At 46.7% G+C, this 288358-nt stretch overlaps 2 protein-coding genes across 15 annotated transcripts; both read right to left on the bottom strand.

The window, feature by feature from the left end:
- Nucleotides 1-19822: 19822 nt before the first annotated feature.
- On the bottom strand, nucleotides 19823-180925 carry GPM6B (glycoprotein M6B). 13 transcript variants are annotated; one of them, XM_025986704.2, is made up of 8 exons: nucleotides 65582-65851; nucleotides 57232-57351; nucleotides 36656-36842; nucleotides 35035-35191; nucleotides 28124-28295; nucleotides 25974-26047; nucleotides 25004-25069; nucleotides 19823-23523 (listed from the first exon to the last, which is right to left on the bottom strand). In XM_025986704.2, exons 1-8 carry the CDS (start codon nucleotides 65640-65642, stop codon nucleotides 23443-23445), a joined length of 918 nt encoding a protein of 305 aa, XP_025842489.1. In that variant the 5' UTR covers nucleotides 65643-65851; the 3' UTR covers nucleotides 19823-23442. The 13 variants fall into 13 exon arrangements, with proteins under 13 accessions (XP_025842489.1, XP_025842488.1, XP_072600144.1 ...); XM_025986703.2 differs by having other exon boundaries at nucleotides 19823-21969; nucleotides 65582-65819; XM_072744043.1 differs by lacking the exon at nucleotides 65582-65851 and adding an exon at nucleotides 59379-59588.
- Nucleotides 180926-234982: 54057 nt separating this feature from the next.
- On the bottom strand, nucleotides 234983-254370 carry GEMIN8 (gem nuclear organelle associated protein 8). Of its 2 annotated transcripts, XM_025986687.2 has the most exons (5): nucleotides 254156-254370; nucleotides 249954-250036; nucleotides 245831-245875; nucleotides 244826-245252; nucleotides 234983-235533 (listed from the first exon to the last, which is right to left on the bottom strand). In XM_025986687.2, exons 3-5 carry the CDS (start codon nucleotides 245840-245842, stop codon nucleotides 235277-235279), a joined length of 696 nt encoding a protein of 231 aa, XP_025842472.2. In that variant the 5' UTR covers nucleotides 245843-245875; nucleotides 249954-250036; nucleotides 254156-254370; the 3' UTR covers nucleotides 234983-235276. The 2 variants fall into 2 exon arrangements, with proteins under 2 accessions (XP_025842472.2, XP_025842473.2); XM_025986688.2 differs by lacking the exon at nucleotides 245831-245875 and having other exon boundaries at nucleotides 254156-254288.
- Between the last annotated feature and the right edge of the window lie 33988 nt (nucleotides 254371-288358).

Raw genomic sequence — 288358 nt, forward strand, 5'->3', positions numbered from 1 at the left:
AGACACAGGTTTTTCCATTGCAGGTGTTAGAAATAATACAGCATCCCCTCTGGTCTTCACTTTTCACATCTTTTTTCTTGAGAGTGAACACGACCCCTTCTTAGATGATGGTGGTAAAAAGAAGAGATAACATTTACTGAGCACTTTATGTGTACCAGATACGATTTTAAATCTTCATGTTTTAATTCATTTAATTCCTATCGATACGAAGCACGTGTACCGTGACTCTCCACATTTTATAGATGAGGAAATGCGAGGCACAGAGAGGTGAGTGACTTGATCAGGGTCTCCTAGCCATCAAGTTGCAGAGCCAGGATGGGCGACCAATGCTGCCTCTAAGCTGAGCTGTTCTGGAGCTGCTCCTGTGGAGGACATCCCACAACTTTCAGTGAGTTGCCCATTGGATGTCCATTTCCAGAATGACCTTTAGATACTACATATTGAAAAAAATAAGATAACTGCACTCTCACACAGCACCCGCAGAACTGTCTTCATCTTTGCACACCTGTACCTCACAAGGCAGCATCTTGTGTGCGGGAGCATCTTGGAAAAGCTTTTATGACACTGCCAGTATAGTCACCAAAAAGTGCCACACAGAACGGCCCTGAGGGTGACCACCAACCCAGATTGCCTGGACTGGAGGGGTTCCTTGGGAATGAGACAGGTGCTAACCGATGGTCCCCCAGCTCCTACCATGGGATGGGGTTGTCTGGTTCGTCTTTTCAGTGAGGTCCCAGAGATCATTGCCCTATACAAATACAGATAGGGTTGTATTGGTTTTGCCAGTGATGCTTAGTAAAGGTCACTGAGTTCTCACAAAGTGGGAAGGTGATTTTTTGGTGTCTATTATTGCTTAGGCTTCTAAGGAATTTTTCATAGCAGTATACCTTTGGAAGTAATTGAAGAAATAAGTTGTCTAAGCCTCATCATTATCACACTTAGCATATCAGACATTGAGTCCTGTTGCCACTAGGAACTTGGCATCATCTGTTCCAGCACCACCTCATAATGTTTTTTTTTTTCTTCTAGCTTTCAGATAAAATTGACCTGTAACACTGCATGAACTTAAGGTATAGAATGTGTTGATGAGGGGCACCTGTGTGGCTCAGCGGTTGAGCATCTGCCTTTGGTTCAGGTCGTGATCCCGGGATAGAGTCCTGCATCAGGCTCCCTACAGGGAGCCTGCTTCTCCCTCCGCCTGTGTCTCTGCCCCTCTCTGTGTCTCTCATGAATAAATAAATAAAATCTTTAAAAAATAAAAAAAAGAACGTGTTGATATGGTGCACTTACATGTTGCAAAATGATGACCACTATAGCAGACACCTTTATCATGTCACATAATCACCACTTACAGTTAAAACATAGCAACTTTTAAGTATATGATACAATATTATTAACTGTAATCACTGCTGTACATCAGATTTTCTGAATTTACTCATCTTGTAACTGGAAGTGTGTGCTCTTTGACCAACATCTCTTCCCCACTCCCCAGCTCCTTGTAACCACCAGTTTAGTCTGTTTCTATGAGTTCACCTTTTTTAAATTTTAAAATTCCCTATTTACATACAGTATTTGTATTTCTGTGCCTTATATCATTTAGCAGAATGCCCTCAAAGTCCATTTGTGTTGTTGCAAGGAGCAGGATATCCTTTCTCATGGCTGAATAACATTTCATTGTGTATATATACACACGTATGTATATACATACACATTATATTACCACATCATCATTGCTCATCCATCCCTTGATGGTCACTTAAGTTTCCATATCTTGACTATTGTTCACACTAGTGCAGTGAACATGGCAGTCCACATAACTCTTAAAGAACCTGTTCTCATTTCCTTTGGATAAGTACCCAGAAGTGAGGTTGATGGATCATAGGGTACTTCTAGTTTCTACTTTTGAGAAACCTCTATACCATTAACCACAGTGGCTGCACCAATTTATATCCCCACCAACAGTGCATAAGGGTTCCCTTTTCTCCACGTCCTCACCAACACTTGTCATCTCTTGTCTTTCTGTTTTTTTTTTTTCTTTATTTATTTATTCATGGCAGAGAAAGAGAGGCAGAGACACAGAGGGAGAAGCAGGCTCCATGCAGGGAGCCTGATGTGGGACTTGATCCTGCAACTCCGGGATCATGCCCTGAGCCGAAGGCAGACGATCAACTGCTGAGCCACCCAGGCATCCCTATCTCTTGTCTTTTTGATGGTTACCATCCTAACTGGTGTGACATGATGTCTCACTGTGGTTTTGATTTGCATTCCACTGATGATGAGTAATGAGCACTTTTTCGTGTACATGCTATGTTGTCTTTGGAAAAATGTCTGTTCAGGGGTGCCTGGCACATGACTTTGATCTCAGGGTTGTAAATTCAAGCCCCAGACTAGGTGTAGAGATTATTTAAATAAATAAAATCTTTTAAAAGTGTTCAATTCTGCCCATTTTTAATTTTTTTTTAGAGATTTTATTTATTCATGAAAGACCTAGAGAGGCAGAGACACAGGCAGAGGGAGAAGCAGGCTCCATGTGGGGAGCCCGATGTGGGTATCAGGCCCTGAGCTGAAGGCAGACGCTCAACCGCTGAGCCACCGAGGCATCCCTGCCCATTTTTAAATGTGATTGTTTTTTTGCTATTCTGTCATAGGAATTCTTTATGTATTTTGAATATTAACCCATTATCCAATACATGGTTTGCAAATACTTTCTTCCACTTGGACAGGTTGTTTTTCACTTTGTTGATAGTGCCCTTTGCTGTGCAGAAGCTTTTTAATTTGATGTAGTGTCACTTGTTTATCTTTGCTTTTGTTTTTGTGTCAAATCCAAAAAATCATTGCCAAGACTGATGTCAAAGAGCTTACCTCTTATATTTTCTTCCAGGAATTTTACAGTTTGAGGTCTTACATTCAAGTCTGATCCATTTCGAGTTGCTTTTTGTGTATGGTGTAAGATAGGCGTCCAGTTTCATTGTTTTGCATGTGCCTATCCAATTTTCCCAATACCATTTATTGTAGTTTCTTCCCCTTTCCTTCTATATATCCTTGTATATTCTTGCTCATTTGTTGTAAATTAATTGATCATATATGCATGAGTTTATTTCTGGGCTCTCCATGTGTTCCATTGATCTAGATGTCTGTTTTTAATGCCACTACCATACTATTTTGATTATAATAGCTTTGTACTATAGTTTGAAATATGAATGTGTGATGCTTCCAGCTGTTCTTAAGTTTGCGTTAGCTATTTGAGGTTTTATTTTATTTTGTGATTTCATACAAATTTTATGATTGTTCTATTTCTGTGGAAGAATGCCTTGGGAATTTTGATAAGGATTGCATTGAATATATTTATCACTGTGGGGAGTATAACATTTTAACAATATCCTTCCAGTCCATGAACATGGAATATCTTTCTATTGTATCTTCAGTTTCTTTAATGTCTTATGGTTTTCAGATCTTTCATTTCTTTGGTTAAATTTAGTCCTAAATATATATTTTTAAAGATTTTATTTATTTATTCATGAGAGACACACACACACAGAGAGAGAGAGGCAGAGACACAGGCAGAGGGAGAAGCAGGCTCAATGCAGGGAGCCCGACGTGGGACTCGATCCCAGGTCTCCAGGATCAGGCCCTGGGCCGAAGGCAGCACTAAACCGCTGAGCCACCCGGGCTGCCCAAGTCCTAAATATTTTTTGATGCTATTGTACAAAGTCTTGTTTTCTTAATTTCTCTTCTGATGCTTCATTGTTAGTATATAGAAATGTAACTGATTTCTGTGTATTAATTTTCCATCTTGCAGCTTTACCAAATTCATGGTTTTAGCATTTCTTTTAGTAGAATCTTTAGGATTTTCTATATATAACATCATGTCATCTGCAGATAGAGACCATTTTACTACTACTTTTTGATTTGGATGGCTTTTTTCTTCCTTGCTTAATTGCTCTGGCTTTGGTATTCAAGGACTGTGTTGAATAAAAGTGGCAAGAGTGGGCATCTTTGTCTTGTTCCTGGTCCTAAGTGAAAAACTTAAGCTTTCCACAGTTGAGTATACCAGCTGTGGGCTTGTTGTATATGACCTTTATGGTGTTGAAGCATGTTTCTTGTATATTCAATTTTTTGAGAGTTATCATGAAAGGATGTTGAATTTGTGAAATGCTTTTTCTGCATCTAAGGGAATGCTTATATGATTTTTATCCTTTATTTTGTTGTAGTTCATGTATTGTTCCTGTTTCAGAACATTGATGTGCAGATGTTGAATCATCCTTGAACCGTTAGAATAAATTCCACTCAATCATGGTGTTGTGTAATCCTTCTAATGTACTCTTGAATTTAATTTGCTAATATTTGGTTGAGGATTTTTTCATCTATGTTTGTCAGGGATGTTGACCTGTAATTTTATTTTTTTATAAAGTTCTTATCTAATTTCGATATCAGGCTAATGCTGGCCTTGTAAAATGAGTTCGGAAGTGTTTGTTTTTTGGCATTTTGGGGTTTTTTGGGTTTTTTGTTTTGGTTTTTTTTTTTTTTTTTTTTTTTTTAAGAATTAGAGAAGAATTGGATTTAACTCTTTAGAAAATGTTTATTAGAATTCACCAGTGAAGCCATCTGGTCCTGGACTTTTTTTGTGGGAAGAGTTTTGATGACTGCTTTGATCTCCTTACTAGTAATTGGTCTCTTTGGATTTTTTTGAAAGATTTTATTTATTCATCTGAAAGAGACTTGAGCAGGGGGAAGGGCAGAAGGAGAAGCCGACTTCCTGCTGAGCAGTGAGCCAGATGTGATTCCAGGACCCAGAATCATGAGCTGAACCGGAGGCAGATGCTTAACTGACTGAGCCACCCAGGCACCCTAATCTCTTCAGATTTTTCTATTCATGGTTCAGTTTTGGTAGGTTGTAGATTTGGAGGAATTTATCCGTTTCTGCTAAGTTGTCAGTTTGTTGGGGTATAATTCCTCCTAATAGTCTCTTAGGACTCTGCATATTTGTGTGGTATCAGTTGTAAAGTCTCTTCTTTCATTTATACTTTTATTTGAGTCTTTTTTTTTTCTTTTGCTTAGGTTTTAAGGTTTGCTAAATCTAGCTAAGGTTTTATCTTTTCAAAAAATCCAGCTATTAGTTCCACTGGTCTTTTCTGTTGTCTTTTTAGTCTCTAGTTTATTTATTTCTGCTCTGATCTTTGTATTTCCTTCCTTCTGCTAGTTTTGGGCCTAGTTTTTCTTTTTGTAGTTCCTTGAGATATAAAGTTAGGTTTTGTGTTTGAGCTTTTTGTTTTTTAACGTAGACATTTACTGCTCTAAATTTCTCTCTTAGAACAGCACTTGCCACATGCCGTAAGTGTTGGTATGTTATGTTTTGCTTTTCATTTGTCTCAAGATGTTTTTTATTTCTCTTTCTTATTTGACCCATTTGTTGGTTAAGAGCATGTTGTTTAATTTCCATGTATTTGGTTATTTTCCAACTTTATTCTTAAAACTGATTTCTAGTTTTATACCATTGTAGTTGTTATGATTTCAATCTTAAACTTTTTTACTTGTTTTGTAGCCTAACATATGATCTATCATGAAGAATGTTCTGTGTGAGCTTAAGAATGTCTTATGTTCCTGTTGGATTCGTGAAAATTAATAAAGAGAAATCTTACTTAGAATGGAGTTGGGAAGCCCTGTAGCAGGGAGCTCTCCCACACGTGAACTTTTCATCACAGCTTACTTCATTTCTATGCCAGAAAAAGTTTACTTTATTGCTCTAGCAGGAGGAAGGAAGATCCCGATGTCCTGGGATCGAGTCCCATGTTGGGCTCCCTGCATGGAGCCTGCTTCTCCTTCTGCCTGCGTCTCTGTCTCTCTCTCTCTCTCTCTCTCTGTGTGTCTCTTATGAATAAATAAATAAAATCTTAAAAAAAAATAAAGTCAACATTACTTAGTGATCAGAAGTGGGATCTGAAGGAGATGAATACCTGAGGAACTAACAACCCTCAGAACAAATGGCAGTACCCACCTAAGCCCTTTGTGTTCTCCACTTCCCTGAGATGGCTTTTTTCTTTTGGTTGGGTAAATCTCCTCTCCAATGGAGTTCCCTCCCTTGGTTAAGCCCTCTGACTTGATTCAGTATTCGTTTTTTGTTTCTGTGGAGGCACTGCCTTGCCTGTTGAGTACTCTTTGGTTTATATTTGTCCTCTTTCTGTTTGCTGCAGCTTCTTGGTAAGTGACCCATCCTGTCCGAGAGCAGGGGTAAAACACATTATTCCCTTGTTTCAGAACAGCTGTTCAAAACAGGGTCCCTTGTAGGTAAGACACTTTAGGGAATCTAAAGGCAGGATAGGTTCACCCTAGTCCTTGGACCAGGCTCGTGGCCTTTGTGGAAAAATAGGCAAACTTTTGGATAATTTGGAATTGTGATGGTCCATTCTGGGGAAACTTTGACTTAGATAAATCCACCTGAAGGGCCACCGTAAAGAGAGGATCCCAACCCTCTCCGAGACCATGGAGTGCATTCTGTGGTATGCAGGAGCTTCTAAAAGACAAAATGATTTCAAAAACAGCTCTAAAAAGGATCCTTGGGGTGCGTGGGTGGCTCAGTCTGTTGAGCAATTAAGCAGTTAAGCGGCTGCCTTCAGCCCAGATCATGGTCCTGGGGTCCTGGGATGGAGCCCTGCACTGGTGTCCCTGCTTAGCGGGGAGCCTGCTTCTCCCTCTCCCTCTACCCCTCCCCGCCACTTGGGCGCGCTCTCCTGCATTCTCTCTCAAATAAATAAAATCTTAAAAAATTAAAAAGCATCTTTAACAGCATGCAGATAAAAATCTTTCATGAAAAAACACAAACTTTGGCCATCTGAGCAGGTAAACTTTTTTTTTTTTTTGAGCAGGTAAACTTAATCCATCTTCTAGAAACACAATTTGGATCCAGCTATTCTTAGGAGTTTTGTGCTTGAGACATGGCTAAGGTTTTTTTTTTGTTTGTTTTAAACTAAAGCTTATCCAAAAAAATAAATAAATAAAAAATAAACTAAAGCTTATCTCTGTGGTTGTTTACATATGTCTATGTATGTCTGTATTTTTCTACTTACAATATTGCCAAAATTAATTTGTAAAGAGCTCTACTTGGCTTAAAGAAAAATAAGTACATATATAAATTAACCCAGATGTTTCTTGGGTTCACATGATCCAGGATAATCAGTAAATAAAAGCTAGTTTGTTGGTTTAAGACAGACAGACATGTCTTAGAATTATCAACATCGACTATAATGCAGACACGTAACTTTTATTCTACCTGGGTTTATTAGTCAATAAAGTTTATGTTATCTCTATCACAAAATCTGTCAGCAAGAAAATTTGCTTGAGATGATGGCTGTCATTGTCTAATGTCTCATGAAGTTTTTGTGAGTGATCTAAACATAATTAGTGGGAACAACAGGACTATATAAACAAAAGTAGGATAAGAGTTTTTAGGTGCAGGGGGATCCCTGGGTGGCTCAGCGGTTTGGCACCTGCCTTCGGTCCAGGCATGATCCTGGAGTCCCGGGATCAAGTCCCACATCAGGCTCCCTGCATGGAGCCTGCTTCTGTCTCTGCCTCTCTCTCTGTGTCTATCGTGAATGAATGAATAAATAAATAAAATCTTAAAAAAAAAGTTTTTAGGTGCAATGATTATGTTTTTATGGCATGTATGGCTAAAAATAGCTTCCTCAGATATTTTTTGGTCCAAAAATCTCCAAACTTGAGAGTTTTGCTGACTTAAATGATGGAATTTCATTGAATATCTGGATACTTTTTTAAAGGAGATAAAATATTAAAACATTACTGAAAATAAACTTACCCACTTTTGACTTATTACGGAGAAACTAATGATATTTGGGTCTGTTAGTGAACACACTTCATGCCATGCTGAGAAAATGTCCTATGAGAAAAGCACATGTTTCTAGTCATAAAATATATTTATAAATTTGCAATCCATAGTTGCTTACACTTCAGTTTTTGCTGGGAATTAGGGATCCTAAGGGTTAAGGGTTCTAAACACATGTAAAAATACACCTGCTGCAAATAATGATGAAAGAAAACTATATATGAAAAGTGTGCAAAGAAAGTAGGATGTGTGCTTTTAGTAAAAGAAGGTATGAGGAATGGATGTGTATTTTGTTGAGAATCAAAGTGATTTTATCCTAAGAGAAAGCAGGCTGTTTTGGAAAGGGAAAGAGCAAAGAACAGACAAGTGGACAAAATTGTAGAAGGTTTGTGGAAAAGGAATCTTGGGAAAGGTATTTTATATGTAATTAAGCTGGCTAAGATTAAAATGAATTCATTTAAAAATAAGCTTTAATAAATCAAAAATATCCTAGGGTTCCTGGGCAGCTCAGTTATTTAAGTGTCTGTTTCTTGGTTTCAGCTCAAGCTCTGATCTCATGGCTCGTGAGGTTGAGCTCCACGTTGGGCCCCACACTCAGTGAGAGTTTGCTTAGATAATCTCTCCCTCTGCCCCTTCCCTCACTTGCTCTCTCTTTCAAATAAATAAATCTTTAAAAAAATAAAAATGTATCCTGGTACAAAATTAAAATTTATGGGGTTTTTTGGTCCTTGTTAAAAGGAAAAGTTTTCTATTATTATTGGCCTCTTTTTTTTTTTTAAACTCAAGTAACATAGTAGAACATTGGTTTCAGGAGTAGAATTTGGTGATTCATCACTTACATATAACACCCAGATCATCCCAACAAGTGCCCTCTTTAATGCCCATCACCCATTTAGCCCATTGTCCACCCATCTCACCTCCAGCAACCCTCATTTGTTCTCTACAGTTAAGAGTCTTTTATGGTTTGTCTCCTTTTCTCTTTTTATCTTATTTTTGTTTCTTCTCCTTTGTTCATCTATTTTGTTTATTAAATTCCATGCATGACTGAAAGCATATGATATTTGCCTTTCTCTGACCGACTTTTTCACTTAGCATAATACCCTCTAGTTCCATCCGTGTTGTTGCAAATGGCAAGATTTCATTCTTTTTGATGACTGAGTAGTATTTCTTTGTATGTTTACCACATTTTTTAAATTTTTTAATTTTTTTAAAGGTTTTATTTATTCATGAGAGACACACACAGAGAGAGAGAGAGAGAGAGAGAGGCAGAGACACAGGCAGAGAGAGAAGCAGGCTCCATGCAGGGAGCCCGACATGGGACTCGATCCCGGGTCTCCAGGATCACGCCCTGGGCTGAATGCGGCCCTAAACCACTGAGCCACCCGGCCTACCCTACCACATTTTTTTTTTAAGATGGGGAGCGGTTTGAGGCAAAGGGCAAGAGAGCGAGAGAGACTCTTATGCAGGCTCCACACCCAACATGAAGCCTGCCTGAAATGGGGCTCCATCTCACAACCCAGAGATCATGACCTGAGCTGAAATCACGAGTCAGATTCTTAACCAACTGAGTGACTCTCTGGCACCACTATATACCACTTCTTTTTTGTCTATTCATCAGTCAGTAGACTTTGGGCCCTTGCCATAATTTGGCTATTGTTGATAATGCTGCTATAAACTTTGGGGTGCATGTGCCTTTTGAATCAGCATTTTTGTATCCTTTGGATATATACCTTGTGGTGCAATTGCTGGGTTGTAGGGTAGTTCTATATTTAACTTTTTGAGGAAACTCCATACTGTTTTCTAGAGTGCCTGTAGCAGTTTGCATTCCAACTAACAGTGCAAAAGTGTCTGCATCCTCGCCAACATTTGTTGTTTCCCTGAGTTGTTAATTTTAATTTTAGCCATTCTGACAGGTGTAAGGTGGCATCTCATTGCGGTTTTGATTTGTATTTCCCTGATGATGAATGATGTTGAAGCATCTTTTCATGTGTCTTAGCCATTTGTACATTGTCTTTGGAGAAATATCTATTCATATCTTCTGCCCATTTGTTAACTGGTTTGTTTATCTTTTGGGTGTTGAAACTGAGGGGTTCTTTATAGATTCTAGATACTAGCCCCTTATCCAATACTCCATTTGCAAATATCTTCTCCCATTCTGTTGTTTGCCTTTTAGTTTTGTTGTTTCCTTCTCTGTGCAGAGGCTTTTTATTCTGATGAGGTCCCAATAGTTCCTTTTTGCTTTTGTTTCCCTTGCCTCTGGGGATGTGTCTAACAAGAATTTGTTGTGGCCAAGGTCAAAGAAGTTGTTGCCTCTTTTCTCCTCTAGGATTTTGATAGTTTCCTGTCTTACATTTAGGTCTTTCTTTTTTTTTTAATTTTTATTTATTTATTTATGATAGTCACACAGGAAGAGAGAGAGAGAGGCAGAGACACAGGCAGAGGGAGAAGCAGGCTCCATGCACCGGGAGCCCGACGTGGGATTCGATCCCGGGTCTCCAGGATCGCGCCCTGGGCCAAAGGCAGGCGCCAAACCGCTGCGCCACCCAGGGATCCCCATTTAGGTCTTTCTGAATTTATTTTTGGGTAGGGTGTAAGAAAGTGGTCCAGTTTCATTCTGCACGTGGCTGTCCAGTTTTCCCAACACCATTTGTTGAAGACACTGTCCTTTTCCCACTGGATATTCTTTCCTGCTTTGTCGAAGATTAGTTGACCATAGAGTTGAGGGTCCATTTCTGGGTTCTCTATCCTGTCCCATTGATCTGTGTGTCTGCTTTTGTGCCAGTACCGTACTGTCTTGATGATTACAGCTTTGTAATACAGCTTGAAGTCTGAGATTGTGATGCCACCCACTTTGCTTTTGTTTTTCAACATTAGTTGGCTATTCCAGGTCTTTTCTGGTTCCATACGAATTTTAGGATTGTGTGTTTCAGGTGTGTGAAAAATGCTGCTGTTATTTTGATCAAGATTGCATTGAATGTGTAGATTGCTGTGGGTAGTATAGACATTTTAACAAAATTTGTTCTTCCAATCCATGAGCGTGGAATGCTTTTTATCTCTTTGTATCTTCTTCAGTTACTTTCATAAGTGTTCTATAGCTTTCAGAGTACAGATCTTTTACCTCTTTGGTTTGGTTTATTCCTAGGTTTATTCCTAAAAATCTTAGGGTTTTTGGTGCAAATGTAAATAGGCTCAATTCCTTGATTTCTCTTTCTGCTGCTTCATTATTGGTATATAGAAATGCAACAGATTTTTGTTCGTTGATTTTCTGTCCTGTGCCTTGCTGAATTCATGTATGAGTTCTAGCAATTTTTTGGTGGAATCTTTGGGATTTTCTACACAGATTATCATGTCATCTGCAAAGAGCGAAAGTTTGATTTCTTCCTTGCCAATATGGAAGCCTTCTATTTATTTTTGTTGTCTGATTGCTGAGGTAGGACTTCCCAGTACTATGTTGAATAACAGTGGTACATTATTGGTCTGTTCTTAATAAGAAATTGTAAACAAAGTTTCTTTACTTTTAATGTAATTTGCCTAGGAAACAAAGATGCTGTGTTATTTTTTAAAAAGAGTTTATTTATTCATGAAAGACACATAGAGAAGCAGAGACATAGAGGGAGAAGCAGGCTTCCGGGGGAAGCCCGATGCGGGACTTGATTCCACGACCCTGGGATCATGACCTGAGCCAAAGGCAGAAGCTCAACCACTGAGCCACCCAGGTGCCCAAGATTCTATATTCTATCTGTGTGTGTGTGTGTGTGTGTGTGTGTGTGTGTGTGTGTGTGACGTGACTTTTATTATTTTTTGACATTCTTTTTCTTCCAAAATTTTAAAAAAAATTCTAGTTAACATATATAGTGTGATATTGGTTTCAGGAGTAGAATTCAGTGATTCATCACTTAATATATTCATACACAGTACTCACCATAATAAGTGCTCTCCTTAGTACTCATCACCCTCTGTGTTTCGGATCTTTGATTACTTAGAAAAGCTGAGTGTTCTCCATTCAAAAAGAGTTACAGCTTTTGCAGCTGTGCAATCTATATTTGTACTTGGAATCTTTTTGTCAATTTGGGTAAGTAGATAATTAAGTATTATTTTATAATTTTCTGTGACCCTGTTTCCCAACTGTCCAAATCTTTTGATATTCTTGACAGACTTCTCAAAATTAAAAATTTTAATGAGATTTTTTGGACCTCAAACTCATGGTAAGAATTTCTAGTGTGTCCCTGGAACATCTCAAAACTTTGTCTCTTTATAAAAACAGAGATGTTACACTAATTAGGCTTATTTGGTATATTAAATTACATGGGATGCATTGTACAATAAGGAATACTAAGCCTTCTTTATTTTGTGTATATTATTTTGTGTATAGGTGTGTGCTAATATGCATGTTCTAAAATGTTTAAAATTTTGATATGTCCTGGTACAGTCTTATCAGTCATAATTTTAAAATGTATGTCACAGATAAAGAAAATGTGGTTATACACACACACACACGCACACACACACACACACACAGCATTACTCAGCCATCAAAAATGAAATCTTGCCATTTGCAACAACGTGGATGGAACTAGAGGGTATTATGCTAAGTGAAATGAATCAATCAGAGAAAGAAAATTATCATACAATCTCACTCATCTGTAGAATATAAGAAAACAGGATCATAGGGGAAGGGAGGGAAAAATAAAACAAGATTTAATCAGAGAGGGAGACAAACCATGAGGCTCTTAACCATAGGAAACAAACTAAGGGTTGCTGGAGGGGAGGAGAGGTGGGGATGGGGTAACTGGGTGATGGGCATTAAGGAGGGCACATATGTAATGAGCACTAGGTATTATATGCAACTGATGAAGCACTGACCTCTACCTCCAAAACTAAAAATACACTCTATGTTAATTGAATTTAAAAATAGTAACTAATTTGTCAAATGCATTAATAATTAGTATGCAAAATAAAAATAAATGTATGTCATAAAATGAACCAAATTTACTTGTCAATTGCTTCACTGTTTTTTTTTTTTTTTGATATGTGTATGTGGAATTCTTGCCAGATCTTTAACTGTGCCATCTTTAAGTCTTTTGTCATTTAAAGTTATTGTTTTACTCTGATGCTTTTACAACAAATGTTTCTAAAGAAATGTTTCATCTTCAGAGAGATTCTTGAAAAAGGAATTTGACAGGTGCTCTAGAATACAGGTTTTCGATTACTTTAAGATCGTAACCCTGAACTGGGTAAGGATTTCTAAAACTAATGGAAAACTGATTGCTGTAATGCTTTGTTTTCCGGATTTAGAGGACCCTCCCACCTTTTCCCCTTTCTCCCCCTTCTCCTTTTAAGCTATCTATAATTTAAAACAATTTGGTACCAATGATTGAAGCATTTATCTATTTTTCTTTACTTGATCCCTCCAGAATTCTGAAACTCTTACTAAATAGTCGTCTTTTTCATGACAATATATTTGGATAAGTTCAGTGAGAATCTGTTCTTTTTGTATCAGGATGTCCAATACACCTAGCCCCTGCTTCCTTTGATCCATAGCTGGTAAAAAGGGATCTACTTCAGCCCAATCAAATCCATAGGGAATAATCACACTTTGGTGTGCATCCGCAGACCAGAGATTTTGTCATTGGTAAAGGTATCTCCAGAAAGACTCTTCAACCCCATGGAGAGGCCCTATCAGGGACTGTTAACCAGTTTTTGTGCTGCCAAACTTCAAGGAATATACTCTTGGATCCATGTATCACATCTAAGAACGTGCCAAATCATCACTGGACAAACACCATCTGGTGACCTGAAAGTAAAGATTCGTAGAAATCGAAACAGATGAAATTAAAGGGGAAGGCTTTCCCACAGGGACCAGACCAGGCCTGTGCCTTTTTCTTGCTGTTGCATCTTTTTTTTTTTTTTTATTCTTGTCTGGGAGGACAGGGTTCTGATCCATATTTCCCGGTCTGTTGCCAAAAGGGGAAAGCTTACTGTCAAATCTGTCCAGAAACCGTTAGGTTCGTGATGTTGGAGATCCCTTGGTCTTATGTGTCACCGGTTGTTTTAGTCCCAAATGCCACTGTTGATTATACCTGCAGGTCTATGGGTGTTACTATCGGATTCGGCTATTTATAGCTAGGTGTTCTCATACCTCGCTTCAAAGTCTCCAACTATAACTGTACTAGTTCATCTCAACATTTGCACCTTTGCCAATTATATGACATTTGCACACTCTTTTCCCTATCTAAATATTCATTCCCCTGCAAGGGAGATACAAATGGGCTTAATTCCTTTTCGCAAGGCTTTCGGAAAAGACCCTTTCAGGATGGGATGGTACATCACAGAATGTCATGCCAATTCCTCTGATTCCTGGCTAGAAAATGTCAATCAGGGAATTCCTGTTAATGGATCTATCAATAAGCAGACCCTAGCTGGAGACTTCTGTACTCCACTTGGTTTCATTTTTATCTACAGTAGAGAGCATTTCCCAGGGGCATATGAATGTTTAGATAGCTGGCAAGTTGGAGGTCAGTCCTTATTGGGATGTTTAACTGTCCCTGTCAGTAGCCATAATAAATCAGAAGTCTCCCCTACACCCCATTTAAACTCCCTAACCACCCAAAATGGGAACCTCCAGGAGGCGTACGTGACTACAGATTGGCTTCCATTGGGAGAGCTACTCTGCTCTGCCAGCCAAAGCAGCAGCCGACTAATAGTCATCACTTGACTCATTGGCTGAAGTAGTTTGGGACAGTCACCTAGCCCTTTATTACCTACTTGATAAGTAAGGAGGTGTTTGTGCAATAGCAAATACTCCCTGTTGCTCATGGGTAAATACCTCTGGATAGGTAGAAACCCAATTATAGAAAGTCAGGGAGCAGGCACACTGGTTGCAACAAATTTTACATGATTCTCCATGGTCCTTTGATCTGTTCAGTTGGCTACCTTCAAGCCTAGGGTCATAGCTCCGAACCATAATACAAATTGGAATTGTTGTGTGCTTTTTTTTTTTTTTAAGATTTTTATTTATTTAGAGAGCCAGTGAGGATGGGGAGGGACAAAGGGGGAGAGGGAGAGAATCTCAAGCAGACTCTGTGCTGAGCATGGAGCCCAATGCGGAGCTTGATCTCACGACTCCAAGATCTTGACCTGAGCCAAAATCAAGAGTCGGACACTTAACCGACTAAGCCACCCAGGCACCTGTCATGGCTACTTTTTACTCTATAATTTTAAGTTTTGTACCTATGGCCTGTCCAACCTTTGTAGAAATGATGTACCCCAATAAGATGACGCTGGCTCAGTCCTTCAAACTGATCTCATGTGTACAACCTTGACAAGATACAGACTTCGGATAGGAAATGCCTGAGAGTTCTCCCTCCTAACTTTCTTGTTACCCAAATGGGGTCTTAAGTGGTTTGGAACTGCTATGTACTTTCCCTTTGACATGGGATGTGATAACTGGGAAAGGTCTTTCACGGCACCAAGGGACAAAAACAGTAAATACAGAGAACTCAACTCTTGATCAGTTATGCTTTGGAGAAAGATCTTGATCAAAAGAGGGAAATGTGAAAGTAAAGGGAAACTGGATTTAGAATGGAGTCAGAAAGCCCTGGAGGGGAAGCTCTCACACATATGGACTTTCTATGACAGCTTGCTTCATCTTCCCAGGCAGGAAGAAGTTCACTTTACTGCCTTAACAGGAGGAAGGTTTTCTCCTTGCCCAGCAATTGCCTAGCCAGTGAGAAACCCATCACCACCCTGAACACTGGCTTGCCTCCAGGAGACTTTTGCTCAAAGCAGTCCCTCCTTTCTTCCTCCTTTTTCCTCTGTAGTGTTCCTCTCTTTTGTTCTCCAGACTCTGCCTGTGGTTTGCTAGAAATTGCAGGGCTCAAATTGTGATTCCTCTGCTATTCCTGAATAAACTCATTTTGCTGGTAAAATCACTGGCTGTTTTATTTTTAAGGTTAACAGATGGAATGTTCTGTAAATGTTGGTTCAGTCCATCTGGTCCAATGTGTTGTTGAAGTCCAGTGTGTCTTTATTGATTGATTTTCTGTCTGGATGATCTCCATTGTTGAAAATGGGGTATAAAATCCCCCGTTGTGATTGTATTGCTGTTGAATTCTCTCTTGAGGTCTGTTAATATTTGCTTTATATGTTTATAGGCTCTGATGTTGGGTGCCTCAATATTTACAATGCTCTGTTTTTTGATGAATTTATTTTTATTGTCCTATGATGAACTTGTCTCTTGTTACAGTTTTTGACTTAAAGACTATTTTGTCTGATGTATATATAGCTACCCCTACTTTGTTTTTGGCTATATGCATTTAATATCTTTTTCTATCCCTCCACTTTCAGCCTGGTGTGTCCTTAAAGCTAAAGTGAGTGTTTTGTAGGCAGCATATTTATGGATCTTGGTTTTTTTTAACCATTTAGCCACTGTGTCTTTTGATTTGGGGAATTGAGTCCATTTAAAGTAATTATTGATAGGTACAAAATTACTATCACCATGTGGTTGTTTCTGATTGTCTTACAATTCCTTTGTTTCTTTATCTTGTTCTCTTCCTTTGTGTTTAGATGATTTTCAGTAGTGGTATGCTTGGGTTTCATCTTTTTTTTTTTTATTCTAAGATTTTATTTGACAGAGCGAGTATAAGCAGGGGGAGCGGCAGGCAGAGGGAGCAGAAGCAGGCTCCCTGCTCAGCAGGGAGCCTGACATGGGGGCTTGATCCCCAGGATCATGACCTGAGCTGAAGGCAGATGCTTCACTGACTGAGCCACCCAGGTGCCTTGATCTCTTTGGTAGGTTGTAGGTTTGTGGGAATTAATCCATTTCTGCTAGGCTGTCCAGTGTGTTGGAGTATAATTGCTCATAATAGTCTCTAGAGTGGTTTGTATAGGTGAACCTCCTTCTGGCCCAAGCTCTTGGTTGCTTCTTAAATTTTTGTGATTGTCTAAGATGACTTTTTTGTTCTCGGTGCTTCCCACTAGTTGAATGTTTGTCAAGATTGCTTAGTGTTCCACTGGGTAAGATCACAGCACATAGATGCAGTTTGATTAGAAGGCAGACTCTCAGAGAGGCTGGGAAAGTATGTAAGTTAGGTCTCTTTTTCAGATAAACGGTGAGATGGATGTTTTTCTCAGTTCCTCTGCACTTGGCCTAGGTATTTAGCCATGGGGGCGGGTGAGGGGGTGGTGTTGCTCTTGCACCCATTAAAAACTGCTTTTTTTTTTTTCCCCCTGCAGTCCCGTGGAACTCCTGAATGCAAGCACCATTGGCGGTCAGAGCCAGGTACTACTGCAGGGATACGTCCCTTGCATAGCAGCTACTCAAACTGAGACACAATGTGTATGAGCTCCCTCCAGGGAAATACTGGTGCTTTGGAGTGGGCTAGAGGGAAATAGACGAAAGAGGCACCCACTGCCTTCCCTGGTCTTTGGTGGCAATAGCAGGCAGCCCCTAGAGGGGTGCTAAATGTGGAGGCAACAACTTTTAGTATATAACAGATCCTATCCAGGGAAAGATCAGGAGCTAGTCATCTAAGGCTGGTAAATACCATTTCTTTGTTCGTCTTATGGGTCTGGTCTCATGGATAGAAGCTCTAATTGGCTTTAAGAGTTGGGTGTTTTAGGGGTCTATCTCTCAGAGTCTTAAAAGTTGAGGTGCTAAATGTGGGGTCCAAGCTCTATTCTTCAGGGAGAACCTTGGCGTTAGCAGCTTCCACCTGATTGTGTGGCATTGTGTTGAGGGTGTGGGGCTTACGGTGAGGGCTTGGCTCAGCTTTTCCTGCCCATTTCAGTGTGTATATTTTTTTGATTGCCAAATGTATAAGAGTAGCTCAGCTAGTTTTTGCATTTGTTTCAGAAAAAACTAATCTAGGTGTAGTGGCACATCTGCTGTGTTCTCGGGAGTTCAGGGGCCTCCTATGTCACCATCCTGGACCAGAACCCTCAGGTAACTTAACACTTTCTGATGTGACTCAGTTTCTCCCACCTTGTATTTTCAAAGACCTTGTCTAAATAACTCATTGCATACTTATTTTGTAGCTTTGGGTTTGATAGCTTCATTTTCCAGTCAACTTAAATTCTAAGCAGTAAAAAAAAAAAAAAAAATTCTAAGCAGTAGTCTTAACATTCTACATCAGGACATATCTCATTTAAAGACAAGACATTCTTCTATACCTTTTCAGATGGCTGCATCCTCTAGAAGGGGTCTGCATGTATGAGGTGAGAACGCCCCTGCCTACTCCCACCTGGACAAGACCACCTGAACACATCTGTGTTCACATCTTCCCCAGGTGGGTAAAGGTCAAATATCCAAACCGTGAGGAAGGCTGGGGGACAGGTTAGAAAAACGATGATCGGGCAGCTCTGGTGGTGCAGCGATTTGGTGCCGCCTGCAGCCCGGGGTGTGATCCTGGTGACCCGGGATCGAGTCCTGCATCGGGCTCCTTGCATGGAACCTGCTTCTCCCTCTGCCTGTGTCTCTGCCTCTCTCTCTGTGTCTCTCATGAATGGATAAATAAAATCTTAAAAAAAAAAAAACCAAAAACGATGATCTTTGCCAAACTGACTTAATTCTACTCGTTTTTCTATTTTTTTCAAAACGTTCTGTAGTCTCATTCATCCTAACACTCATTTTGAAATTTTGCACAAACATCTAAAAATAAATGAGCCCTACTGGCTAGAGAAAGAGGTCGTGGCTTAGTAGAAGATACTAACAAAGGGATTGTCTCTCTTAAATCTTACAGTAGTATGACTATCATAGCATTAAAAAGCCCTGAAAGGATTTTTTTTTAATTTATTTATTCATGAGAGACACCGAGAGAGAGAGAGAGGCAGAGACACAGGCAGAGGGAGAAGCAGGCTCCATGTAGGGAGCCCGACGTGGGACTCGATCCCGGGTCTCCAGGACCACACCCCGGGCCGCAGGCGGCGCTAAACCGCTGCGCCACCAGGGCTGCCCTCCCGAAAGGATTTTTTTCAAGTTTTTTATTGTGGACTTTTTAGTTGTCATCTCTTTACCAATTTGAAAGTCGCTTCACGAGGCATAGCTAAGACAAGTGAAAAATCACTACTCTGCCTTCTAGAGGTTCCCATAGTTTGTGGCAGGATTACTGTCAATAATTAAGAGACTGCATGTGATCGCTTCTGGCCATGATTTACATCGTGTATTATTCAGGTGACTCATGTAACTTAAGAAACAACTGTAAAAAATGATACAAAAACGGAAGGTATTAAATAGTGTGACAAAAAGCATACTAATTGGGCTCCTGATTGTTCTCCTGCTGAGCATGAAGAAGGGTGACAATCTCCAGGTGGCAACTCCTTTAGAAACAGCAAGTTCTCAGTAAGTGACAAGAGCTGGTCCTTACTCAGAAAGGTCAGATGAAGAAAATCCAAATGCATAATCGTGCTAACAGCTAAGTAGTTTATTTTTTTTAAAGATTTTATTTATTCATTTGACAGAGAGAGTGCACAAGCAGGGGGAGTAGCAGGCAGAGGGAGAAGGAGAAGCAGACTCCACATTGAGCAGGAAGCCCAATGTGGGGCTCAATCCCAGGACCCTGGGATCATGATCCGAGCTGAAGGCAGATGGTTAACCCACTGAGCCACCCAGGCACCCCAAGATAAGTAGTTTAAACAGATGGTAAAATGAAATCCTAAGTAACAAACTTAGCTCTGCTGCTTTAGAGAGTAATGGTTAGATCTAGAGCCTTTTTAAAAAAAAACTAGATCTTTTATACCTTGGGTTTGTAAAAGAGCCAGTGGTACACAGATCCCCAGGAAGAATCAACCTTGTTTTTACTTTCCCCAAACTTAAGGGTTGTGTTCATCCCATATGTATACTTGTTTTCACATTTGTTGATACTAGTCAGAAAATTTCTATACTTCACAGAACTATAGAGAGGTCGGTAGCATTCTCTCATAAACACGATTTCCATCCACACGTGAGGTCTTGATAATGCATACTATTTAAAAATGACACCATACTGCAGACAGAGAAAGATAGTATTTATGTATGGTAAAAAGGCAAGTGAGTGAAGCTATACTTTTATTGCATTACTCTTAGTACATCCACAACTATTTCCACCTAAATAGATCTTTAAAATAAGCATACACAAGTAATGACTATTATCTACAAATATTTATTGTAACACTTGAATAGAACTACAGGAAGCCCTTGGCACTGATAGAAAATATTGATTCACTGTTAGGTTACAAAAATTTATACATAGCAAAATTTAATGCTCTTTACATAAAAAATATTAGACTACTTAAACAAAACTTTCAGAAATTCCTGGTAATAGCTACCAGAATTAGAAAAGTAAAATTAGGCTTGAGACACTGCCTCTTCTAGAACACTGGACTCTAACAGCACCTCCACTGCTGGAAAAAAATATTTAAGTCTGTCATGCAACAGGAAAACAAAACAAGCTATTCTGGAACAACTGTTCTACACAGAAGAGAGCTTCTCCCAATTAAAAAAAAAAAAAAAAGGTGAAGATCCAAATAGGCATTTTTAGGCATTAACAACAACAAAAAGAATCCAAATGAAATATTATACTTGATGTTCAATTTTAATAGCATCTTGATAAAGGTATGCTTCCTTTCATTTTAATACATTTCTGCACATGTATATGTTTTAAAATCCAGGAAACAGCCAAACCACAAGTTAATTCTTAACATGAATATACATAGTTAACCCTATATTATGCAGCCCCTTTTAAAAAGCACTGATGCACCCAACAGTTATATGTATCATTTCATAAAGAACAACACAAAGTTTACCATCACTAATACCCAATACCTAAAATCACTTAATGTTCTGGAACACAATGATTTAGAAGGCAAGTTTCTTTTGAAAATGGCTTAAACTCAAGCAGGTGTTTTTTGCTGAACATTGAACTTGTATTATTCCAGGAAAGATTTAGATTTAAAAAATGAAATAAATACCAACCAACTCTAATTTAAATTACTTAAGTATTCAAGTCTATAAAAGTAGGAGGAGGTCTGTGGTCTATTTGTAAATTAGGTTTTTAGATAGTTGGTACGAAACTGTAAACTTGCTATTCAGACCACATAAAAATGGTTTAGAATGGTGGTCATTTTAATAAGGTAACACTTCTTAATTAAGAAAAACATTTGTGGAACAAAAGTCTATGAAGGATTTTGGGTCTCCTGTTGTAAAATAAGTTCTTAGAAATTTAAAACAAATACTTATTAAGGCAGAGCTGACATTTATTTCCCAGGAAGAAGAATGACAACTGGGCCATTTTATTCAAGGAAATCTATTGTAAAATTGATTTTGGAAAGCTTGTCAATGAGTCAGAATCCAGCTTCTTCAATGGTAGGTGTAGTAGATTTATAGTAGCTCCTTTTAGCATTATTGAAAAATAGATTTCTGATTGGATCAGGAGACTAATGTGTCCTGGACTTAAAGAACAGAGAAGTCAGTTAATTTTTTAAAAAGCCAATTGTTAAGAATCACATGATCTTTGAGCCAAAGTTTAATAAATGTCAGCTGTCAGAAATGGAACCCCCACCCCCCCCATTCCATTTTATTCCCTGTATAGGTAAATTTACTTGAGGACGGATGGCATATGTGAATTGATGGTCACATTCCTTGAAGCTGGCACATCCTCAGTCCCTCTCAAGGAGTATGCCATATTCCCATCGCCCCTCTTGGTAGGATCGCTCTACCAATAAACGTGAACATGCCACAAATTTCAGAAAGATCAACAATCATTTTGTCAAAGTGTTGCCTTTTAAAATGGCTAACATGAAACCTCCAATATCTGCTCTAAAGAAAAAGATTGACCTACTGGAATGTTTTCCTAGAAATACATCCCAGCAGCTTGAGACAGACAGTGAAGTGTTTGTACTTCTACATTTGTTTGTTTGGTGGGGTACACATCTGTACTGCAGAGCAGCTGTCTGATGAGTTGTCAGAGCTGTAAATTCGTCGGCCGTAACACTCTGGCAAACATTTATGTGTAAGAATTGAGTTGTTCTTTTGACCGAGACTGGATATCTTGCAGTTCCTGTTCTTCCTTTGCTTTGATATCCTGGTAAGCCTGCATTTTGCTTGCATCCTTTAAGTAAGCCCAGTTAGAAGACAGTATCATGAGGAAGTGGATCTGGAAAAGAAGGGTGAGCATGATGGCTAGTGAGCATGTCAGAAGGCAAAGCAAGCTGCTAGGCAGATTAGACGGTCTTTACTGTCAAAAGGGAGAGAGGGTTATTCTGTATTAATACTCGTTCTGCTGTCAGAGCCATCAGATACTGGAAGCATGCTCTACTAGTATGCTTAAGAGTAAAAAGGCTGAAGAAAAGTTAGTATACAAACATAATGAACTGAAAAAAATGGCCAAAGTTATTGTTAAGAAAAAGCAAAAATGAAATAGGAGAGGATGTTTTTTTGTTTTTGTTTTTTACCATTTTGGGAGTAATTTTAACTAACGCAGACGTTCAGAAACACACTGTGTGCTTCTTTTAAAATCAGTGTGGTGCAAAGATCTTTCCTCTCTGTGGATAAAAATCAGTTCCCCAAAGGTATAGAAGTGAGTAATACTTATTTTGAGTAACGAACATAAACCATGTATTTAACATGGCAAAATTACGTGAATGTCAAGACCACAACTTTAAGAACTCTAAGCAAAGCACACAGTCTGTGTTAACACATTTCTAGTAGTGAAACTCCAGTTTTTGTTCTCTAACTGCCATTAGTGCATTTCAGAAAATGTACAAATCCTTCTTCTTTACAGTTGATGTTCCAACACTTCTTTCCTGCTTATTTTCCTCATCTTTCCTGCAAAATCTACATCTCCAGTTCCTCATATTTCCTTTTCAACATATTTGAGACTTTCAGATCCGGGCACAATTTCCGTTTCCCTTAAAACCTGACGTGTGCGGTCGGAGACCTGGCTCTGAGGAATCAGGGACTCCGCACCAAAAAGCGACAACGCAAGGTTACGGATGGTGTGGCTCTGAAAGGAGGACTGTGTTGTGCCGAGAGAACACATGTCCCACATTCAGATCCTGGTCTCATAGAGAACAACTGGGTGCCCTTTATTTTTCTTCACATTGTCCTCTAGCTAGCGGCCTACTTGGAGGGGCATTTATTTGGTAGTGAGCCACGTAATCCGAAAACAATTTTTAGTCAAATTTAAAATATGTTTGCCTTTTTTTCCCCAGAGTCTAAGAAAACAAAATCCAGATGAAAACATCTCTCTGCCATCTGCTCTCCAGCACTGGTATTGGTTATCAAGCAAGCAAAAGTAACGGACAAGGCAGGTGTTACAAAGTTTTAACACTTCATTTAGAGATACCGCTCAAAGTTCAAGAAAGTTATTTTTTAACGGATGCTCACCAATGTCAGTACATAACTGAATCGTTTTCACAACATGGAAATAGCCAGAACTCATCATTTTGTAATTCACTCAGGGTAAGTCATCTTATTAATCTACAAAGCAAAATGAGTGGACTAAAGCTATTTACAAATTACTGTCACAAAACTGCAGCGACCTAGACTCAGCTTTAGTCTGGGGTGTCAGTGAGATTTCGGGCTACCGAGTAGAGCTCTCTAAAGCTCCTGGTTGGCCTTAAGCAATTTAGAATTTAGTGCAGCAATCTTCCCGACTCTTAAACTTCAAAACGGCATAGTTATAGGTAGTAGCCATCATGTAGATCAGCTGGTGGAAGAGAACAAAACAGGACAGTAAGATACAGGCAGTGAGGGCTGGAGCCTGCTCAGGGCCCAGGGCGGTGCTTCTCTCCCATTTATAATCACACAGAAGGGCTTCGTCCATGGCACACAAGCTCCGCACTTCACACACACACACACACACACACACACACACACACACACACACACTGCCACTCCTAGCCTCTGCCCTCAGTCTGCTTCTTAAGAAGACTTGGAGGTGTTGAAAGAAGGAGAGAGCTGGGTCAGTAGCCTGCACCACGAACCTCGAGGCCCTGTGTCCCCTGGTCTTCCCCAAACCGCCGCCTCGGCAGCAGTGAGTCCCCTTCCTGCCCGTCCCTCAGCAAGAGAATAGGTGGCCACTGTGGTGAGACAGGCCATTCCTTGCAGGGGCTAGAAAGGAACGACTCTCTTTCCAAGGGCATCTGCCCTTTCCCTCATGGTCTACGGATTGTGGATGTCTTGAAATCACAAACGGAGCCCACCTGCTTCCAGCTGTACATGCATAGACACACATACCAAAACCTGGGGCTGCGTACAGCTGAGCCTCAGTATCTGCAGCCTCCCTGTGTGCCCACTTCCCTACATGCTGCCATGCCTGCTTGTGGCACGGTTACGGTCACTGGTGGGCACTCAGAGGACTGGAAAGGTTTAGGCTCCCGGCTGTGGTCGGCCAAGGCAACACACTCTGCTTTCCCGTTTCAGCCTGTAAACGGGCAACCTTGCTGCAGTCTAGTTGGTGCTCTGGGGTTTTTGCATTTTTGTGATTTTGCTCTTTACATGCTCCCCAACCGTAGTGCTGAATGAAGTGCTCTCGAAAGTCTGTAGAGAGCAGGAAGGCTTAGGGGTGCTGCGCAAGCTTCATTCAGGTAGGGCCCCTGGGGCCGCTGGCCAGGAGTTTGTTAATAATAAAGCAGCGGTATATACTAAATAGGATGTCTTTCAACAGAAACACATAAAACAAAGTTATGTGTTGACAAGTTTGACAAAAATGTTGTGCCCAGGGCCTGGCAGAAAATGAACCCCGTGTTTTCCCCTGGGAACAGTAGCTCAGTATTTGAGGAGACTTTACAGAACAAGATCAACCGTCTAGGTATGTATGTAGTTTTCCAGTTGGAAAATAAGATTTCTTGGCAAAGAGATGGGTAATGCCTCACGTGAACATCTCTCCGGGACTGAAGTCCTAAAAGGCAGGGGTAAATATGCACCCATGCACTGGGCCCAGCCTGATTAACTGGTAGCTCAGCTACTGCGACCCTCTCCTCTTTCAACACGATCCAAATTCCACTACCTCTAATCTGTGCCAGGACAGGCACCTAGTACTGCCTGCACTCTAGATGTGGGGTAAGTCTACCCAGGTGAGATGTAAGCAAGGCTGCGTCCCCGAGTTGTACTGCTGGAAGGGAAATCTGGCATTAGAGCCTCGAGGGAGGGAGCTTGACGAGGCCAGTCCTGGGGCCGTTACTCACCAGGGCAATGACGGTGGCACCAGCTCCGGCACAGGCCACAATGAACAGGTGATAGGACATGTAGAACTAGGAAAGAACAGGGCACGATGTGAGCATTGTATATGCAAGGAAAGGGCCTCCACCTGTTTTCTTTTTTTTTTAAAGAGCTGCCACCAGGCAGGATGCCTGGGTGCACTCCCCAGCTGTACAATGCCACCACTGGGTGGAAGAGCTTCTAAAACTTTCTGATGCCCAGGCTGTACCCTAGACCACCTAAATCCGAGTATCTGGAGGCTGGGTCTCAGCTGTGAGTATAATTCTCCTGGCTGACTGCACTGGGCAGCCACCTTTGGGAGCCCCTGCTTGGAGCCAGGCCCTAGTATGGATATACAAGCTGGCTAACGAGAGGAAGGGGATCATCATTTCAGTAACTCACTGCTTCCCAAAAGCATGCTAGGATTCTCTTAAATATGTAAGCTCCCACTAAGAATGTTCTTTTATAAACAGTTATAAACCGATGCCTAAAGGATATTCTAAGGTCTGATTTTAAACCAAAGTGGGTTAGAGTGAATGAGAAATAGTGAAGCAATGATCAATTGTGACTAGATTTATGGAAATTGGGCTTATATACAAATTCAAGGGGATCTTTTCGATGCAAATTAGTTTGCATTTGTTCTGTGATAAATGTCCCACTATGTGAAGGTGAAAGAGAAGAATCTACACATATTTTCAGATGTACAGGATTAGGATCACTCCAAATTACTGCCCAAAGAGAAAGCTCTCTGAGTGCTCAGGATCCTTCCTGAACGAGGTAGACCATGTGAAAAGGACATTTTCTAAGTAAAAAATGGGTACTACAGACCGTTTGATCTTAAAGAGCTTTCCTTACTAGCATTTGCACCATCTCCTGCTCTTTCTACCCGGGAGAGCCCTTTCCTCAGCCTGCTTTGCCAAGTGACCATGTCCAGGCCCTGACAGAAGAAGGGTTTACCTCATTGGTGTTGCAGATGTTCTCGAGGGCAGAGCCACATATTTTCCCTGGGAAAGCATTCCAAGGAATGATACCTGTGGAGTAAATCCCAATAGAATGTTAGTTATTAGTTCATATACACTGCAGGGCCCCATGTTCCCAGTAGGCCTCACCACTTCGGGTTTCAGTTACACTGTAATCACACATGTTGTTGTTGTTCTTCATCAACACTTGACAGGTCTGCCCTCTGTGGACCAGGGTTTTTAGAATCAATAAGAAGTCCTCCTTGGACAGTAGGACAAGAACAAAGTCTACTAGTCCATAGTTGGATTAGTAGACTTAGAATTTGTAGGGAAAACAAATCAGGTTGTTTTGTTTAGTTGACCTCATATTTGCAAACGTTGATTTTCAAAGTGGTTTTCCCTACTATGAATTTATGAACTATAGTTAAACAGTTGTAGGACAACCGACCCCATAAAGCACTTCCCGGTCCATGGACTTCCTATGAAAGTCCTGAAATTGAGAGTCTATACCCAAAGTTTCAAGGTCATTAATTATGTAATCTGGATTTTATATGACTTCTATTCATTTTCATTGTATTTTACAGTTGTATTGGAAACACTTTGGGATTGAAAATCCAATTGGAAATTCAAAAAAAGGGAAACCCTGTGGATTCCATTCTTCTACCCTGTGTCTCCCACCAGAACCCGGATTCCTCTCTGTCATGCCATGGCCCACTAGGTTGCTGTTCTTTGTGCTGCCACTTGGGAGGTGTGTGCTTTTAAGTATTAAACACAGCTCAAGCTACTCTTCTCCTAGAGGTATGGAAGGGTTTCTTTAAGAAGTTCCTTATCCTTTCCATCCTTGCCAGGGGCGAAGAGAAAGTCTTCATGCTTTAGGAGAATGGGAAATGACAAGTCCCCACACTGTCAGTGAAACCAGTGATTTCGAATATAGAAGACTTAAAAATAGGACCACTGATGACCAGAAGTTTTTAGTGAAAATACTTTAAGGAAACGGTATACATCTAGAGATTTATTTACAAATACTTTAAAAGTCATCTTTATACTCTGTTTTCATTTTTTTTTTTTTTTTTTTTTTTTTTTTAAATTTTTATTTATTTATGATAGTCACACAGAGAGAGAGAGAGAGAGAGGCAAAGACACAGGCAGAGGGAGAAGCAGGCTCCATGCACCGGGAGCCCAACGTGGGATTCGATCCTGGGTCTCCAGGATCGCGCCCTGGGCCAAAGGCAGGCGCTAAACCACTGCGCCACCCAGGGATCCCTATACTCTGTTTTCAAACCATCAGAAAGACCAATGTGGCTGAACCTTGGTCTTTATGAGAAAACAGTACTCCACAGGGCAGTTCTGGGCAAGTTTCTCATTATGTTGTAAGAGAAGATGCTGAAGCCAAGCCCCATGGGAAAAACAAGAAGCACAAATGAAATAGTCCTCTCTCTCCAGAAATCTTGTCTTCCATTTTAATGAAAAGTTCTTTTTCCCCGCCTCGCTGTTTTTGCCAGGAACAGGACTCCCTAGCATCTTGGCTAGAAGCACTAATTAAACTTCTTACTTAGGAGGCTGCCTTCGATTTAATTGACAGCAGGAGCAATGGCCCCCTCTGTGACTTGTCCAAATGAAGCAACCTTAGCTGCCTGCTGTGAGTATCTCATTCATTAGAAAATAGGTTTAAAGGGGTTTCCAACAGTTGGCTTTTATAGAATTCAGTCTGATGACTTTAAAAGATGTCTGGATTTTGTTGTGTTTTCCAGTACAGATGAAGTTTAAGCAGTTGGTCATTTTTAAAGACCGAATTTGAAGAGTGGGACATGGAAATTAATTGGACTACTGTGCATATACCATATTTTGGATAAAAAGTTGAATGGTATCAAACTGAAAAGAAATTGAAAAAAAGTCTGTAATCCTTTGATGTCCAGAAGTCTGATTAGAAGGCACAGCTTCTTTATAACAGAGTTCAAAAAGTCTCATTTACTGCATACTTAACTTGAACCTACAACAAAAATTTCTATGACGACTAAGAGCCTGAGTGATGTTTCCCTCCAGAAAACAGCCAACATTGTAAGTATGTACTATTCCAAAAGAGTGTGTGAAACCTATCCACGATGCTAGGGGACAGGAGTCCGTTGGGCGAGTACAGGGAGACCATACCGTACTGCCGGATATCCACGCAGATCTGCTCCACACCAGCTGTGCCATTGGTCTGGGGGGACTTGATGACTTCACAAGTTGACCATATGTTGTAGAACATGAACACGGGTACCGCAGAGAAACCGAACACGCCCAGCCAGGCCACTCCCAGCACATAGGTGAGGAACACGAACTGAGTGGAAAATGAGAAGGAGAAAGGAAGAAAGGAACATCACTGAGGGGGGGGCAGCGTGCATCCCCTGGGGAGGAGTGCTCATGGCAGCCCTAGCCGGATACTGGGCCCGTGGGATGCATTCGGCACCGCCTGGGCCACTGGAGTGACAGGCAAAGGGACAAAGGAGAGGGAAGTGTGGGCTGGGGCAGGGGGCTCATGCTCTCCACAGCTAGACGACGGAGAACGTTTCCGAGACTTTTCAGGTCCCTCTTTTAAACTAACAAGGACACAAGACCCCGAGAGGTGATCTCCCTTGTCCAAGGCTGCAGAGCCAACTAGCGATGGCTGCTTACCATGCTAGAGTGCCAGGACGCTTTCCCAGGCCACTGAATTTTAACCTCATCTCAGTTTCTCAAAACTTGCCTTTATTTTACACAATGTACGGGGAGCATGGCAACAAGGGCTACGAGAAGCCCATTCTCAAAAGGACTTCATGATCCAGTGAAATCACTAAAAGCATCAGATATTGGAACCTTTATCAACAGTTTAAAATAGCCCTGGATGCAAGCATCACACACAGCGTAAGATAAAATTCCCATCTCCCTCTAATTTTTTCCTCTAGAGCAGCTCCGCACGCATAGCGGCTCTTCCTCGTGCTCCTCGACATGTGGCCTCGGCCACTTTCAGCGAGAACATACGCCTAGTGCTCAGCTTTACTTCCTAACCTGCCTTGACTACCAGTTTTCAGAGAACTTTGCAAGGCTGTTCCAAAAACGTCATGTCATGGTATTCGTATTTTCAGAACGTGCACCCACAGAGCTTGTGGGCGATGCCTTGGAATTCTAATTTGGCTTTTTTTTTTTTTCCCAGGCAGTGCTGAGGACCTGAAAACTCGGTCTAACTTTCCATACTGCAGGAACTAGCTGGAGGATTAGCAGGTCTGCCATGGGGCAGGGGGTGGGAGGGTGGGAGGGTGGGGACAGGCTCACACAGGCTACCACCGCCTGCTGGTCCCCCCCCTCCACCCCAAACAGCAGAAGTCACTCACTTCTTCTTTTAGTTCAAGGGCATTTATACTTTCAGAAGCATTTGCATTTCTAAAGATATTCAAAGCAGCAGATTTCAGCAGTTTCAGGCTGGCTCCTGTTGCCCCCGTGCTTATGGACAGGCAACTCCAGAGTAAGCTTCTTTTTCTCACCCACCCTTCAAAAGAATACTTTCTCTTTAATAATGCCACAAAGAAATTGCCTTCCAACGGTTGTCAGGGCTCCAAAGGGCAGGCGCGGGGTGGGGGACTGGGCAGTGGAGAGCACCCCCTGTGCCTGTCTGGGGGGGCCTTAGGCATTCAGAGTAGCTTCCTTAGTGACCCCCCCCCCCAAGTCCCGCAGCAGCGTCCCATAAAGGGGCCCTGAGCACCAGGCCTGCTCGTGAACCCAGGGCAGTTTTGCTGTCCTTGGGGGCAGAACTCATGGAGCTTCTACACCTCCCATATCTTTCTGTCCTCAGCATGTTTCCCCCAGCTGTCATCAGACCTCCCTGTCACCCCCCCAATTCCTACCATGTCCCAAGGCAGGTCTGTTCAATGATCCCCTTGCACGTACAGTGATTCCTCTAAGATACTGCAGTTTGGTTCCAGACCATCACAGTAAGGTGAGTCACGTTCATTTTCTGGTTTCCCAGTGCACGGAAAAGTTATATTTATAACATAGTCTATAAAGTGTGCAACAGCAGCAGGCCTGAAAAGGACATGGTGCAGACAGACCTTCCAGAAAATATACTTTGTTGCTAACAAATGCTAACCCTCTTCTGAGCTTTCAGTGAGTCAGTCGTCTTGATGGTCTTTGCTTGATGCTGGCTGCGGTCTGATCAGGGCCCTGGGGGCTGTGGCAATTTCTTAAGACAACAGTGAAGTTTGCTGTATCAAATGACTCTTCCTTTCGCTCAGGATTTCTCTGTAGCATGCACTGCTGGTTCGACAGCATTTTACCCACAGAACTTCTTTCAGAATTTGGACTCCATCCTCTCCAGTGCAGCTGCTGCTTTAGCAATAGCCCTTTTAGTCACCAGCTACTCATAAGAGAGTCAGCCTGTCCCCTGGAACTTTGAAGCCAGGCATCGACTTCTCCTCTCCAGCTATGAAAGTCCTAGATGCCCTCTCCTTCCAACATACAAGTGTTTCATCTACATGGAAAATCTGTCCAGCGTAGCCACCTTCTGTAGTCACCTGAGCTAGATCTTCTTCTGGGTCACTTGCTGCTTCCCCTTGCACTTTGAGGTTACAGAATCTGGTTCATTCCTCAAACCTCACAAACCAATCTTGTGAGCTTCCATCTCTTGCTTGGCAGCTTCCTCACCTCTCTCGGCCTTCATACCATTAAAGAGAGGTAGGGCCTTGCTCTGGAGTAGGCTTGGACTTAAAGGAATGTTCTGGCTGCTTTGATCTGCCCAGAGCACAACTGTCTCCATGTCAGCAATAAGGCCGTTACACTTTTTTACCAGTTGTGCGTTCACTACCTGGCTGTTTGGCACAAGAGGCCTAGCTTTCGGCCTGTCTGGGCTCTCGACATACGTTCCTCACTAAGCTTGGTCATCTCTGGCCTTTGGCTGAAAGCGAGAGATCTGCGACTCTTCCTTTCCCCTGAACACTTAAGAGGCCATGTAGGGTTATTAACGGGCCTCACTTCAATACCTTTGTGTCTCAGGGAATAGGAAGGCTGGAAGAGGAGGATGGGGACGCTGGCCAGTGGGTGGAGCATGCATCCTATATGCATGCAGTTTGTGGCACCCCAAAGCACTGACAATAACAACTCAAAGCTCACCACAAGTAGAATAATGAAAAAGTCTGAAATACTCTAAGAATTACCAAGATGTGACAGACATAAAACGGACAAATACTTTTGGAAAAATGGCGCCACTAGACCTGCTTAACACAGGATTGCCACAAGCCTTCGATCTGTAAAAAACACAATAGCTGTGAAGCGAGGTCTACCTGTATCAAGAAAACCCATGTTCAAGGTACCAATAGTGGCCTTTTAGCTTTTTGGAACAGAGCTTAAATAAAACTGAACGTGTAAGACAGGTAAAAGTGAGCTGTGCTGGTTGGCAGGGCGGCCTGCGAGCGTGACACAATGGTCCAGAAGCGCCTGTGCACACTCGTGCCTTGTCTACGAGAACTGCTCTGTGCACAGGCCCATGTGCTCTCCCACCCAGCCACCACGCACCACGTGCTCTCCCACCCTCCTGGCACGCTCTACCATCCCTCCATTTAACACCTGCTAAAAGGTAAACTGAGGCATGTTAAAATTGTTTATGAAATTTGAAGATTTGGGCATACATCCATTTCAATGGGACAGCAGCACCTGTTTAAGTAGTTGGAGGCGCCCCAGTGACTCGAGCCTGGGGAGAGGTTTTGATAGAGCAGACGTGGCAGAGCTAGGACGCTATGTAACCAGCTGTAACTTAAGCTTAACTGCCTTATTTGGGAAAGCCCACTTGGCTGTTTATGATTGGTGGCTCTTAAGTTTCATTTTCTGGGATTCTAGTGCATCGACTTTGGCTTAGGTTGCAGTTTGCTTACATGGGCTGCCAAGGCATTAGGGCCACCTCAGCCCCCTGGCCGCCCTATGTAATGACTTCACGAATACTCCATCCCTAAAATGTTAAACACCAGGCAGATGTGCCCTGCGTGCCGGGAGAAATTGGACCCCTTGATTTCTGAAACTTGGTATAAGTGAGGGGGGAAGCTGCCCGAAGCTCCCCCTCCATACACACTTTGTTACTCTTTCCCCTAGGCTCCTTTTTTCCTCCTACAGTCACTTCCTTCTCCCAAAAGTAAGCACTCCCCTGAGTTGTATGGTCATCACATTTTTTTCTTAGATATAGTTTGCACGGTGAGTTTTAAACTCATTTACTCCCTTGTTCTGTGAACTTCACCTTAAAAATTAAGGCCGAATTGAAATGACAATCCAATAAGGGGTATGGAATTGGAGGGGTTCTGATCACTGAAGAACAAGGGAGTGGCAGCCTTCACTTCTGGAGGTAGTTTCTTTTAGTTTTCTTAACCTCGACTCTGGAGAGGATGTGTGCGTGGAGCACTGTGTGCACACGTACACATATGGATGGGTGTGCACGCACGTTTTCCTTCCAGCACGTGGGCACAGATTAGGCAAATAGATCCAAAAGGGGCCCAGTGCAGGCCGAAAGCCCCACTGCACGATTCTGACCCCCCTCCCACTGTGTGCACACACACAGTCATTCCAGTGAGCTGAAATGATGCCACCTGGGCCCACACAGCTTCTGTGCCAATGGCTAGGGCAGACTGGAACTGTGATTCAGAATAGGGCCTTGCTGATAGGGAAGAGTACCAGGGCGCAGCAAAGCCCCAGGGTAGTGGGGGGGGGGCGCGGGCCAGTCGAGCCCCTGGCCTCCAGCATCGCCTCTGGCAGCCCTGCCCTCAGCCTGTCATGGTTACAGGTTGGTCTGTGTTGTGCTGCAGGAATGAAGGACGGGCCCAGCCCCTGATGGAACATAGGACAGGCAGTGCGACAGCCTGCCAGGGGGCGGGCAGAGCCAGAGGGGCTGCCTGAGAAATTTCCAGAGCTCACCAGGTAAGAGCTGCCAGGCCCAGGTGCCACTTGCCATACCCCACGGGCTCAGATGACTGGGAGGTGGGCATCCATAGCAAGAGTGACATGGAGATAGGACCCGAGGCTCTGTCAAATGATTTGCACCCACTTCCTTGAGCCCCACGACAGTCCTCGCATCTCTGGCTGTCTCTCCTTAGGTCCCCACAAAGCCGCCTCTTTGGTCTTGCCGGTAGACCGCACCGTGCCCCAGGGCTCTGTCCTCCACACGCCTCGGTGTCACCTCGTTCATGCCCACCGCGAGTCTCTGTCATTTCCGGCCCAGTGGGTGTCTCCCCACACGGCCCCCCGTGGCGGTCGAACACGGGCAGCACACGTTCTGTCCTCTCGTGCTCAGTCCCCTGTCCTGGTCCTAGCGGCCAGCTCGGCCCACCCTGACCGTGTCCCCGTTCTCTGCTACCGGAGCCTCGCTGAGCTCTCCACCGCCCACCCCCGCGGGCCCCCCGCACCCCCCTCCATGCCTCCTTCGTGTGTGGGATGCTAGCACTCCCTGTTCATCGCTGGCGCTTTTATTCCTAGCCTGGCACTCGAGGCCTTTCCTGGTCTGGTCCCCATCCCTCCCGAGCAGCGCCGCTTCCGTCCTTCGTCACTAGACCCTTCTGTTCCAGCTGGGCCTCTGCCCTGCTCATGCTGGTTCCTCTTCCCCCCAGCCCGCCCCACCGCCCTCCTTACTGTGCGCGGCTTTGGAGCCTCTCGGCCCGGGCCCCGCTGCCACTGGCAGCCGCCTGTGGTCCTGTTCCCAGGCCATTAGCGAAAGGACTCCACAACGTCACAGGAACCAAGGGCCACACAGGGAAGCAGCTTCTTTAGGACCGAGCATCCTTCCCGGGGTGAGCAGCTGCCACGGACACGTGCCCCGGGCTAAGGGGGCGCCTACCTTGGGCAACCTACTGCGCGCTGTCCCAGAAGCGCACGGCAAGCTGCGGGCCTCCCGTAAGGACGGTTGTGATGCCGCTGGGCTCGCCCGGCCCTTAGGCCAGACTGTTGGTGCTCTCCTGGGGGACAGCAGAAAGCCCCGCCTGTGCCGAGGGCCAGGAGCCTCCATCAGCCAGCCGGGGGTCTCCCCCTCCGTGCCAGTGCTGCTCCCTCGACTCGCAAACTGTTCTCTGTACATCTGACTGCCCTGTCCGGTGCCAGACCAACGCAGCCAGCCGCTCGGGAGACTTTTTTTGACGTGAACATACCATTGTACACTCAAATTCAACGTGCCCCAAATCAGACTCCACACATGCCTCTTCTCCCCCGGCCTCTCAACCGCCAGTTTCCTTTTGTGATGCAGGACTTGAGAAGCCAGGTCTTTTAATGAGCTCTTAAGCCGTGTCCTCCCCTAGACCAGAGGTCGGCAAATGTCTGCAGAGGGCCAGACGGGGAACAGCGGAGGCCCTGCAGGCCGCACACCGACTCTGTCCCAACCATTCAGCTCTGCTGGTAGAGGCCGAAGCAGCCACACATGGTGCGCACCAACTAATGGATGTGGCCGGGGGCCAGTACAACTATGGTCACCCAGACGTGAATTTCATTTCATTTCCGTGTATAATTGTCCCCAAAAATTTAAGGATAAAAAGCCATTCTTAGCTCATGGGCTGTACAGAAACAGATGGCAGACCAGATTTGGCCCAAGGGCTGGATTTGGCTATGAGCTTCTTGAGGACAAGAGCCTGTGTTTTCATCTTTGCACACCCACAGTGACTAGCAAAATCCACCCCCCGCCCATGCTTAGTAGAAAAAAACGCTTGGTACTTCCAGAAGGACTGTGACAATTTACCATGGTATATAGTCTCTAGGGCCACAATCCATATTCAAAGACAAATGCAAGGGGGCACAGAGACAATATGGAAGTTACCTCCTTTCACAGTGAGAACTTTCTATCTGAAAACTCTCGGCGCTCTTACTGCCTGTATATTCGTAAGGGAAATGCTTAGTACTCCAGCCAGAGGCTCTCATTTATTAATAATAACAAGTTGGCTTTTTCACACTCCCAACTCCAAGTTAGAATGACATTTGTGTCGTGGACTCTCCATCCATGCCTGATGATCTCCTAGCTTTCACCAGATACAAAGAAAGAGCCAGAGGTGTGGCTCTGGTTGAGCGTCAGACATCAGGTTCGGACTCACCATCCCGCTGATGCATCGGCCACAGGCAGTTGTTTTAAACTCGCCATGCAGCTCCTTCACCGCACTCGTGGTGTAGAAGCCTTCCGCCAACAGAATGATCCCATACAGGAAGAAGAAGGACGCGATCCCGTAGATGACATACTGCATCAGCTGTATTCTGGGGAAAGGAAGACAAGGTCCAGAGAAATGACATTTACCACAACGCAAAGAGAAGACGTTTTCAGCTTCTGGAGGGAAGACGTGAGGGTGAGTGATGTCCTGTGACATCTCTACCCCACTAATGGCTGTGCTGGGCTTATGGGGCACTCCGGGCAGGCATCCCTGCCCACCCTACAGCAAGCAACTTGGGCCTTTCTTCTGACGTGGGCCCAGGGCTGAGATGAACAACGTTCCCAGGCAAGGGAGAAGTCTGCTTGGTCAGGGGGCAGCAGCCTGATTGTCATCTTTCAATAGTCCCCCGTGTCCCTAATTTTGCATGTGAGTAAACACAGGCACGAGAAGGTAGGCTCCTCCTCCACGGTGCACAGTTAGTGGCTGAGCCAGCGGGAGAACCCGAAGGATGACACGTCCTGTCCGCCACAGCAACATGCCTCCCACCCCAGGCCCAGTGGCGAATGTTCCTCTGATGGAACCCCTACGTGAGCACTCGGCTTCTGCCACGAGTCAGCTCTGCACGGATGCTCTCCTTATTCGAGGCAAGCCTGGGCACGGGGATTCCGGTAAGCTTCCTGGAAGTTTAAGAGCCACTGATCAAAATCCCTAGCTAGTTACATCAGTACACCTTGCCCAGGTTCCGTCTTCATAGCTATTTCCTTACTCATCGTTGGCCCTCAGCGAGTCCCTCGTCCTGGCTGATCCTCTTCCTAACCTCCCCACCCCGGCGCATCCTTTGGACGTCATTTGTGAACAGATGAATAAAATTCCCTAAGGACTCTTCGAACATCATCCCAGTACTGTTCAATAAAAATTCATCCGTGCCTTTTTCAGTCCGGTAGTCAGGGAAAGGGGAGTATGTGGAGGAAAGGAAGGCGTTGCTGCTGAGCTTGCACAGTGACAAGAATCTCTGCGTAGAGCTGCTGTGCCTCCCCTGAAAATTCCAGGAATTCTGGAAGGAACAGCTGGGGCTAAAGCCCTGAAATGTCCCCTTTTCTACGCTGGAGGCCGCACGAGGTAGGTTTTGTTCATCTCCAGAAGTAACAACCTGCTTGAGGGACGCCTGGGTGGCTCAGTGGTTGAACACCTGCCTTTGGTTCAGGCTGTGATCCTGGGATTGAGTCCTGCATCAGGGTCCCCATAGGGAGCCTGCTCCTCCACCTCTGTGTGTCTCATGAATAAGTAAACAAAAGCTTAAAAAAGAACCCTGCTCGGGCAGACCTAGAGGTGGGGCATCCTACGTGGGCACCTCTAGTGCCCAGGTGAGACCTGCCCTGGATGCCCCTGGGGCCAAACACAGCCTTCTCAGCCCTTTCCGTCCTCCTCTTGTGAGCTGTTTTCTATCTGCATCCAAGTAAGCTTTAACAGAAGGCCCCCCTTTCCTGCAAGGAGAGCTCACTCCTCGTTCTGAAAACATTACAGGGTGGTCGCATCTTAAATATCTTTTTACAGGGAAGCAGGTACTTACACCTCACTCAGCAAAGCATGGTCACTGGCGTTGGTGGAGAAGTGCTGCTCAAGAATCGCCACGGTGCCCGCGAGGGCCACGTGCCCACAGCCACAGAACAAGGCGACCCCGGAGAAGCAGAGGATGGTGGCCACCAGAGAGGCATAGGGGACTCCTCCCAGACACTTGATGCAGCATTCAAAGCAGCCTGGACCCAAAGGAGAGAAAACGCAGTGGTTACGGGCAAGAGGTCTCCGTCTTCATCCACACCACACCTTCGCAGGGAGGACTCTCCCTTGCCATCGCCCCTCTCATGCTCTGTGTTAGCTGGACATGCCGAGGGCCGGGGAGGGGGGGTGGGTAGCTGGCTCGGCTCACATTCTGTGGGGAGGACCCTGGGACTCCCAAGAGGGATCGCAGCTGCATTTCCTCCGGGGGAGTAGCAGAGCAACCAACTGACAAATAGGGAATGAGTCACAACTCGAGGGCTTCCTCGCTGACCTGGGGCCGGCAGGGTGGAGGGCTGCTCGAGTGACAGCGAGGACCCATCGTGCCACTGACAAAGGACAAGACAGCAGTGAAGCTGCAGTAGCGTGGAAAATCATGACCCCCCAACCTCAACCTTCGGGGGTTTCAAGTACCTCTATTTCTGTAGCAGCCAGTGGCTTTCTCCCAGCCTCTGACCTCCTGGGCAACCAGAAGAAGCAGATACAGTAATTACACTGTTGCTGCGTTCAGAAAAATATCAACATGGTCATTTTGGACAGGTGATGGCTACTTTGGTCCCTACAAGTACAAAGTCACTAACATGCACTCAAGTGGGTCCATTCAAGTTTCATTCAGGTCAGCATCAAATGCCCAACTTTCTAACAGCAGGATCTCCCCAGCGCAGTATATCATTATTCCTCCTCCACCGCCTCCCACCGCTTCCACCTGCCTCCTTCCCCAATGTGTGTTCACAGTAAGAATCCAGAACTGGTGGGTGACATTTAAGTACTTGAAGGAAAAGGAAAAGAAAAAAACAAAAAAACAAACAAAAAAGACAAAATGAGCGTCCATGAAGTGAAATGAAGAAAGAGCCACAGTTCACTATTCATCTTAGGAAGATGATTTTTCTTCATTTTTAAAATAAACCTTTACTGGAAATGACCAGAAAGTTCTCCCCTTGGTGTGTCAGTGAAAGCAGGGGTGGCCTCGGGGTAATGTGGGCACCTGTCCTGACCTCCCGCGCCTGTTTGTATCATCCAGGCCTGCCAGGGAATCGAACCCGCAGTCCACTCTGCTGCGTAACGGCGATGGAGAGCAGCTCATTACCTCAAAGCAAACACATTCCGCCAGCTGATTCCTCCCCCTAAATGCTCTTTACAGGAGACGGAATGACGACCCGGCCTAAAGCGCTGGAGGTGGGCTTCCCCATTTTGAGGAGCAACCCCCTCGAAAGTAGCATTTGGCTGCCCCCGCCCCCATGGCTGTAAACTCGCACCACCAGGTTTCTCTTCAGTTCACTGGAAAATAAAACAGGTCGAGGCTTCCTAAGAAAGTGTGCTTTGCTTTGATTTCAAAAGAAGGCTGTTGTCAGGAAGAGCAACCTCCGTGGAATGGATTTCTGAAACTACGGGACCGTGGGGCCCAGTGCGCCATACGGTTCAAGTTCACGGCTGACCCTTCGGGGCTTTGGGTTCTTGAGCTTTGGGAGCAAGGACGACGGGCTTGGCTCCATCTCGCTCTGTCATACGGCGTCCTGGGAACTGAGGGGAGAAGAAGGCGACTCAGAGTCCGACTTCTCTCCAGGCTCCCAGAGCCAGAGAAACCACAGCCGTCGGCCTCGTGTCCCGCTACACAGGGAGCGGGGGGCAGCCCTGGTGCGTGCTGTCGTCCGCCCTCTGCCCCTTCTCAGCCTGCACGGTGTGTGAGGGGCAAGACGAGCCCCTGCTTCCCTGGCTGATGCAGTGACAGCTGGTCCTCACCGGACAGAGGTGTGTGGCACCTCTGCAGAGCAGAGCAGAGCAGCCAACAAAAAAGCAATCTGCGCTCCTCGGGTGTGCCAGCCAGATTGCCCACGCTCCAAGCCGCGGGAGCTAGTGGCGACCGGACGGTCAGCAGAGAACCTTCTATCATCACAGAACACTGCTTTCGAAGACCCATTTCTGACTTGCCGCTTACTCTATTTTCTATACAGTGAGCTGGGTTCTTTGGAGCCTGACTTTGGATTTCGTGAATCCAGTGCTTTTTGAAGACCTACAGGGCGCTAAGTACCGTGCCTGGCATGGGGGAGACGAATACGAAAGGAGACGTCGTCTTCGCCTTCTGGGACATCAGCTGAAGCTGCAGGCAGGCGAGTAACAGAATTATTAAAGTACAGGGTGACGAGGGCCAAGTTAGAGACCGCTGGGGGGCCGGGGGGATGTGGGGGAGGACGGGAGGGAAGAAATTCGTATTCCGGAGGGGTCGGGAAGGGCTTTCTACAGAAAGACCTAGGATGCAGGATATGTACACAGCTGACACGCTGGCCCGGATGCACCGTCTGATCGGATGCTCACTGCTTCCTGCGTGTTTCTGTTGCACACGCATTCTAGCAAACCCACATCCTTCCTCGTCGAGGCGGGCGAGGGTGAGGTGGGGTGGCGCGGCGCGCCTGCCCTTTAACGACAGAACTCAGCCTTCCAAATCCCCAGCTGCCACTTCAAAACAGTCTTTCATCCAAAGGGTTAGAGCATTCTGCTGCTTTCAAAGGAACGATCACAGCTGCTCCCTGGCTCAGAAAGACAAGTGGGGTTAGAAGAACGATGCCATTCAGTCCTAGATTTACCACCAGAGGAAGGCCCCAGTTCCCCTCCGATTTCTCTCTCTCAAGGACTCCAGATACCCCCTGCCGTGGGTCTAGTTTTATAACAGCAGGGGAAAGCAGGGACTGCAGGATTTGGGGGAGCCCTGCCAGAAGCACACTCTCAGCACATGCCAGAGCTCCTAGGTCTTCAGCCAATGATTTTATTTGGGGCTGTAGGAACTGGTTCCCACAGAACAGAAGCCACCACATAGGACATCGCTGCTCCACACGCGCAGACAAAACTCTCACGGACCCTGCTGGCCAGTGTGAGTAGAAGCTTCTGGAACACAACCCAGGAAGAATGTACAGAAAACAATACCGCTGGATGCAGAGCATATTCTGCTCTGGCCGGCCAGTTATCTGCAGGGTGAAAACTGCATGTGTGGGGACTATCCGATCACCCCCCCGCTGGACCTTCCATGTCCGTCTAGAAGCTCTCTCTCTCCAAGTGTGTAAGGTATCGCTAAACACTGGGCACTTTGGTCTTATGCCACACATTTGTCCCAGAGAAACCCAAACGGACTATAAGTAGGCTTTCTAACCACGGATATCAATACTGTTAGCGTCCTCGCGTTCACAGCATTTCTCACTGGAGAGACAGGCAGGCATGTATGTGGCAGAGGAGGCCGTGATGGTGACATGTGCTCAAGCCAGCCTCACAGGCATGTGACCTGTGGTCTCACGGGGCCCTGTGCTTGGTTTAGTGCTCTGTTCTTGCCACCTTGACATTCTTCAGCATTTTTGACCAGGGGTTTTCCAATTTTCATTTCGCAAGGGGCCTGCAACTCTGGGAGCCAGTTTTGAGTATATGCATGTGGGAGGACGGGATCTTTTGACTTGATATGCCCACAGTAGCATTCTGTTTCATTTCGTAGGGTTAGACAGAAATACGGCCGAGAAAGGCAGACATTGCCTGCCCTATCATCCTGGGCACGGTGTCCCAACTCTGTAAAGACACTAGCCATGTGCCGGAAAGAATGACTTCTCCCTTCACTCTGGAAGGGAGGAATAACCTCCCATTCTCTCAACCGTGGGCCAAGGCTCAAAGTTCTCCTAAACCAGGGGTCTGCAAAATTACGGCCCGTGGTTTTGTAAATAAAGTTTTATTGGAACACGGTTGTGCCCCTTCGTTTACAAATTGTGGCTACATGTGCCCTACCGTGGCATGGTTGGGTAGCCAGGACGGGGAGCGCAGGGCTTGCAAAGCTTGAAACATTCACCGCTTTTACAAGACCTGCAGACTCAGGCTGGGAAGCCCTGGCGCTCAGCGTGTGCTCCCAGGACCAGCAGCACCTCTCAACATACTAAAAATGCAAATTCTCACATCCCACCCCAGAGCGACTGCATCAGAAACTCTGGGGGTGGACCCAGTAATCTGCGTTTAACAAGCCTTCGGGGGGCTTCTCACATATGCTCAAATTGAAGCACCACTCCCCTAAAGAATCACACAAGCTCTTTACGGCGTCTGTTGCACCTGTTTTCTTTTATTACCAGCCAAACTCCAGCACAATAAAAATCTAGCTCCGCGAGAGGATTCCTGGCCTGGGGCCAAGATGGAGTAACGGGGACCTGATTTATTCTCCGGCCTACAACAGCTGAAAAACTGGACCAAACCTATGAAACGATGGTCTGCAAGATAGGAGACGTCAGGCCATGAAGAACGGCCCGCGGCTTCCAAGTCAATTATTAAAATGAACGCTCAGCAGAACCAAAGAATCAAGATCAGATGACCCAAGACGCATTTCGCAGCAGCAGTGAGCACAGGTTCATGTGAAGGCCCGGCTCAGCCCCGCTCCGACGAGAGGAACTCCTCCCCGTAAGTCCCTGGGGTCCCTAAAGGCCTTGTCTAATTGAAGGCATCGGTTAAACGGAGTAACAAATAAGGGTGCAGGTGACAGCACTGGGCGGGAGGGGGCAGCTGTCCATTTACTGATTCCATTTCACTCCATTAACCCATAGTCAGGGCTCCCCAAGTGTCTCCGAGGTCCCACGCACCAGGCTGGGTGCTGGGGACTCGGTGCTGGGCGAAGGTGGGCACGATGCACGCTCTCACAGAGTTTACGGTCTACGGGGGAAAGGCACATGAGCCAAATGGTTTTACTTCAGAAGTGCCAGAAGGGCAACAGTGGGGATTCACTGAGGCTTGGGGTGGGGCGCGGGACGGCGTCCAGAGCTTAAACACGAAGGATGGATGTGAATTCACCTGGTAAAGGGAGAGAAGGATGGGTGAGGGAGGGTGTTCCAGGAAGCAGGAGAGCACGAATGCAAGTTCTGTGGTGGAAAAGAACAAGGTGCGTTGCCAGGCATGGAAGAAGCCAGAGCACGGAGTGGAGGGAGGGCAGGGGAAGGCAGGCAGGAGGGGTCTATCGGAGCTTGACTGCTGAGGGCTTTCTAGGCCTCGTTGAAGATTCTGGACTTTATCCTCAGAACCAGGTGAGGCTGCGGAGCATGGATATCTACAGGGAGCAGACCGGGTTGCATAGGATCAGCCCAGCTGCTGTGACAGGAACAGAGTGGACGTGGACGGGAGAAGGGACCCAGCATCATAATTCAGGAGAAAGAGGACAGGAGCCTGGACCAGGACACAGGCAGTAGAAGCAGAAGGAATGGATGGGTCCGAGGGACATTTAAGATGTCAGACAGGCACAACTTGGTACGGATCTGCTGGTGAGGCTGGGATGGACTGGTGAGTGCCAAGGAGGGCTGCTGAACGTCTGGCACGTATAACTGGATGGGTGTTGTGCTCTTCCTTGAGCTAGGGTTGACCAGAAGAAGGCTGGGCCTTGAGAACAAAGATGAGTTCAGTTGTAGACATGCTGAGTTTGAAGAGATTGGATGTCATCTCAAGGGAAGCTTTCTGGTGGGCAAGTGGATTCCCGGGTCTGTAGCTCTGAAGAGCTACGGTTGGATGCTGTCGGCTTCTGTTGGACGGCAACGAGAACTTGCAGAGGCCAAGACAAGACATGAGGGGATGAGGGGGATGAGGGGACCATTTATCAGCTGAAAGGGATTCAGACCCTTTCCTTCACCAAGCATGGCCCTTGGATGACCAACAGCAACTCCACCAGGGAGCCTGGGAGCAATGCACGCTCCTGGGCCCCAGCCCGTGTCAGCTGCATCAAGGTCTGCATGTTCACAAGCCCCTATGTGATTTGTGCCCAGGAGAGTCTGAGAAGCCCACTGCAAGCCAATGGTCCCCATCGCCCATCTTCCCAGTCCTGAGGGGTGCAACCTGACTCTCTTTCAAGGCCCTGCTTTTGTGCTCAACCCGTGTCTGGGGTTTTCTCCCTAAGAGGCAGCCCACTGGGCTTGGCCATGACACTCTAGCCTCTTGCCAATCAAATGCATGGCAGGTGCCAGGGTCTGCAATGAAGAAAAACAAAATGTTCCAAGTTGTTCAGCTGTCTTGAAAAGAGCACGAGTGGAGTGCTTTCTGCGAGCCAACAAGTACCGCTCACCTCAGAAGTGTTGGCAGAGACGCCGCGGTGCCCCACCGGGGTAGGCCTGAGAAAGCCAGGCCCGCAGTCCCCCCACCTCCCGCGGGCGGCTCAGAGTGCCTCTGTGAAGGACCTGGGTCTGGGACTCTGGCTGTCACCCCCCGCCCCCTGAAGAGTCACAGGCAGGGCTAAGGTCTTCAAATCCAGAGGCGGTGCCAGGTGTCAGCAGTGTCGGTGTAAGTCGGTGGAGCCAGGGAGGTGGGTGCTCTCCTTGGAGCGGCCCAGAAATGCACAGGCTCGGTGCTCCCGAGCGTCAAACGAGCAGTGACGCTGGTTAACATGAACCCGAAAAGGCAAGAAAGCATTCTTTGACGACTGTGATCTACTCGTGTAGACAGCAAAAGGAAATCACGCTGGGGTTTCTAAGCACATTTTACCAGGCCTTGTCAGGCCCTCTCACCAAAACCCCCAACCTCGGTTAGGTCAATAATGTCTTAAGCCTTCATTCAGCCCGCCTCTGGCTAGAGGGGTTCTCAAATTTGGATTCACACAAAAAGTCCAGTGTGCCTTGGCCTAAGACGGTTTAAATATAAACCACATAGTAGGGAGAAAAAATACGCATCAGTGCCTGTAACTCTCAATGGCCATGTTGTCTCCAGCATCTCTAGAACCTTTTGTGCAGAACAACAGAATAAAACGCGTTTTGTCCTCGGGCTCGCGGATGGCCGTTGCCATGGCTGAGTTCATAACAGCCCAGTGATCTGCCCCGAGCTGTCTGTGGGCCTGGCTGCAGATTTAGTGCTGGCTCAGAAGGACGGACGGCAGGAACAAGGGCTCGGATTCTTCCCCAGGGAAAGAGGGAGAGAGAGGGAGAGGGAGAGGGAGAGAGAGAGAAACAGGCACACGCGCGCCCTCTGCCTCACACACACCCTCCGTGCCCTCTAAACTCGGCCTCCCTTGCTACTTTACTGGTTTCCAATGAGGCGAAAAATTAAAAAGAAGGGACGCAACCAAGGTTTGCAACTTTGAAGCAAGAGGCAACAGGAAAATACAGGCAGACAGGACCCTACTTAAGAGAAACAAAAGGCACCAGCAGCAGCCGCAGGCCTCCCAGGCTCTGAAGGGCCCTAAGCAGGGTCTCTCTCACCGGGGGGGCCTGGCAACCAAGGTGCCAGCGACAGCAAACGAGACGTGGTTTAGATCAGCGGCGTTCAAACGGGGATGCCTTTGCCCCCCTGGGGATGCCGGCAGCGCGTGGAGACGCTCGGGGTCCCACACGCGGGAGCACAGTGTCGCCGTGCTGCAGGTAGACGCCAGGGATGGCGCTGAAGCCACGCTGCCGCCGCGCACGCGCACACGCAGGGATGCAGGACACAGAGCATCAGTAGCGCCAACGGCGACACCCTCCACCCTCGGGGCACACGGGCAGTCCTTGTAAGATCTAAAGTTAAATTAAAAAGAAAACCAAAACCTTAAACTCTGTTTTAAAAACACGGTAGTGGGGATCCCTGGGGGGCTCAGCAGTTTAGCGCCTGCCTTCGGCCCAGGGTGTGATCCTGGAGTCCCCGGATCGAGTCCTGCGTCGGGCTCCCTGCGTGGAGCCTGCTTCTCCCTCTGCCTGTGTCTCTGCCTCTCTCTCTCATGAATAAATAAAATCTTTAAAGAAAAAGATCTTATAAAAAAAAAAGCACAATAGCACAGAAGTCTTCAAATTCTGCTGCATATTAGAGCATTTTAAAGCCCGGGTGCCCAGACTTCACCACAGACCCATTAAATCAGAATTTCTGGGGCTGAGACTTGGGAATCAGAGGTTTTACCTTCTTAAGGACAAAAAAAAAAAAAAAAAAACTTCCCAGCTGATTTCGATGAGCATCCAAGTCAGAGAACAAGTGTTCCCGAGAAGGGGGCCGCCGACTGGGGTCCACGGGCCACACGCCACTCTTCACGTGGCCTGGGAGTTAATAATGCTTTTTTATGTTTCGAAAGGATTTTTTAATGGCAAAGAGTCGTATTATTTCATTATTTCAGGAGAGAAGTAAAAGAAGTTCAAATCCGTGTGTCCATAAATAAAGTTTGGTTGGAACACAGCCACGCTCGTTAGTTTATGGCCTGCGTGTGGCTATTTTCAAGCTGCAAAGGCAGAGTTGAGTGGTTGCCACCGATATTTACCATCTGGCCCCTTACAGAAAAAGTTTGCAGAGCCCTGTTAAACAGCAGTGCTTCACAAACTTCACCGTGCCTAGAGGTTCCCTGGGGATCTCGTTAAAATGCTGATCCTGTTGAGGCAGGTGTGGGGAGAGAACCGAGCGTCTGCATCCCTCACGCACCCCTGGGATGGTCTGTTCGGCCAGCCCCGCGGGGCCACGGTCTGTGCAGTCCTGGGAGACCCCGAGATGCTCTTAGCAGCTCTGCGAGGTTAAAACTCTTTTTAAAATAGCACTAAGGAAAAAAAAAAAAGATAGCACTAAGATGTTACTGGGTTTGGGTTTTTTTTTTTTTTTCTTTTTGAAAGATTTATTTTATTTTTTAGAGAGAGCAAGTGAGTGAGCAAGCGGGCAGGGGAGGGGGAGAGGGACAATTCCAAGCAGGCTCCACGATCAGCAAGGAGCCCCACACAGTGCTCGATCTGACGACCCTCAGCTCATCACCTGAGCTGAAATCAAAAGAAGTCAGGTGCTTAACGGACTGAGCCACCCAGGAGCCCCTAAGATGTTACTGTTTCTACCGTGCTGACGTTTGCACAGCAAACCTGGTGACAGAGGAGCACAAATGAGGCATTGGCACCCAACGGCACCCCGCAGCAGGGCTCTCCCTGCCACACACGCACGGGGGAAAACAAACAAAGGGAGGAGGGACACCAAGGTGACTCAGTCGGTTGGGCTTCCGGCTTGATTTCACCTTGGGCCATGATCTCAGAATTGGGAGATGGAGCCCCACGTCGGGTGCCACGCTCAGCGGGGAGTCTGCTGGAGAGTCTCTCTCCCTTTACTCTCCCCCCCCCCACTCCACACACACTCTCTAAATAAATCTTTAAAAAAATAATAAAAAATTCGTTTCACTTAAAAAGGTCCTTGACACAGTAAAAAATGACTGATGCTATTAAATCTCAACCCTGGAGTATAAACCTTTGCAATAGTCTGTGTGGTGAACCTGGAGGGAGGCATAAAGCACACTGCTGCCTACCAGAGTGTGATGATGGTGGTCCTTTTTTATTTTTTTTTAAGATTTTTTAAAATTTATTTATTCATGAGACAGAGAGGGAGAGGCAGAGACACAGGCAGAGGGAGAAGCAGGCTCCATGCAGGGAGCCCGACGTGGGACTTGATCCCGGGACTCCAGGATCAGGCCCTGGGCTGAAGGCAGCGCTAAACTGCTGAGCCACCCGGGCTGCCCTCATGATGGCTGTCTTAAGGGAAGGTTGTCGTGTGATTGAGCTGCGAGCCAAAGCAGCATCTTTTTGTTCTGTTTGGAACATAATTTTTTCTCGAATTAGTGACAAGCTATAGCTAGTAAGACTTGGATGTCCGGCAGAAGTTTTCTCAAAATGATCCAAGTGAGCTAGAATACAAGGGACGCCACTGGCTGCCCATCGATTGTGGAAAACATGTACGTGCCACAGTGGAAGTGCCAGCTTCCCAATGCTTAATAGACTTCTGGATGAAACTGGGACAACATTAACAAATGAGAGTCTTGGTGAGGTAGTAGAATGAACTGTGTCCATATTTGGAAGATCCGTGGGACTCAGAGAACCACTATTCTCCCCATGACCGATGTGCAAGGACATAAAATCATTCTTGCATACAGAGCCGATCAAAGCGCAGTGGAGAGCATCAGACGTGAACAGAGTACAAGAGGTCACGGATATGGCTTCAGACTCCACATTACAAATAATCTTGGGGAAACCACCACGTGTTGCATTTTGCTGTATTACCAAGGAGGAGTTCCACGACCACACGGAAAGGCCATTAAACCATTCCTCTGTTCTCCAACTACGTATCTGCGGAAGACCAAGTTTTCATCATGTACTTCAACCCAAACTAGTTATCCAAGATGCCTGAGGATGAAGGTAGAGGCAGACAGGAGAGCCCGGCTGTCTCACAGTAGGTCAGATATCAAGGACGTTTACAAAATCCTAAGACAGTATTCTTCTTCTCACCGAAGTTTTATTTCGTTTTAAAAAGTAGTTATCTTTCCTAAATGCTACGCTAACGTGTAATGGATGTGTTATTACTTTAAATAAGTTCATTATTTAGTAATATATTTGTTATAACTCTGAATACAGGCAATACTTCTAGATACAACCCACATCAGCAAAAGCTTTTTGGAGTCTTCTGTTATTTTTAAGTGTAAGGAGACCTAACGCCCAGAAGCCTGTGAGCCTCTGGTACAAGGCATTAAGGTCGCATGAAGTCAATGGATGGGGGCTTCCTGACCAAGCGCTCAATGAGAAATTTGCTTCTCCATTGTCTCTCGACCTTCTTCGGGTCACTGAGCTTTTAGCTCAACGGTATGACGCTAAGAACGCTGAAACTATTTTTAATGACTCAAAGGGAATGGCTTTTCAACAGATCCTTTTAAAATCTTGTCCTAAAACTCATTAAATAAGAACTTTTCAGGGTGCCTGGGTGGCTCAACGGTTGAGCATCTGCCTTTGGCCCAGGGTGTGATCCTGGGGTCTGGGGACTGAGTCCCACGTCGGGCTCCCTGCATGGAGCCTGCTTCTCCCTCTGCCTCTCTCTCTGCAAATCTTAAAAAAAAAAAAAAAAAATCCTTCGTTTTTGTAGCACATTATGAAAATCTTGAAATAGATTCGCCTCTAACATTTGCAATATGGCACGAGCAGTACAGGATCCTTATTATAAAAATGATATATTCACAAGTTAAAAACAAATTCAAGAAACACTTGTTGGTGCCTTCCTTTGCCTTTTGTGGGAACTGGCTCTGGTCTTCCTAAAGATCACGGGTGCGCTCTCCGCCTAGTGAGGTGACGGGGTGCCGCATCGGGGAAGCTGACAGGCCGCAGGGGAAGCTAGCTCTAAGTTCACACGACAGGCTGTAAAAGCATGGAGATCTGCAGGGTGTTCCAGAAACTTGAGAACTCTGTGCGATATTCAGCTTCAGCAGCACTCAGCCTCCTGGACCACCCGGGTGACCGCATCTCTGCGTCCCTGGGGAACCGCTGCTGTGTGAATGGCACTGGGCTGGGGGGCGCAGGGACCCCACTTGGGAGTGGGCTGCGGGGCCTAGATACAGAAGACATCATATAAGCACAACAGACAAGGGACTTGACTCGGGCATGGGGAGTGAGGCGGGGCAGGTCCCCTGTCCTAGCAGTCAGGACAGATGGACACGTGCGTAGGGGAGAGCAGGCCCATGGGCTGAGGGGTGCACGACAGAGTTTGGGGTGCGGCCTCCAACCCAGCCCGAAACGCTGTGGGCTTCACCTTGCGGGCAGTGGAGACAGGAAGTGGGTTTGTGAGTAGGCGAGTGGCGGGCCCGAAGGGTACGTGTAAGAAACTCGTCCGGGCCTGGGGAGCGAAGGGTGTGTGGTGGGCGGGAGTGGGTGCGGGCAGAGCGGGCCTTCAGAGTGTTAGTCAAAGGGCATGGGGCGTGTTCACGGAGGCAGGAAGGAAGAAAATCAGAAAGGGCTGGAGCCATGAAGCAGCTGTTCCCAAGAACACCACAGGCCCAAAATGGCGTCGCTTAGGCCAAGTTCCCAAGCCATGGGCTTAACACCTAAGCTAACTGCTATTTCAACCTCTCCCAGAAATGTCGTCACAACCCGTCAGTCAGGAATTTCTTCAGTCAGCCAGCGCCAAAGAGTCTGCCACCAGGGGCTTCTCCATCCCCGGGAGAAAGATGAGGTCATGTGCGTGATAAGACCCCTTGCTCCCCCCCTCCCCCAGGAAAGAGGGGCCCGGCCCGGAACAATCCTTTCCTTCTATGAAAACCTTCCATTTTGAACAATTAAGTAGGCCCCCCTCCACCTGCTAGATGGGATGCCGATGGAGTCATCAATCATTTAACAAAACCAACTGGATCTTTTAAGATTTACTCTGGAATTTTGATTATTTAACACAGTCAATGTCACCACATTTTATAGGACTGGCTTGGTGAGAAACGGTGAAGGAATTTATGGGAACAACTTGTCAGAAGGGCCATTCCAGAAAATGTAAACTAATCCAGAAAGTGACGGAAAACACACCAGTGGTTGCGTAGAGAGGTCAGGTGAGAGGGAGGGCTGCCGAAAGGGACCCCGGGAGCCCTGCAGATCAATGGACAGGTCCCCATCTGGCTCTTGCGGCCAGTTTCACGGGCAGAGTCACACGTCAAACTTACCAAGTAGGTCACTTTAAATATATGCACTTAATGCACGTCAATTATACCTTCAAGAAAGTTAAAAAAAAAAAAAAAAGACTCGTTTCTTAAAAGATTGTGAATCCATCTGGGGAACTAAGGATTGGCAGCCAAAGGCCAGAGCCACACCCCCCTGGGTGGGGTGGGCTGGGGGGACAACATCCTGTGGCTGCAGAACTCACAGGCTCCTTCCGCTCGGTGACAGCTTGCGGCAGGCAGCCTTCTAAGATATTCCCAAGGGTCTCTGCCTCCTGCTGTTCGCACCGTGTGACTCCCTCTCCCTGCGTGTGGCCTGGACCTAGTGACGTGCTTCCCCAATGAGATCTCCAAAGACCATGGCTTCTGTCCTGCTAGCACTTTCTCTCCCGTCTGCTCACTTGCTCTGATGAAGCCAGCTGCCAAGCCATGAGGGCGCTACGGGAAGGCGTACATGGCAAAGGACCAAGGGAAGTCTTGGGCCAACAGTCTGAGGGACCGAGTCCTGCCAACAAACACGGCAGTGAGCTGGGAAGCGGATTCCACGGTTGGGCCTCCAGATGAGACTGCAGCCTCAGCCGCCACTTTCAGGGCGCCCGCATCGGAGACCGCTGAGCCAAGCCCAGACTCCCGAGCTACAGAAAGTGAGATAATAAATGTCATTTCTCGTTGCTAAGTCCAAAATTAATTCGTCATGCAACAGTAGATAATGAGCACGCAGCCACAGCTCTGGTGTCTGCCAGCAGCTCTTCCGACAGGATCCTTTCGCATTTTTCTAATACAGAGAGATACAATGACAGAATAAAAACATCGAGAGGAGCTGGTGTCAAATTCAGTAGTGCTGTCTGCTAAGGATGTGGCCATTTGGTTTGAGGCATCTTGAGAGCATGTTTACGAGGAGTTACCTCTGAATCTCAAGCCGATGCTCTCGAGAAAAGTATTTGGAACTGAAATATACTTTGCCAAAGACGGTATAACAAGGAGCTATTCTCCTAACCGGGGTTATGATCCTCGGTGTACACGGTAGTGGCGCTCAAACTTCAGAGCGCATCTGCATTGCTGGGGAACTCGTTAAAACCTACTAAATCCCTGGGACCGACCCCAAGGTGGATGGGGCCCGGGAATATGAATGTTTAACCAGCATCCTTGGGGATTCTGATTCAGGGCATCAGAGGCCCACACCATACTGTGCAACCTCACTTAAAGAAATGACCCCCAGGGGATCCCTGGGTGGCTCAGCGGTTTAGCACCTGCCTTTGGCCCAGGGCATGATCCTGAAGTCCCAGGATCGAGTCCCACATCGGGCTCCCTGCATGAAGCCTGCTTCTCCCTCTGCCTGTGTCTCTGCCTCTCTCTCTCTCTCTCTTTATGTCTATCGTGAATAAATAAATAATATCTTAAAAAAAAAAAGGAAATGACCCCCAAGCTTAAGGAATGCTCTTGTCACGATGAGCACTGGGTGATTAAAATAAAAACTTAAAAAAAAAAATGACCCAGTATGCCTGAGGGGCCCAGTCAGTCGTGCAGACGACTCTTGATTTTGGCTCAGGCCATGATCTCAGGGTCATGAGTTCGAGCCCCATTCAGGCTCTGTGCTCAGCACCAAGTCTGCTTAAGACTCTCGATCTCTCCCCCTCTCCCTCACGCATGCTCTCGTGCTCTCTCTCTCTCTCTCTCAAATAAAGGAATCTTTTTTAAAAATGACCCCCAATATTACACTTAATAAAATAGAAATGGTCTTTCGAGGTCACAGAACAGAAAACTTGCTAGAGTATACCAGATGGCACAGCAGATGACAACAGCTCCCTGACATCATTTCGCAGGACTTGATTTATTATGGGGACACTCAGAGAGGGACCTGAAAGAGACCAGAGGGGGCAGAGCTTCCAGAAAGAGCCAAGGTACTCTGTGAAGAAGGGCTGAGCTTCAGCATAAAGCCTGTGAATGGTGGGTCCCCTCGGGGAGCAAGGATTCTGGGGCCTGGAGAGAAGGGGACAGATCCTGGGTGATGACCTCAGGGCAGTGAGCGACTAGCAGTCTTGGGTGCTGCCTTCCATAAGTAGCTTAAATTTGTGACGTGGGCTGAGAATGCAAGTACTTCAAGTCAAGGGTTGGCAGGATTTTTTTTCCCTGTAAAGGGCCAGATAGCAAATATTTCTGGCTTTGCAGGGCTTATGGTTGCAACCACTCGATTCTGTTGTTGTGGCAGGAAAACAGCCACAGACGATCTGTACATGAATGGGCAGGGCTGGTTTTGATGAAATTTTATTTACGAACAACGCGTGGTGGATGGCATCACCAGCTTGTGTCTAAGTCAAGTCCTCCCGGGAATGTCCATAACCTCCGTTTATGACCACTGGGAAAGAGCACACGAACGTAAACAGCGTTGTTTTAAGAGCACAGAAAGGCTCATTTTGATCCCATTACTTCTCCCAGCCTGACATTTGACCACTGGAGTTATTCCTTGGGGGGGAAAGCACTGTCCACAGAACTTTCCAGATACAATGCAAGCATGATGATCTTCAGCAAAAGCCTCATCCCACCTAAATGGCTCTCTGACACGCAGAGCTTTCTATTTAGCACAAAAGCCATTTTATATAAGCTTTTGACAGACATGGAAACACGTGGGGGTGTGTGTGGGGCTTATTTGTGAGTGAACGGGAGGGATGCCCGAAAGGACACAGCCTGGGGAGGTGGGCAGGCTCGAGCTCCCTACTTCCCAGTATCTCCAGTTAGCTCTCAAGGGTGGCAAAAGGTCTCAAAACACAATTCATTTCCATTAACTCTAACAGCTCAGCGCACAGGGCGTATCGTAAAGGAAGCGGGGACCAGATGTCTCTATTTCTGAAAGACGGCAAATCGCCGCTTTGAACAATCCAAGTCGGTGTCCCTTAAAACCAGATACTATGTCTGATAGAAAGCTCCAGATCTTCCATACTGATCGATGTGCTTTCCATCCCTGCTTTCCTTGTTTGCCGACTCTGAGCTGAGGATCAGACACGAGACCAAAAGGCAAAGGGGCCTCTGAATTTGGCACCGCTGGCGGCCACTGCTGCATGATCAAGCGCTAAGCACACGCTAACAATATAGCTGATCAAAAACGAGCGTTCATAAACAAGAAATCACATCTATTTGGCTGCTGCAATAACAGCCTTCGGTAAATGTGCCATAGAATCGCGAACTGCGGTCTAGGGCACGTGTTTTGGGAAGACTGCAGGTGACTTGGAAATGAAACGATGGGTCCGTGGCAGAAAATCAACTGTGAAGAACTCCAGAAACTGAACCAGAAACGCTCAGCGACCTTCCGGTGTTAAGCGGGCTGTGATACGCTTGTGCCGCGCCCACCGTGGCGCCTGGTGTAAGCTGCAACTCGTGGAGCCACAAGCCCCCCGACGGCTCCGCCGGCTGCAGCTGTGTAAGGACTAGGGCTGCTCCGGCCGGACCCTCGCCATCAGGAGGGCCCGCGCGCCAGAGTCCACGCGGCAGGCCCACGCCACCGGGTACAGGTGACACCGAGCTGCAGACCGGCCGCAGGGCCGCAGGCAAAAAGATGAAGGGTCCCCTCCACCTGGAAACGCAGTCGCAGCGCGTTCAGAGAGGCCTCAACCCTAGCGCCCCCCGCCCCGCAGTGAGCGAGTAACAGAAACGCAGGAGCCCCCCCGGGACTCCATGGGCACCTGTCGCGGCAGAGTCCCAGCTCAGCCTCGCGGGGGCCAGAGGGGCACAGGCTGGAGAGGTGAGGGGTTCACCCCTGCACAGCTGCCCGGCACCCCACCGGCTGTGTCACCCGCTCGGGGCAGCAGATGAGTGAGACCGGCCAGCTTGTCCCCCCACCCCCACCCCGGGCCCGCTCCGGGGCCGCTCAGAGACCCAGTCTGGCCCATCGGAATCCCACGCCTGGGCTTCCCGCGCCACCCTCTGCCCGACCCCCACCTGCGTGCCCCGCGCCATCCCGTGCAATCTGTATGCGACGGTTCTCCGAACTTCTGCAATGATCCATGGCCATCTCAAACCAAGTTTCAGAAGAGTTTGGATTTGGGAAATGGGCGGGGAGGGGGAAGGATTGGCAAAGTGGGGGGCTGGCTGCCTCTCAGCACTCAGACTGCACGCTGAACCCCAGGGGGACCGTGCAAGGGTCCTCCGGGTCCCTCCGTGGATGGCCTAGGTTAAGGCACGGGGGCCCGCAGGTCCTCCCAGGCCTTTCCTCTCCCCTGTCTTTGCCACAGGAGAGGGACTGATCCTGCTTGCGCTGCCCCCCACCCTTGACCAAGAGCTTTTTCCTTATTTTAGATTTTATTTATTTATTCATGAGAGACACACAGGGAGAGGCGGAGACCCAGGCAGAGGGAGAAGCGGGCTCCATGTGGGGAGCCCGATGCGGGACTCGATCCTGAGACCCCGGGGTCACGCCCTGGGCCAAAGGCAGCTGCTCAGCCGCTGAGCCCCCCAGGTGGCCCCCGCCTCCCCTCGAAGGTCGCTCACTGCCCGTCTGGCTAACAGGCCTCGGTGCCCAGGGGAGGAGCGGGCCCCTGATCCGCAGCCCCTTCCAGGCGGAAAGTGAGCTCTCCATCCGGGGGGCTAGCGGTCACTCCTTCCGGGCCGCGGGGGGGGGGGGGGGGGGGGGGGGGGACTCAGGGGGGAGTGTCTGCCTCTGGCCAGGGCGTGGGCCCGGGGGCCCAGGATCGAGTCCCATGTCGTTGGGCTCCCTGCATGGGGCCTGCTTCTCCCTCTGCCTGGGTCCCTGCCTCTCTCTCTGGGTCTCATGAGTAAATACATAAAATCCTAAAAATAAATAATCATTTCTTCAGTCCGTCCCCAGTTCTCCCTCCTCCTCTGGGGCCATCATCTAGGTTAGCGCTTCCCACCTTCCGTGTGTGCCTTGGAACCATCTGGAAATCTTGCAGAAACGCAAACCGTGAGGCAGCAGGTGTGGGCTGGGGCCCGTGACCCGCGCCACAGGCTCTGGGGGCTGCGCTCCTGCTGCTCACCCCACCCCCCCCCCCCCCGCGCCCGCACCGTCCTTGTCCTGCCGCCCACGGGGTCACCAGCCTCTGGGGAGGGTGGCAGCGACCCGGCGGCCCGGTGCTTACAAGACCATAAAGGGAGAAAAACAAGAAACCGCTGGCAAAGGTTTAACCGTCCAGGTCCTAAAACTGCCTGCGAAGTCACACTGAAGACGAGGGACACAAAAGGACAGACGGACGTCGGCAGAGCCGCACACCCCTGGACTTTGCCCCCGGGGCAGGAGCGGGGGGTGGGGGGGTCACGGCTGTGGCGGCCGGAGGTGCGGGAGGCCCTTCCTCTGCATGGATCGGCTCAGCCTCTCTTGAACCCCCCCCCTCCCCAAGAAACGGAGAACTCCAGGGGGCGGCGGGGGAACCACACCAGACCATATGGAAGTCTCTATTTTTTCCCTCACACCATCTGGTTTGGGATCTAAGTACAGGATGGCAACTGCGTCGACGGACGAGCCAACAAAATCTCCAGGCAACTGGGAAGGCGCTGGCGGGGCTGTGCTGCGGCGTCGGCCCAGGCCACGGCCACCGGCGGTCCCCGATGCTGCCACCGTGCTCGGTGCACAAAGGTCCAACTACGTGTGCGTAAGGGCCACTCACTGTGGGATCTGGGAAGATGATTCTAGAAATCCGCTTTAGTGCCCGCCCCCCGCACTCAGAGAAGAACCTGCTCCTTCACAGAACCCTCACATGACATGTCAGCGGCAACGGGACCCTATCAGAGTCCTGCGTTTCTCGCCGCACCATTCCAGAAGTCCCCAACCTCTGAGATCCTACGTTACGCGCAGTGCGAGCGTGTGTAGACAGCAAAACTGGTTCCGATCCGAACCCACTTGGTGCCCAACCCGACCCGAGTGGCCAAGAGGCCGGTGCCAGGGTCATGGCCCAGACCTGGGCCCTCGGGAGGAAGGCCTCGGGGGCGGGGGGCGCCCAGGCCTGGGGTGGCATCGGGCAGCACCTGCTGTGCGCCCCACGTGACTTCTCAAAAGCCCACACTCCTCTGGACTCTGAAACGAGTTTGGCCCCAAAAGTTTGGGGGTGGGGGGGAGAAAAGCCCCGAAGCCCGTATGCTGCCGTGGGCTGCCGGGGCTGCTCGGGTGGCCCGCGTGGCGGGCACAGCTGCGGGTGGGCGCGCGGGCATCACCGCACCCACCGGGTGCCCGGCCCCGCTCAGCGCGGCACCCCGCGGCCGGGCCCCTTCTCGATCCCCAACTGGCCCCGCGTCTCGCAGCACATTCTTCAAGCCCCGCCATCCTCTTCCAAGCAGTTTCTGGTAACTCGGAGGCCTTCCTGTCCGGGTACCAAAGGCCTCCCCGGCCCCGCGAGCTGTGCGCACCTAATGGTGCTGGCGGGGTGGGGGTGGGGGGGCTTTCTAGAAACAGCACAACACAGTCCACCTATGCAACCCGCCTGTGTCAGCGTACGGTTCGATGGCTCGGAGTGAATTCACAGAGCAGTGTCACCATCAGCACAACGGAACGTCTAAAGCCTCCCGTCACTCCACAAAGGACCGCCTGGCCCCGTTGGCGGCCACTGCCCACCCGCCCTCCCCCCAGCCTCCGCCGGACACGGATCCACGCTGTCCCAGGACATCTGCTAACTCTGGAAATTCAATGCGAAGGGAATCCGACGGCAGTTGGTCCCTCGTGTCCGGCTTCTCGGACTCAGCGTGGTGGCCCGCGGTTCCCCCGAGCTGTGCTGTACACGGACCCGCCGTGCGCCTGGGTTGCTGGTCGTGCTCACAGTCTGGGTAGATCACGTCTACCAGCAACTTGCACATCGGCATTCTAGAACCCTCCCCATTCCTCAAAGGATCTATGAGAACAAATGTCTCTGGTCACTTCTTGCTCACTTTTTCTAACGGGCACTGTGCGCGTGGGGACACACACACACGCACACGCACAGCTGGCGCCTGACAGCCACACGTCAAGAGAAGAGATGCATAATTCAAGGTGTAGAACTAAATCCGAAATCGATTGCACGTTAATTAACCTGAAGCCACAATTTGGGTTTGGAAAGAAAGTTTTATTAGCTCAATGAGAGGTGCGAGGCTCCGTGACTCCGCGCGTGCCCTACATCGTACCTCAGGGTTGCTCGTTCTCGGGGTGTGCATCCTACACCATCACCTCTGACTCGCTCTCCAAAAAGCGTGCAATGCAACTACTTGGGCCGAGTAACGCTGGGGAACCCCTGAAAAGCACAGCAACGCCGGGAGCCTGCTGGGTTTACCTGCCCCGCCCCTGCCCCCTTCCAAAGAGCTCGGGGTCACTGGAGTTTGTGGCTAACTGGGCTGGGAAATGGCAGGTGCAGCCGCTGGGAACGTGGAGGTTGGGCCTCCTGCCCGCTTCCGGGGCCCCCGGAGTGACCCACATCTGGCTCCAACCTAGCCCCTGGCGGTTCTGAGACACCAGCGTCCCTCATGGGCAAGGAAACTGGAAGCCAGACCGCACGGACCTACCTGATGGGACCAAGCACCCAGTTACCGGCTCCTTATGTCATGGCCTTGGGTTTTTCCTTCTCAAAGACACTGACGTTCGCACAGAGTGTGGGGACACCCGTGTTCTTGGAGACAAGGCTCCTCGCGCGTCCCAGCCCCGTTCTTGGTGCCGTGGGGGAGGACACACGGGACACCCACCCACCACCCACCGCCCACCCCGCTACTGGTTCAGACACCGGCAATTTCGGAGTCAACCCAAAGCTTTGGGTCATTGCACACTGCTCCCTCTTGAGAAGAGGAGGTGAGGGCAAGGAAGGGGGGGGAGGAGGGAGAAGAGAAAGGCCGAAGATGGGGTGGAATGGAGAGGAGGAGAGAAAAACAAAAGATGATTAAAAAAATCGTCAAGGGCCAATTCCACCCGCGCCCCTGCGAACAAATTAATGCGTCAAACAAAACATGAAATATCACCACACTGAAAGAGCCATTACAAATAATAGTAAAGAGAACAGTTGACTTGCTATGAGAATTCAGCCCGAGGCTGTATTTACCTGGACTGCTCAAGGGGCCTGCCCTGTCCCCCAGGGTTGGCACGGGATGGTACTGGTGGTTCTTTGAGCCTGGGTACATCCAGTGGTACCTGCCAATTTCCATTTCAGCTCTGCTGTTCACTGCCAATTTCAGGTGGCAAAGAGTCAGTGTCTCTATCTCCAGCAAAGATTCTACATCAGCATTTATTCTTTTACCATATAGTTAAAGGCAACGAGGAGCTTAAACCAAACCACGCGGCCGGGATGCAACCTGTCCCTACCGGCTCAGCACCGAGGCAGGAGCAATCGCGAACGCTGGAGCCTCTCCCCCCATCCGGAGGTGGACCAAACTCACCCAAATCGCCTTCTCCTTCCTTGTTGTCACCACGTCCCCCTCCCTCCCCACCCCGCCCCTGAGAAACGCTGGCGTTGGGCAGACGCTATTTATAGTGGGAGCCTGGCTTCTCCCCAGAAGGCTGCTCTTTCTGGTTGCTTCCCCTCTCGGACCAACAGAGCGTCCTTATCACCGCAGCTGCACGAGCCTAAGGGGCTGCAGGGTCACCGTCCGCGACGGTCCCCGGCTCCGGCCCTCAAAGTCTGGCCAGTGAGCCCCGAGGCCCACCGAGTCTCGGGCAGCAGTCCTGTCCCCCACGGACCTCTCCGCGTCTCCGTCGGCTCGCCTTAAGCTCAGGACTTCGGAGTCTAGAATGTTCTGGATTAAATCCCGTTCCAATTACTTCCAGGGTTTGGAGGGAGGGGCTGCTGGTCTTGGACTCACACGGATGGTGCCCAGCGGCTTCCCGGGGACGCGGGTCCCTATCTGATAAAAGGACTCGGTTTCCCACTTCTTAAGGGCCCGGCCAGCGGGATGCGGGTCTGCCCGTGTCCCCGAGCCAGAGGCGGCGGCCGCCAACTCCTCGTGGGCTCACCGTCCCGAAGGCCCTCATCAGGGCTCCGGGGGACAGCCGCACAAGCCACCCCAGGGGCGAGGCCCGTGGGCGCCACGGATGCTGAAGGGGGCAGCGGTCCCTGAGGTGGGTGCGGGGGCCCGAGGCCACAGCTGCACCGCGGGGCGACAGCAAATGCCCGCCCCGGCAGCACCCTGGCGGCGCCCCGGCCGTGCCTGCGAGGCCCCAGGTCACCCCCAGCGGCAGGCGGGGCCTTTCCCAGGTGCTGTTTCAGAGAAAGCCTTTGTGGCTTCAAGGGAAAGCAAAAACATCTTTTAAGAGACATTTGGAGGCTTTTAAAGATGTTTAAAGGGGGAGGAAAAAATAAAGGATGCCAGGGCCAGCCCGGAGCTGCACAGCGACACGCTTTGTGGCTGTTTTGGTTGTGTCAACGGTGCGAGGGCAGCTCGCGTTGGCGGAGCCCGTCACCACGCCAAGGGGCACCTGCAGCCTCCATGAGCCAAGGTCGGGCATCGGCCGAGCCGTCCTAGGAAGTCGCTCCCGGCAGCGTCCTACCGTTAGGGACGCGGAGAGGGCCAGGGCCAGGGCCAGGGGAGGGGAAGCGGCCTGGGTGGGAGGCGGGCCCACCGGCCTCCCCATGAGCCTCCCCATGGGCCTCCCCACCTGTCTCCTCACGGGCCTCCCCATGGGCCTCCCCACCTGCCTCCCCACAGGCCTCCCCACAGGCCTCCCCACGGGCCTCGGGAACCATGACTCCGCCCCCACGGGCCCGGCCTCTGCCCCTAAGGGAGGTTTCCCGAGGTCAGTGTGGAGGGGAGCTGGGCTTCTGTGCCTCCCAAAGGAATGTCTCGGGTCCCTCGCTCCTGGTGTTATTTCGGGGTCCCCGAAAGGACTTAACTCTCAGCCTTCCCTGGATTTAGTTTTTTGCTCCAGCGCTCAGGAGAGTCTCTCTCGGGCGTGGGTTGTGCTGCATTGTCTGAGAGCAAAGACACCCAGTGGGGCTGGTGGAAAGAACCAGAAGCGGTGGCTTAAGTGGCTGGGAGCCCTCCACATGGACCCCGAGCAAAGCCCTGCGAGGAACTCGAGCACTCCTGATCTGGAAATTTCAAATCGTCCTCTAAAAAAAAAAAGTCCCCTCTCCACGCCCAATGCACAGGTGCCCAATAAATGTCAGCTGAAAGCTCATTTGGCTGAAGGCGAGGAAGCACCCTGGGACCCCGGGGACCAAGATCCGGACCTCCAGGTCCCCCCCACGCTGACCTCACCCAAGCCAGGCCATGCAATCCCCTGCGTCTCTGCACAGGATGCATCCACTCTCTGTTCTCATCTCCTCACATGCAAGGGGCAGTGTCCAGACCTTCGGGCCACCAGGCACAGGCTGCTAGGCAAGGACAATCAAAGCCATGGACTGCCCCAAGCCTCCGTGTTTTCTGCCAAGAACATGGCAGCCAGGCCAGACATGCTTAACTCAGCAGAAAAATGCTACTCCTCCAGCAGATGTGGAGACGGGGTCAGCAAGCGGATGGCTGTTTTCCAGTACTTCTGGGAAGGCCATTCTACCACAGTGAATCTTTAGACGTGAAAGGAAAGAAAATCCTGTCCATTCTCTATTTTTGAGCCAAGCTTGGAGACGTAACGTACAAAACTGATCCTAAAATTCCAAAGAGCACAGTATATACAGTTTTGTTTAAAAGGACAGGGTCCCAGCGTCTAGGAGGAAGCCACGGGACTGCAAGGACAGGCCTCAGCCTGAGGGGTCCGTTAAGACCCAGTTGATGCTGGGCAACGGGCAAGAAGAAATGGGTAAAATGTCCACACCCGGCCGGGAAGATCCTGGCTCATGCCCTACCGAGGGAAGGCCGCAGAAGTTCCCCTTAGGGAGCGGTGGTGGCTGACAGGGACGGTCACAACCGTGGGTGGTCGTCAGCAGAGGTGGGCATGGACAAACAATGGGGAATCGAGGAAAGGAAAACAAAACAATGCCTTGTACCTCTTTTTTTCTTGTCTTTTTCCCCCCATTTACTTAGGGTGATAGTCTTCTGTGACAGGGCTGAACAACTGCCCTGCAGGCTGGTCTACTTTCCGGCACCTACACAATGACCACCGGAGGCGACTAGGTGACAAAGGCTGAGCTTCCTTAGAAAGGCCATCCTCCTGAGGCAAGGTCTCTGAGAGCTGGATCTGCCGTCTTTCCTTTCCAGGTAGGATTTAAAATATTAAGGGAAAGCTCGGACACCATCACGAAATGCAAGCAGGGGCCAGCCAACGATGGCCACCTGTTGTTGTCAATAAAGCTTTATTGGCACTTGGCCACCTTTATTGGTCTCAGGCTACAACCGCAGGTCTGAGGAGTTACAACAGAGACGGGGAGGCCTACAGAGCCTAAAATGGTTACTCTCTGGCCCTTCCTGGATGAAGTGTGCGCACCCTGGGTATGGAACGTGGCTACTTAAGACCTGGATGCAGAAGGAAGTCAATGCACTCAATCAAATCAGCCTACAGAAGAGGAAGTCCGTTTCTTTTCTCTTTTTACACGTGTCTGGAAGAGAGAGGTCCCTGGGCTGCCTGGGGAGGAAAATCCTCCACCCGGGTACTGTCGTCCTGCTACGTTATCTGCCACTGGGTGGCAAAATCACAGGTAAAACCAAGATCCTGTCACACACAGTGGTCCCTAAGATGAGTTAGGCACCCCTGTACTCTACATGTGCTGGGGGAACTGAGGAGGAGGAGCTCTCAAAGGAGAGTATTATTAAATGAATGAATGAATGAATGACGAGGTACATGCATGCAGCTGGGACTGGAGCCTCCCTTTCTTCCAAGCCAGCGTGTGTCACCTTGTTCCTCCATCCCACAGCCATCCTGATTCCTGGCCGGCCACCTCACAGGGTTGTGAGTTTGGTCCCAAGGAGAAAAACGCAAGGGCGTGTCTCTGGAACAATCCAATTGATCACCAAGTCCCAGGGAGGGGCAATTTGCTTCGTGGGGACACTCGCTGCCTACCTTCACAGGTTCTCAGACCCATCAAGGCTCCCAAGTCATGTTATTAAGGTTTTTCACCCTAAATCGAATTGTAGTTTCACAGGTAATGGGAAAACGTGATCTGTGACATTACAATCTGAACACGAGACTTCCGCCCAATTTCCAGGAAGGCAAATCTAAACTTCCAGAAATGGGTCAGAATTCTTTGTCTACTGAAACAGCAGGGCCAAGTCTCGACAAATATGCTAATAGAAACAATAATATAAAAGCAGGAGATGCGCCAAATGGCTTCACGGAGATCTTCTCCACCCTTACATTTTCTAAAAAAATAAAATAAGGTAAAAGCAAGCTGTATCATACCTACCACATCCGTCCAGCACCATCTGGCCGGTCATGCTTTTCTCTACAACCTATTCCCCAGACACCTTCTCTTCAAATGTCCTCCTTGGCAGACTCTCAGAGGGAAAACCTGCATCTAAAACTTTCTCTGTACTGTATTCCTAATCAAGTTAGGAAATGTCAATAAAAACCTCAATATCAAGTCATTTCTAGATCACCAGGAGGAGCGTAACGTTAAATGTGTCCCTCAGGGTTCTCAGCACACAGGCCATATATTCTAGAAGAGTGCTTTTCTTACTAAAAAAAAAAAAAAGAAAAAAAAAGAAAAAGAAAATAGAGAGGGCCCAAAGTGCACACAATTAAAATAAAGCGAACAAACACAACCCCGAACACCTAAGACATTAAGATCTATTTGCCCCCCAAATTTAAATGAATGTTTTAATTTTTTACACAAGTCAACAGTTTGAATTCATTTCTTACGTTGCTTACGTCCTAGAATTTATTTTCAGTTACACATTATTTCCAATTTACTACATTTTTCTTCCCGTGTGGTTTGATGCCTGGAACTCTCAAAATTATTTCAGCAGTAATTCCAGGCACTTAACTAGCTCGGCTATAATTGTTTCAGTAGATTTCAATTTCCTACATGTAATAAAAACAATTTGCATCGCAGATTTTTTTTCCACACAATACAGCAATTGATTCAATTGTTTTTCTACCCCTTGACTGAGCATTCCCAGCACTTCCAGATGCACTGGTTTTCACAAATGAATTGACATCAAGTAATACTCCACAGAAATAAATAGAAGCCTAGCTCTCCATCGCTTTGCTACTGAGGCCCATGATCTAGTTCCTTTGATTTCTGTCTTCTTCATTTCTTCCAGTTATTCCATTTCAGTGAATCTGTTTAGTCAATCCTCACACTTTGATTTCATTTAATGCTTCCAAAGTAAAAACTGTTATTTGTAACAACCTGGCATTTCTTACATCCATCTGAGAAGAGCTGCTTGCTTGCCTTAAATATTTCTGGGTATCTCCTGAATACTTCTTGGGAATTTTGACCATCCAGTGGTGTTCTGTGGCAAAAGCGATGAAGCTGTTTCACACACACACACACACACACACACACACACCAATATGCATGTGTGTGTGTGTGTGTGTGTGTGTGTGTGTGTGTTTTAGGATTTGATTATTTGTGTTTAAAATAGGAACAAAAGTCCTTCTGATTTAAAGATAAGCTCTCTGTCCTGCTGAAAAGTGAGGCCAACTAAAAAAGTTGAGGACAATTTATAAAGCTAAATTTAATTCTAGTCTTAATAATAATCCAATTAATTCTCTAATGGAATAATTATCCAAAGCTAGAATTCCCATTGTGCAATAATACCCCCCAATTAAGAGGCAGGTACAGCCCCTAGCATGAACTACTAAAAACAAATAGGAAAGGAGGAACACAGGGGGAAAAAATAGATGTGTGTGAAAAACTCTGTGGGAAGTGACAAAATGTATAGGATTAAATTTTGGAAATTAAATCCCTTGCTGAAAGGCCTAAAAAAAAAAAAAAACCTCCACAAAAAAACAGACCCACCAGCTCAAGGATTATATAATGCAGTGTCCAATTATGTCAAGATTTTAAATGTACATTTCAATGAAGTCAACATTTATCTTCTAAATTTGAAGTTAAATCTGAAGGGACACTGGAGTGACAAGCAGGCGGAAACATCTGTGACTGTCACCTCGTGCCTCTTGTGTGTGTGCGTGTGTGTGCTCGCCTAGAATGACAATGGGCGAGCCAACTGGGAAATGACAAAGATGATACTTGTGTGGGTTCTGACTTGGGTGCAGCTGGCACATGAACTTGTTTGTCTAAATGAAGATTAGCAGGTAAGCCATCCTCCAAATCAGCATTGGTGGCAGGCCACACAGTGACCACAACCCCTGTGGCTGTAGTGGTGACACACACGCCCTGGCCCGTATGCTTACTCACACCTGAACTCTACATGTGACAACAGCTTGTGTTCACCTGGCATTTTTTAATTACCCTAACAGCCAGTGTCTATCAATTTTGGCAGTTTTTAAAGTCCCTCCAGAAATTCCTTCTTGCTTCTAATTTTGTCTCTAAAATCACAGCTAGCTAGCTAGCTAACGAGGTTTCACCTAATGACAGTCAGTAGATGTAGTGCAGCCTGCAGATTTGCTAGTAAGTAGTATTTAATTGACGTAAAATAATAGCAGTCCGTACGTAAGCCTGAATGAGGACGAGATGCACAGTTGTGTAATACGGATTTTTTACTGGCTTTATGCTCCTTGCTTGCATTTGGAGAGAAAAAAAAAAGAAAGGCATGGTTTTTTTTTGCAGAGATCAAAATGGTTTTATTAATGGCCTATCAATGGTTAATTTCGTTTATTAATATGGCAAATACCATATTAATAAAAACCGTGCGCACTAAATGAAATCATGTGCTTTAGGAAAACGTTGCTGTAAACTGCGAGAGGCTTCCTCCCCACAGCACTATTACGTGATCACGCCCCGCAAACTTCATCTCTAATCGTCACGGAGATCAATCCTTACTTCTATCTCCATTCCTCAGCTTCATAAACACTCCCCAGCGCTCCTCTTATTGCTATTCGGTCATTCATATAAATCAAAAATATAGACCTACAAGAAAAAGCAAGGTTTTTTGTTTGGTTCTGTTGGTGAGGGGCGGTAGCTTGCATGCAGGCAGTGAATCAAGCTGCCAATTGTAACATTAAAATGCTATGTACGTAAAACCCCAGCGAAACACATACTTAAAAAAATGGTTAAGATGGCAAGTTTCATGTTATGCAGATGTTTTCGTCATGCAGATTTTAATCATACTTCGAAGTTTAATTGATTCTAAAAAATGAAATTGCTCTGCTTAGGATATAATTGCTCTGCTTAGGATATGATGTCATTAGGGTATTGGGTACAGAAGAAATTCCCAATAAAAACAAGCAGCCTCTATCCAAGTCTGCTGTGAGGCTCAAATGCCTGAAATTGCCATGTTTGTAGGTGTAAAATGGTTGACTATTTTGGCAGTTTTAGACAGTTCAACCAACACGTTCACAAGTAAAACGGAGTTGTGCTCCCACCCCGGAAAGTCACTATTGTTTAGGGGCTGTCACTCGATCCCAGGCCGTGGGAAATAACCTTGGCGTGCAGGCTGGCGATATTAGAGCCACTGCAGGTGCAGAAAACGTCCTCGCGCCTTCAGGATAGTCTGTAACTTTGGGAGCAAAGAGAGGTGGGCGGCATCTCACTGCATTGTCATTTAACGGTGGCTGAGCTGATTCTATGGGGTGTCACCCTTGGGATCAGTTTTTATCTAGGAAAAGACGGGTTAATTTTAGCTTCTATTTTGTCACTTTCTTGCTGCAAAACACGTAAGTCTGTAAAAAGGCCACTGCCTGTGTCAACAGTGTGGCAAGAGTCCCCTGCAGGGACAGGACCTTTACTGAATTCCCTGCTCTGAATCTCCCAGTTCCCAAGAGCAGGGGCCCCTCCCGCCCCTTTGCATCAGCACTAGGTGACAGAGGTGACGTCCCCGCTCTGAAGCTCCCACTGTCAGCGGTGGGTCCCGGTCACAGTCAGGGCCTGATCCGTGGGGAGGACTACCATATTCAACAAGAAGAGGAGCAAATGTCCCCAAAATCACTACGGCCTTAGCCGCACCAAAGCCTGTTTCTGGGTTGGGTCCCCCTCCGGGGGGTCCTCAGCATTAGCAGAAAACAACGCATTCCCCGGGAACAGAACATGCAGAACGTGGGACCTAAGTTATGACTTGTTATATTAAATGGGAAAAAAAAGAAAAAAACAGAGAAAGAAAAAGCAGGAGAGACCGTTTCCCCGGTTCGGGTACCCAAGGTGACCAACTGCGGGCGTCCCGGGGCGTCCCCCGTGCGGCAGGAAGATCTGGACCGGGAACGGCAGAATGGGGGCTGCTCTATTAATTTAACATCAGCCAGGAGGGGGTCCCCCCTCCAAAACCCCAAACCACCCAGAAAGCAAGACCACGCCAGAGGGCTCGATGCGGAGCTGCTTGCGAAGCGACACAAAAGCGGGCAAGCCCCGGGAGAGCCCCCCCGGGGGACAGCCTGACCCGGGCTATTGTCAGGGCGCTGGGTACCTTTTCTGTCCCGGCTTTGTTCGGCGCTTTCCTCGGCGGCACTTTCCATGGCGGGCTTCATGCCGTCCCCCCAAAAACGCTTCTGCCCCCGCGCCCCGGCTCGGCTCCTGGACGCGCGCGCGGCTCACGGTGGGCTCTGCCCCGCGGCGGAGGCGGGCGGCCGCGGTGTCCCCGGGCCGGTGTCCCCGGGCCGGCTGCTCCACGGCGCCGGCGGCCGTCAGCGAGCACCCCGAGACGGCGAGCCCCGCGCCTCCTCCGACGGCCGCGCCCGCCCAATGCTAATCGGCCCTCCCGGGGAAGAGCGGCTCGGTGACGTCACGGCCCGGAGGCGGCGGGGGGAGGGGACGGGAGGGGAGGGGAGAGCCCCCCCCACCCCCCCTCACAGCGCAGCGGGGCGCCCTCCCGAGCAAGCCCCTTCCTTCCGTCCTGCCCCGGGGTGCAGCCTGCGGGGACCCCTCGCGGGTCATCCCGCTCCGGCTGAAGTCCACCCCCCCACCCTGCCCAGGAGGAGCCCGGGGCGCCCCCGCACCCGCTCGCTTTAGCATCCCTCTTGCCCGCGATCTGCAGCCAGCCGCGGCTCCTAAACATATATGTACGGACAATGATGCGCACACAGCGTTCTGCACTAGGTATACATGAAAGGGAGGAGGAAAAATACCCAACAGGGAGGGAAACCCCACACGTGGACTTAGCAATGGCTGCATGTGGGGCGCCTGGGGGCTCAGCGCCTGAGGCTCTGCCTTGGGCCCAGGGCGTGACCCCAGGGTCCCAGGATCGACTCCTGCATCGGACTCCCAGAGGGGAGCCTGCTTCTCCCATGGCCTGTGTGTCTGCCTCTCTCTCTCTGTCTCTCATGAATAAATAAATAAAATCTTTTTAAACCCCACCCCCGCCCCAAAACAAAAAACCAACAGCCGATGCAATTTGGCATTACAGTTACAATCTGCTCCCTGTCCCGAACCAACACCTGTGACAGCAAGGGAAACGGAGCTCAAGCCCGATTCACAGAGAGGTATGGCTCCATGTGTTAAAAGTAAGTGCAACACGCTACAAGGGTATCTGGCTCACATCTTGGGGACTTCTGGGAAAGAAAACAGAAAGAGGATGCTTCTTCTTGCTGGACATGGTTCTATATAGAGCTTTATTCATCAGAACCTCTCCCCCCAAGTCAAAAGGCTGTTTTCAAGAGCGGTCTAAATGTCCAGCATAAAGGCTATTATTGTACCAATAATGACTGACCGCTGCTTTCACGGCTCCTCTTGCATAGCCACATCCTAGGGGACCACAGTCCTCGGCCCAGCCAAGGACAGAAAAGCCTTTATCATGGTCATGAGCCATATGTGTCCAAGCATTGCTGGTTTCTGTACCACGACTGAAGCACTTGCTTGACCCCTTTACCTTCACTGCCTCTATCCAAGATATTTATAGGAACTCCAGTCAACTACCGGGATGAACCCTGAAAACCACAGGGTGAAGGGTTCTCCACCCGAGGACACCCTGCCACTTGGCTGGGTTGAGCACCCACCTTAGAAGCGGACACAAAGACAAGGTAGAGACCACCCTCTCCTAGCTCATCCAAGGTTCGGCGCTTTGTTGCTCAACACTTCCAAAAAAAAAAAAAAAAAAACTGTGGGAGATCCCAAATCCAAATCCTGTAACCACCTGGTTTTTTAATGCCTTAGTTTGAGATAATCCCCCAAACCTTCTACATTCAATACCTCTGGCCCCTGGTTAAGCCAGAAAGGATTGTGAAAACCAGTTTAGCCTGTTCCAACATTTTCTTCTAATTTTACTTCTTGCTTCTCACTTTAACCATCCTTCTAGAAACCCACACCCACAATCAACTATTCCTTTAAATTATGGCCCCAGCCTTTTGTTGTCTCATGGCAAGAGGAGTGGGAATAGCAAGGCAGCCTGACACTTCACACGCTCGGAAAGAAATCGCTTGTGATCTCCCCACCTCCACCAGAAAATTCGATGATGCGCCCGAACAGGAGGGTCTTGCACATTTTTGCAAAGGCTACTTAAGAGCATTCATGCCAAAAGGTGGCAACCGTTGCTTGCTATCTTCTTGGCAGTTTAAGGGACAATGAAAACCAAAAGAAAATTCAAGTCAGCACCAAAGGGGACCATCGTGACCGGCTAGGCTATTGGTTTTGTTTTCAAAGTGTCTACCAAGACCATGCAATCGTGGAACGGGCAGGACAGAAGACTTTCTTGGTTCTTACTTAAGAATATTATTGTTAGGGCCCCCTGAGTGGCTGTGGTGGAGCATCTGCCTTGGGCCCAGGGCCTGATCCTGGAGACCCGGGATCGAGTCCCACATCGGGCTCCGTGCGTGGAGCCTGCTTCTCCCTCTGCCTGTGTCTCTGCCTCTCTCTCTAGAGTGCCTCTCATGAATGAATGAATAAACTCTTTTAAAAATTATGATAATATTGACTATGAGCAGTAGTTTCACATGGTTCAACATTTGCACGTTGAAGGCAGAACATGGAAGACGCTCTAGATTCAATATGGAAGACATTTTCAACTTAAGGCCAACTCTGGTTTCTGGATCAGTCTTAGAAATCAAAACCATTGAGACAAAATATTCACAGGCTCTCAGGTTGATACCTTGATCCACTTTCACCTTAAAGAACAATATGCAAATGAGCATTTCCCCATTTCCGCCCTGTTCACAGCTTCACCATCTCTTCACTGGGCTCACAGCTTCACCATTTTCTCTTCACTGGGCTGACAATGTCAGATGACACTAAAAGTTACCTTTGTCACTGTGCAAACAGCCTCAAAATCTCATTGATGTCTACAAAAAACCCTCTGAGTTGGAAAAGGCATGATAGAAAAATCGTTAATAGCAAGAAAGGAGAGTACACATTTATGACATTTCTGAGGTCTGCATCCATTTTTGGCCAGAACAATCAGACACATAGAATGAGTAAGATGGGAAATGTCTCAGAAAGCTGAAAAGCATCCTTTGGGCCCCATGAGTTAAGTCAGTCCGCCTGAAGGGAACACTTCTGAAAGCCACGACAGGAATAAGAAGCATTGACACCAAATGGCTACGTTGGATCAAACCATACAAAACTGTGAATATTGAGGGCACCTGGGTGGCTCAGCCGTTGAGCGGCTGCCTTCGGTTCAGGTCCTGACCCCGGGATCCTGGGATCAAGTCCCACACCGGGCTCCCTGTGGGGAGCCTGCTTCTCTTCTCCCTCTGCCTATATCTGCCTCTATGTGTCTCTCACGAATACATAAAATCTTAAAAAAAAAATATTGACTATGAACAGTAGTTTCACGTGGTTCAACATTTGCAAGTCTTCTGTAGAATTCCAGCCAGTTCCACAAACATGCCTAACAAGTGCTAACATCTACAAGAAGCACAAGACTTCACAAGAGATGGTGCCCGTCTCCAGGTGACCCACAGACTAAGGGGCCACAGAGGACCCTCCTGAAGCAGGGCGATGCTGGGGCTGCAAGGACTCTTGCATCGCAACAAAGAAGTTGAGAGGAGGGAAAGAGAATTTGGGGAAAGCTTGGCAGGGCTGAGCTGGCTGCTGCTGGATGGTGGGGAACTGCCAGGTAGGAGAGGGTAGGGAAGGGTGGAGAAGGGGAGGAGAGGGAAGGGTGGAGAAGGGGAGGGGAGGGAAGGGCTGATAAAATAGCAGGAAGGAGGAGAGAAGGGAAGGGGGAGTGCACCCCAGGAAAATCTGGAAAGCACAGAAAAAGGGAAGCGGTACCCTGGGTGGGTGGGGGAGGCGATTTTTCGGACAGAGGGTGCAGAGCACAGGGGGAGTGTGTGCTGGGGGTGGTGCGGGGGAGGGGGGGCGAACACACGGAGGGAGGAGGCTGAGCCCTAGGGTGGGAATCAGGTAGGTGAGGCCGGGGTTGGGGGTGGGGTGGGGGAGTGAGAACAGATCTGCTCTGCTCAAGGTCATGCTGGGACCAGGAGGGGCAGAGCGCAGAGGAAGGCGCCACCCCAGGGCCACCTCACTGCATCCGAGCGCCTGGGGGGAAACAAAGGCTGAGAAAGGGAGTCTGGAAGCTTGGGTGAGCAAGGACCCGGCCCCAAGGAGGGAGGGGGAAGACGTGTGGCAGGGGGGGTGCGGGGGGGGGGGGGCCCAGGGACGGCAGCCAGAAGAGGGCTGGAGGAGAAGGCAGAGCACGCACAGGGAGCAGCCGGGGGAGGACAAGACCAGCTCTGCTCAGGTGCCACCCTCTGCCCCCCCCCCCCACCGCCCCCCGACTCTCAGGTCGAGGACAGTGGCCCTGCTTGGGTTTTCATCGTGGCTTTCAGCAGACCGACGCTGCCCCTCTGGCGGGTCCCCGATGTCCCCTGTCCCCCTAGAGTAGGGGCCCCAGCTCCGGGAGGTCCCTGCTCCCCACTCCCCGCTCCGCGGCAGGTGCGGCAGGTGCGTTTTAAATGACCGGTGCACTCCAGGGAGGGACGCGGCCCAACCCCACTGAGATGCGCCTTGAGGGACCGCGGGATCCTACATAGAAAAGGAAAGCGAAAACTTGAAAGGGGGGTGAGGGGCCAAGGAGGGAAGGGGAGAAAAGCCAGGAAGGGGAGAAAAGCCAGGAAGGGGAGAAAAGCCAGGAGGAAGTCGAGGAGGGTCCACGAAGCGCTACACGGAGGGTCTGATGTTGTCAAATACGGTGGAAGGAGCCAAGGGGGCGCCTGGGGGGCTCAGTCGGTGAAGCGGCTGCCTTCGGGTCAGGTCATGATGGGTCCTGGGGACCCAGGTCCTGGGATGGAGCCCTGCCTCCGGCTCCTGCTCAGCACGGAGCCTGCTTCTCCCTCTCCCTCTGCTGCTCCCCCCCCCCAAAAAAAAAGAAAGGAAGGAGCCAAGAGGAAGAGGATGCTCCCAGGGGCCAGGTGACGCGCTCATGCCTAGGGCTCCTGCCTGTGCCTGCCTTCGTGATCCAGCTCCCAACGTGTCCAGATAATTTTGACTTTTTTCTCTGTGATCGATTCCATTTTAATATCTGCCCGGGTTTGTGATGAACAGCTCGGCCAGCAGGTGCACCGTGTGCGTGTACGTGTCGAGGGTTCCCCACTCCAGCAGGATGTCCTAGGATTCAGCTCAAGTCTGACACCATCTCCCCGGGGACAGCGTCACATGGCACGGGTTAAGGGCTCAGTCCCACGAGACACCCCCCCAACACACACACACACACACACACACACACACACACATACACACCATCCCCCAACAATTCGGATGCCAATTCCGAGTCCGGGTTGACTGGCCAGCTATAGATCGGAGGTTCCAAGGACTCCCTTCCTTCTTGGATTCTATTAATTTGCTAGACCAGCTTCTAGAACATAGAGGAACATTTTACCTACTAGATTATGGGTTTATTATAAACGATGTTAAATGATATGAATCCAAAGCTAAACAAAGAGCTGCCCAGGACAAGGTATGGGGAAATGTGGGAAGCTTCCAAGCCCTCTCCCAGCGCAGGACTGTCCCCAAATCCCCATGTGTTCAATGAACCCAGTCATTTGGGGGTTTTATGGAGGCCTCATTACAGAGGCACAGTTGATTCAATCATTGCCAGAGGTGGGGGGTGAAGCTTCCAACCCTCTAATCACACAGTTGGCTCCACTGGTAGCCAGCCCCCAACCTGAGCTTCCAGAAGTCACCTCATTAACATAAAAAAAGGCACCTGTGTGGCTCGCCATTACAGGAAAGTCCAAGGCTTTCAGGAACTCAGCATCAGAAGTGGATGAAGACCAAATATTTATTTCTTATAATAAATCACAATTTTACAGGCTCCTAGTAAATTTGCCTTACATATCTCATATGCCTGTGACCCAAATAATTGACGGAAGTGTTGACCATAACAAGATCACAGGGAGAGATTCTTGTGTAGGCCACTATAGACATCCCCCTACTTAGTGGACTGGTTTGTTCGTTCATTCATTCATTCATTCATTCATTCATTCATTCAGCCAAGGTTCATTAAGCACCAAGTGCATGCCAGAAATTGAGTCACCATTCTATGTTATATGGCCGCGATTGTTCAGGCAACTGAGAATTCATCAAGAGTGGGATGAACACATGAGAAGGCACAATAATCTACCTACATATCCTTATCAAGGTCACAGGGCTATCAATAAAGCTTGTCGAATGCCTACTCCTTCTGAGGTGGGGAACAGGCAAATGAAAAAATTAAATGTCCTTACTGCCTACAGGCCACTGACAAGTCCCCGAAACAGGCAGAGTGACCTTCCTCTAGGGACTCAGCTGCCTCGATGTGAATACTTTGCTAAGGGCAAAAGGCAATCTTAGCGCGACCCCCAGATTCTGTGAGTCTACTTTTTTTTTTTTTTTAAAGATTTTATTTATTTATTCATGAGAGACACAGAGAGAGGGAGGCAGAGACACAGGCAGAGGGAGAAGCAGGCTCCATGCAGGGAGCCTGATGTGGGACTCGATGCTTGGACCCCAGAATCATGCCCTGGACCGAAGGCAGGCACCAAACCTCTGAGCCACCCAGGGATCCCAAGTCTACTTTAACATATAGAAATTCCTTTGGAAACTTCTTTTATCTCTACCACCCCGCCCCCCAATATGTGTTGGCAATCATCCCCCCAGCATATGACCCACTGATACATATCTGAAGTGTCTCATGACAGAGTTTTTATAAGAAACAGTAATAAATGACCTTTTCCCAACAATAGCTAGCCCGTCAAGGTTCTGGAAACCTTGTTTCCAAAATACCTTGGAGACTTACACTGTCCCGAACCCCCTCCCAACTTGAGAGCATCTAATCAGTCACCCGTTGCAACGCCAGGACAGCTCTTTCTGCCCGAGAGTCCTGCCCTGTGCTTTAAAGAAATCCCCTTGTTGCACTGAAGTCTTGTCAAGAATTTTTTTTTGACTGTTCACTCCTGGACCCCGACATTTCTTTTTTTTCTTTTTTAAAGATTTTATTTATTCATGAGAGAGACTGAGAGAGAGAGGCAGAGACACAGGTAAAGGGAGAAACAGGTTCCATGTTTTGGAGCCTGATGTGGGACTCGATCCGGGGACTTCAGGATCACACCCTAGGTCAAAGGCAGGCACTAAACCACTGAGCCACCCAGGGAGCCCGACCCCAATACTTCTATATCACTTCCACTTTCCTGAAATGATATTATAGGTTTCTTCTGGCCTCAGAATGATTCCTTGTGGTGAGGAGTCATTCAGTCACCATAGAGGGATGTTTCCATATTTATTCAAACTACTAATTCCTCTGAAATTTGCGCATTTCAACCAAGAGTTTTGCCCCCAAGGTCCAGCCTCTTAGTACCTGAGACTCAGCCTCCTTGTGGCCCCACAGCTCCAGAGGTCAGAGCCTCCTTCCTCTCCTTCCCACTTACCTCTCTTTCCATTCTGTCACTGCTTGCTTGCTTTTTCTTTTTTAAGATTTGTTTACTTGAGAGAGAGCAAGCATGTGCATGTGTGTATGCTGGGGATTGGGGGGGGGTGCTGGCAGAGGGAGAGGGAAAGAGAATCTCAAGCCGACTCCCCACTAAGCATGGCGCCGTTTGGGGGCTTGACCCCATGACCCTGAGATCATGACCTGAGCCAAAACCAAGAGTCAGGTGCTTAACCGACTGGGCCACCTAGGAGCCTCAGTTGACAGCCTTTATAGATCATCGATCCTCTCCTGGTGATGGATGCTCCCTCCTTTCTCATGAGCCAGCATGCCCTCCAGATTCCCCAAGCCCTTTCTTCTCACGCCTGAGTAAGGAGCTAAGACTGCATTTGTGGAAGACATCACGCTGACCACCTCTAATCAAGACAAGCAACTCACAGCCAGTGAGTTTTTCCAAGACCTATTCTTTCCACACAATTTCTGGGGCCTAGGGACGACACCTGGGTGGCTCAGTGGTTGAGCGTCTGCCTTGGGCTCAGGCCATGATCCCAGGGACCTGGAATTGAGTCCTGCGTTGGGCTCCCCCAGGGAGCCTGCTTCTCCATCTGCCTGTGTCTCTGCCTCTCTCTCTCTCTCTCTCATAAATAAAATCTTTAAAAAATAAATAAATAAAAGAAATTCTTGTTAAGTGACTTGTATTTCACCATATTCCCCATGATAAAATTAAAGATATGTTGTAGTAGCAAGTATCTGAGCCTTAGAGGGAAAAGAATTACAGACACAAGAATTACAAAAGAATTACAGACACTTAAACCTTACCTTTGAAGCAGAAAAGGTGCTTTTCATATAGAGACAATATTCAAAATATTAATGCTTCTGTGCTGTGTTCAAAATGTTGTATCAAAAAAAAAAAAAAAAAAAAAAAACCACAAGAAGTAGAAATAGAGAGCCAGAAATGTGAAAGAGGATTGTTTAGAATTGGGTCCTTTCCATGACTGGACCTTCCCAGAGTTTTATCAATTTGGCAAAGCTTTGGCTTCCCTTTACCAGAATGAAATTTCTAATTTCACATCCAGTGTGGGTTTTTGATGCCTTTTGATTTCTTATTGCTCTTTCCTGATTTCCTCAGTCCCTCCTCTATACGTGTTATACTTTCCTTTATAGGAAATGAGAAATCGGCTCGGATGATGTGTATAAAAACTCTTACAAAGCTCCGTAAGTACAGGCCAGCGGGACAGGTGTTCCTCTTTAATGGTGGAGGTGGCCCCCGGGCCGGCCCTTGCCCCCCAAACTGGCTAATACGGGCCACGAGGAGCAAGCACCCAGGAGCCCCCGTGTCAGCCCAATCCCTTCCCGATCTCCTCGGCTGTTTAACGACAGCAAGTGTCCTCATGAAGCCGCAGAAGCCGCCCTAACGGTGACAGCTGCAAAAGCAAACCCCGAGGGCTGATGAACCTCTCTCTCCTGGCAAAAACTCCCCTGAACGTCCTTTGCAACTGGGAGAGGGTCCGGAGGGGAGAGCCTACGGGGCCCAACCAATTCGGGGGCAGGGGCTGTCCAGCGGAAGCACTACTCTCAAAGGCTGCAGAGGTTGGAAGAGCTCCTGGGCAGGGCCGTGTCCCAGAGGAGGAAGGTTCGAGAAGGAAGAGGTGGTCCACAGTCAAGGCAGCCAGAGGGGCAGACTTCCAGCTCCCTTACCAGTGTCAACAGAAAGACGACAGCGGAAACCAGCCCTGGGGGGGGGGGGAGGCGGGCAGCTAGTGAAGTCTTGGGAAGCCAGGAGAGGCGAGCGCAGCTGGCTTTCTAGGGCTTTCTAGGTAAATCGGGGAGTGACAAGAAGGCAGGAGGAACACAGGAAGGAAGAGAGGCCCCAAGTGTAGCAGCGGGTGGAGAGATTTAAGGTGCTGGCAGAGGCGGATGAGCGAGGACTTGAGATCCGGGGAGAGGCGGGGGGCCAGCCGCGGGGAGCACAGAGCACCCCCCTGGAAAGTGGGAGTCGGGAAGTGGGGAACGAGAGGAAAGAAACGGACCCAAGATTTAAGGAATTCCATCTCAGAAGAGGCGGCGGCGGCAAGGGCGATCGGATCAGGAGGTTAAAAGGCAGTGGGGGGTGATGTGAAGGGTGCCCTGCTTCCTGGATTGGGGCCCCTTCAGAGCCCCAAGACGGAGGAACCAACTGGCCCACTTTTGGGGTGACATAAGGGAAGGGAAGGCAGTCTTGTTGGTCCCGGGCAGCTCACCCCGCGTCCAGATTGCTCAGGGCCTGGAGCGGGGCTGAGTCTCCAGGGAATCAGAGACCCCAGGGAACCCCAGGGGGTAGGAGAACAGAGGGAGCGGGAGGGAGATAAAGGATGCCCCATACCCCGCTGTGCGGCTCATCACACGGGACGGAAGTGGCCCCCCCAGGTGTGCAATGGAACCACACCTAGGGCCCAAACGGCAACGAGGATCAGATGAGGAGGTGGTTTTGATTAAAACAGCCAAATCCCCACTTCTTGCCGTGCGCACGAGGCGCACCCCAGGAGGCAGGCTGCACTGACGCCTGCTTCAGAGTTATCCGGTCCCTGGGGAGCTCCGGGTCCTGGGGAGGGTGGCGCCCGGTCCAGGGGCTCTCCCGCCACGGCTCCCAGTGGTCGCATCCACCACACATGTACCAGCCGACGTGACGAGGACAGGCCGTCCGAGCCCCCGTTAGCTGTTCCGCTGCAGCTATTGGGATCCCAGGCATGTCTTCAGGACGGTGCCTGCTCAGCTTGCCAGAAAGCACGTGGCCAGAGGACACTCTTACCCAGGGAGCTGGTGGCTCAGCCTCAAAGCGGGGTGAACCTGGGGTGCTCTGCGGGGCATTTGCCTTACATCATCTGCCAAAACCCCAACCCACACCGCCTCCCCAGCTCCTCTTCCCTTCCTGAAAGGCACAGCTCCAAAGCCCTGCTCCCTCGGGAGGGCCTCCTTGGTTCACCCCACTCGTTTTTTCTCTTCTCCGCATCCCGCCCACCCCCGTCTCAGTTACAAACACCTAACTACACTGGAAAGCCACTGCCTTTATCTGCTCCCCCCCCAAAGGGGGGAGACAAAGACGCCCACCTGGATCCAACCCTATCCCTGTCACCCCCCCTCCGCACCCCTGCTGCCCCGGAAGGTGGGTCTCAAAATCTTTGGCCTGTCTTGCTGCAGGAAGCCACACATTTCCCAGTTCAAGGTTAACCCACAAGGCAGGTGGGCTGTGAAAATTCTCACAAGGGAAGTTGGAAAGTTATGGGCTGAGCCTGGCAGGGTGAGGATAAAGATGATGCGGCCTCTTCACACGTCAGAAGTCCGGGTGAGCGGCGGTGCCCCCTCCTCGCCCCGATGGGTGAGGGACTCACTATCACCTTTCCCTAAAGCGGCCTCCGTGTGTGCATTAGTGGGTGTCTCTGCATCGGGCTGCTGGGTAAAGGCACCTTATCGGGTGGGCACCCCCCCAGCTACCTCGGGGGGACGGGACCCCTCTGAGCCCATGCTCCGCAGCGCTCTTCCTGCTGACCTGGGCAACAAGCGAGCACAGAGAGCCCTGGGGGCCGCTCTCCTGCACGGTCACCAAGTCATCACGAGGGACCCTCGGTCAGCTCACTTCCGGAGCCGGCTGCACCTGCTACAGGTACAAGGGCGGGCAGGACGCGGAGCCCAGCGGCCAGGCTCAGCACAGCATCTGGAGGGTCCACGGTCCCCCGCGATGCGGGACGCAGCTCGGGAGGCACCGAGAGGCCCGCGCCCAGGACCCGACAGGGCCCATGGACCGCCGCTGCCGCAGGAGCCCCAACCCACCTCCTCGCTCGCCGGGATGGAGAAGCTAAGACCAAAGGGAGCCAAAAGGTCGTGGCCAGGGTCACACGGCTGCTCGGGGGCTGAGCTGAACCCCAACAGGGGCCACTGGATACCAAGGCTGGGAAGTCAGGAGTCGGGCGGTGGCTGAAGATCACAAGGGCCCGAGTGACCAGGTGACCGGCTGCACCAGCTGCTGGACCCAGAGAGCCCGGGGGGCCGCCCAGGACTCGCTCAGAACGGCTCTTGCACAACCAGCTCCATTCTCCCAAACCCGGTCATCTGGTGCCACCCCCCGCCCCCCGCCCAAACCTCTGGTAAAATACAGAGCGACACTCCTCCCCAGTGAGCGGGGCCCACGTGCGCATCCTAGCCCACCAGCCCTTGCAGCCCAGCTGGACCACCGCGGGCGCGCCCCTGATGCCCGGGGCCTTCCTGAGCCTCAGCTCTGCCGTCTATTAACCGGGCCCACGGAGCGCCTCGCTCATCAGGCTGCGGTAGGGCAGTGAGCAAATGACTGCACAGAAAGCCTCGGCACGACGCCTCCTACGTGGTACTTGGGAAGCGCGACTATTTCTATCTTGCAAGTTCTTATGCTCCCACCACCCTCGTGCAGGTCCAAGGAGGCGGCAGAGAGAGCAAGGAAGAGCCGGCGATTCTACATCCTTCCCCACCCTTCCCTGTCCCCGAGGGGTTCACTTCTGAGCCCTTGTCCGGCTGGACGGGATCTTTCAGGGCACTCCTGACTCCCACATCTCCCCCAGACCTCCCTGAGGAGGTGCAGCTGGGAGGCAAGGTCTGTGATTAAGCTGCAAATAAATAAATGGAGCTAAGAAGACTAAGGCAATGAGATTAAAAAAGATGTGTCTCCAAGGGCGCTCTTTAACAAATTGTCAAAATTGGTTTCTGGAATCTGGAGGATGTTGCTAACACCTGGGTACTCAGAACCAAATTAGATTTGCCTCTGATTTTTTATTTAAAAAGAAAAAAAAGGCACAGAGAGCCCTGCCCTCACGAAGAGCCTCAAGCTTGGTTTAATGCTCTGATGTCACGGTCTTGGCATTCCTAATAATTTCATCTGTAAGTCTGTATTTTGCAAATGAAGCCTGATCGGACGCTGGGGCAGGTGCGTGAGCAGAGGAACCCCGAGCTCCTTGTCATCCGACCCGCACACGACATTCATGATGGCCCGTGAGCACAGAATCCCAGTAGGCCCACAAGGCATGGAAAGTTCAGTGAGCTTCCAAATCAGTACCGGGGAACCAGCGTGCTGTGTTTACACTGGGTAAGCCCTGGCTCTGCCACTTGCCGCCACGAGGACTTGGGCTGCTCACACCTGAGCCTCTGCTTTCTCGTCTGTCACAGGCAGGACAGATGCTTTGTGAAGCCTGTCCGGCCTCTATGGGCCACTGGGCCTTAAGTGACCAGTGCAGCAGGATGGTCATAAGAAATAAAAGAATATCACAGAAGGAATCCTGCAGCCCCTATTCCCCCATCACTGTTCCTGTCCACCTAAGTCATTCAACTGTGCAGGGCAAACCATCTTTCGCCCGCTCGAACGGACGTCTGAACACCCTGCGATGGATTGATTCCACCGGGCTCCCGGCATTCTTTGGAGTGAGGTGCCAACCATCGGTTCTTTGGAAGTATGTGGCCCAACCAAGCTGTTCTCTGCCTTGATGTCACTGACCCGTGCCCTCTAACCTCTCAGAGTGGTCACATTACACTTATTTTCTTCATATGCTAAGACCACAAAGAAAGTGGCAACCAGTTAAGTGATCACCAAATTAAGTGATCACTCACTTAAAAATATATTCTAGAAATAAAATGGATAGGGGCACCTGGGTGGCTCAGTCGGTTAAGTGCTTGCCTTTGGCTCAGGTCATGATCCCTAGGTCCTGGGATGGAGCCCTGCATCGGGCTCCCTGCTCAGTGGGGAGTCTGCTTCTCCCTCTGCCTCTGTCCCTCCTCCTGCTTGTGCTCTCTCAAATAAATAATAAAGTCTTTATATATATATATATATATATATATATATATATATATATATAAAAGAAAATGGATAAAACTTGGTACTATGCAGTAGACTAATACAGAAACTGAACTTGAGGGCAGCCCTGGTGGCTCAGCAGTTTAGCGCCTTCAGCCCAGGGCGTGATCCTGAGGTCCCGGGATTGAGTCCTGCATCGGGCTCCCTGCATGGAGCCTGCTTCTCCCTCCACCTCTGTCTCTCTCTGTGTGTCTGTCTCTCATGAATAAATAAATAAAATCTTTAAATAAAAAAAAAAAGCAACTGAACTTGATATTATAATGTTTTGGGTTTTTTCCCCCCAAACACAAATCCAGTAGACTGTCTTAGCCTAAAATTGGTTAAGATCTTTTCATAGATCAGAGATTATATTTTTTTGTATAACCACAACTAATTATGTACCTTTTAACACTTAAAAAATAGGCTACTGGTAGGCTCGGCTAGGAAGACTATGGTATTTGTCAGCCCTTGAACTGCTGGGGGGATTGAGGTGTTCTGGGTTAAGCACGTGGCGTCATCTTCCCCTCATCTACTCTAGATGTGACCTCCCCAAACTACCTACTCAGATGGATGATGCACAACCCAGACAAGCAGTCACACCCCAAATTCCGATCAACACACCAAAGTCTGAAAACCGCTCGTTTACAGAAGAGTACGATTATCCAACGTACAGCTTGACGGCCTACTTGAGATTTGCCAATACGTAGCTTGACGGAGTATTTGAAATCTACTTTCTGGTATTAGAATGCCTGCTCTTGCTAGTTCAGGGAAACACCCAGGACCTGTGGACATGTAATTCAAAAGCCCTCAGATGGAAGGCTACAGAAAACCAGGGTCTCGCTGGGTCAGCCACTGGGTGGTCCGGAATTAGTATAAAATACGAATTGCACAAAAATGTGAGCAATTTCATTTTGTCTGCTGCTGATGAGAGTCTACACTAAAAAAGACCCCCCCATACACACCCGATTAAGAAGCGAAAAAATAAAAAAGACCTCCCAACCACATACTTTTAAATACGGTCACATTTTTTTTTTTCATTAAATTGCCCCTTCTGTTTATTTTCTGGGATGGAAATTCGAAGCAGGAGGAACTCACATAGGTCCTGCACCCCACTAAAACAGTGGGTTCTCCAAGTCGGAAACCACCGAGACGACTTGAAATAACCACCCCTGCCAGGTAAGACGTAAGATATCCTAGGGTGTAGGAAAGCCACCAGTGGAGAGTAAATCTGAGCAATCTCCTTGAAATCTAATATACTATTTTACATTATTAAATCGCACACTACGTCTTCTTCCTGGGGAACAAACAGACTCGCAGGATCTCTAAGGAAAGGGCAAAATCTGAGGACTGATGTCCATATAGGTCCCGACCTCAGGGAATGGACACGGGACACGAGGCCCATCAGCTGCTGGGTCTCCACGGCCTTAGCTCGGACTCGGGTTGCACGCAGCGTGGCTACATGTGCAAGTTTACGATTTTGCCAAAAACGGAAAATCGTGACTCTAGGTCCCAAGAGCGTACGACAGAGCCCCGAAAGAACTCTGGGGCCTGGCTGCCCAGCTGCTATAGGTCATCGCTTTGAAGCCAGACGGATGCTGAGGACGGACTCCGACGGCGCCCTCAGTTTCTAAGACAGAACAGAACCCTCGCTCTCCGCTGGAAAAACTAGAAGATTTTCAATAGGTGATTTAAGAACACTCTTAACAGGCAACGGATCTCCAGGAACCAGCATCGGTTCTTGAGGAACAAGTAACACCAAAATAACCTGCTTTCTTTTTTCTAGTTAAATATTTAATCTGTGAACTGAACGCATTTCAAAAACAGTACATTAGAAAAAAGTGACCCCCCCCCCCCCATGGCCACCTTCTGAATCAGTTTTATCCAAACTCTTCTCTTGCATCTTCAACACTGTTTGTTTAGCCATCCAGAATCTCTGTCGTTGCCAAAGCACTAGCTGGAGTCACCTCCTGGTTTCCCAGAGCCCCTTATGTTTGCTGACTTGGGAGGGGACACCCAGCGCTTCCAAACACTGCAGGTGCCGCAGCCAAGTGCACAGCAGCCAAGTGCCCACTCACGTTACGGGGGACTGTACCCGGGTCAGGTAGTCATGGTTCCTCCTAAATTCTACAATGATCCTTTCTACCTCAGTGGCATGACGTCTCGCTATAACAAACCTATTTTTCTTTTAAAGATAAGATTATCAGGGGGGATCCCCGGGTGGCTCAGCGGTTTGGTGCCTGCCTTTGGCCCAGGGCGTGATCCTGGGGTCCTGGGATCGGGTCCCGCATTAGGCTCCCTGTGTGGGGCCTGCTTCTCCCTCCGCCTGGGTCTGCTTCTCTCTCTCTCTCTGTCTCTCAGGAATAAATAAATAAAAATCTTAAAAAAAAAAAAAAAGATTACCAGCTCAGGTGAATGCCATCTTCCACACTGACCTCACAAGCCATTGGACAAAACTCTTCCCCTGTTTGCGGACAGGTGTTAATGTTGGCGACATGCCAGTATACTTTAAAACATGTTCGTTCTAGGGTTGCCTGGGTGGCACAGTTGGTTAAGCAACTGACTCTTGCTTTCAGCCCAGGTCATGATGGCAGGGTCATGAGATGGAGCCCCGCATCGGGCTCCACGCTGAGCACGGAGTCTGCTTGAGATTCTCACTCCCTCTCCTCTGCGCCTCTCACTTGTGCGCACACACGCAACGCACTCTCTGTCTCAAATAAATCTTAAAAACCAACCGTGTTCATTCTATGTTGTCAATCAACAAACAATTTGAGGTCATTTAATCATATACTCAAGTGGAATCAGAATAGGCTACTGTGATTTCAAAGTGGCCGCTAAATGATGGGTGTTGATTCAGAGAAGAGGGTACCAAGTACTATGCCACTGGGTTTTAACCCTGTGTGCTGTGGAGGTGGCAATGTCACCTAGGGCCCGGAGAGGGCAAGCCATTTACCTTCATTTTACCACCTAGGCATTTAAGATGAAGTTACTGGAGTCAATCTAGAATTTCTTCACAGAAGCCACAACGAGAAGAGTTTTGTTCAGTTCTTCCCTGATTTTCTGGTCCAGCTTAAAATAAATGTCACGCACACAACGAATTCTAAAGCAGGAGGAAAATTTTAAAACCGTCTAGCTCTCCTCTCCTTTTCTAGTCTGTAATTGGGAAAGACAGGACTAAACATTCAGGTTTCTTGACTCTCAGCCAAACATGCTCTTGTTTTTGCCTGATGCACAGTTATCAAAGTAAATATTCTGTTAGGATAAAGCCCAAATGCCAAATCCGCAATGCACGCACTCGACAGAGATAATTCTTCCTAAAATACACATTACATCTTTGCAGAAACACATGCATGTATTTCACAAAATACCTTTTAAAAGCAAAACCGTATTGGGCCAAGACAGTGTAACAGTAAAGACAACATAAATCTTTGGAAATCAATGCTTGTTAACATCAATTTATCTTTTTAATGAAAAGCCACTGATAAACCATGCCATTGGATTAAGTGAGCTAATGTATGCCATGGGCTTTGCACAAGAGCTGGGAACACTCAATAAAAAGTAGCGGTTATGATTAATAGGCAAGGCAAGAGTGGGGGTGAAAATTCGTTTTTCACGAAGGCAATAAAGCTCCAGGATGGAGCTTGTCAACCAGCCCCGGCCACAGGATAATGGATGGATAATGGTCACCTGCTCCACCCACTCTCGGGGGAGAGCCTAGGATTATGGGAAATTCCCAGCTCCCAAGCTGAGGTCTCACTCATTCTTGCCCACTCAGGAAAGTAGACCAAAGTGCAAGGAAGTGACAGCAGTGTTTAAGAGTCGAAGCATACAGTTATCAAAAAAAAAAAAAAAGAAAGAAAGAAAGAAAAAGGAAATCCACACACACTTCCATGCTTTATTATTAGCAACAAACTGGAACTTCTCACCAACAATTGTATAGCACGAGTGTGATACGTTCCACAGCTGAGAATGGTTGCTTTGGGGGAACATGAAATGCCTCCAAGCACTTAAAATGATAAAGCATTAAAAGAATTCAAGCTGCTGCTGCTGTTGTTATATCATCAAAGAAGAAATGCTCCCTAATGTTTGCAGTAAGAGAGAAAAATAAGCAAATTCTTGATTTAGGCCAATTCTTCAAATCCCCAAATTAAATATGAGTTTGTAGCTTTCTTCTTTTTTAAGTGCCTGTTTCTGAGGGTTGGCAGAGAGAGGATAAATTGAACACAGCACTGTGAAACTCATATGTATTTAGAAAATTTAAGCATTTTTTTTTAAAGATTTATTTATTTGAGAAAGAGAGCGCATGCATTCGTGGAGGAGGTGGTGCAGAGGCAGAGAATCTCTAGCAGACTCCCTGCTGAGCATGGAGCCCACACAGGATTCGATCCCACACCCATGAGATCACAACCTGACCCTAAATCAAGAGGCTCGCCCGACGGAGCCACCCAGGTGCCCCACAAACATTTTTATTTCTAATTGGCCACCCTGATAATTAGCTTGTTTAAAATGTCAAAACTCCTATTCGAGGGATTTGCTGTATGACCTTTCCTGCTGCTCAGAGAACAGTCTCATGGGTCAAAGTGACAGGTAATTTGTCATATTCACACCCAAGAGTTGATCAGTCAATATGTTAATTACCTGGTATATTTACTCCTTTTTTAAAAATTATTTATTTTTCACGAATGACCGCTAATCTCTTTTGGTAATTTTCAAAAGGAAGTGAGATCTAAATTTCAAACCTGTCAACCCCATACTTGTTTTTAATACATTCAGCGGGGCAAAGACAGAAATTCTTCCACAGTGTAAACAATTATCACGAACAAAAAGCGTCTACTTGCTTTTGCTCCATCTCACTTCGGCTGCCCTAACAGCTCGCAGTCTGAAACCTCTGCCTAAAATTTTAACTTCTGAACTTTTCAGCCAGAACATTTGCATTTCCTTCTGTTTTGCCCTTGTCTTTCCCACTCACAAAAAATCCAGATACCTCATTATTTCTCAATTACAGTTGTACTAAAGCTTACAGCTGGAGGTGCACAGAAGGTGACGAAAGCCAATTCTTTCGTCTTAAATACTTGTAATTTAGTGCCAGCAGCACCGAAAACCGGTTCTAAACCTTTTAACGCTTCCTAACTCATTGGTCGAACCTGACACACATTTATCAGGCTCCAGCCACATGCCAGGGATGGTGCCAGGCTCCGGGAAGCTAAAAGGAGAGTGGAGGTGGTTTCCCATTTGGGCAGCGGAGGGGATCTTGGGCGCAGAGGGACACAACCACTTATGATCAGCAAATACCGACCGAGCCACCGAGGGGCAGGCCTCATCAGGGCGGCTGCCAGCACACTGGACGGTCCCCAGCACAGGCTCCGTGTCCAATTCGTTGCCTGGCACAGGCCCAGCATCCGGCCTGGGGCAACTGCTAAGGGGGTCACTGATGAGCCAACAAGAGGGACCTGGTTCTCAGCCTCCCCAGGACACACACCATCCACCACGGAAGGATGGCAGGTATTGGGAGGGTGGGGGGGGCAGTGGGCATGGGGCAGGGATGGAGCGAAGCTCCACTCACCCCACTCACCGGAAAACGGCAGGTAAAAGCTAGGGGGTGCAAGTGTCAAGGAAGCCTCCTGGAGGCAAGACTACCTGGAGGGGTACCGGAGGGATATGGGGCAGCAGTTCTCACCCAATGATGCTTTTAGGAATTTCATACAGTCTTCACGAGTCCCAGACCCCACTGTAAAAACTGAGAGGTCACTATTTCCCCCCACTCCACCTGGGGAGCAAGTGCCTCAATATCTCTAATTAGCTCCCAGATCCTCACCTGCAGGGCCTGGTCATATTGAGCCCACACACTTGAAAATGATCAAAAAGATTAAATGAGGATGGAGCCAAGTGCGGAGAACAGAGCCTGGCTTCTACGCCGAGTGTTAACTATACGTTAGTGTAGATAAAAGCTGGTCATTTGCACGTGCCCTTCTCAAAGCCATCATTATACAAGCCTTTTTTCCAAGTTGCCACCATTATCAGCGGCTGCCTGAGCCATTAAGAACTCTATGAGGGTTTTGCGCATCACTGAGTTTCAAAACAGGGGCAAGGAGTCCGGCTTGCAGGGGTTTGCTTAACTCCCACTTTCATTCAACTTATACTTTTTTTAAAAAGATTTATTTACCTTAGAAAAAAGAGAGAGAGAAATTGTGAGTGGGGGTTGGAGGGGGGGGGGGGGAGTAAGAAAGAAAGAATCCCAAGCAGATGCCTTTGGGGAGTGCAGAGCCTAACGTGGAGCTCCATCTCACAACCCATTGGATAATGACCTGAGTCAAAACTGAGAGTCAGATGCTTAACCGACTGAGCCGCCCAGGCGCCCCTCAGCTTTCACATTTTTTTTAAAGATTTTATTTACTTATTCATGAGAGACACACAGAGAGAGGCAGAGACACAGGCAGAGGGAGAAGCAGGCTCCCTGCAAGGAGCCCAATGAGGGACTCGATCCAGGGACCCCGGGATCACACCCTGAGCCGAAGGCAGACGCTCAACGGTGGAGCCACCCAGGCGTCCCAACTTTTACATTTTAATAGTGAAATGCATAAGTGGACGATCACTGCTAGATGTAAAAAAAAACAAAACAAAACAAAAAAAAAAAACCTCAACAATGGGTGCCTGGGGTGGGGGCTCATTCAGTTGATCATCTGACTCTTGGTTTCTGCTCAGGCTGTGATCTAGGGTTGTGAGAGAGACCCCCACGTTGGGGTCTGCACTCAGCACAGAGTCTGCTTAAGACTCTCGCTGCCCCTCTCCTCCCTCTCTAAAATAAACAAGATCTTTAACAACAACAAAAAAAATGCAACAAGATTCTGCATTAACTCACACCCAGGCAAGATGCTACTCCGAATAAGATGGCTCTTGAATGCTGATCTTATGCCACCTGTCGAGGTCAAACAAATGAACAAAACACGTGTTCAAACATTGGCTGTGATTGGAGTTTGAATGAGACAAGTCTTGGGCTTGCCATCATTACCAGTTGGCACTTTAAGTCACTAAAATTAGGTGGCGGATCTGCTTCTTCACTATGACTTCCTTGACCTGCTGATTTTAATCAGAAAAACAGATTATTGGTAGCTGCTGAGCGGCTGTGAGTTTAATGCCAAACCGTGCCTACCATACCAATGAACACAGCCCAGATCTCAACTTAAAGAAGAAACAAATCCACAAAGTCTGTCATTTAAAACCTGCGTGAGTCCAGTACGTGAGCTACTTCTTTGTAGAGGAACGAATGAGCTCTCACCCTACTTTCTATCCAATGAAGTTCCATGGGTATAAATAACCTCTCCTTTTTACAGTGTAAAGATTTAGGAGCTTTTCACAATTTATGGTCATGAGAAACAAAGATGCAATGGTTAAGTTTTTTTTGTTTTCTGGGTTTTTTTGTTGTTAAAAAAGCACATTAGAGACTACCGCAATAAAGACATTGTATAGTTTGGGTTCGCACTGAAAGCACACCCCCTGCAGCAGCTACTAAGCACTCAGCACAGACCTAGAATTCAATTAACATTCATTTTCTAGCTTCAAACGGTGGTGTAAAATTCACTTTCGGGCACTATATAGACTACACTACAAGTATATATGACAAATACACAAATTGCCTCCAATGAGTCATGTGAAATTTCAATTTGGAAGCACTTTTGTTGGTCTTAATGGCTATTTGGCAATGCGAGCATTATTCTTCAGTTATAAAATTCGCACATTTAAAGAACTAACTGAGCTAAAACGTGCCCACAGGAATTAAATCAATGCACTTCTCTGCATAAAAACCAGCCAGTCAGAGCAGGAAGGAAAACATATTTTTCCGATTGCTGAACGGGGGATTCCACATCCAGTACTGTCATCCCATTGTACCGAAATCCTGGCTCAATCTGCCACAGAAAAATCAAAGTTTAACACACGAACAGCGAGCCCCACGGTCTCCAGCCCGAGGATCCACAGGCCCCTCCGCTCGCGGCCCGGGCTTCATCGAGGTTTTGCCATCGCGAACCACCCGGTTTTTCTGTTTTTCTTTTTTCTCTTGGCTCTGCCTGGTGCGGGAGGTGCAAGGCCTCGGGTGCCCACCCCGCCGCCCAGCGTGGGGCACCCAGCCTTCCAGCAAGGGGCCCGGGAGAGGCGGGCCCGGGCCGCGGGCCGAGCAAACCCCTGAGAACCGGCTGAGCCCGGGGCGGCCCGCGGCCCCGGGGGCGTCACGGGTGAGCGGAGCTGCCGCCCCGCTCAGCCCCTTTGTCCCCGCACAATGCGGAGCGCGGAGCCTCCCCTGATCATCATTCATATCGCAGCGATGACAGGCCCCGGGCGGGCTCGGGAGGGGAAGCGGGCCTCAAATTAGCATATTTCTCCCGCGCACACAATGGAGGCTTTTAAGCTCCTGTTTTTTAAGACCCGGGGAGAGCGGGGAGGGGGATCGAGCCGGGCCGCTCTTAGCAACAGTGTCTGAATGTAATGATTGGCCTCCCTCAAAGCGAGTTTTTTCAATCTTCTTCAAACAGGCCCCTCCAGTGGCCTCAAAACTTAGTAGACAGTGTGGATCGGGCCCCTAGGTAATCAGCGTCCTCCCTGTCGTCGTTCAATTGCAATTAAACTGTGATTTAAAAAATTCACTCTGAACCCTCAACCCTTCCTCCAATCCCTCCACGGAGCACGGCATCTCCCCTCCCCCTGGAGAGATGGACAAAGTGAAGAAATGCAGTTACTGCAACACTTATTGGGGGGGGGGGCTCAGAGGGGATGCCCTTGCCCGGTTGGTCTATAGGTCTATAGGTTTTTGATCTTCGTAATAGAGTGGGGGGTGGCTGAGAGGCAACAGGGACACCCCGATTACCCTGAGACCTGATTACCCTGAGACCCTACTCTGAGCTGTGCTCCCTGTTTGCTGAAGACGTCACCCTGGGCCCTAAAGCTGCAATGGGCTCGGGCTGCCAGAGCAGACAGGAGCATCTGAAAGGTCACAAAAACCGTATCAATCCAGTAAACCTCTATGAGGCCAGCCAGAGAAGCGATCTGTGTTTCATGCCACCAGATATAAAGTCCCCCAAAGATGGAATCGCAGCCCCAGGGGGAGAAATGAAGATCTGTCCAGCTGGGAAGGAGTTCTTTGAAAGGGCTCTGCCCCCCTAACAAGAACTCCAGACCATCAGAGATCATTAAGGCGATGCCTTCTGTAGGGCTCAGGCTGATCTTGACGGGCCCGGGCCTGGAGGCTGGCCCAGTTCGAACCTTCCCGAAGGCCAAGATGGAGCCAGGCGCCGGCTCAGGCTAAGCTTGGCTCTGGAAGGCGGCCCATGCGCTCCTGCCTTCTCCCTTCTGGAAGGGAGAAGGAGGCGGCTGAAAACGATGCTGGGGCCATCTGCTCTGCCTCCCAACTATGCCCCCGCAGGGCTGGCATAGCCTCCTGCCTTTAATAGATGCCTGACACTGTCCCCTCCCCCGGGCCCGTCCCCACACGGGGCCCAGGGACCCAAAGTGCACCTGTGTGTGTGGTCCAGTCTCCAGTCGCTGATCCTGGCTCAGCCTCTCCTTGTTCTCCAATGCACCCTCAAACCCCTGGCTCCCAGGCTCCCACCTCCATCTCCCTCTCTACAGTGCGTGCACACACACACACGCGCGCGCACACACACACACACACACACACACACACACCCTTTCTCTATTTACTGCTGTCTCGCCGGTCCACATCACCCGTGAGTGTGGGCCTCCCCCTAAACCCAGCTCTTCAAAGGATTTGAGCCCAATCTAAAAACTGATGTTCATGAATCACTAGACTGTACACCCGAAACTAATGAAACACTGTATGTTGACTAGAATTACAATAAAAGCTGGGGGGAAAAAAAAGGAAAAACACATTAGTTTTTAAAAGGAAAACCAACAAAAAGTGATGTTCAAAACAATAGCTTGATTCTCTCTGGTCAGATCTATGGATCCAATGCACTCAAGTCAAAATCCTGACAAGTCTTTTTGGAGCTATCAACAAGCTAATTCTCAGGTTCTTCTGGAAAGGAAAAAAAAAAAAAAAACTAGAACAGCCAAAATCATTCTGAAAAAGAACAAAGTCAGAGGATTCACGTTACCCGATTTCAAGGCCTACTATAAAGCTACATCAATCAAGGCAGCGTGGTTTTGACAAAAGGACAGACACGTAGATCAGTGGAACAGAACACAGAGCCCAGAAATAGACCCACACAAATAAACTTACTTTTGAAGAAGGTAATTGTATAGGCAAAGAATATTCTTTTCAGCAAATGGTGCAGGAACATTTGGACGTCCATATGCAAAATATGAAGTTAGGCACATATGCCTCACACAAAAATTAACTCAAAATGGATCGAAGACCACAATGTTAACCTATAAAACTCTCCGAGGAAAATACAGGGGGAAATCTGCGCGATCCTGGGCTTGGTGACAGGTGTTTAACATACAACACTGGAAGCAAGATCTACAAACCATGGGGGGCCTGGGTGGCTCAGTCGGTTAAAGGTCTGCCTTCGGCTCAGGTCATGATCTCAGGGTCTGGGGATCAAGCCCCGTATGAGGTTCTCTGCTCAGTGGGGACTGTGCTTCTCCCTCTCCCTCCGATCCTTTCCCTTGCTCACGCTCCGTCTCTCCAATAAATAAATCGGGTCTTTAAAAAAATAATAAATAATATAACTCTAAAAAAATAATCTACCAGCCGAAAAATTGCCAAGGTAAACATGATCAAAGTGATAGCTTAGGGAGGTGTGTAGTGATTGGTTTAAAAGTTTTTAAGGCCACCTGCCTCACCTGGCCCAGGAATGCACGCGGAATACCTCCCCCTGGAGGCTGCATGGCAGGGAGGCGCCCCCCCCCCCAAACACGCGGGTGTGCCCACCCCGCCCCGTGGCCTGGAGTGCCCTCTGGCTCACCATGGGCCTTCTGCTCTGGGTGGAGGCGTAACCTGCCTGGCTGCCCGAGGCCCCCGGACTTCTAGTGTCACCTGTGTCCTCACGCAGCACCTGGCGCACAGGTGTCCAAGGACTTCAGAGCGAAAACACGGACGGGCACACAGACGTTCGGCAGGCTCCTGGTCGCCCTCGAGCGCTGCCTCAGACCCTTGCCCACATCAGAAGCAACCCTGGGACAGTGGGAGAGGTGCAGCGGTGGCCCCGCAGGCCCTCTAGGGACGACAGCACAGGCCCCGATTCCTCCTGGAAGCTCCCGGGGCTCGCTGACAACGCACACGCGTGTACGTGTCAACACACATGCCCCCGTGAGCACATACGTACATACGTGATGGGGAGGAGGAAGGACGTTTTGATGGGGACGAGCAAAACGGATGCAGCTTAGAATACTATGAATTTTGCATAGATGCCGGGGTGGCTCAGCGGTCGAGCACCTGGCTCAGGCCGTGACCCGGGGGTCCCGGGATCAGTCCCCCAGCGGGCTCCCCGCGGGGAGCCTGCTTCTCCCTCTGCCTGTGTCTCTGCCTCTCTGGGTCTCTCATGAATAAAGAAATAAAATCTTTAAAAGAAAAGAATACTCTGAATCTTGAAGGATGTTAACTATTTAGGTATGTGGATGTATATAAGCCTGGGTGTACATGCGTGTCAGAAGTGTGTCTCGTAATACCTACATACACACATTTGAACACGCACACATGTACATGCAGGCCCAAACCCCTCAGATGTGTGCATGTGTATATACATATAAACGTGCACAGATGCACATTCACGCACATGCATGCACACATGCGCACATAATCATATTCATATATGCACGTACTTACTGTTAAACATTTTGCATCCTTCTAAACTCAGAATGTGCTAAGTTGAATTCATCTCCTCCACCCCCACCTGATGCCTCCCTCATCCTTCCCAAAGCTCTCCCTTGCTGTCAAAAGCTTCGCCATCGTCTGAACAACTTAGACTGCTTAGGCATTCAGAATTCTAGCTCCTCCACTTCCCGGCTAAGTCCCTTCAGGAAGTCATTTGACTTCTACCTTCTCTGACCATCCATGTCCACATCTGTACGAGGGACATAACAAACCCCCATGTCAACGTGTTGTTGGGAACAGTCATTCAAATTCTACAAAATCTCTCTCTATACCATACACACTCTCTAAAATATGTAATAGTTGGCTACGACTTCTGCACATTGGATTAGTTACGGGGGGGGGGGGGGGGGGTGTTTCAGTAGTTCGATCCATCCTTGCCCTTTATCTAGTCAACCTCTCCTGGCCTCAGGCTTGGATGGTGGCAAGGGCCGTGTAGCTGGTGGCAAGGGCCGTGTAGCTGGTGGCAAGGGCCGTGTAGCTGCAATCTCCCATGTCTCAAATCCCAAACCAAAGCTCATCTGTCCAACCTTAACACTCTCATGGAATTGTTCGCACAATCTACAATGGAACCTCTGCCTCAAGATCAAGTTGGCTCTTACAGACCCACGTGGACCACCTACCTCCAAGCCAAGTCGTCCATGCTCACCTACGGGGCTCCTCTCTGTTACCCACGTGGAGCCTCTTGCCTCTCCTTCTTGGACCAGTTTTCTTCTCGCTCTTCCCTCTCTCCTTTCACTTGTCCTAATTCTATTCACTTTCATGGCATAACTCAAGGGCTCCAGCTTGTGGGAAACCCTCCCAATGATTCGGTTCTCACCCCATCTTAGCTCTGTACCCTGCCAATTTACCACATCATGATGTTCCAGTTTTTCCCCCAAAGTGGTCTTATATTCCAAAAAGATGCCGACCTCTGACGGGACAGGGACTGTACGCGGTACTTCTCTGGTGCCATACGCAAAAACCTAGCTTAGGTTTAGAAAAATGTGGTCATGTACAATGAGAACTCATTGATTTTTCAAATAATACTTACTAGAATATTCGTAATGCTTCTTTCCTGTGGCTTCTAAAAAAGGGAGTATAATTTTTCCATCATAAAAACATGAAAATGGACCGCACAGTACCGTCTCTTTTAAGAAACTGGTAAGTAAACAGCACTTCATCACCAGGGAGGGAACATTTGGCAAAGTACATTATAGAATGCAAACTTACATATTGAATATATTACGCCGGTAGGGCTCAATGTGTAGAAACACTAAGTGGTTTTAATTTTCCACCTACAGTTTGTGAAGCCCAGGGGCCCCAGATGACCTCAATGTGGAACAGGAGGTACATCCATCTGCCAGCAGTAATTATTTTATTGACCTGATTAAAGAACGACTATTTCCATGGTCAAAAAGATCTATCCAAACACATCAGCCTTAGGCACACAATGGTAGTAATTAGAAATGCATATTTCCCTAATTAAAATATGAGTCAATGGGCAGAACATAAAATAATGTATTAACATTTACTCAGCATATTTCGCTCACTGGTTATGATGTATGATTAGGCCAAAAACCATTTTTAAAAAGCTTTGAGAGATTATTGACACACCATATAATTCAGCCATTCAAAGTGTACAATTCAATAGTTTTTAGGCTTTTTTGTTACTCTCCACTTGTTCAGCATCTATGACTGCAACCATCACCATAATCTAATTGTGAACATTTTGGTTGCCCCTAAAAGAAACCCTGATCCTATTAGCAGTCAATCCCTATTCCTCTCTACCCTCCCCCACCCCCAATGCAGGTTCTGAGCAATCACTAATCTACTTTCTCTATAAACCTGCCTGTTCCGGGCTTGGGATATGTGGTCCTTTGTAAGTGTTGTTTTTTTTTTTTTTTCCCCTTAGCACAATGTTTGCAGGGGTCAGCCACGTTGTAGTAAGTATCCGAATTTCCTTTTTTTATTTTTTCCGAATTTCCCTTTTTTAATTGATAAATAATATCCCATGGGACAATATGCCACATTTTGTTTATCCATTCTTCAGCTCGTGGGCATTTGGGTTGTTCCTATTTTTTGGCTACCATGAATAATGTTGCTATGAACATTCATGCACAAATTTTCCCGTGGACTTAAGTTTTCATTTCTCTTGGGTCTATACGCAAGAGCGGAATGGCTGGATCATGTGGTAACTCTGTATTTAATCATCTGAGGAACTGCCCGACTATTTCCCAAAGCAGCGGCACAATTTAAAATTTCCACCTGCGGTGTGGGAGGGTTTCACGTTTTCCATATACTGACCAATACTTGCTATTGTCTTTCTGATTTTAGCCATCCTAGTGCCTGTGAAGTAGTAATCTCATTGTGGCTTTTATTTGCATTTCCCCAAAGACCAACAATGTTGGTCATCTTTTCATGTGCTATTTGCCTATCTTTTAAAAAGAAATGACTATTAAATCCTTTGTCTATTTTACTTTTGGGGCTTTTTATTATTGAGTTAAATATATATATGTATTGTGTATTCTGGATATAAGTCTCTTAGATATATGATTTTCAAATATCTTTTTCCAGTCTTCTGGGTATTTTTTCACTTTCTTGGTGGTGTCCTTTGCAGTACAAACCTTTTTAGTTTTGGGCCACCTGGGTGGCTCAGTGGTTGGATGTCTGCCTTCAGCTCAGAGCCTGATCCCGGGGTCCTGGGATTGAGTCCCACGTCAGGCTCTCTGCATGGAGCCTGCTTCTTCCTCTGCCTGTGTCTCTGCCTCTCTCTGTGTGTCTCTCATGAGTGAATAAAGAAAATCTTAAAAAAAAAAAAAAAAAAGAAGTGACTGGAAAAACCTAATTTCACATCTGACTGCTCATTAGACGGCAGAAACTTGGTGCCTCCATCTTCTGACTGTTAAAAGGTGTTTTAATCAAGTACGTATCCTATGAAAGTCAAGCATCCCTAATTTAAATAATTCCACCACCTTAGTATATCCAGAGTTATTTGAACAAATAACATCAAAATTATTATTTCAGCTGGATACAATAAGATTATTGCCAAGCCTCGGACAGAAAGACTCAGGGCCCAAGGAACTGGAGAATGTCATTCTATGGTCAGTGTTAGGTTCTAGAAGGAACTGAAGCAGGACAAAATATTCCATGGTGTGGTCCACAGCGTTTTCCAGTGTCTGCGGCTACAGGTGCTTCCCCCTCCGGACCTACCCACACAGTTCCTAGCATCAGAGCTCTCGAGCTGGTCTATACCCGACTACACTCGGACCAACAGTAAGAAACCCAAAGACACAACTCATTTTACTTTAACGGGAGTTAGACCAAGAAAGCTAGGAGTGATCTTGCCTCACTTACTTGGGGGATCTTCTAACATTTGCCAGAATGTTCTTCTTTTCTACAGCAGAAGTGTAAGCACCTGAAAGGCTTCCAAGCTGAGTATTTATTTAGGATGGAATGCTGTTTTCCATCTCACAGAATTTGTGTTCATTTGTACGAAATGGCCTTCTAGCCAACCTATCCCAGCAACTAACTCCCAAAGCAGAAGGTTTCTTATTCCATAGAAGACAGATTGGGTTCTTCCAGGTGGGAGTAAGTTAAGAGCGACGATGCTCTGTCCTCTGATATCTATTTCTGTGTTTCTGTTCAACTACAGCTTCTTTAGCTTTCAGCTTACCGCTAGTTGTATATTTATAACTCAGTTTTTAGGGTCTTGTTTAAATCTTCAGCATTTCTACCACTTTGAAGGAAGGCTTTTTTTTTTTTTTAAAGATTTTATTTTTTTTATTCATGAGAGACACAGAGAGAAAGAGAGAGAGAGGCAGAGATACGGGCAGAGGAAGAAGCAGGCTCCATGCAGGGAGCCTGATGTGGGGACTCGAATCCAGGTCTTCAGGATCACACCTTGGGCTGAAGGCGGGCACTAAACCACTGAGCCACCCAGGAATTCCCTGAGGGAAGGCTTTAGCTGTCCACAAGGACAGCCCAGCAACTTTGGAAGGCAGGTGTTACATTTTCAGCACCAGGCTCTGCAAGGGGTACACGGCCACACACAACTCAGTGCAACCTCCAAATCCAGGACCCTCATGGTGCCTCTTCTCTGAAAACTCCCTGCTCTCTGGGCAGGAAGCTGCATCCTTCTGAGCATGCTCCCCAAGCCACGAAGGGCACTGTGTCCAAACTGGTGGGTTCTTTGTTTGAGTGGGGAGTCCTATTCCACAGGAAATAATGCCAAAAGGCCTGCTCTCCACCCTCCATTCTCTTCTCCCTTTCTCATGGTCAGTCTCTCCCTTCCTCTGCCACTTGGCTGCCTCCCCACGACATCTAAAGCTCTGGTTTTTCCACCCGAGTGCTCTTCCTTTTCCATACTGGCATTTTCCCCTGGGGAATTCTGAATTTCCACACATCTATCTATGGCAGCTCCCAATCACCCCCCCGGAATTTCTAGACTTGTTTGTCTAGTTCCGCTCTGTGTTCCTGGGCACTATTATCCATGTTCCCAGGTCCTCCTTAAACCAAAAAAAGACTCTTTCAACACCCACTACTTAAAAAAAGGCCGCCTTGCACTCACTGTAGGCTCATTATTTCTGTTTTCTTGTTCCATACAGTGAAGTGTAAAGAAACTTACTCTGATCAACTGGAGCAAATACGGACTTCTGTCTCCCCAACACTTTTTTTTTTTTTTTTGGTACACTCACTTTTTTTCTTCTTTGACTAATCATCATTCCAAGAACTGACTCATGCTTCTACGGCAAACATCAGTACTGCAGTGGGCCGCCAACACACAACCACTGCTCACTTTCTGGTCTCATCAGATGCATGAACAGTAAGGGTGAGCGCCTTTTCTGAAGTATACCAACAAGACAACTACTAGTGGACAAGACAAGCAGATGGCTTGGATGGTCTTCTGCCAATATGTCTATTTGTATTGAGATCTATCCCCCAGCACCTGTCACGTTTTGATCTGTTAAATATATATGAACGAGGTCCTAAAAATCCCAAATCAGTAATAACATAAAGATGAGACCCGATGAAACTATTTAAGATAAGCAAAAATATCATCTTGTGTGTCTGCAAACATCATTACACACGAGTTGCTGCCAAAGTTCTACATGTTGAGCAGAAAAATTTGGCAGAAAAATCAGTGGAGAGAGCAATAAGGCAATTTTTGCAAAAGTCCAAACAGTTTTTAATATGATTAAGTAATTGAAGACCAAAATTTAACACTTAACCAATAGGTTTCTCTCTCAGAGTCTACTTTAAGCACATAAGAATTCCTGCTCTTTATGGATTTCAGATGATTCTAAATGCAATGCATAGACATCCCATCTAAACTCTAATGCAACATTAATCCCATCTATATTTCTGGGTAGTTTGGATACATGAATTATTATTCTATTCGGCCTTTTTGCCACTCTGGCCCTCACGATATCCATTTCTTTATAGAAAATGGAACGGCTTGCTAATCCATTAGTCACTCAGCTCTAAGTGGATTAATGCTGACGCACTAGAAAATGGCTCCTATAGATCACGTCAAATGAGTAATTCCAATTTTGGACTTTATAATCAAGCCCAAAAGGCCCTCCAAATTACTGCTTTAACACTTGCTTAGTAGCAGGCTTCTTTTCCAAGTAACTTTATGAATATTGTGATTTAAATATTAATTGATTTTTTAAAATTCTCTTATTTCTTTAATTTTTGTCTCCAGACATAAAAAGTACAGAATAAATACCTCCATTTTCTTTCTATAGTCTAAGCCAGTAACTAGGTGAATTTTCAATGGCCATTACAAAGAGATATGAGAGGAACTACCAAAAAATTAAGAATCTCAAACACTTTTCTTGTTTGCACTGGCAACTGCCCCACATCACAAATGTCCCTCGCCTGGCAAAACTAAATGTGAGGGTGAGATACTACTTCACACAAACTAGAATAGGCCATAATTAAAATGATAGTAACAAGTGCTGGCGAGGATATGGAGAAACTAGACCCCTCAGCCTTGCCAAAGAACGTAACACAGGGCAGCCACTTTGGGAAACCATATGGAAGCATCTCAAAAAGCTAAACGGAGTTACCATGGGGAACTCCACTCCGAGGTATATACCCAAAGGAAATGAAGACAGACATCCACACAAAAACTTACAGGTGAAAGTTCAGAGCAGCATTAATCATAATAGCCAAAAAAAAAAAAATACAAACAACCCAAGTGTCCGTCAACTGGTACATGGAACAACAAAACATGGTCCGTCTACACAGTGGACTACTACCTGGCAGTAAGAGCAAAGTGCTGATACGTGCTGCAACATGCATGAACTTCTGAAATATTAGGGGTGAGAACAGCCAGACATAAAAGAATCCATGGAAGTCCATTTATATAAAATGTTCAGAAAAGGCAAACAGTGGAGAGAAAGTGGATCCGTGGTGCCCCAGGGCACCTGGGACTGGGGATGGTAACACGGGGGCCAGTTGTAAATAATCGCAAGGCATCCTACTGCTTGAGGGCGATGCTCTAAGATGGGATCGTGGTGGCAGTGGCTGTACAAATTGGCACAGTTACTTCAAGTCATTCGGTTGACTTTAAAACTGGTGAACTTTCTGGTACGTAGGTTATACCCCAGTACAGTTGTTAAAAAAAAAAGAAAGAAAGAAAAAAGGATGTCCGAGAAATCATCAGGACGCAGGTACGATAATTTGGGCCAAAGATGATGCAGGCCTGGGTGGGGGAGGAAGGAAGTTCGAGAAAGGAGGACTCACTCAAGAGAAGCTGAGAAGATCCATCGGGATTTCCACGATGTCTTTCCTTACCCACTTGAGCTTGGCGTGAACCCTCACGGCCAACGCCCAGTCCCGTCCATTTGGCCATAACCACACGCTGCCTTCCAACGTGGGTCGATGCTTCGTGCGCACGGTCTTAGCCTGGAGGCCGGATGCATCCGTGGGTGCACCAGAAACACTCACCAACACACGAATGGTGAAACAATGGAACATAATCAGCCCCAGGCTGAGTATCATTGATTATTCTGGATTATACTAACAGTCATCGTAATGTGAAGACAATAAAACTAGCAATTACCTTCACAGAGGAGTTTGCCGAAGTTGTCAACACAATAACAGAGTAAAAATCAATTTGTCAGAGAATAACCACCATAATTGGGAGCAAGAAGGGAAAAGAAAACAGAATCAGGGAGTTGGCCAAAAGCAACGTTCGCAATACAGGTACTTTGAGGGAAAATTTTTTTTTTTAATTTTTTTTTTTAAGATTTTATTTATTCATCAGAGACACAGAGGGAGAAGCAGGCTCCCTGTGGGGCCCGATGTGGGACTTGATCCCAGGACCCTGGGATCATGGCCTGAGCCGAAGGTAGACGCTCAACTGCTGAGCCACCCAGGCGGCCCAAGGGAACATTCTAGGGACAGGGAGACTCCGAAGGACATGTTAGTCTTCCTGAGAGGCTGTCCATTTACTAATTCAAGCCTTCAGCCCATGGAGAGCAGGAGAGAGAACAGGGTCCAGGGGAGGAGAGTCTGGACCATGGTTGAACCACTCACGTGAGCGTGGATGATTAATACGCTTAAGCTCTAGAACAGCCAGCTTCCCTGAGACAAATGAGAACACTAGAAACATCTTTCACAAAGTCCACGGGAGACCTCAGTGAAATTATGTGCAGCCTTCGGCACGCAATGCATAAAAAAGTATTACTGCTTTTCCTGCCGGGGGGACAAATCGCACGGGTGACATTCAGGGGCCACCTGGGCGATGGACCCTCCTTTCTAGAAGCATGGCCTAGGCTGTCCGGGGAAGGCCCCAGCGCTGGTGACCACGGATGGGACGGACTCGAGGCCTCCTGGACTGGCCAGATTTTGGCACTCTGCCCCGGCTGAGCTGGCTCCTCGGATTCTCGCCACGATCCCTACAGCTACTCAGAGCGTGAGAAAAATAGTCAAGAAGGTTCAAGCTTCGGACAGCTCAGGGCGAAGGAAGCTCTGCCGCAAGGTCTGGGGGCTCCCGAGCTGTGGATGCAGTTTTAGGTCAGCGAGACCATAGGCAGGCGAGGCATCGCTGGCTCTGATGGCTGAAGACCAGTCTCTGTGGCTTCTTACTGGAGTGTTCTGGGACCGTGCGTGTTTGGTGTCTGAAAAAAATAAGATAGAGCACCTGGCTGGCTCAGTGGTTGTGCGTCTGCCTTTGGCTCAGGTCATGATCCCGGGGTCCTGGGATCGAGTCCCGCATCGGGCTCCCCGCAAGGAGCCTGGTTCTCCCCCTCTGCCTGTGTCTCTGCCTCTCTCTGGGTCTCTCATGAATAAATCAATAAAATCTTTTCTTTTAAAATAAGATAATGTATGTTCCAAAAATATTACTGTTTTTATTGCAATTATTCTTTAAAACATCAGCAGTGATCCACTTTATGAATGAATGGAAACCATGTCATACTTCTGGGACAAAACGGAAAGGTTTATTGGAGGAGAGTTCCACCTGGTAACTAATTTCTGTCCCAAGTCATTAAAGTATATGGAGCAGAGCAGAGACTTTTGAGTCTGAGCTGAGTTCTAATTTCCGCTCTGCCACTTACTGGCTGCATGACCCTGGGCAGTAACTGAAACCCCCCCAGCCTCAATTTCTTCACCTGTAAATCGAGGATGATAAGAGCGTAAGGTCGTAAGGTCGATGGGAGGGTCAACAGAGCTGGCACACACAGAGCACCCCATGTGCTGCCCGCGACACAGCATGTCCTTGATGAACAGTAGCTACCATCATTATTAGTCCTATAAAAAATTACCATTATTAAAAGACATGCCTTGCTTCTGGCTCTACACCACATTTTTGCTAATCACCAGATGTCTCAAAGAATAATGCCTTTTGTTCTAGAAGGATGAATAGAGTCTTCTCAGACATGCAATTGACATGGAGGGAAAATTATCCCATCCCAGACTTCAGTTCCCCTGGGGAAATAGTTTCCACAATTTCTGATGACATGAAACTTCGTGGACAACATCCAGTCAGGGTACCATCGCCAGGGAGGTAGACTCTTCTTTGTCTTAGAGGGATACATATTTTTGGCAAAGAGATCGGTTGTTACTTTGCTTCTTCAAATTTCTCTTGGCAGGTGTCACCAACGGACCGATGCATCTTTGTAGAGAAGAACTCCTCTCCGCCTTCCTCCCTAACCAATCACATACCCAACACAGCACATACCAAATTCCACGGAGATTTGTTCCAAATTTACCAAAAACGGCCTCTTTGAAATGATCGCCATTGGCCTTACTTACCTCCTACAAATGAACAACCAAATCAAAGAAAAATGCATCCTGATGTCTTTAGGGCAACAACATCCACCAAGAGATGGAAACCATCACGACCCCAATCTATGATGTGTTCAATGAGAATAAGAGAATTCTCTTTATACAGCCTATGTATTTTGCTCTATAAAGAGAATATCTAAAAAAAAAAAAAAAGAGAGAGAGAGAGAGAGAATATCTAGTTTTTTGGAAAGATATCCAAGTATATGGAAAATTCCTCTGTGTACTGTATTCATTAATAAAATACAGAAAGGAGTACTCTAAATATTTCATGTGTGGCCCTAAAGATGACAGAATGATGGTTCATAGGAAACCTGTCTTAGTTTGAACTCCTCCAGGAACTGAGCCTGAAACACAGCTTGGCTGCAAGTTGGGAGTTGATCCCAGGAAGTGTGGGCAGAGGAAGTGAGAGGAGAGAAGGGAAGAGAAGGTAGGCAATAAAGAGAAGTTAACAAGCAAGTTATCACTATGGGTGACTGGGTCTTAGTCCCACTACAGAACTCTGAGACAGTAGAAAAGATGTGCTTCCGAGTTATAGGGGGCAGGAGAGCTGGGGTATTTACACACCAACTCCCACCAATCACTGGTTGGGGGCTGCTCCTGGAGGGCCTTGATCCTCTTGACACTTGTGACCTGCCAACTCATGAGCAAGGCAGAATCTGGCGGCCAAAACCCTCGGGCAAAGAAACGCGGATGCTGGCACCTGGAACTTAGAGCAGAGCTCACTGAAGTGGTGAGGGGAGGGGCCAGCATCTGCTACAGATAGGTTACTTAGGCTAGGGAAAGGAACTTTCACAAAAACATACGCTAAAACAAAAAACAAAACAAAACCATTTGCCAAGAGAAGGGCCAGAATGCCAATCCCTGCTCAGAAGTGAGCTATACTATGGAAAACGAATCTGATGTGAATCCAGAGTAGTGATCAGATTTTTTATCTGGTCATCTCATGTGTTTCATATAAATGTGGTATTTCCTTATTTGCTTTTTATCAAGTATATTATGAGGTAAGTCATGAACTAAACAACGTTATGGGTACAGGGTCGTCACAACTTGTTTTGTAGAGGGCCAGAGAGTAAATATTCTAGGCTTTGCAGCCATATGGTCTCTGTTCCACCTACACAGCTCTACTGTTGTAGCACAAGAGCAGCCACAGACAACATGGATGAGAATGGGCGTGGCCATGTGCCAAAACGCTTTTATTTACAAAAACAGGTGGCTAGCTCCTAGGCCACAAAAACTATGGCCTAGGAGCTAGCCACCTGTTTTTGTAAAGAAACAGAAAAGTAAGCTCAAAGATTATAAATTTTTCAGGGCACCTGGGAGGCTCAGGTCATGATCTTAGGGTTGTGAGATCGAGCCCCACATCGGGCTCTGCGCTGGGCATGGAGTCTGCCTAAGATTCTCTCTCCCTCTCCCTCTGCTCCTGTGCCTCACCCCTTCTAAAAAAAAAAATACAAATAAAATTTCTTATTTTCACTTATAATAGCATGACTTTGATATTGCCTCTTCTCAAGCCCTTCTCACTTTTAATTACTTTTAAAACATTTAATAGGTAATACAAGGATATGATTAGAAAATCAAAACAATATAAGGACGTGTACTTTGAAAATTCCTACTTCTCTGGCTTCTACTCTGTCTGGCTTGCCCCCGAAAAGGTCACCATTTTTAATAAAGCGTAAGTACCCTTCCCACTTCTCCTATGCAAAAAACAAAAAGCGTACCGCATTTACCATCCAGCACCTTTTTAATTTAATAGACACAAGAAATCTTTCTATAAAGCAATGTACAACTTCCTCAGCCTTTTCTTTTTTTTTTTCCCCCAGCTGCACAGAAATTCCTAGTGTGAATGTACCCTCTGATGGTACCCGTGGTGACTGAGCTGGCCCCACGGGCAGACACTGCTTTCTGTTCTCCGGAGACTGCCATGTCCACAGCAAGGGTTGTTCATGTCCGCCTTCCTCCCAGCAGCACACGAGAGTATCTTCTAACCTTATTTGTGTTGGAAAAAAGCAGAAAAAAAACCCTACTTTGAATGTTCACTCATGCATCTGTGTCCCCAAGACCACATCTACGTTCAGAGATACGCTAGAAGGGCCGCTGGGACTCCACATACAGCTGCACTCATGGCTCCGATTTATTACAGCAACACAGACAGATCATAAGGGAAAGAGACACACGTGGAGTCTGCAGAAGTCCACGTGCAGCTTCCCTGTGCTCTCGCCCTCCCCAGAAGGGTCACTCCGAGCACATGGTGCTCTCGGCAACAGAAACACAACACGTACGAGAGCCTTCTGCCCAGGGAGGCCATCAAAGAGACTCTGACTGGTCACGTAGGCACCCTCTGCCTAACCAGATCCAAATTCCAGACCCCAGGAAGGAAAGCAGGTGTTCAACATAAACCATACTGTTTGGACAGTCAAGGCAAGGCCCCTAGAAGCAGCCTTATGGGCAAGGGAAAGTGTCGCATCCGTGTGGGGACCTGGTTTACCAGCCGAGCTCTCTGACGCCGGCCAAGGGCCACACTTGCAAGCAGGCCCCGTTACAGAGGGTGGCCCCAGGCCCTGCTTGGGGGACAGTCAACTCCTGTTCGCACGATCACACAGGACGGAATGACCTCAGGTAGGCTAACCAGCTGGCTTGAAACTACACAGCCAGTGGCAGGAAGTGGATGTGGCTTTGGGCCAACTCTGGCTCAGAGGGTCCTCCTCGCACCACTTGAACCAGGTGCTGCGGCCGGGAAATGTGCCTGGCATGACAAAGTTCCTTCCCAACAAAATTACTAGTTATTTCAAGCTGCTGCTTTGAAAAAATGACCCCATTCTTTCATTCTCTAGAACTTCAAAGAGCCAACAAGGAACTGAGGGCTGGTGCTGGCTTCGTAGACTCCCCTGCAAGAACGGCTGCCCGAGCTCAGGGAGAAAGCCCACTGCCGAACACGTCTCGGGTTACGGGGGAGATCTAAACACCCACATCCCAGGGCACCCGGCTGGCTCAGTCGGGGGAGTGCGGGACTCTTGATCTCGGGGTCATGAGTTCGAGTCCCTGTGTTGGGCGCAGAGATTATTTCAGTAAATTTTTAAAAGCCTTAATAAACAAAAATATCCAAATTCCTGAACAGGGGACATCTCTCCGTAGCATGCATTTTCTAAGGATTCTGTGAAAGTATACATTTTCTCCTGCAATCTGCCTGTGTGCCTTTACAATAAACTGAAACACTGAATTCTTCAGAGCTTAATAGGAGGAAGGCTTGTGAGAGGGTCCCGTTGTCAAGTTAATTTTTAACTGAAACGTACGTAAGTGTGCAAACAAGTGCACATCTCACTTCATTTTCACAAAATGGATATACCCCCGTGTAACATCCTAGATTTATTTATTTTTTGACCACATCCTAGATTTAAAAAAATACAGTACCCACGACCCCTTCCCCTTGTGCACCTTCCCGCCCTCAAAGCTAGCCACTACTGTGACTTTTACCACTACTGATATGCCTATTCAGTTTTGACTTTTATTCACTTTTTTTTTTTTTAAAAGGATTTTATTGATTTATTTGACAGGGAGAGAACAAGAGAGAATACAAGCAGGGGGAGCCACGGCCAGGCCCAATCCCAGGATCCCGTGATCATGACCTGACCCAAAGGCAGATGCCCAACCAGTTGGGCCCCCCAGGAGCCCCCAGTTTTGACTTTTATATTAACAGATCACACGGAATGTTCTCTTGTGAGAACAACTTGCTTGTGAGAACCGTGTACGCTGCTGTGTGAGTTACTGTGGCTTATTTACTCTCGCCCCGCACAGATATCCACCGTACGAATTCACCCCAAGTTTCTTTATTCAGGCTCCCGTTGAAGCAAACTTGGGTTGGTGCCAGTTTGGGGCTATTAGGAAGAGTCTGCATGTTCCTGTTCAAAACGCGAGCAGAAGTGGTTTTGATGGACGAGTTACAGACATACGGTCGAGTACACAAACCCTAAGTCTCCGGGTGGAGGAACTGTACCCACCTGGGCACACGGCCGGGGAGACAACCCCAAAAGAGCAAGACACAGGCTACTTCCATCACCCTAGAAGGCTCCGGGGGGCTGCCTGGGTTTTCTATCACTTGGAAGGGAAAAGCCCCCCACCCCCAACTGTAATCCCGCAGCACACCCCCTGGAGAGGGAGTGCAGGGAGGCTGGGCAATGGGCAAGCCACGAGGTTTTTTTTTGTTTTTTTGTTTTTTTGTTTTTTAGATTTTATTTATTCATGAGACCCAGAGACACAGGCAGAGACACAGGCAGAGGGAGAAGCAGGCTCCCTGCGGGGGGCCGATGTGGGACTCGATCCCGGGACCCCGCGATCACCCGCTGAGCCGCCGAGGCGCTCCAAGCCACGAGGTCTGCTCCAGGCCCTGCCACTTGCTCGGGGCCTCGCCCAGGCCAGTGCTGCTGCCCAAGGGCACACGGCCCTCCCTGCCAGGCCCTCCCTGCCAGGCCCTCCTCCCCAAACCCGAGTGCCCTCTGCTATTTTATCCTTGGGTTGGCTCGGTCGAGACGGGCAGCAGTTAACTGGCGTTTCCCACTAATCAACTCTCCGGTTCCTTCTGTGTCAGGGTTAAATCAGCCCCCGGCCTCCTCTTCCGCAGGTTGAATAATTGTAGGTCTTTTGTTCCTCCCGTGTTGGCTCTGCTCCAAGTCTTTGCGGCTCACCCCAGAACATTCTCTGGCTCTCTGCCTGCCTCTAGAAAAGAAGGAGCCCTGACAGGATGGAGTCTTTTTGCAAAGCTGACCCAAAGACAGTTGAGGAGAGGGAAGTCGAGGCAATGCAGGCCGCCTCCGGAACTTCCTACTCAAGGTGGGGGCTGCGAGCAGCAGTCCCGGGGTCACCTGGCTCGCGGGCACCTGCGAAGGCCCATGCCCGGCCCCAGAGTCGCTGAGCAGAGGCGTTGGCGCAAGACGGCCCGCCGGGCCTACGTACACAGCGGCTGGGAAAGCACAGGCCGTGGGGTTCAAAGTGAGCCCTGAGAGGAGATGGGCTCAGGCGCTGCTGTCACAACTGAGCACAGACGTCATCATGGTTTAAAACCTTACAGGTTGCCTCCCTGATGGTTCTGGAGGCCCCAAAATCTGGAATCATTTTTATGGGTTAAAGTCTAGGTGTGTCGGAAGGGCAGCTTCCTTCCGGAGGCTCTAGGAGACAACTCCCTGGCCTTTCCCGGCTTCTAGTGGCCACCTGTATTCTTTGGCTTGTGGCCCCTTCCTCCATCTCCGGGGCCGGGCACATAACAGCTTCAAATCTCTGTCCCGCCCCTCTTGGCTTCCATCCTTGCACCTCCTTTGGACTCTGTTGCCTCCTCTTACTGGGATTACGCTGGGACCAGGACCAGGACCACTGAGATTACGCTGGGTTCACCTGGAGAAGCTCCCCTTCTCGAGATCCTTAATTTGGTCTGCAAAGTCTCTTTTGCCATGTAAGGTAACACATTCCCAGGTTCCAGGGATGATGGCCTGGACACTGGGGAGGGGAGAGGGGATGGGACAGCATTATGCAGCCTGCTACAGATGAGGAGGACCAGAAATAGGATACGATGAGGCATTAATGATTAGCCAGCATCACTCATCACTTACGTAGGCCAAAGAACCAGATACAAAGAAATCAAACAAAAATGTAGAAAGTTCCTATAGAGCATATCACTTTGCACGGTAACATGCAGCAAGAAGGGACCTGTGGTTTGAAGTCCAGGGAGTCGGAGCTTTCCTCCCTTCTTAGAATCACAGCATCTTGGAAGAAATCTTGACCGTGAATTGCTTCAATCGCCATATCACACAAAGAAACTGGGGTGCTGGCGGACCTAGTGCCCCCCTCACAGCAGAAACAAGGATGTGAGCCCATGCGTCACACAATCCAATGCCCCCGCTTTTTAACGTTTAAGGCAGCCTGGGCTGGTTTTGTTGAACAGCAGCTCATTGATCTTTGGATAACCGCATGTTATCAAAAACTTGGAACTGACTATGCTTGCTCGTTATTTCCATGAGCATAGTAGCAGGTGCTAGGATACACGAGGATACAAAATTCCTGGCTCTTCTGGAGTTCACACTATTAGGGAGACAAGTAAACAAGGCTGGCACCGCAAACACACGGTAGGAGTGACACAGTGACGAGGGCTGGTTCCCGGTCCCATTCACACCACCACTGTGGCTGCCTTCCCAGAGCCCTGGCAAGCACAGAGGAGGGGGGCCCAGCTCGGCACCGTGCGTGCTGATAATTCAGGTGCTGCAGTGATCTCAAGTCGCACAGGCAAGCCGGAGCCCCATTTACTGAAGGTCTGAAGACACATCATTTTGCACAAGACGTGCTAGCCCCATCCACACTTGTGGGAAAGCGCGCTACTGCTCCAGTTCTCGTGGAAAACCACCCGAAGCGATCCTACTTCTCTTTTAGCACTAAATATCTGTGCCTCTTGGCCACCCATAATGGGGCTTTTTCTTTTGGCTCTCCTGACACCTCCCCAGGCTCAGCTAGATGATTCTGTTTGCTCCCCTCTGTCAAGCTCCAAGCTCATACCCATTATCGGTTACTATCAGTGGAACAGCTGACTCTCGGTGGGGTGGGCGGGCCCAGACCTCCAGCATTTATTGTAAAGGCTCCCATCACAGCCATTCTTTTTTTATTTTTAAGATTTTATTTATTTATTTATTTGAGAGTGAGCGAGTGCAAGCAGGGCAAAGGGCAGAGGGAGAAGCTGACTCCCTGCTAAGCAGGAAACCCAAAGTGGGGCTCAATCCCAGGACCCCGAGGTCATGACCTGAGCCGAAGGCAGACGCTTAACCTACTGAGCCATCCACGTGCCCTAAACTTCACCCATTTTTAAGTGTACAGTTTGAGGAAATTGAGCAATGATGTGCAGCTGTGTAACCACCACCACCAAGACCCAGAACAGACCCCCTACTTGGCAAAGTGTCTTAGTAACTTTCTGCCACTGGTCCCTGATCGGACCACGGCAACCACTTATCTATTTTTTATTGCTATTGTTTGACTCTTCCAGACTATCATATAAACGAAATCATACGGCATGTACCTTCTTTCACTTAGTGTAATGTTTCCCATTCTCCCATGTTGTCATGTGTACCCCTAGGTCTTCCTTTCCACTGCTGAGCAGCATTCCACAGTATGGAGAGACCAGTTTTTTTTAAATCCATTCACCAGTTGAAAGCCATTGGAGTTGTTTCCCAATGTTGGGGGCTCACTGGGAATAATGCTGCTATGAACATTTGCTTGTAAGTCTTTGTGTAAACAGATTTTATTTTTATTGCTAGTTTTTAAAAATATCTTTATCAAGTTCTTTATGTATCAGGCACAGTTATAAATGTATTATACCTATCATCTCTAATGTTAACATCAACCCCCAGGGATGGGTACTTTTAGTTCATCTTTAAAAAAAAAAAAAGTGTTGTACTTGTTTACACAGCTAAGAAGTGGAGGAGTCGGGTTGGAACCCTGTTGTCCCATGTGGTTGTCATAGAGATTAGTTAATACGTATGACGTGCTTGGAACAAGAGGTTCCATACAGGTGAGCTCTAGGGACTCTGTTCTTTCCTACCACCCACAGAATATTCCATCCCATTTGAAAGAAAGGCCATACAGCTACTTCTTCACTAGCTTCACCAAGTAGGCCTGTCGGTTGCCTTCGTCCCTCTTCCTGGCTCATTGGCTCACTTCGCTTTTCTTGCCCAGCCTCTACTCCAATGTCAGATTGAAAAAGAAATCTGTGTCTCATCGCCTTGGCAACTGATATCGCATCATAGCAACAACTGGAACATCACTCAGTGCTAAGACAAATACTTCAGTGAGCTGCAAGAAAAACCCTATTAGTTGCCCATGTGGCTTTCATGCAGGAAGGAATTTTAGAAGGCAAGAGAATCCTCATTAGGCTGTTTCTCCATCAGCAGCTTTCCCCCCTCTTAGCTATTTCCGTTTTAAGGACTTTAAGAATAGTGCACCAAAATGTCACATAAACCTGGTTGCGAAGAGTAAAATATGACTGCCATTTAAAATATACAGGAAATGTTGCAGCACTCTGGTGTCATGAGAGATTTAGTATAAAAGATGGCTCCCATGTGGAGCCCGACCAAGGAGAAGCCCTCACTACAATTCCAGAAGACGCTTTTTACATAAAAAAAAAAGATAGTCGCAGAAGATAAGCTCTGGTGAAAACCCTGTAGAGAGGTGTCAGAGTAGCTTTGCTCCTGACATGGTAATTATCTACTGTTACCCTCTTGATGCTATCAAGTAGACATTCTGGCAACTGTAAGATTTTTTCCCACGTGAATGAGACCATTAACACAGTCAAAAACCCTGAACATACTTCTAACAGCCTTTAAATAAGGGATTTCTTTCATATTCTTCATTAAAAATAATTCAGGTAAGAATTCAACTGTTGATCATGTTCCTCTACTACTATTTTGGCTCTCACCACTGGCTTTTTTGGCAACTCCAAGGCCAGATTTTGGTATTGCAAAGGTTAATAATGAACCCTCTGCTTTCAAATGGACTCCCAGCACTCGATATTGTACTTAATCAAATAAGAAAAAAATCTATTTTAGGCTCTTGGTCTTCTAATTAATTTGTTAATTGAAAAAGTAACCTAGACAGATTCAATTAACAAAAGTTATAATATATGTAGATGGAAACAAAACTCAAAATGGAAACAAAGAACATATAGTAAAAACTAAGCCCCTCAGCATGAGCTTCATGGAAGCTAGGTATCCCGACAGAACTCTGGCCAACATCCACACACATTTACATTGACACTTTTCAGGGGAGGGAGTGTAGAAGTTTCCAACACATTCTTCAAGTGGTCTGTGACCCCAAAATGGTTAGAACCAATAGTCTGGTTGGTTCTTCGTCTGTTCTTCGTACGGCTCAGTGGGTTAGGTTTTAGGGTAAAGGAATGGGATGGGATGGGATGGGATATATGTGTGTGTGTGTGTGTGTGTGTGTGTGTGTGTGTGTGTGTGTGTGTGAGTCATGGATTAAGTTCTCAAGTCAGGAGATAAGGCCAAAATGGTACCAAGGTAAAAACAGAGTCTATCAAGTGGATCTTGGTCCTTGAAAGCTCAAAACCAGCAAGAAACACTTGTTTGCCTTCAGCTGTGGCCTTTCCTTCCAGGGGGACAGAGTCATCAAGATCCAGGTGGGAAGAGGGCAGAGACAGGGGTTGGGGGGGGACCCCTGGCCCTTCTCGCTGTCCTGCTAAGGTCACGTGCCTGAGTTTGTGAGTTAACTGTGTAACGTGGCAGGTAGGTACACTATAGAGGATGTAAAGCAACAGTAATAAATAAAAGCACATTTTAGAGCTTTTGGAAAATACCCATGAGAAAAGTATTGTTCATATTCTCCCCCAAAGAGCTCTTTCACTTCTGACTTCATTTGTGGAAATGGAGTTCAAAAAATGGTATAACCATAGAAAGCCATATAGCCTTAAAGTGCCACTGCACCCCCACCCCACCCCACCCACCAACGTTTTGCATCTTGGATCGGCAGCAAGAAGAATCTTCAGGAACAGTATCCTCCTCAGTTCTGCTCAGATAAGAGATTTTGCACATTTTTACATATTATATAAATAATTTCAACTAAACTGTCCTCCACGGGCAATCTGAAAAATGACAGCGAAAGCTAGAACTCTGCACAGTCTCGAGACATCTCACCTCTAGATAGGAGCAAACGCCCTTATCCACGTGCTACATCCATCGGAGATAAAAAAAAAATTTGCTGAACCCCGTTTTGTTCACTTACGCCATAGAGCCTGTTCCCTACGGAAATGGTGGATTACAATTCCACGATGCAGAGTGGTTTAAAAGAAGACTGACTCAGTGGAAACTTTGTTTGAAGACACCAGGGACTCAGCCTCAGAGAAAACCACAAAAGCTAAAACACCACAAGCAAAAATAAGCTAGTAGTAGTTATTCAGCCGCCAAACTGTCAATTGTGTGACCTCTTTCCAGGCTGGCCACTTCCCAGGGCTCATTATGAGAAAGGTTGTTCTCTCTCCCGAATGAATGCAGCTTTTGAACACTTTTCTAGTTACATTTGGTCCCAGCACCGATGGGTTATTTTAACCATCATCTCCTAATGGGAAATTCACTCAATTTCTTTCGAGAGAAAGAGTGGCCTTGTGATCATTCCAGCCAGTTTCAAAACTCCAGGATCTGTGGCTGTTTGAAAGGAAAGAGATGTAGTCTTTGGCAAAACAACAGAGAAAGAATTTCCCTTTGGTTCCATCCTCGTCCCTTTGCTTCAGTTTGTGGCGAAGTCGTGAAAGGCACCAGGAAGAAATGCTCATATTTGTATGGCACGTGGTAACCAAACTGCTATTTTTCATAAAGCAATTCTTGATGGGATCTCGCTTTATTCAACCCAGAACGGACAACAAATGACAGCAGGATGTGGCCCATTTGCTTCTGGGAAGCAGCGAGAGGTCAGCGAAGGCAAGAGAAAAGGTCGCCATACGCTGTATCAACAAAGTTATATTAAAAAGGTCATCTGTTGCCTGCTTGTCCACCTTGTAATACAAAGGGACACTGGAAATCAGCCAGACCGGACCAATCTAAAAGAAATCGATGCTGGCCCCTACCCTTCCACCCAGCTCTCCGAGGACGCACACGGTCACATAAAGAAATCCCGAAGCAAATCTGTGGAGCGCCTTAATTCAGCGAAAGAGAATAGGTGGTCAATTCTGCATCTGCTGGCCTGGCCCTGCAGCCAGTTTCCTCCCATAGAAAGCAGCCACGGGGGCCGCTCTCCTGGACCAAACGCTGACCCTTGGGGATGAAGGTGGGGAAGTGAAGGGAGCCCCGCAAGGCAGTGGCTGGGCCTTCCGCCACTGGCGCACGGACAGGGCAGGGAGGGCTTCTGGCTTTGGGGCCTTCCAGAGCTTCCAAAAATGGCAATCTTGAATCCAGGGTCAGAGTTTTTATTTATTTTTTAAAGATTTACTTATTTGAGAGAGAGGAGAGACCATGTGTGCTGAGTGCAGCAAAGGCTATGTGGTGAGAAAGCCAGGGGGTACCCAGCTCTGCTATGGACTGGGGTCATGAAGACTTGGGGGGAAAAATAACTCACCCCTACACGTCACTTACCCTAAGTCCAATTCTGTTTCCTCATTTCTAAAATCAGGTAGTAAAGTCACCGGCTTACAGGGTGGTTGTAAAGATCCCATGTGTGTGAGAGCACTTTGCGACCTCTACAGCAGTTCAGGACATCACAATCAAAAACAGACAAGAGGGATGCCTGGGTGGCTCAGTCAGTTGGGTGCCTACCTTTGGCTTAGGTCAGGATCCTGGGATCAAGTCCCACATCGGGCTCCCCACTCAGCAGGGAATCTACTTCTCCCTTTCCTCCCTGCTCAGCCTCTCAGTCACTATCTCTGTCTCTCTTTATCAAATAAACAGGTGAAACCTTTAAAAAAAAATTGGCAAGAGGTCACAAGCTAAATTTCTGGGGTAATGTTTTAATTGCAACAGGTAAAAGGAAACCCGATTATCTCTTCGACTTCATTTTGCTTCTGACTCTTAGACAAGAACAAAGACCTTCTGCCAAGAAAGAAGCGGGGGAAAAAAAAAACCTTGGAATAGAGCACTAAGGCCTCAAATCGATTAGAAGATATTCTAAAGGGACTTGCGCATCAGAGTCAAGACAGATGACACTCCAGGTACTTGCAGAATCGGAAGTGAAAAGAGTTAAATGCTCCCCTGTAATACCAAAGGACTTGGGGGGAATGAATTTGCAATTTTCAAATGTGAAAAAGAAGATCTATGCCTCAAAAAGGATGAAGCACTGAGCTTGATATACATCCTAGTCAAGAGTCTGTAATAGATTATTAAAGAATATCTTGTGCGCACTTAGGAGAGGATGCAGTGATTATAAGATATAAGAAGATTCTCCTCTCTCGCTTTTTTTCTCCCCCCAGAGAAGGGAATTCAATTGTAAGGTTGAGGGCATTTTCCACACACTATCTGGATATGGCACAGCGCCTGTAAAGGGTTTTCCAATTGCCTTCATTTACGAGAGAATAGGAAAGAGCCGATCTTTAGTGATGTCGATTCCCAACAGATGTCCAGGCTGTGCCAGCAGTGGTGATCAAGTCTGAGGCTGCCAGGCAGTCTCCAGGGACCACAGTGGTCTGGGGCCGGCCCTTTCCCTACTGACGCATGCTGGTCAGTGGCTCACACAAAGGTACAGACGCTTTACATCTGCAGGTGACATGATAACTAGAAGGTAAGGCCGACCCCCTTGAGGACACAATCAGCAGATGCCACAAGGAGCTTGATAAAATGAGGAAAATCTATCTGGAGAGGTTAAACATCACGGGAACAAAGGTCACATCCTAATTTGGCTGTTAGAGACCAAATGCAGGATTTCCAGGGGGGTGCAGAAGGCGGTAGCAGGACAGGCTCATCAGCAACACACAGAGGAAGTCTGAAGGGCCCGGTTGACATAAACACCAACTCCAGCCCAAAAATGTGTTCATCCATAAAGGTCAATTCAAGTTTTATGCTGAATAAACAAAAAAATGTAGCCAAGATAGCTTTTGTTCGGTGTTCAGTTCTGGATGCCACACGCCTAGCGTAACTAGAAGGAGCCCAGTTACTCGGCAGAAGGGCTGTGGCAAGATTAGAAATTAGGCGCACAGCTACCTCACACAGCCAGGTACTCTTAGATTCAGTGGGGTGTCTCCATTTCACATCTGTAGGACATCCGAATACTGAGAAAGACTCAAGTTGGGCAAAGGATCTTCCAGAAAGTGAAATGCTCTTCATAGACATTAAAATAGAGTGTGTGGGGGCACCTAGCTGGCTCAGCCAGAAGAACATGTGACTCGAACTTGGGGTTGGGAGTTTGAGCCCCATGTTGGGTATAGAGAGTACTTAAAAATAAAATCTCTTAGGGATGCCTGGGTGGCTTCAGTGGTTGAGCATCTGCCTTCGGCTCAGGGTGTGATCCCGGGGTCCTGGGATTGAGTCCCACGTCGGGCTCCCTGCAGGGAGCCTGCTTCTCCCTCTGCCTATGTCTCTGCCTCTCTCTCTGTGTCTCTCATGAATAAATAAAATCTTTTAAAAATAATTAAAAAATCAAGTAAAATCTATTTTTAAAAAAATAAATAGAATGTGTGCGTGCACATGCACATGTTGTCTCTAAAGATATTCCTGGAAAAAAGTTATCTCAATGATGGAAAAAATGCTTTGCATTAAAAACTTTTACAGATCATTCGCGGACAACTACTAGGTTTCAAAAAAGGTCAACATCTCAGCAAAAGCTGATTGTTTACTTGGTTTCTGAGTTTTGAAGGAAATCTTCACAACTGAGTGTTAACTACAGGATTTTCAATTCAGACCTAAAACCAGCATTGGATTTTTCTCACATTTCCTTATTTCCCCTAACTTTTGCTAATAGAACATGAATTAGATATGTAAATCAGCTCTCACTAAAAATGGAATACAGGATCTTAGTCATCTTTTCTTAGATAAAATTGTCTACTGTCGGTTATTAACCAGCCTACATAAGAAAGAATAACTTTTGAAATGAGATGGTTGCATAAGAGTTTTCCTTTACCCCTTGGGTCAAATGAGGGGAAATTCCGTGGCACAGAATAAAATGTATGCTGTTTCCACAGAACAGATTCTATTTCCACAAAGTTTGGCAATGGCATTCTTGGACAACTAACATCTTTCCTTTCTCACACTTATTCAATAAAGTAATTCACTGGGCAGCTCCCTGAAGTGGGGAGTATTGATTTGGACATCACATAACCCACATTTGTTGTCCCTCTCTGGGACCCTGGGGTCATTCCTTGCCTCAATTCTAAAGATGTTCCAAAGTGGCTGACTATGTACACGAGTAAATAGCACCGCATGGGACACTTAGAGACGGTACACACTTACCCCAGAGAGACAAAATGTAGATGAGCAGTTGCTTACAGTCGGGGGAGGGAGTTGAGTTGGGGGAAATGTCAAGGGATGGATATGGGTATAGGTGGTTTTTTCTAGGGAGACAGTAGTGTTCTAAAATTAGATTATGGTGAGGGGCTGCAAAACCCTGCAAATATTTTGAAACAGGGAGTTGTACACTTAAAATGAGTGAATGGTATGGTATGTGAATTATAGATCAATCAAGCTTGTTAAAAAACATTAGAGATTTTTAAAAATCATGAGGGTTTTGTGATGAAAATGTGTGGCCACCCAACTGTTACCAGGTTGTCCGAAGTAGTTTCTCTGTTGAGCCAATGGTCTTTTCTTGAGCCTCTTTTGTCTCTTTCCAGGTTCCCCTGTTCAGTGACATCTCAATTATTTCCCACCCCTTTATATAGAATTTCTTTTTAACCATTCCTTGGGGAGAGAGGGGTTGAGAGAACTTCAAGCTACCAGCAGTGTCACAAAAATATTAGAGAGTTTCCGTGTATCCTTTCCGCAGCTTCTCATGTTGCTATCTTAGGTACCTACAGAACACTGACTACAGAACATTGATCGAAGCTACAAAATTAATCTCAATACAATGTTATTAAATAAAGTGCAGACCTTCTTTGCATTTGGCTCGTTTTTCCCCACTAATGCTCGCTTTCTATTCCTGGAGCCAATCCAAGACCTCACACTGCATTCAGTGGCCACATCTCCTTAGCTTCCTTCCATCTACGACAGCTGCTCAGTCTTTGGTTTTCATGACGTCTCATCTTTTGAAGAGCACCGGTCATGTGTTTCATGAAATGTCCCTCGGTGTGAGCTTGTCTGAGGATTCCTCTGGATTTGCTTCAGGTTGTGCATTACTGGGAAGGAAAGTAGAGAAGTGATGCCATGTCCGGTGCAATGCATCATATGGGTATGGGTGTGTGTGTGTGGAATGGTGTTGAGATGTTACCCTAATCCCTTGGCCAAGATTTAAAATCTAAAAGTTATTTCCATCCACTAAAAAATATGTATTCACTTTTGGCCACGTGCCAGAGAGAAGGTCGGGCTCTAGGGCAATGATGCCCATGCCTGTCTACAAGTCGAGGTGGTCTGTGAAGCCTGTTAAACACACATATTCCTGGCTCAGCCTCTCGGGACTCTGAACCAGGAGGCCTGAGGGAGGCTTCCCAGGAGATTCTGACAGTGGCCTGGATGGAGAGGCAGAGAGAGAGGCCAGTGGCTCTACTCCAGAGGAGCGCTCAGTCTAGAAGGCACGGAGGCAAGTCCCAAGTGATAACCTTTGTAGTGAGGTATGGACTCGGGGCTGGATGAGCAGCAGAGCCCCAACACTGCTACAGGGGGCCGGTCTGATGCCCTGGACCTGGTCTCCGGAGGTATCCAACTCCTAAATAGCCCTGGTTTCTATACTTACGTCTTTAAAACTATACAATGAAGGACGCCTGACTGGCTCAGCAGTTGACCACCTGCCTTCAGCTCAGGGTGTGATCCTGGAGTCCAGGGATTGAGTCCTGCATCAGGCTTCCTGCGTGGGGCCTGCTTCTCTGCCTCTCTGTGTGTATCTCTCATGAATAAATAAATAAAATCTTAAAAAAAAGAATAAAACTGTACAATGAATCTATGTGTGCAAAGAAATGAGTAAGTCACAGGGTTTGCATGCATTTTGTCAGAAAAGCCACACTGCCTGGAACAGTCCTGACAAAAAGGGAAGTCCTTTACAACTGCGAGGCCAAGTCGGCTTGGCAGCTTTGAGAGAGCTGTTTAAAGAAGTTAGAGCTGTCCCACCCTCTGGCAGCGTCAGGAGATTTGGGGGGCAGAGGCGGGGGGGTTCCCCCACCAGGGACATCAGGCTGAAGATGGTAGGCGTCACGCAGAAACCCCAGTGGCCCCCCAACCTGTGCTCACCGGCTCGTTCCGTGTCATTAACCCGAAAACCCACGGCAAGGTCTAGTTTGAGCAGCTCTGTCTGGGCTCGTGTTAAGTTAGAAATCACCTGAGGAGCTTCGGCCTGTGTCTGCCTCTCTCTGTGTGTCTCTCATGCATAAATAAAATCAAGATTTTATTTATTTATTTGTGAGAGACACAGAGACACAGGCAGAGGGAGAAGCAGGCCCCATGCAGGGAGCCCAATGCGGGACTCGATCCCAGGACCCCAGAGTCACGCCCTGGGCCGAAGGCAGACACTCAACTGCCGAGCCACCCAGATGTCCCATAAATGAATAAATCTTTTAAAAAATTACAATTCAATTAAATGTAAAAGTCAGTATCTCAGCTGCAAGAGCCCCGTCACAAGTGCTCGAGAGCCTCACGTGGGTAGTGGTTATCATGTTGGGCAACACAGACACAGAACGTTTCCGTCGTGGCTGCAAGTTCTGTTAGCACCGGGCTGGTGGTAAATGAGCAGTGGCCCCTGACGGCCAAGGGAGGAGGAGTGTCAGGGATCAGCGGTGGAGGCCCCTGGGTCCAGCTGCTACTCCAGGTGTGGCGATCCGCCCTCCTCCCCGGAAAACTGGTTTCCTTGAGATCAATCGAGGCGGAGAAAGCCAAGGGGGCGCCACCTTTAGGCAAGAGAGTCAGAAATCTGATTTTCATCTGAATTTCAGAGGCTTTGGGGGCGGTGGGGTTGCAGCACTGGACGGGACCCCAGGACGGCAGGTGTCAGGGGCTCTGCAGGCGGCCCGGGCCTCTGGTCACCCGGGCAGGCGGTGGGAGAGAACTGGGCTAGGAGCGTCGGCCCCGCACACAGACGGGAGACGGTGGGGGAAGGCCAGGCCCGGCCGGGGCCCGCAGAGGCCGGACACCAACGATCACCAACGCTCGGAGACCAGGGCAAGAGGCGGGAAGCAGCTACGACGGGGAGGCCAGGAGAGCGGTGACAGTGGCAAGGACCGAACGTGACCTTGGAGGAGGAACAGGGCAAGGCCAGGAGCCGCCGAGGGGGAGCGCGGACACGCGGCCTGCTCTGCGGCTTCACCCGAGCAGGTGAGGGAGCTGGAAGCTTCTGAGAGGAGGGCCCGGGTGCTGCCACAGAGAAACGCGGCGGAGGAGTATGCAACGGAGGGGAACCTCGGCTGGTGCGCAGCGTGCGTGGAGGAGCCAGGGAGTGGGTGACAGAGGAAGCAGGGGTCTGGCCTGATTGCACAGAGCCACTGTGGGGGGCTTCGAGGAGCCCCCAGGCCTCAGCGACCAGGGGTAGCTCACCGGCTGGCTTTCCAGGTGAAGACTGTCGAGGTACAGGGGTGGAGGCATTGCCCCCTCCACTCCCACCCCAGTGCCTGCGGTCACAGGGGGCTCGGACTCACAGTGGCTCTTCCGATGTCCCAGTGCTCGGGTTCAAACACGGGCTCTGTCACCTGGCAGCTGGGCAACCTTAGGAAAGGGGCTTACCGACTCTGGATTGGTTTCCAGATTCTTAAAGAGATTATAGGGGCGCCTGGGTGGCTCAGTCGGTTACCCGTCCGACTCTTGATCTGAGCTCAGGTCCTGATCTCAGGGTCGTGAGACGGAGCCCTGGGTTGGGCGCCACACTGGGCGTGGAGCCTACATTTTAAAACAAGAAAGAGACAGAGACAGAGACAGATGACAAGGCTTCCTTCTGGGGTGATGAAATGTTGAGTCGTAAAGCACTCACTGTGAATGTACTAAAAGTCACAGAGTCACTCGATTTAAAATGGTTGATTTTAAGTTATGTGAATTTCATCTCAAAAAGAGGGAGGACTGTGTGCTTCATAGGGTGGCCTTGAGATTAAATGGGTGAATCGACATTAAGCAATTAGAACGAAGTCTGATGCGCAGTCAGCCCTCCGATGAGACCGTTTAGGATTATAACGCAGTCCAGCTGCCTCACTCATGTAAGGGCCATGAAAATGTGCTCAAGGGATCTAGACCATTCAAGTGTCTCCATTTTTGCCTAATGGATGATTTTAAAACAAGCATTTATATTTAAATATGCATTTCCTCTTAAAATGTATCTCAAGTATCCTGTCCTCCACATTTTCCATCATTGGGATGGCAAGTTCCCATTTCATTAAGCTGTACTTTGTCTTTTAAAAATTAAATAGAGCATTAAAAAAAAAAAACTGGGCTTCTTTAACCGACAAAAAAAACACTGTGTCATCTTTTCTTACCCTGAGCAACAACACAGGAGAATACTTAATAGTACATATTGTGCAAAAAGACACATTTCAAATCGAGCTGCCAGCGATTTACAATGGATATATTAATACTATTTTTATCCAAAAAGAATGGGATTAAGGAAGACATTATGAGGCAGTCAAAGGCTTTGTTTCAACAGTTTGTAAACACATGCAAGTGAAGATTGAAGCTCTTATCTATGAATAAATCGGAACAATTTCATAAAGAAAAGCCTACACTTTTCTGAGGCTTATGGAGAAAAATGAACAAAAAGATGTGGGGGGAAAATTAATACAATCAAAGGCGTATTCCTCAGTAATTAATCAAATTCAACAAATATGCATTAGGCAATGAATATACTCAACAGACTCCACAAGGTGCCGGGGGGGGGGGGGGGGGGGTACAAGAACCCGGGAGCTCATCACTGATGCCTGCGATGCTGGGGCACTTACAGACTGTTATAGGCCGAATTGTGCCCCAACAAAAATGTAGGTGCAGGTCCCTAACCTCCAGCACCTATGAATGGGGCCTTCTTTGGAAAGAGGGTCTTTGCAGATGAAACCCAGTCAAGATGAGGTCATACTTGGTTAGGGGGGACCCTAACCCCATGACTGAGGCCTTTGCAAGAAAACGGCGATTTAGGCATAGAGCAGAGACACAGGGGAAATGCGAAGGCAGAGGCAGAAATTGGGGCCAAAACACTTCTACGGGCCAAGAAATGCCAAGGGCTGCAGACAAGATGAGACCAGGGAAAGGGCATGGAAAGGATTCTCCCTCAGCGCCTCCAGAAGGAGCCAACCCTGCCAGTACCTGGTTTTGGACTTGTGGCCCCTGGAAGAGTGGGAGAATAATTTCCACTGTCTAAACCACCGTGTTGGCAGTACCTTGTTACGGCAGCCCTGGGAAATGGATACACCCGCCACCCGGGGCATACCCTCTTCATGGACCACGAGTGGTTGAACAGAAAAGGCATCAAAAGCACAGGCTGTGAAGTCAGTTTTGACCTTGCCATGTGAGAGCTGTGTGGCCTTGAGCCAGGTGCTCAATCTCCCTGTGCCTCGGTTGCCTTGTTGGTAAGCGGGAGCAAGAGAATCCACCTCACAGGATGGTCATGAAGATTCAAGGAGACCAAAGTCAAGAACGATGCGATTACCGTTATTCTGCAAATTTTTATTTCTGCTCTCTATGCATAACAATCCCTCCCTTCAAACTCCCTCTCCCTCTTTGGCCTACTTTTTATAACTCTGACATTTTAGCATTTCAAAAATGGTAGAAGCCATCTATGATGCCTAAATTTCCATGAAAACCTGAGTTTCGTGAGCAACGGAATCAAAATCTATTTTTGCAACCTCCAACTGTTACGAGAATAGCCCAACAATAGAAAGGCAAGAATAGTACCCAGTACCTTTGAGCACAAAGACCGCACATCCATCTCCATCCCAGAGAGGCTGCAGCTGGGTGCAGGTAGAGGGAACGGACATCCTCAAAACCGGGAAGAACGGGGCAGATGCAAATGAAGATGGGAAAGGGCAAAAGTGAAGTTCCTCTAGGCAGAGCCGAACCAGAGGCATTCGTAGGATGGTCAAGGATGCATGAGTCATGGGAAGCCATGGGGAACGATCAGGAAAGGCATCACCATAGAGGCGAGTCCTAACACGGGTTTGAAATAGAATGGACACAACGTGGTAGAGGAGGATGGCACGAGCAGAAGAACCACTGTGGGTGGTTCCTCGGTAAGTCAGACATCGAATTACCATGGGACCCAGGAATTTCACTCCCAGCCATATACCCAGAAGAATCTGAAACAGGTGTATAAACACAACTCAGACACACATGTTCATGACGTGCACACCGTCCACAAGGGTATCCGGTTCACCCATCACCAATGTGTGGATAAACAGAATATGGCCTAGTCTTTCGGTGGAATGGCACTGAGCCATAGGAAGGGATGAGGTACGGACACCCTGCTACGATGAGGGCGAACACTGAAAACGTGATGCTAAGTGAAAAGAGCCAGACACAAAAAGCTATACATGTTACATGGTTCCATTTATATAAAACTTCCATAATAAGCAAATTTATAGAGACAAATCAGATTAGTGGCAGCTGCGGGGAGGGGAAGATGGCGAACGGTTATGGGGTTTCGTTTTGGGGTGATCAAAATATTCTAGAACTCAATAGTGGTGAGGTTTGTACAAGATCATCATGGATGTACTAAATGCCACCAAATTACACGCTTTTAAAATGGTTAGTTGGTAAACTTTATACGTATCTTAGTCTAAAATAAACGTAATGAAGGGGACAAAGGCAAGGAAAAATTCTACAAGAACAAAAGGCCCAGCGTGTGAGACAGAGTGATGGGTTATGTGGAAAGAAAGGAACTAACGGCAATTCATTTGTCACAGAGATGAGATTAACTTGATATAGCACCTAAGGCAATCTTTTTTAATAAAAAAATCAGGAGAAGAGCTATACACAACAAATGATGGCCGTCCTCACGGCTCTACGCAGCCTCTGACTACAGATTGGGTCCTATGCTACTTTTGGATCACTCCTACGAGTATTACCACGTCTTCAGAAGGTCACTGATAAATTGTTGATTGGTAATTCATCAAGGGAGACACCCGGGTGAATATGTAAGGCATCTACTACATCTTTGCCTTCAAAATTTTAAGTCTTGCTTGTTAAAAATTTCTACATGTAAATGTTCTCTGCCGAAGGCCCCCTGGTCTTGAATTCCCAGCGTACACTGGTCACCCAGGAGTGGCACAGCAGAGGCTCTGAGTAGATAAAAAAAAAAAAAAAGTTCCATGTGACCTTAAGATTTTACTTATTTATTCATGAGAGAGAGAGAGAGAGAGAGAGAGAGAGAGAGAGAGAGAGGCAGAGACACAGGCAGAGGGAGAAGCAGGCCCCATGCAGGGAGCCCGATGTGGGACTCGATCCCGGGACTCCAGGATCACGCCCTGGGCCAAAGGCAGGCGCCAGACCGCTGAGCACCCAGGGATCCCCCTCACATGAAACTTTAAGCTGTTGATGAGGAATATCAGGAAAATGCCAGGGTGCAGGGCAGATGGTGGGACAGACCCAGCCCCATGGTCAAAGTTAGTCTGGAACAATCTACTGTAGTGAGGATGGCCTGCTGCTGACTGAGGGCATAAGAAACCTTCCATGGGACTGTGCAAGCTCAGGCACAGCACATCTACCTATAATCACTGGGGACAGTGGACAAGAGAACAGCTGTTTCCCAATGGGACCCAGCCTCCATTATAGAGTGCCATATGCACAACTTGAGTGGGCCCGTTGTCTGACAACGTCTGAGATGACATCATGCACATACCATGATGCTGTGTCACCCCACTGTCTAGTCCCAGGAATAATAGACAAGGCACTGGGGTAATTTGGGAGCACCATCTCAACTCCCAAGCTGGGGGGGATGGCGAGCCTAGGGTTCATAGGAGTACACAGGCAAGACTATTTTCTGGGTGACATAACTTCCAGCTGGGTTTCAGTGTCTGTGCGAGGCCTGGGTCATGGGGCAGCAGAGGACACTTCCGTGACTGACCAAACCCTCCTACAAAGCAGTTCCTTGCTGCACCCACACCGCTGAAGACCAACTGGCAAATGCACACCGGCTAGAGCTACAGATGATTACATATCGCCTTCCTTCCAAGTAAGAAATGCTCTCCATCTAGAATGGAGATGGGCCCTTTAGAAGTTGAGGAGGAGGGATCCCTGGGTGGCGCAGCAGTTTAGTGCCTGCCTTTGGCCCAGGGCGCGACCCTGGAGACCCGGGATCGAATCCCACGTTGGGCTCCCGGTGCATGGAGCTTGCTTCTCCCTCTGCCTGTGTCTCTGCCTCTCTCTCTCTCTCTGTGACTATCATAAATAAATAAAAATTAAAAAAAAAAAAGTTGCGGAGGGCATTGGGATATGGGACAAAACAACGTGGTCTCAACAGTCTCTAAAATGTAAAATTATGGCCCACCAAAGAGCACTGGGAATGTGTCAACTTGACAGGGACACTGAGGTAGAGGGTTTCCTTAGGGCACCCAACAAAGTGTGAGGGTTCTTTCTCCAGCAATAGTAAAAAAAAAAAAAAAAGTCTCAACACATAAAATGATGTTCCACATCACTCACCATCAGAGAGATGGAAGTCAAAACCACAATGAGGTATCACCTCAACACCTGTCAATGGCTATAATCAACAACAAAAGAAACAAGAGTTGACGAGGATGTGGGAAAAAAAAAAAGAAGACCACTCATGCACTGTTGGGAATGTGAACTGGTGCTGCCACTGTGGAACACAGTATGGAGGTTCCTCGAAAAGTTAAAAATGGAGGGCACTTGGGTGACCTAGTCGGTTAAGCATCCAACTCTTGACATTGGGTCAAGTCATGATCTCAGGGTTCTGAGATCAAGCCCCACATGGAGCTCTGTGCATGGGGCTCTATGCTGGGTGTGGAGCCTACCTAAGATTCTCTCTCTGTCCCTCTCCCTCTGCCCCTCCCCTCCTCTTAAAAAATTTAAAAATAGAATTACCAAAGGATCCAGAAATTCCACTACTGGGTATTTAACCAAAGAAAAAGAAAACACAGGCAGCCCTGGTGGCTCAGCAGTTTAGTGCTGCCTTCGGCCCAGGGCGGGATCCAGGAGACCCGGGATCGAGTCCTGCGTCGGGCTCCCTGCATGGAGCCTGCTTCTCCCTCTGCCTGTGTCTCTGGCCTCTCTCTCTCTCATAAATAAATAAAAGTCTTTTAAAAAGAAAAAGAAAACACTTATTCAAAAAGTTATGTGCACCCTGTGTTTACAGCAGCATGATTTACAATAGCCAAACTATGGAAGGAATCTGAGTGTCCATCCATAGACGGGAGGATAAAGATTATTCCATTTTATACACACATGCACACACACACATAGTATTATCTATATACCTATATATAGATAGAGATATAAAACGGAATATTACTTGGCAAGGTCTTGTCCTTTTTATGGCTATTTGCAACAACATGGATGGAGCTAGAAGGTATCATACTGTGAAATAAGAGAAAAGACAAATACTAGATCATTTCACTTATATGTGGAATCTAAACAACAACAAAAAAACAGAAACAGACCCATAAATACAGAGAACTGGGGGCTGCCAAGGAGGGGGGAATGGGCAAAGTACACAAAGGGGAGGGGGAGATACAGGCTTCCACTCATGGAATGAAGGTCATGGGGATGAAAGGTACGTGTAGGGAACACAGTCAGAGGTACTGCGCTGCACGGTGACAGGTGGGAGCTCCACTTGCGAGCACAGCGTATAGGCTTGTCGAATTACTAGGCCGCAACCCTGAAACTAAGCTAACGTTAAGTGTCAACTACCCTTCAATTTTTTAAAAAAGGTCCCTCCTAACTCTTAGAAATGAACAAGGGGTAGTGGAAGGGGAGGTGGGTGGGGAGACGGGTTCACTGGGTGATGGGCACTGAGGGGGGCACTGGACGGGATGAGCACTGGGTGTTATGCTGTATGTTGGCAAACCGAACTCCAATAAAAAATATACAAAAAAATTACACCAAAAAAAAAAGTCTCAAATCGGGGTACCTGGGTGGCTCAGATGGTGAAGTGTTTACCTTTGGCTCAGGTCATGATCTTGGGGTCCTGGGATTGAGCCCCACATCAGGCTCCTTGCTCAGCGCAGAGTCTGCTTCTCCCTCTCCCTCTGTCTGCTGCTCCCCCTACTCATGCTCTCTTTCAAATTATTTTTTAAAGACTTTTTTATTCATGAGACACACATGAGAGAGAGAGAGAGAGAGAGAGAGAGAGAGGCAGAGACACAGGCAGAGGGAGAAGCAGGCCCCGTGCAGCCATGCAGGGAGCCCGACGTGGGACCCAATCCCAGGTCTCCAGGATCAGGCCCTGGGCCGAAGGAGGTGATAAACTGCTGAGCCACCCAAGCTGCCCAATAAATCAATTAAAAAAAATGTCTCAAAAAGTATCTCTGAGCATCTATGTCCTTTATTCACTTGATTGTATGGATTTAAAAATCATTTCACCACACTTGCTTCATCTTTTTCTTCTAAAGACAACCTATTTCAACGTGCGTCTAAAAACCACAAGGGGGACGCCTGGGTGGCTCAGTGGTTGAGTGTCTGCCTTTGGCCCAGGGTGTGATCCTGGAGTCCTGGGATCGAGTCCCGCGTCGGGCTCCCTGCATGGAGCCTGCTTCTCCCTCTGCCTGTGTCTCTGCCTCTCTCTCTGTGTGTCTCTCATGAATAAATAAATAAAATCTTTAAAAAAAAATAAAAAATGAAAAACACAAGGCACGTTTTCCTATGTAACCGCGATACTATTATGATCACCCCTACAGGAGTTAACAACTTAATATCATCCAATGCCCATCTGTATTCCAATTTTACTAATTATCCCCCCAAAATATCAGTGACCTTTGATTTGCTTGAACCAGGATTTCACAAGAGCCTGGAGAGGAGACAGAGGCAAATCTAGAAGGCAGAGAAATAAAAATAAAAAATTATAACTTAATAAAGGTGATTTAAAACAACAACAAAAAACGAAGCACCCAAACTTTTGTGGATTTTTTTTTTTCGATTTAGGGTTTAGAGGGAAAAATAGGAACAGCCGATCTTGGGCAGGAAGGGTGTTTCCCTCCCCCCAGCATGTGCCAATGCTCCGCTATCCTCGACCCCCCTATCCACCTGGGGTCGGGGACCATCCACCGGGGGGGGGGGGGGGGGGGTGCCAATGAACACAGCAGAGGAGGGGAGGAATGAGAAAGAACCAATGTAGAGATTTGGGAACACAAAAATGTTGGCAATTTTCAGACCCTCACAAAGGCCACCAGCATTACTAAAGAACGGCCCCCTGTGCCAGCAATTTTCACACCCGTCTCATTTCATCCTCAAAGAGCGCCTTCAGGACCACTTACTCCCCCGTTAAACAGGCTGGTAGGAAGGTCAGGGGCCTGCTGCCTTGTGGAACCACAGTCCCCACCCCCTCCAAAGATGTCCCCATCCTAATCCCTGAAACCTGTAAATACTTTCAATTATACAGCAATTGGGGGGGGGGGGGGTTAGGGTTGCAGATGGAATTGAGGTGGCTCACCAGCTGACCTTAACACAGGGAGGTCAGCCTGGATCATCCCGGTGGGCCCACTGCAGTCACGAGGTCCTTAAGTGTGGAAGAGGAAGACAGAAGAGTCAGAGGGATGGCACGTGAGAAAAACTGGGCCCGCCCCTGCCGGCTCTGCAACCGCAGGCAGATGGCCACAAGCCAAGGAATGGGGGTGGCTTCTAGAAGCCGGAAGAGCAAAGAAAGGGCTTCTTCTCTAGAGCCTGTAGAAAGGGCCATGGCCTTGCTAACGCCTTGCTTCTAGCCCCGGGAGACCCCGGCCAGACTCTGACCCCCAGAACCTAAGCTAACAAATTTGTGCTTTAAGGGGATCCCTGGGTAACTCAGTGGTTTCACGCCTGCCTTTGGCCCAGGGCGCGATCCTGGAGTCCTGGGATCGAGTCCCGCGTCGGGCTCCCGGTATGGAGCCTGCTTCTCCCTCTGCCTGTGTCTCTGCCTCTCTCTATCATAAATAAATAAAAATAAATCTTTTTTAAAAAATTGTGCTTTAAGCCACTGTTTGCAGTAACTTGTTACAGCAGCCACAGGGAACTCATTGAGTGGGAAGAGAGCATCCTTGGCTTTTACAGTATTATTTGGAATGTTTATCTGCCACTCTCCTCTACTGGTACTTTTTAGAACATACCTTAAGCTTAAAAGAAAAAAAAAAAAAGTCTGCTTTCCTAAAGCGGTGCTCTGATCTGAATGTTTGTGTCCTCCTAAATTTTAGAGGCTGAAATCCCAAGCCCCAGTGTGATGTGTTAGGTTAAATTAGGAGGTGGGACCTTCGGGGGGCACTTAGGTCATGAGGGTGGACGCTCATGAGTGCAATTAGTGCCCTTATAAAAGGTTCCAGAGAGCTCCCTGGCCCCTTCCACCGTGTGAGGACAGGGCCGGCAGGTGCTGGTTATGTACCACGTACCAGGGAGAGGCCTCTCCCTAGACACAGAATCTGCTGGTACCCCGATGTGGGCCCTCCCGGCCTCCAGAACTGTAGGAAATGCATTTCTGTTCTCTAGGAGCCACCCAGTCTGTGGTGTTTTGTAATAGCCATCCGAAAGGCCTAAGACCAGCAGATCATTTATAACCAAGGAAAAGACCCACAAACAGGTCGGCCGGTGGCATGAGCCACCCAGGGCTTAAAAACCCCGTGCAGACCGTGAGCCATGGGCAACGGAAAATAATGGTTTCTAAATTCAAAGACAAGACAAAGTGGCCAGAACTTTTTATCGGGACAGCCAGAGACTTCTTCCAATTTAGACTGTAAAATTCCACTCAGGAATTATGATTAGTTCCACTCATGATTAGTTCAGTTCTACAACTCTGACAATTCTGATAAGCAAGCGGCCCAGGAACCATGTAAATATTACACCATGCAGTAGCATCTGATAGGAAAAACCGAAATAAAACCCGACTAGCCTCAATCACAAAGAGCCGGAGTCAAAGGCTTAATTCCACAAGCCACCCAAATGCTCCACACGGACTTTACTGGGTTACAGTGAAAGGGACGCGGCTCTGCTGGCTCTGCTCCTCGGCCACTTAGCACTTTTTACTCCGAGCAAGCATCTGTATCGGCACAAACCAACGGGTCCCCCCAGCTCTGCGGCGCATCACCTGGAGGGCCTGTGAGAGGGGCGCTGAGCCCACCTCCAGAGTCTGATTCAGTAGGGCTGCTGAGAGGGGGCCCGAGAATTTGCATTTCTAGCAAGTTCCCACGTGGTGCTGGTGCTACTTCTCAGTTTTTGAGAACCACCCGGGCGAATCTCTCATCCTCACCTGAAAATCAATCTCACGGGGACGGGCGGGCATGGGTGTTGGAGCCAGCCTCTCCTTTCCGAAGAACGGAGGAGCCCAGCCCTCTGAATCGTTATGGACACTTTTGGGGCTTCTGGGAGGGAGGCTTTCTTTTCCCCTGCTTTGCAAAGAACACAAAAGACCCTTTGCTTACACACCCACCGATTGTCCCAGAAACGTGCAAGCACATACATGGTTATGTCATCATCTGAAGTAGCAGATCACATGAGGGTAGAGGCCTCATTACACACCTGTACAAGCAGAAGATGATGGCTTGTGGAACCCAGGGCAGGCAGGTGAGGGGGTTGCAGGGAATGGGGAGTCGTGCCCCACCTCTCGTTTTTGTGCAACGCCGACACTCGTGCCCCCACTCCCACTCCCATAGAATGTAAGGGAGCCAGAGCACCATTTTCAAAGGCAAGCCAGATCCCGCCACTTACCTGCCCCACACCTTTTATTTGGTGCTCTTATTTTTTTTTTTTAAGATTTTATTTATTTATTCATGAGAGATACAGAGAGAGAAAGAGACAGAGAGAGAGAGAGGTGCAGAGACACAGGCAGAGGGAGAAGCAGGCTCCACGCAGGGAGCCTGATGTGGGACTCGATCCTGGGTCTCCAGGATCACACCCTGGGCCAAAGCCGGCGCTAAACCTCTGAGCTACCTGGGCTGCCCTTTTTTGCCACTCTTAGAACAAGATTCCAAACTCTCTACCAAACCCAGTGAGGTCTTTGAGATCCAGCCCCCACCTGCTACTTGACTTCATCTCCAACCTACACTCGGTCTACACCCAAAAAACATGAGTCAGCTTTCTCTTCTCTAAATACATCAGTTTCTACCCAGGGCCTTTGCAACCTGCCATTCCCTGGTCCAGAGGCTCCGGCCCTGATCACACCAGCTGGCTTCTGCTCAAGCAGGTCTTGACTCCAACATCACCTGTCACCTCCACTTCAAAGTTTGCCTTGATCGTTTATCTAACCCGCACCGCAGCTCCTCACAGTCATGCTAACCTGTTCTAGAGACACCAAAGCACCTGCTCATTCTGAAATGATTTTGCTCATCTACCCACTTGCTTGCTTACTGCCCATTGCCCTTCACTAAAATTTAAGACGTGAGAGCAGAAATCTTGTTTGCCTCATTCTCCACTCTGGCCCCAGCAACCAAAACACCAACTGGAACGTAGAAAGCACTCAGTAAATAAGCCAGTCAGAAGTGAGACCGGGGGACCTGGGTGGCACAGTCAGGTGGGCACCCGACTCTTGGTTTTGGCTCAGGTCATGATCTCAGTGTCGTGGGATTGAGCCACGCTTGCTGAGTATGGAGTCTGCTTGAGATTCTTCTCCCTCTGCCCCTCCCACTCGTACTTTCTTTCTCTAAAATAAATGGATCTTTCTAAAAAAAAAAAAAAAATGAGACAGAGGGCAACCGACCACATTTTTTTTCCAACCACATTTTTGATGCAAATGATCATTTAAGAGCTAATGCTGTCATCTAGTCCCTCAGTGCTAATCTGAGTCCTTTGTGTCTCTTAGCTCATTTAATGTTCTTAAGCCTAGGATACAGTTACTATTCCTAGCCCAAGCCTGTGGGTGAAGAAACTTAGGCATAAGAGTACTTTGCCCAAGACCACAAGGCTAGCTAGTAGTCGAGCCAGGATTTGAACTCATGCACATCGCTACAGAAATCATGCACTTAACCACTAGAGTACAGTAACATCTGCCCCCCAGTGTCATGGGGATCTGGTTTTTCACAAGTGTACACTAAAGAGGATGCCCTTCCAGTTCACACACAAACATTTTAGACAGTAGTTTCCCATTGTGGTCCCTGGATGAAAACAAAGATTTTATATGCAAAGTAGTTTCGTTCCTAATACCAACTGTTTGAGGTTTCTAGCACATTTCTTCTCCAAGAACTCTTTTGCTCAATGTTCAAAGTCCTCTTTCTAAACCGGGGCAAGAGTCTTGATTGATCCCTCACTATCTGGTTTTAAAAGAATGAAGATCTAGAGCTTTGTTGTCCAGTATGGCAGCCACTGGCCCCATATCACCATTGAGCACTTGACTGGGGCTCTGCCCACTGAGAGGTTTATTTTAAGGGTAAAATGCACATCAAGAAGATCTCACATGGGGGCGTCTGGGTGGCTCAGTCAGTTAAGCACCCGACTCAGTTTCAGCTCATCATCTAATGGGTTGTGAGATGGAGCCCCCCCACGTTGTCGTCGGGCTCTGCGCTCAGTGGGGAGTCTCCTCGAGATTCTCTTCCTCCCCCTCTGCCCCTCCCCTGCTTGTACCCATGTACTCGCTTGCTCATGCTCTAAAAATAAATCTTAAAAAAAAAAAAAAAAGATCTCGTATGAAAAATAGTGTGAAACATCTCAGTTCTTAGGTTACATGTTGAAATATCATTTTGGATATGTTGAGTTCAATAAGTTACATCATTAATTTTGCCTGCTTTTTAATCTCTTAAATAATTTTTAATAGCCTTTTCAAAATTACACATGTGGCTCACATCAGATTTCTAGTGGACCATGTGGATCCAGAGTATTCTAGAATAGTTCATATTGGATAAAATATCTAAAATAGTCTTCCATGTTGGTAATGCATATTTTCTTAGTTTTGTTATTTTAGGGAGGCTCCACACCCAGTGTGGGGCTTGAACTCACAACCCTGAGATGATGAGTCACCTGCTCTACTGACTGAGCCAGCCAGGTGCCCCTCTTAATCAGGTTTTGTAATCTAGAAACAAGTATCTGATTCGTCTAGAGTCTGAATGTCAGATAAATTCATCAGGCCTCCTTCAACTCAGCCAAATGCACAAGGCTGACTAATGTTCTCCACTGTCCATTTCAAGAGTAGTGTACTTAGTGGCCATAAAGCAATTCCACGTTGTTCTGAAGCAAAGAAAAAATGTTTTATGGACCTATCAACCGATAACGCAAACTCCCTAATCGACAGATTCTGCAGGCCCTGCCTCATCTTTATTTACTCATATTAAGAGATGCTGGGACCCTGGTGTAAGAAGCAATAACAAGCAACCTACATTTTCTTGCCACATTTTTTCCCCTTGAGAGCTACACAATAATGCAGCATGTCATTAAGTGGGCTGAGCTTTCCCACAGACATTAGGATAATTGAGCCCGAGTTCCTGACCAAGGACTCCAGACCAAAGAGACAAAGACATAAATAAAAGACAGAAGGAAATATACAATCTCCAGCCTGCAAAAGTATTCCAAATACTGAGAGGATCCATGTCGTGGATGGGCCCAGAGGACGCGACCCCACAGAGCATCTGGCCCACCCTGAGATTCAGGGGGGAGCCGGAGACCCAGAGGAAGGGACGGGAAACTAACATCGGCAGAGCATCTACCTATCGTTTGCATATGTCACCCCAGGCCACCTGATGGGGCCTTGTCACCCTCCTAAAAGGCACAGAGGTGCTCAGAACCCGGCAAGCTTACAACTTTCCTTAAGGAGAAATCAAGTGACTTGTGACTGCAGGAGTCTGGTTGCCCACTCTGCGTTCCCTGGAGAGGGCATCTGGGTTTTTTAACCATCCTGTACCATCTTTCTACCAAAGGCTACATGAACCGTGCGTACGTAAAGCTATACTTACACGCGGAGAAGTGCGTTATTGGAAAGCATACAGACACTAGATAAAAAACAAAAGTTTCTGTGACTTTATTATTTCATCCCAAGCGTATTAGCTAATACGAGCGACTAGATACTCCTCCATTCAGCATCTTGCTTCCCACCTGAAAGCGGGCTCCTGCCGTTCAAACCGATGTCCAGAAGCGCAGCCCAATACCTTTCTTGGCCCTCCAGGGAGCCCCCCCCCGGGGGGAACGGCGGCAGCCCCCCAACGTGTCTGCTGGAGGCTGAGGTGCCAAGGAGAAGGCAGGGACCTCGGAAGCGGCCCTGCTCCCCCTCTGCCCTCGGCTCCTCCTGCCCCCTCCTCTGCAAAAACCTCCGGGGCCAGGAGGCGGGTGGCACGAATGGAGCGGGGCGCTGGCCCCCTCTAAGGACACAAAGGTGCGCATCGCCCTGGGCGTGTGAAAACAGACCGCCTGCCAGCACGACCTCCGCCTCGTGTCCCTGCCGCAGACGGGATGGAGGGTGACAGCGAGCGAAGCGCGGTGGCCGATGGTGGCCGATGGTGGCCGGCAGTGAATGGGCAGCGAAGGAAAGCGGGAGCACAAGCCGTACAGTATCCCCCGGCTGCATTTCGAGAAGTTTTCACTTTTCACCCCCATTGCTTTCAACTGTTGTTATCATAACGGGCCCTAGCGAAAAACGGGCATGTCTTTTTTATTTTTATTTTTTAAAGCTAAAACACACAGAAAAAGAACATCGGAAAAGCACAAAAACTTACACTGTACACTTCTGTGACATACTTGTAACTGGTTAAATGAGCAACAGAAATGCAATGCTGACCTTGCCATCTATCCCCTTCTCCTGATTGTACAACTCCCAAGCATAAAATGCTTATTGTTTTTCCCATTAAGGGCGGCAAAGATTTTTACCGAATTAGTATGCTACATATGCATTGATGCAAATTTATTCAAATTTTAAGCTAATGAATTAGAAAGCAAACTCTCATCCTGAATTTTCATATTTAATCAATGATTAATTTAACCCAACGACTTTAGGTACTGATCTCTTTGTAGGCGACCACATTTTTCGCTGATGAAATCTTAGACCATTGCCCATAAATACCACACTCCTGCATCCCAATGTTTATATACTGTATGTATCAGGATATAGCTGCTTTACTTGAGCATGTGAAAAATGCTTCTATACATCCACAATATTTATAAGTTCCCAGCACTGTTGACATTACAGGGCCTGGAAGGGATAGAGCCCCTATGAGCCAGTCCTCTGCAGTCAAATTTCAAGACCTTTCCCCTGTGGGCCTCCGTTGTAGGGAGGCCATCAAACCCTAAGCACTCCTTCTGCTGACATCGTCACTTCCTCAGCTCTCCAATAGGGCTTACTCACATTGAACTAAAGAGAATGACTTCTTCGGAGTCCCATTCCTCTCCACCTTAAGTCACTGCTCAAAGATAATGGTAGCGAAATGCAGAAGCCCTTATCGTCAATGGGCGGCTCACCACGCGGGGCACGAAGCTGCAGGGGCCCCTCTGATAGCGCCCTTCAACTTCCAACTAGGGTGCCTGCGGTGTGGTTCGGGCCTGCTGGCTCCGCTGACCCATGCGGTGGGTTTCCGCTGCTGGTAACAAACAGGTGAGTCGAGCTCAAATGATGATGAGCAAAGTGCAAAGAGTTAATTCAGTTAATTACCTTGGGCTTCCTGGTTCGGGGGGCTCTGGAGCCGCCTTGGGGGAAGATACAGGGAGGCTCGAACCTCCTCAGGCTGCCTCGACTATACCAGAAACAAGGCAAGAGGACAGCGCCTCTCTCCGCACGGAAGTCCGGCGCGTGCACCGGTCAGTTCCCATCACACCTGCTGTCACCATGACCCCTCAGCCTCTTGGCTGTGCTTGAGAACCACCTGGTGGGGGCTGGGGGTGGAGGGTGTCCACGGTCCCCACCCAGGCTGCAACCCAGAACAATTAAGTCCTAACCCCTGGACGGCGGGGGGGCGGAAGCCGGCCAGCAGAAGCTTGTCAAGCTCCTCAGCTGATTCCAATGGACAGCAAAGTTTGAGAACCCGTGGAATACGGGGGCGTATCACAAGTAAGGATGTTTTTGGGTTTCATTGTGACCACCCCTGTGCCCCTGAAACACGTGCATTATGGAGCCGATGCTCTTAGCTGCAGAATTTTCTAGCCTATGGGGAGGGTGACTACAGAAAAACAGACTGAGAACCAGTGATCTGAACAATATCTAATCCCTAGGAACCCGTTCAGCACTCAGGGTCCACTTTTCTGTGATTCCAGTGGCATCTCATAGGACACATGGAACCCGATAAACACTAATGGAAAAAAAAATGGCACAACTTTGGAACATTTCTCCATGCAGCCATGGATTCCTGTAAAGTCCGCTTTCTTGCAGGAAAACCATTTGTTTATAAGCCCAGTACTGGGGGGGAAAAAAAAACTTTTCAATCATGAGGGACCCTCCAATGCTCCCAACACACCTCTGGGAGGTAAAATTAATTACCTTCAACTGTCTTTCACGTGAAGCAGCCAAGGATATAGAGCAACACACATTTCTTTCTCACCCGGGAAATGCAATCAGGAGCTGCGACTGTCACATGGCTTCTAACCGAGCCAATATTTGGCAGTTCAAACCCTGCCCTGTCAGCCACGTCTATACTCTTTGTTCAGGGCCCTGCACACACTGAAGCATTATGCTCCGGCTCTCAGCGAGGGCAAACAGGAAACACATTCTTTTCTCTGCAAGAGAAAGATGTAACTTTCTGCCTTCTATTTTTCTTCTGCACAGGGCAAGATTATTTCATTCCATCCATTTGGTTCCTACAACTCCCCCCCCCCCCCCCCCCCCCCGGTTTTGCTGGGTGATGGTTTTAAGAAACCAAGAATAGAAAGAAGGAGGAAAAAAAGAGTGTTTCTGCCTTCTGTCTCCCAAGCCAATTATCTAAAACAGAATCAACACTGATTCTGATGGTAACAATACCTCTTTCTCTGTAAAATATTTTTGCATGGCAGACCGCCCTCCGGCCTCCAGATATGTATACAACACTTTTCCTTCACCCCAGGCCAACTAGAATGGGAACCAGAAAGGAACTTACAGACCTCTCAGACATGGATATGCAAACACATTACCTGAGGGCTTTGTTAAAAGGAAGGTTCTGATCCCACGGGCCTAAGACGGTGGCTTTCCAACAAAATCCCAAGTTTTGGTGATGCTGCTAGTCTCAGGACATCTTGAGAAGCGAGGACCCGGATGGTGGTTCCCAGCCTTGGTGGCACCGCGGGGTCACCTAGAGAGCTTTATTTATTTTTTTAAAAAATATTTCATTTATTTATTCATGAGAGACACAGAGAGAGAGACGCAGAGACATAGGCAGAAAGAGAAGCAGGCTCCATGCAGGGAGCCCGATGCGGGACTCGATCCCGGGACTCCAGGATCACGCCCTGGGCCAAAGGCAGGCGCTAAACCACTGAGCCACCCAGGGATCCCCCTAGAGAGCTTTAAATACCGATGCCCAACCCCACCGCAGAGCGACGGAGCCCGAATCCGTGGGGTGTGGCCCAGGCATTAATAGTTCACCTACCCTGGGTGATTCTGATTTAAGCCAATTCCCACAGAGTAACATCGGAAAACCAGTGCCTAGCCCCAACTCCTCCGGTAGAAGACACAACACACTAAATCTGAGTGTGTGGTTAACAACCAATTCCCTATCAGGGAGGTGAACATGGATGCTGGGGGCAGGTCCGGCCAGCCAACGAGTATTTGTGGAATGCCTACTAAATCCCGAGCTGTGCTGGACATTGGGGTACCGTGGGCAACACAAAACAGGTTGGTTCCTTTACCCACATAAAGCTGACGGCTTAGTGGGGGGAATGGCCCCACCAGATCGCACAGGATTTTGAGCCACAGACAGGTGCTAGGAAGAAACACTGGGGGGCAGGGAGGCGGTTTCAAGGTAGGACTGGGCAAACGTACGGTTACGGTTTATTGTCCGGCCAGGGATCGCAGAATCCCAGATTTTGTTTTCATTGTAGTAAATTGTGCGTGACACCAACTTTTTGATTCAGTGGTATTAAATACAACCACAATGCCATACAACCGTCACCACCATCCATTTCCAGAACTTTTCCATCTCCAGAAGCAGAAACCGCATCCCCATGAAACAGCAGTCGTCGGGAATTTGTACTTCCACAGCCTGATGCTACAGGAGGCAAGCAGACTTGACGTGCCCCAGGAGCACAACACTGTGGAAGAGCCAGACGTTAGCTACGTGCTGTCCCTTCATCCCACTCAGTAGTCCCTGAAGAGAGTGTTCAGGCCCCAGTCCGTGAGGGCAGGAGTCAGGGGAGTTGGACCAGGCTACTGGATCTGCGCTGCAGCGAGGCCTGGCCCGGGCATCACAGCCCATGTAGCCGCAGCCCTGGCCTCTACTCCTCTACACTGGGTGCCAGGAGCACCCCTCTCCAGTTGTGACTAGCAAACGTGTCTCCAGACACCGCCCCAAGTCTCCTGATGGGCACCACCACCCCGGGGTCGAGAGCCGGCGGGTTAGAAGGACGCGGTCTTCAATTCCAGGGCTGAAGAACATGGCTCAGTCTGACTCAGGACCCCAAAAGGGAACCAAATCCCCCACCCCCCCAGAGGACACATTCACTTCTAACGTGCAAAGCTGTGATGGCTCCACCATGGTGCGTATTAAAACCACCTGGCGGGGAGGGGGAATTTAAAAAAAAAATCTCCGTGCCCAGGCCAAACCCCAGACCAGTGGAATGGGACCCTCCAGCGGGGTGCTTGAGCATCAGTTTCCAAAGGTCCCCAGGGGCAGCCCGGCGCAGCCGTTTAGCGTGTCTCTGCTTCTCTCTCTGTGTCTCTCACGAATAAATAAATAAAATCTTTAAAAAAAAGAAGGTCCCAGGTGATGAGGACCACAGACCCAGCACTTCCTGCTCCCACCGGGCGGGGCCACGGCACAGAAGCACCGAGAAGGTCCCCTGGGGCCCCACGGCAGACCTACAGAAGCGGAATCTGCAGTTTAACTAGATCCCCAGGTGATTCGTAGGCACGTGAAAGTCTGAGAAACGCCGCTCTGGAATGCATTAAAAAAAAAAAAATAGTACCTCCGCTTGTGAGGCTAATCTTGTTTTCCAGCTGCACAAAGCAATTCAAATACATTAAAAAAAAACAAAACCTGATCATCCGAAAACCCATGCAAACGGTCATTTTGGAACCGCTGCTCCCCAAGTCCCCTCCTAGAAGCCCAAGAGGCTGTACTTTGTTGGGGGGTGGAAGCCCCGAGGGAGAAACGGGGCATGTTTGTCCCTTGCGGACGCTGGAGCTCGCGGGGCCCCCCAAAAGGGGGGGCCAGACGCACTGCTATGCGCCCGTGGGCGCTGCAGAAGTCTCTGGGGGCCGACTGACCGGCCCAGATGTGAGAAGATAGGGGTGTTCGTCTCGGGGGCGGGGGGGGGCGCTTGTCCACCTGGCCATCTCCTGGGGTTCGCCCCGAGTCCGCGAGGGAGGCCAGGGGAGGCCAGAGGGGCTGCCGGGAGCGCGTTGCTGGCCCCGTGGCCGCCCCAGAAGAGAAGCACCCCCCTCCACCCCCCATCACCGCATAATGAATTCGCCTCTGGCTGCCAAAGTGGGAGCCGCAGAACAATGAACAATCCGAGCGGCCTGTTTCCACAATGCAGCCTTGTGCACGTCCACGGGCAGAAAATTATGCCTACGGCGCCCTGGGCACTCGTGGCTGGGCCGTGTGCTCTAGGCCCCGCCGCAAGTCGTGTCCCCCAGAAACCATCCGCTCCGAACGGGACATTTGAGCCTCCTGTGCAGCGGAGGCCCTGGGCAGGCGACACTAGAGCAAGGGTTCCAAGCGGCGGCGGACCGTCGAGGGGGCGCTCAGCCTGACATGCGGATGGCACTTCAGGAACCTTCAGGAATCTCCCGGCCGGAGAGGCGGGTGGGGGCAACGGGGTCCCTGGGGGCCGGGCACGGAGGAGGGCACTTGATGGCAGGAGCACTGGGCGTTCTACTATAGGTTGGCAAGCTGAATTTTAATTAATTTTTTTAAAAGATTTTATTTATTCATTCATGAAAGACACACATTGAGAGAGAGAGAGGCAGAGACGCGGGCAGAGGGAGACGCAGGCTCCACGCAGGGAGCCCGACGTGGGACTCGATCCCAGGTCTCCAGGATCACGCCCTGGGCTGAAGGCAGCGCTAAACCGCTGAGCCACCTGGGCTGCCCTTGAATTTTAATTTTTTAAAAAAAATGTAAAAATTAAATAAAGGGAATCTTCCTTGTCGACCTGCGCATACTTGTGCTACTGCCTTCGACTCCTCAGCCATGAGTTGTCAACTGCTTTGACAAGCCATGGGAATCCTCCAGAAATAAGCTCTGGCAAGCACTCAACTAGACGGTGATGAGACAACCCGCACTACCCGGGTCTGTGGATGGGGGGGTAGCAGCGGCCTACCCCAAATGCCCCCCAACTGGCATCTCGAGAAGTCGGCCCATGCTCAGTGCACTCCATACAAAAGCTGGGGGCTTTATTAATACTGACCTGGTGAACACAGGACGAATCTTCGTTTCCGTGCCTCCTCTGTAAAGCTCCTTGCAAACATCAAACCTTTCCTTCTTCGATTACACACTCACACACGCCTGAGTCAAAGCCTGGCCATGCTACTTGGCCTATCCTGAGTTCAGCTTCCTCGTGGGAACCCCGGGTTGCTGGACGGCGACGGACACTGTGCAACTTCTGGGGGAGACGACAGGCTCAATAGATACCTGTGACGCCCACCTGTGATGAGGGACGTCCTCGGGAAAACACGAAGGCAACATTTATATACCCTCCGGTACCCTTTTCTTTCCTGGGTCAAGTGAAGAGGAGCTTTGATCCATTCAGTTTTCTTAAAGTCCCCTATGGTAACCTGTCCTGTCCCCCTCCTCCCTCCTTCCCTCCCTTTGAGTACTCCAGCAAGTTCCATGGGGTACCAGTTGATTCCACAAAGAACTTGGGGCCTCTTTCCTGAGGCTTCTGTCCTAAATAAATGGTCTTATATGCAGTGCACAAGAGTCCAAAAGTATGTGTTTTCACCCTTTTATCCAATAGTCTCAGTTTTCTTAATTTTTAAGGTAATCTCTATGCCCCAAACCCATGGCCCCAAGGTCAAGAGTCATATGCTCTACTGACTGAGCCACCCCCAATTTTATTTTTTTATTTACATGCCTCTATTACTTGGGAATAAAAGCTCATATATTCCCCAAACCTGGAAATTGAGGTACATATTATATAAAGTACTAGAAGTATGTATCTCTTTTTTATTAAAGATTTTATTTATTTATTCACGAAATACACAGACAGAGAAAGAGGCAGAGACACAGGCAGAGGGAGAAGCAGGGTCCATGCAGGGAGCCCGACGCGGGACTCGACTCAATCCTGGGTCTCCAGGATCACACCCTGGACTGAAGGCAGCGTTAAACCACTCAGCCACCCGGGCTGCCCGTAAAGCTTATTTTTTAAATAAATACAGAGGTTTCAGTATTTTCTTCTGGTGCCCAATGAACCACCGTGTGCATCCCACTTTGGTGACCAGGGCTCAGTTCTCCCACATTCTACTCAAGTGTGTCCCCCTGGGTAAAGACAATTTGAGGCAGTGAAAGAGAAAGAGAAAATACGAACCTGTTCTCTGATTTGTGTCATGAAAATCTAGTTTTAAGTTTAAATGCATTTAAGTTAAAAAAAAAAAAAAAAAGGAGTTTCCTTTCCTTTACAGAATGTTCTGGTGTGGAATTCCAATTCTGTTTCCCTTACGGCACTTTGCTGTGCAGTGTGGTAACTCATTAGCAACCAGAGGGCAGGATGGTCACCCTCTCGACACTCATCACTCCAAAGTCTGGTCCTACCACGAAAGCGGAAAGCCAAGGACAGGTTGAAGGATACAACTTATGAGCTCAGGGCAGCCCAGGTGGCTCAGCGGCTTAGCGCCACCTTCAGCCCAGGGCCTGATCCTGGAGACCCGGGATCGAGTCCCATGTCGGGCTCCCTGCGTGGAGCCTGCTCTCCCTCTGCCTGTGTCTCTGCCTCTCCCTCTGTGTATCTCTCACGAATAAATAAGTAAAATCTTAAAAAAAAAAAAAAAAAAAAAAAAAAAAAAAGAAAAGAAAAAAACCTTACAAGCTCAAAGGAATGCACTAACAACTTTTCCTAATTACGGAGAGAAAGTTCCACGAATCATCTTCTACAAACAGGAAACATAAAAAAAATTAAAAAAAAAAATAAAACAGGAAACCTGTTTAGTCTTCCATCCTCAGCAGGTATTTTAGTAGACTTATTCTCAGCCACCCTCCCGAGCAACTGCAACTCCTATGATTTTATTTGGAAGGTTATCGAACAAAACTTCACATAAACATAATCTGGATCATTGAAATCAGGGGTCAGTGAACTCCTCTGGTGAAGAGCCAGACGGTAAATAGTTCAGGCTTTGCAGGCCACAGGCGGTCTGTCGCAACAACCACAGCACAAAAACGGCCACAGACCACAGGAAAATGAATGGGCCTGGCCGTGTCACAGTGAGGCTTTATTTACTGAGACGTGAATTTCGTATAGTTTGCACAGACTGAAATATTCTTCTTTTTTTTTTCTCTCAACCACTTAAAAATATAAAAACCATCCTCAACCTGTACTGTAAGCCGGTCGAGACCAGGTGGCAGGCCAGATTTGGTCCATGGGCCATAGTTTGCCAACTGCTGATCCAGATGGCCATTTTATAACCAGATGTGCCCCCAAACGCCATACCTGAGTCGGCAGTCTGTGTTTCTCCTAACTTCTCCCGAGTTAAAGATTTTTCACTCTAAGTGTCCCATTTCTAACACATGGTCTCAAGGATCCTCAGGATCTTGTATCTGAGAACTCCATCTGAAAGGCTTAGCATTATCTGGGTTTCTCAACCACATTTCCCTCCTAGCTTAAGCGGAGTTCCCAGCTAGAGTGGGACCCCATGCAGGCCACTTACTGAATCGACAGCAACACCACATCCCTTCTGTCGAATGCTGGCTTCCACCTTCTCTGTGACCGACGCATAACGGGAGTTGATGATGAATTCTGAAACGTACCAGCCTAAATTTCCCTTCTTTTCTGAGCCCCGCTCTGTATCTGAGGGCCGATCCTAATGAAAAAGCAATGGTCACACTTGACCTGATGGCCAAAAAGAGGCAGGCAGAGAGGAGGGAACCCGGGATCACTCTGGGCCTTGCGCTTTGGTTACTGGTCCCTGGAGAGCCAAGGGTTCTGAACACTCTGCAAGCAAAGGCTCGTACCCCAGGGGTCCCCTACTGGCTGGTGTGGTTGCTTTCCCCCACGAGCTCCACGCAGGGCCACTCTGCACAGAGCCGGTGTATTGCGCTTGCTGAGGGTGACAGAGCACGGTGCACATATGCCTGTCATCAGGAGGCTGCATCTGCCCCCGCCCGAGGTCTCTCTCCTCCTCTCCCTGGGGCCCTAAACACGCCTGCAGATCTCAAGTGACAGGCTGCAACCCTGCAGGGCTCAGGGACCTCGTGGGGAGAACTTGCTGGCGTGGGGCCTGGATCCTCCCCAGGGAGAAATAAAGCTGGTTCCAAGACGAAACTCACTGTCACTTGGGGAGGGGTTCTCGCTCCAGGACATCTCAGGGGACACTGTTTTGCCACAGCACGTAGTGGAGACAGCAGCGCCTGGCCACTCTGATCCCCCCCCCCCAGGTGACCCAAAACCTTCTCTGCCCACTAAGCCTTTAAGCAAACCCACAGATTAAACGAGTGTGCCTCACAGCCACCTTCCTCTCCAAAGCAAACCCCCACTCTGGCACCAAAGCGGGGGGGGGAACTGTGCTATGCTACTACGGTAAATTTGGACAAAATACTGTGAAATCTAGCTAATCGGAAGCTAGATGGTAAAAGTTTATCACACAACTGCCTCCCCAAACTTGATCTACGTGAATTTGTAGAAGGCAGCTCCTTTCATCCATGGACCTCGAGCATCTATCTCATTTGTCCTATGGTTAGAAATTAATATTCCTAATTTAGCACACTCGTCTGAAATAGCTGGATCATAGAGGTATCTTACTGTAAGTTTTTACCTTAAACTAAATCACAGCTTCATACCCATTTGCCACCGATTATTGACATCGAACAAAAATCCATAAAACCTCATGGGAGTAAACAGCAGATCAAACAGCTGGTGAGGAATACAGGGTTGGGTTCTTTTCTGGAAGGTGATTTGCTCTGGAACCACCTTATATTTTATAGTTTGCATCTGCAACAAAACAAGTCTGAGGCTTTTAACCTATTTGAAGGAAATAACGTATAAAGTGGCTAAAGCATGGAGGTTTGTATAAGCAGAGAGCCAAAGCGGGCCTCCCCATATGCTCCCCCCGACCCCATCCTCTGGGACAACCTCTCAGCCCTCGGGGACATATAGGACAACAGCAAGTGAGTTGCAGTCATGCTTTCCCTGAAATGTTACAACATTTTGGTGAGAAAAGAGCTCGTCGTAACTTGCCACGCAAATATTTTCTTTTGGGGATTTTTCTCGTAAAGGGAGATCTTAATTTGAGAGTGTCCACTGGGGCATCTTGGCTGATGTTCTCTGCTTTCTTTACAGCTTCTAAATATACCCACATAATCACAACAGCCCAGAGGGCCCAATAAGCTCCTTACCCTCTCCCTGCTATGACCCGGCCTACAGTCGGGCATTGAAAATGGCCACTGTTAAACCTGCAAATCTAATTTCTGCACAACATCATAATAATCTGGTCCTTTTTTTTTTTTTTCCACTTTTAGTTGTTTTAAGATGTCTAAACTTGTGCTGAAACATGCTGCTTTCATTTCCCTGGAGGGGAATAATATTCCTTTAGCAAAATTCTTAGGTCAAGCCCATGTGTATTTTGGAACAGAGCAAAAGCTGGGGGAAAAAAACATATCATCTGGGGGGACAAAATCATAGCCAATTAGTAACAAACCTTTCTGGAAAGTGACTAGCATGGAGCAGGATTTTCCAGGCTGTATAAGGAGGACTGCAAATTCCGAGAGATGTTAATATGTATTCCACAGTTAAGTATCTTTGAAACATGACACAATTTATATCTCTACCATGGAAATTAGTAACGGACTTTAGAAGATTAGCAGCGAGGCAACTTTTTTTTTTTTTTTAAATCTCAGTGTTCCAGAAAGTTCTGTGACCTCAAAATCCCCATTTTTCCTCCGGGAATAGCTGTCAATATCTTAAGATATTAGTGTCCAGTTGACGGAACAGAAATGGTGAGATACAATTAAGGTTATTTTTTTAATCTTAAATATAGTGCTTATGAACAAGAATTTAAAAGTATATATATATATATATAGCTAGAAGATAAGTAGTTCATCATTTTAAAAGTTAAGAGAAATGAGACCTCTCTGCATGCCTGGAAAATAACAGAAGGAAGTACTGTGACTCACGCATTGTGAAGTTTCAAGTGCCACCCCTAACTGAAAGGTGTTACTGGTGTGAAACCATACCCCATATAGAGATGAGAAACACAACAGGCAGAGCCAGCTATTCAGAAAAACACACATTATACCTACATGTTACTTACTCCTTGTGCTTCTATAAGCCATGTTTTTTAAAGATTTTCTTTATTTATTTGATAGAGTGAAAGAGAGAGGACACATTGGGGGGGCAGCAGGCAGAGGGAGAGGGGGAGGGAGAAGCAGACTCCCCGCCAAGCAGGGAGTCTGATGTGGGGCTCCATCCCAGGACTCTGGGATCATGACCTGAGCTGAAGGCAGCAGCTTAACCAACTGAGCCATCCAGGTGCCCTATAAGCTATTTTTAACACAAGACTTAAAGTACATCACTAAATATTAGACTGAACCATACACGATTGCCGATTCCGGACGTGAAAAAAGTGGTCACATGTTGGCAATTTCATCCCGCTCACTCTAACAGAGGAATTACATAGAGACAGGCAGAGAGTAGGGTAGTCTCAGATTTTAAAAATTAAACAAGAGAAATTGTGATGGTTTGGCTGATTAATTTGATTCTACGAGTGGGAACAAAAACTAAGGAACATTTATTCCAGATGACGAAGTCAACTGTTCAGCAGACATGTTTTTACTTGTAGGAAAAAGTCTGGATATCCTGGTCTTAAGTACATACAACACGCAGGCTCAACAATTCTTGCCCAACAGCTGAGCTCGGTCTACAAAATTCCAGCCACCCTGGAATTTGTGAGAACTGTATGTTTCAGATGCTTCTCTTCTTCTGGGTCACCAAGTTTTAAAATCACCTTAAAAGACCCAACAAACCTTTTCTCCCTTCTAGAAGTGGATGGGTCTTATTCAGTTCACATGAGCTAACTATCATGTCCTCTTCCAAAAAAGACTCTATGTTAGAGTAAACTTACAAATCCCTCGCAGGAGCAAATTGCATAATATTAAAATTCTTTTAGCCCAAATGGAAAATTACACTTGACAGAGAAGAACTTTGAAATAACCCATTCTCACATGAGCTACCTTTATCTCTTGCTCTTGTTGTTTAAAATGATTGAAAGACAAACTGATTTTAGTACTACATTTAAAAATCCAGGGGTGCCTGGGTGGCTCAGTGGGTTGAGCATCAGACTCTTGGTTTCAGCTCAGGTCGTGATCCCAGTGTTGTGGGATCGAGCCCTGCGTTGGGCTCCGCGCTCAGCATGCAGTCAAGTGCTTGAGATTCTCTCCCTCTCCTGCTCATGTGCTGTCTCTCAAATAAATGAATAAATCTTTTAAAAATATATAAAAATCCAGATGCTGTATACATCCCATGAAACAAGGCTAGTTTGTTAATAAGCATACCTAGACCCATGCATCAATCAGTATGTGTTACCCTCTCGTGAGGAAAATCTTCCACAGTGAATTATTTCTATTGTTAAAGAGTCTTCAATCTGTGGATCATAACACTGCACCACTTTCCTACCCAGCTGCAAGTCATAGTCAAGAATCCAAAGGAATGTCCCAAGTCTGTCCCAGAAAAGTCCAGATGGGCTCACTCATGTAACTCTCCAATAAACAGGGGCGGCCAAGCGTGCACCGCCGAGCCAGGAGCCCACCACATTCACACTCCACCAGATGCTGGCCATCGTACCCTTCCACCAGCGGGGTCTCCTGCCACACGAACATGGAGATCTCCCTGTAGACTGAAAGATTCCAAGTGTTTCCCTTTAATCTACTTAACTGCATTTCTTTAGATCACCCTTAATTTCCTGCCCCGTGTTAAAGTGATTAGAGGTATCTATTAATGCCAACGGCAGTGCTCGACCACCACAAACTATTTGGTGTTGCCATGCCACGTTAATATCACTCTTGTCAAGGAGAGGGGCCATTCGTAGGAGCCTGTGCTGCCTTCCTGGAGCAGAGTGTGTCATTTCTTTAGGCAAGGGTATCCTATTTAAAGGCCAGAAAATTCTCTGGGGTTGGGGGCCATCCCGTGCATCGTAAGATGTGTAGCAGCATCCCTGGGCTCTACCCAGTACACGCAAGTGCCACCCCTAATGTGACAATCCCACGTGGCCCCTGTGGAACCAATCACTCCCAATTGAGAACCACCGATTTAGACTTTCTGGAATTCTGGGAATAGTCTAAAGACCCTTTATAACCACCTCTGTGTTCTCTTAGGCTATTACTGCTCCAAGTGTGGGCCCAGGACCAGCAGCATCTGGGAGCTTGTTGGATATGCAGATTCCCAGGCCCTCTCCCGTTGTAAGATTTTTTTTAATGTCATTAATTTGGGGGGCTTTGGCAAATAAATCTATCCCTTCTTATCCGGATTCCAAATCAAAATAGAACTTGAGTAAATAATTTTATAAAGTATTTTCAGCTCCAAAATAACTGATTTGATAGGGCAAAGTCCGTGGAAGGTTAAGTACAGAAGGTTCGCACAGTCCCTTGTGCTCCACTGCCACAGAGGCAGTCCAAACAAATCATCGCTTTTTGCAAAAACACAATAAAAAACACAGGACTCATGGGGGGAAATGGGGTTAGCGATGCAATACTCAGAAATGTCATCAATGACACATTAAAAAAAAGACAGAAACCTAATAAAAATGGTAGCATCATGGGACACACATTGAAGGATTAAGAGCTACTATAAGCATGAGGCGCCTGGTGGGCTCAGTCAGTTGAGCCCTGAGTCTCCTGATTTTGGCTCAGGTCATGATCTCGGAGTCATGAGATCGAGCCCCACATCGGGCTCCACGTGGAGCCTGCTTGGGATTCTCTCTCTTGCCCCCCCCCCTCCCAGCCTCTACTAAAAAAAGAAAGAAATACAAGTATTTTACTTCACCTCTTAAGGCGATTATTATTGTCCCCCTAATAGATCAATCTCATTGGAACACATTTGTGGCTTCAAACAAGAGACAGCAGAACGGACTGCATTTGAGACTGTTTAACTTCTCAATCTTGGATGTTGTGTGAAACTAAGGGAGTCTTCTTCTGAAAGATATTTTAAGTCAGATCCATCAACCAGCGTGAAGCCTCCAGACATGTCCAGCCCACTTTCTGACAACGCTTCCAAGTAATAGCGTTTCACATCATTCCAGAGATTCCAGGGTTCGAGAACTCAAAAAAGTAACACAATGTGCCGAACGAGGGAGGCAGCCATGGAGAGGGTTCTAGATTCACAGAGAGGAGTCTGTATGCAAACCCTTCGGTGACTTGTGACACCCCTTCATCAACCTGGGCCCCATCATCCTACCTCTAAGCTAAGGCTGCTCTGAGGAGCAGAGGGGATAACAGATCTTGAAATTACCTAGGCCAGTGCTTGAAAACTATCAGTGGAATGTAAATCTGAATCTGGTTACAGACCCACACACAACCACGAAGGAAGCATAATCCTTCCCCTTCCAAGAGCTAAGGAACACGATGTCGAAAACATCCTTTATTCTACTGACTTGGCATAAAATGGTCTTTGAGACGGCTATGAAAACGCAGAGGGTGGCTCAGTGGGTTAAGCATCTGACTCTTGGTTTTGGCTGGGGTTCTGATCTCCGGGTCGTGGGATCGAGCCCCCCGGGGGCCTCTGTGCTCAGCAAGGAGTTGGCTTGTCCTTCTCCCTTTGCCCCTCCCCCTGCTCTCTTCCCTCTCAAATAAAGAAATAAAATCTTTAAACAAAATATTGGGGAAACAGAAAATAAACACCCCAAACACTAAGGTAGTTTATAGACACAGTAAGACGTGGTGCAAAGCAGCAACTTCTACTGATCCAAAGAAAATTTCATTTCCTCCCTCAAGATTTTACTAGCTTCTGGGGCACCTGGGTGACTCAGTCCATTAAGTGTCTGCCTTCGGCTCAGGTCATGGTCCCAGGGTCCTGGGATGGAGCCCTCGCATCAGGCTCCCTGCTCAGCCAGTGGGCGGGGGTCCTGTTTCTCCCTCTCCCTCTGCTCGTGCTCTCTCTCTCTCACTCACTCAGTCTCCCAAATAAATAGATAAAAACCTTTTTTTAAAGAAAAGGACTACTAGGTTGCATCTCCCTGGCTTCTTGGGTTAGTGCAGAAGGTTCCACTTCCTGGTCTAAAAAGAAGATGCAATCTCCTGAGACTATAAAAACTCTCTTGCTCAATCCATTCCTCCTGTCGCGGCCTTTATGGTGCTTGAGGGAGTTTCGGAGCATCTGACATGGTTTCATTCTTCCCTAACCCTGCCAGGAATAAGGACCTCTTGTTCCCAAAGTCCAGCCAGACACACAGGGTCAGCACTGCAAACTCCAAAAGAATTTGGCTTGCCTGTTTTGGGGACTCCACATTCAAATCTGCTTCTGGAGCAGAGAACACACACTTGTACCTGAAGATGGACACAGACCACAAGAACTCGGCTGTGAACTCAGCCTACCACTTCCCTCCATTCAACCCATTACTGCGACCCACACCCTAGAAAGCTTTCCCAACTACGAAAGAGACGCTTTGAAGGCCGAAGCCTGCCTACCGATTTTATTTCCCTTTTTTTTTTTTTTAATTTTTATTTATTTATGATAGTCACAGAGAGAGAGAGAGAGGCAGAGACACAGGCAGAGGGAGAAGCGGGCTCCATGCACCGGGAGCCCGACGTGGGATTCGATCCGGGGTCTCCAGGATCGCGCCCTGGGCCAAAGGCAGGCGCTAAACCGCTGTGCCACCCAGGGATCCCTTTATTTCCCTTTAGAAACTCATTAAATGACCTCGATTTTAAGGGTTTTTTTTTTTTAAAGGATTTTATTTATTTATTTGAGAGAGAGAAAGAGAGAGCAAGCGAGAGGGAGGAGAGAACAGGCGAGCATAAGCAGAGTGAGGGGCAGAGGGAGAAGCCGACTCCTCGCTGAGCAGGGATCCTGACTTGGGACTCGATCTCCGGACCCCGGGATCAAGATGTGAGCCGAAGGCAGACGCCTGACCAGCTGTGCCACCCAGACGCCCTTTAAGTTTTATTTTCAAAAAAGAATTGCTAAGTGTCACACAGAAGCAAAAGGTGACGAGGTATACACTTGTTTTATCAAGACTCATCATCTGTTGGCCTGAGTTCAAAGTTCCTCTACGATCACTAGGCTATTAGTGGAGGCAAAAAATTAGCTGACTGTGTGACAGGAACCCAACGGGGTGTTTTCCCTGGTGGGCTCGGTCCACCACCCCGGCAGCAGGAGCTTCCTAGTAGGAACACAAATAGGATCCTATGTAATTGACATAGGTACCTTCAAAAAGTGAGCAGGAAATCCTCCAGGCCTAAAAAATAAATGTTTCTCCTCAACTGAGCATTACAGGCAAGTCCATAAATGTGGATTTAAATGATTTGAGCATTTGGTTCATTATCTCCCTTGACCGTTTCCACCACTGTAGCTGGGGACAGAAGGCCTCCCCCGGGGTGACAGAAAGGCCGGGGCGGCCCCCTTGGGGCGAGGTCACTCCTGCACGCAGAGGGGAGCAGCTGGCCCTGGACCGGGAATGCTCAGAAGTCGCAGGGCTACCACCGAGGCCTGCCACCCTTTGTCCCCCACCACTCCCGCTCAGCCCCCAGGCTCCCACCCGCAAGAGCTGCCCCGAAGCTGACAGGACATGAGGACGGCCACCAGACGCGCCTCCGGCCCTCGTCAGGGCTCGCGACCCGCACTCACACCCAAGCGCCAAGCCAATCCCAGAGAAGCCGGTCTCTTGGTCCAGAGAGCCTCGACAATCCCAAAGGTCAAAGGCCGTGGGGTCCCCCCCTTCCCTTCCAGCCAATGGGCGGCGGGGCCACACGGTGGACCCCAGGAGGCTCAGACGACCCAGGCACGCAGAAAATCTAGGAAGGATCAGGCTCCATGGAGATGGAAGGAGCCTCAAGTGAGGGCACCCAGTTGGGACTACAGGGTCGCCCCACAGTGTGACTCTACCAGGTGATCCTAGAAGCACCCCAGGGCTCCCTGGGGCCGGACAGCTGTTCCCAGAAATGACCGCAGACGACCTGTGGTGGGCATCAGGGTCAAAGCTCACCGAAGGGGACCTCGTGAAGGGATCCCCGAATGGGACGGCCTTGGTCTCCCGCCTCTGTCCTGGCCACTCCGTCCAAGGGCCCTTCGCTGCCCACCGGCCTCTGCAGGGTGAAAGCCCCTCGACTCCGCGGCCCAGACGCCTCGTGCCTTGGTCTTCCACCTGGGGTTTCCGGGCATCTCTGCGGTTGGGGGGGGGGCGAAGTCCAAGTAGGCAGCTTCCGGCCAGCCAGGGCGCACGGCACCTGCCAGGTACTGAACACCTGCCGGGCACCAGGCCCGCGCCAGGCACTTGTCCCGGCGTCACTAAGTACAATGCCCGGTTACGGAAACTGAAGCGCAGACAGAATAAATATGGGCATTTGCCCAAAGCGGGCAGCTAGCGGACTAGAAAGGTGGGCATGTGCCCACGGGCTCGTGCCACCCAGGGCAGGCGAAGCTCCGGGCACGGAGTGGGGGGCTCGGTCAGCGAGCAGCAGGGTCACCGTCACGAACCGCCTTACCTGTGCAGGCCGCCCAAGGCTGGGACAAGCGGCTCCCTCCCCAAAGCCATCACACACCCGCTGGGTCTCCGAGGGGACGAAGGGACGGTCACTAGGCCCAGGCTGGAAACAGAGACCGAGGGATACAACCCGACCACAAGGCGGAGCCACATGTGAGTGTCTGGGCCTGAGGCTGGGCAGGCCAGGGCTGAGGCCGAGCGGGAGACGAGCGCCCCTCAGTGGCTGGGAGCAGAGGGGCGGGATCACGTGACAAGCGGGGTCCTCTGAGAGGACGCGGCCCCCGGATGGAGCCTCTGCCCCCCCCTTGGCCATCGCCTCCACCCTCTGGACACCCTTCTCAGAATAATGTGCTTATTGCATGAAACAAAACAGAGGATTTGGAAGAAAGTGCATTAAACTGAAGTACATCTTTCAAAATTGAAAAGTTTAGGGCACCTGGGTGGCTCAGTGGTTGAGCGTCTGCCTTTGGCTCAAGCCGTGATCCCGGGGTCCTGAGATCGACTCCCGCATCGGGCTCCCTGCACGGAGCCTGCTTCTCCCTCTGCCTGTGTCTCTGCCTCTCTCTGGGTCTCTCATGAATAAATAAGGGAAATCTTTTTTAAAAATCTGAAATATATGTAACCACATAACAGGTAAGCGTATGGACCCGTATAATACGTATGTCCTTAATTAACCCTGCCGAGGGCATAATATACAGTTTCAAAGTAGTGATGACTGGAACAATATTCTGAGATCTCTGCCGCAACTATAATGAAATACGAATAGATCTTTGCTCTCTGTTACTGACAAAGACGCAGGAACTGCTGAAGTCCCCGTGATTTCTTGCCCACATCCATAAGAAAACAAATGCTAAGTTTTCGTTGCAGGTTAGTGAAAACACAAGTGTATTTTCTCCCTATTCCAATTCCTTCTGAGTCCTGTCCCCAGAGCACCCCTGGAGGGGGGTGGAGCCCTTTAGAAGCCCTTGCTTTAGACCAGGGCTCAGCAAGCTCCATCACAGAGGCCAAATCCGGCCCACTGCCTGTTCTTGTAAATAAAGTCTTATTGGCACCCGGTCACACCCATTCATTTCCAAATCGTGCTGTTTTCGCACTTTGACAGCATAGCTCAGTAGCTGTGACAGACTATCTGGCTCTTTCCAAAAACAGTTTGCCCATCCCTGGGGTACACAGACTCCGTGAGCTGGGAATTCTCTAAATGTCTGAGGCCGGGGGCAGCCCGGGTGGCTCAGCGGTTTGCGCCGCCTTCAGCCCAGGGCCTGATCCTGGAGTCCCGGGATCGAGTCCCACGTCGGGCTCCCTGCAGGGAGCCTGCTTCTCCCTCTGCCTGTGTCTCTGCCTCTCTCTCTCTCTCTCTCTCTCTCTCTCTCTCTGTGTGTGTGTGTCTCAAATAAATAAATAAAATCTTAAAAAAATAAAAAATAAATGTCTGGGGCCGGGCCGCAGTTCAGGCCGGACACTCCGGAGTTGGCAGAGGGGACGGAAGATTCTAAGCAGATCTTTAAGGCTTGACTATGCCTCACCCATCCTCAAGGCCTCCGGGTCTCTCTGCACAAGAAGCTCATCTCTGGGCCTGAGACAGAGTGAGGCCAGAACAGGCTTCCTGCAGCCTGGGCCTGCTTCTACCTTCCAGAAAAATCAAAATGTGTTTTACTGCAAGGAGGCGCTCTGGTCTTTAGAAAACCACATCACCCTGTCCTCAAACATGGCTCTATTAAGAATTTGTGTTGGTTCTTTGTAGCTGTTTGGACTCCACAGCTGCCATGAAATACTCCCTAAATACTGTGATAAGATGACCTTTCAGGCGGGGCTCCCTTGTACAATGCACAAATACCCAAGCACCCGGGAAGGAGCACCTCCAGGAAAGAGCGGTCTCGGCCAGCTAGACTCTGCCTCTTCCTTGTGGCCCCAGGTAATTCTGGTTTTTCGGACCAGCCATATATGCAACTTGCAGTCACAAGAGTGTCCCAGGGGGGCACCTGGGTGGCTCAATAGTTGAGCATCTGCCTGCAGCTCAGGGCGTGATCGCGGGGTCCTGGGATCGAGTCCCACATCGGGCCCCCCGTAGGGTGTCTGCTTCTCCCTCTGCCTCTGTGTCTCTCTCTGTGTTGCTCATGAATAAATAAATAAAATCATCAAAAACAAGAGTGTCCCAGGGAGCAGCTCAAGGCCCCCGCCCGCCTGCCCAGCCTGCCCAGCTCTCTACCGTGTGGACTCGTTACATGAAGCTTGGCAACCTGTCCTAAGTCTTGGATGTCAGAAGATCTGGCCTGAGCCGGCTCTGTGCTCCGTCATGAGACAAGGGGACAGCACAAGCTGGCACAAAGCAAACCTCGGAACTCATCTTGACACAGACGACCGTGCGACAGGTGGAAATTCTGAAGGGACGCAAGGGCCGGGCTGACTCCGGAGTCCCCGGGGCCCCCACTCGGGTTCGCGGACGCGTGCGTCCACCAGCTTCGCGCACGTTCTTCATTTCATTTCTCCCCAAATAAAGGCCATCTATAGCCTTCAAAAAAAAAAAAAAACTTTATAGAGCGATCAAATGCAAAGCGAGGGCTTCCTCTTTTGATCATTCGTGCAGCTGCTGCCGCAAAACCATTTTTCTTCATCCCCTTTCACTGGGTTTTTCTCTCCAGCAGCTGCTTTTGTTTTTTGTTTGAGGGCCTCCTCCCACTTCCCCTCCCCTAACTTGTTACAAAGTTGGGGACTGGTGTGGGGGGGTGATGCTGAAATACAAAGCAGCGCTTGTTAAAAATTTGAGTAAATCTGGGCTAATAGCCAAATTTAATTCTAAAGACCCATTTTGGAGGCTCAGGCCTAAAATGGAACCTAGTATAGGTCTGGCTGTTTCTAGGACACCATGTCCCTACTGCGGGGGGAGGGGGGGAGCGGGGCAAGAGCTCAATTTGATTCTGTTTGCCACCATGTCTTGAAGATTTGATTCCTATTAAAAATGAACCATTTTTCATAGAGCTAAACTATAAAGGGTTTTCGTATGAAATAACACTTTACGATCGCGGGAAATTTTAAACTCAACTGGCTGTACCCCGCCATCACAGAATTCTTATCTTTTCCAAACCACACCAAGCCGGACCCCACCTTCCTAGAAAGAGGGCAAATCTAGCATTTTTATGGTTTTTTTTTTTTTCTTTGAAGAAATGTCCAACCTAATGTCGTTCACGTCTTAGGATCAAATCCATTAGAAATATCTAGTACTTCCAAGAACAGAACAGCTGTTGGGATAGAAAATCACCACCCAAGTTCATCAACTCTTTCCTATGATCACGTTCCTTGCCACATCTCTTGAGGCCACAGAACAACTTTAATAAAGCTAAGCCCAGTATGTCGTTGTTTCACTAGTAAGTTATGTGGTAGTTCTGGAAGAGATACCCTTCTGTGTTTCACCGTCATCCCCAGGAAGATGCTGGAACAACAGTCATAAAAGTAAGGCCACTAACTTGAAAATGATGTAACTGCGCTTCGATGGGTGAGAATAAATGTACCGAAGAGTCTGCTGACTTTGCTTCCTTGTCTCCTCTTGGTTCCACAACCCACTTGCAGGTTAATTAGGACACAAGCTAATTGTTTACCTTTCCGTGCTCCGTCAACCCCTGAGGGGTCCCAAGAGCCCTGATGAGGTCCAAGCGGCCGCTGAGGTTTATTGGGCATCTCCTGGGTCCAGACACGGTGCCTGGCACATGCCTTACCTCTTATCTGGTTCTTCACAACAGGCCAGAGGAGGTTTTCTGGGGGATGGGGGACTGTGGCCTAGAGAAGCCGAATATAGTTTGTTAGTGAGGGGCGATACCAGGATTCAAATCCACATTTGCCTGACTTTCAGATGGACTCTGAACCACTGCACTTCCTTCTTCAAGTCAGCTGGGGCGGCGGGGAGGACCAGCTTCATCGAATACCCCTGAGCTCGGGTACTTCATTTTCCCGGGACCCTCTCAAGTCTCGATTTATAGGCCCTTATTCATTTTTACTTTACGTACAATTTTACCGGCTTGATTATCTGCTTTATCAACAGATAGAAAATGGTGAGAAGGCATCACTGAGAGTACAAATGAGATTAAAGGGAGAAAATTACGAAAATTACACACAGAAAGCACAGCTATTTGAAACCACTTTAATGCTCGGGGCCTAATTCCTGCGGCCTCGTCCCCACGTTGTAGAACCGCCCGGGAGCGGTGCCCGTGATCAAAGATGCTTATAAAAACCAATTGGGCGGGGGGGGGGGGGGGGGGGGGGATCCCTGGGTGGCTCAGCGGTTTAGCGTCTGTCTTTGGCCCAGGGCGTGATCCTGGAGTCCCGGGATCGAGTCCCATGTCAGGGTCCCGGCATGGAGCCTGCTTCTCCCTCCTCCTGTGTCTCTGCCTCTCTCTCTCTCTCCCTCTCTATGTCTATCACGAATAAATAAATAAATAAATCTTAAAAAAAAAAAAAAAACAATCAGGGGCAGCCCCGGTGGCTTAGTGGTTTAGCACCGCCTTCAGCCCAGGGCATGATCCTGGAGACCCAAGATTGAGTCCCACGTCAGGCTCCCTGCATGGGGCCTGCTTCTCCCTCTGCCTGTGTCTCTGCCTCTCTCTCTCTCTGTGTCTCTCACGAATAAATAAATAAAATCATTAAAAAAAAAAATCGGAATCCCCAGACACTCCCCTCACCAAGCCAAGGAGAGGCATCAGCAGCAGCAACGAGACACGCTGATGGCACACGCCCTCGACCTGAACACACAGCAAAGGGCGACCTCATGTCGCGCCCTGTGCTATTTTCCCCCCAATGCACGACCTCGAGCCGATCAAGGGAAAGCATCAGACGAGCCAGAATTGGGGGACACGCTACAAGGCGTGTGACCGGTCCGCTGCCCAAGAGTCCAGGGAAGCTGAGAAGCCATCACAAATCGGAGGACACTAAGGAGATGTCCTAACAAACTGCCACGTGGGCTCCCCAACTGGATCCACAACAGAAAGAGGGCGCAGGGGTTTGGTTGCGGGTAAGGAGGGTGCCCACCTGGAATTCCTGGGAGCATCGCACTCGGGCGACCTGGACGATTTGTGCCGGGGGAAGCTTGCTGACTGGTGTACGGGAACTCTGTACTATTTTTACACCGTTTCTCTAAAACTATTTCAAAATAAACAAAAATCTTAAACGGGCCAAATGTGGCTCCCCATGCATATGGAAAATAGATCTCAGAAATCTCTGCTCCAGAAATATTTAAAACAAAAACATCCTGGTTCTTTATGAAAGGGATAAACTTCCCATTTACTGAGAGCAGAGTTGGCACACAAACGGGTGTTGAAAAATAAATAAATCGCCTTCCCGTTTAACAAGTACCACGTTGGCAATACCTTTCTTAAACAAACTTTTTATTTTAGAACAGTTTTAGATAGAGAGTGAGCGTGAAGACAGTACAAAGAGCTCCCATATACCCACCCCGGGTTCCCCTAGTTTGTTTTTTTTTTTTTTTGGTTCCCCTAGTATGTCTTCTATTAGGACGGTGTATTGGTCACGATTACTAACAAGCCCCACCCCCAGATACCTATGTCCCTGCAGGGGCCGACACCGCTGGCTCTCTGGACAGACTCATCACATGGATGACAGTGAAGGTCATTTTGGTGCTAATCGTGTATTTACTGAGCACTTACTATGGGCCAGGCGCTGCGCTCACAGTCCGCATACATCATATGACACTTCATTCTCACAGTGACGAGGTGCCTTTGATTTGTCCTTCAACATGGTGAAGACTGAGGCCCTCCCAGTGGGGCTATAGGACATGTTCCAGATCACCCAGGAGGAAACAGTGGAGCAGGATTCAAACACAGGACTGGTTCCTAAGTGTGTACTTCTAAACGCTGTAGCTGTCAGCCAACCGAACCCCATCCCCGGCTGTTGGTCCAAGCCTCCTGCGTCCTACACATGTTCACTTGGCTTGATCTACAGCAACTATAGGGTTTCAAATTCCTTCCTCTTTGACATCCCCTTCGATTCACCCATCCTTCCCTCTAACTCGTCAGTAATGTCTTTGGCACCTGTCACCTAACATTGACCCTCTCCTTCCAGCCTATCCCTGACGTCTGGGAATCTGACCTGTATCACTGATAAAAATGAGTCACTAGGGACGCCTGGGTGGCTCAGCGGTTGAGCATCTGCCTTGGGCTCAGGTCGTGATCCCGGAATCCTTGGATGGAGTCCCGCATTGGGCTCCCTGCGGGGAGCCTGCTTCTCCCTCTCCCTGTGTCTCTCATGAATAAATAAATAGAATCTTTAAAAAAAAAATGAGGAACTAGATGGGACCCTGTGAAAATCCAGCGGCTACCTGCATCCAGGCCGGTGTGGATCATTAACCAGCAACATTTGGGCCACGCTTCGAAAAGCGTCCACTGCATCTCACCAGGTAGAGGCTGGCCTGGTGGTTCTCAACCTTTGGCTGCACATTAGAATCACCGATGCAGCTTAAAAGTCCATTACAGCAGTCTCTGGGGATGTAGGATGTAGGATGTAGGCACCCGCATTTTTCAAGCTCCCTTGGTGGTTCGGGCACGCAGCTGGGTTTGAGAACCACAGAGCAAGCATTCGCTTCTCTTTATCCACAAGGAGACCAGGGATTCAACGCTGGCCAGACAGTGTGGACTCTGAGTTCTGGATCTTGACATGACCCTCCTCCCTCCATCAAACTGCCCAGTGACAACAGATGCTAGCCACCTGCGGGTACAACAGACCCTCTCGGAGCCCAACACTGGCCCTTGAGATTTACTTCACGAGCTAAGGAACTGGAGAGATAAGAACATAAATATCACTGAGAGGGAAGCTGCTCCCAGAATTTCTCCGCATTGACATCGAGCTCCTTAATTTCTTTTCAGAAGAACCAATGATACAGCTAAAAGATCAATGAACGAACCTTGAGAATGCCGGTTCCGGGATCCCTGCGTGGCGCAGCAGTTTGGCGCCTGCCTTTGGCCCAGGGCGTGATCCTGGAGACCTGGGATCGAATCCCACATCGGGCTCCCTGCATGGAGCCTGCTTCTCCCTCTGCCTGTGTCTCTGCCTCTCTCTCTTTCTGTGACTATCATAAATAAATAAAAATTAAAAAAAAAAAAAAAAGAGAGAGAGAATGCCGGTTCTAAGTATTCTCCAAATGGGCTTCATTAATGCAGGACGACACCGGCATTAAGAAGGGACAATGTGGCCTATTTATATTCAGGTAGAGCAACACGTTGCAAAGAGGTTAAAAACAAAAACAAGAACAAAGAACACGCCAGCAAGCTGAAAACATCATTTGTAACAAAAAAAACACGTGATGGCACCTTAGACTCTCTGTATATGAAATAATAACACAGTTGATCCTTGAACAACAGGAGTCTGAACTGCAGGGGTGCACTCATACGGGGATTTTTTTTTAAATACACTGCTAGAAATGTAGTCTTTTCCTTATGATTTTTCTCAATAACATGTCCTCTTCTCTAGCATACTTCAAGAAGTATATAATACCTATACAAAATATGTGTTAATCGACTGCTTAGGTTATTGGGGATGGTGATGAGAATAATAGCTGAGAATTTTCTGCGAGCCAAGTATTGCTCTGTGCTCTTTATACAAATACAACCATTGACCACTCGATCTCACAGAAACTTCATTGTCCCCGTGTTTCACAGTGGACCGTGCAGGCCCAGAGCAGCGCTCCGCTAGGTAGCTGGAATCTAACTCCGGCAGGCTGGCCCCCGAGTCCACGCTCTACACCGCAAAACGGCGCTGTGACATCAGATGGACGTGTCGGCCTCGTGACGCCCACAAACACGCAGAAGTAGTGCTGGTGGCGTCTGCACGTCCGCGGAAGCCAACACTGCACAGCTTTTAAGGCTCGGTTCAGAGCAGAATCCTCTGCTGGCTTCGGCCCCAAGCCTCCTCCTTGCCGCCCCGGTCCAGGCTTTCTCAGGGGCCTACGTGCAGGCCCGCACTGGCCAAGAGAACTTTCTGCAAGGACGCGACCGCGCTAGATCGCTGTTGTCCAGGAGAGGTAGCCCCTCGCCACGTGTCACTGCTGAGCATTTTAAATGCGGCCAATGTATCTAAAGAACTGAATTTAATTGCATTTAAACGAATTCAAATGGAAATAGCTAGCGACCATCGACCATCGTATTCGAAGCACTGTTGGGAGGAGGGGGGCAGGCCACCGAAGGTCCCTCATTTTTGCCTCTTGCAATTACTTTGCAAACCAAATGCGCTTCTAGGCTCGGCCTCCGCGCTCATTTAACAGCTCAGCAGCCTGGCTCCAGCCCTATTGAAATAAAAGGCCAGCGAGGGGCTTGGGGTTTGCACAAGCGGGAGTTCCGTGATCTCCCGGGGTCTTTGCCCAGCAAAATCAGCAAGGCTCGGCTGGAGACTGGAACGGGTGACTCACGAAATGGAGTCAAGTCAAGGGCAATATTTGCTGAGGAAAGGCCATTGCCTGTTTCCCTGCTCGCTGAGGACGCAGCTGGCTCCCAAGAGCTGGGAAGGGTGTCCTGATGGGGTGGGGGTGGGGGGGACACTGGGACACTTGCCCACCAGGAGCCTGCCCCAAGGCTCTCTGACTTCTTTGTCTGCTCTCATTTTCCTTCCCAGCCTCTGAAGGTCGAGGCCAAGGCGGAGGCCAACAATCTTACCAAAGAGCCCTAGGCCTCATCCATATGAAGTCCAAGAATAAAATCCGAAATGTTGGCCTCCTACTTGCACACTCGAATGCTGCGATGCACTGCTCTCCTTGAAAGACAACCCTGCAGTTTCTCTATGGCTCAGGGAGCAAAGCGATGCTGAACCAACCAGAGACTTCACCGCTGTCACGCTGTCACCCTGTCACCCTGTCACCCTGTAGCCGTGGAAAACAGTGAGTACACAGAATGCCTTATTAGCATCTGTTTCTGCAGAAACAGGCTGCAGCACAACCCCCCATCACCTGACCCCCTCCCACTACTTGTGCTCTTTATGATTCATGTTTATAAGAAGTTTATACAGGGCACCAGGGTGGCTCAGTGGTGGAGCATCTGCCTTTGGCCTAGGGCGTGACCCCGGGGTCCTGGGATCCAGTGCCAACATCGGGTTCCCGGAGGGGAGCCTGCTTCTCCCTCTGCCTGTGTCTCTGTCTCTCATGAATAAATAAATAAAATCTTAAAAAAAAAAAAGTTTATACAATTAAGTAGCAGAAGAGATGTCTTTGAAGCAATCCTTTTGACAGACACAACTGGAAGGAGGTCAGTATTCTTTTATATTCGAAAAAAAACATTTAATTAGAAGGATCATCTACCTGGGTGGCTCAGCGGTTTGGCGTCTGCCTTTGGCCCAGGGCGTGATCCTGGGGACCCGGGATTGAGTCCCGCGTCAGGCTCCCCGCATGGAGCCTGCTTCTCCCTCTGCCTGTTTCTCTGCCTCTCTCTCTCTGTGTCTCTCATGAATAAACAAATAAAAATCTTTAAAAAAAAAAAATCACCTACATGGGGAAGCCAGTAACGTGAAGGCAAAAGAGACTGAAGACACAAAGAAAGAATTCGGCTGTCACCAGTGGAAGGAGGGAGCACTTTAAGACCATCACAGAGCCATGACTTCCAACGCTTGGTCCTACTTGGATTATTTAAAAGTGGCTCCCCAGATGGTCACCGTAAGAGGACGATGAAAACTTCCCACTTTCTCATCCATTCATTTGGTTTCTACATCTTGGCCCAAAGAAAACCCCATACGGGATCAGCAACATGATCCCAACTGGATCCATCTTATACATTAGTGAGAGGAAAGCAGAGGATCTAGCTTACTTTTATTTAGATAGAAGTATTAAATACTTATAATCCAAAGTTGAAGCACTGAAAGCTGTATGCTTGTAACATTAGGGGGACGCTAAGTATTCCCAGGAGAGGCCAGTCCTTCTGTTCTCTCCAGACCACCACACCGGACCCTGAGGTAGGGTCGTCGTGATGTTGGAGGGAACTTCAAAATGGCATAATTTTATGTTCATAAAATGTGTGCTTCCTCAATTCACACTGGCCAAAATGCGAACCAAAAGTAGGGGGTGAGCCAACCCTCTAACATAGTGTTCCAATGTTAACAAACATTGCAGTATCTTCTTGTTCTATCTTGTTTACGGTCTTAACTTTGGAACATTTCACAAAACAAGAGCATTTCTATTCAAAAATGTGTTAACCCTATCAACGGCTCCAAAAGCTCTTCCTTTTCTCCATCGTGGATGTAGTAATAGTTCTAACTTCAAAAAAAAAAAAAAAATAGTTCTAACTTCAGCTACACGGGTTTTTAAAAATATTTATAATAGGAATATGAAGCCTGGATGGCCAAGTGTGTCACTATTCTGAAAAGAAAATTGAATTATGACAACCTTTGAGATTTTTAAATCTCTGAAAGTTTATATTATATATTAAAAGAAGTAAATTGGTGAAAATGTATAAGTATGGCAGACACTACTGCCTGTTTTCCCCACTATCTATTGCCCTCTTCTTCTACAGTAAGAGTATTTTTAGCTGGCTGCCCAGCTAAAGAGTATCCTTCCCAGCATCACTTGCAGTTAGGTGTGGACTTATGACTAAGTTCTGGCCATGCGGATATGAAAGGAAGTGACACATGCAACTTCCACAGAATGGCGTTAGAAAGCCTGCCCAACCTATTCCTCGTCCTCTTAGCAGGAACGCAAAGGTGATGGCCGGAGCTGCAGTGACCATCTTGGACCACGAAAAGGAAGCCAAGTCTTAAATATGATAGAACAGAGCCTACACCTCTGAACCCTTTTTGGAGGAGACCCACCATACCAGCTGGGATTTTTACATCAGAAGGTTGAAAACTTCTAGCACCCACACATTATCATTCATATTTGGGGGGGGGTGTTCCATTATAGTAGATAAACCTATATCCCAGCTAATTAGTATAACAAAGTAACAAAATTATGTTTTGCTCTATCAAAAAAAAATAATTACAGAAGTATACAAAGAACTGCTCTTCCAAGTCACATGGCATCCAATGGTGCTACCAAAGTATCTTCAGAGAGGATAAGTGATTTACCTTATTTTCATGGGGTCTCCAAAATGGCAGCCTTCCAGTTGGGTCACTCATCTTTCTCACTGGAAATGGCCCAGTCGACTGTGACCACTTTTTTAAAATGTTTAAGTTTTTACTTATTTATTCATGAGAGGCAGAGAGAGAGAGAGAGGCAGAGACACGAGCAGAGGGAGAAGCAGGCTCCATGCAAGGAGCCCGATGTGGGACTCCATCCCAGGACTTGAGCTGCAGGCAGAGCTCAAACACTGGGCCACCCAGGCGCCCCTGTGACCACTTTTAAAAACCTAACCCATCATCCATCAAAAGCGTGTCGCCATTGAGATCATTACGACAAATGAGCAACAGGTTTCCCTGTCCCCCTTCCTGCACCAGCAGAAGAAAATGAATCAGAGAAAGGGCACTCTCCATGTCCACCCCCAACCCAGCTGAAGGTCCCTTGGGGTTATAAGCACCAACACCCAACAGACAAAACCAACCTTACCATTAGCGGATATTGACTGCATCACCTGCATCAAGAAGAGGTGAGGAATACGGAGAAGCCAGAGTGCTCAGGTCCAGACACGGGCATAGCCACCTCCTGGCTCGGTGACCTCAGTGATGGTATCTGTGAAATGGTGGCGATTCCACTGGGTGGCACAGGTGACGCACAGCAAGGGCACAGTGAAGCTTTTATATGTGCGTATGTTGTAGGGGAGCAAATTGTGCCAACCCCAGATAGGCTTCTTTGACACATTATTTTAGGCTGCCTTTTTTTTTTTTTTTTTTTTTAAGAAACTGTAAACTCGGGAGAAGCTCTGAAAAGCAAGAATTTACCCTTTTGTAAGGGATATTTACATGTGTTAGGGAAATCTCCATCTGTAAGGGGGCACTGGGAAGAAGGGGGGGATGACTAAATCTCTAGAAACTCTTATCAATCTGCATAACAACACTACCCTTGTTTACTGTGCTTTGCCTGGTGACCTTCCAGAACGGGTCCCCCACCTGCGACATCTCTCCTCTTTTGTTTTTTCTTTTTTTTTTTTTTTAAAGATTTTTTTGTATTTATTTATTCATGAGAGACACAGAGAGAGGCAGAGACACAGGAAGAGGGAGAAGCAGGCTCCACGCAGGGAGCCTGACGTGGGACTCGACCCCGGGTCTCCAGGATCAGGCCCTGGCCTGGGCCCAAGGCAGGCGCTAAACCGCTGAGCCCCCCAGGCTTCCCAATCTCTCCTCTTTGGCTGAAGATGCTTATTTAAGGTGGTGGCCTCAGCCATTTGGGGGAGTTGCTCAGTGTTCCTGGGTCTCCTGCATACAGAAAATACACATGAGGGCAGCCCGGGTGGCTCAGCGGTTTAGCGCCTGCCTTTGGCCCAGGGCCTGATCCTGGGGTCCTGGGATCGAGTCCCACCATCAGGCTTCCTGCATGGAGCCTGCTTCTCCCTCTGCCTGTGTCTCCGCCTCTCTCTCTCTCTCTCTCCGTCTCTCATAAATAAATAAAATTTAAAAAAAAAAGGAAAATACACATGATATTAAACTTTGGTTTGATTTTTCTCCTGTTCACTGGCTTCATGTCAACTTAATTCTTAAAGCAGCCTGAAGAACCTCGAAGGGTAGAAAATCGTTCCTCCCCCCAAAGTGTGTATATGTATCATATAAGTGTGCACACATGTGTACATACCACGTATGTATACAGATATGTAGCTTATACACGTGATGTGGATATGCACGCATGTCTGTCCACACACACGTGTTATGTAAAACATCCATTTTATATAAAATGGGTATATGTATATGTATTGTGCTGGGGGGGGATTGTGTTGGGGGGTCTCTATTTCTTTGTCGTTGATACGCACATATATTCGGATTTCCATGAAAACCAAGTTGATTCATAAAAATAAAGTGCCTCTGTCCCAAGTTCAAAACCTTGTCAAAGCTTATTCTCTTGCATTTGTAATGAACCTAACGATTAAGTGCATCTGCCGCTTAAACATCCCCTAAGGGGCTCTGAAAGGCCCAGCAGGATTTTCAGCTGCTCTGGCCCAACCCCAAGGGGGGGCGATGTGACACGTGGGGACAGAGCCGGAAGGGCACCTAAGGCAGCAGTCTCTAGACCTGCCTCCTGAGGCTCCCAATTGTAATTTTATCTTCTCACTGACCAAGGGAGCTTATTTGAGCCACCAAAAAAAGATGCTCACATAAAAATACAAACACTCTGCTAATGAAAGATTTCCAGAGAGGCAGAAATGGAAAAAAAAAAAAAAAAGAGCAGCTCACAGGACACCCCAAGTTTCTGGAATGGGTATAAAAGAGGGGGGCTGCATGGTCACTGCCTCTGTCTCCAAAAAGGGACATGGTTATATCCCCAGGGTGGATAGGGAATGCAATCTGTGCATGAATATGTCTACACAAATTGTGACTCTCCACTTAGGCAGAATCTGAAATGTTCTGGAAGCCTCAGTCATTTGCAAAAACAGTCTAAGTATAAAAAGACGGAGTGGCCAACAGATGCTCCAAAGTCCAGTCCACACAGGAGGAGCCGAGGCCCCTGGGCACCGGGCACCCACCCCAGGCCCTTGCATGGAAACCAAGGCCTAGTAGGGCGCCCCTTGAGTTCGTATTCGTTTATTAACTTGTGGGTGTGGGCAGGTATGTGCGTGCTTTAAGGAGGTTCCAGCTCCAAAAAATGTCAATTAGGTGGCAGACGGGCTCTAAGGGGACCCGCAGGACACTGTGTCCGGATGGAAGCAGGTGTTGGGGAGGCTCCAGGGAAAGTGGGCGCCTCCGCCTCAGGAGCTGTGCACTGAAGCTACCCCGTCCTGAGCTCAACTACAGTGTATCCCTGGGTCCCTCAAGGATCTAGAAACAATCCGTTCAGGTTGTTTCACTCAGTTAAACATGGCAAGGACACAAACAAGCAATGTGGAAATACTCCCATTTTTTTCAATGACAGACTTTAAAAGAACTTCAGTGCTTCATAGTAACAACCTCTGGTATTTCTCAAAAATACTATGTGATGTTACATGAGGAGTGACTTGCTGGACCTGAGAAAATGACACGGAGGGATTTTTATGGCAATAAAGCAATTTTTCAATCAAGTAAGCAGCAGCCTGCCATTTTAAGTGCAGTTACCATGGCAACAATAACATACACCTTATCTCCTGCACCCTAAAGTGGAGTATTCATAGGTAATACAATCACAGAAATAATTAAGGCTTTCCATTTAAGGCTCAACTACGGGGGCGCCTGGGTGGCTCGGCCGGTGAAGCATCCGCCTTCGGCTCAGGTCCTGATCCTGGGGTTCGGGGATCGAGCCCCCCACATGGGGCTCCCTGCTCAGAGGGGAGTCTGCTTCTCCCTCTGCCCCAAGCTCATGCGCTCTCTCTCTCTCTCTCTCTCTCTCTCTCTAATAAATAAATAAAATCTTTAAAACTCAACTACAGGGCAGCCCCGGTGGCTCAGCGGTTTAGCGCCGCCTTCAGCCCAGGGCCTGATCCTGGAGACCCGGGATAGAGTCCCACGTCGGGCTCCCTGCACGGAGCCTGCTTCTCCCTCTGCCTGTGTCTGTGTCTCTGCCTCTCTCTCTGCCTCTCTCTCTCTCTCTCTCTCTCTCTCTCTCCCGCTGTGTCTCTCATGAATAAATAAAATCTTTAAAAAAACAAAAACAAAAAACAAAAAAACCCTCAACTACGTAAGGTATTCGAGCAACATCTTAATGTCCAGGGTTTGCGTGAAGGGGTCACCAGGCTTCCAAGGGATGAAGCACCCATACTGCCGCCGCATTAGATCATGATAGTTACTGGCACCGCCTGCGGTTGATCCTGTGACCTAACTCGTGGTTCCGATCCGTTGCATTACCAACCATCTCGACTTTCTTAATTGCATTGAACAATGAATGATAATTTGCTACGTTCAGAAAGTGCCCCTGGACCGCCTGGCGGGGCTCAGTGGTTGAGCACCTGCCTTTGGCTCAGGGCGTGATCCCGGGGTCCCAGGATCGAGTCCCCTGTCGGGCTCCCTGCATGGAGCCTGCTTCTCCCCGGGCCGATGTCTCTGCCCCTCTCTCTCTCTGTGTCTCTCATGAATAAATAATTTTTTTAAAAAGATTTATTTATTTATTTATTATTTATTTATTTATGAGAGACACAGAGAGAGAAAGGGGCAGAGACACAGGAGGAGGGAGAAGCAGGCTCCACGCAGGGAGCCCGACGTGGGACTCGACCCCGGGTCTCCAGGATCAGGCCCTGGGCCAAAGGCAGGCGCCAAACCGCTGAGCCACCCAGGGATCCCCAATAAATAAAATTTTTTTTAAAAATAGAAGAAAATGCCCTTTTGAACACATTTCTGTTGCCCTACTTTCAAGGGCTACTGTGATTTCTGTGCTCACAGGTACGGGGGGCGGGCCGGGCTGGGGGGGGGGGATGTCACTCAGTGTCACTCGCCACCGTGGCTCTTGTTCTCACAACCGCACTTGGCCGGTGAGTGTGCGCGATGAGAACTCCGAAGCAGGCGGGTAAGCCAGGCTAGGGCTCAGACAGCGCCTCCGGTGAGGTCGAGCCAGCGGGCCCTGCCAGCCTGCGCACCCACCCGCAGGCACCCACCCGCGACTCCTCTTCCGGCCCAGGCGGCGCTGCAGCCCTGACACCGGACCAGACCTCAGGCCTCCTTGCGGCACTCGGGGGACACCTCCTCAGGGAGGGGAAGGAGGCACAGTCACCTGCCACATCCTGGGCACGCGATCTGCAGTGGGACAAGGGTTCTCTCCCCCGGGCCTTCCTGCTGGAACTTCTCCTCTCCCTCCACTTACCTACTCAGAGAGGCCATCCAGACACTCTGGTTTCGCAGGAGGGTCAAGAGGCCAAACCTTTGATGGATCGCAGACATTTCAGACAGGGGTACAGGGCTGCGGGGGACGGCGGCCGGAGGGAGCAGGCCAGGGGGCTGCAGGTGGGGCGGCGGGACAGGCTTCTGGGCCCGTCAGTATAGGCCTCTAGGAGTTCTGTTTGATAATCCTGCTGGGCACTGGGTGTTATACTCTATGCTGGCGAATCAAACTTCAATTAAAAAAAAAAGAGATAAGGGCAGCCCAGTGGCTCAGTGGTTTAGCGCCGCCTTCAGCCCAGGGCGTGATCCTGGAGTCCCACGTCGGGCTCCCTGCATGGAGCCTGCTTCTTCCCCTGCCTGTGTCTCTGCTTTTCTATCATGAATAAATAAATAAAATCTTAAAAAAAAAAAAAAAAGATAATACTGCTAGGAATAAACACCTGCTTCCAAATATAAATACTATAATAAACAGTGTTCTGATTACTTGTCAAGAGGATGAACTTTTTAATATTTTTTATAGATTTTATTTATTCATAAGAGACACACAGAGAGAGAGAGAGAGAGAGAGAGAGAGAGAGACAGACAGGCAGAGGGAGAAGCAGGCTCCACGCAGGGAGCCCAACATGGGACTCGATCCTGGGGTCCCCAGGATCATGCCCTGAGCTAAAGGTGGCACTAAACCACTGAGCCACGGGGGCTGCCCGAACTTTTTTTTTTTAAGATTTTATTTATTTGAGAGACAGAGAACGAATAATAGGGAGAGGCAGAGTGAGGGACAGAGAGAAAGAGAAGCAGACTCCCTGCTGAGCAGGGAGCCCAACCCGGGGCTCAATCCCAGGACCCCGGGATCATGAAAAAGCCAGAGCCCTTGGGAGACAAATCAGAAGGAGGCCATAGCCACCATCTGCAAAGTTTCAGGAAAAAAAAAAAAGAAAGAAATGAACGGGGACTTCTTTGGTCTCACAGCAGTCCAGGAAGTGGGTGGCTCTGGGGAGGGAACATTCAGGCCTCTACCTTCCTTCTAGCTTGTTGGACAGCCAGGCTGCATGAGACTGAACCATAGGAACATGCCAGACTGGATGCAGAATGGTCAAATATTGCCTATCTCATGTGTCTCAACCCAAGACCTTGACCAAAGATGGGGAAGTCAGGGAAATAAGATACTAAGTCAACCACTGTACTCTTCATTAGCAGCTCTCAGAACCAAATTAAAAGGTTAAACTTATTGCTTGAAATGAAATGGTGAATGAAAAAATAATTGGTTCACTTCAGTGTTCTATGCTCTTCTTTGTTACATGAGTATCAGAGAGTTTGCTAGAGAGGAGGCTGGTCTAACAAAATCATAAAACCTCTTGGGCAAAAAGAATTTTCCCAATCTAATCACTTGTGATCCATTTCACATCATACATGTGATCGCATCTCACGATTCTCATCATGAAGCGAGTCTTGATTGTCGTATGAATTCATTGGACATCAGCTGAGTTAAACTGGGTTCAGGTCAGGACCAGGTTTGTCCCATCAGAGAGACCTGTCCTCAAGGTTCCCCTTCAGAAAGGCTCCTCCTGAACCCGGCAACTCCTACACCTGAGTCCCTTTATTTGCTATCTACAGTCCCTTGCTCTATTGTCAGCCCCAAACCCAAACCTTCCCACAGCCTATTAGGTCTTAAAGGTCTGCAAAGATGGTCTTTCATGACTTCCAAAGTTCAGGCTAAGTCTGTGTCCCCCCACCTTGGCACTCTTCACAATGGGGTCCAGGTGACCCTTTGTTTGGGGAGGGGCAGGTCTTGGCACTGCAGAATGCTTAGCAGCATCTCTGGCCTCCATCCACCAGACGCCAGGAGCACCTCCACACCCCCGGTGTAGTCACCAAAAAAGGTCTGCAGACATTGCCAACTGTCCCCTGGGAGGTAAAATGGACCCTAGAGTCGAACTCTCGGACTGACAGACTCTTGGATCACAAAATAACCTGTTGCTTCTTAAAGAATCTGAGGCCTCGGGATCCCTGGGTGGCGCAGCAGTTTGGCGCCTGCCTTTGGCCCAGGGCGCGATCCTGGAGACCCCGGATCAAATCCCACGTTGGGCTCCCGGTGCATGGAGCCTGCTTCTCCCTCTGCCTGTGTCTCTGCCTCTCTCTCTCTCTCTCTCTCTGTGTGACTATCATAAATAAATAATTAATTTAAAAATATATATATAAACAATAAAAAAAAAAAAAAAAGAATCTGAGGCCTCCACAGCTCACCAGTCCCTAGACGAGTAAGGCTCTGACTTGCCAAACATGAACCTCCGAGCCCCAAGGAAAGAGCCTGCCCAGGCGGCTAGTCAGAGGTCTTCAAGCCACCAGCCAAGTAGTGGTTTCAACAGACCCACTCCATGGCATGGTTACTTTGATCAGAGGTTTTAGTTTTCCTTTTAGTGCCATCTCACTTGTCTTGCTAGGCTGAGGAAATCGCAATTTGCTCACAGACTAGAAAGACCACCATTTTCGTTCAAATCCCTTAAATGCAAAAATGAGATGACAAAAAATTAATTTCACATCGAATTTAGATTTCAATTTTAGATTCTAGAGTTTCTACACGGAGGGACCAAGACAAGCACACGTGCCAAAAAGAGGAGAATTTTAAGAATGGATTCTCCTAAAAAAAAAAAAAAAAAAAAAAAAAAAGAAAAGAAAAGAAAAAGAAAAAAATTTAAAAAAAAGAAAGAACGGATTCTCCTGAGACTTTTTCACTCAAATCTCAATGTATGGAGCTGGTGTTTTGTTTTTTCTAAGTAGGCTCCCCTACCCAACGTGGCGCCTGGCCAGCTCAGTTGGTAGAGCATGCCACTCTTGATCTGGGGGTCATGAGTTCAAACCCCATGTTCAGTGTAGAGATTACTTAAAAATTAATAAGTAAAAACTTTAAAGAATAAAAGTAAATGTATGGAGGTGTGTGTGCGCGCGCGCACGTGTGTGTGTGTGTGTGTGTGTGTGTGTGTGTGTCGGCTGGTGGGGGATGGTGCCCAGGGAGGGCAGGCAGTATGTAGAAACCGTCCGACCGTCCAGCTTTGTTCTGGCCATCAGCAGCAGTAAGGGAGTAACAACCCTCTATTAAAAATCGCATTTCCAAATATGTCCTAGGAGATTTCAAGTTTGTGATCGCTGTTGCCTCCAAATAAATAAACAAAAGTTTGAGGCCTCGTAGAGGAATATTTCTGTGAAGTGATGGGTAACAGCCGCACACATAATCTCATTTGACGGCTGAATAAACCACTTTCTGGAATAAATCAAGCTCGCTCTCCAACCCAGTGCTGGCCTCCTCTTCACAGGGTGAACAGCTATGCGAAAATATTCCAGGAAAAGTTTTCCATTAAACTACTTAGGAGAACTAGGTAAGCTTGAGTCGACCATGAAAAAGTTCCTTTTCTCAAGTAACATCACCAAATGTGGAAGTAACACTCCAACACAAGAGTGATGCTTAAACCACTCCAGGGTTACCTTAGCTGCATCGCCCTCACCGATGAGTGGAAAATTGGCCTTTCTTCCTTCTCTTTCAACTAAAGAGTTTGCATCCTGGATATAAACTTGGTCTTTGTAATGGAGCCAACTGGGTCGTATTTTTCTTTTAGAAGAAATCCACATCCTAACATATCGAAGGTTTTATCATCTGATCTTATTATAGCATGGCGAGTGTCAGTTCATGTAGAAATACCCCACTTCACTTTGGATCTTACACCTGGCAGGTGAGTGATGGCTGAGAATCCGCCTCCCCCTACAGATTCTATAATCTGAACAAATGCATCCATTACGTTATACCTTCAGAATCCACAGGTCTATGAAGGAAACCATTACATCCCATGCAACTAGATTTGACACCAATTGATTTACTGTTTCCCTGGGTGGGGGGGGGGGGGAGCCACAAAAACTAGGAGACACATTTAATAGATTTTTTTTTAAAGGTGTGCAAAGGGGCACCTGGGTGGCTCAGTGGTTGAGCGTCTGCCTTATGTTCAGGTCATGATCTTGGGGCCCTGGGATCAAGTACAGCATCGGGCCCCCCACAGGGAGCCTACTTCTCCCTCTGCCTCTCTCTGTGTCTCTCTCATGAATAAATAAATAAAATCTTTTAAAAAGTAAAAAATAAAATAAAAATAAAATAAAAATAAAAAGTAAAAAATAAAAATAAAGGTGTGTGAAAACAGTACTGGGGAATATAAAAGATCTAATTGTATGAAGAGCTGTATTATGTATACAAGTGGAAGGTTCAACATGGTAAATACACTATCATGAAAATTATGCTATAAATTCACTGTAATCCCACTCGAAATCCTACCGGGGATGTTTGTGGAACATGAAAAGCTGATTCCAAAAGTACACCAAAAAGGAAAAAAAAAAAAAAAAAAAACTAAGACTATCTTGGGCACTTTTATTTTTTTTATTTTTTATTTTTTTTAATTTTATTTATTTATGATAGGCACACAGTGAGAGAGAGAGAAGCAGAGACATAGGCAGAGGGAGAAGCAGGCTCCATGCACCGGGAGCCCGACGTGGGATTCGATCCTGGGTCTCCAGGATTGCGCCCCGGGCCAAAGGCAGGCGCCAAACCGCTGCGCCACCCAGGGATCCCTCTCGGGCACTTTTAAAGAAGAGCAAGAGGAGAATAATTCTCCTAGGAGATACTCAGGCTTATTATACACCTACAACAAACAGGATCGTGTACTCTTCGCACATAGACGGCAAAACAGGGCCAAGAAACAGAACAGAGTCCAGAGATGTACACACACTTACAGTAGGGAAATTAAAAACATGAGAGAAGGTATTATATAAAAATCAGTGAGGAAAGGATGAACCATTAAGTACATGGTGGCTTCTGCATAGAGAATATAAAAATTGATTTCTATCTCATACTTACACCAAAAAACTAAAATCTCAATGGAATAAAGACTGAGAAATGAAAAGCATACTTTAAAAAAAACTTTACAAGAAAATATAGAAGAATAGAAGAACATCTTCATGACCTTGGAGATAGGAGCAATTTTAAAACAAGGTAAAAATAAAGAGCACAAATCATAAAAGAATAAAGGGAAAGATTCATTAGGGTTTATTATAATAAAAAAAAAAATCAGTACAACAAAAGATACATTCCACAAAGGTAAAAGATTAACCAGAGAGGAAGAGGACATTGAGGACGCATTTAACCAAGGATTGGTCTCCAGAATGTATAAAGAATCACTATAAACCAGTAAGAAAAAAATAAGGATACGGGGTGCCTGGCTGGTTGGGTTAGTAGAGCCTGCGACTCTTGATCTCGGGGTCGTGAGTTCAAGCCCCACATTTTAAGTAGTCACTTAAAATTTTTTAAAAAACAAAAAACAAACAAAAAAAGCCAAGGATATGAATGGAAAGAGAAAACTCAAATGGCCAATAACCTACCAAAAAGTTTCAACCTGTCTAGGGACCTCCAATATAAAACAAAAACAAAAACAAACAAAAAAAATCAAAGAAAAAAAACAATGAAATACCACTTCGTAGCTCTCAGATTTTTGAAAAATTAGACACGGCTGACAACCGCAAACGCTGGTGAAGTTACAGAGAAACGCGTGTTCGTGCCCCGCTGGTGGCAGCGCAAAGCGATGCCACTACTCAGGAAGCAGCACTGACACTTTGATTTATAGCCAGCTCCATGTGACGACAAAGCATTCGTTCTGCTGTCGACATCATTACTTCAGTCACAAGGAGGACAAAGCTCCTCACTGAAGGAATGAAGGCAGATTATTACCTACGTCCAAACAGCACAAGAAGCTCATTTAGCAAAAACACTTTTGTATCTGCTTCTAAAACTTTTCAGGATGAAAACCAGAAATCATCTCCGGCTTCCAACCCTTTGCCACCAGCCTTGCATTGTGCTGGGAACTAGCTACTGTTAATTTGGACAATTCTTTTCTTTTCTTTTTTATTTATTTATTTTTTTTTTTAAAGATTTTTTAAAATTTTTTATTTATTTATGATAGTCACAGAAAGAGAGAGAGAGAGGCAGAGACACAGGCAGAGGGAGAAGCAGGCTCCATGCACCGGGAGCCTGATGTGGGATTCGATCCCGGGTCTCCAGGATCGCACCCTGGGCCAAAGGCAGGCGCCAAACCGCTGCGCCACCCAGGGATCCCTCTTTTCTTTTTTAAAGATTTACTTATTTTAGAGGGAGCAAGGGTGAGAGCATGAGCAGGAGGGGCAGAGGGAGAGGGAGAACCTCAAGCAGAATCCGTACTGAACACAAAGCCTGATGCGGGGCTCGATCCCCCAATCCTGAGACTGTGACTTGAGCCGAAACCAAGAGTCAGATGCCCAACCCAGTCCGCCATCCAGGCGTCCCTAATTTGGACGATTCTTAAAACTTCATCTTCTTCAGGAAACGAATTGGGAGGGGGTCTCAACAACTGTTAGATCCTTATATCTCGAGGCCATAAAATAGTTACATTGATCGGATCCTGAATAAATATGCAACATCTACAACCACCCCTTATTTACAACCCTGCCATCGTGTACTTTCCATTTCCCAGGGAGATAATGGGGCTACCTTATCCCTGTAATCTCTTCAGCCATATGCATGTTTTTCATGTACTTGTCTCCTGGCTCATCAATTATTTTCAAAGGCCTTCTCACACCTGCTGTGTCAATGTTTTCCACTTAAAACAGAGGGGAGGGGATCCCTGGGTGGCTCACTGATTGAGCACCTGCCTTCAGCTCAGGGCGTGATCCTGGGGTCCCAGGATCAAGTCCCACATCAGGCTCCCTGCATGGGGCCTGCTTCTCCCTCTGCCTGTGTCTCTGCCTCTCTCTCTGTGTCTCATGAATAAATAAATAAAACTTAAAAAAATAAAAATAAATAAAACAGAGGGGAGGAACCAGCGGTTTTTGGACTCCCTAGCACACCTCTACATACGAAGGCATTTAATAAGTGCTTTTACCCCTAGTGATTTAGACGGAGGCCTATTTCTCAGACAGAAAACATCCTCGAGTTTTAAAATCATGTTATTAATGGTGATCAAAAGCTGCCAGACCTAAGGGTTTATCCTGTATGGTTCCATTTATATAAAGTGGAAAAACAGGCAAAACTATGTTGGCAGAAATTAGGAGTGATTACCCTTGGTCGGGGTGCCTCAAAGGGAGCTTGTGGGGTGGGGGGGTGATTTCTGCAGCGCTGGTTATGTTCCGCTGCTTCATCTACATGCCGGTTACGTTGGTTAAAACTTACCAAGCTGTATGCTTGCGGTTTGCCTGCTTTTTGTGCACTTGCTATACTTCAATAGCAGATTCTTAAACGATTTTTATGATACCCGTGCCTCTTACAAAACACCTAAAAGTATTCGTGATGATACCATTATATAACAGAGCTCAAACCGGTTTTTGGTAATCCAGGACACTGGCTTTGCAAAAACGGTAATAATTCATGAAATGGAAATCCATCTCCTTAACGTTCTGAATTCTGTTTCGCTTACCATGGAAACTGTCAGAATATGCCACATGAGAAAACTAAAAGGAAAATATAAAATAAAGTGCTGCATCAAATAAAGTTCTCTTAAGGGCTTGAATGTCTTGGCTAATTACATCTCTCCATCCTTTGCTCCTTGTGTGAAGAGCAGATGCCTGAATCCAAGCTGCCGTTACAGAGCCCCCTGGTTGAACATTCTTTTCAGGGGGTTGTGAAACCTCACGTTCCTAAACCTAACAGAGGCACCCGATGCACATCCAGAACAGCCAGTTTCCTAGGCCCCTTCTAACCGTCCCTTCCGACGTTCTTGCGCTTTTTACCCTGGAACTAGTTTCCAAGTGTACTCAAACCCCTCTGAACAATCAATCAATCGATCAATCAATCAACAAACCTCTCTGAACAGACCAAGTGAGGGTCTCCGGCGGGGTTGGGGAGCAGGGGGGACACGGAGAGAGGGGGGTGCAGCGCAATCTGCGGCTGTGGGGAAGGAGCTGCGTGGGCCACAAGGGCAAATCAGTCCCTCCCCGTGCAACCAACACCTGCATGTCTCAGACACACGGAAAAAGGTCATGGCTACAGACCCTAAGGACAGGACAGCACAGGACAGAACGTGCAGGAAGGTTGCCTTCAAGGCTTAATCTGGATAGATTTGATTATAGCTAAGGAGATGAATTCTAAATATGGAAAGGCCATCAGGGTAATTAAGGATATTAAAAAAATGGGACTGGATCCTTGATGTCTCTCTACTTAATAAAGAGCTCAAAAGATGATGAAAGCGATTTTAGTAAGACCAATTTCCTATAGATTTCAGGCCTTTCAGAGCTACAGCGCGCTGAACAGCGGAGCAAATTACCAAGGAACTGGGCACTCTCTGTTCCCAGGGGCGTTTGGTCTCATTTATGAGATGGTTTAGTTACCATTTTACTCCCAGGAAAGAGTGAACCAGGCGGTCTGCAAGGGTCCCCATCTTATCTCCAGAGTCTCTGATGATGTGGAAAAAAGGCTAAAAACAAAAACAAAAACCAAGACAAAACCTTCCTTCAGCTAGAAAGATCAAGCATCCTTTCAACCAGAGATCTTCCCGTTCAGCAAAGGTACTGTGAGCTAAGTCCTCAATGACGCCCTACCGAGATTTCAGAATACTGTGAAGCACAAGAGGTTTCGATCCCTCGTATTCTCGAGCAGGGCGGTTTTGCCCCTCACCGATGGTTATTTGGCCACGCCTGGAGACATTTCTGGTTGTCACAAGAAGGAGAGTGTTACTAGCACGTCGCGGGGGGACACCAGGGATGCTCCTAAACATCCTATGATGCACCGAACAGCCCTTCACGACAAGGAATGATCCAGCCTCCAAATGTCCAAATAATGGGCAGCCCCAGTGGCTCTGCGGTTTGGCTCCTGCCTTCGGCCCAGGGTGTGATCCTGAAGACCCAGGATCGAGTCCCACATCGGGCTCCACATGGAGCCCGCTTCTCCCTCTGCCTGTGTCTCTGCCTCTCTGTCTCTCATGAATAAATGAATAAAATCTAAAAAATAAAAAAATGAAATCTCTAATAAAAGAAAAAAAGAAAGGGAAGGAAAGGAGACTTCTTTTATTTCAGTATCTGTCTCCAGCTGTTCAAAGAAGACAGTAGAGGGGCACCTGGGTGGCTCAGTCGGTTAAGTGTCTGCCTTTCAGCTCAGGTCCTGATCCCAGAGTTTTGGGATTGAGCCCACGGCCAGCTCCCTGATCAGCAGGGGTTCTGCTTCTCCCTCTCCCTCTCGCTGTGTTAAAAAAAAAAAAAAATCAAGAAAGTAGAATGTAACAGTCTTACAGAAAACAAACAGGCAACCGAATGCCAAACAGTAACTCTAACTCCACATCGTTTCCGTCTTGTCAGACGGAGCTCAAACACACCGTTACACAGAGCCATTAAGAATAAAAATTTAAAGGATCAGCTTTAAGTACTTTTTCCTTTGGCAGATTTTGTTTTCTTACCAAGTAAGCGGTTTTTACTTCTAGACATTAAAATCCTACTGTTCCCCACCCCTACTCTCTGCCCAGGCCAAGCCGGTTTCTTCTGGATTCCACCAGTAACTATGCTCACTCCTACCTCTCTTCCATGGAACCCTAAGCCTTTCCACTCTTCTCAAAAACACCTCAAATCCAACTCTCCACCAGAAGCTTCCCATAAGCTACAGGATCTCACCCTTCTCAGAACTCCTGGTAGACTTCCTTTTGGGATTTTACAATTAGACACTAATGATTCTCTCGCTCAATGGTCTTTTTCATCTCCTCCGATTGTCACTTCCAACTGTCACTTCCCTGCTTGAAACCCCCCTGGTAATCCTCTCCAACCGAGAGGGTGACATGAAGTTCTTCCCGGCTCTTATCTGGGCCCTGGGCCCCCTGTGGGCCCCGCTCAGGCCACGCCCACCTCCTTGGCCCCGCCTCCCCCCCCCTCCCACACCAGTACCCAGGGGCACATCTGTACACCAGCCCCTTCGTCCTGCTCATCCTTCAAGTCACCCCAATCAAGGGAACCCCACTCTGAAATACCAACACCCAACGCCCCCCCAACCTCATTTTCCTTGGACAGAGGAAATTACTCTACAGGAGCCGTACTTACTTCTGTTATGATTGTTCATCTGTCTCTCCGAGAGGGCTGTGCTGATTTGAGGACGGAATCCAGTTTGGGGGTTTATTTTTTTTTTTAATGTTTCCCTTTTTTTTTTTTTTAATTTATTTATTCATGAGAGAGAGAGAGAGAGAGAGAGAGAGAGAAGCAGGCTCCATGCAGGGAGCCCAACGTGAGACTCGATCCCGGGTCTCCAGGATCCTGCCCTGGGCCGAAGGCGGCACCAAACCGCTGAGCCACCCAGGCTGCCCCATTTTTTAGTGTTTCCAAGTCATCTCTGCACCTAAGGTGGGGTAGGACTAGAACTCACAACCCTGGGATCGAGGGCCACACGCTCTACCGACTGGCCCGGCGCCCCGGACAGAAGGCAGTTTTGCTGATTTTTTTGTGTCTAGACTCCGCCTGGCCCGGGCTCGCCTGACCGGCTTCCAAAGCCCGCGGTCGGTGGCTGCCTGCCGTGTGTCCCCCCGCCCGCCCGGGGCTCGGCCAGTGCTGGTGGCCCAGTGGCAGTGGGCGCCCGGTCCAGCCAACTGCGGGAAGGAATGGAAACACTCAACGGCGTGACCTTCTAGTCCTGGGGCGCTGACGCATCCGGCCGCAACAGTGCTTCTCTCCCTGCTGCCCCGATCTTCAAAAATCTGCCACGAGGGAAGCACTTTTCACCAAGGACAGGAAAATATTTTAAGACATCCAAAGGAAAAAGCTAAAGGCAAAGGAGGTAATGACACAACATTCAAACTGCTCTTTAAATTGGCTTTGTGTCGGTCTGCCTAGGGCAATCAAATTACTTCTGCAGCATCTTCAAGCTCTGAATTCAGTTATTCCGTGAAAATCTGGGCTGGAAGTGTTGGTATTATTAAAGAACAATAATTAATGTCATTTGCCCTGTTTAACTTGGTGTGGTTTATCCAGTTCTGCAACACATGCATAAGACTGTACATACTTTGTGACCTATATACATTCATGATGTGGACAGACCTTAATAAAGTACATTTTATACAAGAAAACCCTCATCCTTTCAACAGATATTTGTGGAGCACCGACGATATGCCAATCATCTGAATGAACACTGGGATATAATAATGGATAAAATGATCTTTGCTCTTGAGGAATTTGAACAGAAAAGAAGGCATATTAAAAACACTTACCAGTCAACTAACAGTAACCAGAAAAACGTTCAAGTTATTACACGGATGACACTGGCTTGAAAATACAGTAGCAACTGTCCTCTTAGCCTTGACCCCATGGACCCACCCAGTTACTCCTTTTATAAACCGTATTGACCACTGTCCACGGAACTCGGCTTCGAGGCAATTCTGCAGGACATCTATAGACTCCTTCTGCTGCCAGCTGAATCGTGTACCTAAGAGTCAGTTGTGTTTGCTCCCAAACCTATTTATGTATTTGTTACTATAATTATGAAATGTAATTCCATACCACACAGACTAATAAAACGTGTGCAAAAGAAAGAGCTTTTATTTCTTTGGAACCCAAGCTCATGGCCTTGGCAAGTCTTAAAAATGAGTCACTTGGGAAAATAGTTGCCTAAAACTAGGGACAGGACAATTGTAAAGGCTTAAGGGGCGCGGGGTAGAGGACATAAGAGCATTCTGCACACAGACTGGTTCTCGATGCCCTTAAGCTCTCAGTCTACTTGAGAAGAATCTGAAACTGGAAATCAGAAGCCAATGAACCTGGGCTGTGATCGATGGGCAAGCGAGACGTCAAGGAATCCCAACCACGGCTCACAATGAAAGCAAAGGCCTGGACTCTACAACGAAATATTGGCAAATTAATGTCTAAAGTTAAATAGAATGTTTTAAGACACCTATGTGGCACGTCTGATGATTTGCCACTTTGGCATTTGCAATCAACCATCTAACTGCTTGTGCCTGGGCACAGGGGCTCAGGATCATCTCTAGGAAACCCTTGCAGGGGTCAAGTGGTTTGGGCAATGCTTTTGCTGGAGCAAAAAATACACTAATTATTTCCTGTCTGTCACAAACATAACCCTGTGCTATTGGACTAGGAGGGTCATTTGAAATTTCAGTGCACATCCACAGCCTTAAAAGGGAGCTCTTTCCAAGACCTGAGAGTGGGCTCAATGTAAGATCTTGACGCTCACAGGGAGGGAGGCTGGCACATTCTGGAAATACTTCCTGCCTGGCTATTCCTCAGGAGACCATTCCTTAGTCTGCAATTACGTCTGAATTCCTGAGCAAACTTCCAGAACCAAATGGGAATGTACGCCTGCATGGTTCCTCAGGGTGCTTCCTTCTGAGTCTTGCCTCCAAAGGTGATCTGGGCCCTCTGTGCAGGGTGAGGAAAGGTTCCCTGGAGCCGCTGGCTCTGAGGAGAAGAGGGGAAAGCCAGAGCTGGAAGCACCACAGCTTCCTCCACCAGGCTCCCTGGAGAAAGGCCAATATTCCTGTTGGCGGACATGCCAAGATGCCAGCATTCAGCCCTACTACAAATGACTCCTGTGATGCTGGCTTCATGGAAACAAATAGTGTTGAAACAATCAGGGAGCTGTTTTCTCATGTTTTTTTTCAGCATAACATTACCTTCTCCTTTCTTTTTTCGAAATTACACCCCTTTAGACCTGTAAGCCCCCAAAGAAATAACTTCATCAGCTCCTTTGACTCTGTAGTAAATAGAGATCAAGAAGACAAAATGATTTACCTAAGATCACAGAGCAAGTTAGTGGAGTTGCTGGGGCAGACACATGGCCTCTGGCTTGCCCTGTTTTTCCTCAATTTCCTCACCCAGGGACCCGCAGCACCAGCTCCCACACCCGGAAGCTTGCCAGACATGCAGAAACACAGGTCCCATCCAGGCCCATGGAATTAAAAACTGCCCCCCCCCTTTCTTTAGACAAAATCAAAGAGGGTTTGTATGCACATTCCAGTTAAACTGCTCTGAACCAGGTTTTTTGTAATGCTGTTTTGTGCAACGACTGTTTAAATTCATAATCCTCATAAAAAACTTCCTTACTACAAAGTGGATGAAAATAATTATTTTGCTGTCTCCGACCATTTCACATGGAATTTTCATTTAAAATTATAGGCAACAAATGAAACAAAATAAGCATTTCTCTCTGGATACATGAGCCGCATTCAAGCAGGGTGGATATTCCACAAATGCCTCCATCAGAGGTTATTACATTGATTCCACAGTTGCTAAGGTCTTCAGGCCTGTGAGTGAGGGAACAGAATAATAATTCTGGGGGTGCCTGGCTGGCGCAGCCCCTAGAGCATGGAACTCTGGATCTCAGGGTCCTGAGTCTGAGCCCCGTTGCACACAGAGATTACTTTTTAAAAAATTGTTAGGCAACATGAATTCCCAACATATAAAACCTGAGAAAAGCTGGGAATGTGTGTGGGTGGGTGTGGGTGGGTGTGCACGCGCACACATGCGCACAACGGCCCAATGTGGAACTCTTCAGCCAGTGAAATAATTAGTTTCAACACGCTCCCTTAGGTGGTGTACTGCATACAAACAAAACATCAACATCTTCCCATTGTGCAAAACAACCAAAGTTACTGAATAGTCAAACGCACTTCAAACATCAATTGGCTCACCGCATTTGCAGGAACTGTCCAGAATGGGCAAATCCCTAGATACAGAAAGTAGATTAGTGGTTGCCAGGGGAGAGGGGGGCGCGATGGGGAGGGACATCCAATGGGCACAGGATTTCTTTTTAGGGTCAGGACACTGTTAGCGGTGGTGGTGGCACAACTCTGAACACACCAAAAATCACGGGCTTTGTACACTCAAATGTGCAAACTGTGCGGAATGTAAATTATATCTCAGCAAAGCCATCTGAAAACCACAACTCCTTCAACAAGAACATGTTTTAAGACACGCTGAAAGATAAAACTGCACGCACCACTACTGCTCAGTATTTTACCTTTCAACTGAAAGATATGGAAGGCCTTAAAACTGGAGTCCAAAGGGGGCTTTTATTTCCAGGAACCTCACCCCCTTTTACCAGTAAGTGAACTAATACCAGGTTAAGGAAGTGACTTGCGTAAGAACCACAGTCTCAACTCAGCGCACCAATGGCGAGAATTTTCCCAGCATTAAATCATTTCAATTAAAACATTCATAAGGGTATGTTGGGTAATTAAACACATCTGGAAAAATAAAGCCAGTTCATGGCCTTGTGGCGTATTGACTAAGATTCCACCAAAGGAAATCAGTATGTTTCCTTTTGGCATGAAGGGCACTTTTTTTTGTTGTCGTATGTAAAAACTAAAAACTAAAACCAAGGATACTGCCAGAACCAGTGAGGTATGCACAAATTAACATAAATTGGCAATTGAAGTGTAGACCCAACAATTGTCGAGACACAAAGTACTTCCTTGAGAACAGGCCTCTGGTTTGGGCACTGGCTTCATGAGAACCTCCACACCTATTGAAACACTAAAGCCTGGCCCTGGTGCAGCCCGGGACCTGTGAAAGCCATCCTCAAAAAGGTGCCCCCGGGGGGGGGGCGGGGGATTGGCTCCTCGAGGTCTAACCTATACAAATGCTAACGCCTAGCGTTAATAAACCAGAAATAACTTTATTTCAGGAAAATCAGTTAATGCTTTCATCAATACCGCACTTCTCTGTAACTTCAACATCTTTGCGCCCAACATTGCCAAAATAGCTCCAGGCTGAGCGGCAGCCATCGGATTCTTGTGTATGAACCTCATTTAAAAGAGAGCATTAAAAAAAATAAATAAAAGGGAGCATTATAAAAGGGGGGGGCAGAGCACTATGGGGTGTCCGGCTGGCTCAGTTGGTGGAGCAGGGGATTCTTGATCTCAGGACTGTGAGTTCGAGCCCCACCTTGGGTACAGAGATTACTTAAAAATACAATCTTAATAAGTAAAAGGGAGCATTGAGTGATGTGGCTACTCAGGTGGGGGCACTAAGAGAAGTAGGAACCAGAGTCACGGGTCACGCCATTCCGCCCTTTCTAGAAGATTTTATCCCAGCTCTCCCCTAGGTTTTCGGTCAGAAATGTTCTTGTTGGATTCAGGGGCCTTGTTTCCTTTCTTACGATGATCATCGAGTGAATTTAAGAAGATTTACCTTCTACAATTCTTTGCTCTTCCCTTTAAATTCAAAATCAGCTCTCCCTGCCGTCCCTCACCAAGATTACAGTCGGCACAAAATTACGCCCCCTCACTCGCACACGCACACGCACTCTCAGTAGCAGAGGGATGCAGACTGGGGAAGAGGCCACGGATGGGGATGCGGGACGGGCAGGGATCCCCAAGCCCTGACCATTAACCCGCAAGGGTTAAGCCCGCGGCGGTCCTCATTCCGAACGCTTCGGCGGGGCTCTTCGGTCTGTGGCTTTTGTGGCGCTTGCGGCTGCAGTCTGGCTGCCACTAGAGAAGGACGACGGAGCAGGGAGAGAAACCCCTTCCCCAACACAGCTCCCCTCCCGATGGAGTCCCCACTTAACGACATGTTGCTGACGGCAGCATTTCGGGGTGTTAGGAGGTGACGGGAAGAAACCTACGGCCGCCCAGCGTGCGCCCCGGGCCAGGTTGGAGATCTCCGCTCTCCAGAACTGGGCTTCCACCGTTACTAGTCGACCCCCGCCCCCGCCCGCACTCGGATCCACTCGCCACACCGTCCCCCACCTGCGCCCGGGTCCGCATTTTGATGGTGGGAACAGGGGACAATGAAGAGGGACTGACCCTCCGTCCCATCCTGTCCCTCCTCCCCTCCCCCCTTCCCGGTCCCGAGGGTCACGATTCCCAGACGAGCTCTCGGCGGACCCCAGGCTTGGGCTTCAGGGCAAGAGGAGGACGGCGGCAGGGTGGGACAGGACGGGCGCGGGAGCCGAGAGCCCGGGCGACGGGGACAGCGTCCCGGCAAATGAGCAAGGGGCTCCCCTCGGCCAACCCTTCCAATCGTGCCGGCGCCCGCCGCCCGGGACGCCCCGTCCGCGCTCTCCGCAGCCCCTCCGGGGAGACCGGCGGCCGCCCTGCCGCGAGCCGCACGCCCGGGGCGGGGGCGCCCCCACCGCCGCGCAGGGCCGCGCACCTGGGCGTCCGGAACACCTGCGCCGCGCCCCGGCCGCCGGGGTGGCCCAGGAGCCCCACCTGAGCGGGGCGGGGCCGGCGCGCGGGCTTACCCATGGCTGGAGACGGGCGCTCGGGCTCCCCGGGGACGGGCAGGGCCGGTGGCACAAGTTTGCGGGGCCGGCGGGCACGTGCGCGGGCCGGGCTCCGGGCGGGCTGCTGCGCTGCTGGGCCGGCGGCTGGCGGCTGGCGGCTGGCTCCGGGCTCCGGGCTCCGGGGCCGGGGTGGGAGCGCGGCGCGGCTCCGCCTGCACTGGGGGCCGGCCGCCGAGAGGGGCCCTGACGTCAGCGCCGGGGGCTTTGTGCGCCCGCAGCCAGGGCCCGAACCCGGCAGCGGGCGCGCGGGGGCGGCAGGGGCCGCTGGCGCCTTCCTCCGGGACCCCCCTCCACCCCAGCGGGCCGCGAGGGGGGCGGGAGCCCGAGCAGCCGGGGGTGGGGGGTGGGAGACCGAGGGGGCCTGGGGGGCGCCGATCCGCGTTCCAGAAACAAGCTGTTAAGCGGCCGGAGGGGGCTTTGCGGTCCTAGTCGTCACCCATTGTGCGGATGAAGAAACTGAGGCCCGGGACACGGAACCCGAGACAGCCGGCGATGAGCGGCTTTGCCCCCATCCACAGCCCTGGATCCCTTTGTTCACATATGAGCCGGGTTGGGGTGACCCCCGAATCCGGTGGGGCTCAACCCTGGTTGCACATTAGAACCAGCTGGGGAGCTTCGAAAACCTGGTTGCGCCACGGCCCCCACGCCAGGGCCGGAGGCGTCCACGCCCGCAAAAGCTCCCCAGCTGATTCCAATGTGCGCCCAAGGTGCCGCCCCCGACTTAACGTGTGGGTAACGATGATGTACAAGGGCCCCCACCGCTCTCTCCAGTCTGGGATGCCCAAGATCGGCCATCTAATCCCCAGAAGCAACGGCCAGGCTCTAGGAGACTTTGCAGACTTGCCCCAGTCACCGCTTCTCCCAGGCTCAGGCCTTGCACGTGAGCCTGTAAGTGAGCTAAAGGCTTAACAGCGGCCTGGCCTGGCCGCAATTCCTTCTGTCTTCCTTAGAGAATCATTGTCCTGCCTCCAAAGGTACTAGGAAACCCCTGAGACACACCCCCCTCCCTTAGCCATCTTTCTAGGGCTGATAATTTCTGAGACACTTCTGAGATTTCTGAACCTGACACCCCCGCCCCCCCCCCCGCCATCGCTTGTGTTGTGATTCGTTGTTTTGATAATACGTCGCATCACTTAAACTATAACTGTCCATTAGACACGGACAGGATGGTCAACCCCAAAGAGAGAAACTTTCGCATGGAGAAAAGGCTGGCAGTAGCAGACATTTCATCTATTGAAATGTACTGGATTAGGGAAGATTTTTATCGAGGCAGAGCTCTAGAAAACCTAATAATATTTTGCATAAAAGGACAGATTTGTGCCGAGGAGATCACTGGCTCATTTCCACAATCCCAGGGGGGAATATTTAGTCCTCACCAATCCTTATGCGCTAAAACAGGGGGCTCATAGGTTTAACTTCTCATCCTCCTTACAGGAAAGTCATTGCGCAGGTGCAGGCATCCAGCCGCCGAGGACAAGAACCGAGATGGCCTGGAAAGGCCGGAGACAAAGGTGGAAGTAGTAAGGGAGGGCAGAGAGGAATTCATTCCTGGTGGAGAGAAGATCCTTGGGTGCCGTTGGTGCCTGCATCTTGGGAGACTCCTAGGAGACATGGAAACGACAGAATGAGACTCGGGCATGACATTCTGAAATCATTTTGGCAAGCTATGACCCTAATCTGCCTCTCCAGGCCCCAAAATTCTAAAGTTTTGTGCCCTGAGATGAAAGTAAACCCTCTGGTCCACTTTCTGCCATTCCCTAGAAGTCTTGGATTTTTCTTTTTCTTTTTCTTTCTTTTTTTTTTTTTAGCCAAAGAAAAGAAATAACAGCTGTCCAAATATTAGAGCGAGCCACAATGGGATGCCGTGATAAAAAACCAAGTTATAGCAATTGTGTACACAGTGTCAAAGGAAAGCCACGTTTTAATAGAATTTTTTACTCACTTTGGAAATGTCATGGACTTATTTCAACAAGTGATTGTCCCTAACACCCTTAAGAAGAAAAAAACCCCAGCAGTTGGGAAATTAGCAAGGCTACTACAGACAGGGTACAGAAGATGGCTAATAAGTGTATTCGACTATTACTCGAAGAAATGCTATTTTAAAATAATAAACCAATTTTCTCATGAAGCAACTAAAATCTTTCAATAAATAAAGCAAGATTTGGGGTGCCTGGCTGGCTCAGTGGGTAGAGCATGCGACTCTTAATCTCAGGAGTTGTAAATTCAAGCCCCCTGTTGAGTGCAGAGATTACTTAAAAATAAGATCTTTAAAGAAAATCTCAAAAGCAAGACTACTTTGCAGGTGGGCGAGTAAATTGGTAGAGCCTTTCTGGAAAGCTACTTGGCAGTATCTATCAAGAGACTTAAAAATATTCATAGCCTCTGACCTAATAATCCCACTTCTGGGACTGTCTCCTAAGTAAATAATGACTGTTTCAGTCTAAATTAGTGTAAAAAGATGTTTATCTCAGAGCAAGATGGGAGAGCAAACATAAACCAAGAAAGGAAGCAACACCTATTCAATAAAAGGGGAGTAGCTACATAAATAATTGTTGATCTAGTTTGATGGCTCTCAGCCGAAGATGATTTTACCCCTCAGGAGACTTTTGGCAATTCCTGGAGACAGTTTTACTTGTCACATCTGGAGAGGGGGTGCTACTGGTTTCTGCTTTCTGGTTGGTGGCTGTCAGGGATGCTGCTGAACGTCCTGCAATGCACAAGACAACCTCCCCCATACCAACCAACCACCCAGCCCCAAATGTCAATAGTAAGGAGGTTGAGAGAAACCCTGATCTATATGATCATATATCATGCAGCCAGCCTTGTTTGCAAAGAATTACGTGGGAAAATCCTCGGACATTTTGGGTTTTCAGAATACAAACCTAAATGTACGATATAATCCTAGTCGTGTCCATCTGTACATATATGTATTTTAAAGGACTGAAACAAAATGCACTCTCAGATGGGGCGCCTGGGTGGTTGAGTGACCGACTCCTGGTTTCGGCTCAGGTCGTGAGCGTGTGGATGGGCTTGGGGCTCAGCTCTGCTTTCTGCTCCAAGCTCAGTGGGGAGTCTGTTTGAAGAGTCTCTCCTTCTGCCTCTTCTGTCTCTCTCTCTTTCTCTCTCTCTCAAAAATAAATAAATCTTTTTAAAAATAAAATAAAAAAGAAAAGAAAAAGCGCTATTAGAGACTTACCAAACACATCGGCCATCGGCCCACACAGCTGGACTACATTTCCCAGGCTACTTAGCAGTTAGGTGGGGCTAAGTGATTGAGTTCTAGGCAATGAGGTCAGGAGTAATGTCCACCACTCCCAGGCCTTACCCATAAATCCTCCAACTTGGATGCTTCTACTTGCTTTCCCCTTCTCTCAGCTGGAGTGTGATGTTGACAGCAGGGTGCCTCAGCCAGCCTGGGTAACTGGTTTTGCACAGCAGAGACTCACTCCCCCTGCCACACTGACAGCCTGGAGCTGACTGGGGCCCTCACATGCACCAGAAATAAACTGCTGTTATGTTTGAGCTATTAGGTATTTGGGGGCTTATTTGTTATAGTGGAGGTCTGACCCTTATTAATATATCAATATATTAACATATATCAAAATATTAACAGGGTTTATCTCTGGGATCAGTGGAATTTTTAGTTTTATTTTTATACCCTTTTGTGTTTTCCCAAACTTTGACAATGAGCAAGAATGACTTTTTTAAGATTTTATCTATCTATTTATTTATTTATTTGTTTATTTATTTATTCATAAGACACTGAGAGAGAGAGGCAGAGACACAGGCAGAGGGAGAAGCAGGCTCCCTGCATTGAGCCTGATACGGAATTCGATCCCGGGACCCTGGGATCATGACCTGAGCCAAGGCAGATGCTCAACCACTGAGTACACCCAGGTGCCCCAAGAATTACTTTTATAATTAGGAAGAAATATATAGTTGTACCTTACTCAACAGTAGAGATGGTCTCCTAATTATTTAAACTATAAATGAAATCATATTCCAACTGATTTTATACAATTTGTGATCTTACCCTCAAATGCCTCATCGAGGAGTACAAATTTATTATAAAATGTACAGACACAATTTGTCTGCTCTGATCTTTTTTGGGGGGTGTTTAATCACTTGTGCTCCACACTCCTTTCTGTTTCATAATTACTCATGAGTCTTGTGTCTGTGGCAAAAATCTCCTTTTGGACAGAATCTTGGCTTGATGTTTGATTCTTAAAATCTCTCTGCTTCTTCCTTGCTGGAGTTACTTTCCTGGCACATCAGGCACAATTTCTATACTGTAAAGCCTTCTCCTCCTGTTCCCTCAGTAGGATGGCTGCTTTCTCAAACCAGTGGGAAGTACGTGAATTGGTCTTCAACTTTGCAGTCGAAGTCACCTAATGGACAAAACAAAACACTGAGCTCTGTTTGCAGGACTAAATGAAAATGTTAGCAGACCTTGACATGTTTGAACACACCAACAAAGGCACAGCCCTCACAAAATGAAACATGAAAGCATATGAATGAAATGGCAACACCACTAATGCCCCCAGCTGCTCTGGCGGGGGTCAGAAGATACTGCCCAAGTTTGATGGGAAGAGGAATAAAGCTTTGAGAAGAGGGATGATGTAAGGGACATAAATCCTCATCCTTCAAGTCAAGGAGCCAGTAGATATTATCTAAAGTTAGTGAAGAGAAAATTAAGCATATTACCAAGATTAGAGCCACTGTTACGACCCTATCAGATCCAACATCATTTATAAACAAACATTTATGATGCCCCTTTGGCTCTCCATAAATGAAATTCAAATTAAAGAACAGCTCACTGTAACTGCTAAGATCCCAACCGATTGAGATGTGTTGTATTGGGCAGCTGAAGACCCAGAGCGGCCTTGCCATCAGCATTGTGGTGTTCCAAAACGGTGAACGACGTGGTAAAGTTCCAAGCAAAACAACCTGCGATCTTTCCTCAATGTATATAGTGATTGCATTCCTTAAAAAAAAAAAAAAAAAAAAAAAAACTGCTTAAAACCACCCCAAAATATCCTGTGTTTCTATGTAAGATGGACTTATTTTTTTTAGGTTCCAGTCACTAGAAGGAGATTTTTCATCTCCATTAATGTCTAGAAGACACTAAAAAACTGGTCAAGAAATGGGGACATGTCTTCATTGTGCAAGACTCTCCTGTGCCCTGCAGGGGGGCCTGTCACCCCATTCTGGGCCTGGTCAATGCCAATGGTGCCCCCTCCCCTTCCCAGTGAAAACCCAAACCGCCCATGCCAGTTTCCAGAATGCCTCACCTCCAGGAGTCTGGATTGTGGAAGTGCTGCCAGAGAAGCAGTTAGAGGAGATTGACTCTGGAAGTGAGACCACCAGTTGGAAGAGGAGGGCTGGGAGGCTTTTTCATCAAGCCCTACTATCCTATTTAATTGTTTTCCGGGCACCTGGGTGGCTCAGCGGTTGAGTGCCTGCCTTCCGCCCAGGCTGTGATCCTGAGGTCCCGGGATCGAGTCCCACATTGGGCTCCCCACAGGGAGCCTGCTTCTCCCTCTGCCTGTGTCTCTGCCTCTCCCTGTGTGTCTCTCATGGATAAATAAATAAAATCTTTAAAAAACATAATTGTTTTCACGGGTAGGTGCTGTGACAGCTATGTGTATTTAAATAAAGCACCCGTGCCCATCCGGTGGTTAGCTCTATGCCTTCCGGGCTCCTGAGACCTTATTTCCAGACATATCCCATCCATAAAATGGGGATAATCATAGTCCCCACCTCATATCCTTGTTGTAGGAAACCGGGTCTGGAGATATGACGTCATGTGACCCCGGTTGCACCCTGAGCACATGGCAAATCCAGATTTAGCTTTGAGGCCTGGCGCTATCCAGATCCAAGCTCTGGCCACTCTACCAAGGTACCAGCCATAGACAGTGTTTCCGGATCCTAAGATTGCTGGTCTGGGCACCAGGAACAGGTGCAAACCCCCGCGCCAGTGCTGGGGCCTCCTCCAGAGTCAGTCTCCAGTTCAGCTGTGGCTCTGAAAAGGAGGAATGGCCACATCCTGCCCTGAGTGTGTCCCCGAGCTCCAGTGGCAGGTAAGAGAGAAGGCGGCAGCTTCCCAGGGGGCCCAGGATTTGAAAGCTGGCCAAAAGCCCAACCTGACTTGAAAACACAGCTCATTTCTTGCGGTCTTTTGGCGCAGCAGAGCAGTCAGCAAGCGATTTCCCTTTGCTTTGTACTCAGCATTTCAACCCCTAATCTGGGGTAGGTCCACGTCTAATGCTTGGGTCTTTCCTGGGACACTCTGCTTTTGGACTGTGGCGAGTTAGCCACATCCGTGCATCTAGAATCAGAGTGTGCAGCGGGGCTTCAGGAACTCACTAGAATACCAAAGAATGTAGCTTATCTGACAGTGCGTCCTTGGTGTTGCAGGTGAAATTTATTTATTTTTAAAGAATTTATTTATTTCAGAGAGAGAGCATGCGCGCGCGAGAGCATGAGCAGGGGGTAGAAGCAGAAGCAGACTCCCCACTGAGCAGGGAGCCCGGACTCAGGGCTCGATCCCAGGATCCCCGGATCATGGCCTGAGCCGAAAGGCTGGCGCTTAACCGACTGAGCCATCTGGGCGCCCCCGCAGATGAAATTTAAAATGGAACTATGTGCAGAGCTCAAAATGATTTAATTAGCCCTTATTTTCATTTGCTGACAATAATTTCTCTTCCTCTCCCCACACTTCCCACTTGCCTGGTGATGGCGAATTTGGTAGCCGCTTAGGAAAAATAGCGTTGGGGATGCCTGGGTGGCTCAGTGGTCTCTCTCTCTCTGAAATAAATAAATAAAATCTTTAAAATTATAGTGTTCCATGGGCACTGAGGGGGGCACTTGATGGGATGAGCTCTGGGTGTTATGCTGTATGTTGGCAAATTGAACTCCAATTTAAAAAAATATGTAAAAAAAAAAAAAAGAAAAAAAATAGTGTTCCTTTACTTTGGGCTAGAATTTTCCTATCTCCCCTCCCAAGTGATCCTTGAGAATGTTTCGCAGAATCTCTGAGTTAAGGCGGACGTTGCAACTCCGTGTAACATCGTCCACATTCGGGAATCCCTTGTGTCCTGTCTGTGGCTGTCAGCCATTCGGGTATATTTGAGTATCTTTCAGGACAGGAGGCTCACTACTGTCATTTCTCAACACATGGGATTGTTGAAACCTTTTCGATCCCAGACTCCGGTGGGCCTCCCAGCCTCCACTGCCTATCCCTGAGGGAGGCTCCTTTGATTCCAAGCGGGGTCAAGCTCCTTCGACTGTTCTTCATTAAGGGAGTTTTCAAATTCTCTCAGCCTCCTGGTTGCTCCTGGTGGCTGACATCCTCTCATTTTGCAAAGTTCTTCAAGTAGAGGGGCTCTGATTAAGATGTAAATCTCCAGCTGGTTAGGTTGGAACTCTTTCTTCCCTTGAGCTGGAAACACGCTAAGTAATAAGTATTCTTTTTGTTTTTTATTGAGGTAAAATACATACAACATAAAATCAACCGTTTTAAACTGTGGAATGCAGTGACATTTAGTACATTCACAGTGTGGTGCAAACATCAACACCGTTTAGTTCCAAAACACTGTCACCAGCCCAAAGGAAAACTATCCCATTAAGGAGCCGGGAGCGGCTCCCCCTGCCCCCCTCCTCCTCTCCCAGCCCCAGGCAACCGCTAAGCTACTTCCTGTCTCTATGGATTTGCCTCTTCTGGACGTTTCCTTATAAATGGAGTCATACAACAGGTGACCTTTGTGTCTTGGCCTCTTTTGCCGAGCATCGTGTCGTAGTGCGTACCCGTACTTTGTTCCTTTTTCTACAGCTGAATAATATTCCACTGTGTGGATAGACTTCGATTTGCTTATCCACGTACCCATGGGACATTTGAGTCGTTTCCACCTTTTGACTACTGGGAATTATACTTCTATGAACACTGGTGGAAAAGTATCTGTTCTCGTCCTTACTTTGAATTCTCTTGGGCATATATAGCTAGTGGAATTGCCGGGTCCTGTGGCAATTCTGTTTAACTTTCTTTCTTCTTCTTCTTCTTTTTTTTTTTTTTTTCTTTTTAGGATTTTATTTACCTAATCACAAGCGACACAGAAAGAGGCAGAGACACAGGCAGAGGGAGAAGCAGGTTCCCCGTGGGGAGCTCAAACCCAAGACCCTGAGATTAAGATCTGAGCTGAGATCAGGATTCAAACACTCAACCAACCGAGCACCCCAGGTGCCCCAGTGATCTATTTTTTAAGACCTCCTTGACATGGCCTCCGAGGCCCTGCCTGGGCCCTCCCTAACCTCCCTGCCTGCCCGCATTCTCCATGCTTCTGCCTTGCTGCCATCACGGGCCATCCCTCTCAGTGCAGGGCCTTTGCACACGCCCTTCCTGTTGCCTCTTTGTCTGGCGAGAGCCCATACATCATTTGGCCCCCAAACCTGAGCGTCATTTCCCCAGGGAAGCCCTCTCTGGCCTCCCTCCTAAGTCGAATGCCCCAATTGACAGTCTCATGGCACCAATCACCTCCCCTTCGTAAGACCTGCCACAGTTGTAATTTTCCTTCGGATTACGCAAATACATGATGTCTGTTTTTCTCCTCAGTTGAGCCACAACTATAGTGGGAATAAATTAAGATCTGCTGATTAAGGATTGAAAAACTTTTTGGGGAACCTTGTGAGATTTTGAACTTGTGCCTAACTAAAGTCTGGATGTATGTTGAACATAGTTTCTAAGTTCATGTCCCATTTCCCCCTTGCCAGGACTCCGTTCCTGCGATAATAGTCTTCTGTCTCTCCTGCTTCATCACTAGTCCCCTTTCAACCAGATCTTTCCCACTGGTTCACATACATGTTCGAGTTACTGCCTTATCTTCTCGCTCCTCTTCTTAGCAAAACTGCTCGGAAGGGCGTGATACTGGCCTGCGCGCTTCCTTACCTCTCACTCTCTGAAGCCTTCTCCAATAAGCCTCTATCCCCATCATTCTGCCCAAACTGCTCTTATCAAGGACACAAATGATCGCCACGTGGCAAGATGGGACTCTGGCAGTGGAAGAAACATGTTCTAGAAACATGTTCTTACTCCAGCTTCTATGAAGCCACATACTTCTGGTTTTCCTCTTACTTCACTGGGCGCAACTTCTCAGCCTTCTTGGCCACTACATACAATGATCTTGTCATGAAAATACTTATTTCCCATGGTCAGTTTTGCCCCTAGCCTGGAGGTTCCAGGTGGGCAAGACCTTATTTACCTCCATTGCCCTAACCTCCATGCAGCAAATATATCAGATGCTCGTGTTTTTGTTAAATAAATGAATATCTCCATTTGAACTTACATCATTTTGAACCTAAGACCCTTTAAAATTCTTGTTTTGTATAAAAAGTATGACAGCTTATAAGTATCTTTCTGGGTTCTGATTCTTCTACCTAAAATACTAGCTACGCCTCCTAGTCTGGGTGAACGCGCCTTCTGAATTTTCATCCACGTTGTGGATAAAAATACTGATTCTGACAATGTTTCTTCCTTCTGGTTGACCTCGACTTATTGGTCAGCATTCTCTGAGCATGATTGTTTGCAGCCAGCTAGGTAATCCTTGATTGTATTAACACCCGGCACACACCTCCGTATGTTGTCCACAAGGGAATAACAACTTGTGTTGTGGAAAAAAAAGGCCATGGTCTGTTTAGCACACACAGGCTCCAAGTGGATTCAGCTGTTCAGCTGGGGCAGGCACCTGTTAACAGGGTGATTTCCAAAATGCACCACGAGCAAGGTCCATTTAAGGCTCAGAAAGGGGAACAGATGTAACAATTATGCAACCCCTGCATATCTCAATGCCCAGAAACTGCCTCATGGAGGATGAAACAGTTCTTGTACCAGATTGAAACCAAGGTCAAGGAGCAATTGCAGTGCCCCAGTTTCTGCTGCTCTAACGAGGCCATTTGATAGGGTTTCAGGACCCTCCTTCCCTCTTCTCCTGTGAATGGCTATCCCTCTGCTTCAACTCTTTTTAAAATTTATTCATTCATTCATTCATTCATTCATTCATTCATGAGAGGCACAGAGAGAGAGAGGCAGAGACATCGACAGAGGGAGAGGCAGGCTCCATGCAGGGAGCTGGACATGGGACTCTATCCCAGGTCTCCAGGATCACACCCTGGGCTGAAGGCGGTGCCAAACTGCTGAGCCACCGGGGCTGCCCACCTCTGCTTCAACTCTTGCAGAAGTCCAGAGAGGATATTAAGCACCTCCCTGTTTTCCCATCTAGAAACTTTATCCAGGAAAGCAATGAAGTTGGAGCTGTACCTTCACAAATGCTGTTCCCTATGATCATCTCTTTCTTTTAAAATGGCTCAGCGATCCTCACTGGCACTTCACCATACGTCTGTAGATGCGTGCTACACATCACTGGATATTTTTCCCAGTGGATTCCTGACATAGAGGGAGGCAGGGAGGGGTAGCATTATCAAAATTTAGCAGAAGAGATCACCAAGCTTCTAGGAGTGGTGTGGTGCCAGCCGTGGGTGTGAGAATCCTGGAAGATTAGAACTAGAGCTTGTTGACTGGCGCCACTAGGACTCCTTGTCATTTCCTGTCCCCCTGCCGAGATGGGCATCCGGTTAGAAGTATGCTGCTGTGACTAGGCCACCTGCTGTGTCCTTTGGGGCAAGAGACCCTAGTCCTTTGAACCTGTTTCTCTGTGCTTGAGAGGTAGATGGGAAAACTGCTGCCTCCACTACCTGGTGAGGTTTTGAGGAGGCTCCTGAGAGTATTTGAAAACGTGTGGCCGAGCGTAAAGCCCTGCCTCCAGGCTTACTATTTTTGTTGTTATTGCCATGAGCTGTCAAATCGATGTCTCTTTCTGGCTCATTCCCTTATTTAAGATGGAGACTCCTGCTGCAGTCCGGTTTCCTGGTGTACGTTGACAGGAGACGAAGGGTCTGTGGTCATACCTGCGAAGCCCTAGCTGGAGTCTAGTTAAAGGAGGAGCAGGAGGTGTTCATTCCCAGCTGAGCTGGAGCCACACGAAGGACCAGCGGGACTCGTCTCCCTGTGCTCCTGTGGTGTCCTCAGTCCCTCACTGATGTTTCTTGAATGAAGGAACGAATGAAGGAAGGAATGAATGAATATAATGAGCAGATTCACCCGGGATCAAACCTCAGCTGGAGCCCCTTACTAGCTGAGCCTCAGTTTTCCACTCTGCAAACTGCAGACAATAGGCTCCTTGCAGGGTTGGTAAGAGGATTTAAATAATAACTACTCAGTCTTTTTCTCTTCCCCACATTCAATTTACCCTCAGTGCCCCTTTCATAATGGTTATCTGCTTTACCTTTTATTCTTTTCCATTTTTGCTCCTTGTTAAAAGCAGAAGCAAAGTAGGAAGGGGAGAGTCCTGCCTCTGTCATCCCATCTGCCCCACACTTCACTTCTATCCAGTCTTTGTCCCTCTTTTGTCTGGTCATGAATTTAAAAATATCCTTTGTACCTTGTGGGTCACAAATAAAAGCACAGCACACCCAAGGATAAAATATTGGCAAATCAGCCCACCTACATAATGTCCTTTTTTTTCACTAGGCAATCAAAAGCCATAATTCTAATTCTAAAAAAAAAAAAGAGACACTTTTCTTTTGATTTCTTAAAATGCAATTGAATTTGAGATAAAGAATCAAAATCCTTTAAGAGAATTACATTGAACTCGCTTTCTATCTCCAAACAGGTCATATTTGGGGGGCAATTTCCCAATATGTAAAATGAATAATGATTGCTTTAGAATAGTCATAATTATGTCCCCCAAAGGGAATTTTATCTCCGTTAATTTTTTTCTTTGTACTGTCAAATGACTGATTCTGAAGCAATTATAAAGCACAGCATTATTTTTCACCACTGAATAGCATGCCCATTACCCTTCACAGTTCCCTGTTTCCCTGCCACGCAGGCATTTGAAAACAGTGGTTTTGTGATTTAAGCTTAATCAAGCAAAATGCCATTTAGGAAGCTGATTTGCCAATTGACCTTTGAGCGTGTATGTCTTTGTAGCACAGCGAACTAAGGGCCAGGAAAAAACCATGTAGGCGGGCCGCTGTGGAGGTACGGTTAATCCTCTCTGGGTTTGGGTTCCACTTTCCTAAGGAGTTTTGTGTGGGCGTCGGGAGCAGATTGGCCGTCATGAGGAGCCAGGCTCCTTTTCTCTGTGGAAGAGAGGCCCCTTCGCAGCAGCTGTGTGCGGGGGTTTCGTCGCAGGCCGGGGGCATGACTGGGCATCTTGGGTCTGTCTTCAGGGCCAGGTCCTCTGCGGATGTGCCCCTACCTCTTCCCGGGGCCTCCTGCACTGCGCCTCGACCCCCCCACGGCCCCGCCTGAGCCTGGCTCCCTCCTTGGAGAACTGTCACATCCTAGGGAGAAGGGCATGTGGGGATGGGTGCCGGCGGGTGGCCTTTGTCTGCCCCCCTCCATCCGTAACACACGCGCAGCTGAGACGTGTGACCCGGTGATTGGGCTAAGAATGGGCTTAGGTGGACTGGGTTCAAGTCCTGCACTGGGTTTGAATCCTGCCCTGGCTTCATAGAAGCTCGGGGATCTGAACCTGGTTGAGCAGCCTTCCTCTCCTATAGAACAGGAGAGGAATCATGCCTATATATATATATATATATATATATATATTTTTTTTTTTTTTAAGTAGACTCCACGCCCAACATGGGGCTTGAACTCAGACCCCGAGACCAGGAGTGGCTCACTCTACCGACCGGGCCAGCTGGGCACCCCGGAAATATGCCTCCCTTAAAAGAGTTGTTCTGGGGGGATCCCTGGGTGGCTCAGCGGTTTGGTGCCTGCCTTTGGCCCAGGGTGTGATCCTGGAGACCCGAGTTCGAGTCCTATGTCGGGCTCCCTGCATGGAGCCTGCTTCTCCCTCTGCCTGTGCCTCTGCCTCTCTCTTTCTCTATGTCTATCATGAATAAATAAATAAAATCTTTAAAAAAAAAAAAATAAAATAAAGAGTTGTTCTGAAGAGTCAGGGAGCTACTGCACTTACAGGGCACGGCGGCAACGCAAGGCCTCGCTTTCCGAAAGAGCTCGAAGAACACAGGCAGAGCGGCCCGGGAGGACGGGGGCTGGCTGGCCCGCACCCCATCTCCGCTCCTCATCCTTGGCCGCTCCAGAAGGCGTTGTGTATGGATTCCTTGGAGTTTGTGTTCGGCCCAGAAACACCCTCCAGCTGCGCGGGGACTTCCAAGCCCTCCCCGCGTGGGGCGGCGGCTGCGACAGAAGCCACTGGGGGCACAGACCCGGCCTCCCACCCTCACCCGCCCATCCTTGGCACCCCACTGGTGCTGGTCTCTCCCCTGCTGCGCCCACATCTCACTCACCATCACCGACTGCTCTCAATCTGCCTTTTCCTGATTTCCTTTGTCTTATTCCTCCGGCTCCTCAATATATCTTTTTTGGGGGGGGTTCCATTTCCCCCTCCGATCCCCACCAGCCCCAGGCTGGCGACAAGCATCGCGGGCCAGCGTCCCCTCCGACGTGCTCTCCCAAGCCCACGGGCTGCCCAGACAGCTGGGGCCTGCTGCCCACGCTCTCTCGAGGCCCAGGGCCGGACAGGTGCCCTGCTCTGGGTGGACGCTGCCCAGGCTCTCTCTAGGCCCAGGGCTGGACAGGTGCCCTGCCCTGGGTAGACGCTGCCCAGTCTTTCTGCCAGCTGATGTCGCGTGTCTGTCGGTCCCTGGGAGCAGCAGTCCCCTCCATCCGTGGACGTCTCCTCTGCACGGCCAGCTGGGCAAAGGCCCGGGGGCCCGGCCACCTATTTCCCGGTCACTGGGGTTAAGGGAGCCGCCAAGCGCCTGGTGGGAGAGGGCCTCAGAGGCTCTGCCGCTGGTCTGCCGGGCGGGGAGGTCCAGCTCTGCGAGTCCCTCGGGTTGTCCGGTGTCTCTGAGTGTCACTGGAAGCCACCTGGTACAGTCAGCCGGGGACATTTGTGAAACGACAGGCTCTTGACCTCTTGAGTCAGAGGTTACCTATCAGGGATCACGGGTCACAACGAGGTTTTTGGGCCACTGCTACACAGAGCGTGGGCCTGTGCCCGCAGGATCGGCCTCACTTGAGAGCTTGCTAGAAATGCAAATACCCAGCCTCATCTCGACCTCCGATCTCCAGAAGCAGCCCTCTGGAGGCCCCCCGCCCCCCCAGGCTCGGGATGGTTCTGATCCGCTCAGGGTGGACTGGGCTAAAGCGGTGTGTCGGTTCCTTCTGGCTGCTGTGACAAATTACCACAGGGTCAGTGGCCTCAGACAACACAGGTGGGTCCTCCTGCGGTTCTGGAGTCCGGAAGTCTGAAGTCGGCTTCCCTGGGATCAAGTCAAGGGGTCGGCAGGGCCGTGTTCCTTCGAGAGGCTCGGGGAGGGGACCCCTTTCTCGGCCCGTCTCAACTTCTCGTGGCTGCTTGTGTATTTCTTGGCTTGGGGCTCGTTCCTCCTTCTTCGAAGCGAGTGTCTGCCTCTGAGATTGTATCTCCTTCTCTGACTCTGACTTTCCGCCTTCCGTCTTAGAAGGGCCCCTGGGAGGACACTGAGCCCACCAGGATAACTCAGGATGAGGCCCCGTCTCAAGCTCCTTGACCTAATCACATCTGCAGAGTCCTTTTTGCCATTTATAACGCACCATTCACATGGTTCCTGGGATAGGACGGGGACGTGTCTGGAGGGGGCACATTCTCCAGCCTCCCACAGGCAGTGTCCAAAAAGGTCCTCGTCAATAGGTAATCGTGTTACCCAAAAGCAACGGACCAGTGTCTCTCCAGGGTCTTGACTGTGCCCACCCTGTTCGCGTACGCAGTTCCAAAGGTAACTGAGAGGAATCCCCAAGAGCCCCTTGGAATGAGGGCTTGGGTGTTCCAAGCACTTCACAGAGATTGTCTTGATTTCGCGGGACACCCTGGTGAGCAGAAAAGGTGGTTAGATCATCCCCAGATCTGCTGACTCAGAACTCACATTTTTAACAAGAACTACTGTTCCAGACAACAGGCAAATACAAGCAGTGCTTCATGGTCTTAATCCATTTCTATAAGGAAAAATCACCATCTTTTTTTTTTTTTTTTAAAGATTTTATTTATTTACTCATGAGAGACACAGAGAGAGAGGCAGAGACACAGGCAGAAGGAGAGCAGGGATCCCGATGCAGGACTCGATCCCAGGATCATGCCCTGAGCTGAAGGCAGACGCTCAACTGTTGAGCCACCCAAGAGGCCCGAAAAAGCACCATCTTATTTCTTAGGATTATTACAATGTTTTAAATCATTCTATCCTTGGGCAGCCCGGGTGGCACAGCGGTTTAGCGCTGCCTGCAGCCCGGGGCCTGATCCTGGAGACCTAGGATCGAGTCCCACGTTGGGCTCCTGCATGGAGCCTGCTTCTCCCTCCTCCAGTGTCTCTGCCTCTCTCTCTCTCTCTCTCTTTGTCTATCATAAATAAATAAATAAATCATTCTATCCTAAAAGTAATAAAGCTCATTATGGAAAAATAGTGAAAAGAAACAAAAAATATCACCTGCTCTCCCAACACCCTAACGTAAGCACTATTTTTTTTATATGTGAACATTTCCACATAGCTACTTTGTGCATCCACATCACACTCTTCATCCTGTTAGAAGGCTTTTTTACTGAACCTGGTCTAAACATAGTTGTACTGTCATTACGTCAATGGCTTTATGATAGTGGAATAACCATTCAGTTTATTTCACCATTCTCCAATTTGGGGCAATTTTTCGCTAATCTAAGCAATTTTGTGACAAACATCTTTGTGCACATAGCTGTTCTCTACATTGAAGATTATGTCTTTAGAATGGATTTCCAAAAGTGGAATTACTGAGTCCTTGGTAATAAAAACTCAAAAAAGCACATTTTAAGATATCAGTGGTACATTGTGTGCGTGTGTATGTGAGCTGGGAACTTGTTCTGGGAGGACAAAAATCTAACCTTTTTCAACTGGATTCCACGACAGAGTGATAATGGTTCACTCTTGCCTCTTGAACAACTGGGCCTGGGTTCAGCCTGTGAAAATGAGCCTAGCGCTAGGAGACTCCTGGCAACAGTGCTGTGAGGAAGCACCCACTCCCAACCTCAGATTTCTGTCCTCTAAGGCCATGACCTTGGTCATCAGCATCATCCCTGACAAAGTGGGTCATGGGACATGCTCACCCCTGTGGTCATTTATGCCAACAGGACTGCTTTATGGAGCTAGAGGGGTGCCAATTTTAACTGTTTTGATGGGGCATGTTGGAAAATGACAGTGACTAAGTCACTGTCGTTTGATTCCAGTTCCTTCATTTTTCACACCAGTCAGAAAGCAAAAGTGGGACAAAGATTTGGGTGATTTTAGGGGCACCTGCGTGGCTCAGTGATTGAATGTCTACCTTCGGCTCAGGTTGTGATCCCAGGGTCCTGGGATCGAGTTCCGCATCAGGATCCCTGCATGGAGCCTGCTTCTCCCTCTGCCTGTGTCTCTGCCGCTCTCTCTGTGTCTCTCATGAATAAATAAAACCTTGTTTTAAAAAAAAAGGATTTGGGTGGTTTTCCTGGTGTACCTTTTTAAAAATATTTATTTATTTATTTATTTATTTATTTATTTATTTATTTATTTATTTATTTTTAGAGAGAACGAGTGGGAGGGGTAGAGAGAAAGTCTTAAGCAGACTCTGCACTGAGCGTGGAGCCCAATGCAGGGCTTGATCTCATGACCCTCAGATCACACCCTGAGCCAAAACCAAGAGTCAGAAGCTCAACCAACCATGCCACACAGGCACCCTAATGTGCACTTTTTGGGGTAGGTTTTGTTTAAGTAATCTCTACCCCCAATGTGGAGCTCAAACTCATGACCCCAAGATCAAGAGTCACATTCCCTAGGGTCACCCAGGTGGCTCAGTCGGTTGGGCGTCCAACTCTTGGTTTTGGCTTGGATCATGGTCTTGGGGTCATGGGATCAATCCCCTAGTCAGGCTCCTTGGTCAGCATGGAGTCTGCTTGAGATTCTGTCTCTCTCTCCCTCTGCCCCTCTTCTGTGCACACGCACCCTCTCTCACTCTCTCAAAAATAAAATAAATAAATCTTAAAAAAAAAAAGAGTTGCACGCTCTTTCAACTGAGGCAGCCAAGGCCCCCTGGTGCACTTTTTTCTCAGTGTACAATTTCAGTAGTTTGAAACAGCAACTATCACCACAATCAATTCTATAACATTTTCATCAGTTCTAAGGAACCATAGACCAAATAGCAGCCACTTCCAATTGTCCCCAAGTTCCCCCTCCACCCTGCCCCCCAGACAGTCACTAATCTACAGATGACTCTCTAGCGGTTTGCCCACCCTGGGCGTTTTATATAAATGGAACCATTCAATGTGTGGCCTGTTGTGATGGGCCTCTTCCACTCAGCACCACATCTTCAAGGCTGGTCCACAGCGCAGCATGTCCGTATTTCATTCTTCTTATGGCAGGACAGTATTCCGTTGCATGGATGTATCGTCAGACTATCTTTTGCTTAATCATTCATCTGTTGATGGACACTTGGGTTGTTTCCACTTTTTCGCTATTATGAGTAAGTCTTGCTATGAACATTTGTGTGTGAGTTTATGTGTGGACATGTTTGCATTTCTCAAGTACCCAGGCATACAGTTGCTGGGTGGTATGGGAAGTCTGTTTTTCACTTTTTGGGGAACCACCAGAACTGTTTTCCAAAGAGGCTGCCCCATTTTACATCCCCGCTGCACTGTATGAAGATTCCATTTCTTCCCACCTCTTCACCGACACTTGTCTGTCCTTTTTTATTCTAGCCATCCCACTGGGTGTCTCACTGTCGTTTTCATTTGCATTTCCCTCATTATTAATGGTGTTGAACATCTTTTGTTGTCTTTTGGCCATCTGTGTATCTTCTTGGAAGAAATGTCTTATTCAAATCCTTTGCCCATTTTTTAAATTGGTCTATTTGTCCTCTTGTTAGTGAGTTGCAAGAATTGTTTGCATACCCTGGTTCTAAGTCTCTTACCAGAAAAGTGATTTACAAATATTTCCTCCGAGTTTGTGGGTTGTCTTCACTGCCACCCCTTTTTCAATCTACACATCAGAGAAGCTGTAGCATTTGGAAAATTTCTTTTCCTTTCTTTTTAAAAGATTAATTTATTTGAGAGAGAGACGGGGAGAGTGCAAGCAGGAGGAGGAGGGGCAGAGGGGGAGGGAGGAGCAGACTCCTTGCTGAGCGAGGAGCCTGACATGGGGCTCAATCCAAGACCCCAGGATCATGACCTGAGCCCAAGTCAGGTGCTTTTTTTTTTTTAGATTTTATTCATTCATGAGAGACACAGAGAGAGGCAGAGACACAGGCAGAGGGAGAGGCAGGCTCCCCACAGCGGGCCCGACTTGGGACTTGATCCCAGGACCCCAGGATCACGGCCAGAGCTAAAGGCAGACGCTCAACCACTGACCCACCCAGGCGCCCAAGTCAGGTGCTTAACTGACTGAGCCACCCAGGTTACCCTCAGCATCATTTTAAAATGGAGTGCCAGAGCAGAAGCCATTTGTTTGCTGATCTGATTCATTATGGTAAGTGAAACGGAACCAACACCAAAAACGACAGTTTCTTTTCTCTCTCCTGTGCCCCCAGCCTTCCTACCTAAACATAGATCTCCAGAGATGGGGGAATGTAAAGAAGAGGCAATGAATCACCTATGTTTTGGCAGGATCACCTTGCAAACAACAATGAATACCTCAGCTGAGAGGATGAGTCTATCAGTTGAACCTGCGAAATCGACCACAGATTGTCCTAATGGCAAAAAATAATAGACATTTTCAGGAAATTAGCCCCACATAGACAGGAAACAGGACTGTTCCGTGTGTTGGACAAATGGTCCTTTCTGGAGAAAAGTGCTGATTCTTACACTGATGACATGTATATGCAGGTTGCCTTAAAGCAATAGCTGAGCATCTGTAGAAAAGTAGGGACACTCTTCCAGAGGCCCCTGCCACGTGACGGAGAAGTACCGGGTGAAAGATGGATCTAGAATGTCCTTTCCTTTCTTCCCGGTGGCACACATGCCTACCACCCAACTCTCAAGTTCAATCGAGTCCTACCTTTCTCCTGCATGCTCCTGAGACCCCAGCAGCCACACAGATCACCTTGCTCTCTGACTGCCCCGAGGGCCTTCTGTCCCTCCCCACATGACTTTGGCCTTGATTCTCTACTTCCTGAGACTTGTTTTCTCTGTTAACATCTTGTCTCCCACATCTCCCTGCAAGTTTCTAAGGCCGGAGGCTGTTGTTCCTGATATACAAAGAAGAGATTCTAGAAATGTCTGTTGAAGTGAGTGATATCATGACCTATAAGAGTGGGAAATACTGCTGGGCCAGCTCTCACCATCTCATATGGCTGTGCTTTGCCACGGTTCGCAAGGCTCCTGGCAGGAGGGGGGAACAGCAGGCCTGGGGGCCGCTGCTTCTGTCAATGTACCATTTGGCTCTTCCTCTTTGCCTCTTTCCTTCCTGTGCCTCTGCTTTCTGTTTGTGCCCTTTTCGTTCGTATTTTTATTTTATTTTTTTAATTTCTCTCCTTTCCACTAAGTGACAAGAAGAAAAATGATCATCCCAGAACTCAAAGGATGGCAAAAGGAGGAAAGCCTAGAATGATTTGTTTGGTGCTTTTTCCTCTTTCTTTTCTTTCTTGTTTCTTTTCTTGCTTGCATTTTGTCCAATGAGGCCAGTTTGGGAAATTTGTATCTATGTAGAATTGTAGACGGTGGAAGAAACTCAAGAGAGATCATGTGGCTCAACAGATACCTTTAGGATGAAGAAATGAAGGTTCAGAAAAGTGCCCCAAACAGCACAGCTAGAGAGTGGCAGGGTTGGGGCTAGAACCTGGGTCTCTGGACTCCTTGCCCAGTGCTTTTGCCTCTGTCCCTGGGGTGGGATATCTACGCATATGATGCCTGGTTCATAAAGAAAGGATGTTTGATAACTATCATTATCATGATTAGCAACGTCTCCAAACCTAGCGGAATTTAGGCTGATTCCGAAGTCTAAAAATCTAGGAGTCAAATTCAGCATCAGATGTAGAGAAAGTAATGCATTGCTCTGACAGTTTTCCTAAAACTCATCATGGCAGGGTTTCCTAAAACCCTACAGCCTCCTACCCTGTAAAAGTGTTGGCTTGTTTCTGGCAGATGATTAAACCCCAAATCCAATGCAAAAGCAGAACTTAGGAGCTGACAATTCAGAAACGCGTATGGATGTCTAGAGGCTTCTCCTGGCAACCTCATGGCTCAGCCCTGCTGCATGTGGCTTTGAGTCAGGCTGTCCAGGGCAATTAAAAGTCCTGTTATCCGTCAGGAGAGTGGCACGTTCCAGAATTAGCAAGAAATGATGCTGTAGGAAAAGGCTCTACAAAATGTATCCTTGTCGTGGGATCACATAAAATGTTATCTGTGTGAGAATCAGCCGATTTTATGGAGGGGAAGAAGGGGAAGACCATGGCCCTGAGAAATTCATCGTCTTGCTTTGAGAACCTTCCAATGAAAACAGGCTTAGATAGGGCTTCCTTCCAGCGGAAGCCTTAGGATTAGCTTCTTCTACTTTCACGGGCAGTGGAAACAGCATTCTCTTATAACCCTTTCTTTTACCATAAACATCTTGGTTTTATGATATAACAACGATAGAAGAAATAACGGGAAAAAATGGAACCAAGACACTGAGATAAAAGGCAGAGCACAATTTTTCCGTTTGATGTTTTCTGAAAAGTACCATGATCTGAGTAGATTTTTACTTCTTTCATCCTCACGATGGCTGAGACCCTCATTGTAGCAATCAAAGTCGGGTGGAGTACCAGTTGAATCAGCTCCCAGGATAATGCAACTCCGGGAGAATCCTTGAGCTCAGAGCTTTAGAAGTCATGTTCTTCAGAATCATGTGACATGCTGGCTGCCGGGGAGATGGCCAGTGTGGGGGTCCTGGCGGCCTGCAGTCCAAAGTCTTCCAGGACCTCCTGGCTCATCAGTACACTCCAGGAGGGCACAGCCCCTCCCCAGAACGACACGGCCCCCGTGTTATTTCAATTCTGTCTCTTGCGGTTCATATCTTACAGCTAGCTCGCAGAAGGCCAATGGTAGAGACCTCAAGGCTTGTGCATCTCTAGGTTTGCCCCTTCTGATGTTGCAAATAAGCCAATCATGGGGCTTCAAAGCAAATCGTGGTTTATGGAAATATTGAAGAGCTGGAGGGCATTTGTTCTATAAATCCTCACTGAGCATTTGTCGGAGGACCATCTCTGGGTGAGAGGCTGTGAGGGTCGGGAAACAGGACCCCGGCCCTCCGGGAGGGGACAGTCTGAAGTACCACAAGTGACTCACCTCATTCAAGGGGGATCTTATATAAAGAATGCTTTGGTGTCAGTGATCCTGAGACCCCCTCAGTCCGTACTTCACCCTACCCCAAGAGCCACAGCTCCTTAGGATCCTGGGGGTCAGGATAAGAAGGCAGGAACTGCCAGGTCAGAGAATCTCAGGATACCTTTTGGCCATGTGGCAGCTGCCACATGACAGTCAGTTGGTGCCCCACTCAGTCCCTGCCTGATTCTGGGAGTGAAAGTTTATGAGGGTTGGCAAATCTCAGTACATCAGTGTTTGCTCTAGGCTCCTTCTGTCCCCTCTCATTAATAGGACCACCTCGCATAACACAAGCTGAGGTAGGACAGGGAACATAATGGCTTTGTTTCGTCCATGGTTTACACCACCGTGTCCTGGGTTTTATTTTTTATTTTATTTTATTTTTTTAAAGATTTTTCTCTCTTTTTTTTTTTAATATTTTATTTATTTATTCATGATAGTCACACAGAGAGAGAGAGAGGCAGAGACATAGGCAGAGGGAGAAGCAGGCTCCATGCAGGGAGCCCGAGGCGGGATTTGATCCCAGGTCTCCAGGATCACGCCCTGGGCCAATGGCAGGCGCTAAACCACTGCGCCACCCAGGGTTCCCCTGTGTCCTGGGTTTTAAAGATCCCGGGTTGCTTCAGTGTGAACCATCAGGATCTGAGTTCTTTCCCGATGGTTTGGAAAACTGCAGAGTCATTGCAAAGCAATATATTGAATAAACAGAAGAAAGAGCGCGAGAGCAGGGGAACGAGGGAGTGAGAGCCTTTACGCACATGTCCAGAAAGTCCAGTGTGTTCAGCCTTGAGGTTTAATTAGCTAGATCTGTCATCTCAACCCCAGACACTTCAGAGCAGCGGTTCTCAGCCTGGTTGCGCATGAGAATCCCCTAGGGAGCTCTTAAAATGTACAGATGCCCAAGTCCTACCACAGATGAATTAAATCTGAATCTCTGGGGGTGGTTCACAGACATCAGTATTTATTAGCATTTCCACTGCTATACAGTCATCAGACAACTGAGGATCACCGAATTAGATTTCTGGTAGAGGATTTAGGAGGACTAGATTTTAAAAATCCCCTGCTCTTCTGAGTATGCTCCAATTCTATTTAAATATAAGACCCCGGCGTGATGCGTGTCAGGCCTCAGTAACCTCGACTTATTATTCTCAACATTTTGAGAATGTTACCCAGAGAATACTGCTTATGTGTATGCGTAAACACGTGTAAGTATATAGGAATGCATCTATATAGAGAGGTTGGGTTCTCAGTATCTTTCTGGAACCAAAGCTACATAATGGCTTCATTTTTATCAGGGCGGCATTCTCCTCCTTTTGTGACCTGGGCCCTTGAAAATTCATCCATTCCTTTATTTGAAGAGCATGTGCTTGCCTGCACTGCGTGCCGCAGCACGTACAAAGGAGATAAGAGCCCGACCAGTCTGAGGTGGGGAGGAGCATAGCCACATCCAATGAGACGGTGTCGTATTGGGTGTTAACAGAGGTTTGGGATGAGAGGATGGCTTTGGGGAAAGAGCTAGAAGAGACTTGAGAGATGAGGGGTTGCTTGCCTGGCAGCTCAGGGTGAGGATGGAATAGGAGGATGGGGGTAGGGTAGGCTCAGAGGCAGAAAAGAAAAATTCCTACATGGGCCTCCATCTTGCCCTCGTCTATATTATGCCATTAAGAAACAAGACAAAACAGGGTTATAGGCCTATTTTCTCCTAACACGGTGATGGGGTGGGCTGGACACTTCTTCACTGGGGGATCAGAATGGACCTGCAGTCCATGCTTTCCTTTTTGAAAGGATTTTTCCCAAAGCAGATTGTTGAATCTGCTACAACTGAACAGAAGACGAACCCAGTGAGAGGAATGAAAGCACCTCATTATATGTGAGTAGGCCGAGCGGCGCGCCTGGGACTTCAAGCTGGCAATAACACTCAATGGTTGTAGATCACTTTGCCATTTATTAGCGTATTTGATCTTCATAAAAGCTTTGTGAGGTAGGCGAGAGAAGACAGGCAATATTATTCCCACTTTACTTGACTCAAAGGGTCAAGTGATTGACCTGGAGTAAGGAAGTAATGAATTGCTCTAGAACCCACATCTTCCTACTCCTTATTTCATCTTTCTACATATGTCTTTCCTTCTGGCTGAACGCCAGCTTGTCACAAATGTCTCCATGTCATACCATTTAGAAAGCAGAGAAAGCTAGTCCTGGAATAACTCAATTTGAGGAGAATGTCTCAGTCCCCGGTTTAGTTTCTTAGCAACCACATATATTTAGTGGTGACTCCTTCCACGCCCATAACGCATACCCAAAGCATGCTTGGTTTCGTATGTATTCCTTGAGCTGGATCATAATTTAACTACAGCTTTGGTCTGAAAACTCTAATCACTCTATCATATGCAGGATCTTTTTTTTTTTCACCCTCTCTGCTATGCATATGATGGATGAAATGCTGACATTTTCTCATTTTAAAAAGAAATTTTCTTTAAGAGGACGATACTAAGGAGGACAGTTTTTTTCCTTTTAAGGGTGGTTGATGACTTCAGTGAACTTATGGGAATTTATATAGGTGCAACCTTTTGGGGGAACAATCTGACGGGGAGGATCAAGGACCTAAAATACGTCCTCTGTTTGACTTGTTAGCTCCACCTCTGGAATCTGTCCTATGGAAAGCAATCTAAAATGCAGACCAAAATTTAGGCATACAAATCATCACCGATGCATTATGTAGCAGACTGGTTGAGTTCAATTTTTTACAGTCATAAAATAGAATATTATGCTTTCATTAGAATCAATAATTCTTTTAGCGGTAAAATGCTTATCATTGTAGTTAAGAGATCAAGTGGAATGCGTCTATGCATATCATGAACCTGGCTAGGTGAAAGCACATGGATGAGAGAGAAACGCACCAAAATGTCAATAGTAGTTGTGTCTGGGAGGTGCCATATTGGCAAATTCTCTCTCTTTGCATATTTTTCGGTTTTTCTCAAGTTTTCTGCAGTGAGTGTGTGCTATTCCTACAACCAGGAAAAACTGAGCTTTTAAAGACTGTGCTTCTGTGTTGAGTGTAGGGTCTTCACATGCATCTACTTTGGATATAGCTCTAAGAATATGCTTCAGGGGGTGAAGTGAGGAATAACAGAATCATTCTGGCACTGACCTCCGTGCATCTATCCTCGATTCCCTACAGCTTGTTCTCTGCACAGCAGCCAGAGGGGTGCTCTTAAAATGTAAGAACAAATTTCACTCCTTCACTCAATATTCTCTAGTGGTTTCCCATCTCATTAAGGCAGTGTCATTAGCAGAGCTGACAAAGCCCTGTGGCATCTGCTGCCTCCTCCCCACCACCCATGCTCCCTGCATCTGTCTACTCCAGCCACACTGGCTTCCTTGCTGTCCTTTCAAGAGGCCTGGAAAACTCCTGCCTCAGGAATGTTCCCTCTGCCTAGAAGGCTCTTCTCTCAAACACCAGCATGGCCGCTCCTTCCCCATCTGCGTGTCTTCCCCAAATGTCACCTTCTCAGGGAGCCTTCCTAACTGCCCAGTTCAGATCCATACACCCCACTCGCATCCTAGAGATCCATCATACACTCCTCATCCCTTTTACTGGATTCATTTTTCTTTTGTCTGCAGCACACATCATCTTTTAATAGCACAGCTCACTTATTCATCACGGGCTTTAATCTGTAATTGGCAGGCCAAGAGATGGAGCTCTCCTAGCTCACCTGCACTGTGATAATGTGCAAATCGCCAGTCACCTTTTGTGTCATTTTTTTCCTCTTCCAATTTTTAATTTTTGTTTTTTGGCAGGGAAATGAGCACCTTGTCTATTTCGCCACACATTTGTCTCTGTGTATTTCTTACAACTGGACGTGTAAAGGTCCATCATATAGGTCACTGTATATGCTTTAGGTCTCTTTGAGTCACAGTCCAATCCATTTTCAAAATGGCCCTCATATAAAGACACACTTAATTTCCATTACAATTTATATTTATTTGTTTTTTTGAAAGGATAGTCTATGCACATGGCTCAATAGTCCAAACACAGAAAAAGGTAGACAGTGAAAGATTTCATTTGCCTCCCTGCCTTCCGGTTTTTCAGTACCCATCACTAGTGATAACTACTGTGAGCACTTTCTTAGGTATTCTCGTAGAAAGAGGTTACCCCGACCAAAGTACATTCACACATAATACACAGTTCCCTTTTTTACCCAAACTGCAGCATACTACACACACCATTCTCTACCTTGCTTTTATTCTTAGTGTCTCTAGGAGATCATTCTCAATGAGTAAAGATTCTCCTTATTCTTTTGTAGTGGCATATTATTCCACTGTGAGCATGCATCAACACATTTTGTAAAGATGTTGTTATTATTTATTTATTTATTTGTTTGTTTGTTTGTTTTTAAAGTTTTTTTTTAAGATTTTATTTATTTATTCATGAGAGAGAGAGAGAGAGAGAGAGAGAGGCAGAGACATAGGCAGAGGGAGAAGCAGGCTCCACAAGGGAGCCCGATGTGGGACTTGATCCCGTGACTCCAGGATCATGCCCTGGGCCAAAGGCAGGCACTCAACCACTGAGCCACCCAGGCTTCCCTAAAGATTTTATTTTTAAGTAATCTCTATACCCAACGTGGGACTCCAACTCATAGCCCCGAGATCATGAGTCATGCGCTCTACTGACAGAGCCAGCCAGGTGCCCCTTGTGTGTGTCAAAATTTACTTAACCAATCCCATATTGGTAGATGTCTGGATGTCTGCATTGTTTCCAATCTTTGGCATCATAAACAATCCTTGCATATGTTATTTTGCACATAGATGACTTTATCTGTAGAATACATTTCTAGATCAGTTTGTCACTTTGTGCTTTTATAATATTACTGCATATCTTATTTCTCGGTACGAGGACACAGGAATTTCAAGATGTCATCATCTGGGGCCCCTGGCTGGCTCAGTTGGTAGGACACAGGAATTTCAGATGTCATCATCTGGGGCCCCTGGCTGGCTCAGTTGGTAGAGTGTGCAACTCCTGATCTTGGGGTTGTGAGTTCAAGTCCCACACTTGGTGTGGGGATTACTTAAAAAAAAAAGAGAGATGTTGTCCTCTATAAATTAATGTGAGATTTCAATGTCATTGCAATCCAAATACCTATAATATCAATTTTTGGAACTATAATTCAGCTTGTGATGCACATTTGCTCCAGTTGCTTTATTGGCTCCTCACCTTGCTCAGAGAAATATCCCAAACCTTCATTTGCCCATTAGGCCCTCTTTGATTACTCCTGTTACTTCTCTGACCTTGTTTCCTTCTCTCTTTCACTTAGCTCCAAGCACACTGGCTTCCCACCTCAGGGCCTTTGCATGTGTTTCTCCTGTTTGTGTGCAGTTTTATTTTCTCACTTCAACTGCCATGTTCTCAATGAGGCCTGTCTTGATCACCTGGTACTCCCCCACTTCCTATCTTCTTTCCCTATTTTGTCTTTCTCCATCTCACTTATCACCCTTTGACACTGTATGTATTTTACTGATTTAATTTGCTTCTCTCATACAGCTAGAACATAAACACCATGTGGGCAGAGATTTTCCCTGTTCTGTTTGCTACTGTATCCCTAGGGCTTAGACCAGTGCCTGGTGCTTAGTAGTTGCCACGTCAACATTTATTGATTTAAATAAGCATGTGAGAATAGTAAGAACTCTGGGGAGAAGGGGAAAATGATTAATGGGTAAGTGGTTAGTTATTAGCTTTACTAAACAGTAAAATATATTATAAAGCAAAAGTAATTAAAACATGTTGGTTTCTGGACCAAGAATAAATTGAGAAGAAGAATAGAACAGAGAGTTCAGAAATAGACTCAAATCCATATGTGATTAGAAATATGACGAAAGTCCCATATGAAATCAAAACAAGAAAAGATGGATTATTCCATAAATGGGTTTGGGAAATCTGTCTAGTCACTTGGAGAAAATAAAATGAAAACTCTATGTCTCCTCTTATACTAGAGGACCAAAGATATACATGGAAAAAATAAATTACAAAAAAATCCAACACGAAAATTTAGGGGAATTAATTTGTAATCATGGGGACAACCTCTTTGCAGAACAGAAACTAAGAAGAGATGTAGGAAAAGATGAATACATTTCACAAAAACCAAAAGAGCCTCTGCAGGGAAAATTACCATCAACAGTGTCAAGAGACAACACATACTAGTGAAACATTTTCAAGATATATGACTTATGACTAATTTCCTACAGTTGCAAAAAGGTCTTATTGATTTATAAGAAAAAGATAAAGAACCTGACAGAAAAATGGGAGAGGACATGAATAAGCAGTTCTCAGAACGAGAAATCCCAATGGCCAAGACATAGTAACAAAGGGCTTACTTTCCTTTATAGTTTTAAGAATGCAGATGAAAATATCAAGAAAATACAATTTTTTCCATATCAGATTGGCAAAGATCCAACAATTTGTTAAGAGCTATACTGGCAAAGAAAAGAAGTGGCCTTCTCACCTATTGCTGAGGGAGGGCAGTTTCGGGTGACCTCTGCAGAGCACTTTGGCGGTATCTCTGAAAATTAAAGCCGGACGATGCTTTGGCCCAGCAAGTCCACATCTAGGAACCTGTACTTCAGAGGCAAGGAAAAAAAGATCAAGGATGTACACTGCAGCATTGTTTGCATTAAAGAATAGAAACCCAGGGCCCCTGGGTGGCTCAGCTGGTTAAGTGTCCCACTATTGATTTCAGCTCAGGTCATGATCTCAGGGGTGAGATGGAGCCCGCCGTTGGCTTCTGTGCTGGACATGGAGCCTGCTTAGGATTCTCTCTGTCTCCCTCTCTCTTCCCCTCCTCCCACTGCACATGCTCTCTCTCTCTCTCAAATATAATAAAAACAAAAAAATAAAAGCTCGATTGCCCAATAATAAGGAAACACTGGTTAAATATATAATTCTTTTTTATTTGAGAGAGAGAGTGCACGTACTCAAGTGTGGGGAGGGGCAGAGGGAGAAGGAGAGAGAGAGAATCTTAACCAGGCTCCACACCCAGCATGGAGCTTGATGAGGGGCTGGATCTCATGGCCCTGAGATAATGGCCTGAGTTGAAATCAAGATTAGGTGCTTCTGGGCAGCCCGGGGGGCTCAGAAGTTTAGCGCCACCTTCATCCCAGGGCATGATCCTGGAGACCCAGGATCAAGTCCCACATCGGGCTCCCTGCATGGAGCCTGCTTCTCCCTCTGCCTGTGTCTCTGCCCCTCTCTCTCTCTCTCTCTCTCTCTCTCTGTGTGTGTGTGTCTCTCATGAATAAATAAATAAAATCTTAAAAAAAAATGATTAGGTGCTTTTATTTATTTATATATTTATTCATTCATTCATGAGACACACAGAGAGGGAGGCAGAGACACAGGCAGAGGGAGAAGCAGGCTCCATGCAGGGAGCCCGATGTGGGACTCGATCCCAGGACCCCGGGATCACGCCCTGAGCCAAAGGCAGACGCTCAACCACTGAGCCATCCAGGTGTCCCAAGAGTAGGGTGCTTAACCGGCTGAGCCACTCAGGCACCCCAAAACACCGGTAAATAAACTTTTGCATCCATACAATGGAAGACTCTGTAGCTATTTCATAAATGACTTGGGATCTTTTTTTTTTTTTTTTTTTTTTGATTTATTTGACAGAGAGAGAGAGCACAAGCGGGGGGAGCAGCAGGCAGTGGGAAGGGGAGAAGCAGGCTCCGGGCTGTGCAGGGAGCCTGATACGGGGCTTAATCCCAGGACCCCGGGGCCATGACCGGAGCCAAAGGCAGAAGCTCGACCAACTGAGCCACCCAGGCGCCCCTAAATGACCTGGGATCTTATATGTGATTATGTGATGCAAGATATATAGTAAATGAAAACAACATGTGTAGAGTATTTCTTTTTGTGGTAGAATGGATGTCCATATATATTATTGTATCCGTATAAAAAGCATTCTGGAAAGATCCATGATGTAGCAGGTAGTGGGACTTAGGTCTATGTTGGGGGAGAGAAAACTTTGCCTCTCATTTTGTAGCCCCTTTCTGGGCCTCATTTCTTGCAATGTGCATGTGTTACATGTATTAGAGCAGTTAAAAAAAAAAAAAGGAAAGTTAACATTTACTCTAAAAATTGTCCTACCTCTAAGGACCATGGTTCAACTAGGGAAGGTAGCTTCCTCCTCATTCCTAATCACCTTTGTTAGCAAAAACAAGAAGAGCTTTGCAGAGGCTGGAAACTGGAATCCAAAGAGAATCTGTGAAGTAAAGACGTGACTTAAGCCCTGGAGGTCAGAGGGCATTATTCCCACTTTCCAATGCAAACACATGGACGACTGAGGCAAGCAGGCTGCAGCCCCAGGGAGCGAGCTTTGCATTCCCCATCCACCACTACAAGGTGACCCAGAAGTTACTGAATCCCTCTGTGTCAGTTGCTAAATTGCATATAAAGCAAATCCCAAACAACAGTGGCTTAAAAGAGACAGAGGTGTTTGTTCTCTCTGACAAAAGGTAATTCGAGTTGTGCGCTCTATGGAAACCGTGAGATAATAAATTTGTGTTTAAGCTGCTAAATTAGTTTGTGGCAATCTGTTACACAGCTCTAGGGAACTGAGACAGAGGATGGTAGAACTTGATTCCTCTGGATCGGGGGTCGGCAAACTAAATCCGGCCCGCCGCCTGATTTTCCAAATAAAAGATTTTATTGGCACATAGCCATGCCTATTGTTTTACGTAGTGCCTTTGTACCTCTGTCTGCTTTTGTGCTGCAACGCTAGAGTTGAGTAGTTGCCATGCCTAACATATTCACTGTCTGGTCCTTTATGGAAAAGATGTGCTGACCCTCTGCTCTAGAAGGAGATCTTGAGATAACCCCTTGAGATCAAGCCATTTACTTGGGTGGTGATCCCCTGAAGCCCCAGGGAAGTGGGGGAGGTGAGATAGGGAAGGAAGAGTGTCTTGTTGAACTGACTGTCATTGTGGGTGACTGAGGCTTAATCCCTCCGCAAAGCTCTGGGGAGCAGCAGAGAACCTGCACCTCAGTTATCCATGTGACAGGCAGGGGCACTGGGGTGTTTACAAACTCCCATCAGTCATTGGTTGCCGGCCACTTCTGTAGCTTTGGAGAAAGTCCTTGGGCAAAAAATTGTCAATCCAGGCAGTTGGAAGTCAGCCTTGAGTGGTTAAATCCCAGCAGGTAGAGGTGGAACAAGAACGGGGTTTGCTACTAGAGGGCAAAGGACATGTGTACGAGTCCAGCTTCTCTCCACGCCCCCACCCCACTGCTCACCTCTCCCCAGAGGAGGACTGGCACATCTAATTGGTGAATTTAGAAGAAGGAGGCGAGCATGCTTGGTTCAGGGTTTGTTGAGTTGTTCCTCTTCCAGATTTGTCTGCCCACGCAGGGTCCATTCTGGTTTGCTCTCTGTTATGAGGGAAGCTTGGGGGGTGGGCATTGCCCCAGAAATAGCAGAGCCCACAGTTAAGTTCAAGTCAGTGAGAGTATATTGGAAAGTCCATTGGCTTCCGGAGTTAAGGTCACATTCTTCAATCATCTCCTCAGTAACAAAGTTGATAATTTCTATCTACATTTGTTGGACTCCTGAATTTATTTCTCAGTTGGTCTTAAACTTGGGTGGAAGGAGGGTTGCAACTTTTTATTTATCTATTTTTAAAATTTTATTTATTTATGAGAGACACAGAGAGAGAGAGAGAGGCAGAGACACAGGCAGAGGGAGAAGCAGGCTCCATGCAGGGAGCCCGATGTGGGACTCGATTCCGGGACTCTGGGATCACACCCTGGGCTGAAGGCAGGCACCAAACTGCTGAGCCACCCAGGGATCCAAGGGTTGCAACTTTTTAAAAATATTTTATTTTTTTAGGTAATCTCTATATCCAACATGGGGCTTGAACCTACAACTCTAAGATCAAGAGCCACTTGCTGTACTGACTGAGCCAGCCAGGTGCCCCGGGAGGGCTGTAATTGATTCGGCTCTTAGACCTCACAGATGATTATTGCTTCTATAGACTGACGTACTTAGGTTCTTAACATAATGTAATAATTTACTGTGAAAATCTCAAACAGTACTCAATGTATGGAATGCGTATCGTGGTTATATTTATTCCGTATATGTGTTTCCTTATATGAAACAGGTCTAAGCACAGAGCATAGAATGCTGCATCAGAAATCTGCTTTCTGAACTAGTACACAAAACTATTTTCCTGGAAAGATGACGGCAAAGTGCTGTGTACTGAAAAATGCTCATGATAGATTCATGCTCTTTCCACATAAGTTGGGCAACAATGGACTTTTGTGACCTGAAGAGACACTATATTTTAGAACAGAAATAACAGATGTGCATGTCCACCACGGAGAGAGACTTGCACAGGGAGTGCCATTTGCCCTAGAGAAAGTGGAAGGGGGCACAGACAAGAGAACAGTAATGCCTTTTATGGGTTCTTTTTAGAAACTTGATTCTTTTTTTTTTTTTAAGATTTTATTTATTCATTTGACAGAGAATGAGAGAAAGAGGACAAATGGGGGGAGTGGCAGGCAGAGGGAGGGGGAGAATCAGATTCCTTGCTGAGCAGGGAACCCCATGTGGGGCTCGATCCCAGGACCCTGAGATCATGACCTGAGCCCAAGGCAGATGGTTAACTGACTGAGCCACCCAGGCACCCCTGGGAACTTGATTCTTAGACTCTTTTGCTTTTCACTTCATGCAAGGTTATAAGGAGATTCTCTGCTACTTGTGTTCTATTTGGTAACAACTTCTATTTCCAGTATACATTTTTTTAAAAGGCTTAACACATCTCATGAAATGGGGTCCTGACAGAAATAGGAGGAAAAATAATACATGCAGGGCAAGAGAAGAGTCAGACAAAGTGCACTGTTATAAATGTGATTTACGGTGGGTGGAGGCTGTGAGTCAAAAATGGGAGAAGGGTGCCATGGCTGTCCCCCATGTTGACTAGCCCAGCTCCTGGCTGTCCTGACATGGGCTCTCTCACAGTATGGCTGGTGGCTACATGTATCAAAGAGCATTAGGTACAGCTGTAGGTTGAAAAAAGACTCTAAAAAAAAAAAAAGAAAAGAAAAAGAAAAAAGACTCTAAATCACAGTAGTTCAAGAAGATAGAAATGTACTTCCCTCATGCAGAAGTCAGGACAGGGAGGTCCCGAACTGGTGTGGCGGTCGTGCTTCATGAAGTCCTCAAGGATCCAAGCTCCTTTCATCCTCACTGCTCCCCAAACCTTCAATCTATGGTATAAGATGAAGATCTTATGAGAATTCTGGGCAGCGAGAGGGGAAAGGCATAAAGAAGAAAACTTCGCTGTGGTATGGGCCAGCTGTTTTTTTTTTTTTTTTTTTTTTTTAAAGGAGGAGCCTGGCAGCAGCCATGGAACCCTTTTGTTCACACCTTGTTAGCCAGAACTTAGTCACATTGCCACCCCTAACTGCAAGGGAGGCTGGGAAATGTAGTCTTTCCATACGTCCAGCTACTATGGAAGAAGGTGCTTTGGATATTGGGGGACAACTGACAGTCCCTGCCACAGGGAGCTGGAAATCAATCACTGGGGCGTGTATGTGCCCTCCATGTGCTGTTCCCAAATGCTGGTCCTTACAACCAGTGCCGACTTCCAAAAAAATACTCACTGGGCTCTGTTGAAATGTAGACAAATCTGTACAATGTGGTTGGTTTTTTTATTTTTTTAAAGATTTTTAGTTATTTATTCATGAAACACACACACAGAGAGACAGGCAGAGGGAGAAGCAGGCTCCATGCAGGGAGCCCGACGTGGGACTTGATCCAGGGTCTCCAGGATCAGGACCTGGGCTGAAGGCGGTGCTAAACCGCTGAGCCACCAGGGCTGCCCTGGTTGATTTTTTTTGATAGTTATTTTTTTTTAATTTTTATTTATTTATGATAGTCACACAGAGAGAGAGAGAGGCAGAGACATAGGCAGAGGGAGAAGCAGGCCCCATGCACCGGGAGCCCGACGTGGGATTCGATCCCGGGTCTCCAGGATCGCGCCCTGGGCCAAAGGCAGGCGCTAAACCACTGCACCGCCCAGGGTTCCCTTGATAGTTATTTTTAAAGGGACTGTCCACAGGAGTGTCTGTGGAGCTCCCTAAGGCGCTGTCCATTTCTGCTACCCTAGGACACATGGAACATCCTTTTACGCCCATGCCTGGCTGCCTCAGACCCCTCTGCCACAGGCTATGGGGCCATAGTTTTTCTAGGGTCTAGCTCCTGCCACGGGATTCCACGTAGGAGGCGAGACATAGCCTCCTTTAGGATCCCTGTGGGGCCTGCATTAATTAGAAAGCTTTTGGCTGCAAGTCGAGTATAGATTGAATCATCTCATATGACAAGAAGGTTGAAGTAGACAGGCTACTTCTTTGCCATTCTCTTGGCTTCCTACCCTTAGTCATAAAATACTTGCTGTGGCACGATGTATCACATTCTCTCAGGACCACATCCAAAGCAGGAAAGAGTAGTCCTTTGCTTTCTCTCAAGGAGGAAAATCTTTCCAGAACTCTTTTCCTTAACAACTCATTGGGCAGAACTGGGTCACACGGCACCCCCTAAACCACCCGCTGGCCAAGGGCAGGATTACCATGGCTGGTTTAGAACAATTACAATTCATTCCCTGGGGCTCAGCACATTGTCATCCAATATCTGAACAGCATCAGGGTTCAGGACAACCAGTGGTGTCTGCCACAGGTTCTTGCTGTCCCCTCTTGCCTCAGGCTTTTCTGGAGGAGGGGTTATAAAGCCCCAAATCTATCAGCAGGTATAACTGCCCCCTCTGACAACTGCTCCTCACGGGGGATCATTACCTGGTGGAGAGGAATGGCTCAGAGAAGGTGGCAATGCCTTCCTTAAGTTGAGCTCATCTTCTCCAAAATCCATGGTATGTGCACATACGAGTTCCACTCATCCCCCTCGAGCGGAAGGCTCTTGGAACTCAAAAGCCCAAAGATGACTCTCATTTTCTCTACTGGATCTCATCTTTTCCCAGGGTTAATGAATGACTGAGCAGGGGCTGGGTTACAGGGGAGGATACCGTCTGGTCACATTCACCGTGTCTACCCTCCTGGAGGGCAGAAGCTTGCTCTCGTGTCCCCACACCTGACAGCACCTGACAGTAAGCACTCAAGCAGTACAGGTGGGAAGGGTACAAGGCCTATCCCAGGGCGGGGCGGGAGAGGAAGCTGTCGAATAAGTCAGCAGCTTCCGACACTACCTTCTGCACTCACAAGCCAGGAGGGATGACCTTGCAGCTCCCCCAAAGTCTCTGATTTTCCTGAAAGGGAGTATCCAGATCAGGAGGACGGGCACACTAGCTGAAGCCAAGCTGATTAGAATATCATCTGAGTCACAGCAGGATTGATAAATCATGTCTGTTTCGCAGAAAGGGCATGCGAAGAGACTGCAAAAGCTGCAAAGTGTTCAGCACGGGAGGGATTGTCTCTAGGGCTATGATGCCAACAGAAACACGGGAGAACTTGGTTACAGAATCCTTTGACTTTATGCAAATTGTTATACCCCGAGGAAGAGAGGAAGAGCGGCTCGAGAATTAAAGCCTACCTATGAAGAGCTTTCGTAACACAGAGGATCAGGAAGCTGTTGTCTATAGTCAGTAGAAACTTAGAAAAAGCGCAGAGGTGGTCAAAGATTAGCGTTATCGAGATATAGTGTAAAATTTCCTTCTCACTATAGATAAGACCTTTTTTATTTTTTAGGATTTTAATGATTTATTTGAGAGAGAGAGAGAGCGCACAAGCAGGGGGAGCGGAAGGCAGACGGAGAGGAGAAGGAGAAGCAGGTTCTCTGCTGAGCAGGGAGCCAGATGCAGGCTCGATCCCAGGACCCCAGGATCATGACCTGAGCCAAAGACAGCCGCCCAACCAACTGAGCCACCCAGGCGCCCCTAGGTAAGGCCTTCTTTGTATTTCTTCCTTCCTTCCTTTGGAGGACAGCTGACACATTACATTAATTTCAAGTGCACAACGTAGTGATTCGACAACTCTATACGTTATGCTGTGCTCCCCGCAAGTGTAGCCACCGTCTGCGACCTGCAACGTATTACAATACCATTGACTATATTCCCTACGCTGTACCTTTCATTGCTGTGACTTATTCATTCTGCAAGTGGGAGCCTGTGTCTCCCCCTCGCCTTCACCTGTTTTGCCCTCCCCCGCACCCCACTCCCCTCAGGTAACCATCAGTTCATTCTCTGTATTTACCGGTCTGATTCTGCTTTTTGTTTATTCATTTGTTTTTTTAGATTCCACATAGAAGTGAAGTCCTGTGGTATCTCTCTTTCTCTAAGGTACTTCACTTAGCATAATGCCCTCAAGGCCTATCTGTTGTATAAGACCTTGTTTGTATTTCTCAGACTTTTTAAATAACGGCTTAATTGAGATACATTGCGCATACTGAACAACTTACCCATCTAAAATGTACGATTTAATGACGTTAGTATATTCACAGAGTTGTGCAACCATCACCGAAATCAATTTTTGAACACTTTCATCATCCTGAAAAGAAATCCCAAACTCATTAACATTCTCTCCCCCTCAATCTCCTCAGCCCCTGGCAACCACCAATCTATGTTCTGTCTCTATGGATTTGCCTATTCCAGACATTTCACATAGATGGAATTATCTAATATTCAGATATTGTATGTGGCCGTGAATTTCATCATCCTCATAAGTAGTATTGCTACAGTTAAACGGACTGAAGAAACACGTATTTATCATTAAATAGGCCTAATCACATAAGTAGGCCATTGTCTAGTCATATAGAAAAACGAGAGGGGATGATTATTAATTCCCTTAAAATATCTGTGCTATTTGAAAAGTAATATTCACATGGTAAGGCCGTATTTTTGACTTGCAGTATTATTAGTGTTGCTTTTATAAAGACTGTTGTTCCTGGTATTTCTTTCATCCTTTGGCCCTCCTGCAAACTTACAAATTTGAACCCTGCCATTCTGGCTCTGCTCATTACCAAGGGAAGGGTTGACATGCACAAACTGGAGCAATGAAGAACCTCATCCTGACTTTTAAATTTCCAACGCCTAGTCCTTCCACCCAGTTTGTGCAGAGCTGTTAGGTGGGCCCTGCTCCACGGCACTGTTGAGGTCCAGGGTGCCCTGGCAAGGGGCTGTGTTCACCACTTTGGTCCTACTTGTGCCAAGATGCCCTATGGGCTAGCAGCAGCCTTCTCAACTGAGAACAGAAAGGGTAAGGTTTGGCAACAGATGTGGGAGAAAACCTGAGTCAGAATCAGATACAGACCCCACACATAGATGTCAGAGGGACTCGCAGAGGTGAGATCATATCCTTTCCCCCTTTAAAACATCTGCTGGCTTCTTGACACACATGGTACAAATCTCTACTCATTTCCTCCAAGCCAACTACAAACCAAAACTGTCCAATAGAACTTCGTGTGATGATGGAAATGTTCCATTTTGTGCCATCCATGTGGCTGCTGAGCACTTGAAGTATGGCCGGTGTGACTGAGGAACTGTATTTTAAAGTCATTTAAATTTAAGTGCCACATGTGGCTGGCAGCTACTGTACTCAACGGTGCAGACATTGAACATTTCCATCATTGGAGACATTTCTATTAGACAGCATTGTTCCTTCCAGAAACCAGCCCTGAGACAGGGTTTGGAATTTATTTGGAAGGGTCAGGGAGGGGGAAGATGAGACAGGAAAGGAAGCAGCCAGAAAAGAACACGTCCGCACTGTGGGGACCTAGAGCCCAGGGATGCAGGGAACTCTGGGAATCAATGTGGAGCACACACTGATGACCTCAGAATCATCCCCCTCAAGAGGTGCAGGACTGGTTGTATTTCTCCACCAGTTCCCATCAGCCATTGATTGAGGGTGGCTCTCAGGGGCTGTTAATTCTCAAGCACTTCCACCTGTCCAGAGCACAGCCCGAGAAGGCTCTGGGGCCAGAGGGAGCCTTCAGGCTGGGTCACAGAGAGCAGTGTCAGGCTGGCAGGGCCTGAGTGCTCGGGTGCCAGCAGTGCCTACCTCCTTCCACTCCTGACGTGCCCCCACCCCGTCTGCTCTCCAGACATGACCATAATGTTTCATGCATATCCTTAGAAACATTTTTCCATATATAAACATGAATACACATAATACCCATAAATATGTATTTATTTTGTAGTTTTCTATTTATACAAATGGAACGGGATCATTCCATACATGCTCTTCTGCACTTTGCATTTTGCACTTAATAGTATATCCTGGAGCTATTTCGTTGTAGCTGTTGCTTTAATTTCCGGTGCTTGGCTGTCTTTATCACGAAACAGTTCAGACTTAAAGAGAAAAAGAGCTGCAATGGCTTGGCTGAAAGAATGCAAAGAGATTGGTGTTCAGCTTATGGATTTAAAAGGCAAGCTGTTTGTTGAGACTGCAGAGTTTGGTTCAAGCCATTTCAGGATGGTGTGATGTTCCTGTTAAAAAACAAATGAGGATCTGCTGGGTGATAAACTCAGGCGGTGTGCGGGCTGAGTAGACAATAGAGTTTGCAATCAATAGATGAACCTCCTAGGCTGACGCCCGAGCAGAAGGCAGCTGTCCCTGGGGCAGGGCATCTGCAGCCTGCCCCACACACAGGCATCAGGAGTCCCGGGTTCGGGCCCCAGCTCTACCATGGACCTGCTGTGTCACCGTGGAGGTCTCTTGACCTCTGACGGCCTCTGTTTTCTTGTCTCTTCAGTGAGAAAGGTAATGCCTATGTTACCCATCTCTCCATGGCTTTGAGGCAAGAAGCCCCAGGAGTTGCAAACCTAAATGCCTTTGGGGGCTCGCAGGCAAGCACAGGACTCAAGTGAGGCTGCTGTAGGTAAGGGGGGAGTGGGGGCCATAGCTAAGAGGGGAAGAAATCACACACAGCCCATGTCCCAGGTAGAAATCTTTAAACGTATCTTTACCTTGGCCAAAGCCTACCTGTGGGCTGCCTGTAGCCCTTCGGCGAGAGCGTGCACCCTGTATGTCGGAGCTACGGCTTCTACACCAAGGAGGTGGCACTAGGGTGACCGCTTGCTAAGCTGCATCCGGCATCTCCCACTGTGGTGGTCCTGGGCCGCACCAGTCAGGGTAAGTTAGGTTGGACCGTGGGAGTGACTCTAAAATGTGAGTGGCTTTAAACAGCAAAGGTTTATTTCTTGTTCACATTAAGTGTCCCTTGTGGCACGACACTACCATGTGCCCAGCTGGAGGCTGCCCCACCACATCCTCATTGTGCAGCCAGACCGGGGCTTCCCAGCCAGGGCCTCGCATTCTCCACCTGCTGGGGTTGCTGGGCTGGGAAAAGGAAGGGAAACTTGTGCAGAGGCTCTTAAAGGCTTCTGCTTGCACTTTGCTGGCTAGAACCGGTCATGTGGCCTGGGTTTCTGCAAGGCCAGTCCTACGCTGTCTGGAAGAACTGGAAACATCTGTGCACAGCACCGATGAGGCACATACCCCTTCAGCCACGCAGCCAAAGGTGTGCATTCCTTTCTTCTATTTCTACAGCATATTGGATAAGGTTATTCCTCATGTGGCTTGGCTCTTTATTCTTAGTTTTGTAAATATCAAGAGTGACATCCATCGAGTCTCCAGGACGTTTCTTCCTCCTCGTTGCCATGGCACTCGATGCCTGAGCTCATGCTAGCCTGAGCAGCACCATAGTGGTGGCACTGTCCCTTTTCCAGCTTCTGCTAGGAGCAGGGATCTTTAATTTGGGGTCCATTCTCTAGCAGTGTTTTCCCCCAGACTTAATTTTTTAGAGCAGTTTTAGGTTTACGTTAAAATTGAGAGAAAGTTACAGAGATTTCCCATTTTCTGCCACCACACATGCACAGCCTGCCCCCCTATCCACACCACTCACTATCACTATCACATATGTACTTATGTGATACAGGAAGAACCCACAGTGACCTGTCACCATTACCCAAAGTCCACAGTTTATCGTAGGGTCCACTCTCGGTGTACATCTGAGGTGTTTGGACAAATGTGTGATATGTATCCACCATTATAGTGCCATACAGAGTATTTTCACTGCCCTAAAAATCCTTTCTGCTCAGCCTATTCATCTCCTCCTCCAACCCCAACCAGCAACCACTGATCTCTTTCCACATTCTCCCTAGTTTTGCCTTTTCCAGAGTGTCCTATAGTTGGGATCGTACAGTATGTACCTTTCCAGATTGGCTTCTTTCACTTAGTAGCATGCACTGAAGGTTCCTCCGTGTCTTTTCATGGCTTGATAGTACCTTTTGTTCAGCACTGAATAATATTCAGTTTGGACATATGACAGTTTATTCATCCACTCATCTACTGAAGGACACCTTGGTTGCTTCCAACTTTTGACAATTGTGAATAAAACTGCTATAAACATTACGTACAGATTTTTGTGTGGACAGTTTTCAGCTCCTTTGGGTGAATACCAAGAAGCCTGATTATTGGATTATATGGTAAGAGTACACTTAGTTTAGTGGGAAGCTGCCAAATTGTGTTTCAAAGTGGGGGGACCATCTTGCATTCCTACCAGCAGTGTATGACAGTTCCTGTTCCACGTCCTTGCCCACGTTTGGTGCTGTTGGTGTTCTGGATTTTGGCCGTTCTCTAACAGATGTGTAGTAGTATCTCATTATTGTTTTAATTTACATTTCCCTGATGGCATATGCTATGGTGCACCTTTTCATAGGCTTATGTGTCATCTGTATATCTTCTTTGTTGATGATTTTTGCATCTATGTTCATGAGAGATATTGGTCTGTAGTTTTCTTGTCCTGCCTTTATCTGGTTTGGTATTAGAGCAATGCTGGCCCCATAGGATGACTTAGAAAATATTCCCACTGCTTCCATACTTTGAAAGAGATTGTAAAGACTTGGTATAATTTCTTCCTTAAATGTTTGGTAGAATACACCAGTGAACCCATCTGGGTGGGCCTGGTGCTTTCTGTTTTGGAAGATTATAATTACTGATTCAATTTCTTGAATAAATACAGGCCTATTCAGACAATCTATTTCTTCTTGTGTGAGTTTTGGAAGATTGTGTCTTTTAAGGAATTGATCCATTGCACCTAGGTCATCAAAGTTGTGGGCATAGAAACGTTCAGAGTATTCCTTTATCATCCTTTTAATTTCCATGGGATCTGTAGTGAATATCATTTCTGATATTAGTAATTTGTGCTTCATTTTTCCTTTGCTCTCATTTTAATCTACTCACTCTCTGCCTTTTGTAGTTTTAACTAAGCATTTTATATGAGTCTATTTCCTCCTTTCTTAAAATATCAGTTATAGGGACGCCTGGGTGGCTCAGCAGTTAAGTGTCTGCCTTCGGCTCAGGGCGTGATCCTGGAGTCCTGGGATCGAGTCCCACATCAGGCTCCCTGCATAGAGCCTGCTTCTCCTCCCTCTGCCTGTGGCTCTGCCCCTCTCTCTGTGTCTTTTGTGAATAAATAAATAAAATCTTTAAAAAATATATCAGTTATACTTTTTTCTTGGTTTTTTAGTGATTGTCCTAGAGTTTGAAATTACACATTTACCACAAATCCAAGTCCACTTTCAAATAACACTATACCATTTCGCATGTTGTGTGACTGCCTTAAAATAACAAAATAATCCTAATTCCTCCCTTTCATCTCTTCTATTATTACTGTTGCTCATTTCACTTACATAAAAGCACACATAGGCATATACACCCATAAGATATATACACAGGTATATGTAATTGAATATATTGCTGCCATTATTATTTTGAGCAAACTGTTATCTTTTAAAGAATAAGAAAGAAATAAAAGTAGAAAATAAAAACATTAAATAATCAAGTGAAAAACGTATTAAAGACTTGGATATAAGACTTAAAACCACAAAACTAGAAGGAGTAAGGAGTAAAGGGTAATTACCTTGATATCAGTGTCGGCAATGATTTTTTTGGATTTGACACCAAAAGCAAAGGTAACAAGTAAAAATCAACAAATATATAAACTAAAAAGCTTCTTACAGCAAAGGAAACCATCAATAAAATGAAAAGACAACCTATGGGATAAGAGAAAATATTTACAATCATATATCTGATAAAGCGTTAATATCCAGGCACCTGGGTGGCTGAGTTGGTTAAGCATCTGCCTTTGGCTCTGGTTATGATCTTAGAGTCCTGAGATGGAGTCTGCATCAGCCTCCCTGCTCAGTGGGGAGCCTACTTCTCTTTCTCCCTGCTGCTCCCCCTGCCTGTGCTCTGTCTCAAGTAAATAAATATAAAAAATGTTAATATCCAAAATATATAAGGAATTCATACAGCTCAAAAGGAAAAAACCCAATCTGATTAAAAATGGTCAGAAGAGGGCAGCCCAGGTGGCTCAGCAGTTTAGCGCCGCCTTCAGCCCAGGGTGTGATCCTGGAGACCTGGGATCAAGTCCCACATCGGGCTCCCTGCATGGAGCCTGCTTCTCCCTCTGCCTGTGTCTGTGCTTCTCTCTCTCTCTGTGTCTCTCATGAATAAATAAAATCTTTAAAAAAAATGGTCAGAAGATCTGAATAGACATTTTTCCAAGGGAGGCATACAAGTGGCCAACAGGTACAGGAAAAAGTGCTCAACATCATTCATCATCAGGGAAATACAAATCAAAGCCACAATGAGATATCATGTCACATCTTTTAGAAAGGCTAGTATCAAAAAAATAAATAACAAGTGTCGGAGAGGATGTGGAGAAAAGGGAGAAAAGGGAACCCTAGCATACTGTTGGGGTGGGAATGTAAATTGGCACATCCACTATGGAAAACCTCAAAAAATTAAAAATAGAACTACCATATAATCCAGCCAAGAGAGTAAATCAAAAGTTCTCATCATAAGAAAAAATTATAACTATGTGTGATGATGGATATTAAAGTAAACTTACTGTGGTGGTCATTTTGCTACATAGATATACATCAAATTATTATGCTGTACACCTAAGACTAATACAATGTTATATGTCAATTATATCTCAACCAATCTTTTTTAAAAATTTTATTTATTAAAGGGAATATAAGGGAAGGGAGAAGAGATGTGTGGGAAATATCAGAAAGGGAGACAGAACATGAAGACTCCTGACTCTGGGAAATGGACTGGGGGTGGTGGAGGGGGAGGAGGGCGGGGGGTGGGGGTGAATGGGTGGCGGGCACTGAGGGGGACACTTGATGGGATGAGCACTGGGTGTTATTCTGTATGTTGGTAAATTGAACACCAATAAAAAATTAATTTATTAAAAAAATAAAATAAAATTTTATTTATTCATGAGAGACACAGAGAGGGAGAGACATAGGCAGAGGGAGAAGCAGGCTCCCCATGCAGAGCCTGATGTGGGATTTGATCCCAGGACCCCAGGATTATGACCTGAGCCAAAGGCAGATGCTTAACCACTGGGCCACCCAGGTGCCCCTCAACAAATGTTTTTTTAATTTACAAAAAGTGAGACCCGTGTTGGAATTTAGATTCCAAAAGTGGTAGCTGGATAGGTTAACTTTTTAACACACACACACACACACACACACACACACACACTTGAATCACTATATTATATACCTGAAACTAATATAATACTGTATGTTAACCTTCCTGGAAATAAAATTAAAAGATATACTGTTAAAAAATAAAAAAATTAAAAAAAATAAAAAATAAAAATAAATAAAATAAAATAAAAGATATACTGTTAAATGATGGGTTTTGTTTTCAAATGATCACATTTCAGAATTGTTTCTTGGCCCCCCCGTCTCACATGTGACTTGTTAGCACACCAACTGCATCATTTACCCACATCCATTTTTGGTGGGATGGACTGCAGCATTTCCCAAAGAACCTGACTTCTAACTTGGCAAAATTAATGTACTCAGACATTCTGAAATTTTCCTTGGGGCAGACCAACTTTATAAGTCCCTCTTGGACCAATAAATTACAAATATTTTAAAGCAAGAGTGGGAATGTAAAGCATAGCCTGATTCTCTTTCCTATAGAGATTCTATTTTACTCAAAACCTATTTTTACACTAGTTAGAATTCTGCTTTTTGGCCAAGGACTTGTCTTGCATGTCTGACCTTGCAGAGGCTGGGGTGGATCGCAGCATACTAATTAAGAGAACTCGAAGTAGTTGGCAAAGCTTGCTCGCTCTTCATTTTCCCATGATCACCTCCATCAAGCAGCCCTACCACCAGCTGAGGGAACAGAGATTTTCAATTGAGGTGGAATAAATGGTCTGAAAGGCTGTGCCCAGGGGAATAGCATAAAGGAAAGGTTTCCAAACTACTTGAGTGTTAAAAAAAAAAAAAGTTCCAGAATAAAACAATATTATAAAGATATGCAAAGAAAATGTTTAAAAACAACTACAAACAAATTGCCAGTCATGTTTGAATTTGACAAAATCATGTAAGATAGAAGCTGTTAGTGCTTTGTTCAGGAAGGAAATGAACCAAAAAAAAAAAAAAAAGGAAGGAAATTAACCACTTCACATATCCACACTATCTTGAACAATGAAATTGTATTAAAATAACATACCTTGGGCACTTGGGTGGCTCAGTGGTTGAGCGTCTGCCTTCGGCTCAGGTCCTGATCCCAGAGTCCTGGGTCCAGAGCTCCCTGCAGGTGCTTCTCCCTCTGCTTGTGTCTCTGCCTCTCTCGTTAATAAATAACATCTTTTTTAAAAAAAGATTTAAAGTAATGTACCTTTACTTTAAAAAAAATAAATAGGTAGAAAGGTAGTTTGGGGTGCTTGGCTGGTTCAGCTGATAGAGCATGTGGCTCCTGATTTGGGGGTTGTGAGTTTGAGCCCCACACTGGGAGTAGAGATTACTTACAAAATAATAACTGAACTTTGAAATGAAAAAAAATACAATAGATGCTTTTATGTTACCTTGACTGGTTCTTTCTTTCATGTTCTTCCTTTCCCTGTGTGATTCCTAGTTTCTGACCTGTATCATGTTCCTTCCTTCTGAACATTTGTTAGCATTTCGTGCGAGGCAACAAATTTCCTCAATTTTTGTTTGCTGGGGAAGGCTTTATTTCTCCTCCAGGTCTGAAGGATAATTTCACCAGGTACAGAATTCTCAATTGGTGGGATTTTTCTCTCAACACTTTAAATATTTCAGTCTACTCTCTTCTTGCTGGCACCCTTTCCGAGAAGTTGGATGTAACTCTTACCTTGGTTCCTCTCTAGGGAAGGTGTTTTATGCCTCTGCTTCTTTCTGGAGTTTTTTTCTTTATCTTTGATTTTCTGTAATTTGAAAATGATGTGCCAAGGTGTGATTTTGGTTTGCTTTTGGCATTTATATTGCTTGGTGTTCTCCAAGCCTTCTGGGTCTGAGGTTTGGTGTCTGACATTAATTTGGGGGAAATGCTGTCATTATTGTTTCAAGCGTTTCTTCTGATCCTTTCTTCTCCTTCTGGTATTCCCATCATGTGTATCTCACACCTTCTGTAGCTGTTCCACCCTCCTTGAATATTATGTTCTAGTTTCTCCCCCACCCCACCCCCCTTTGTTCTCTGCTTTTTGGTGTTTAAGGAGTCTATTGATCCATCCTCTAGCTCAGAGATGTTTTTCCTCAGCTGGGTCTAGTCTGCTAATAAGCCCATTAAAGGCATTCTTCATTTGTTACAGTGTTTGTGAGCTCCAGCATTTCTTTTTGTTTTTTTTTTAGGATTTCCACCTTTCTGCTGCCATTGCCCATCTGCTCCTGCATGCTGTCTACTTTATCCATGAGAGCTCTTAGCCTATGAATCATAGCTGTTTGAGGTTCCTGGTCTGATCATTCTGACATTCCTGCTATGTCTGGTTTTGATGGCTGCTCTGTCTTTTCAAATTGTGTTTTTCGTCCTTTACTATGCCTTTTAAGTTTTTCTTGCTAGCTGAACACGATGTTCCAGGTAAAAGGAACTGCTGTAAATAGGCCTTTAGGGATGTGGCAGTGAAGAGAGCGGGGAGGGGAAGCACGCTATAATCTGGTGATTAGGTCCCTGTTAGTGAGCCTGGGCCTCTGGACTGTACACTTAACAAGTGTGTCTCAGTTATTGCTCTCCCTCCCTTAGGCGGGACAGGATGGCTGGAGTTGGATTATTTCCCATCCCCAGGTCAGCTAGGCTCTGAGAGTCCCCTAGAAGGCTAGGCTCTGGTTAACTAGCTTCCCCTGAGGGCAGGCCCTGTTAAGAAAAACACATTTCTCTGGGTTATTTCAAAATGGTTCCTCTTCCACTTCCCCCTGCCAGAAACCGGAGGGGATTTTCCTCCAATATTTACTGCAGGAATCTGGTCAAGCTCTGGGAGATGAAGCTTACAATATTGTAGCGGCCGCCCTATGTCAGGAAGCCCCCTGGAGCTGTTCACACCAGGCCTCCAGCAATTTGCTTTCCCACCCCCAACACTGGTTCCCAGGCCTTCCTTCCGCCTGTGAGTCTGCTGTGGGAAGCCACAACTTGTATTTGCCTGTTTCTCCAACTTTGGGCACAGCAGTTTGCTCTGTCTTCCCCTCTCGAACGGATCCTAGAAGAGTTGTTGATTTTCCGGTCTGTTCAGCTTTTACTTGTTATTGGGATAGAGTGGTGACTCTCAACCTCCTTGCATGTGGAACCAGACTCTGCCATTTTTAAATCTCCACAAACAAGTGAACGAAAGGGCTACGTGCACCTAATTTAGAAGTCAAATAATCCCACCACACTTAATTCAGAAAAGCAGTAGTCTTGTACCCCATCATTCCACTCCCCAGAGGTCACCATTTTCAGGTGGTCCTGAGTGCCATGGAGCAGATAAAGGCTACAGAGGGGGTTAAGGGTGCCCTCCTGGCGGAGGGGCTGCAACTTTCAACAGGACGTTGAGAAGGTGACATATGGATAAAGGAGGGAGGGAGTGATTTATGTGGGTACTTGGAGGGTAAGCTGTCCGGGCAGAGAAATGAATAGAAAATCTTAGGGGCAGGAGTGTGCCGGCTGTTCGGGATCACTGCTTCCCAGTGACGTGTGGAGGGATACCCTGGCGGGGTGTGTGTGTGTATGTCTTGTTAAAATGCAGATTCTGGTTCAGTAGGTCTAGGGTGGAACTGGCATTTCTAATGAATTCCCAGTAGGTGCTGATGCTGCTGGTCCAGGAAGCACACTTTGAGTAGCAAGATTCTAGAAAGAGGACCTTAGTGGGGCTGGCTGGAGCAGAGAGGGGCAAGAAGACGGAACCGATGTCACAAAGCGAATAGGGGACCAGATCTTGCTATGCCTTAAAGGCCACTGTAAGAAGTTGAGCTCTTGTTGTAAAGGAGTTGGGAGCAGAGTGGAGATGTAGTCTGGCTTCTTTTTTTAGAAGCATCTCTGTAGGGGCTGTGCTGGCAGGAGGCAGGAGGGCAGAGGTGCTTAGGCAGCCACTGATTGACTCCAGAGCAGAGAGGGCGGTCCTTCGGCCCTGGAGGCAGCGGTGGGAAAGGGAGAGGAGGTAGCGCCAGGCGGATGTGTGATGGATTGGTTGCAGGAGTGGAAGGAGAGTTGCTTGAGCAGAGTTGTCATCTCTGCCCCATCCCTCACATCCATCTTGTCTCCAGTTCCGCTGCCACTCTTCTAGTCGAGCCCCATTAATTCTCATTACTGTAATTGCGAGCGGATACTGCAAACACCTTCTGGAGAAATGCTTTGTTCAGTCCAGGCCTTTGTAAAGACTTTGCACTTGCTTAGAGAGTCCAGAGCCTAGCAGGAAGAGCCTTGGGGAACCGGCCCTTTCCCATACTTCTGGGTCATCACTCCCTTGCATGTACCCATTACTCTAGCCCAGGGCTTCAAGACCCTCTCCCCGGCACAGGCTGAGGAGGAGGGAGAGCTGCGGGGTTATTTGTGAATCCTGACAAGGCTGCCCTAACACTGCCACATGGTCTCCCACTCAAACCCTTTCATCCACTTTTGTATCCACTGTTCCTGTATCGTTGTGTCATGTTGCTTCTATCAGTGCTACTCAGTATGGAGTCCAGGGACAAGCAGCATCAACATCTCTGAGAGCTCGATAGAAATGCAGTTCATGGGCCTCACCCCAGTAGGGCCCGGGAATCTGTCATAGACAGCTCCCCAGATGATTCTTAAACACACTTAAGTTTGAGAACTAATGAATACCGCCATACTTCCAACTGAACATCAGTAGGTCCCTACACCATATTTGAGAAAGCTCATCTAGACTAGTGGGCTACATCAGGTTCATCTGGAGAGCTTTAAAAAACAAACAAACAAACAAACAAACAAACAGTGCCAGAAGTTCTGATATAATTGGCTGGAGTGGGATCCAAGTGATTCCAATGGGCAGCCGGGTCTGAGAGTCTTAGAGTTTAGCAGGTGGGTTTACATTGTTTCCAACACAGTCATCTTTTTAGCCTCTTGCTGGCCTCTCTACCTGGAGTGTGTGTCCATGCCATTTCCATATTGCCAAATCTATCCATTGTAGGAACAGACTGAACCCAAATAAAGCTCCTCCTCAAACTGGGCTCTGATCCTCTTCTTTCAATTTCCTGAAGCCGCATGGGTGGCTTGTGGCCAAGTACATCATTCTTTTTGTTAAAATGAGGCCTCAATCAATGAAGGGTTTCTCAAACTGTGTCTTATAGAGTATTCATGTCACCTACTAATGCCCATTTTGTGGAACAACGGTTCCTTGGTCAAAATATAAGAACTGAGACATGCCTGGGTGGCTCAGTTGGTTAAGCGGCCAACCCTTGATGTCAGCTCAGGTCTTCAAATCAGGATTGTGAGTTCAAGCCCTGGGTTGGGCCCCAGTACTCAAAAAAATAAAAAATAAAAATAAAAATAGAGAAATGCTACACACCAGATGATTTCTGCACATCATTCTTTGGGTTTTTCTCCCATCCCTAGATTACTCTTTCTTCTTTGTTATTATATTTTCTTTCATGGAGCTTAAATTCATATAACATGAGAACAGCCATTTTGAAGTGAACAGTTCCGTGGTACACTTATGGTGCTGTCCCCACCACCACCTCTATCCAGTTCCAGAACTAGATTTTCATCACCTTGAAAGGAAACCCTGTATCCATTAGCAGGCACTCCCCATTTCTACCCAACTTCTAGTCATTAGGCATGTTCTTTTTTTTTTTTTTTTTTACTTTGAATCTATTTGCTCATCAGAAAACCGGGGATCATACTCCATCAGGTTGTTAGAAGAAACAAGGCAGGTAATTTGTGAAAACTGTCCAGCACTATACATGTTGAGTACCTAACAAAGGTCGGATCCTTACTTTGCTCTCCCTCTGGTCTTGTCATTCTAGTGTTCAAGATGTCAGATTCCACAGCACTCAGAGGAAGAAAAAAAGGCTTTGTAAATTCTTCCTTTAGAAAAATAAAAATATATCTTCCTCTTTGAAAGGTGGCACAAGAGTAAATACAGTTACCAAAAATCAATATGACATTTGTATTTTTTCTTTTAATGTTTTTTTGGGTGCTTGCTTTGGCAGCACATATATTAATGTTTTTTGGGAATTATTTTAGATTTATAGAAAAGTTGTAAAAATCATACAGAGTTCCTATACTTCATCGCCCCGTTTTCCAAATTAACATTTCACACAACTATGGTACATTTGTCAAAACTAGAAATTAACACTGGCACTTTCCTATTAAATAAAACGACAGACCTTATATGGATTTCACCAGTTTTCCCATTAATATCCTTTTTCTGTACCAGGATCCCACATGGCAGTTAGTTGTGATGTCTCCTCAGTCTCCTTTGTGACAGTTTCTGTCCTTGCTTATTTTTCATAACTTTGTGTTTTTGAGGAGAGCTAGTTAGGCATTTTGTAGAAGGTCCCTCCATTTGGGCTTATCGGATGTGTTTCTCAAGACGAGACTGGGCTTACGGGGTTTTCAGACTTACCTTACTAGAGGAGAAGTGCCCTTCTTGTCACATCAAATCACATCAGGTAGCACAAGGTGTCCCCAGAATTATTACTCAGGATGTTAACCTTGAGTACTAGGAGAATGTGGTGGCTGCTGCGTTTGTCTACTGAAGGTTTTAATTTTTTCCCTTTCAGTTCTCTGTCCTTTAGAAGCCAGTCACCAGGTTAGTCTGGACTCAGGAGACGAGGGAGAGTAAGGTCTACCTCCTAGAAGGGACAGTATCTACAGATACTTGAAATTCTTCTGTGAAGACTTCTTTCTTCTCATTTATTATTCAATCATTTGCGTATTTCTTTTCTACTTTGGGTCACAACCCAAAACCACGTCATCTATTTGTTGCTCAAATTGTTCCAGTTTGCCCACTGGGGGCTCTTTCTGATGGGTTCCTGTGTCCCTTAGACAGGCCCTGATCCTCCCCCTGCCCCCACTCAAGTGTATTAGCTTTTGATGGACAAATGGGTTTTCTTCCCCACCTACCCACTGAAATTGCTTTAAGGTCCTAAGAGTACAATGGTTTCTAAATGGTCAGGCCAAAGTCTACTTTTCTGTTCTTAGTTTACCAGATCTTTCTGTGACAATACTATTCATCTCTTTCTCTCAAATTGCCTTTCATTTTCTAAAAACTTATTATGGCATTTTCAAGCACAGGCCAATCTCCAAGTGTCCATCTCCTAGTTCTCAACATTTTGCTTATCTTGTTTCACTGGTCACCTCTCGCATGCTCTGCCACTGGAATACTTTATTTTTATTTTTATTAGAGAGGGAGGGAGGGGCAGAGGGAGAGAGAGAATCTTAAGCAGGCTCCATGCCCAGTGTGAAGCCTAACAGAGGACTTGATCTCACAACCTGAGATCATGACCTGAGTCGAAATCAAGAGTCGGACACCTAACTGACTGAGCCACTCATGCACCCCACCACAATACTTTAAAGGAAATCCTAGGCAGGGATGCCAGGCCGGCTCAGTTGAAGGAGTGTGCGCCTCTTGATCTTGGGGTCATGAGTTCGAGACCCACGTTGGGTATAGAGATTACTTGAATAAAACTTAAAAAAAAAAAAGGCAATCCCAGGCATTCTATGAATCCAGCCATAAAGAGTATAATATCTTTAACAGGTAAGAACTTTAAACAAACAAAACAAAACAAAACAAACCATAACCATGGGATGCCTGGGTGGCTCAGTGGTTGGGTGTCTGGCTTTGGCTCAGGGTGTGATCCTGGTCTGGGGATCGAGTCCTGTATCGGGCTCCCTGCAAGAAGCCTGCTTCTCCCTCTGTCTATCTCTCTGCCTTCTGTGTGTCTCATGAATAAATAAATAAATAAAATCTTAAAAAAAGTAACCACAAAATAAGTATTACACCTAACAAAATAATTTAGTATCCTCTAACAGTCCAGATTCAAATTTCCTCCCAAATTTTATTACTTTGTTCAAATTAGGATCCCTACAAAATGCACACATCATTATCAGTCTCTGCCACTTGCCACTAACCCCTTTCTGCAACATAGACTTTTTAAAAGCCCCATTGTTGAAGAGAATGGGTTTTCCGTCCTATCAAATTTCCTACATTCTGGATTTGGAGGATTGTATCTTCATAGTGTCTTAACATGTGAGTCTACTCCTTGAACTTCCTGTAAATTTGTTCTTAGATGTAGTCTTAGATTCTGTATGTGTACATGGAGGTATTTGCAATATATTTGAGATTTCTCTACCATCTATCTATCTATCTATCTATCTATCTATCTAACCTATCTATATCTTTGAAAAAATACTTCATTGGTGGTCAACTTCCCAATGCATCACAATAAAAGCCATATTGTCTGGTTGTCCCCTTATAATGTTCCCTTTTGAGACACCCCTAGCTCCCAGCTGTCCTTTCTTTGCCATTTCTTCTCAGTTCCCTTCACAGGCTCTTATGTTTTCAAGTCATTGTTCTTCTGGACCCCACTGTCACTGGCCTATATATGTGGTACCCTTTTCCATATTCCTGAGGCAGAGGACTCGAAAAGTCTGTATTTTTTTTTAAGATTTTATTCATTTATTCATGAGTGACACAGAGAGAGAGGCAGACACAGGCAGAGGGAGAAGCAGGCTCCATGCAAGATGCCCGACATGGGACTCGATCCCGGGACTCCAGGATCATGCTCTGGGCCAAAGGCAGGTGCCAAACTGCTGCACCACCCAGGGATCCCTGAAAAGTCTGTTTTTTTGATGTAGACCCTCTCCACTGAATTCCAAAGCCAAATATCTAGTGACTGGCAGAATGTCCTGTGAGCTCTTGAAACCCTGTCCCATATGGAATTAGTCATCCCTCGTCCCAAACCTGTTTCTCCTTGTTTTCTTTATCTCGGTGACTAGAACCACCATCCAAGACAGAAACTTGAGCCATCCTACCCTTTTCCTCACCTGTCCAAATCACTGAGCTACAGAACATCTCTACCTTCGATATCTCAGGTATGTTCTCTTTTCTTCTAGCTGCCAGAGCCTCAGTTCTACAGTTCAAAGAGTGTGAGTGCCCTACCCAGGGTGGTGCATTCTCAAGCAGAGCGAGGACTAGTACCCAACCCCCTACTCTAGCATAGAATATACTGGAATCTTGCTGAGGGCTGTAATCAGCTCCAGATTCTTTGGTGTGCTTTACACATATCATGAATATGGTTGTAGAAGCTGGCTTCAGCGGGGTGAAGCAACCCAAAGTGGGGAGTTTAAGAGTCAGAATATCTAGGTCTCACACCCATGTCCACCACCTAAAGTGCACTCAGTTAAGTCAGTTAATTCCTCTGTATTGTTTCCTCATCTGCAAAACAGGAATTGTATTCCTCCACCACTTTTCTGAAATCCCCAAAGCTCTAGAAACTGGAAGGTGTGTGTATGTCTTAAATAATTTGTTTGGCAGCAAAACCTGACTTGACGGTAAGGATTTGATGATAAAACCTGACCTCAATGGAATTGAGGATATTTATGGTTTTTACTTATCCTACTTAGAATATCCTTCCGTTTTACTGCACAACTGTCTTTGAGGACAGGCTGCTAACCCAGCCCATTAGGACAAGTTCTAGAATATGCTGTTGACTTTTCAAAAGTACAAACAATGTCTGTATTCTGCAACATAGCTGACCTCACGGTTTCAGAAAACAGGTTGTATAGCTAAAAGAGCTCCTTACAGGTTTAGTCACACAGGTTGGTTGCTAAAGAAATTAGTTATTTGTAAAGCCATTAGAAAAGTGTGTGCTCACAGTAAGCCCTACAGAAGCGTTTGATAAACATTTCGTGTAATAGTTAACCCTATGAATGAAGTGAAACTATTTTATATCAGAAAAGTTTGATGAATCTTGGGGCCTCCATCACAGTGGGATCCTTTCCCGGCTCAGAACCACTATTCCTGAAAGCGGTATGAATCATGTGCATGCAAGCTTCTTGATTTTTGTATATATACATGCACCCATAGTATGTTTTTTTTTTTTTTTTTTTTTTAGAACAAAGAATGATCCAGCCTCAAATGGCAACAGTGCGGAGGCTGAGAAGCCCTGCCCTTCCCTCACTTTCACGCCCATGCATGCCTCCAGCAGCACACAGGTTGCGATTACCATCATTGCACACCTGTCTGCCTGTGCTCCTAGAAGGCAAGTTCCCTGAGGGAAGAGACTATGGCTTAGCTAACTGGAACGCAAAGGGCTCAAAAATTTGCTGAATAAATCCATGAACAAATCATGGGTCCCTCCCAGATGTCAAAAAGCCAGAGCATCCATTTGAAGAGCTGACTGGGAAACATCTCTGCATTTGGAAGAAGTCTCATACCCAGGACTTCCACTGGCACTCTGGCAATTTTTAAAGGCAGGAAATACATGTCGGCATTTTGAGTCTTTACCATGTGGCCAGCACTGTATTTCACAGGCACTAACTCAAATGTGGTCTTCACAAGGGCCTCCCGCGGGGGCATCATGAACACCCACATGAGTGAGGAACTTTGCCTGCACCTGTGCTAACAAAGCCAGCAGGGCTTGGCCCAGCATGGTGGTTTCTCTGGGGAAAGGTAGGAGAGTCCTTTCTAAAGAGAACGTTTCACTCTCAAATGGCTAAGAAGCTGCTGCAATTACAGGCCTTGGTTTGTATTTGTGCCTGAGCCATACTTATTTTCTATTTCGGTGTAGGAGTTTCAGAGAAACAAAGCAAAACGAGAGCTACTAAGGATTTGAAATTTTAGTCATGTGTCACCTTGGGGGAAGTTAATTCTGATTTTTGTCGGCAATACCCAAGCACAAATCGCAACTCCAGGAATGCAATAAGAGCTTGGAAAAATAAGCACCTGGGGCTGATGAAAGTAATGCATTTGTTTCAGGGCAGGGGCTGAAACGTGGAGCTAAGTGTTCTTCAGGAGAAACATGTCAATACTAAATCTTTTCACCATCCTTTGACGGATGTGCTAATCTTCTCAGGTCAACATGGGCTCACCCTGGCAACACTCTGTAATAACTTATTTAAAAGGCAGCTGGCTTTTCTATAAATGGACTGTTCCATCAATTTTTAGATTTTCATCCTCAGAAATGTATTCTCTTCTCAAAGCAACATTTGCCATATGTAGTAAGAGCTCAGTTATACCTTTCCTACAACAGAGGATACTGTAGAGGTGAGCAGGTTTGGGAATTATTGTTCTTTGCTCTCAATTCTGTGTGACATTCAAGCCCTGTAGAGATAATGGGATAACAAGAAAAATGTCAGACGGTTATTCTTATTCCATTAGAGCAGTGGGTTCGCAAACTACTGCCCCTGGGCCAAATCTGCCCCGAGGCCCATTTTCATTCATAAAGTTTTGTTGGAACACACCCATACCCATTCGTTTACTTACCATCCATAGCTGCTTTCAGGCTGCCAGGGCAGAACAGAGTAGTTGCAACAAAGGCCGTGTGGCCTGCAAAGCTGAAAATGTTACCTCTCTGGTCCTTTATAGAACATGCACGCTGACCTCTGCCTCGGAGAGAAGTGGTGTTTGTCCCACTGGATCACTTTCAGTGGGGGCTAAAGGAGTTCGAGCAGGAGAGGACATCTGACTCATTTAAGGCATGTCCGTTGTAGTTGGATTAAAGACAAGAAAATAGAAAAAGGCAAAACACCAGGCAGTATCTCTAAATGGGGACTTTAATAACTGAACAGTATTATTGTCTTCATCAAGCATAATATGTATGAAATCATTTTAGGTCAAAGGAAAATCTTTCATTGTTGGCAACAGTATGCGTCTTGCCGACTTCAAGCGGCCAACATATCACATCCAGCCCTGAGATCGGCCCCCTGGGACTTTGGTCAACATGCTTATTTCTCAGTATAAGAGAAATTTCCCTGAGAAAATGCACAGAAGGAGAGATTTAACGAATCTGAAAGGAAGGGGGTGCTGGCTGGGTACCCTGCGGCCCGGGCTCAGAACTTGAGCGGAATGACCGGCCAGTACTTGGGCCGCTTCCTGTCACAGTGCTTGTCGAAACTCAGCTGCACGGCGGCCTCCATGGCCTGGATCTTGGCAGCGCTGTCCCCATACAGGCGCTTCATCTCGGCCTGGCGGCGCTCGCCGGGCCTCTCGGTCGGGGGGTCCACCGAGCGGCGGCTGCTGTAGTACAGGTCGTGGTCGGCGTTCACGTAGTCTTTCAGGCGCTGGGCGTCCAGCTGCTGCTGCCGTCCTGGGAACGAAGCAACACGGGGAGGGGGGCGGGGGGCGGGGTGAGCCCGGGGATGCGGCTGCCAGCTGCGCCGCCAGGTCGGCCCGGCTGTGCCTGCCGAGAGGCTCACTAGGGTCTAAGGCATCACCGCACACCGCTGCCCGCGTGCCTAGGAGACGCAGTTTGCCTATCTGGGAGGCATATGCTGCCAGAAACGGCAAAAAGCCGCCGGGAAACAAGTCGCCCAGCACCCTCAAACCTCTGCACTGAGCCCCGAATACAGCTCTCTCTCATCTATGTGACCTGCCTCGAGCTGCCCAGCTGGGAAGGGCTGGCGGGGGCTCGCCTGTTCTCACACACTGTTCCAGGCCAGCAGGGCAACGAAATGCCTCCTGCAAAGTCCCGGGTTGCAAGAAGTGGTACTTCTGCGTACAAATGAGGTGCTGGGGGACAAAACTCAGCCCCGTGTTAGAGGTTTTGATTTTAGGTAATCTGGCAAAGAGCAAGTGCTGGCACTACAGAGTTGCAGTGATGAGCCCCGATCCTTCCCCACAGCCAAAGCACAGAGCACACCAGGAAATGGAGTCCAATAATTCAATACTTGCGCAAGGCAATAGGGCCGAGCCAGGGCGATCCTACCAATGGAAGGAGGACCTGACTTCTAAGCTTCCTCCTATGTTAACAGATCTGCAACAGTGCAGTGACTTCCTCACCGTGGGACTTGACTTTCCACTTGTTTTGTTTAGGCTAAATTTCAAGTGATAGAGTTATCTGATTTTAATCCTAATTTAAATAGATTCTTATAAAGCAAGAAATTCATTATATTATGTGAACAGAAATAACATAAACATATCAATGAAACAACGTTGTATAAGGTAGAATTTACCCAACTGACAGATTTTTGTAAGCAACTCTTTTGGGAAGAGAGAAATGGAGAGCAGAATGCACATATCTGTAGCTTTTATTGCTACGGAGAGAAATGCTACTGAATAAGGAGTGAAGATGGTTATAGGGAATAAAACAATGACATAAATCATTCTTTCTTTCCTTGTATCTTTTTTTTTTCTTTTTTCTTTTTTAAAGCAGAAAGTTTAGAATAGAAGGGAACCCAGAGTGAGCAGCAAGGCATGTCTGTGGCTAGGCAGTCACATCTGTAATTCCATTTTTCGCACGTTATCACCTTGGGGTTGAGGGAAGGAGTTCTGGAAACTTGGGAACACTATAAATGTGGAAGGCCATTTCTGACTTAGCACATCTGCAGGTTATTTCTTTTGCGAGGAGGTCATCTACAGATATGCCAAATGATTGTCAAGCAAACAAGTGCAACGTAACCATTACCTTATCCCAGAAAGGAGATGTAACCGGCTTACTGTGAAATGCAGAAGTGATCCACAATACTGGCGTAAGGTGCCAACAAAGGGGAGGTTGAGATGTTTTTCTTCCTCAGTCTTGGTCTTTTTGCCAAGTTTGAAACATGACGATGTGAGCTGTTTAGTTCTCATGGGTGTTGAGATTGTATACCCCCACCCTCCAAAGACAACTCTTCTGAAAGCGTGGCATTTCCACATTAGTCGGGGACCACAGGTTCCCTCTGCCACCGAAGGGAGACTTGGGTTCTTATCAATCCTTGGGCCCAGGAGAAACAATCCCTTGAGGGGGAGCTGCGGGGGCCCCAGAACCTGTGCAGCTAGAGAACAGAGGTTCCCAGACCTCAGTCTTTTTACTTTCACATTTGTCCCAAGACTATAATCAGCCTTACTGACAGATCTAGTGACACAACAGATGTTCAGCTTCCTGTCTAAATCTGAGTTTTTGCATTTACAAGTTTTAATAAACACTGGATCCGTGCTATCTTAGCAAGTGTTGTTCTCTGCCACCAGGATATGTGAATTTAACCTTATTTTTGCATCTTTCTTTTTCTTTTCTTTGTAATTTAACACGGTTCTGCTACTCTTCCAACCAAAACTATCTTACAGGTAGTAAATCAGTATAACAAGTCTACGTTGAAATGTTTCCTCCGATGGTTGACATGTGTAGATGAAACACTGTTAATATGAGCCAAGTGTAGCTGTCAGTCAATGTAGGCAGTGCAGCTCTACAAGTTCACACTTGGCACATGCTCATGGGTCACCACCACAGGGTTTTAGTTAATGAAGCTCATTGAGTATAAGAAAAACAGAATAAAAGGCACAGCCCTCTGCTCTTAATTCTCTTCTTGTCTCTCCCTCCTGCTCAGGTTTCCTTATGAAAATTTAAGGCTCAACCCTTGTCCCCTCCCCTCCTTGCCTCACAAGAGGCTTAGAGCTTTCCCGGTTTCCAGCATGGTGGGTATTTATTTATTTATTTTAATTTTATTTATTTGAGAGAGACAGAGAGAGAGAAAGAGAGAGAGAGAGAGAGAGAGAGAGACCATGAGCAGGGGGAGGGAGAGGGAGAAGCGGACTTCCTGCTGATCAGAGAGCTCAACAACAAAGGGCTCAATCCCAGGATCTTGAGATCATGATGTGAGTGGAAGGCAGATGACGCTTAACCAACTGAGCCACCTAAGCACCCACAGCATGGTGGGTAGTTGCCCTAAAACAGAGACCTAAGGGGCGGTTAGACTGTTCCCTGCACTGACCGGCTAGCACCAGAACCCACCTGTGGAAGTCATGTATGGGGAAAGGGCACTGTCGCCTTCACCACCCCCCACCACCCTCAGCCCCAGGAGGACACACGATGCCTGATACAAAGCAGGTGCTCAGGAAATGACTGCTGAGAGAAAGCTTGGACAGAGGCCATACATTATTTTTTGTAAACAGCTGTTTCTTACAGATGCTGTTGAAGAAAAATGATGACAATTCAGGGATAGAAACAGATGCTCAAATCTCAAAAGGTGATGGGCAGTGCTCCCTTAGCAAGAAAATATTCATCCTGTAGGTTCCATGGCAGAGAGGATGGGGGAGACGGGGGCACCAATGAGATGGGGTCTGATCTTGTTCTTTTACATCTGAGTCACTGTGCCTCTACTTACTTAAACAATTGAAAAAAGAAAGTCCTAAGGGTAGACTACAAATTTGAAAACCAGTCAGCTTAAAACCAAATGCCTTCACACTGGCTGGACACTGGAAGCTACCGCTAAGCACCTGAAAGTACTTTAGCTTATACTGACTTACGGGACCCAAGCAAACCTTAGAACAGAATATCCTCACTTGAAGGCATCACTTATTCTGTTTTCTTTTTATTGCTTCCTTCCTCAATGAAAGAAAGGATTCTAAATCACTAGCAGTTTTTCTTCCCATCAAAACAAGGTGAGGGCTCGACCAGATGGAGAATCATCTGACTGAAGCAGAGAAGCAGAACATCATACTTCAGACATAACAGGTGCCTTGTCATGGAGAAGTTGGTCATTTTTTTTTTTTACTGAAAACAGATGTGGGACTCAATGTTACCCAGTGCTTTTTTTCCTCACAGCCTATTCAGTTACGGGAATTTGTCTTTGTTTTTTTTTTTTTTTTTTTTTTTAAGATTTTTATTTATTTATTCATGAGAGACACACACAGAGAGAGAGGCAGAGACACAGGCAGAGGGAGAAGCAGGCTCTATACAAGGAGCCTGATGTGGGACTCGATCCCGGGTCTCCAGGATCAAGGCAGGTGCTAAACCGCTGAGCCACCCAGGCTGCCCTGGGAATTTGTTTTAATACAAGTCAGAGTATCTTTTTAGATTCTAGCTTTAAAACAGGGCTGTAGCGGGTTGAATGGTGCCCCCTCCCCCCAATTCACATCTATATGGAACCTCAGAATATGACCTACTTTGGAAATAGGGTCTTTGCAGATGTAATTAAGGATCCAGATGGGATCATACTGGGTTAGTGTGAACCCTAAACCCAACGAGAGTGTCCGTAGGACAGACAGAAAAGGACACAAAGACACACAGGAGGGAAAGCATGTAAACAAGGGGGCAGGATTGGAACTATGCTCCCATGGGCCAGTGAATACCAGGAGCCCCTCCCAGAACCTTTGGAGGGAATGGGTCCTGCTAACACCTTGATTTCAGACTTCTGGCTTCCAGAACTGTGAGAATAAATTTCTGTTGTTTGAGCCACCCAATTTATGGTCATTTGCTACAGCAGCCCTAGGAAACTAATATAATGGCTAATATGCATATAGGGTTAAAACAAGAAAACAGGGCAGCCCCTGTGGCTCAGCGGTTTAGTGCTGCCTTCAGCCCGGGGTGTGATCCTGGAGACCTGGGATCGAGTCCCACATCGGGCTTCCTGCACGGAGCCTGCTTCTCCCTCTGCCTGTGTCTCTGCCTCTCTCTCTCTCTCTGTCTGTCATGAATAAATAAGTAAAATCTAAAAAAAAAAAAAAAAAAAAAAAATAGTAACAGTAATTTCTCCTATTAAGGAGAAATGCTACTGGATCCCATCTGGGTCAGGGTATGTAACCTTGATATTTCCCCCCTCAATCTATAAATGTACATGATGCTACTACCAAGGTGGACTTACAGTCTACAAAGGAGAACAAAATCATGAGAAGTGACTTGGGTTTTAGAAAACTTGACATAGCAATAAAACATTCATCCAGTATTCCACAGATAATTAGCGCAAAGGCAGAACATTTTGGAAGACATAGCGCTAAGACAAATGAGTGTTGAAGAACGTTATTTTTCCTTGTTTTTCCAGGATTAGCATGTCTTTCTGACTGTATTCTCTGCTATGTTGCCAGAATTAATGATTTTAGCACAACTGAGCAAAAGGACAGGCTTGATTTATATCACAAATGACTCATATCTGGCTCGTCAGCAACACCCCCAGAACACAGGTGCTTGCCAGCAGACCCGGAGCCATTTCTGATGGGTCTTCATCATCACCTCACATCCCTCTCTGTGACAAATGAAGTCAGTGGATAATCACCAGTTTTACTTTTAGTATAAAAGTGCATTTCCCCTCCTCCCTTCCACTTCTCTACGGCCTCTTATATGCACCTTCCCACCGACTGGTTTTATGTGCTTTGAACATCTGAGCTAGACGAGACACACACACGATGGAACTGTGCTCAGCCAGTTAGCCGCCACGCTTTACTCCCATCGACTAGACCACAGCGGCTCCCTAAACTCGGGGCGGTACGCCTCACTGGGTCCTCCAGGTTTTCCATAGAGGGTGGAGTGAGGACAAACCGGATGGGGTTCCAGCTGACTGGCAGAAGGTTCGGTAATGAAAACTCATCTAAACCTTCCAGTTCCAGTGGACACAGCATGACGGAGCAGATGTCTGCCATCAAATGTCTAGAAGCACACCTGGGCCCTGTGGTAAGAATAGCACTTTGAGTGCTAAGTGGGGAGTGGACTTACCCCCTTTCTTTCCCGATCTCAACTGACCCTATCCCTCAAGGCCTCGAGCACACTCCATTTTCTACCACTACCCTGTGAAACTCCTCTGGTGGCTGAGTTCACTGGTTCTACCCATCACTGCAAAGTACCCGGGGACCATGCCATAGATGGCTCTGCTAGGTATCAGTTGTAATTTGATTTTGTCTCCTCTTCCCAACTGGGTTTAAGCTCTTTATGAATATGTCTCTGTTTTAACCCCACTGTTACCCCCAAGACACAGGGGAAGCCTGAGACAAGAGTGGTGCTGTTTGTTTCGGAGGGCCTTCTTCTCCCCTGGGAATGATAACTTTCACTCATTTCCCTTCTAAGTATTAGGACTATAACCTTGCAGTCTCAGTTGATGGTTATTTATGACTAAAACATGATACTTTTCTTAACCTAACAATAAACATTTTTCCTAAGAAATAATTGAAAACACAGCTGACCTTTAAAGACTCCACGATTATCTACTTTCCCATAAGTAATATTACCAGTGAAGTTTTGAATAACGGAAATATCTCATTAGGAAATGACATATAACATAATCAAAAGCATGTCTGTTCCCACTGCACAGAAGGAGTTCTTTATTTACCCTACTTAATTTTTTTGTTATCATTAAAATATGTTAGAGATTATCTGGAAGAGCAGTAATCACAAACAAGAACATGCTGTCCAGTATGAAGGATCTTATTCTAAGAAAATATAAGACTCAGATGATGATGAATTATATAACATATATACTCCCATGGAAGTGAATAATACTGAAAAATAAAATCAAATTTCTCTATGTTTCTCCTTGCTAATGAAACTTCATAAAATTCTGTGTTCTCTAGATGATCCATATTCAAAGTTGAATTTGCCTTTATTGAGTAAGTAGCTTCTAGTGGTTCAAAGAGCAAAACAAAACATCTTTAACCAAGTATTCACACTGCTCAGGTCCTTAATTATTACTAAAATATATCCCAACTGTGTATATAACTTAACTTCCATGAACATTTCTAGTGAAGTAATGGATTAGAAAGCACCATGGGCATTCAAACTGCTTACATCTGAGTTCGTCCTTCATTACTGCTTGAAGGAACATGTATTCATCCTATACGCCACCAAAAGTGCTGGTGAAAAAAATAAGGCCCATTGTTTTTGGGGGTGCAGGGTCAGGCCCTGGCTGCTTTTAAATCTTTAGCTGTCAGAGTAGACTCTGACACCACAGCATGTTCTCACCCTTGCCAGACAATCTCCACATCTCCCAAAGACCTGATCATTTTTAGAGCAGACCACAGATAAAAGCATCGCAGAGACCCTATGACAAGCAGTTTTCAATTATGTTACAACTACACATTTACAAAGAACAAAGAAGCAGAAGCTCAATGTGTTTAGTGCTGTTATATTAGTAATATGAAAGTACATTCATTTTTTTCCATGTATTTTAGTATATTGTTATACCGAACAAGAATGGCCTTGAAACGGAATAAAAGTAGTCTTAATGACTACTTTGATGAAACTGTGTTAACTAAATTGGATCGACACCAAAACTTTGACTCTTTTGCTTTTTAAATATTCTAAGTCAATTTAAGAATTTGAAAAGTGGGGAGCAGAAATATGACTTTTTTTGAAGCACAGAACATCTTTAGTAAAATTATGCAGAATCTCAATGAAGCACTAATTAACCCATTCAGCATCAGAGTAAAATCAGTATATGGTTAATAATCCACACTAAACGATGAGTTATTAGCAACTAACCATAACAACTAACATTTCTTGGTCACTAAATTCGTGGCAAGCATTGGTTCTCTAATTTATCTTTTATTATTTCATTGAATCTTCATAATTACCACTCCATTAATTAGGATCCCCATTTCAGCGGTGAGGTGACTCAGGCACAGGCAGGTTAGGGTAGGTGACCTACAAGATAAGAACCTCTAGCTGAGAAGTAATGGAGGCGAGCGGGACACTGTAACACGAAGTCTTCACACGGCCTTCTCCTTGGGTGTGTGTCTATCTCTGTGTGCAAATGTTTCGTTTTGTAAGGATACATACTGGGTCAGGGCTTACCCTAAGGACCTCATTTTAACTGAAGTATCCCTGTAAAGACCCTATGTCCATATAAGCTCACATCCTGAGGCTGGGGGTTGGGGACAGGACTCCAACAGATTTTTTTTTTTTTTTTTAGGGAACACGATTCAGCTGACAGCAGTGATGATAATAACAGTGCAATCTGGAGCCTTGAAGTCACCTCAGCAGATTTGGGAATAATTAAAAAACAAAATATGAAGTTCATCAAGTTTATCAAGCATTCAAACCCTAACTTGCTTTGTAAAATGTCCTACATAAGCAAAGCAAGTTTCGCACTTTATGAGATATTTGAAAACCTCTGAATTAAGGCTCACAATTAATACTGAAACACTTCATTCATTCATTCATTCATTCAAAACAATATTAAGTGCCAGGTACAACTTAGCAGGTAATTTCTATGACTTTTTTTTTTTTTTTTTTGAACTTACTTAGAATCCTTCCTGACCAAGATAAGAGGAAGAACGGGAATGGCTCTTAGCCATATCTGTAACTTAACTGCTGATATTGCAAAGACACCCTCAGTCACTTTATTTTCATTATCTTTGTATCTATTTTTTATTGGATGACCATATATCAAGTTAATTTTAAATTAGTAGATAATTCAAAATGGCCTTTTGGATGACTGGAGTTTGTTTTCATCCTTAATTAGAATTACTATCCTAGAAGTATCAATCTCTGGTTGGAAAAACACGTTTTTCTACCCTCTGGTAAGGACAACAGAAAGAAACCCCACATCCATCATATTTTCTTTTTCAAAAGCTGTAAAAACGGCATTCCAACCAAATGTGGACATGCTTGAACATGTCCTCTCCCTCATCATTGTCTACTTTTAAGATACCAAAGGGCACAATACTGTATACAAAGTCCACTGCTCAGTTCCTGGTACCTACTGGGGATCGATAAGCCCCTCATCAGGAAAACATAGATCAATTAAAGATGGAATCAAAACTTGCCCAAACTCAGACTTCTATGTTTGTTTATTCTGTTTGTTTCTATTTATTAAAAAATTCTAAGTAAAATATCATATAATTAGAAGTCACTAAAAGCAACATTGAAACTAGATCCTGGTGATAATCAGGGAACAGTGTATCTGTTTGAGACACGTCAAATGTAAACGGTCTGGTGACTTTTCATAGTAAGAGCACAATAAGCAGTTCTAGTTCTTTGCGCCAACTTGGTAAGAAATTAAAAAGGGACAATTCCTTCTTTGCCACGGAACAGAGAAAAGCATTATCACACTTCTCTGACTCTAATAGCTGACTGCTTCCACGTGGGATCCAACCAGAAGGTTTGAGTCCTAGACTGTTTAGGTTCACAGTGACCTCTGCTCTGGACAGTGCTTCATAATTAAGACCTGGTAGCTCTCTGGCACCAGGGAGGTCTCAGCGCTCTGTGCCAGTGAGGCGGCAGCAGTATTTTAAAAACCTGGCAGTCTCAGGGCCAAACCCAATCCTGAAGCTTGCGCTAGAAGAAGCAGCACGGGGGTTGGGAGTCAGGTTGACCCCGATTTGAATCCCAACAGCTAGTGATTAGTTGTGTACCTGGAATAAGTGAATGAACCTTCTGCAGGGTCGCCTACACTGTCTGTGAATGGGGTGGAATACTCTTGAAGGGCCAGTGTGTAGATGAGGGAACACAGGCGCAGGCCCGCACCCCATGTGCCCGAGGGTCTGACACCCGGGAGACGGCAGAGGTGCCCCTGGGACATGCTGTGTCCTAGGGCTAGAGAAAGTCCTGTATTAGCTAAAATGCCTCTGGAAACTCAGACAGTGGGGGTGTGGCTGGATGGGGAAGAGTAGGAAGGTATAAGATAACTAGAGGATAGAAGACAATGCCAAAGGCAGGGCAAGGAAAGGAAGTGTGTGGGGGAAGGGCGCGCACTTACGTCGCTCTTCCCGGTGCCTCTCGGTCTGGGCGAAGTACTGGCGCAGCTCCTCTGTGATCACCATGTTGCTCAGGTCGCACTCCACACCCCCATCCGACTCAGACCCTGCCTCCTCCTCTGCGTGTTTCATCTTGCGGGCTGGTGGATGCTGCCGGGACCTTCTAGAATGCGAAGAACCGCAGTGCGAGTCCGTGGAAGCCAGGAGATGGTCACGAGAGGGCCGAGGAGATTTGGCATGGTTAGGGTATGAGCTTCCAGGAAGGGCCGCAGGAGGGAAGGGCCATGGACAACTGAAATAAGATTCTATGGCCTTCCTGTAGGCACCATGGTGGCTTTGCATCCAGGCCATCGCCTGATGGTAATGTTGCCAGTATCTTGCATAGACTGGATGAGAAAACCAAGGGTCGGTGGCTTTCCATGATGCCGCCTACAGAATAAAGGGAGGTGGAGGCTACATACCATATAGTTCTTTCTCAAGAGAACCTTCCAACGTTTAACCAAGTAAACATGTATCTACCGAGTATCTACTAAATACCTACTCTACATTAGGACACTACTGCTGGGCTAAAGAGGACACAGGACACGTCCACGCCCACAATACACACCAACTACGTGTGCATGAGGCACACATAGAACAATTAGTCTGAGGTTATGGCCAGGATAAAGTGGGAACAGAGGCTAGTATTTACCATTTTTACATAAGATATGGGCAGAGATACAATGTCAACCATCTCAGCCCTCTCTACCCATGATAACTAAGCAACTCATTCTAAGAACCACACGGACTAATGTTCTCTATTGCTCCGTCACTGCCCCCTAAACATCTGCTCACTCCTCAGTGCCTGGACAAAAGCTGTCTAGCAACTTTCCCAATGGTGCCTTTACTTTCAGCCTTTGGATGAATTGTTTCTTTGGTCTTCTCCATCATGGAATGAGAATACCAAGACTCTCAAGACTAAAATTTACCTTTTTCTCTTATGAGTTAAAAAAAAAAAAAAGTCTTACCTTTGCTGCCATCTCTGACTGTGGAAGTACAAATGGGCACTGAAACTAGGAAAGAACCACAGTGCAAACATGTGGTCAGTACACGTGTGTGATATCTGTGGCTATTTCATGGTTTACAAGCGGCTCCTCAGAGATGGGCTTCCCAGTACCATGCCTGATCTCCACGCTACATACACTATAGGGCCCTGGCACCGGGGGTACGACCTTGTGCGCTGAAAACGAGGGATCCCCTTAGATAGGATTCTGTGGTTCAAAAGACACTGCATTGTTCCAATATTTGTTAACCTATTCAAAGTAAAGACTGGAAAGAACCATACTAGTTAATACGTATATAAAAATATTAATATAGAACATGAACTAAAAATCTACAACGATTACTTTATTTACTAATCCTTAACTCATGCCGATGCCAATTTAAATTAACCCTAGATGGCCCCACAGCTTGAATAGAGTATGTCTTGCCAGCTCATTGGAAACCATTACTGGGTCTTGCCTGCCAGATTTGGGACTTGGAGAAGCCTCTCCAAATGAGATCTCTCTCCAGCCTGGGTTGTGCCTTGGGCTTTAAGCCCCCAGACAAGCCTTGTTTTGGTTTTGATTATAATTTGCATCACTCAGCCAGCCTATGACACCACATACTCCCTGCCTATACTCTGCATCTCTGTAGAAGAAACTTCCATGAAGACTCTCCACCAAGTGCCCGCATAGAATGCCTTTGCCCAACAACCTTGCTCAGCCAGGATTTACTCATTTTGCCCCTACCTACCTGCTTGTGATGGTACTGATATAGCAGAAGATACCTAAAGTTTAATCTGCAGCTGTACCTTTTATGAACCATTTAAAATAATTTGATTTCCCCCCTTCCTGTTCAGGAGTTCAGAGCTACTAAAATGCCAGCGAACATCAGAATTTACTTAAAAAAAAAAAAGGTAAAATATCCTGGTATGTCTGGCTGGCTCAGTTGGTAGAGCATGCAACTTTTGATCTCAGGGTCATGTGAGTTCAGATTCCACATTGGATGTAGAGATTACTTTAAATAAAAACAAAAAGCAGGGATGCCTGGGTGGCTCAGAGGTTGAGCGCCTGCCTTTGGCGCAGGGCATGAGCCCGGAGACCCGAGATCGAGTCCCATATCAGGCTTCCTGCATGGGGCCTGCTTCTCCCTCCGCCTGTGTCTCTGCCTCTCTCTGTCTCTCATGAATGAATAAAATCTTTAAAATAAAAAGCAGAAGAAAACCAAAAGTACTATCCTAGAATGGATGAGAATTTAAGCGTCTGTTAGATGGAACTACTAACACAATGTGATGCTGAGCAAACAGCTACTTGGGTTTTGAAACTCTGGGAAATCAGATGCTGAAGGAGGCCTGTTTCTCCTCCTTCATTTAATTAGAGGGCAGAATTTAAAATTCTCTAAGAACTTGCTTATTTTGTAATCTCTATCAGATGTTTTGCTATGGTTAATGTGGAAAATTGAGATGTTAAATTGACCACATCTTTTTAAGATTTAGCCTGAAGAGAACTATTCACTTTCTCTTTTAAATATAATAAGCTTTCAAATAGGCTATTTCTAAGAGGGTTGACATGATCTTCTGTAAATTTATCTTAAACACAGCCCACACTTCCTGTTCACTGTTCTAAGTTCAGGAATACACACACATGCAGTGAATGTAAACTGGAAAAAAGCTAACCAAGGCAGTGAAGATATAAGTGTAAAGTTCACATTACTCTAAAACTATAATTTAAAGGTTTAAAACGTGAGCAATTATCTGAAAACCTGGCTAAGTGCCTATGTGCTTTACAAGCTACTGAAGAAATAGAAAAGTCAATACAATTAAGGGGTTAACCACCCAGAGAAGTAACACTAACACAAATGAAATTACAGTAGAAATCAGTACATATTTGAGTGAACTGTAAGGTGCACCCTGTAAGTGGCTAATTCATTCCAGCCTGGTTTCATATTGGTATCACTGAAATCTGAATAATTTTCTGAGAGCCTGCAGCACATAATGCCATTAAAGTGAACTACATGTGTGTCTTAATCAAATTTGTTTTACAGATTAACAAGTAGCACAGGAATTAAATTTGAAAAGTCTGGGAGGCATCTACGTGTCTTCTGGAAATTAAGAGTTTTGAATCCAGACTTCTATGCCTCATAAAACATACTTAGAACCAGGATCAATGTAAATATTAATTATCCTGAACTGGGAAGTCTGGATTCAGCCTCAAATATGCCATAAACATTATTGTAATTGAACACTACTGCAGACCTTGGGAAGTCCTGTTTTTATTTATAATTGGGAAAATTCAGCCTGGCTTTAAAAGTAATAGTACAGTTATTCTGAAAATGTACAAGATGGCTTATGAGAGGTTCCACTTTGCAGAGATAGAAATGGAGGCATGTGCTATCAAATAGACAACTGTTCAAGAGGCTCCAGTGTAATTCATCACGTTCACCAGGCTGCTCGAATGTCAATGACTGATTAAAAGAGGGCAGGGAGAACTAATTTGAGGAGAGGCTACTTATTTATGCCTTTGATTCGACAAATACTTTGCTAGAAGGGCTGCCACGTTATATTGTCTGAGAGATCACACAAGGCACGCTCTGAACGCTTCTGCAAGGAGGAAGCGAGGACAGTGGGCTGAGGTGGCTGAAGAAACCCAATTCCAGGCTTCGGAGCACAAGCAGCTCGGATCCAGCCCGGTGTACCAGCACCCTAAGCAGCAGACCAACTAGTTGGCTAAGGCACTAGACTCTTTCAAGACCCAGGCCGTGAAGGAAAGCCGAATTTATCTTAATGATGGAATACAGGCATCTTGGACATCGATTTTATTTTGATAGTGCTTTCTGGTTTTGGCCGTTGGGACACTTCTAATCAAATCTGCTGCCATCCTTCGGCAAGTTTAGAGTCCTGGAGCTGTGTGTCGCATATGCTCACTCACCCCTGGCTTTATTATTCTCCTTCCTCAAATTCCAAAACCTATGTATCACATTCTTTTACATCTTGAGTACTTTAAGATTCTTCAATTTCTACAGATATTCAATTAAAAGTAGTTCCTGAGAATGAATGACAAACGAAGTAAACTCTCAGAAACAAAATAAAGAAGGTCTAGAAAAACGTCTAAAGGAGTAGTAGCTTGCACGCAGCTTTATAACTATTGGCTTGCACTTTCCAGCACTACTCTTGGTATTTTATGCCAGCAAATTCTTTCTATAAAGGGTCAAATAGTAAACATTTTGGGTTCGTGGGCCACATACAGTTTCTGTCACACATTCTTCTTCTTCTCCTTTTTTTAAAAATTAAAAACAACCCTTTGGCAATATAAACACCATTCTTCGCTCCCAGGCAGTACAAAAAACAAGCTGTGGGCCATCCTTTGCCAGCCCCTGTTTCATGTGAATACGTTATTCAGTTGTATAGACTCTGCTCTCAGTACGCAGAGTGCCCTCATTGTTGCTCATTCTCCACTTGGCAAGCCGTGGAGGAACTCTGTGATTCTCACTCATCTCGTAAATTAGGCTTGGAATAAGATGAGTGGAAGCAAGACAACTGTGATGATGACCAACCAACAATCTTGGTGACCAGTTCCTAATATCTGGGATAAAAGAATCGTCTCCACGACTAAATAAGGAAATGGAACCATTTCTTAAAGATCTACATAGGTATTTAAAGACTTAATTAAAAAACAAAACAAAACAAAAACCCCAACTCCTGCAATCAACTGGGCTTAGAATGCACAAGTACTGCCATGATTTCTGATGGAGACCCTGCTAGCTGCCATGGGCTGGACAGCAACCCACCAAGGATGGGAAGCAGGAGAGTTCCCAGCTCTTCCCCGGAAGAAGGAATACATATCCTTTCTTGCTAAGTGCATCAGTGAGTTCCTAAGGGAAAACAAAAACCTCCTCTAAGAATCGGTCCTGTTAACTTTTTCAAAGCGGCTACTCTTTCCACACAGAGAACTTAAGGACCTAAAAAAACGCCTGGGTTTCTGAAAAGCCAACATGAAACTAATTCTAGACATTAAAACACTTTCAGCCACCAGTTCAAAGAAAAGCAAGCTTATGATTGCAGCAGATTTAGATGCCTTTCAATGGTCCTTAATTTTATCTTTCATTTGTCACCTCTTTGGAAGTATCTCCTACTCTTTTATGGCACACGTCTTCATGGACTGAACAGCAGCTTTTCTCCTAATGGGATGGTGGAGCTGAAAGAAAAGAGAATGGCAATGTCAGGGCAGGCTGGGATCCACAGTACCAGCAAACCAGTAGCCCTCCCCAGTGAGCACAATGGCATAATAGTCACTACCCAGCTGAGCCCAGGCGAGTACAGAGACTGAATTCATTGTCTGTCCTCAACCACCAGAGAAGGAAGGAAAAAAACAGCGCTGAGGTCATTCATGAAACACTGCCGAGGCCTGGGGCCCACAGGCAAGGCAGTGCCCTGAGTCTTAAACCATGTATTTTCCCATATAGCCTTTCTTAAAGAATACACTTATTCTTCAATTAATCTGCTTATCCTGGAGATGTATGTTTATTTACTTTGGAGATTTTTTTTAAAAAAGATTTTATGTATTTATTCATGAGAGACACAGAGAGAGAGAGAGAGGCAGAGACACAGGCAAAGGGAAAAGCACGCTCCCCACCGAGCAGAGAGCCTGATGCGGTCTCGACCCCAGAACCCTGGGATCATGACCTGAGCCAAAGGCAGACACTAAACCACTGAGCCACCCAGGTGCCCCGGGGATGTATTTTTAAATACATAAATATACATGAAGACTAACAGACAAGAGCTTTGTTGTTTTCAATGGAAGAAATTCAACTATTTCCATTGAGTCATTAAAAAATTCCACAAATAAGTAATATGGTTTTGTTGAGAGGTTGTGACATCATACATATTCTTTTTATTGTGTATCTATATTCCTATAAATACAGGATCTTGGTGTGTCATCACAATCAATAAATAAAAACACAAATTCTCCTCAAACAATAATGCATAGTCTGCAACTGGATTTTTCTATCTAGCCTCTTTTTCCAGTAGAATTCTGAATATTAAATACATGAAAATTCACCTGCTTTGAATTTTGCATAGAAACACATTAGAAATCAATCATTAAGTTATGCTGGCTAAAGTCTCTAATGTCAAACCTTTCTTTTTTTTTTTAAGATTTTATCTATTTATTCATAGAGACACAGAGAGAGAGAGAGAGAGAGAGAGGCAGAGACACAGGCAGAGGGAGAAGCAGGCTCCATGCAGAGAGCCTGATGTGGGACTCGATCCGGGGTCTCCAGGATCATGCCCCGGGCTAAAGGCCGTGCTAAACCGCTGAGCCACTGGGGCTGCCAAACCTTTCTGATAAGATTCCTGGTTGATTTGGTTCTCTTAATCAACCAGATAATTTAGAGGATCTAATTTAGGCCTTCGGTATATGTTTTAGGGTAGAAGGGGGTCTGCTGGAGATTGCTCAAAATAAATGAAGATACAATGAGAAGTGGAAATTCCATAAACTGAGTCATGTGTGGTTCTAATGAATTTCCATATATGTACTAATAACCCTATCAGAGATGTCTTTCAATAATATATACACCAGTAGGAACTTCCTCAACTAAGATAATAATAAAAGGAGGTTTTCTGACAGCATTGCTTCCTGCCCACCACCCCCAACTGCCTGATGGGAGTTTCAACTGGCTTAATACCCTCATGGGCTCCCTCCTGTGGCTTAGCATGGTTCCTGCTGGGTAATGTGGTCAACAAAGATGGCTCAAGAATGCCTTCTACCCTCATGAATCCCAGTTCTATCTTCCGGCCAGACACAGGCCTCCCACAAGGGCACATGCTACCAAGTTCAGAGACCAAGTTCTGTAGTGTCGAGAGCAACCACTGTTAAAACTAATGGGCGAGGGAGCCAAAAATCTTATTTCCTTTTCATTCCTTCAATCCCAAACCCGTTTACTCTCCTCGGATATTGCTGTTAGAAGTAATGCCACAAAGGAAGGTGTGGCATGGGGAAGGGGAAAGACGGAAAGGATGTAGTTAAGCATTGTTCTTTAAAAAAAAAAAAAAAAAAACAAGACAAGACATGGGGCATCTGGGTGGCTCAGTGGTTAAGCGTCTGCCTTTGGCTCAGGGCGTGATCCCGGGGTCCTGGGATTGAGTCCTACATTGGGCTCCCTGAAGGGAGCCTGCTTCTCCCTCTGTCTCTCATGAATGGATAAATAAAAATGTAAACAAAACAAAACAAAACCCACAACCTGGCACTGTTTATCAGCAGGGTGATAGATTTTTGAGTGGATTTATTTGCAAGTTCATGAAATCCCCATGGGGCCAAAGTCAAAATCTTAAGTGAAATAGGAGGCCACTGAAAAACAAAGTGACCCTCCGACTCATGAGCACAACAGGCAATGGGACAGTTGAAAACTGGGATAACCAGTAAGGATGTAACAGTAACAGAACTCAGAGGACAAAACAGTAAATTCATTTCACTTCAAGTGTATCCTTCACAAAGCAAACCTAGTGTGACTGTAAGGGACCAAGGGTTGAACAGGCAGGTTATGCAAGTTCGGAGCCTACCAGCAAAAGGCACGACTCATTTAAAATGGTTAAAACCACCAGTAAGTTTCAGGAGCTTTATTTCAAGTCTATAAAGACATACATGGTAATTCCATTTAATCAGTGTCTTTTCTGAATTTATACGGCAATTAGTACATCCCACTCATTTAATCAATTACTTATAGGCATGGATTTTGAAATCTGTTTCTTTTATATTTCCTATTTTCCTTCCAGCATAAAAACCATAGGTATATTTTCCTGCCTTTGCATGCTGATGAGATTGTTTTTTTCTGATAACAGTGTCTCCTCCTCCTTCTGCCTTTCCTAAATAAACTGAGTAGCTAGTCACTCAAGTAACCGTAAAGGTCCGAATCTTTTCCAAAAGCAGATGTTTAAATACATAAAATTTTTTTTATAAAGTATTTTCAATTCATCTGATCTTTGACCAACCAGTTACACTGTTTTTTTACTTGTCCAACTATTATATGGCTGAATTTCCTATCGGGAGAGAAGGGGTCCAAGAGTCGTATACACCTAGTTTGAAATCTCTCCAGCCTCCACTCAGCCTTAATTGTTCAATTTTCCCCAATCCTTCTCATCTGACTCCACCCTTAAATGCTGGATCTTAAAAACCAAAATAATCTTTCACCATGTGCAAAACAGTTTTAGAATGAATATTTCTCTCTGGAGCTTTATATACTTTCCCAGCACAGCAATGAACATAGAGGAGATCTGTACACCCTAACGTGAACTTGCCTTCAGTTATACATATCCCGAGTCACTAACCAACGATCTTTAAAAATACATGGTATCTGTTGGCATTACCGTCCCAAAGGAGCTGTTATAAGCTCTATTTATAGGTTGTATTTGTAAAGGTTATCTCCACCCCGCAATTCATGGAAATCCTGAGAGTAAACAGACCCAGAAGTGTTATTAATCTTTAGTCTAGACTTTCGAGTAATGTTGTTCTGACTTAAGGTGCAAAACCCTAGGAATACAGAACCTAGCCTATGAAACAACTTAAAAAAAAAATCATTCCTGAAAAAGGTAAAAACTGTTCAGAATCGTGTGATCTGTACTAAGAAACTCCCAGGATTTCAGAACTAAAAGGTACTTAGTTGGTCCCTGGTTCAACTGCACTTAAATACTTAGAAAAGTAGGCGAAGGCCTTCTCCACCCCCACGTGTAAGGCGCATAAAAGACCAGAGGTGCCAAATGTTCTTTAGGTAACTTCCACCGGAATGCTTGGCCTCCCACAGAGGTCAAAGTGTAAGGGAAAGAGAAAACCCTAAGTTTTGAGCAGACGGGTCAATCAATATTCCAGACATCCTTGCAAGGATGAGGCTCCTCTGGGTGATGTTCTGTTCAGATACTGGGCTGTAGGGCCAAAGTCCGAGTTCACTTTCCAAACTTGGCTTAACACAGTGTTACTCGGCACCTCAGAATCACGGGGGGAGGGGAGTTTAATAGGAATAGAGATGCCTGGGCCCCAGTTCTAGAATTTCGAATTTAAGTGGTCCGGGATGGAGACCCGGGCATGACAATTCTTAAAAGTCATCCAGTGATTTCCTAAGCGCTGCAGCTGGGAGTCTCTGGAACCAGTGTCCAGGCGCCATTAACGAGCAAGCATTTAAGAATGTCACGGGCCCCGCGGGATGAGGTTACGACCCGTGACAGGCAAGCCCTGCGCTCTCCCGGTACCAGCGGAAGCCAGGCTCCGGGGCCTGCGGGCTCCTCCCTCGCTCCCCCAAGGAAACCCAGCCGTCCCCGGAGTCACCTCGTGGGCTCGTAGCTCGCGGATCTCGGACGGTGGGCGAGCAGGGGCCTACTTCCTGTGAGGAGCTAGCACGGGCGCGGGCGGGAGGGGCTGTTGCCCGGGAGACCAGAAATGCGGTTCCGGCGAGGATCACGTGGCGCCCGCGCCGGAAGTCCCGCGCGCGCCGCCGCGTCCGCGCTGCGTTCTGCGCCATGTGGGAAAGTGTCGCGAGATCCGGTTCCGCCTCCCGGGGCGGAGCGTGGGGAATGGCTGGAGACGGGCGGGGAGGCAGGGGGCGGGGCTCCCGCGGCGGCCGCCGCCTCTCGCACCGGTGGGTCCGCGGACGCGCGTGGCGCGGCGGGAAGACGACGGTCGTTTCGGCATCGCCCTCGTCCCCCGCGCCAGTTCCTTGACCCTCGGCTTTTGGCCCTTCTCTGGGCGCTCTCATCTTCCCTCTCGTCCTTACTTAGCCTCTCCTGTTTTTTTGTAATTTTGTATTTTTGAACTAGGAAGGCTGGGGGTCGTGGCCCAGGAGGACACGCCCAGGCTTTGGGAACAGTCACCTAGACCTAGTTCGAGTGCGATTCTAGCGTTCATTGACCTCCCGAACCTCGGGTTCCCGCCCAGGAATTTTTTTTTTTTGGAAAATTTCTTTATTTCAGATTTTTTGCCACACAGAATCACATAATTCTCAAAATCTAAGTTTACAAGTGATCATCACAAGATCTCTTATCCATATACACACTAATTAGAGGGAAAAGAAATTCTGTACAATATTTCAGTAGTTACATGATGTGTAAGCAATAGTGAATTAATGGCAATGGAAGAACTCCTAATGCCTTACACACAGGATGACCATTCTCAAATACAAGAAAGTAGGCAATAAAGAAAACTTTCTGTTCAGTTATAGAAAAATGTTTAAAGGCATTTTATGATGAGAGAAATGTTTCAAGTTAGTACACAACCTATTGGGCAACTAAAACTGCTAAATAAGTTGGTACTTTTGCTCTTGAATATTTGCAGTATGGTATTACCCATTTATCTGACATTTAATAATGCATAAACTTTCAAGTCTGGGTTTCAATCCTATTGGCAAGTGCAGCTGCCAGTGCCTGTGACACAAGGTGAACAGGGTTATTGCAGAGCATTCACTAATAACCAGGCAAAGCCCTCCGCAGCCTGAGTGGCCTAACCCTTTCTGGGGTAGTTTGGCCAACCGCGCCAAGAGCCCTAGAAGGGGCATACTTCTGTCCTAGCAATTTTCACTTCTGGGAATTTATTACAAGGAAAAACAGACATTAAACCTGATGCTCATTGCAAAATCATTTTTATTTTCTATTTTTAAATGTTATTTATTTATTCATAGAGACACATTGAGAGAGATGAAGGCAGAGACACAGGCAGAGGGAGAAGCAGGCTCCATGCAGGGAGCCTGACGTGGAATTCAATTCAGGGTCTCCAGAATCACGCCCTGGGCTGAAGCCACCTGGGCTGCCCCAGAACCATTTTTATTTTATTTATTTTATTTTATTTTATTTTATTTTATTTTATTTTATTTTATTTTATTTTTTTTTTTTAAGAATTTCCCTTACTGTATCTAACATTATTTATTTTTTTTAAAGATTTATTTATTTATGATAGACCTAGAGAGAGAGAGGGGCAGAGACACAGGAGGAGGGAGAAGCAGGCTCCACGCAGGGAACCCAATGCGGGTCTCGATCCTGGAACTCCAGGATCGCGCCCCGGGCCAAAGGCAGGCGCCAAACCACTGAGCCACCCAGGAATTCCCCCAGAATCATTTTTATTTTTTTATTTTTATTTTATTTTAATTTTTTTTAAAAGATTTTATTTATTTATTCATGGTAGACATAGAGACAGAGAGAGAGAGAGAAGCAGAGACACAGGCAGAGGGAGAAGCAGGCTCCATGCAGGAGACCTGATGTGGGACTCGATCCCGGGACTCCAGCATCCCGCCCTGAGCCAAAGGCAGACGCTCAACCACTGAGCCACCCAGGCGTCCCAGAATCATTTTTAAAAGTGAAAACAAAACAACTTAAATGCCTAATAAGAGCAGGGGGCTAAGTGAACTAGGCTCCACGCATGGCGTGAATGCTGTTACCACGTTATTCCTCTATTACAGAATCACTGTAGAAGATTAACTAATATGTGCTGGATGCCTACTGTCAAGTATCCTGCATCTGCACTGTCCACTGCAGCCACCACATGCCTGTGCCTGTTGAGACGTTGCAGAGTCTCAACTGAGGTGTGCCCTAAGTGTAGATCACAGTGGATTTTGAAGAATTGGCATGAGACAAAAAATGTAAAATTCCTCATTTTACATGTTAGAGAAGGACTGTTTGGGTTAAACAAAAAGAGATTAAAATTGACTTCACCTTTCTCTTTTTGCTTTCTTAATGTGACTGCTACATTTGAAACGACGGATGTCCCATGCATCATCTATTATATATTTCTTTTGGACAGTGGTGGCCTATTTACCAGATACGCGATGGTGAACAAGACGGGTTTTGTCCTCATAAAAGTGACACTCCGTTGAGTACAGCATAGACAATGAACAGCTAAATAATGTCATCGTACATCTCGGTTATATGAAGAACATAAAATAAGGGAAAGGGCCAGAAAAGGTATATATATTGAGGAGTCTTCCTCTGCTGTTCCGAAAATGGATGTGAGAACAATGAGATCTCTATGGATACAGTGGGAAGGGGATGGTGGGAGTGTGGTGTCTTCTGGGCAAAGTCAGGTATGGAATGAGGCTGATAAATCATCTGGGCCTGCTGGAACCTCTGCCTTAGGGAAGAAACCACATCAGGGGAGGAAGGAAAGAGAGAAGAAGGGTAAGACACCGGGGAGACACAGCTCAAGGGGCTGCTGGGAAACACGGGACAAAGCAGGCCTACGTGGATACGTTCCAGGTGAGCAGCTACTGACCAGTACGTGTGCTGTGGTAGGGTGGGCGCGTGCAGCTGCACGTAAGGAGTATACCGTGGAATGACATAGGATATGACCTTGGCTGCTCTCAGTCACACAGACTCAGCAGAGTGGCTCAAACTGTTGAACTATTTCTCTCTCTCTGGGAGTCAGGTGTCCAGAGTAGTAAGGTAGGTGCATGGGGCCAGGGCCTCAAATTTCACCTGTCTTGGACCTCCACGCTCCCTGGTTTGTTGGCACTGCCCACGTGGTCAAAGACCTGGTCAGAGATGATGCACCGCCACACTGTCCTTCCAGCCCTGTTTCCTTCATCCTCCAGAATGAATTTTAGTTATTATTCATTCAAATTCACTTGCATAAAAATATTGTTGCTGGGAAACACTAACTACCTAAAAAGTGAGGCTCCCATTTGAAAAGGATGGACATTGTCAGCTCCAGAGGCCTGACCAGGCAGAGAAACCCGGTTCAGAAATGGAGGCAGCAGAAGGCTGGATTTTTGTCTTGTGTTGTCGCGCCATCTGGTGGAAATTTATGGATCCTACTACTCTTGGCCCTCTTGCCTGGGATGGGCTTTCACTAGTGTCAGGTGTAAACCTCAGATTATAAATAACCCTTCATTGGATTTCAAAACAAACAAACAAACAAACAAACAAACAAACAAACAAACACCCTTCATTGGATTTCAAAAAAATCTTAAAGATGAGGAACCCTTTAAAGTAGGGTTTCTCACCCTCTGCACTATTGACATTTGGGGCCAGATAATTCTTCATTGGGGTCCCTGTCCTATATACTGTAGGATGTTGAGCAGCCTCCCTGGCCTCCACCCACTGGATGCCAGCAGCACCCCCATCCCTCCCCTCTCCACTACCGACAACCCCAAATTACCAAATCACCCTTGGGGGACAAATCACTCCCCTCCGAGGACCATTCCTTTAAATGGAGTATCTAGGAGTCCACAGTCTACTAAGGCCATCTGCCACAGTGTTTCATGTCTGTGTATCCTGGGAGTGGGAGGGGCATGTCTGGGAGAAACAGGAAGACAGTTCTGGGAGAAAACGAGACTCCAGATGCAGCACTATGTGTCCTCTGCGTAACACCCTGGAGAACTCTGCTCCCGCTTGTCCCAGCAGCTGGGGATGAGATTGAGTGAAGGCTGCCAGAAGGCCTGGAAACTGGGTGTAGAGTTTCTTTCTTTTTTTTTTAAGCTATTATTTTTATTTATTTATTTGAGAGAGAGAGAGTGAGAGCCAGAGAGAGAGAGAGAGAGGAAGAGGGAGAAGCAGGCTCCCCAGTGAGTGCAGAGCCTGATGCAGGACTGGATCCCAGGACCTAGGATCATAACCTGACCCGAAGGCAGACACTTAACCAATTGAGCCACCCAGGTGCCCCATAGAATTTCTTTAAATCTCTCAGGGCAGGGGAATCTACAGAGGCCGTTGCCTAAAGCACAAAGGGCCACAGAATAGTTCCAGATTGTGGTACCGGGGGAGCCCCAAAGTCCTTCTTAGGGAGTAACAGGTGTGAATGATCCTGCCAGGTGTGGGAACCCATGGCTAATCTTCTGGGGGTTTCTGGATTTTCCCACCCCCTGCAACCTATCTGCTGCCCTGGTGCTGTCAAGAAGCTAGTTAGGAGCCAGTCCCTTGCGTGGGTCAAGTGAGTGGTGCTAAAGCACCTGCAAACAGGTCTGAGTTCTTACCTGGGAGCTGCATAAAGGAAGGTCAATTTTGATTTGAAATGTTGGGATCCAGGAGTGAATGGTCGAGAAGGAATTTTTGGCCAAATAAAGGGGGGGGTGGTATTATTAAAGCCTGGGGACAGGACCCCGTGGGCTGGAAGGGCTGCGCTGGGGTTGTGAGGAGTGGCTGTTTACAGACTCTCAAGTTGGCAGGGGGTTAGGGAGAGCGTGGGTCTCCAGGGAATTTGGGAGCAGGTTTCCAGGACCTCGCGGCGCTAGCTGCCAGTAGGATAAGCTCACCTACCACCGTCTAGTAGGGCCTCACTCATGACACCCTCTGGATGTGTATCGGTGGCCACACGTTTGGGGGATGACTGCCAACACAGGTCTTGGCGGTGAGGGGGCTCCTAGAGATAAAGGAAGTTTCCAAAGGGACTTTTACGGGATCCTGGAGGTCAGGCTCGTGTCAAGCTAAGGTTGCCCCTTGCCCTTAGCAAAGTACTCACACTGAGGCAGAGGAGGAAGGTCACTCTGCCTGTCTCAAGTACTTGTCAATGGGCTGCAGGCTGTAAGGAGCTTTAATTGTTTTTCTGCATTTCTTTTGCTTCTGTTCTGCACACCAGGTTCCCAGGAGCATCGCCTAGTGGCGGCTCCTGGTCCCCCCACCCCCAGGGCCTCACCTACACTTTCCGCCTGATCTCACCTTCTTCGTCAGCTGTGCCCCACCATCCGGCCCTCCCTTTGAGGGGGGACCCTCACTCCCGACAGAAATGAGAATGAGCAGGTGCAGGTGTCATGACTTGGGACTGCAGCGCTGTCTGAGCCCTGCACTCACCGTGCCTCTGGTTTCAGAGGAAGACCTATGTTTCCTGGCTTGTGCCAATCCGTCGTCCTGTTCTCTGGGTCCGGTCCCACGGCCTCATGGGCACCTTGCTCCCTGTTACGCACCTCTTCTCATGTCAGTGCCTCTTTCTTCCCCTTCCCCATCAGCATCAGCCTTGCTCAGGCTCTCTGATCCCTACGGTCGGTTTGGTTGCATATTCATCTCTCGCTCCTTACTGTTCTTTCTACTTGTCTTTTTTTTTCTTTTTCTTTTTAAATTTTTATTTATTTATTTTTGATAGTCACACACACACAGACACACACACACACACACACACACACACAGAGAGGCAGAGACATAGGCAGAGGGAGAAGCAGGCTCCATGCACCGGGAGCCCGACGTGGGATTCGATCCCGGGTCTCCAGGATCGCGCCCTGGGCCAAAGGCAGGCGCCAAACCGCTGCGCCACCCAGGGATCCCTCTACTTGTCTTTTTGCTCCTACTCCTGTACAGAGTGGGCCACCTCAATGTCCTCGCCTTCCTTCTCGTCCCTCCTGCCACCACTTCTCTTCCAGCACATTCATTGCAGTACAACTGTGTCCCTGAGGCTCTCTGCTGACTGCTCCTCTCTGCTGCCTACTATTGTCTGGCCTCTGCAGTATTTGATACTATTGGCCATGCCCCCCCCCCTTTTTTTTTGCAATCACCACGGTCTCCTTCCCCAAACTGCAAAGTAATATGTGTTAGTGCGCAGAACAAAACACAAGAAGAAAACCACAAATCTCGGAAGACACACGTACGTAAGCACAAAGGAAAACATCAAGAATCCCTCCCAACACCATTACTTTAAAAGAACCACTCTTTATAATTAGCGTATATCCTCCCACTTTTGTTTTATGCTGATAATTTTAAACAGATCCATACTACTCTTTTTCTTGTATGTGCACGTACAGAGCCAGATGGCTTCCTGTTGTAGATCCCTATTGGGCCGCTCTTCCCCAGAAAGCTGGCTCTGTGATGGAGCTTAGGGTGGACAGTGCTTACGAAGAAATGACCTTGGCACCAACACCCATGAAAGGAAAATGGAATAAATAGGATTGGGTGGAAGGGTTTCTCGGCAGAGTATATTGACGTTCTGGAGCAGGCGATACTTTGTTGTTGGGGCTGCCCTGTGCATTGTGGGAGGTTTAGCAGCATCTCTGGTCTCTACCTTCTAGATGCCAGTATCATGCTCATGTGTGCATATACACACACCCCTCCTCTCTCCTCCTCCTCCTAGTTGTGATGACCAAAGATGTCTCTAGACATTGCCAAGTATCCCTGGTGGGGCAAAATGACCCCAGTTGAGAACCATGGGGGTAGTGAGAGGAGTTGAACTAGGAAGCAGCCTAACAACCATCTTTATGGACCCCATAGGCTTCTCAGGAGCTAGGATGGCTTTTCTGAGTGGTCACCAGTTGGGTGGTGGTGGGCCCATCTCCATGGGTGGGCCATTATTCTCCCATGTGGCATGGTCACATGGCTTCTGGAAAGGGGCCTGGCGTTGGGTGAGGTGGCTTCCTGTGGCTGGAGCAGCAAGTCCTTCACTGAAGGGGGGATCGGGGCCATCCCTAGTGTTCATGACCTGTGTTATTCTACAATTACTGATTTACTTCCCAGCATCTTCCACTCAATGATAAACCTCCTGAGAATTGGGGCCATGCCTTATTTGGCTCTGTGCCACCAAAACCTAGCATGGGAATAAATACTGGTGAACTGAAATAATGAAACAAAGTGGGACAATAATTGTGGTTATCGGGATTTTTGCAAACTGAAAATCTACAATGAAAGGATTAACTATGCATTTCCTCGAGATGTGGGAAACCCTAAAAGATTAGCCCCCATTTACATTATTGTCTTTAATTATGAGTACTTTTTTGGAGAAGTAACAAGAGTCAGTTATCAGCTGACAGTGCTCACAGCGCTGAGCTAATCTTTGACAGTGTTTTGAATCTTCGGCAGATGAGATTCCCTAACAGTAACTCATAAAGAGGATTAGGGGATTGGTGTGGGATAGAGCCAGTTAATTATGAAATATTACTCAAAATTCAAGTGATGAACATTTTTGCTTAGATAGATGGGATTATAAAGCACTATGTTAAGTATGTAGAGCTCCGCAAAACAGTACCCGCTTCGTCCACCAGAGGGCACAGCTGTATAGAGTTAGAGCTGGAGAAATCCTTTTCAAGAGTAACGGGGAGGTGCGGTAACCTCAGAGCCACACGCTTTAGTGACAAAAGCCATCGCAGGTAAATGAGTGGGACCATACATCTAACGCTCAACAAGCTGGCGTTTGTGGGCTGCATTGCCAACTCTATTCCTTCACATTTTTAAAAAAAGTTACATCTTCCACAAGCTCAGGCTTAGGTTAATCTCTAAATCATAACTGTTCATTTCACCTGGCTAAAATCATCTGAGCCCAACAACATGTAAGGGTTTTTTTTTTTGGGGGGGCAGGATTTCGCGTATGGCATGTTTTCTCTTGGCACAAGGTATCTTACAGGTCATGACACAGAAGTAAAGCACACCTACATACACTGTGCAGTACTCTCCTTGTGGATTATGAAAAAAAAAATCAAGTTAATAATTCCCCACCCCCAGTATTTCCCGATTTTGCTTGGCATGGATATTGTATACCATGAGCTCAGGGAGGTGAAATGGACAGACCTGCCCTAGGGGATGGAGGATCTGGCTTTGTCCCTTACTGGTTGTGTGGCCTGGGTCAAGTGACTCCTTCTCGGAGCCAATCTTCATCTGTTACTGGAGGAACAATAATGCCCACTGGGCCCTTGTCACAGATGGAGACGTGTGCTCACGGTATAAGCGCCGAGGACAGGTGCTCCTCACAAGCACACGGGCAGCTGTGCCCTAAGACGGGACTAACGGACACCACAGCAGCCGTCACGAAGTGTCCGCCAGATGGCAGCAAATTTTTCTAGCTGTCTCTGCGAAGAACAAATCTTGGGCAATTTAGAGCAGTGGGAGGAAGCAGGCTCCAAGTGGGAGGTTAGGTTGAAGCTAATCTGGGGGAGGAAGGTTTTGATTAGTGTTAAGACCCCCTGAAAGCAAGTCATGCTTCAGATACATTTCTCACTTTATTGTTTTTAAAAATTTTATTTATTTATTCATGAGAGACACACAGACAGAGGCAGAGACACAGGCAGAGGGAGAAGCAGGCTGCCTGTGGGGGGAGATTGATGTGGGACTCGATCCCAGGACCCCGGGATCACGCCCTGAGCCAAAGGCAGACGCTCAACCGCTGAGCCACCCAGGCGGCCCCATTTCTCACTTTAGATTGCTAATTCCATTTTGGGGAATTTATCCTTTGACAGTAATCGAAAACTATAAAAGAACATAATAGCTAAATATCTATACCGCTATAGCTATAGATGTTTATTACAGTGTTGTATTAGGAAACAAAATTCAACGGAGTAAATTTAAAGGTCTTGGGGAGCCTGGTTGGCTCAGTCAGTAGAGCATGTGATTCTGGATCTTGGGTCATGAGTTCAAGCCCCACGTTAGGCATAGAGTTTACAATACAAAAATAATGAAGATCTAATTGGCTTTATTAAGTGATTCTTCCTGGAGCAGGACCCCCCAGCTAGCAAGTACTTGTAGAGAGATACTGTAGTTGTGCAGAATGGAAGGTTTTTATAGGAAAGAGAGTGGGGCATAAAGTTATTAGCAAAAGAAAAGAAAGGATTTTTTTTTTTTACTTCTTTTGTTTTGGGGGGAAGGGAATAGAAGGACTTTTATCATGCAGATGACCTCACCAGTGCTAATCATGACATTTCAGGCTGACTTTTAAAAGGTCTCCTTCCTGGGAGAGGTTGAAACTAATTAAGTCTGGATTTGCTTTTGGAGGGGGGAGCGGGTGGCAAATGACTCCGTTTCAGGCTTCTTGTTTTTTTCTTTCTAGAACACTCATAATTGAAGTATTTTTATTTTATGCACAAAGAGTTAGCATTGGGGTAGGTATCTTGGTATATGTGCTGCCGAAGTGAGCACAAGGGGTAGGTATCTTGGATATCTACAGTTGAGGTGGGTATCCTGGATGAGCCATTCTAGAAAGTTCACTGAATCCAGTTTAAGGCAGCCTGTATCCTCAGCATACTGACAGAGGCGTGGGTGGTGCCTATTGAGGCTGTATTTCTGGATCAGTCCAGCCAGGTTGAGTGGACAAGGCAAGAAGGAGAACCCTGGCCAAATCTTCTCCTCCCATGGCTCTGCCAGAGCTGCTGGCGACCCATCCTGCTGTCTCAGAGGCAACAAGGGAAAAGCCTCTTGTTTCTCTCCTTCCTTCCTTCCTTCCTTCCTTCCTTCCTTCCTTCCTTCCTTCCTTCCTCTTTCTTTCTTTCTTTCTTTCTTTCTTTCTTTCTTTCTTTCTTTTTTTTCTTTCTTTCTTTTTCTCTTTTTTCTTTAACAATTGTTTACGGATAATGAGTAAAATTGGAAGCAATCTAGGAACATGGAATGTTAGGCGGCCATCAAGGTGAAAATTATGAATATTATCCAGGTGCATGGAAAGTAAGTCTGATGAATAAGTGAAATAAAAGCGGGATGAATTATGTGTCATGTTAATAACTGGGTCGGCACTGAGAGCATATGTGGCTGGGAAGCAAATGGCAAGAAAGACATAATAAGCCCTGACATGTCAGAGAGTTAGTAGTCTCTCTCTTTCTGTATCTCTCTGTCTCTGTGTGTCCCTCTCTCCTTTGGGAATCACATTATTGCTGTTAGAGTGATATTTGCAGAACATGACACTTCTAAAGAGCTTTTCATGCTTTGTTTGAAATACAGTAATGCCTAATGTATCCAGCATGTTCCAGAAGAAATGGCATATTTAAATGACTTCTGAATCTGATCTTTTTTCCCTGTTATTATTATTATTTTTTTACTCAGATTAAAAAGTAAAAGATCTTTTTTGGTGGTCGGGGGGTGACTGGGTGGCTCAGTCAGTTAAGCAGCTGGCTCTTGATTTCAGCTCGGGTCATGATCTCAGGGTCCTGGGATCGAGTCTTGTGTTGGGCTCTGTGCTCTGCATGGAGTCCGCTTGAGGATTCTCTCTCTCGCCCTCTGCTCCCCACCCCCACCGCTCGTGCTCTCTCTCCCTTTCTCTAAAATAAATAAGTCTTTTCCTTTTAAAAAAAGATTTTATTCATTCATTTGACAGAGAGAGAGAGAGCACAAGCAGGGGGAGCAGCAGGCAGAGGGAGAGGGAGAAGGAGACGCCCCGATGAACAGGGAGCCTGACACGGGGGTTGATGCCAGGACTCCAGGATCATGACCCGAGCCAAAGGCAGACACTTAACCGACTGAGCTACCCAGGTGCCCCTAAATAAATCTTAAGAGAAAAGATCTCTCCCCCACTCTCCAATCTTTACTCATTTAAACGCAAAAACAATAGCAAAACCGTTTTGGCTAGAAATCTTTGTAAAATGCATTGCCGTACTTCCTGCCTTCTCCATGAGTTTCCCAAACATACCTTCTTCTTGTGTTTTTATCTCAGGCTTACTGTGATGAATGTCAGTCCTCTCCCACGCTGGAATACAATGATGTCCTCACATACAGTTCAAGTATGGGGTTATTTGCTTCTAAGAAGCGTGATCAGATCTCCTCTGAGTTTTGATTCCTTGATTCCTGTTTTTCTTTTGATTCCAGGTTTTCTTCTTTTTTTTTTTTTTGTTCTTTGGTCTTTTTCTCTCTTAAAGCCAATCAAGTGTCATTTTCATAGTTGTCAGTGTCCCAGCCTTTGGCAATCTTCCCTTCCTAACCTCTAAACAAACTCGCGGGGCAGCCCCGGTGGCGCAGCGGTTTAGCGCCGCCTGCAGCCCAGAGCGTGATCCTGGAGACCTGGGATCCAGTCCCACGTCGGGCTCCCCTGCCTGGTGCCTGCTTCTCCCTCTGCTTGTGTCTCTGCCTCCCTCTCTAGCTGTGTCTCTATGAATGAATAAAAATAAAATATTAAAAAAAACCAAACTCGCTGTTTTTAATGTGCTTTGCTAGAAAATCACATAGTAGAATTTACTAGAACTGTGTGCAGAGAGCTCCAAAGGGCTTTCCTATTTATGAAATTTGGACAGTGGAGGCAAGGCCATATCTATTTTGCTTGCTCAGAGGTATTTTGGCTTATTTCTTAACTCTTGGCTGTTTCCTGGCTACGTTGAGGTCTCTAAGAAATGACCTATATGTACCAGGGACATGCTGTTGCAGGGAAAAAAAATACTGGCTCTTAGAAACAAAGCAACACCAATAAATCGATGGAAACTGAAAGCAGAGCCAAGCAATCAATAGTCATCAAAACCCCCACACTTACACATGTTCCACACTTCTTTCTTGTCACCTCATCCTTCCATTCACAGACTTCATCCTGGGCCATATTCACCTCCAGTTTAGAAAGGAGCAATGGGATGAGAAAGAGCTGACATGATACAAGATAACGTAGAGAATAATAATTTATGTGATTCAAGGAACGTTTCCCTAGCCAACCAATAAATAGCACACATTTTGAACATAAAAGGCATATTTTGAACACATAAAGCAGGCCCCAGATGCCATGAAGACTCAGACTCAAAAAAAAAGGAGGCATTTATGCTCCCTCTGCTTTGTTTGCAAAGAGTTAACTGGAGGAGTGGACTATTTGTGCAATTAAAATAGAATTAAATGTCATTAAATTAAATGGCACATAAGTCTCTGGGAATATATGAGTTATATGAATTCATATATTTCTGCTATCTGAGGGTTAATGCTATTTTCTTTAGGTTCTGGAGTCTAAAGTAAGTCTCCAATTCAGTATTAGCCACAGTGGATGTGTAGAAACTTTTGAAGAGTGTTTCGACCATAATTTATTCAACTCCACCCTGCTCTTGAAAGTATTTATTTACTTCCAGGGCCTGGGAAAACTCATGACACTTCCAAGCCTTCTCTTTATTCCAAGAAATTCCCAACAAAATTGGCAATAACCACAAAGCAAAATAAACAAACCCATTCCCTAATCTTCAGAGTAGAGTAGTATTTGAAAGAGAACTTGTAATTGAATGTAATTTTTGGTTTCTTTTGCTTAATTCTGATGAAGCTTATGGATTCCATGGATTGATGTGTAAGGAGTGACCTACACTTAAATCAATGTATGAGAAGTGACCATCTCCTAAGTATCAATGCAAATTGCTGGACACATTTTTGTTCAGTGTGATTAGAAATGATCATTAGTACTAGAGAAATGATTAGAAGATGTAGACTGTCCAGGGACTGAAAGGGAGGCTATTTGGAGTGAATAGCAGGGTTGTAACTCCATTAGACTAGATTTGCTGGTCATTGTGCTAGAAAGCAAGTTGAGAAAATGGTCATCTTATCCATAGTTTGAAGGCTACGTTATAAAACCTACAATGTCCTATTGTTATCTGAATAAATCTCATATTAGAAATGCATTTCATGCATCTGTTGAATTCTGGATTGTTCCTGGTGGCAGGGACAAGGTTAACTTCTAGAAAAAAAATCACCTAATCAAAATATTGGAATAATCCAAAAGAAAGTGTTTAGAGCCCTAAACCATTCCAAATCACATTTTACCCAATAATGACAAAAAAACCTTCTTCCATCACAATTTTACATTATTGGGAACAACTATGAAATAACTGATATCATTTACATCTTTTTGTTCATTTCCTACTGGAAATGATGATGAGAAACAAGATGGCCAAAAAGTTAGGAAGTAGAGAATATTTTCCTTCTGGCTAAGGAACACTATGAACATTTATAATTTGAGGATCCCTGAATGTTGATTGTAATATATATGCTCAATTTATTAGGTAACCGTTTGGTTTTATATTAAGCGAAACAAATGCAATCAATTTAATATACATAATTGATAAAACCCATAGAAATAATGTACTAGTTGAATAATTTATAGCAGTGGTTCTTAGCTTTGGATTCATACTAGCAGCACTTGGAGAGCTCTTACAAACCCTAAAGCCAGGCCACATCCCAGACCAATTGAATTAGAACCTCTGAACGGGGTTGGGACTCAGATATCAGTATTTTTAAAGCTCAGTAGGTGATTGTAATAAGTAGTTTGGGAAACACTGCTTTATAGAATATCTCTGTTTTTTATTTTATTTTTATATTTTTAAAAGATTTTATTTATTTATTCGTGAGAGACCAGAGAGAGGGGCAGAGACACAGGCAGAGGGAGAAGCAGGCTCCATGCAGGGAGCCCGATGTGGGACTCGATCCCGGGACTCCAGGATCACACCCTGGGCCGAAGGCAGACACTCAACCGCTGAGCCACCCAGGCGTCCCTAGAATATCTCTGTTTACTTGTAGGTAAGCTTAAGAACATCAGGGACTCTTTACCAGTCTTTACCAGTCTTCACCAGTCTCTTAGTAGCCTTTAGGGACAGTTTCTGTTTCTTTTGCTCTAAACAAAAGCAAATCAGTCCAAAAGAATAAGTGTATTTGTTTTCATTTCTTCCTCCTTTCTTTTTCTCTGCTCTTGGTTTTTCTGCCGTATTGATCAATATAGCAAAATGACATATGGCGCCAGGTCATTCTAGGTTTGAATACAGGTTGGGCTGTTCACTAGTTACCATAGATTGGCAGTTTATTTAATCTCTAAACTAGTATCCCCCCTCCACCCCGCCCCCAACCATCTATAGCAGTGATTCTCAACTGGCAGTAATTTTACTCCTGAGGAGACATTTGGCAACGTGGGAGGCATTTTTGATCATCACCACCTGGGGGGGGGGCGGGGGGGCGCGGTTTGCTTTTGACATCTAGTGGGTAGAGGCCTGCAATATTGTTAAACATTCTCAGCGCACATAACAGCCTTCATGGCACAGTATTATCTGACTCCAAATATCACTGGTGCTGAGGTGAAGGAACTCTGATCTACTGAGTGAGGCTCTGGCATCCAACTGCCTATATTCAAAAATTTTTAATATATATATATGATTAACCATACATTAATTAATTAATTAATCTATTCATTTATCTATTTATTTTTGTATATTTTTTATTGGAGTTCGATTTGCCAACATATAGCATAACACCCAGTGCTCATCCCGTCCAGTGCCCCCCTCAGTGCCCGTCACCCAGTCACCCCCACCCCCGCCCACCTCCCCTTCCACTATCCCTTGTTCGTTTCCCAGAGTTAGGAGTCTCTTATGTTTTGTCTCCCTCACTGATATTTCCCACTCATTTTCTCTCCTTTCCCCTATGATCCCTTTCACTATTTTTTATATTCCCCACATGAATGAGACCATATAATGTTTGTCCTTCTCCGATTGACTTACTTCACTCAGCATAATACCCTCCAGTTCCATCCACGTTGAAGCAAATGGTGGGTATTTGTCATTTCTAATGGCTGAGAATATTCCATTGTATACATAGACCACAGCTTTTTTTTATAAATTTATTTTTTATTGGTGTTCAATTTGCCAACATATAGAATAACACCCAGTGCTCATCCCTTCAAGTGCCCCCCTCAGTGCCCGTCACCCAGTCACCCCCACCCCCCGCCCACCTCCCCTTCCACCACCCCTAGTTCGTTTCCCAGAGTTAGGAGTCTCTCATGTTCTGTCTCCCTTTCTGATATTTCCCACTCATTTTTTCTCCTTTCCCCTTTATTCCCTTTCACTATTTTTTATATTCCCCAAATGAATGAGACCATATAATGTTTGTCCTTCTCCGATTGACTCACTTCACTCAGCATAATACCCTCCAGGTCCATCCACGTTGAAGGAAATGGTGCGTAGTTGTCATTTCTAATGGCTGAGGAATATTCCATTGTATCCATAGACCACATCTTCTTTATCCATTCATCTTTCAATGGACACCGAGGCTCCTTCCACAGTTTGGCTATTGTGGCCATTGCTGCTAGAAACATCGGGGTGCAGGTGTCCCGGCGTTTCATTGCATCTGCATCTTTGGGGTAAATCCCCAGCAGTGCAATTGCTGGGTCGTAGGGCAGGTCTATTTTTAACTCTTTGAGGAACCTCCACACAGTTTTCCAGAGTGGCTGCACCAGTTCCCATTCCCACCAACAGTGCAGGAGGGTTCCCCTTTCTCCACATCCTCTCCAACATGTGTTGTTTCCTGCCTTGTTAATTTTCCCCATTCTCACTGGTGTGAGGTGGGATCTCATGGTGGTTTTGATTTGTATTTCCCTGATGGCAAGTGATGTGGAGCATTTTCTCATGTGCTTGTTGGCCATGTCTATGTCTTCTTTGGTGAAATTTCTGTTCGTGTCTTTTGTCCATTTCATGATTGGATTGTTTCTTTGCTGTTAAGTTTAATAAGTTTTTTATATTCAAATTCTTGTTCCTCCACTTCCTAGCTGTGAAACCTTTAGCACCTTATTATTCCCGCCCAAATTCATTTGAAAATGTAAATAGGGATCCCTGGGTGGCGCAGCGGTTTGGCGCCTGCCTTTGGCCCAGGGCGCGATCCTGGAGACCCGGGATCGAATCCCACGTCGGGCTCCCGGTGCATGGAGCCTGCTTCTCCCTCTGCCTGTATCTCTGCCCCTCTCTCTCTCTCTCTGTGACTATCATAAATAAATTAAAAAAAAAATAAAAAAAAATTTGAAAATGTAAATATTGTTAGCACTCACCTTGGAGCTGACATGAGGTTTAAATGGACAAATGCATGTAGAGCATTAACACAGTGCCAGGTAGCTAATTACCACTGAAATATTTCTCTTTCTATTTTGAGGCATTCATGCCTCCTTGTCAGGGGCCTTGAGATCATTTGCTTGACCCTTCTCTTTGACCATCTCAGCATTAATGTTTCATAATTTGGTGGTAGCAGGGGAAGAGGGGTTGCAAGGTGGAGTTGTCTTCGAACAGGCACCTGCTTTGGATTCCAAGTGGATATTCAGAAGCGACAAGCCTACAGAGCACAGTTACATTCCTTCCCCCACCTTTCATGTTCTCTGCCACCTTACCTCTAGCTTGACACTTGTGTTAGTATGGAGTGTCAAATAAACAAGCTTGTATTGGGTCCAAAAAAAAAAAAAAAGTCAAAGGTATTCTTGCAAGTGCTGATTCTAAGAGAAGAGGATTAATGCCAATGAACACAGTTTAGTGATGAACTTCATAGTTTTTATTAACAAGAGGCAGATTGCTACAGGAGTAAAACTCAGCAAAGAGCTCCATGTCATAAATAGACCGGGGAATCAAGACTACAGAGGAGTCAAGGTGATAGATGGTAAAGAAGCTGTGAGGGAGGGTGGAGGAAGGAGACAGAAGGGGCTCAGGATATAACCCAAGAAATATCTGCCCGACTAATATTTCTTACAGACCTACTGTGTGTTTGCCAGTCGCTTTTCTAATCTCTTCTACTGCCTTTGACTTTTAGGGAGAGTTGCCTCCTCCTCCCTCGGTCCTCATCCCCAAGTGTTGTTAAGTCTGACTTGAAAATGCTAAATGGATCTTTATGGCAGACACCATGGAGCGCTCGGAAAACTAGCTTGCAGATCTCTGCACGGACTCCTTTCCATGAACTGGACTCATTTTTGTTATTATAATTACACAATCATGTTGCAAAACATTTTTACATTAGAACTTTTCCCTCTATGTATCTGCTTTTCTCCAGTCACAGTGTACATATAACTAGATGTGTTTTTATAGCAATATTATTGAGATATAATTCATATACCATATAATTCACCCTTTCAAAGTGTACAGTCATTGGTTTTTAGTGTAGTCACAGAGTTGTGAACTGTCACCACAATAAATTTTAGAGCATTTTCATCACCCCCAAAGAAACCCCCTTTCCCATTGGCAGTCTCATCCTCCTAGCCATAGAGATTTTCTGTCTCTATAGATTTGCCTATTCTAGGTATTTCATATATGTGGATTAATTCTATATGTGGTGTCTTGTGACTGGCTTCTTTTTTTTTCTTTCTAGAAAAGATTTATTTGGACAGCCCAGGTGGCTCAGAGGTTTAGTGCCACTTTCAGCCCAGGGCCTGATCCTGGAGACCCGGGATCAAGTCCCGTGTCGGGCTTCCGCATGGAGCCTGCTTCTCCCTCTGCCTGTGTCTCTGCCTCTCTCTCTCTCTCTCTCTCTCTCTTTCTCTCTCTCTGTCTCTCTCATGAATAAATAAATAAAACCTTTAAAAAAAGATTTATTTATTTATTTGAGAGAGAGAGTGCTCACGAGTGGGGGAAGGGGCAGAGGGAGAGAATATCCAAGCAGACTCCCACTGAGCAAGGAGCCTGATGTAGGGCAGGGCTTGGTGCGGTTCAGTTTCATGAGTCATGAGATCAAGACCTGAGCTGAATCCAAGAGTCAGATGCTTAACCGACTGAGCTACCCAGGCGCCCCTTGTGACTGGCTTCTTTCATTTATCCTAGGGTTTTCAAGGTTTACCCACATTGTGGCATCTATAAGTACTTAATCCTTTTTATGGGGGAATTCACATTCCATTGTATGTGTAAGCCACATCTTCTTTATCCAGTCATCAGAGGATGGACATTGGGTTGTTGTCACCTTTTGGCTTTCGTGAATGGTGCCCCTGTGAACTTTTTTGCATAAGTATTTGAACACCTGTTTTTCAGTTCTCTTGGGTATAAGCCTGGGAGTGGAATTGCTGGGTTACCTGGTAACTCTGTGTTTGAGGACACACCCAAATGCTCTCTAAAGTGGCTGTACCATTTACACTCCTATCAGCCATATAGGGGTATTCATAATTCTCCACACCCTCAACAACACTTGTTATTGCCTGTCTTTTTGATTCCAGTCATTCTAGTGGCTATGAGGTGGCATATTATTCTGATATTGATGGTATGTTCTTTATTTTTATTTTTTAAAGATTTTATTTATTTATTTGACAGAGAGAGAGCATAAGCAGAGTGAGCGGAAGGCAGAGGGAGAGGGAGAAGCAGGCTCCCTGCTGAGCAGAGAGCCGGACGCGGGGCCTCGATCCCAGGACTTTGAGATGGTGACCTGAGTGAAGGCAGACGCTTAACCGACTGAGCCACCCAGGCGCCCCTGTATGTTGTTCTTTAAAAATGTTATTTGATATGCACTTTCCGGGTCATCATCCCTCATAATCACCATTTATATTAGCTTCAAAATATTCTTTCAAATGGCTATATAGTGATTTGCTGAACCATTCTTCTATCTGGGGACATTTAGGTTGTTTCCAGATTTTTACCATTACAGACAGCTTTCTCTGCATACCGATTTTCTAATGTTTGGATTATTTTCTTAAGCTACTTACAAGATCCATTTTGAAGTCTTTCTTTATCCGTGAAGAATATATAAAAGAATATGCAACTGGAAAATCTTGTGTGGTGGAGGAAAGATTCTATCATGGATTAATATTTATCATCAAAGGTTTAAACTGGCATAAAGCTCCCATTAAAGAGAAGGATTCCAACCACGAAGTGAACACTAGTTGGGCCCACCTACTCTATCTTTGAACAGAGATGGAAAGGTCTTCTCTAATTTCCACTTGAATAAAAACAGAACTCCCAATGCTCACTATTGAGCTGGTACACTTCAATTTATTATTCCCTAAAAGTAGATTTTTATTGTATAAAAAGAACTAGGAAATGAAAGCGAAAAGAAGGAAGGAAAGTCTTCCTCCCTGGAAATAATCATTGCCTCTTTCTCCAGGGCCCCTGGGTGAGCATCTTTGAATCATTAGCGGGTCTGAACCAACTCCAGTGGTTGAATCAGAGGGAAACAACCTACAGGCAGTTTTAACAAATGCTGGGGCCCTGAGCTCTGAAACTGCTGGGCTTTCTTCAAGGAAATCCCCTCAGAGAGAAGTAACATTTGTTTCTCTTTTCTTTGGTCTTCTGGTTAGTTTATATGTATCTAAAAGCAAAATTCATACAAATATGTGCAAGAAAGTTTCAGTGGACACTTCCACTTACTTCAGAAAATCGATTTAAAATTGGAATGACGGGGCACCCAGCTGGCTCAGTCGGTAGAGTGGGACTCTTGATCTTGGGGTCGTGAGTTTGAGCCCTGTGTTTGGTGTAGAGATTACTCGAAAATAAAATCTTAAAAATACATAATAAAATCGGAGTGACACTAATTCCCAATGCATTAATTAGACAGCTTGTGGGGTCCATCTTCTGCTAATTTAAATAATTTCCCTAAGTTCCATTTTGCCACTTTTGTATGCAAATTTGATTGACTTCTTTGGACTCTAAAAAAACAGACTTAAAAAAAAATCTTTGAATGTCAAATCAGGAATATAGAAATACTTGCACACATTTATTATTCACATTCAAACATGTATTGAGCACTTACTGTGCATAAGGCAAGACTCTGGGACAATGGTCTCAACTATAAAATGGGTCGGGTGCTAGGGAGAAAGACTAATCTCAAGGCAGAAAAGTTGTATTATGAATGGAAAAGGCTCCATTGCATAGGGATTCTAGACATTAGCTTTATCTCAGTTTCCCTTTGTAGAAAGGAGAGGTAAAACCCAAACAGGCTGGAGGCAGGGAAGGCCCTGTGGGTGTTTGCAGTGCTGGGGAGGAGCCGGGTGCCTGTCAGTGGGCCCCGAAGTGCAGGAAAGTAGCAGATTTATCTCACTGTGCAATTTTGCCCTGGTTCTTATATGCTGGCACGTGCTCCCAGGGAAATGTGTGCAAAAGTTGTCTTCCCTTGAAATCTCTTCTGCCTCTTTAGAAAAATAAAAATGGCTTGACCCCAAGCCTCAAGATTGTGACTCAGTTGGTGGGCGAGGAGCCTGGCAATCTGTATTTTTACAAAGCTTCCTGGAGCAAAGCTCAGGAACAGCCAGTTTGGGGAACCTGTGCCAGTGTTGCTTTACGACCAGGATGCACTTCAGAATCATCTGGGGTCTATTAAAAGTGCCATTGCCCGGGTCCCATACCTAGAGGTTCTGCTGTTATTGGTCTTCAGTGGGCCTGAGCTCTGGGATTTTTCCAAGTTCTCAGGAGATTGCTGATGGGCAGCCAGGTTGAGAACCGATGGCTCAAAGGCATTCAATCCTGATGAATCATCCCTCTTGCTGTCAAAGCTCAAAGTGAAGAAGAAATGGTGGCTGTTTGAACTGATTGAGAGAATTCAAGAGGATTGAGAGATCAGAAGAAAGGGTTCAGAGCAGACTGTTGGAGAGGGAGCAGACAGGCACATCCATTATCAATGCGACACCATCAAGAGCACTTCCTCTCAGGGACGTTGTGCTTTAGCCTTCAAGGCAGGAGGGGGAGCAGGAGACACAACTACTCCTTAAAAGACCTGCTGCTTCTCTAAGGTTCATAAAGTGGCCAGTGCCTTCATAATGAGATGAGGCCTTTGTTTCCAGAGGATAAGCAGTCTCAAGACTTCTCCAGGGCCGGTAGAAATGTGGGAAGAGCAGTGGCTGGTGATTTCCTCACCCAGAGGCAGGACACCAGTGCAGAGTGAGAGGTGGCCCTCACACAGGTAACAGAGAAAGGCTGTTTTTTTGATTGAAAACAATCACCCAGGCTGATTGTTTTCATAGACTCTGTACTTGTAACTGTGCATTGGGTTTCCTCTCATTTACAAAGGGCACAGCAGATGGCAGTCCAAGATAAAAAGAATGAGACGGGCATGTGACCATCTCCGGTGGTGGCACCTAGGCAAGAAAACAGAGTCTGGGAACTATCCAGCATCTGCAGAAGCATTGTCCAATAGAACTTTCTGGGATGATGGAACTGTTCTATATATATGCACTGTCTAGCACAATAGCCACCAGCCACATGAGCTCTTGAGCACTTAAAATATGGCTAGTGAGAGTAAGGAACTGAAATTTTAATTTTATTTAATTTTAATTAAGTCCAGTTTAAATTTAAGTAGCAATATGAGGCTAGTGGCCTTCATATTGGACAAGGCTGCTCTAGAGAATGAGGTGCTCTTTTTAGAGGGAGGAGGGGCAGAGGGAGAGAGAGACAGAGAATCTTAAGCAGGCTCCACACCCAGCACAGAGCCCAACATGGGGCTCGATTGCACAACCCTGAGATCATGACCTGAGCCAAAATCAAGAGTCAGATGCTTAACCGACTGAGCCACCCAGGCGCCCTTAGAGAATAAGTTTTGATTCTATCACTTACTCCCTGCTTAACCCTGGACAAATTTCAAAACTTCTTAAAGCCTTGCTTTCCTCATCTGTATTTCTTGTTTGCTGGTGCCAGAATTCCTCATAAAAACAGGACTCTCTTTGTTTGGAAAAATACCTGATGGTATCATGAAAATGAAGGCCTCAGAGAAGGGTCTAGAAAGGAAATGCAGAATACAGGAAGGGCCAGTCATTTTCTATAAGAATGCAGGAGTGATCAGTCATTTATTGTTGGCCCTGTGATAAGGAATAAGGGAGAAGGGGAAAGAGGAGCCAGTAAGAAAGGTTGGGGCTACATGGAATATTGGGGTGACTGAAAGGACTCCAGGAACAAGGAGAGCTAATCTTAGTTCCAATTTATTTCTCTTACTGTGCTGTACACCTGTTCTATCTTTCTAAATCTTTGGTACAATTTACTGTAAACAGAAATGGATTGGTTGGATGTGTGTGTGTGTGTGTGTGTGTGTGTGTGTGTGTGTGTATTGATGTGTGCATGTGCATCACATGTGTGAATTAAGGAAAGGAATGGACCAGGTGTAATGAACATAAGTGGGAAAGATGGAAGGATCAGACAGTTACAAAGCAAAACTCACTCAGCTGAAGCAGGAGCTCAGAGGCAGGGAAAGTATGAGAAAGTAAGCTCCTAAGGAAGTGCTAAAAATCATGGGGTGAGCATCAGTTCTTCACGAAATGGAAGTTCACTCCAAGCTTATACAGAGCTCAAAAGGAAGGGGCATCCTAGCTAATACTTGTAATATATGTGAACCTACTTGAGGGGTTGTGGCAAAGAACAAATGAGATCATGTGTGTAGAGGGCTAAGTGCAGTGCCTGGCACACAGTAAGAGCTTACTCAATGATTGTCAAGCTTCAGTTTCATATTTTTGAAATAAACGCACCTTTTCTTTTTTAAGAAAAATACGAGAGGCACCATGTAAAGTTCTTGGCTCATAGCAAGCGTTCCTTAAATGCCACGCTCCTTCCTTTTTTGGAAAGAAAACTTCTTCCAGACCCTGACTTGCTAGCTGATAGCATTTTACACTGTAGAACCACACAGGCCCCAGAAGTTTCTTGGGAACAAATGAGGTCTCCCCTTCTGTCCCTTCTCTCAGTTACAACTGGCATCCCTCTGAGGAGTGGTGAAGTGATGCAAACTATTTTGTGGAATCACAGTACTTGTACTGGGCTGTTGTCTCATGTCCTGACTCATCTTTCATCTTTAGCCATAAGCATCTCAATGTTGTCTCTCTCTTATAGCTCGCACCGGCTCAGTGCCTTCCATCAATGCACCTAGCTTTCATCTAGTTTTACCCATTTGGGGGTCTGGTTCACCCAGTCTGCTGTCATGGCCTCTCTTCTAGTGGCCTTCATTTTATTTCTTTCTTTTTTTCTTACTTTCCTTTTTTCTTTCATTCATTTTTTAAATTTATTTGGGACAGGGGGAGAAAGAGAGAGAGAAAGAGAGAGAGAGAGCATGAGTGATGGGGAGAGGCAGAGCTAGAGGGAGAAGCAGACTCCCTGCTGAGCAGGGACCCCCCCCCCCCCCGCCGACATGGGGCTCGATCCCAGGACCCCAAGATCATGACCTGAGCCAAAGGGAGACACTTAACTGACTGAGCCACCCAGTCGCCCCTATTGCCCTTGTTTTTCAAATGTCACTAATTGCCTATTCAGTATGTGCTGCCTTTGGCTGAAATACGTTATTTGCACTTTAAAAAATCTTATTTGTGTAACCTTGGTCCTTGTTGATAAGTGAGTACTTATAGGTTATTCTTGTACATAGAAATCAAACCTCTTCCTGAGAGCAGACAGGGAAAATTCTGAGAATTCTATAGAACTTTGACTGTAGCTTTTAAAAAATTCAGAGTACAGGTTGTTCTGGTGGTCACCAGGCAGATGGCTGGTTTTCCTCACAGACGATATGATAAAGTTTGAAATTCAAAGTGTTACCAAAACACGATTACCAACCCCCCCCCCAAAACAAAAAAACATCCCCCCCATTACCGCCTCGCTTGCAATTCCACTACCTGACCTGTGGGTGGTGGTGTGGTCAGTCCAAGCCACTCATCTGCAGGTGTGGCCAACCTAAAGCCTGCTGATGGAAATAAAGATAAGCATGCCTTTTGACCCTCAAAATAGGTTTCCTATAGACAATTGAGTGTAAGTTCCATGGCATAAGGGATCACATTTCTCACTTGAATTTTCAGCCAGCATTTTCATCCAAGAGGTGGAGAACTGCAGGGGATCCTTGCAGATTCTGGTGCTGAGTGTTTCATGATTTAAGGCCTGGGGAATCTTGTGTTTTCCAGTATGCTTAGATTTTTAATACCAGGGCTCAGGTGTCCTGAGTAAAGACAATTGCAGCTCCACTTGTGAAAACCCAATAGCAGAATGCTAATCCAGGAAAAGCTGTGTTCCACATTCTGCTATCTCAAGAGAAACCTCATTTTGTACTCATTTCATTTCTGCTGTTCACTCTCCATGGTGAATAATAAACACAGGCATAAACTAGAAAAAGATATTTTCTCTTCCAGGGGATGGAATTGCCTAGAAAACTCTGGAATTAAAAAGAAACCACCCTAAATATAAATCTTGTCAGACCTGATAACTAATGCTTGAAATTTTTGTCTATTCTCAGTGGTGAGAGCTACCAAAGACTGTATTAAGAAAAGCATCCCAGTTTGTCTCTGAAGAGGCAGGGTGTTTATTAGTCAGTATTATATATGAAAAGTTCCCCACAGACTTAGCACATCCTGTCAAGCTCTCTTGTTTTACTGTGTTTGTAAATCAGAGCGTGTTTGAAATATAAAGTAATGGTGAGCTCTGATGTGTGGTAAAGGGTTTCCATTAGTGTCAACTTTTTCTTCCAACACCTTTACCTAGAGCTTCCGTGAGGAAAATACTAGTGTGCAAAGGGAGCACCTGCTGAGGAATGGCAAATATTGGAAAAGGTGCATTGGGCATTTTTTTTGAGGGGTAAGTTCTTTTTAGAACTTGAGTTACAGTTTTTGAATATCCCTAAGGCTGGTATATCAGGTGAGGCACAGTCAGAAGAGAGGCCATGTAAGTTATTTGAATTCTCAGTGGAATAGTTTGTGAAGTTCTGAATTTTTCACAAAAGGTTACCTAATATTTTCTCACTGTCTCCCTGGGGCTGCAAACCATCATCATTGTGATCTGACACAAAAACTAAAGTTATATATTTTAGCAGTTTCCATGATTCAGACACAAAATTTCTTTTAAAAAATTATGCTTGAATCTGAAAAATCATACTGTAGAAGAAAATACTGATTATGAAGGAAAATGTTCAAGCCAGATTGTTAGGCAGACAAAGCAAGTTACCAAACAGTATGTGCAGAGGATTTCCAGTTTTAGTGATGGCAGACTAGCTTGGGTTGGACTAACCCCCCCCTACATACATAAATTGCAAACCTCTGACAAAATATTAACAGAACAACTATTTGAAGGCACTAGAGAATGACAAAAAGGCTGCAGAAACAGGATTTGGCTCTTGAAAAAAGGGAACTGCACTGAAGAAGACCCAAGTTTCTGCAGCTCTTCCTTGGAAGGCAATCTCCAGTCTATGCTAAAACTGAAATAGAAAGTTGACGTCATATTGGCCAGGGGTGTCAGAAGATCGAATTGGGAGATGCAAGAGTGGCTGGGATTTGGGTGGTAGAAAGTCTAGAAAGGAGGGAGTCACAAAGATGGCTGTATACAATCTCCCATTGAATCCTCTATGTGCATCTCATATATACATACAAATCTGAGTGTAATCTCCCCTTACATCTTAGGCTGATTCTGGAATTGAACTTGCACCAAGGAGCATCCAAGGATACCAGTGGAAGGCAACAGCTAAAAGGCTAAAATGTGTGGGCAGAGATTTAAGCTCTTGCCTGCAATAGGGGCAAATAGACTTTGGAGTTTGAGTCCTGCCTAGTTGTAGAGGTTTGGCAAGTACTTTGTGATTTCCACTGAAATTCCAGAAAGGCCATGTGTAGGGTGCTAAAACCCTGTCACAGGACTAAGGTCAATTCTAAGACTAAGGACAAATCAAAACAGATCCCCCACCTGGCTAAGTGGAAAACCAAGCCTGCAAGCTTAAGGTTATCAGCCAGTAATCTAATTATCTGGTAAAACAAAAACCAAAATTCCATCGGGGTTAACAGAGTCCAGATTCTTTAAAATATACCTTTCATAATGTCATAATGTCTGATATAAAAATCGCAAGATATGCAAAATACAGAGAAACATTTGCATACATATAAAATACTCTTTTTGTGCTTAATCTTCATTTCCTTAAAATTCAAGACTCTTAAAGCAAAAACAATATTTTATTTTGGCATTCATAATATATATATTATCAATATATATATTATTCATAATATATATAATATATATTATGAATAATAGTGTAACGATGATAAGAGAGAGGGCAATAGAATTATACTGTTACAAGGTTCTTACATTTTATGTGAAGTGGTATAATGTTAGATCTACATAGTTCTGTTTTTTTAAAGATTTTATTTATTAAAAAAAAAGATTTTATTTATTTATTTTAGAGATGGTCCGAGCAGGGGGGAGGAGCAGAGGGAGAGGGACAAGCAGACACCATGCTGAGTGCAGAGCCCAATGCGGGGCTTGGTTTCATGACTCATGAGATCACAACCTGAGTCAAAACCGAGACTCGGTCGCTTAACCAACCGAGCCACCCAGGTGTCCCAAATCTACATAGTTTCTGACAAGTTCAGGATATATAGTGTGATGTTTAGACTAACTACTAAAAGTAATACAGAGAAGTATAGTTAAAAAGTCAATAGAGGAATTAAAATGGAGTAGTAAAAAAAATTTAAAAAATAAAATAAAATGGAGTAGTAGAACAATATTTGATCACAAAAGAGTAGAAACAGAGGGACAATGACAGATAATGGGACAAATAAAACAAATAGTATTTTAAAATTTAGCTAAAAGAATAAAGAAATAGAGAATGACCAAGAAAAGAAAAAAGAGGGGATCCCTGGGTGGCGCAGCGGTTTGGCGCCTGCCTTTGGCCCAGGGCGTGATCCTGGCGACCCGGGATCGAATCCCACGTTGGGCTCCCGGTGCATGGAGCCTGCTTCTCCCTCTGCCTGTGTCTCTGCCTCTCTCTCTCTCTGTGACTATCATAAATAAATAAATAAATAAATAAATAAATAAATAAAGAAAAGAAAAGAAAAGAAAAAAGATGTTCTACTTGCTATCAAAATGATAAAACTATAGTGCTTAATATATTGTAATACCAGTGTAGGAAAAGATAGATCAATGGAAATAGGGCATGAACATAGGAAGATCTGGTATTTAATAAAAATGGTATTTCAACTTGGTGGTGGCAGTGGGGAACCTGCAGCTAACATACTCATTGGTTGAAAGGCTGGCCACTTTTCCCCAAGATTGGCAAGAAGGATATCTGCTCTCCCAACTTCTACTCCACACTGTATTGTCTTTATTTGCAGAGGACATGATTATGTCAAGCTAATCCAATGGGGCGAAGGGTAACTTTCCCAACAAATGCTCCTGGAACAACTGGCTACCCGAATGGAAAAACACCAACCTTAGCCCGGGGCACCTGGGTGGCTCATTCAGTTAAGCACCTGCCTTGGGCTCAGGTTAGGATCCCAGGGTTCTGGGTTGAGCCCTGTGTGGGGTTCTCTGCTCAGTGGTGAGTCTGCTTCTCCCTCTATCCCTCCTCTCTGCTTGTGATCTCTCTGCTCCCCCAATAAATAAAATCTAAAAAAAAAAAAAAAAAAGACTAACCTTGGCCCAAAACGGAGCCACCGACTCCACACAATTCCAATCCAAATCCCGACAGGGTTTTGGTAGAAATGGACAAGCTCATCCCAAAATGGACATGTTAATGCAAGAGACCTAGAATCATCCCAACCTTCTTGAAACAGAGAAACAAAAACAGGGGGCTTTACCTTGCTTGAAACTTGCCAGTGGTGGGTCCGATCTCACCAGGACACAGTGCCGAGCCCGTGTGACCTTCGCCTGCAGGAGCTTTATCGTGACTGCTCTCAAGGACCTTGGCAGAAGGGGTGAAAGGAATATGATGAAGCCGAGGGAGAAGTGGAATAGTAGAGGGACTGCGACGGACCCTTCCACCGATTTTTCAGGGAACCCTGCAACTGAGACAGCCCTTCGGAGCTGGCCTGCTTGAGGTGAGGGAGGACTGGCTTTTGTCCCCGGCTGGACCCCTGGCTGCCAGCTGCCAGCTCCCCACCACCCGGGGGAGGGAGGGACAATAGGCTCCGGTGAGTCAACCTTCTGCAGCCGAGGGCCACCAGCCACTGGCACTCACGGCAGCTTCAGCCCTGAACGGGCACCTGCAGGTGCCTCAGAGCCTCTCCTACCTTCCATCCTCTGGGCTGCGGGGGTGCCCGCGTCTTACAGTAAGTGCTGGGAACAGCTTCTCTGCAAGTCTGGTTGTTCTCGTTTCCTGCACAAACTTTTCCGAGGAAAGTCGGCGAGTAAGCCACGGGCTGGAAAACTGCTCATGCATTTGGCAGAAAATGGCTAAGCAATCAAAATGAGTTCACTGGGGCCGCCTGGGGGGCTCAGCGGTTGAGCACCTGCCTTTGGCTCAGGGCGTGGTCCCGGGGTCCCGAGATCGAGTCCCCCATTGGGCCCCCCGCAGGGAGCCTGCTTCTCCCTCTGCCTGTGTCCCTGCCTCTCTCTGTGTGTCTCATGAATAAATAAATAAAATCTAAATAAAATCTAAAAAATCTAAAAAAAAAAAAAACCCAAACCCAAAAATGAGTTAATTGTTTACACGTGCAACAACGTGAATGACTCTCAAGGACGTTTGGTTTTCTTATTTGCTATCTTTGTGTTTTCCCCAATGAACAGATATTTTTTGAATAGCTAGAATTTATTTTTGAGAAATAAATTGTTTGGTTCTTTGAGCTGGTGAGTTTATTTTTCTTCTGTTTGCTCATTTGGCTACTTACAAGTTGGTGTCTGAGCAAGGTCACAGTTTCCCCGGATGTACTTAACGCTGTAACATTGGAGTAGCATGTTGCTTACAGAGGATTTGAAAATTCTAGCCAATTAGAAATTTTGTATGGCTGGAAAGTAACTTGAAAAATCAGCTGGTCCAGAAGATTAATGTTCATAGCACTCAGGTGACGTGGCAATTTAGGTTTTGCATGTATGTATGTATGTGTTTTTTTTTTTTTTCTTTCTGGTATATCACTAGGCATAGAGATACTTCCTTAAGCCGGCCTCTTTCAGGGCTTTCTTGTCTCCATGGATAATTGCTTAGAAGATCCTTTTGAGGCAGGTAAAGCCAGAGAGAATACCATTATATTGAAGATGAGTGAGATGACTGATTTCTAGAATGTTCTTCCACTCACCTGATCCGACTGTTCCATCACTGATATTTCTATAGTTTAATTTTTCTATTACTTATCATGAAATTAAAGAGCTGTCTGTATGTATGAAACTCACTGTTCTTTAAAGACAATTTCCTTTTATTATTTAGGAAAGTTTTAATATCCAAGAACCTCAGCTCCGTCACGATGCTTTGTCTTTAGTTCAGAATAAAGCCATTATATGCATCCATGCCTTCTTCTATCTAGTGGACTGCCGTTTACGTATTAAGTGAGGAAATATCCTGTCAAGAAACTTGTATAAATATCTTAAATTTGTACGAGGACCAAGTGTTTACAAATACAGAGTCATGGCTTTGCATTCTGCGTGAGTCCATGATTACAGCTCCCTCCCTTCTCCCTCACCCCCTTCTCTCCTTCTGGTCTTCTCTCACCTCCTACTCCCTTTCCTCTCCCCTCCTCCCTTCCGCAAGCCTGCCTTGCCCTAGCATCTGAGAGGCAATCCAAAGGAAAGTTGGAGATGTTCAGGAATGCTAACTGGGACTCAGGATTCCTTACTATGTCAAATCAGAATAGGAGGAAAATTATGTCGAAATCCTTCAATGTGGACACCGTAGGACCAAAGAATTTATCTTCCAAACCAGGACACTTTTGAGAGGGAAGGGGGCACCATTACTAATTTAGCTAGCACAGCAGCCGTAAATGGGACTGTCGCAGGCAATCTAGACTAAAACAAATTCATTTAAGCTGCTTTTAGCTGGCCTGTGAGTGATGGCTGCAGCTGCATATTTGTGCAGGGGAGTGGAATGAGGCACCGATGTCTAAAGACAGGGAGATTCCTGGTAAGGCAGGGTTTGTTTAGGCAAGGAAGGAAAGTAATCTGCTTCTGTTGAAGTCCACAGCCATTATGAATATTGTTACAAATACAGATTTTTTTTTTTAATTTTTTTTTTATTTATTTATGATAGTCACAGAGAGAGAGAGAGAGAGAGAGAGGCAGAGACACAGGCAGAGGGAGAAGCAGGCTCCATGCAGGGAGCCCGACGTGGGATTCGATCCCAGGTCTCCAGGATCACTCCCTAGGCCAAAGGCAGGCGCCAAACCTGCTGCGCCACCCAGGGATCCCCCACAAATACAGATTTTTAAAAAGATTTTGTTTATTTATTCATGAGAGACACAGAGAGAGGCAGAGGCCTAGGCAGGGGGAGAAGCAGGCTCCATGCAGGGAGCCCGATGTGGGACTCGATCCCGGGATCCTGGATCACACCCTGGGCCCAAGGCAGACACTCAACTGCTGAGCCATCCAGGCGTCCCACAAATACAGATTTCATTACATTTTTGTGGTTTATGGTGCTCTGAACACTGGGGGGAATATGGTATGCTGGAAAGCTCTTTTATTTTGTGGTCTGTCTTCTTACTGACTTTTGTGTGTGTGCGTTGCGTGTCTGTTTATGAGAGACGACCCGTTTGCCTGTTCATAACTTATGAACTTATTTCATTCAGTTTTCGGTTGGCTCAGCACTTCCTTGCATCATTGTTTCGCTCTACACTGATCAAAATTGATAGCTATTGACCTACCCTGAGGCCATTCTGATTTTATGAGCATTTTTGCACACAAAGTGCTCCTTGATTATGCTGATAATTGGTAGAGTGGCTGCAGGATCATTTTTACATTTAATTGGTTGTTCTTGACTTTCTTTTGAGTAGGTTTGTGTGTGTGTGTGTGTGTGTGTGTGCAAAACAGCTCGTGAGCAGTCTGATGAGAATAGCGTACATCAGTTTAAAGACAGAGTCACATTCCTGGGTCTGCACTGGGAAGTTTGTTACGGAAAAATGTGTAGATCTTGACGTGGACTCTCAATATTCAGTCATGTCTGGGAACCAAGAAGGGCAATACAAATATGATGACTTTCACTTAATTCAATCACTTGTTACTTTGATTCTATTTAATTTGATCAAAAACCCATGAAAGCAAATCATTTGTAATAAGGGCAACACAACTCCTCCTCCTTTATTTTGATAGATGTTAATTACTGCGGGCAGGAGCTATGGAGTAATTCAATTACTGGCTGTAATAATGTTGTCATTTAATTAATAATGCATGCCTCATAGCTGGGTGAGAGAGAAGAGCGTGAAGGTTTTGGAGAATGACTGCAACAACAACAAAAAATGTAATTCAGATACACGCGATGAAAAGTCTAAGAACTATTGCCGTGAGTAAAGGCCTGCTATAGCCCACAGGGAGCAGAGGAAACGATAGACCATGTCCAAATGCTTGGTGAATAAACTATTCCTCAGTGAAAGAAGGTACGAGGCATTTTGCAACAATTGTTAATAGCGAGGTTGCCAACCATTAAAAGTGGAGATGTAGTGGTAAATACTAATAATAGCACTGATGATAGCAAACGCATATAGTGCTCATTATATGTCTGGGGATGTCTAAACACTTTATAGACACTCACTCCTTTCATCTTTACAACATCCTCCCTCATCTTCCTGCAATGGAAAGGTGTCGTCTTAGCTCAGATTCCCTTAGAAGACTCTGGAGACAAAAGTTTATTTATTTATTTATTTATTGACAAGAGTTTAAATGCAAGTAGTCTATTTGGGAGGTCAGGGAGACTCTGGTAAGGAGTGTGCAAGTGAGACAGGAATGGAAAGGCAGGCAATAAGGGAATCATAAGAATTTGCCACTGATGGCAACTGGTGAAATTTTGGGAGCCAATGTAAGACCGTATCTGAGTTATCTCAGCTAAAGGGCAAGGGAACTGGGGTACTTTAAAAAAAATATTTTATTTATTTATTTATTTATTTATTTATTTATTTATTTATTTAGACAGCTCACGCAAGCTGGTGGGGGGAGGAGTAGAAGAAGGACAAGCAGACACTGAAGTGAGTGTGGAGCCTGACATGGGGCTCGATCTCATGATCTCAAGATCATGACCTGAGCCAAAACCAAGAATGAGCCCCTTAACCGACTGAGCTACCCAGGCGCCCCAGAACTGGGATATTTTTATATACCAACTCCCATCAGTCATTTGTTGAGAGCTGCTCCCAGGAGGCAGTCATTCAGTGGAGCTTCTAGCCTGACAACAGGTGGCCAAGGCAACTACAATGCCAGAGAGAGCCTTTAGGTAAGGAAGTGTGGGCAATGGTTGTAGAAGTTGGGCTTCAAGAGTTGCATGCTCCACCAACTGAATCAGCCAGGTGGCCCTCCCCACCATTTTATTGAATTCTTAAATATAGATATTTTCTTTTCAGAGTGAGTTCTAGAACTTGTTGACTTTTCATTATGGCTTCCAGGTATCTTCTGAAAATTTTCATCTTTTCTTATATTGATTATTTTAAGCTTCTATTAATGTTAACTATTTTAAGATTTTATTTTATTTTTTAAAAAGATTTTATTTATTTACTCATGAGAGACACACAGAGAGAGGCAGAGACATGGGCAGAGGGAGAAGCAGGCTCCCTGTGGGGAGCCTGATGTGGGACTCGATCCCAGGACTTTGGGATCACAACCGGAGCCAAAGGCAGACGCTCAACCACTGGACCACCCAGGCATCCCCTATTTTAAGATTTTAATGTCACAAATCACCTGCCATTCTGTTTGAATTGCTTATTTTATTTCTTTTGGTTTTTGGTCAATTATTCCTGCTTCTAATTTCTAGCATGGCCTCTAAGTTTTTAGTGGACACTAGATATTGTAGGCAGGATTTGTAGAGGCTCTGAATGATATTATCCTCTTCCAAGGAGGGTTAATTTTTCTTTTGGCAGTCAAATAAAGCCCCAGTGGCTCACCTTGGTCTCCTTGAGCCTTGCCTTTTAGGTTTTGTGAAGGATGATCTATTTCAGTGTTCTCTTAATCCTAGAGCATATTTCTATGTCTTGGTGCCTGGCCCAGAAGGGTTTACCAAGCCTAGGGTAAACACCAAGCCTAGGATGTTTATCAAGGCCCTTGTACCTTGGTCGAGTTGGAGCTACCATGGTCTTCTTAGCACCATGTGGCTGCTGTGACCTCTGCCTAACTTGTTAGCCCTGGGGTCTCATCATGTGCATAGACAGTTTAGAAGGCAGCAGGTCACTTGAGGGGAAATGTGATGCAGGTTTTGGGGCTCAAAGTCTCTCTGGGACTTTTTCCTTCAAGCTCCAGCCATGTTGGCGGCTCCAAACCGTGCCTTTCATATCCTTAGCTCAGTAACACGAAGCTGTCTGCTTGGGCCATGAGTGTGAACTGCTCTCAGAGAAAATCTAGGGTGAATGTGGAGCATATTTCTTGTATTCCTCTTTTCTCAAAGCTTCTAGCCCTGCTTGGTTTGCTCACCCTGTGCTCTGAGGTGCTTTCAAATGGTTGTTTTCTGTATCTTGTTCAACATTTATAATTCTTAGTCTGATATTAACTGGTCATCCTTTGGGTGATGCTGAAATGCCATTCCCTCAGAGAGGTGTTCTCTAGCTACCATACCCAAAGTGTACTCTCCCTTTATCTCTTCTTCATCTGTTTCGTAGTTTAAAACATTTAAAAATTTTTTAAAAGTAATCTCTACACCCAATGTGGGGCTTGAACTCACAGTCCCAAGATCAAGAGTCCCATGCTCCACTGACTGAGCCATCCTGGCATCCCTGCTTCTTAAGTTTTATCACAATATGTACTTTAATTTATTTACTTTTTTGTCCCTGTTACCCTGTGAATGAATGTGCTGGAAAAATTCTACCCATGAAACTCTTACTCATGGGCTATCTTTTAAGTTAATGGGTTGTGGAGGATGGTAAGGAAGTGTGACAAATGGACAAGGGAGGGGCAGCAAAGAAGCTTCTGACTTTGCCAGAGGTGAGGTTGGTGGGAGGGGTTGCCAGGGCTTCCAGGGAGTGAACTGTAAGATGCTGGTGTGTGGGTGTCTTGAGCTGACAAAGCAGTTCCTGAGGTTGTTTCCTAATATGAACATACAATTCATCTGTACTCTTCACAGGGAAATGCAGGTAGACACCATTATCTCTACTGCCCAAGGGACACACACGGAGACAGGATTTGAATCCAGCCCAAATCTGTTTGGCTTCAGAGCCAATGCTCTTTTCCTCATATCTTCAGATCACACATTTTAGTGTGTATATATTTCTGATTCTAGGTCTAAGCTGAACTCAGTCATCTGCTTTTGGTGATTTGGATATTACTTGTCCAGTGGACATCCCTAGGAGTCTCCTGTTATGTCAGTGAATTAAATTCAAGGTTCAATTAGAGGCCTTATTAATAGCCTCTAATTAAAACAGACCATTATTGGGATGCCTGTGTGGCTCAGTCGGTTA

The sequence above is a fragment of the Vulpes vulpes genome, chromosome X, assembly GCF_048418805.1.
Source record: "Vulpes vulpes isolate BD-2025 chromosome X, VulVul3, whole genome shotgun sequence".
Lineage (NCBI taxonomy): Eukaryota > Metazoa > Chordata > Mammalia > Carnivora > Canidae > Vulpes > Vulpes vulpes.

Bases quoted from the DNA above. Each gene is read 5' to 3' on its own strand.
- GEMIN8 (XM_025986687.2), bottom strand. The intron at 235,534-244,825 runs GTAAGTGCGCGC...CTTCGTTCCCAG, and splicing joins GAGGCACCGGGAAGAGCGAC to GACGGCAGCAGCAGCTGGAC.
- GPM6B (XM_025986703.2), bottom strand. From the start codon at position 65,642: ATGAAGCCCGCCATGGAAAGTGCCGCCGAGGAAAGCGCCGAACAAAGC. The intron at 35,192-36,655 runs GTAAGTACCTGC...TCCTTTCCCCAG, and splicing joins CATGCTTTGCTGAGTGAGGT to AATACAGCTGATGCAGTATG. The intron at 28,296-35,034 runs GTGAGTCCGAAC...TTTTCCACTCAG, and splicing joins GCCGATGCATCAGCGGGATG to TTCGTGTTCCTCACCTATGT.